The sequence below is a fragment of the Clytia hemisphaerica genome, unplaced genomic scaffold, assembly GCF_902728285.1.
Source record: "Clytia hemisphaerica strain Z4C2 unplaced genomic scaffold, Clytia hemisphaerica genome assembly, whole genome shotgun sequence".
NCBI lineage: Eukaryota > Metazoa > Cnidaria > Hydrozoa > Leptothecata > Clytiidae > Clytia > Clytia hemisphaerica.
In genome coordinates, this window is record NW_027103262.1 from 950,435 (window position 1) to 1,213,870 (window position 263,436).

General features: G+C 35.5%; 14 protein-coding genes across 14 annotated transcripts; 4 read left to right on the plus strand and 10 right to left on the minus strand.

Annotated features, from left to right (window-relative positions):
• Positions 1–7,224: 7,224 nt before the first annotated feature.
• LOC136800183 (translocon-associated protein subunit delta-like) lies at positions 7,225–18,711 on the minus strand. Its single transcript, XM_067056805.1, has 5 exons — positions 18,520–18,711; positions 8,756–8,952; positions 8,463–8,552; positions 8,120–8,185; positions 7,225–7,496 (listed from the first exon to the last, which is right to left on the minus strand). Exons 1-5 carry the CDS (start codon positions 18,569–18,571, stop codon positions 7,389–7,391), a joined length of 513 nt encoding a protein of 170 aa, XP_066912906.1. The 5' UTR covers positions 18,572–18,711; the 3' UTR covers positions 7,225–7,388.
• Positions 18,712–25,424: 6,713 nt separating this feature from the next.
• LOC136800015 (uncharacterized) lies at positions 25,425–27,646 on the plus strand. Its single transcript, XM_067056637.1, has 2 exons — positions 25,425–26,484; positions 26,663–27,646. Exons 1-2 carry the CDS (start codon positions 25,490–25,492, stop codon positions 27,594–27,596), a joined length of 1,929 nt encoding a protein of 642 aa, XP_066912738.1. The 5' UTR covers positions 25,425–25,489; the 3' UTR covers positions 27,597–27,646.
• A 3,364-nt stretch (positions 27,647–31,010) lies between these two features.
• Positions 31,011–36,175, minus strand: LOC136799358 (uncharacterized). The gene is made up of 6 exons (XM_067056071.1): positions 35,468–36,175; positions 33,512–33,817; positions 32,984–33,415; positions 32,494–32,799; positions 32,154–32,336; positions 31,011–31,927 (listed from the first exon to the last, which is right to left on the minus strand). The coding sequence occupies exons 1-6, from the start codon at positions 35,916–35,918 to the stop codon at positions 31,011–31,013; spliced, it is 2,595 nt and encodes an 864-aa protein (XP_066912172.1). The 5' UTR covers positions 35,919–36,175.
• Positions 36,176–41,616: 5,441 nt separating this feature from the next.
• On the minus strand, positions 41,617–44,018 carry LOC136800202 (structural maintenance of chromosomes protein 2-like). Its single transcript, XM_067056826.1, has 2 exons — positions 43,924–44,018; positions 41,617–43,638 (listed from the first exon to the last, which is right to left on the minus strand). The coding sequence occupies exons 1-2, from the start codon at positions 43,948–43,950 to the stop codon at positions 42,793–42,795; spliced, it is 873 nt and encodes a 290-aa protein (XP_066912927.1). The 5' UTR covers positions 43,951–44,018; the 3' UTR covers positions 41,617–42,792.
• A 3,542-nt stretch (positions 44,019–47,560) lies between these two features.
• On the minus strand, positions 47,561–55,665 carry LOC136800191 (calcium/calmodulin-dependent protein kinase type 1D-like). Its single transcript, XM_067056816.1, has 11 exons — positions 55,275–55,665; positions 54,769–54,843; positions 53,721–53,855; positions 52,848–52,922; positions 52,206–52,367; positions 51,471–51,571; positions 50,920–50,995; positions 50,460–50,552; positions 49,597–49,695; positions 48,904–48,994; positions 47,561–47,799 (listed from the first exon to the last, which is right to left on the minus strand). The coding sequence occupies exons 1-11, from the start codon at positions 55,310–55,312 to the stop codon at positions 47,746–47,748; spliced, it is 999 nt and encodes a 332-aa protein (XP_066912917.1). The 5' UTR covers positions 55,313–55,665; the 3' UTR covers positions 47,561–47,745.
• A 20,495-nt stretch (positions 55,666–76,160) lies between these two features.
• On the plus strand, positions 76,161–84,326 carry LOC136800214 (neuropeptide Y receptor type 6-like). The gene is made up of 2 exons (XM_067056837.1): positions 76,161–76,235; positions 83,064–84,326. The coding sequence occupies exon 2, from the start codon at positions 83,123–83,125 to the stop codon at positions 84,233–84,235; it is 1,113 nt and encodes a 370-aa protein (XP_066912938.1). The 5' UTR covers positions 76,161–76,235; positions 83,064–83,122; the 3' UTR covers positions 84,236–84,326.
• Positions 84,327–98,962: 14,636 nt separating this feature from the next.
• LOC136800224 (ras-like GTP-binding protein RHO) lies at positions 98,963–100,249 on the minus strand. The gene has a single exon (XM_067056847.1). The coding sequence runs from the start codon at positions 100,210–100,212 to the stop codon at positions 99,634–99,636; it is 579 nt and encodes a 192-aa protein (XP_066912948.1). The 5' UTR covers positions 100,213–100,249; the 3' UTR covers positions 98,963–99,633.
• Positions 100,250–117,792: 17,543 nt separating this feature from the next.
• Positions 117,793–118,383, minus strand: LOC136799366 (ras-like GTP-binding protein RHO; the record flags this gene model as incomplete). The annotated part of the gene is made up of 1 exon (XM_067056082.1): positions 117,793–118,383. A coding segment is annotated over one exon (579 nt), but the record flags the coding sequence as incomplete, so codon positions are not given.
• A 51-nt stretch (positions 118,384–118,434) lies between these two features.
• Positions 118,435–119,602, minus strand: LOC136800235 (ras-like GTP-binding protein RHO). The gene has a single exon (XM_067056859.1). It carries the CDS (start codon positions 119,236–119,238, stop codon positions 118,642–118,644), a length of 597 nt encoding a protein of 198 aa, XP_066912960.1. The 5' UTR covers positions 119,239–119,602; the 3' UTR covers positions 118,435–118,641.
• Positions 119,603–120,775: 1,173 nt separating this feature from the next.
• Positions 120,776–124,428, minus strand: LOC136800277 (ras-like GTP-binding protein RHO). The gene is made up of 2 exons (XM_067056901.1): positions 124,087–124,428; positions 120,776–122,270 (listed from the first exon to the last, which is right to left on the minus strand). The coding sequence occupies exon 2, from the start codon at positions 122,265–122,267 to the stop codon at positions 121,689–121,691; it is 579 nt and encodes a 192-aa protein (XP_066913002.1). The 5' UTR covers positions 122,268–122,270; positions 124,087–124,428; the 3' UTR covers positions 120,776–121,688.
• Positions 124,429–134,097: 9,669 nt separating this feature from the next.
• On the minus strand, positions 134,098–161,122 carry LOC136800245 (mitochondrial-processing peptidase subunit beta-like). The gene is made up of 15 exons (XM_067056870.1): positions 161,012–161,122; positions 154,017–154,058; positions 153,620–153,709; positions 152,101–152,187; positions 151,912–151,950; positions 151,694–151,784; positions 151,207–151,298; positions 150,031–150,137; positions 149,567–149,756; positions 149,095–149,399; positions 141,605–141,690; positions 141,330–141,360; positions 140,836–140,893; positions 138,493–138,568; positions 134,098–134,305 (listed from the first exon to the last, which is right to left on the minus strand). The coding sequence occupies exons 1-15, from the start codon at positions 161,075–161,077 to the stop codon at positions 134,241–134,243; spliced, it is 1,425 nt and encodes a 474-aa protein (XP_066912971.1). The 5' UTR covers positions 161,078–161,122; the 3' UTR covers positions 134,098–134,240.
• Positions 161,123–169,385: 8,263 nt separating this feature from the next.
• Positions 169,386–208,624, plus strand: LOC136800255 (Fanconi anemia group D2 protein-like). The gene is made up of 42 exons (XM_067056879.1): positions 169,386–169,481; positions 170,445–170,564; positions 170,809–170,870; positions 171,377–171,429; positions 171,957–172,007; positions 172,233–172,293; positions 172,429–172,578; positions 172,826–172,950; positions 173,155–173,239; positions 173,531–173,635; positions 174,672–174,766; positions 175,443–175,530; positions 175,803–175,838; positions 176,265–176,405; positions 177,263–177,397; positions 178,340–178,471; positions 180,574–180,742; positions 184,242–184,369; positions 184,908–185,030; positions 185,521–185,594; positions 188,671–188,790; positions 189,716–189,831; positions 190,264–190,379; positions 192,362–192,473; positions 193,088–193,193; positions 193,403–193,511; positions 194,080–194,171; positions 195,152–195,233; positions 195,592–195,699; positions 196,883–197,005; positions 199,482–199,582; positions 199,875–199,991; positions 200,514–200,689; positions 201,548–201,632; positions 202,630–202,743; positions 204,138–204,240; positions 204,689–204,760; positions 205,606–205,644; positions 206,014–206,088; positions 206,828–206,980; positions 207,127–207,234; positions 207,942–208,624. Exons 1-42 carry the CDS (start codon positions 169,412–169,414, stop codon positions 208,032–208,034), a joined length of 4,323 nt encoding a protein of 1,440 aa, XP_066912980.1. The 5' UTR covers positions 169,386–169,411; the 3' UTR covers positions 208,035–208,624.
• A 2,461-nt stretch (positions 208,625–211,085) lies between these two features.
• LOC136799375 (uncharacterized) lies at positions 211,086–215,592 on the plus strand. Its single transcript, XM_067056091.1, has 3 exons — positions 211,086–211,224; positions 213,309–214,526; positions 215,222–215,592. Exons 2-3 carry the CDS (start codon positions 213,311–213,313, stop codon positions 215,590–215,592), a joined length of 1,587 nt encoding a protein of 528 aa, XP_066912192.1. The 5' UTR covers positions 211,086–211,224; positions 213,309–213,310.
• A 3,769-nt stretch (positions 215,593–219,361) lies between these two features.
• LOC136800266 (uncharacterized) lies at positions 219,362–229,357 on the minus strand. The gene is made up of 3 exons (XM_067056890.1): positions 229,228–229,357; positions 220,264–221,484; positions 219,362–219,797 (listed from the first exon to the last, which is right to left on the minus strand). The coding sequence occupies exons 2-3, from the start codon at positions 221,474–221,476 to the stop codon at positions 219,454–219,456; spliced, it is 1,557 nt and encodes a 518-aa protein (XP_066912991.1). The 5' UTR covers positions 221,477–221,484; positions 229,228–229,357; the 3' UTR covers positions 219,362–219,453.
• Between the last annotated feature and the right edge of the window lie 34,079 nt (positions 229,358–263,436).

Genomic DNA, 263,436 nt, shown 5'->3' on the forward strand with positions numbered 1-263,436 from the left:
TTCAACTTGACGATTCGTTTAAAACTTAGCCTCCTAAATATTTGGGGTAGGTAAAATATGTACAAAGAAATTCATACTTTTCCAACCCGGCGAATCTATAAAAAAGAAGCGAACAATAAAATATAATTACCCTTTCCAAATAAACCTCTTCGGTGGCGAGCGTAGTCTACTCTGAAGTAATTGTAAAATTTATGTGATGGGAGTTTGACATAGTAATGTAATGTTGTTTGTAGGCTGCACGCATCCCCTCTGATATGATTTGATATAGCAAAACTATATAGCTATAAAGCCTATGTTGTTTGGGGAATTACGAAGTGCTCTGGAATTTCGATTGCATTTATTCAGGTTGATTTTTTATGACTTCTAACGGTACTTTTTCTAACGAGTTTGATTACTCTGTTCTCACACTTATGTCTTTTTTTTCCGCGTCCTTTTCCGTGATTACTTTTATTTATATTTTTAAAGACATGTAAGAAGGCATATTGATGTAACTGCCAGGAAAGATAAGGGAACCCTTTATAATCATCCAAACTAATAATATCAAAAAAGCCTTGATGCCTTTTCTCCTTTCAATCTATGAAATATATCCTGACAACTGACATTTAATTGTTGAGACATGTTGAACATAGTATGTAAACAAAAGCCACACACAAAACATTGAATGAAATCCATCATGATCAAAAAATTAAAAAAGGGTGCTTCTCATCATAACCCATGTATGTCAAGGTCGACAGGGAACTTTGCTGTCAAATGAAACCGTTATAAATATAATAGAAAAAATGTGAAAAATTGCTTCTTAAAGCTATAATACCCTTAAATAAGAAGATGAATAATTGGTCACAATAATACATCAATGAAATGAGTAATTAGAAATCGTCACACCAGTCCAGTACTCCGACATTTAAAAATCACAACAAACTTGTCGGCAACTCTCGGAAAATCTGCGAAATCCAGAGAACGACAGTTGAGAGAATCTCGGTTTTGATCATATTGTAAAAATATTTATAAGTTAAATTGAAATTTATTAGCTCAAAATAAATTATTCAAAGGTACTTTTATTGACTAAATAGATCAGGAAATAATGAATTATAACTTCAATTTACATTTTTTGATGACAAACTTTATGTTTCAAGGTAGATTTGTTAGAATATCTAAACAATTTCTTATAACCAAATCTTTACGCTTCTTATGTAGACAGGCCTTAAACATTCCAAATATTTTTGAAGACACTGTCTACACTTTAATTCGAGATCGAGATTTGCGCAGCACGAAGTATGACTGATACGGGAAGCATCATAAATTGCGCGCGCACTGCATGCACTGGTTGTTGTTGGGCGTTGGGTCTGGTGTGTAAATGAAAATGAAAAGGGCTACTGAATTTGAGTTTAGGAGGTCGCTCAAACCTATTTATACTTGATGAAAATAAATTTTTCCTGGATTTGATACAATATATTTGGACCAAGTGATATACATTAAAATAGATATAAAAAACGAATATAATAACTGGCAAACAAATCTGAAAAGTATCACAAATCCACATCAAAAGGATGGTGGCATAACCTTGCAGTCATGCCGGGCGCACTAAAGGTCCTAAAGGGGTTAACGATAAGAATGCAAAAGGGTGAAAAGACTCTCAAAAGCGACGAATCTAAAGAAAATTGACTAAAGATTTCTTCTAGTGCGTATTAGTTTCATGAATTCCAATCTCATTCATATTAATAATAATAATGTTCAATTTTCTAACAGTTTCCGAGCCACGTAAGCATAGGCTAGCTGAACGTAGCAAGCAATACGAGAGTTAAGTTCTCAACTAATTTAACATAATACCAAATTCAATGCCTTTTTTGTCTGAGAGCTCCTTTGCAAGTGTCGTGATGATCATCTCCGTTTCTCTTCCTTGTTCTCCGTACGGAGACATGACGAACGGGCTGAACGAGCCATGCTCGACTTTTGATGATTCGGTTGTTGCATTTCCGCTTTTTCTTTTGTTCGTTCGCTCGATCAGAATATGTTTTGAAGTTTCTGGTTAAGGTGACTTTTTGCGAAAGGATGGATTTGTGATCCTTATGTCAAAGAATGCAAGTTGTCCCTTCGCACGAAATGAGTGAAAACTTTTAAATTAACGTTTTTGTAATAGTAGGGGGAATTTTGTTCGATTTTTTGGAATCGCTCGAATATTTTGTTAGAAGCACTTGTTATACATTTTTGGAAAGCTAAGGTGTAGGGGAATCGAAATTACAATGTTTCCAATTTTTTTCGGACACTTTGGTGTGATTTTCGGACAAATATGACGGTCTCAGGCAAAAATCATAGGGGTAAAAATTAATGAAAATTTTAGCTCGAGAAAACGGAGACCTGTTGTATATTTTTGGAAAGCTCTCAAAAAATTAAGATTAGAGATATATTGCAAGTATAGGTGGTTTCAGTACCTAACTCGAAATATTGAGCTTCAAAAAGCGCAAAAACTGGACAAAATAGCTGTTTCTGGCTGAAAAACACGGTTTTCAAGGGTTAATATCTCGAGTTACGTACAGAAACCACCTATACTTGCAATATATCTCTAATCTTAATTTTTTGAGAGCTTTCCAAAAATATACAACAGGTCTCCGTTTTCTCGAGCTAAAATTTTCATTAATTTTTAATCCTATGATTTTTGCCTGAGACCGTCATATTTGTCCGAAAATCACACCAAAGTGTCCGAAAAAAAAAATTGGAAACATCGTAATTTCGATTCCCTTACTCCTTAGCTTTCCAAAAATGTACAACAAGTGCTTTGATCAAAACATTAGAGCGAGTTTACAAAATGCCCTCTACTATAAGGTCATTGGTCGGTTGAAAAATAAAGCAATTATATTGGTCAAAATTGACGTAATGGTTGAAAAAAGTTGAATTGAACTTCCTTCAAGTTAACCCTTTTTTTGACGTAATATTTTCTTCAGGCAAAAAAGGTTAAGAAAAAACCCATTTCGCGCTAAAGTAGAGACCGGCTTTTTTAAGCAAATTTTTTGTTAGCACTTACGAAGATTTTTCTCGAGCTTTTCCTCGTTGTCACATGTACGAAGAATAATCTACGTAACGTTAGTCTGAATCGCAGACCTCTACAAAACCCCTGGTATTATAGCAGCTTAACGAATGAATGAACACCTATTTTCGTTTAGTAAGGTTAAGTAAAATTTTACGTGCATGGGAAAAAGGGACAAACCCGTGATTCGAGATTTCCCTTCGAGAAAGACGTTGAAAAAATATTGATTTGGGAATTCACAAGAATTTTTTTCTATTGTTGTTGACTTTGTTTGTTATAATCTCTATTAGTAAAAAGCGTCAACAGTTAAAAAGCTGATCACTGCACTGATGGAGAAAAATATCATCCACGACTACTGTCGTTTTGCATAAGTTTTTTCCAATTTCATTCTGATACTGCTTATGGTTGTATCCACTGACCTTTATATACCCTGGACCAAGCTTCTCAATCCCAGCCAAGCAAAATCATTGATCGGAGTCTTTTGAAAATTGGTACCCTAATGGCGGCACTACTCGATAGCGGTGTAAATGCATCGAGAGCGCTAGGTCTACTTTTCCTCAAATTCTATTGATGATGTAGCGGCGTTAGACGTTAATTTTTAGCACTGCAACGGCTTCTCCTCGGGTACTAATTCCAAAAAAACTCCAATCAAAGATGGCAGATATTGCTTGGTCCAGGGTTATATAAAGGTCAGTGGTTGTATCACGTTCCCAACGACGAACCTTTAGAACCAGGCGTCAAAGCTAAGCTCGTAGGTAGGTGCTCGAGGTGGTAATTAAGGCTACTCGGATAAGTTAATGCATGTCCCAGAATTGCATTAATTTTTCTGTCCCAACTCCAGTCCCTAAACCATAAACAAACTATACATTGATTGATGACGTCATAAATACAAAAAGTTGAATATCTCGAGAAATATAAATCAAGACTTTATGAAATTTGGACCAGTGATAGAGTACATTGAGACGTTTCAAAAAACTTTGAAAGTACTTCTCAAAATTAATGAGGTCAGCAGAAACTGCAAGAATTCGATAGAAATTTTTGCGATAAAATGCTGATATCCAAATACGCTTCCAAAAATGTATAGTTTGTTGGTTTAGGGACTGGAACTGGGGCAGAAAAATTAATGCAATTTTGGGACATGCATTAAGTTACCCGAGTATAGTAAGAAGGCCTTTTAAGGGGGGTTTCATGGTTGGCGAAGGAGCGGGATCGGCCCTTTTTTCGGACGGAGTGGCGGAGTTTGGCGAAAATTTAGACGGAATTACGGAAATTGGGTTCTCCGACGGAGACGGAAATTATAGACAATTTTAGTGCAGAAAACAGAATTTAGCAAAAAGTTTAGCGGAATTTCGGAATTGGCAAAAATTATTCAAAATTCATGGAATTTTTGACAAAAATCTTGAATTCCAATGGAATTTTCGGTGGTAGAATTTATCGGTTTTTCGGAAATTGTAGAAAAAATTGGCGGAATTGGATCGGAGTCGATTCCAAGCCTGACCAGCTCTAAAATTAAAAGAATTCAAGCAAACTGTGTGTTCTTGGGAAATGGAAGTTTAATTTGAGCGCCTCTCCTAAGACGAGAACGTTCGTTCGAATCATCATCCTCATTTTCATTTTCAGGTTCATCCGTGGTACTCTGGATGAATTCAAATTGATTCTGGCCTAATTTGTTGCCAATATTACTGACGCTCTTATAAACTTCTACAAGCATGAACTGAAGGTTTTGAGTATGAATTGACTCACATCTAAATCTAGGATTAGAGCTTCAACAACTTCATCTAGTGTTGAAGCACATTTGTGCAGAGTATTATCATCAGCGAAGTTACAGAGGTCGTCTTCATTTACAAAGAAAAACAAATCGTTGACAAAAACATTGAAGAGAATAGGACCTAAAATAGATCCCTGAGGTTGGTACACCAAATAGAAAAGGAAGCCAATCACTGAAAGATGAACCAACACGTGACCCTATGCTTTCTATTGTTTAGATAACTATGCATGAAGGCCAAGCTTCTATAATCCATTCCATATGCGTAGAGTTTAGCGATCAGAAGATCACGAGGTAAACAGTCAAAGGCTTTAGACAGATCCATCAGAATCCCTCCAATCTTTTCAGATTTCGATAGGGAGCTCTGCCATTTTTGCAACATGTCTAGTAGAGCACTCTGTGTACTATACTGTTTACGAAAACCACAGTCCATTTGAGAAAAAAGATTCTAGAAATTCGTTTAGTTGATTTGATATGAGTTTTTCAAAAGTTTTAGCCGGAGATGGGAGGAGACTGACAGGCCTGTAATTATCCTTGTCATGTTTACTATTTTTCTTATGGACAGGGCTGTCAGGAAAATTCTGAGTTTAGAATGATTAAAGCACGATGTCAAAGTTGGAGCACAAACAAATTTGACTAATTTTATGATTTTAGTAGGAATGCTAACACTGACTGACTTAGACTCATTCAGATGCTTGATATGGCTTTTAGCATATCTGAATTTGTTACTGGGGAGAGCTCAAATCTATCAACATCACGCTTTATTTCAAGAATTTTGATGATACTAGGGTGATAGCTTCAAGTTTAAAATTTATTTCCAAACGTTCACAACCTTCGATAACGGTCGCAATACGCGCGAGTAATGAATGCCTTTATTGCGTAAGTGTAAGGTAAGAGAAATCAATCGTATATTAATTTCACACATTCTTATCGTGCGCTTGGTAAAAAAGAAAAGTATTTTATTGATTAAATCTTGAAATCTGATAGTAAGTAGATTTGTTATTTTACACGATTTGAGTTATGTTTTATAAATATATATGTCCTATTTTTAATAACAGGCGGCCATCTCTTTTAACTTTTATGAATTAAATTATATTAAATATTGATTGATTCTGTAGTGTAATAAAACCGTATATAAGATGCAGCGCGATCTATAGATCTGAACCCCGGTGTGAAAAGTGTGAGTACTCGCTAGTAGAAGTGAATATCCACAAAGTCCTTTTTTACTTAAAAGCAAAAGTTTTAGACGCAGATATAAATAGGATAAAAACATCATTGAATAAACCTTTTCATAAATTACGTGACAAGCAACGCTTATGGTATTTGATTCCCAGCCCCATAGAGGTTTATTAGAAGTTTACTCTATATATAAATAAAAGTAGCGCTTGACTTAAGACTTATAATCACTCTGGGAATGGTTTCAAATGAGGCAGTCATTGCACTCAAAATAATTAATGAAATTAACCATTGCAAGTTTTTATACAATGATAGGACGTGGCACGTGAAGATAAAAGTGATAGATGGTTTTGGAAAGTTTCTGTATTATCCCTCGTTTACGTCATCTGTATCAGTCATCGTGATGGTCTAGAAATGACATGATGCCATTAACATGTCGAAAAACAGAATGACATCATATCTAACAAAATATAAAAATACTTCCTTGGATATCTCAAATTGCTTTCTACAAGAATGCCACATTGCCTAGAAAAGTTCGGATGTCTGATAAGTGACAGGTTTGAACTGGTTTGAAGTGTTTTTCGTAAAATGGCTAAACGATTACTACTAAGAAGTTAAATAAGTTTGAGTAGCAAAGCGCCTAGATCAATTTCTTACAATCTGCTTTAGCAGTAACTTTAAAGCCAATGACTTGAAGCTTTGAATTATTATACATTTTGTTGTTCTAACATAAAAAACGTCTAAAGTTGGACTATCCTCGCGACTTTTCTGCCTTATAATCCTTTAAGTTTAACCTTTATAATATACTCTCCAGCAGGGCACACATACTGCGAGAAGGCTGTTCGCTTTACAAAATGAACAGAGTTTATATGTATTAGTGGGTATATGATTAGGGAATGCTCAGCATAGAAAAAGGAAGTCAAGTCATTATAAGAATCTATGGGATTTAAACCAAAACTGTGACATTACATTGGACAATAGACCTTATCGGAGTTTTTGATTTTTCTAAAAAAGCGATGCATTGTGGGATTGTTTCGAGTATAGAATTCCCTCGAGGAATTCTCAAGATATTTCTATTATAATACTCCCAAAACAATCCTACAATGCATCGCTTTTTTAGAAAAATCAAAAACTCCGATAAGGACAATTCGTTTCGAAATGGAATTCCACTTTTTATAAGAAAGTTTTTACACGTTTAGAAAAATCTTTGGTCTCCAACAGACCCTCGTCATATGAGTTTCATTAGATTTGACTAAAAAGATTTCGAATTTTTCAATTTTGTATTTCTAAATTGTCAAAACTATAGCTTTGAAATAATTACGAAAATCGAAATTAGTAGTAGTAAAAAACATTCCTACAAGCACAATAAAAAAAACCTAAATTTTGCAAAAATGTAACAATGAAAAATTGATTATTTGTAATAATTTATTCCATGATTTGGTTTCGCATTGAGTTGGCGGTCCAGAATAACAGAAGAGCGGCAACAACAGCTAAGAATTCAGTTTGAACGAATAATCCCTCTCGTGAGACACCCTGTTAAAAAGAAAAAGATAATTATTAATCACCAATCTCCTTCAAAACATCACTTATAGTACTTGTGATAGTTGAAGAAATCTATTTAAAAATCTGAGTCAAGAACGAAATTTTCAAAGGTCTCACCAAGATGATGGCTAAAGCCTGTTTAGAACATAATTCGCAGCGGAAACAAAAAAAGCCTGTAACTTTTCGATAAAATTTGAATAAAATAGCCATTCTGAGGCTGTTGAAAAGATATTCATGAGTAAAGTATCATCAAATAAGGAAATGTTTTGTTTCCACCAGTTTACACTAAGATCGTTTTGAGACGGACTTAAAAGGTTTCACTTTTACATAAGTGTTCCCGTTTCATATCAGACACATATTTTATATCAGGACAGTGTCTGGCTATTGTTATGTTGTGCTGATAAAAGCAAAAAAATGTTTTTCTTTTTCTCTTTTTGACCAATCTTGCTCCACATCCGTGTCAATTCAATGTGAAAAAGGTTGTGAATTAAAATTGATGAGTAAGCAAACGATGTCAGTCTTATTTAAAAACAAAACCTTTAACAGTATTGTAATTTCAAATGCTATCACATCGGATTACAAATAAGTTCAACAACAAAATTGACAGAACTTACAGGGTGGTTGACGGTGACAGTGAATAAAGCTTTAACAGACGATACATCTTCTTCATTTCGTTGTGCCTACAAAGTTTGAAAATAGTTTATTGTGTAGAGAGCTGTACATAATTATCAATTACAGCCTAAGGGTCACATCAAAATGGATGGGAATAACATTTTAATAGACAACCAACCTCCTTTACCGAACCTATTGCTATTCATTTTCATTCAATTTATAAAAAGCTGCGAGTCAGTTAAGTTATTAAGTGCCTGATAAAAATATTTAAAAATAACTTTTTCATTTGCAGCGAAATGTCGATCTCAAAATTGGATTATGTCCAAAAAAGTAACTGCTCATTACCTTTCTGTAAGCATTGTATCCTTCATTGTTGAAAACTTTGATGTTAATTTTGCCAGTGGTAGCTTTCTTGTGGTCTTTAGCCCAGCTGATCTGAAATGAAAAGACAATACGTTTAGGGAAAGTCGATTAGTTTCTAGAGGGATCTGCTGCATTGATATTTGAATCACCCTGGAAAGAAAGGTTGATGATTAGATACGACTCCAAAAGCTGATGGTAAGCTAGCTTTAGCTTTTTCAGCGTTTAAGATAAATGAAGATTGTTAAGAGAGATTATCTAATTTTTACTTTACTTACTTGATAAGTTCCTTCTTTGTCTGGGATGCTGGCGACTGGAACGATGACACCTTCAATTTCGGCATATAAATCTAATGTTGAGACACCTTCACTACATTGTACAGTGAGTTCGGAAAGATAGGCTGTTTCGACAGAGAGTGCAACACTTTTGGATGTGTATGTTGAAGCATGAACTGTTGGGCTGGTACATTGGTCAGCTAAAAGAGAAAGATCAGGAGTGTTAAAAGAATGAATACAAAAGCCTAGTGGAATGTAAAAATAGCTTCTTTGGAATATGCTACCTGGGGTTAGTATTTAGGCAAAAATGGTATGGTATGGTATGAACAGTCATTGCCCCGCAGGGGCTTTTGTTGCTTCACGTAGCGGACCTGCTCGCCATTTTTTTTAACTCTCGTGCATTTTACACAGAGCATTTGTGAAAGCGAGAAATCGAAAGTACCGTCTGCACTGCCAGTCCACACAGCTAAAGCTTTCACAAACAACAAACCAAACAGCACACAAGATTTGTGCTTGGTTAATATCTTTTTAACGTAGTTGCTCAACTGGATTTACTTGAGGGACATTGTTTGCTACTGAATGAATCACTATCAAACTACTGATATTGGATCAAACCTTATACGATTGTCAGAATGGACGACGGACATCTTCAATGACAGTGTGTTACACACACAGTGTTATGCGCTGCTCTACCGAAACCCTACTGCTATTATAAAGGCATAGATAGACAAAAGGGAAATTAATCGTTAATTCATATTGTTTACCTATATAGTGACTTCATTTTGAAGGAAATTAAATTGAAATTTTTGGTGGAAAGACAAAACCTGTGAAGTGAAAAGTTTTTAACCGTGTTGACGGTGGTTACAACAGGACACGGTATCTGAAATTCCCTTGGCCTTTATTTTCAAAACATATGGATTTAAGACAAGATGAATCTGTTTTTATGGGAGTGAAACAAACACACTTGTTGAAATACGAAGTCTGGCACTACTTTAATTGGATCAATTTATATTTCGCAGGAATTACCTTAAGAGTATGAATCTATGTGAGGACAAATTAATGCAGGATTAATTAATTAGGCCCTAATTCGCATTATTTAAACTTGGCAATTCTTCAGCCATTCACATTGATTAATTCCGCATAATAATTTATCCTACCATTAATTTATACTCACGGTTGGGCATCCACTATCCACAAAATTTAAGCTTTTCGCAATAAGGACTTATTTTCGTGTTTTCCCACATTAAGTTATTTTCAAAAAGTGATAAAATAAGTTTTGGTATTTTTATGTATTAACAGTCATTTCGTTGAAGAATCTCCTCTTTCTTGCTTGCTAGGGAAGTGGAAGTGGATTACAGCAATAGAAAAAATTGTGTACAGTGGTGGATTAGATTATGTTTTAATACTTTCATGGTGACTAATTTCAGATTTTCTTAGGATTTTATTGTATGGTCTTTCGTAAATAAGAACAAAGGCTGTGAAATCTGGGAAATTTTTAATACCTGAAAATTAATACCTTTATAAAAAGTATCTGATTCAACTGCCAATTTTGAGAGCAACTATCAAATTCATATCTTTAGTAACCATGAAGAAATTTTATTCTAACTGAAAACTTTTTGCAGAAACACGTTTAAAGATTGTTAAATTTTTTTAGATAATTTTCAGTAACTATTGATACAAATAAATTATATCTACAGTATGCCACCAGTCCAAAGTTACTTACTTTTTAAATTTCAAATCAAATGACTGAAATTGTATTCAATTTCATTTTGGAATTCACCTTTAATCTGCATTATGTATTCTTTATGGGAATGAAGCACTTTCAGTTTCACAGTATATACACATTCTTATGATTATGATTGGGTTTTCAAAAGTGATTTTTATCTGGTGATTGAAGAAAATTAACTTTGATATCATTCTAGTTCTTAACATGTTGCGAAACCTGTAATGATTTTAATTTAGGTCACTTTGAATCATCAGAAAGTGTAGATTTAACAGTTTTTTTTTAGATTGATACTTTCGTTATGTATGGATCTTACTGAGAACATTTTTTTTAACCGCATCGGCTCGTGTTTTAACTTTAAACAGCTCTAGTAACATTGAGCACTTTTTATGAAGACTCATTTCACCAATTTATAGTCTGATTATGATTCCCTTGCTCTCTTCATGGCTAAGTTCCTCTGGGCTAATATCTGCTATCGGCGGGGCATTCATAGTGACAGCTACTTGCTAGTTTTAAGGAATTGTGAGCAGTAAGTAGCGTGGTGGGTTGACAATAATTTGAGTAAACCGGGGAGGCAAATTTTAAATTTTACGATTTGAAATAAAAATATATTTATAAATATTATGCAAGCGAAACAAAATTTTGGGGTATTTTCTCTCTTTTTAGCCGAAAACTGCCATATCTAAGGTGTAAAAGCACAAAGGGGCGCTGTAAGTAGTAATCAGAGGAGTTTTTTGCGCCCTTTGTATTTTGGCACCCCCAACAAAAATCTGTTGCTGGGGGGCACCGCCCTCCCTTTAATTTTACTTGCTGCTTTCTTTAATTTGCTAAATCAAATCCAGTGAAATGTGTTGAGCTAAACAATGGACCTTATCATTGGAAGATATAGGCTTAACCTGCATAAAATTTTCAAAACTGTTGAGCGAAAAAAACTCAAGCAGGACTAAATATGGGTAAAGTAAAAAAACTTGTAGAAAATATATTTAACTGATCAACAACAGTTGATAATATGTAGTAAATTTTTTACTCTGTAAAACATTCATTGTTCAAAATTCAAAATTTCAAACATCCTGTGATCAGAATATGATCCGAGTGAAAGACAGTGGCTGGATATAGTGAGAGCTACAATGTTCTTCGTGTGCACAGACTTGTTAAAAGCAAACTAACTTTTTTAAATGATCAATCAGGTCTATAAGATCACAAAAACGAGTGGTGAGAAAATTTTTGACCATTTTGCTGGTCCCTATGTGACGTCATCACTTTTGGTGGGGCTTGAAAATGAAAGTGAAAATTAGAAGCTCAAATATGGCTCAAATGAAAGATATTTATCCAAGGATTCCAAAAAATATCACAACATATAACTGAAAATCAATATTTGAGAAGCTATAAAGGAAAATAGCTCAAAAAATTACGTCATCGATGACGTCATCGGCAATTAAAAAATCATCGAAAACGAAAATTTTTGTTTCATTTGAAAGAGGACCTGCTTGGGAACAAAAAATATTACTACGGAAAACCTTGAATTTCACTTGATAGCAAATTATTCTGTGAAATGCGTTTGACTTGACTCTCAAGCTTTTTAAAGATTCCTGGGCGTGCCCGAAGCTAACCTTTCCCAGGCAAATTTAATGAATTACAAATTTGCTGACAGGGGCTTATAAGGGAAAATTCAGATTTTTTTGTAGTAATATTTTTTGTTCACTAGATGGTCCTCTTTCAAACGAAGCAAAAAATTTTCGATTTGGCAATTTTTTGATTGTCGATGACGTTATCGATGACGTCATTTTTTAAGCTATTTTCCTTATTAGCTTCTCAAATATTGATTTTCAGGTATATGTTGTGATATTTTTTGGAATCCTTCGATAAATATCTTTCATTTAAGCCAAATATGAGCTTCCAATTTTCACTTTCATTTTCAAGCCCCAGCAAAAGTGATGACGTCACATGGGGACCAGCAAAATGGACAAAATTTTTCTCACCACTCGATTTTGTGATCTTATGGACCTAATTGATCATTTAAAAAAGTTAGTTTGCTTTTAACAACGTGGTGCACACGAAGAATGTTTTCAGAACATAGTGGCTCTCACTAATATATTAGTAGGGGAGAATTTATTAGATTTTTTGAGGTTGCTTGACTTTTTTAGTCAAAGCACTTGTTATACATTTTTGGAAAGGCAAGGGGTAGGGGAATCAAAATAAGGTTAATAGGTTCCAATTTGTTTTTCGGACAAATATGACAGTCTCAGGCAAAAAACATAGGGTCAAAATTTTATGAAAATCTTAACTTGAGAAAAGAGAGACCTGTTGTTTTTGGCAAGCTCTCAAAAAATTAAGATTAGAGATATATTGCGAGTATAGGTGATTTCTGTACCTAAATCAAGATATTGACCCTTAAAATAACGTTTTTCAGCCAGAAACAGCTATTTTGTCCACCTTTTTCACTTTTTGAAGCTCAAGATCTCACTTTAGGTAGAGAAATCAAATTGGAAAAGAAAGAAAAGAAAAACTTTCCAAAAATGTAAGCAAGTGCTTTGACTTAAAAAGTCGAACGATTTTACAAATTTCCCCTACTATATGCCCTAACTTTTAGAGTTCAGTACCAGTACCAAGTTATGCCTAAAAATACCTTATCGGGGAAAAAATGTTGGAGTTTTATTTAGTCCGGGAAAAATTTTGTCACCTAGAGGCATTTTCTTCACTTTCCCCTGACCAAAATTTCAAATTCGTTACTTTTCCCCGACCAGCCCCGACCAAAATTTCAAATTCGTCACTTTTCCCAGCCAATTTTATTAAATGTTCCCAAAAAAAAATAGAGCATAAGATGGAATTATCAAGATTTTTAGTACCTTTTAAAGGAAGAAATTTTGGCAGGAACTTAATTTTGCAGATTTGGTCGAAATCCGCCAAATTTAATGTATTCCGTCATCCGCCAAATTTATATTGCTCTACTGTATTTATCCCCCCAAATGTGTGCTATTTCAGGCTTTAAAGGGGACGTCAGCTCTAATTTATGCCATATATTTTATTTCAATTGAAAAAAAATTAGAATGAGACGATCAAAATGATCTATATATTATTGAAAGTTTTTTTCTCAATGCGCAATAATAGACATTTGAAAATCTGTGATGTAGCAAGCGTGCTTTTCAAAAAGATAAGATTATTAGGCAAAAGAAGTTGTTTGGAAAGAAAGTCAATTTACTTGTTCTGTTAAGAAACATCCCTGGAAACGTTTACAATTAAAAACTATGATGTAAATCTTTTTTTTCTGTTAAAATAAAAAAATTGGGGGAAAATCTTGGTTGGGGATTAAAAAATGGGTAAAAGTTTTGGGTGGGGGAAAAAAATTGGGTAAAAGTTTTGGTCAGCAGGTGTAGAAATATCAGGGAAAAAATTCCTTTGGGGGAAAATTTTGTCACCCCCTCAAAATTTTTGTCACTTTCCCCTGACATTTTTTTCGCTGCTAATGTATTCATATATTTCACTGGAACTGAAGAAAAGTAATATAAACAAAGAATCTAAAATGCAAGCAGAAGCTAAGAGAAAGAAAAACAATAACTCTGATGGCTGTTCAAGGAGTTGTTTGTGAGGCTCTTTTTTGGCATCATCAATAATTTATTTAGCTCATAGTTCTCATATTATATATAAATAGCTCTGACTGACAACTTAGGCTAACTGTTATCATTGCCACCATCACTCAAAGAAGAGCCTCTCCACAAATGCAATGCTAGCCCCAATTTACGTTTTTCCTGGCAAGTTCGAGTATGTTCGAGTTTGTGGATCATATGGCTCCCCTGACAGAGTTTTGGTTCTTTTTCAGACTGTTTGACTGAAAAGGGGATAAAAATTGGCTGAATTGCGAAACCAGGTACCCCTGAAAGTTTAACGTGACTGGGACTGTTTTGTTTATTGTATATATGTCACTTTCTTGAATAAATCCAGTTTGCAGAGTATGGCAAGGCTGCACTTGAGGGAAAATTGGGAAATACCAAGTTCTGCACTAGAAGAAAGCACCTGATAAATTTTGGTCTGGACAAGGTGCACCTATATATACCGTGAAGTCGGGTAACTTGCATCAGTTGAGGGAAACTAGCATAGCCTTCAAATGACTGACCAATCAAAGCAGCGAAATCTCAAAACAAATGAAATACCGTGAGATTGGGTAACTTGCATCAGTGGAGGCTAACATGCATAGCCCTCAAATGAATAACCTGGCTGGTCATTAAAATACAAAATTAAATCAAAACAAAAATGGTAGGGACAAGCTGCAAGTGGAGCTGCCAGTTAGTCACACTAGGAAATCAAGCTTTATGAAAAAACAACATCAGTCATCTACAGGATGTATTTGCAACAACAAGAATGAGAGTTACCTGAATCAAGTTCAAGATCCCAAGACAATCAATTAAAACTTGAAAACTTAAAATGAGACAAAATGACAGATTGCGAACGTGCAGCAGCCAAATATCAACCAAACAAATTTTGTCATTCAATTCCCGAGACAGCCCTTCGATTTTTAAGGCCTTGTTTGTACGCTGAAGTAAAAATAATTCCACACAAATGTAAATGGGTCATTGTTTGAGGTCCAGCAAAATTTCCGGGAAATAGCCTATCTGGCGGTGCGCGAATCTAGGTGGGTTCCGCCTCCCCTGTAGATCTTTTTCTTGGGAAGTTGATCTTCAAATTAGTTTTCAAGGTTGGCTTGGCTCAATTTTTTCATCTATGGCTCAAATTTTAGGCAATTTCTCAAAGTTTTTGAAAATGTTAATTTCATTAAAAAGCGCCGGGTTATTTTTTCATGAATCCCTTAAGAAGTTTTGCGGCGCATTTTTTTGCTTGAGAGTCAGGTAAACAATTTAGTGATACGCATTTTGGTGGGACGCTAGTGTGACTAACTGGCTGCGTAGTTCATTTGTTTTGAAATTTTGCTGCTTTGGTCAGTCATTTGATGGCTATGCATGTTAGCTTCCACTGATACACTGATACAAGTTAAGTTACCTGACTTCACGTTACGCAGCTCCGCTTGCAGCTCTACTCTACCATTTATTTAACTTTGTGTTTTAATGACCAGACAGGTCATTTATTTGAGGGCTATGCATGTTTGCCTCCACTGATGCAAGTTACCTGATCTCTTGGTACCTCGGCCAGTCTGGAAATTGTGGCTTGTGCACCGGATATCTCCGGCGTAGATTTGTTGAGGTTTGAGATCTCCTGCCTTCAACTTTTCCTAGTTAAGTTGGCGCAGCTCCGGCGTAACATTTCCCTCCTTTCTAGTAGACTGGTGGTACCTCGGAAATTGGCCCTATTGGCCCGAAAAGGCAAAAAATTAAGTTGCACTAGAGGAGAAAATAGTGGAAATCTGCACTTTGGGTTAAAAACTGTTTGCAATTGCACCTCAAAACGTCAAATTTTGAACCTGCACTCGACTTTTTCTGAGTTGTGCACTTGAGATCTCAANCGTTACGCAGCTCCGCTCGCAGCTCTACTCTACCATTTATTTAACTTTGTATTTTAATGACCAGACAGGTCATTTATTTGAGGGCTATGTATGTTTGCCTCCACTGATGCAAGTTACCTGATCTCTTGGTACCTCGGCCAGTCTGGAAATTGCGGCTTGTGCGCCGGATATCTCCGGCGTAGATTTGTTGAGGTTTGAGATCTCCTGCCTTCAACTTTTCCCAGTTAAAGTTGGCGCAGCTCCGGCGTAACATTTCCATCCTTTCTAGTAGACTGGTGGTACCTCGGAAATTGGCCCTATTGGCCCGAAAAGGCAAAAAATTAAGTTTCACTAGAGGAGAAAATAGTGGAATTCTGCACTTTGGGTTAAAAAACTGTTTGCAATTGCACCTGAAAACCTCAAATTATGAACCTGCACTCGACTTTTTCTGAGCTGTGCACTTGAGATCTCAAGTACGACCCTCGACATGGCCCGAGAATTCTCGGGCCTCTTCGGGCCATGTTCGGGCCGAGAGACCCTATCAATTCTTTTGGCCCGAACTCGACCCGAATCATTCGGCCACGTTCGGGCTACGACTTAAGACGTAAACTGTTCAACCTATACCTTTGTGCCTGTGTCAGAAGATTCCATTGATTAATCCAGCTTGTCCAGTCATAATGAAATTAAAACGTGAAAATGACGTTGAAAATGTGTGACTAGATGTTAATTTTAATTTATTTCGTCGTGTTTCATCCAGTTCATCTTGCTAAATAAACTTAACATACTCCTCATGGACCATGCTTCAAAGTTTAAAACCAGGACCAGTTTAATAGCAAATTATATTTAAGTGAAATCAAGTTTTTCTAGAGAAATATTGAAAAATGCAGTCCTGAAATTACACGCGGTTTAAATCATGATTTCAAAAAGTCAGCCCGCATGAGGCCCGGCCCGCGGCCCAAAACTCGGGCATCCTTCAGTATAGGACCTAACTCTTCATACAAAAATTACGGGAAACGCATATTTGGACTTTGTACACTATGCTGCACTCAATCACTTGGGCCAAAATCCCGCAAAGGCGGGACAAAAATCAGTTTTTTGAAGTTTGCAAAAAATGCCAATAGAAGATCTTTCAAATTCAGTATGTGAATAGAGCAGTAAAAAATACAACTTTTCTATTTTTCCTTTTTTTTGCAAAAGTTCTAGTAATGAAAATAAAGGGATAATGATAATTGAATACTATCCTTGATGATCCGCGGCACTATCGTAAAGCTAGAACGCTTGCGTACTCTTCGCTTGAGAAAATGATTGACAGATTGAATTTTCATCCCCGCGGTGCGCGCCGCGCAGGAGCTCGGGCGCTCTGCGAGAGTTCTCGGCTCAATCCTCGGACCGCGCTAAAATGGTAGACTGAGCTGTGATAGATCATTTCGATGGAAGTTGTTGGAATGTTTACAAGGCTCTTGACAGAATATTGTTTGTTTTATTGTCAATGATGACAGTGCCGTTATAAATTTTGTTAGATCTGACAAATTGATGTTTGTAAGTGCACTTTATAGTTTTGATTCCCATTGAAGAATCATGTTCTGGTTTTCATGTTATTAGATGCTGTTTTAGAGCTTTAGAGCTACACTGTCCTTGGGCTTTGTGCATTCCAATAAAAGTTTTGGCCCGAGAATTCTCGGGCCATGTCGAGGGTCGTTCTCAAGCCAACGTGCCACACTCTCAAGAATGAAGATGTTAAACCGGGGGGGGGGGTACTTAAGCAAAAATGGATGATGGGGTATGTGCGGACGATAAGGGTCGGTTTTTTCACCTTTCAAAGTCTCTCTAAGGGTCGGAAAAATCAGAAAGTTTTAAATTAGTCTCTCTAAGTGTCGGAAAATTCAGGATTTTTATGAAATTTTTTTGTTTTTGATTTCCAGAGAAAAAATTGTAATAAAGTCTCTCTAAGGGTATGACTTTTTTGAAAAATCAAAAAAAAATTGTAATAAAGTCTCTCTAAGGGTCACCTTTTCAGCAAAAATCAGTCTCTCTAAGGGTCAGTTTTCGGAGGTCCCGTCCGCACATACCCTTCATTCGCCAACCCTAGTACCCCCCCCAATAGTGTGCTTTTGCGGCCAAATCAAATTCTCAACTTCTCTTCTCTGCTTCTCAAAATCTCAGACACTCTCCTTCGTAGATGTTTTGACAATTTTTAATTTTGCACAATTATCTTCATTTTTAGACATTTTCAGGCATGATTTTTTTTTAATCATAGCCGTTTTGATACAATTTTGCTAGTTTTAAGCCCTATTAACATATCTCCGAATTTAAAATTTGAGCTCTGAGAAGGATATTATCAATAAAGCTAAGGTACACAGATCTGAGATACGGAGTTTCAAGTCTTTGAGGCAGTAAGATTCATATTTGTGAAGCAGAGTTTTAGATCTGAGAATGTGAGAAGCAAATCTCAAAAGCTGAGATGCAGGGGTGAAACTCTAAAAGGTCATTTGGCCGTAAAGGTACACTGACCCCCCCCCCCCCCGCCGGGTGCGGGTGTTAAAACTTGTAGCTACATTTACTTTAATGATTAATACAGACTATAGAATCTATAATATGACTTAAAAAACTTACCAGATACGATTGCTGCAAATAATAATCCTAAAAGAAGCTTGATGTATGCCATAGTTTCGATAAGGTTCTTCAAAGTGTTGGATGAGTTGTCAGTAATTTTTTTGCTTTGAGATTTTGATTTTGGTGATCTTCGCGGCTTCACTTTCGATGTAAACCTGGTACGAACCAAGCTTACCACCACCACCGAAAACTTTTAGCTCCATTCGAATAAGCAGAAATTATGATTTAGTATGATGTTCGATCTTCTGGTGCAACAACTAAACGTGTATGGGAAATGGGGCGCCACAATGATCATATTTTGACTTTGATTAAACGGGTGGGTACGTGGTGTAGGCTAGACGTTTGAATGTTTGCCGCCCAAAAAAAGGTCTTTCGCATCACCAAACTCCTTGTTGTCTGTAATATATAGGCTTCTGCTCTCTTCAAGAAAAGAACTTCCATGGGAAGTATATCTCTTATTGAGGTCTACGATTCAGACTACAGACTGGATATCTACGAAATTTTCAAATTTATTGATTGTAGTGAAGTGGTACTTTATTACTTTACAAGTGCTGGGGCGGGCGGGAGGGGGCTTCCGAGAAATACCAGTGAATCTTTCTGTAAATACCGGTACCACGGCAGGCATTCTTAATACTGGAATACCGGTAATTTTTCTGCCCAATACCAGAATACCAGAAGAAAAAAGGCCCAATACTGGAATACCGGTGAATTCCGGGTTCTTGGAGGCGAATGAAAGGGGTATCGTTGTTCAGTAAAATCCGAAATACCTTAATGTATATAATTTCTGGTCTGTTCCCACCCTCGCGAGCCAGGGCCGATAAACGATTCTGCGACTTAAAGAGGCCAGTACCGTATAATTGGAGGAATCGTTTAGGGCCCTGGGCCCGGTTGTTCAAAAGTCGATTAGATTAAATCCCGATTAGCGCTAATTGCGATTAGATTTCGATTAGTTAATCCCGGCCATTAACTTCCGTTGTTCGAACGTCAGATTAACTAATCGTGGACATTCTGCCTGTGTTTTCAAAAATCTTAATCTTGACGTCACTTTTCGAACGTTTTCAAAACATTCGAAAATCTTTTTTCGTTCGAATTTCTCACTTCAATGCAGCGACTTCACTTTTTTTGTAGGAAAAAGCTTCTTAATCCTCTTTAATCCTGGGTCAGAGCAGGATTAAAATTTGGCCGATTTAATCGGGATTTAATCCAGATTTAAGCCTATTTTTTTTTCGAACAACCGACGGTTCTGTGCTAATCGGCGCTAATCGAGATTTAATCGAAAATTAAGCTAATCGGCCGCTAATCCACTTTTGAACAACCGGGCCCTGGTACTTTAGAAGAGAAAATATCAAGAATCTTGATATTTTTCGACCTTTGGACTCTGGCAGCTTGAGTGTGGGCAATATGTTGCGAAGACAAGTACAGCCGAGCTGCGAGCACACTTACTAAAATAATTTATATCAAAATGCTGTAAATAGTTCTTCTCCGTATGACCATTTGGCATGGGAAAAGAAAATAATGTTGATTTGGACATTTGGAAGGGAAATGCAAGTAGAAAATGACTGTGTTTGGTTGTTTGGAATAGAGAATGGCTTTCCTCTGTCTTTTAATGGTTTTTTGCTGGCTCAAAATAAATTAGTAGCCTTGCAATAAGTCTCAACTTCCAATTACTGTTTTTTAAATTTGCCTCTCTGATATGGATATTTTTTTGTGGTGAAGTTTTAGGGTTGGTGCAGCCAGAAAACTGCTGTAAACTGGTCTTAAACAGTTATTAAAGCTATAAATTAACTGGCTTTAAACACACTCAGCAAATCTAAAGAAATTTCAACCTTGAAATTATTGCTTTCTTTCTCACTTTTAGATTATGTGAAAAATAAATAAAATATTTTCAACAGCTCTAATGCTTTGCTGCTAGTGCTAATTCTGCTGATGCTGCTCATCCAAAAAAGTAGCCGATAGAATTTTTATATCCAGCCTCAAGAACGTAAACTCCAATTGTCCACCCATATCATGTCACCACAGCTGGGAAAGATGAACGACAGTGACAGTAGCAGTAGGATGAATTCAATCAGAATTTTGTACAACAACATAATGTTTTTGTGTGTAAAACATGAAAATTATCATGCCCTCAACATCATCATTGCATCTTGCTTTTGTGACTAATTGGCTGATTGGAGTAAGCATGAGCTTTAAAAACTCTGAGAGATTGCACGTTTGTCAGCCCTGGTTGTTTTCCAGGATGCTAAATAACTAAATGCATTGCTCAGTCATCAGTGTCAGTTGAAGTTAATTTTAAACATTTGGCCACTGCTATGATGTTTAACTGGTTTAAATAATAAGAAAGAAAAGATTGATGGACACTTTATGGACATGTGCAACAATTAAGAGTGAAAATGCTTGATCTTTGTTACTTTCACTTCACTGCTGAAAAACAATTATTTAACGAAAAGGGACAATTGGAGATAAAATGGTGAAATCAGCAAGAGGCAAAAATTGCGAAAAAATAAGAATTTGGGGAATACAATTACTTTGGAGAGAACTTATTTTGGCAAGGAGCTAAATAAAATAGAATTTTTTATAAATGTGGTTTTGAAGAGAAATCCAATTTTTAATTTTGGCAAAAACTAATTTGGGCAAATAGCACAGTATATAAAGTGGTTCTTTTATGCTACAAAATTAGTGTTTCAAATAGAACTTTGTTGTTACTTAGGGGCCGTCCATATAGTACGTACCCACTAAAATGTCAAAAATTGAGTATATATATACCCCTTCCCCTATAGGCAAGCAGATGCAAATAGCTATACCCCCTGGTGAGTACGTACTTTTTTCATTCACACCCCCCCCCCCTGGCTGAAAAAAAATCAAATTCAAAATGCTTGGGTTTTCCCCTTTTTCTATGAGAGAGAAACAGCTGATATTTTGTAAGGAACAAGCGAATAATAATTCTCTTTTTATTCTCTTTCAACCAATTTTACAAGCAAAAAAAGGGCTGTGAATTTTTTTTTTCTGCGTACTTATTTTTTCTTTGGACCCCTCCCCTTCCCCTTCCCCTCTGTACGCAAGCATATGCTTTTGAGAAGACACCCCCTCTCCCCCTTAGTGCGTACCGTACTATGTGGATGGCCCCTTAGGAAAATCACTGGAAATTTTAATTCTGGCAAGAACTTATTAGGGGCCCTTATTATGGTGAGGCAGGGTGAGGAAGCAATTCTTTCAATTTTGGCGATAACTAATTTGGTGAATTTTGTTCTGTTACTATATCATCATTCATTAAGAATTTTTTTATTTATTTAGAGAACACATTAATTATGTAAAATACCATTTGAAATTTAATGAAAATTTTAATGCTAGCTATGAATCATTGTATAGAGTTTGGAATTAAATTCTAATTAATAAGAGTTTTCTGACTAGTAAAATGAATTTGATATATTCTTGTGTGAATCTTTATACGTGCCATTTTTAAGATTTTTCTTGTGAATCTTTAAACGATTTTCAACTCAGGGTTTTGATAATAAAAACATGGCGTAATAAGTTTTTTAGAGATTTGGCAGATGATCAAAAGAAATCTGCAGGAATACATTTTACATGAAACTTTAATAAACTTGGAACATTTCGTTTTATTCAATTAACAAAAAAAGTTAGAAATAATTACTGGTCCTATGAAAAATGTTCATGGGAAAGGCTTTCATGGGAAAGGCTTGAAAATAATATTAGATTTTGTTGAATTTCAATATTAAAAAGAGGTCGATTGTAATCAAGGACTAAATTATGACGGAAATAAAATTTGGCGGATTTACCAGGAATTCCGCCATACAAATTAAATTCCCGCCAAATTTAATTTATCTCGTGTATTCTCCAAATTTGTGCTATTTCAGGTCTTAAAAACAGGTTTTTGCTTATTTGGTAACAATTTTTGGCCAAAAATTTCCTTCAACTGCCAAATTAAATTCTCGCCTAATTTCTTTTTTCTAGCAATCCACCAAATTAAACTCCTCTGAAAAAACTTTTTCAACCACCCGTCAAATTAAATTCCTGTCAAAATTCCTTCAAGGTATTATTATCAATTTTGTCAAGTCTCGAGAACAGTGAAGGTAAAGTACAATAATTCCAAATTTTATTTTTGCCTTTAATGGTTCCTAATTTTTGATTGAAAAAAGTTCCAAAAATTAATCTTGTTTTATCAGTCCTTTCAGCTTCAAAGTATCAGATGCTTTAAAATGAAACAGCTTTGCTCCAAAGAAAATGTGACATTTACAAAAAAAAGCAGAGATATGTATTCAATTTTTTGTAGTAAATTTCTCGATCATTTTGTATCAAAATAACAAAACTTGAACTGAAAAGACATATATAATCTTAAAGTTCTATTCTGGAATTTTGACCAAAATGTAGTTGATTGCTATCTTTTGAAACAATGTCCAGAAATATTCATCTATAAAATAATAAAATTTGACACTTACAGTAATACGGCTTATGAAAAAAAATCTGTCAATGTTACTTTAGACTGTATTCCTATTTGATTTTATCCTCAAAATAGGTTAAAAACTGAAGACTTTATGGAAAACTTTCCAAAAATTTTGTTATGTAGCAAATCAGAACATGATGACGACAGTGAACAAGAGCAGCCGCCGGCAGATTTTTTTTAAATAACTGTTCTTTTTTTCCAGGAGAGTAAATTTTATGGATAAATCTAGGAGAGACTTTCCTAAAAACACCCAGGTAAAATCCAGGGGTCGCCTTAAAGACATCTGTTCTTAAAATCCAGGAGCACATTTTAAGGAAAAACACATACAATTTTCCAGCGGGCAATCTGTTCAAAAAATCCGGGAGTTACATTGTGAAAAACACAACCAGATGCCAGATTTTTTTTCCAGGCAGCTTCATAATTTTCTTAAAACGTCTCATTTTCTAGGAGCATTTTAACTTCTTAGAGAATAGCTGTTATATTTTTCCAAGAGCATAATACTTCTAGAGAACAGATATACATTTTCCAGGAGTCCCATTCTTCCCCAGAACAGATGATATAATCCAGGAGAGCCCAGGATACAGAACAGATAGTTTTTTCTAGGAGAAAGGGACCTCAAGAACAGATATTTCATACTTCCTAGCCGGTGGCTGCTCTTGAGTGAAACATAATCTTTAGGTCAGAATAAATTCAACTGAAATCCAAAAAAGTCTAACATGTCATAATTGATAATCTAGATGACAGATTCGTTATATGTTTGCATAAATTTTATCCCGATAAAAAAACTACTTCCAGCTTCAACATTTTTTGTCAAATTTAGTCCAATATACACACTGTACCATACTAGTTTGTATACTTTTTGACATTTACGGTCAATATAAATAAATTTTGTCTGGTAATAGGATATGTTTAAAGAATTGTTTCATGGTAAACATTAAAGAAACAGATTTATTTCTTTTTCAATACTTGAAGTTTCTTGCTTTTACACATTCATCAGTTGATTAGAATCGTTCACATAATTGCCAAGCTTTTAATTGTATAAACCATAACCAGAACATTTTTGCAGTGAGTTTGTGTTTGTATTGTACGTAGTCTCAAGTTTTTCTGAAAAAGCTTCTTCACCGATCACTTCATTTTGACTACCAGTCAACCAATCACTGGAGATGTATGCTTTTTTCTTGTTCATACTCCTGATGCCCATGGTCATGGACAAGATAGATGTCAAAATGTATAAACATCAGTCAGTCATTCATCACGAGTGATCAGATTATAAAGAAACATGCAAGATTGCTGTTGGAAATCAGTTCAAGCAAAACAATTATATGTGGACAGCAGAGGGTCTTTTCGAGTGAATCTTTAAACTTTTTTCCATAGTCATTTTGTCTTTCTGTAAAAAATCGTTTTACAAGCAGTTCCAGTTCGTTCAGAGACTGCTTATCAAGGTCTCGAAGTATCTTTCTCTGCCAATCAAGTTTCATTTAAATGACATTTTGCAATTTTGTCAATTGATTGGTTTGCCAAGAGTTCTTCATACTTCAACTTCTTCATGTTGAGAATCTGTCTTTGACTTTTAAATTTACTATTTACATCAGCCATTCATTACATATTTTTAGCTTGTTTTGATTTTTTCAAATTCTCGGAATTTGTAAAATGGCGGGATTATGCTAATCGACATACATTTCGCGTACATGCCTAAAAGTACTTTCGTTTTTAAAGTGCACCAGGGCTTATATCCCCCGTCAACGCGTCCATCAGAATCATCAATAGCGTAAGGGGGTTAGATAAGCCATGGAGTCGAGGGTGGTCTGTTCCTCTAATTACAGAACTCTCAAGGAACTTCTATTGAACGAACATTATGATCCCTTAAGAATGATTTGTTCTTCATGTTTTGCATCACAGAATGAATTGTACTTAAGGGAACTTTTTATTACCTCATAAATTAAACTTGATATAAAATGTTCTTTGTTCCTTCTATGAGAGGGAACATTATCTTCACTGCTTTTTTTTAACCTTAATGTTCCCTTTTAAAGGAATTGAACGTTCCTGATCAACGAAAATTAAATGAATCAAATTATTCCCTAACGTAACAGTATCGAGAGGAGCGGTTTGGTTCTTCGTTTTATATAAGAATTGTTCCCTCTGTTAGAAACTCATATGACAACAACTTGTTCCTTTAGAAAAACATGTTATTCTCTACGCTTGCATGCGTTAGTGATGGTGTATAAACTATAAAGTTGTAAGTGTGCTCTTGAAATAGATTTTGAATCTACACTGGAGATTTAAATAAACACAGGCTGATTTTAGACTGGATACTTTTTACTTAATTCAAAACGTTTCTGATTGGGTATAAGTTATAATTGGCGCGCTCGAATTCCATTTGTCAGTCTTAATATAGGGGTAAAAGTACCATGTTTTCCTTTGTTCTTTATTGTTGAATTGAAATTTGGACCCCCTGTTAAAGGTTCCTTGTAAAAGGGTATAAAAATAGCAAATAGTTTGTATTCATTCAAGATGCCTCGACCGAGGAGGCTCCAAGTCAATTGGAAGGCTTTACTTGGTGCTGCTCATGGGAAAAGAACATTGAAACTTCGTCCAAACGTAAGAAATCTTTACACTTGTCCTGTAAAACTGTGTCTACATGTAGATTTTAAAAGTTGCCGTGGCTTGAGGAAGCACATAAATATTAAGCATCCATGGTATTATTATTTTGACGAGCAACCTGTTGTGAAGCGAGAAGACATGGTTGACCTGCATTCTATACCAAAGAGAGCCTCTACTGCTAGTAAGCCCTCATTTTCATTAGATAACGGAATCGGTTTAGATTTCTTGACATGGCTCGGAACATCATGTGGCGGAGGTAAAAATAACAGAGAATCTAGACAAATTGGTAAACGAGCTATGAAATATTTTATGCATGCCATGGGGAATAATGAGAACGACGTAGAACTTTCAAATGAATTTGTTGACTGTTGCCTGTCATCAGCAGAAATTTTCATATCTTTTTTAAAAACAATAGAGGTTGAATGGCAGGTCGGTCCTTCAGGTGCTGTAAACTATGTAAAAGCAATTACTGATTTTATAGATTTTCGAAAAGCAGGTGGTGTTTCTGATAACACTTTACGTTGTTTCACCGTAGTTGAAGTATATCTAAGGAGAGCAAATGAAAACCTTCGAAAAAGAAAAAATTTAGAATGCAATCGTAATCTTGACCTGGAAACCCTTATTGCCAGAAATAGTTGGGCTACATTAGAAGAAATGGAGGAAGTCATTCCATTCCACATGAAACAGTTTAAAACGGTCATTCAAAAGTGCTCATCGAGTGAAAAATCAAGATTTCTAACAAAAGGAGAGTTAGTTTTCTCCATTCGATTTATAACTACGTTGCTTTTTCTTCGAGTGAAATGCTCAAGACCTATGACTTTCCAATTCCTCACCGTCGATATGGTCAACAAAGCAAGAACAAATGGTGGATTTGTAGATCAAAAGGAGTTTAAAACTGCTTCAAGGTACATGCTTTACAAAGCTATTGTTCGAAAACTTTTCAAAGATTTATCTTTCGCTGCCTTTCTTTTTATTTCTCTCTTAGTCCCAAGTCTTAGTCTAAACAATCATTTATATCAAATGTATGCAATACCCTTTTAAAATGTAAAATTAACTGAGGAGATTATAATTCTGATTTTTCAGATATATCTTTGATACACTGATACTAACGGATGACACAATCGAAATAATTGACTTGTACTTGGAATACATACGACCTCGCCTTAATCCACAATGTGACTTCTTACTCCTTTCTACGAACGGAACTCAGTTTCAATCGTTGACTTCCGCCATGACAATACTTGTTCACCAGGCGATTGGTAAACACATCAACCCAACAAGATATAGGCAAATTGTAGAGACTGAAAGTAGTGAGAGGTTAAATCTTGAAGAACAGCATTTCATCACTGAAGACCAAAAACACAGTTCAACAGTGGCAAAGGTACACTACAAAAAGACACAGTCTAGAATCGTTGCAGTCGAGGGACGAAAATGCATGGAAAAAATGACAAAAGAAGCAAGAGGTAACAAAAGTTTAGTGGAACTATTCAATAATGTTTCTGGTTCTTTTGATGAAAAAGTTTTATTCCAAAGTCAAAGAATAATTGATGACCAAAGCACATCTTCCAGCTCCGGAAACGTACAACCAATGAACGACGACCCGTTCCAACCAACGAACGACGACCCGTTCCAACCAACAAACGACGACCCGTATCAACCAATGAACGAATCGCTGAATGAATCGACCGACTTGGCAGTTACAAAAGTTCGGCATACTGATAATACTATAACCGGGACTACCGCCTCTAAAGTAAAAACGACTGAGATGCCTAATGACGATATCACTTTCAAGAGAGAAATTGCTACACAACAGGCCACCAAGAGAACAACGAAAAATGTAAAGTTTACTAGTGAAGAAGATCGTTACTTAAAGCAAGGCATCCAGAAATACGGACCAAAGTCCTGGGCTCTTATTTTGAAAGACACTTCTTTGAAGTTTCATTCAACAAGAACAAGAGACTCTTTAAGAGTCAGAGCTGACAGTGCTTGTTTCAGGAAACTTTTTTTATCAAAATAGTTGAATATTTTTAATGAATTATCTATGTGTCTCTATAAGTTATGCAAAATTTATATTTCATCATTTCTTTTTTTAAGCCAAATGAAAAATGTCAAAAAAACCTATCAATAACTATACCGCCGCAAAAAGACTTTACTTTGAATTCGCCCTAATGTCCTCCTCGGACGATTCTGACTTTGACTTTGAAGCTTTCAATTCAGGCCAGAAAAAGAAGGAAAAGAAACCGACAGAACCATTGTTAAAACGTTCAAAAAGAGAGGGGATGTGCTTATGCTCGGGCGATGATAGTAAATCGGAGAGCTCTCAGACTGAAAAGATACCAAAATCTGAACCAAAAAAATTGTCTCAAAAGATAGTGAAAAGCAACAATGATAATGAGAACTTAATACAAATCAAAGATGATGAAATTGTAGACGATTTTGTGAAGAATTATCAATCAAAATAAACTTGTTTCTAATAGATTTATATTAATATATGCTCAATTTGATTAAACTTTGAAAATTTATGATAAAACTATCGTGTTTAAATAAATTTTATCAAGCATTCAAATCTTCTTACAACTATTGGTCGATCTTTTTACACATTGATACATACTAATACCTTTAGTTACATAATTTTATTGGATGAACTGTATTTTCTAAGCATTCGATTGCTTGAAAAGCCTTGTTACAAGTTTTGGTCGATTTGTTACAACTTGTTACAGCTTGATACGCCTTGTTACTGCTTGTTACATACTTTTTACACGGAAAGTCGAATTTTGAGACAGTAGTGACAGCATTTTTTACAAATTTTGAACATGTAAATTTTGTTACAATTTTTGGTCGATTTGTTACAACTTGTTACAGCTTGATACGCCTTGTTACTGCTTGTTACATACTTTTTACACGGAAAGTCGAATTTTGAGACAGTAGTGACAGCATTTTTTACAAATTTTGAACATCTAAATTTTGTTACAACTTTTGGTCGATTTGTTACAACTTGTTACAGCTTGATACGCCTTGTTACTGCTTGTTACATACTTTTTACACGGAAGGTCGAATTTTGAGACAGGGGTGACAGCATTTTTTACAAATTTGTAACATCTAAATTTTGTTACAATTTTTGGTCGATTTGTTACAACTTGTTACAGCTTGATACGCTTTGTTACTGCTTGTTACATACTTTTTACACGGAAGGTCGAATTTTGAGACAGGGGTGACAGCATTTTTTACAAATTTTGAACATCTAAATTTTGTTACAATTTTTGGTCGATTTGTTACAACTTGTTACAGCTTGATACGCTTTGTTACTACTTGTTACATACTTTTTACACGGAAATTCGAATTTTGAGACAGGGGTGACATCATTTTTTACAAATTTTGAACATGTAAATTTTGTTACAATTTTTGGTCCATTTGTTACAACTTGATACAGCTTAATACGCTTTGTTACTGCTTGTTACATACTTTTTACACGGAAGGTCGAATTTTGAGACAGGGGTGACAGCATTTTTTACAAATTTTGAACATCTAAATTTTGTTACAAGTTTTGGTCGATTTGTTACAACTTGTTACAGCTTGATACGCCTTGTTACTGCTTGTTACATACTTTTTACACGGAAAGTTGAATTTTGAGACAGGGGTGACAGCATTTTTTACAAATTTTGAACATCTAAATTTTGTTACAACTTTTGGTCGATTTGTTACATGCTGTTACACATTGATACACCTTGATACACCTTGTTACAAGTTTTCATAGGAAAAGCTCAAAAAAAAGCCTTGTTACAAGTTTTGGTCGATTTGTTACATGCTGTTACACATTGATACACCTTGATACACCTTGTTACAAGTTTTAATAGGAAAAGCGCAAAAAAAGCCTTGTTACAAGTTTTGGTCTATTTGTTACATGTTGTTACAGCTTGTTACACCTTGATACACGTTGTTACAGGTTTTCATAGGAAAAGTTCGAAAATAGCCTTTTTACAAGTTTTGGTCTATTTGTTACATGTTGTTACAGCTTGTTACACCTTGATACACCTTGTTACAGGTTTTCATAGGAAAAGTTCGAAAATAGCCTTGTTACAAGTTTTGGTCTATTTGTTACATGTTGTTACAGCTTGTTACACTTTGATACACCTTGTTACAAAACTTGATTTTTATTACAACTCTTGGTCGATTTGTTACAACTTGTTACAGCTTGATACGCTTTGTTACTGCTTGTTACATACTTTTTACACGGAAAGTCGAATTTTGAGACAGTAGTGACAGCATTTTTTACATATTTTGAACATCTAAATTTTGTTACAAGTTTTGGTCGATTTGTTACATGCTGTTACACATTGATACACCTTGATACACCTTGTTACAAGTTTTCATAGGAAAAGCTCAAAAAAAGCCTTGTTACAAGTTTTGGTCGATTTGTTACATGCTGTTACACATTGATACACCTTGATACACCTTGTTACAAGTTTTAATAGGAAAAGCGCAAAAAAAGCCTTGTTACAAGTTTTGGTCTATTTGTTACATGTTGTTACAGCTTGTTACACCTTGATACACGTTGTTACAGGTTTTCATAGGAAAAGTTCGAAAATAGCCTTGTTACAAGTTTTGGTCTATTTGTTACATGTTGTTACAGCTTGTTACACCTTGATACACCTTGTTACAGGTTTTCATAGGAAAAGTTCGAAAATAGCCTTGTTACAAGTTTTGGTCTATTTGTTACATGTTGTTACAGCTTGTTACACTTTGATACACCTTGTTACAGGTTTTCATAGGAAAAGTTCGAAAAAAGCCTTGTTACAAGTTTTGGTCTATTTGTTACATGTTGTTACAGCTTGTTACACTTTCATACACCTTGTTACAGGTTTTCATAGGAAAAGGTCGAAAATAGCCTTGTTACAAGTTTTGGTCTATTTGTTACATGTTGTCACAGCTTGTTACACCTTGATACACCTTGTTACAGGTTTTCATAGGAAAATCTCGAAAATAGTCTTGTTACAAGTTTTGGTCTATTTGTTACATGTTGTTACAGCTTGTTACACCTTGATACACCTTGTTACAGGTTTTCATAGGAAAAGTTCGAAAATAGCCTTGTTACAAGTTTTGGTCTATTTGTTACATGTTGTCACAGCTTGTTACACCTTGATACACCTTGTTACAGGTTTTCATAGGAAAAGGTCGAAAATAGCCTTGTTACAAGTTTTGGTCTATTTGTTACATGTTGTTACAGCTTGTTACACCTTGATACATCCTGTTACAAATTTTCATAAGAAAGGTTCGAAAATAGCCATTTAAAAAAAGGTTCTTTATCTTAATTTTAATGTTCAATTTAATTTGGTAATTTCAAATAAAGACGAGTTTGAGGAATGGAAGACATAACATCTTAAAATTTCAATGAATTATTTTTCGTTTTTAATAATTTTAGTAAAATTTAACTTCAATCACTGATGATTACGACTTCGTCAACAATGTTTTTCGGTATGTATCTCTTCATAGTTCGTTTGGACCCCTTCGTTTGATTTGTTGAATCTGAGTTTGTGTCAGAAAGGGAAGATTGGATTTCGATCTTGATCGGGGCACAAACATCACTTGTTTTCTTTTTCTTCTCCGGAGCACCTTGAGTGGATTTCGACGCAACGTTATCATCATCTGAGCTAGTATCAAGGTCTGTGACAGCTCGCTTCTTTTTCTTAGAAAGTTTACGAGTTTGTGTCTGGAATTTTGGTGCTGTCTTTTTCTGTTGTTCGTTATCTTCGTCTGTAGTTGAAGCCCTGTCGGTCGAGCGTTCATCGATAATTGCGCCGATGATTGATTGGTAGTCAGGATACTCCGCTTCAAAAATTTCATATGGGAACCAGCTTCGTTCTTTTTGCTTCCCTAATAAGAACATATCGTATACGGTGTCTGCTCCTTGCCAATCAGATTCATAGCGCTGACGATATTTCTTCAATATTTCATCTGGCATCGGAACTCTCACCTCTCGATACTCTTTTAGCAACTTGTAAACTTTTTCTCTGTATTGATAATCTGGATTCGAAGCATAACGATCAAAGTTCTCCAACATGTAATATGTTTCATCTAACACATCTTCAAAGGTTTTACTTCTAGATGATGATGATGATGGCCGACTAGGACCTGGCTTGGCATTTGCAACTTCTTCGGCAGCAGTTGGCTGAGTGAATGAAAATTCTAAAGCGTCTGAATCGTCAGATGAAAAAGGATTTTCATTATCGAAGTCGTTGTAGCAGGCACCATCTTTTGTTTTTTCTCTGATCGGACAAGAGAATATCGGTACGTCTTTGAGCTGTAGCGCAACCCAATGGAAAACTTCCATGCAGTTTTTGCGTAGCCAATCTAAAAGTAATTTAAAAGAAATGTATTTCGAATATTTCGAATAGTAGTGTAATTTTTTACTGACAAATAAAATCATGATATTGATCAATATATACACATTTTCCTCAGCTATTTTCTGAAACGATAATCTCTCAGGGCATAAAATACACCTCGACTCGTTGTTGGGTAAGATGAAGTTTTTTTATTCTATCAGACAGGTTTGATAGTTGACAATGAATTTACTTACTGCTCATAGATGTATCCACTTTCGGAAGCTCGATTGTGTCAAATTCACAGATACGTTTTTTGATTGCTTTACCGTCTCTACCAGGGCCAAAATCAGGATTTTCATTTGTTGTAATAAAGAATCCAGAATTATAGTGGAAACTCTCTACTCCCTTGTGTTTCTTTTGCACTGTGATGCGACCACCTAAAACGATCAGAAAATTAATCAACTTTAATCATCTTTTTAATAACTGCATAGTTTAAGTTGTTTTCTGTTCTTTTACTTTTAAAATTGCATTTCCAATTTTATACGATCGACTAGGTTATTTATTCTAGTGTATGGAATCTTATTTTGGTTTTACCTTGCAAAAGTCTTTTTGCATCTTCGCAAGACAGTGATTCGGGACTCCACTCGTCCATGCAAACGATTTGGGTGTTGCTTTTGATAGTTGACGCAGAAAAACGTCCATCTGGTACGATATAGCTGATAAAGGTCGATGGAATTATGCCTTCGAATGGACAAAACCAGCTAGTTTTGCCTGAATCCGAGTCGCCAACCAGCATTAGCTTTTTCTCCTTCTTGGGAAACTTTTTGTGCATCAGCAATTGATAATATTTCTGCAGAAACTGTTTTCTGATGATGGGATTGGGAAAGCTGTTCATAATACCTGAATGGAATAAAGTAGTAATATAAAGTATGAAAATGTGTCCATCAAGCAAGATATTTTTATTTGTTCTAATAGGAAGCTGAGGCAATATAACACGACTACCAATAAATCATTACAGGAGAGTTCAAATCAGTGTTTTATTGAGCTGTCGATAGGATACAAAACTGAAAAAAAACAAGCTTACCCTCCATAAATGGTGTTGGATTTGGACGCTTTTTGTGGTTATAAATTACAAAGGCTCTAGGGGAGCCGGTCAGGGCTGGATTCTGCTCGAAACACTTCTTTTCTATGTTAAAAAAGAAGCCATCGTTAATTTCGATGTAGTTGTAGTCCATTTTCATCTGTTTCACTATTCGACAAGAAGGTTTCTCCAAGTGCCGTATCACGTCCCATGTTTGACCAGATAAGGAATCCGCAACTGATGAATTTTTAAGGATCCTCATGACATAATCCTCGACAGATTTATAGTGGTAATAGGTTCTGGTCGATTCTGGAACATGTCGATAGATATATCCTTTGAACAGTTCACATTTTTCGTCTTTCATAACTCTAGCAACTACGTCAATGGCTTGGTTCAGTCTGCTTCTAGGCTTTGCAACTTCTTTCGGAGCCTTGTCTAAAATAGAAGTCAAAAATTTGATGTAAAAACTCACTTTCCTCCTATGATAATCAACTTGAGATAGTTGCAATGATGTAATTTAAAATTACTTACTTGAAGAGTTTCTCATGTCAAGTTCGAAGTCCAGGTTAAACTGTCTTAGACGTGGTAGTTCTGTCGATAATTTGTCGTGGACATTTTTCGCAATTGTTGACGATACATATATGTTCACAGGCTTTACAGACTCGTCAACAGGAATCTCGATGCTGTCTTCATCCTCGCCCCGGTCGATGGCCTCCGCTCTTGCTAGGCGCATTTTATTCAAAACAATCTTTTTGAGAGGCTCAGCTAATTTATGGTCCTTCAGGGTGATGTACAATTGGGATGCGGCTAGATTTTCAATTTGACCGATCGACGCACCTATGAAATAAAAAGAATAAAAGCATCAAAATGTGTAAAAAATGCTGTAACCCCTGTCTCAAAACTCGACTTTCCGTGTAAAAAGTATGTAACAAGCAGTAACAAAGGGTATCAAGCTGTAACAAGTTGTAACAAATCGACCAAAAATTGTAACAAAATTTAGATGTTCAAAATTTGTAAAAAATGCTGTCACCCCTGTTTCAAAATTCGACCTTCCGTGTAAAAAGTATGTAAGAAGTAGTAACAAAGCGTATCAAGCTGTAACAAGTTGTAACAAATGGACCAAAAGTTGTAACAAAATTTAGATGTTCAAAATTTGTAAAAAATGCTGTCACCCCTGTTTCAAAATTCGACCTTCCGTGTAAAAAGTATGTAACAAGTAGTAACAAAGCGTATCAAGCTGTAACAAGTTGTAACAAATGGACCAAAAGTTGTAACAAAATTTAGATGTTCAAAATTTGTAAAAAATGCTGTCACCCCTGTTTCAAAATTCGACCTTCCGTGTAAAAAGTATGTAACAAGCAGTAACAAAGCGTATCAAGCTGTAACAAGTTGTAACAAATGGACCAAAAGTTGTAACAAAATTTAGTTGTTCAAAATTTGTAAAAAATGCTGTAATCCCTGTCTCAAAATTCGACTTTCCGTGTAAAAAGTATGTAACAAGCAGTAACAAAGCGTATCAAGCTGTATCAAGTTGTAACAAATCGACCAAAAGTTGTAACAAAAATTAGATGTCCAAAATTTGTAAAAAATGCTGTCACTACTGTCTCAAAATTCGACTTTCCGTGTAAAAAGTATGTAACAAGCAGTAACAAAGCGTATTAAGCTGTATAAAGTTGTAACAAATCGACCAAAAGTTGTAACAAAATTTAGATGTTTAAAATTTGTAAAAAATGCTGTCACCCCTGTCTCAAAATTCGACCTTCCGTGTAAAAAGTATGTAACAAGCAGTAACAAAGCGTATCAAGCTGTATCAAGTTGTAACAAATCGACCAAAAGTTGTAACAAAATTTAGATGTTTAAAATTTGTAAAAAATGCTGTCACCCCTGTCTCAAAATTCGACCTTCCGTGAAAAAACTATGTAACAAGCAGTAACAAAGCGTATTAAGCTGTATCAAGTTGTAACAAATCCACCAAAAGTTGTAACAAAATTTAGATGTTTAAAATTTGTAAAAAATGCTGTCACCCCTGTCTCAAAATTCGACCTTCCGTGTAAAAAGTATGTAACAAGCAGTAACAAAGCGTATCAAGCTGTATCAAGTTGTAACAAATCGACCAAAAGTTGTAACAAAATTTAGATGTTTAAAATTTGTAAAAAATGCTGTCACCCCTGTCTCAAAATTCGACCTTCCGTGAAAAAACTACGTAACAAGCAGTAACAAAGCGTATTAAGCTGTATCAAGTTGTAACAAATCCACCAAAAGTTGTAACAAAATTTAGATGTTTAAAATTTGTAAAAAATGCTGTCACTACTGTCTTTAAATTCGACCTTCCGTATAAAAAGTATGTAACAAGCAGTAACAAAGCGTATCAAGCTGTAACAAGTTGTAACAAATCGACCAAGAGTTCTAATAAAAATCAAGTTTTGTAACAAGTTATCAGAATAATTCAGTGAAATAAAGATTGAATTATCTAAGAGTTAGACATACCTCTTGGTTTGACTCCCTTGCACGAATCGATTTTAACACCAGACTCCATAACCTTTTTGCATAGCATGTTCTCGAACTTGTTTGCTGTGATATCTGGCCAATCAAATGCCATCCAAAAACTTAGTCCCGTATCTAACTCTTCACCCTTCTCCATTGCGGTGACACAGCTGATCAACACTTTAACTGGAACAATATCCTTGAATATATTCTCGAGATCTTGCCTTCTTGTAAACATATCCGAATAATTCTCCTCCTTCCACAGCACTCTTATCGCAAGAACATTATAACTATCCACAATGTTTGAAATGACATAAGTTTTCAAAGCCCTCTGTAGAGGAACTTCTCTAAATGATTTATTCGGTTTGAAATTTTTATTTGCATTCTTTTTGGCAGCAACATTTTGACGAAGAGTGGTTCGCTCATCACTTGAAGTTTCACTACTGTCTGACATTTTAATTTTAACACAAACACACCATACAAGCTTATCACTTGTATAAAGATGCGTGGTGTGAGAAGAGAAAATTCGATCATTTATAGGTCACACAAGTTTTTACAAAAATTCGCGGAGGGAATAAAAAACAATCGAATGGCTTATTGGAACTAATTTTCGCGGGAACTAATTTTCGCGGTCGAAAAAAAATATCTGAAAAATTGCATTTCGCGGGTTTTAATTTTCGCGGTTTTTCATTTTTTTGGACAAATTTCTTTTATTTTCCTAGGGATTTTTCAATAAAATTGGAAAAAATTGTATTTCGCGGGAATTAATTTTCGCGGTTTTCGACTCTCAAAATTTTTCGCGGGATCAAATTTTCGCGATTTTGACGAAAAACCGCGAAAAACGCTAAAATTAAAACCCGCGAAAATTAGTTCCAATAAGGTAGTGCAAGTGGCCCTGAGTGTCAGATTATGTATTGAATGTAGTTTGCAGTGCCTCTTGGTCTAAATATATATATCATATATTAAAGCGAATTTCTTTCAAAACAAAAGTTAACTTCCAGTTAACTCTTAAGCTAAGTTGGGAACATCAATCAGTATTCAATTCAAATCAAATCTCAATTCAAGCTCTCAAGCATACTTCATTCAAGCTCTTCATTTTAACTAGGATTCTCACCACTACATTTCCTGGCATGCTGTCCTTAATGAATTACAAAGAGCTTGCAAAGAAATTGGTGCACACCTTTATAAAAGGGAGCCAATAGAAAGATCTTGAGAAGACACTACATGGATTCTTCTTAACTTTTTAAAATTGTAATTTGATTGGTATGGCCTTTATCCAAGATCTTGGCCTTTATCCAAGATCTTGGCATGATTGCAATGGCTGTCTTCGTCTGAAAAATTTGTTATTACAGGGTAAGATTTGGTCAGTGATACTCTCCACGGTAAAGTATTCTCAGGTGAAACAAGGCATGCATGCAGGGGCCACGACACGATTTTGAGATTGGAGTTGCCAAGTTCGCAAAGCCAAGTGTTAGTCAGCTGGGGGTTAGGGGGACATTGTTAGCCCCCCTGAGGGGTAAGGAGGGGGCGCTGCTAGGAGGGGGGCGCTGCTAGCCCCCCTGTGAGGTAAAATTTTAGGTTTTAGGCCTTAAAATATGGTTATAAAGGTGCTGCCATTTAATTGTCGAAATAATAGGCCCAAACGAGTAGCTCATATATATATATATGGAATACGGAAAATAATTATTGCTCCCGAAGGGAGCCTATGTTGCTTCACGAGGCCGTGCTGGGGATCGAGCTGGCGAAAAATTGTTCAAGAACGGGACGATGTAACCTAGTAACCGCAGCATCTAAAAGATTGCCGTGGTGAGCTTTTAAGCTAGCTCGACCGCGCGATCAGATATTTTGCGTTTTTGGCGCTCCAAAGTCATAGCTTGGAATACAACAACACCGCGTGAACAGAAATTTAGCGTCTTTAGCGCTCCAATGTCATAGCCTGGAATACAACAAAAATCAGCAAAGCAACTTGGGACTAACCTGAGATCAGATTGTGGTTGTTTTCTGCCCACCACGCTGAAGCTCTAAAGGGATGGGTGAAAACATACAATCTGACGAATATGCTATCTCAAAATCGTAAGGACCGCGTTCGTCTAAAAGGACTGGGGATGACAACAAAGTTGCGTGATTGTGTTTACGAATAAGGCGCCGTATCAGTTTTTGACTTTCTGGCGCACAACAAGATTCTTGTTGTAAAATTTTCCGCGGGAGGACTATTTTCCTCAGATGTATAATTTTCAAGTGCCTTCAGAGGTTTACCGTGCACGTAAGAAAATTATGAACAGCTGTTATCAGGTTACTTGGGACCAGTTGGTTTCAGAAAGTAGAAGGTATAATCCCATAGACTGTTCTGCAATTATCTGATATTCCGATGGCGTATTGGCGGCCGCCCACGCTAAAGCTCTAAAGGAGCGGGCCAATATACCATCGGAGAGAAATAGTAGTCATCCATTGATGTGCCGACATAAGTTTAGCCCTCATTTTCGGGGCCGTGCTGAACGCTCAAAAATTGTTTTTTTGAGATCTGGCGCCTCAAAAAGACCGTCAAATCACTGTCGTTAGTTACCACGTCATGAGTATGTCGGCAAAAATTACAAACAACATGGCTGATGTAATTTTCAAAAAATGTGTGCTGTTATGGTTGTTTTTGGTTTCTTTTGATGGATTTTTTGTAGTTTAACTGTACTTATCACTCCCTGAATATTAGTTTTAGTATCCAGTGTAATTTTTGTATGTGCACCAACCCAAAAAATGTGTTTCTACCACAGAAAAGTTGATAATCATAACTTTTGTTTTTGTTTGTTTTGATGGCTGATTTTTTCTGCACTTTCTCAAATTTTATACCATTCAAAGACCAAAGAAACTAAAGCAGGTATGTTCCTATGGGCTTAGGCTTTTATCAGTAACTTTCATGTTGTTATCTTAGACCGTCCTCCAAATATAACTGTTGTCCACCGGCCGACAACCGACAAACCGACTTCAGTATTCCAGAACTGAAGTTTTTTGGATAAAATCTTTATTAAACTTCACAAAAGTGTTCATTTAGGGTTGGTATTCATTTTCTCCCCATTTTCTATAGCTTTAGTTTTTCTTTTAGTGTTATTTATAGATGCTGATTATGACTTTTCTCTTCTTTCAAGCTTTTTTGTGTACAATGTTATTTCTATTTTGTTTTTGCTTCTGTGATCAGTTTAAAGAAGGAAAAATACTTATTTGAGTATTCCTACGAATTTCCTTTTGCTTTGTATTCTTCATTCTTGTTGTATAATCAGGCTTCATCAGTTACTTTACTGTTACTTTTGGGTAATTATTATCAAAAATTGGAAAAAACTTTGCATACCACCATTAACGAACCTTCTGTTTATCTCCAGGCGATGTCAATTGAATTCAATTGATACAAATTTTCGTAATTGAACTATCAAATTTTATCAAACAGAATCAAACTATTATATAGCCAGACGGTGTCAATCGAACAACTTCGAACGGAAATCGCAATCGAACCAATCGAACGCAATCGAACGCGATCGAATAATTGCGATTCGATTGCCAAACGCAATCGAATCACAATCGAACGGCCGATTCTTGGGTAATATTCGATTGTGTTCGATTGCGTTCAAGTAACGTTCGATTGGTTCGATTGATAGTCAACCTATCTTTAATTGGTTCGATTGATTGTAAATTACCTTCGATTGATCTTCGATTATGATTATTTTCGATAAGTTTGATTGCGATTAAATTAAATTTGATCACTCCTTTAAAGCTCTTTTTAGCGTGGACAGCTGAGTGCGTAAGTAACCATACTAGAATGAATAAAATAGAATACAATTGAATCAATCGAACGCAATCGAACATAATCGAATACAATCGAACGTAATCGAAGCAATCGAACGGCAAATTCTGGGTAATATTCGATTGCGATTCGATTGCGTTCGACAATCGAATCGCAATTATTCGATTGTGTTCGATTGCGTTCGTTTGATAAAATGTTAGATTAGATTGGTACCCGTGAAAAAGGGTAATTTGCATCATTTGAGGGAAACTTTACATTGCCTCCAAACTGCAGACCTTTCTTGGTCTGCACTTTGTCTAAGCTAAAATGTAAATTGTATGTTTTTGACTTTTGAATTTTTACAATTTTATTACCAGAAAGCTCTACTATTGACTATTTGGAGGCGATACCAGTTTCCTTCCAGTGATTACCTTTTTTCACGGTAATCAAACAGTCTGATTGACATCACCTGGATATTTATTACAAATTATCTATTGACAGTTTCTTCTTCTCTATTCCTATTTCAGCTTTATGGTTTTGCCTTCCAGCCTTCGTTCATTCACCATGACAAATACCATATTAACCATTAAAGTAGTTTTACACGTTGGATGTACCGTCAACTGCTTTAAAGCCAGATTGACATTATATGTTTTTACAAGGTCTGAATCGCTGCACAAAAGGACAAAGATAGCAATTGTTCAACCAATCATCAAACTTCATTTTAACATAACATTTTAATGACAAGAGAGTTTTGACTTCAAAATGTTGAACAAGAATTGGAATGAATTGTCTGCGTTTTTAATGGAGTTGTGCAATGTTTGTGCATTGGGACACCAAAACAGCAACTATTTTAACCGAACCTCCACAGAATCATCTTTTTTGTACTGTCCAAGAAACATTGATCTGTTTGTTGTTGAAGAGGATGTGACGATAGAGAGAAAAAGCTGACCAGAAGGCAGTATGTCCCATGTTATCTCAAGTAATGGCATTTTAGAGCAGTTGACAGTCTATACACAAACTTGACATTAACACTCCTTTTGTTGGAGAAATTCCTGAAGGATATTTCATGTTATGTTCCTGTTGTTTGGTTGTATTTTGAATCATTTTGGTTTTGGGATGCTTCTGTATCCACAGTATTCTTTACAAAACAATATTACATTACAATATAGACAACAACTTAGCTGAAAATTATATCATTGTCAAAATATACTCTTGGAAATTATAAATTCATGTTTTAATATGTTTGTTATTTTTATTTTTGTTATTGTTGTTTCAAAGAAAATGCTTTTGAGAAGAAAGTCATTCTATCTAAATATTTCCTGAACATTATTCCAAGACCCTGCCTATAAAACATGAAAAGCTTTTTAATTCAAGCTTTATAAGGTATCTATTAAAGGGGCATGTTTAGTGCAAGCTATGGCTGAGAAAAATTGAATACTTTGCAATATCACTGTATTTCTGACAAAAATAAACACGGCATTTCGCCTTTTCTGAATTTCGATCAATCACTGTCAAATGCCTGTCATCGGGAGCATCATAGCGAAAGCTAATTGCTAGTATCATAATATATGTATTTTCCTTAAATCATAAATGAAAATATAACATTACAAACACGAGTGTTTAGTTCCCGAATAACGGCAAAAATGAAAATAAAGTTATTATCACAGGTCTGTTTCTTTGAAAACACCAAAATCATCCTTTCTAGAGATGATCTTCCTGCAGTAAAATCATTTGCAATATCGACTAGAGAGAGAGTATCTAAAATCCTTCAAACTTTAGAAACTGCGCAATATTTTTTCACTTCACTCTTCCAAAAGAAAGTTACTTAACTCTACTCAATTTACGAAAAAGAAAATTCGTCTTTTTTTCTAAATTCTAATTCAATTTTGATAAAGGAGTCAGAGCCTGGTTTTTATTTACAACTCTTAAACAAACTACGTTAACCATACGAAGGTGGAAATAACTCTGGCAACTTCAATAAACATTTAGCTTTCTTTTTACTTTCTCTGATAAAACTTTATAAAAAAGAGAATTTCTTTGAAAATAATTGTGGTTGTGTTTTTTCGATGTACTACGTAACGTCAAAATTCGTTTATGGCCGATATCTTCAGATTGGCTTGATATCAATTTTTGACCCAGCACTTTTCGAAATCGTTGTCGTTGATACGATTCTTTTGAGCTTATATGAAGGTTAAGGGATAATGGGAAGCGATGCACGTCACGCAAAATTTATTTTGGACATGCCTTGTTTCACCCGAGTTCACAGTGCACATTTTTTACTTTTGATAAGACAACAATAGAAACCCAACGTGCAGGAGTGGTGCGGGAGCCCCGGAAAACAAGATAGCTATCAAACATATTACGAGGTAGGATTTTAAATGGATAAGATGCTATAGAGACTGGCAAGGATAGAAAATATTTTTTGCAAGCATAAATGCTGTCATCAACATTAAATATATTTTATACAAAAATTTACATAATAATTTTATTGTTCTTTGCTGCGTGTTAGAAACACATGGATTTTCTGAATTCTTTAACCGTTTCGTTATTTTTGTCACATAATTCCATGTCCATTATTATACGGTTTTATTATGCAATTCTCTCGTCATCCAATTCTTAGATATGCCTGAGAATGTCCATCCGTTAAGATCACAACTACCGTAACTTGGACTATCTTAAAAAAGAAATTTTGGCGGGAACTTATTTTGGCGGATTTAGCGGATTTGGTAAAGATCCGCCAAATTAAGTTCCCGCCAAATTTAATTTTTTCCGTCATCCAACAAATTTATTTATTCCCCAAGTGTGTGCTATATCAGTCTTTAAAACAGCTTTTTCCTTTTTTAATGGCGTTTTTTGGACAAAAATATCCTTCATCCGCCAAATTTAATTTTTCAAGTTAACCTCCAAATTAAATTCCCTCTGAAAAACTTTTTCGGCCATCCGCCAAATTAAATTCCCGCCAAAATTTCTTCCATGAAGGTTGTCTACAATACAAATAATCAATAATCAAATCAATCCGATTGGTTAAATCTCAAAACTATGATGTAATTGAGTCTAATAAACCAATCAGTGCCCAGAAAGTGATTTGATTTTGAGAAAGCTTTTGGATAGTTAACCGTTAGTACTGTACCTTTGGAAGTATGGGAATAAGTAGTCTACACAATAGACAGCTCCAGGCTTTTACTCTTGGTCTATAGACATTGCTATGGACGGCCACTAGTGACCCCACCGGGAATTCGCTTTTTAATGGGATTAAACATATCAATAGAGATTTTAAATAAACGAATGTTTAAAACGCAGGTGATTGGCTTAGGTTTCAAAACTCTCTATTGTTTCATCAAAACCTCAGTGCGTACATATGCAATGTATTCAGAAGAATTCAGTATTCAAAACAAAAGCAGTGCGCATACCCTGAAGAGTAGGAGTTATTTACGTTCGAAACGAAGGAAGGTATGACGTAGCCTTGGGAATAAGGCTTCACCTACTTTTTTGGACCGTTTTAACGTATTGTTGATGTAATTGTGCATTGATATTACGCACTTCCAAACCAAATTTCCTTTTTTCATTCTTCCCTCAATTTTTCAACACTTTCGTAATTCTCAAAGGAAATCGTATCAGTGATTGTTATCTCAGGTACTTGGAGCAAGTTCTGATGACGTACTACCTTATTGTTCATACTTAAAGCCGTTGTTGTCGTAGTTGTTTTTTGTTGTTTGATCTTCGTGGTTGACGATTGTACTGCCGGTAGGGAGTTGACGTAATCGTAAACCGACTTATTAATCGGATCTGTAGGTTTCTCAAATATCGGTGGATAAGTCGTGATTTCGTCGTCGTGTTCACTCGGGATTGACGAGGATGAAAGCGAACGACGAAGTTCACCGAATCTGTGCCGACGAAGTTTCGCTTTGTCTATTTCTTCGTCTACTTCGTCTTTTTTTTGTTTAGAAAGTTTTTGAATGTGATTGTCGTTATCGGTTTTTGATTCACGAACATTTTTCGTTTCTGTTATTTGTAATTTCTCGGTATTGAGTTCTTGTTTGTCGCTCAAATGTGACGACTCCTGAATATTGTCGTTTTCCGAAATCTTAGATTCGGTTGCGATGATCACCGATCCCTCTCTTTCTCGCTCTTTTTCATATTTCTCTTTACACTTCAACAAGTCTTCAATTTCTCGTTCAATTTTTTCGTTTCGCTCTCGTAACTGAATCCAATTTCGTTCATTCGTAAATTGATTTTTCTCGTATTCGTTTTTCAACGACAATAATTGATTTTGTAATTTCAATTGTTCGATTTGGTGTGTATAGTATTCGGACGTTTGCTGCAAATGTCGTTTATAATACATAATGGCGGATATAATCAAGATGGTAGCCAGTAGGATCGGACTGTTCATGAATCCTTCTACGATAAACTGGAAAAAATATGAGCATTTTTAGTAAAGTATAAAGAATTCCATTTAACTTGGAGTGTTGAAAACACACAAAAGGGCACAAAAATTATCAAAAATAGCTCTAACACCTCTTTTTCTGCTGTCAACTCGAAAAATTTGAACATTGAATATCTAAAAATCATTGACTGATTTATGTGCCAGACTACATGTCTAAAAAATTGATTTTTGAAAAATTGACCAGATATTTTTGAATTAGAGGTTATTAGTATTACAACCACTACATTTATCCAAAGAATAATAACTTACATTAACGAAGCATTTCAAGTCCGCCATGTTTGTTTTAGTTCTTCGTAGCTCTGGTTGCCCTCATAAATTTCCTCAAATAATTTTCATGTTCCCTCTAAAACAAAGATTTGAAATTAGCAAAAATCAACAACTAAACTTTATTAAAAAGATCAGAATTTCACAAGATTAAAATATGAAAGTCTATATTTTTTGCCCACTACCTACTGATACCAAGGAGAGAAGGGAGACATGAAAATTTTCTATTATCTTAACATTCAGAACCCTTATGCTTTTAAGGCTGATCCACGCGAAGACCATATGTTCTTTATACTCCTTTTCCATTGTATTTAAAAAAACTGATCAAGCCTCGAAGCCTTAAACACGCAACTGACAACTGTAAAAATTACTTTTATTTTTTGATAGACATAAATTAGGTCACAACAGTGCCTACCTCGTTTTCAAACTATTGCTATGGAAATTGATTCCCAAAGGAGTTCATAAAAAGTTGAATCTAGAATCATAAATTTATCACTTGAAGACTTAAAGGATTTGATCACCTTGGCAATGGTTTCAAAACGAGGTAGTCGTTGCATTCAAAATAATTTATGAAAAGGCCTATTACAGTCATTATACTCCTCCCTAACTATGAAATAAACCAATAAACTGATCATGCTTCAAACAGCTTTAAAAACATCAAAGATGATAACAATCTCCATTCCTTGTTGAACACCATACCATACCAACAGCTCACAAAAAAACCCACAAAGTACATATTTAACATTGAAATATTGCTCGCTAATTAACAGCATGTTCGCATGCGAAACAACAATCTTCACAACTTTTTTAGAAGACCTTCTCGTTAGTGACAGTTAATGACCTGCTTATTTCCATAATTTCATTTCATAAGTGAAGTAGTAGTAGCCACTAATTAATAACTTTTCAAGTAATTAGGATTGTTGCTTTATGAATAATTTATAAGAAATTAAATGCAACATAAACTAAATAGCTTATAGCTGGATCTAAAAGATTCGAGGGCTACTCATGATTACCACTAAGGTAAATCTACTACAATCTGCAACATGACTTACCAGAGATTGTCATGGCCATGTTTGGCCTTATACACTGGTGCTTCCATATTTGAACCTACACGGGAAATACAAATTTGTTCGTATTGGGGAAATTTTGAGTTACGGATTAATGTTTATGTTAACTGAAATGAAGGGAAGACGAAAAAACCTGTTCAGGTTTAGGAGACATTTGAGTTATGGAGGTTTGAGTTAAAGAAACTCTACTGTTTTTTGTGTTTTTGTGTGATTACCCCTACTTATATCAAACTCGCATTATGCTTAGCATTCTATTGTTCTCAAACAATAGAGCCAATGTTTAAGTACCAAAAACTGAGCCAACATATGCTTATAAACTTTATGCTTATAAAAGAAAAAATATGTATAGATTTTTCTTACGAGCAACAGGAACGCATTGTATTGACGTGTATGTAACTTCATTTTTTTACATCTTGTATTGCAAAACTAATCACTAACAAACTTCCGTTTTCGTTGCTTTACTTTCATAACCAAACAGGAACTTTTTTTAAATTCAAAAATCTAAAGAATACTATAAGAAATCATGTGAAATCAATAACCTGGTAAATCTACCTTTCTCTAAAATCTAACCTGTGACGACAGACTATAAGAATCTTTGCGCATGTCTTAACCTTTCCAGTGCGCAACACTTTTTGGAAAATGTAAGAATTTCCAACTTTATTTTTTGGAATCCAAATTTTCAAACTAGCATAAAAGCTTGTAGCTTGAGAGTTAGACAATAGTTTTGGCACAATTAGAAAGGTATTTTCTATACTCTTTCTAAAAGCATTCGATTTATGCCCTTTAAAATCAAATCGTCAGGAGTTATATCGATATATTAGCAAAAGAACGTGTATACACGTCTTCCGGGTTTGAGGGGTTAACATTACTATAAACATTTCTACTTTAATCGCAATGGATATAAAAATGTTTTGTTTCCAGCTGAAAAAACGACAATGGGATTGTTTTGGAGCGCAATTTTTTTGATTCAACTTCTAGTGGGGCAAACTCAAAATGCCATATCCCAATAGTTTCGAAAAATTTAGGGTATTTTTTCCACGATTTTCGGTCAATTTTTTCCAGTGGAGCGATGACGCCACGGGTCTGTGATACAGGGGTGTTTATGACAAGGTTGGTAAATATTTGAGTCAATTTGATTCATATACTATCATTTCATCTAGAAAACTTACTTGAAGGATTTTCCTCTGAAGTATTTCCGTTTCATATCAGACAAATGTTCCATATCAGGACAGTGTCTGTCTATGTTTTTCTTTTCCTATTTCTGACCAATCTTGCTCCACATCCGTGTCAATTCAACATCAAAAAGCTTTTAAATAAAAAAATGATGAGTAAGCAAACGATATCACTCTTATTTAAAAACAAAACCTTTAAATTAATAAATTCATAATTAAAATTTAACTTTTCTTTATTATCTTTGTCTTAAATTTTGCTACAATATTATACAGAATATCTCTATTAACAAAACTATCAAAATAATAATTTAATCAGAGTATTGCCCAATTAGATCAACGATTTGTTTCATTTGTTTGTTTGTTTGATTCTTTTTAGCCTAAACTAATGGAAATCATTCATTTTCACCTCAATGACAGCAAAGCTAAAGATGAAAATCTAACAACCTCGTCTCCGTGTATCCTAGGCTTTATTTACGTTACTGATGGACGCCGGAGAATATCTGGCGCTATATCAGCAAGTATAAAAAAGCTGATAATGCGCAGGGGGGACGAGGTTGAAAATCTAATATATTTTGTTTAAATCTATTTCTAATTCAAAAACAAGTAAAGAATCAATCAATCAATCAATCAATCAATCAATCAATCAATCAATCAATCAATCAATCAATCAATCAATCAATCAATCAATCAATCAATCAATCATCAATCAATCAATCAATCAATCAATCAATCAATCAATCAATCAATCAATCAATCAATCAATCAATCAATCAATCAATCAACAATCAATCAATCAATCAATCAATCAATCAATCAATCAATCAATCAATCAATCAATCAATCAATCAATCAATCAATCAATCAATCAACAATCAATCAATCAATCAATCAATCAATCAATCAATCAATCAATCAATCAATCAATCAAATCAATCAATCAATCAATCAATCAATCAATCAATCAATCAATCAATCAATCAATCAATCAATCAATCAATCAATCAATCAATCAATCAATCAATCAATCACAGTCAATCAAATGCTAAAACATAATTTAAAAAACCCTAAAACTTATAAAATACAATGTACATAGTTTTGTCCCTTTTGACGTCAATTTCAAAAACTGAGTTTAAAATATCAGGATGTCATCATAAATCATTGTGCAGAATAAAATTGAATTTAGTCTCTGTAGTAATTATTGGTTTTGAAAGCATTATGATAGTAGACTGATGGTCTGGTAATACACTTAACTTGACAAAACATCATCTGTCCACACATACATAACATTCTTCTTTCTATTCAATAACAATTTTTTGTCGCTCCCTTTTTTTGTAATCAAGTCAATGCGAGGATCACGATCTCTTCAATTTACTTTTTATTTCCCCTTTCGATCATTTTCTCCAATTTGAAAAATTACATCTAGATTCATGGCAGTTGATAAACAGACAATATCATACGCCCCTTTTGACACACACGCCTCGCTTTCCCACCAAGTGAGTTTTAGTGTGTTGATTGCGTGTGAAAAGGTGTACATAGTTGATTTTGATTCAAGATGCAAAATATTCTTCTTAAAATTTCAGTTGTTGCATTCTTCGTATTGCGGTGGCCGCATTAATGGCTTGCTGTAAAAGAAAGATGAACACACTATTATTCAGAAGATCAAACTATACAAGAACAAAAGGCTTCAAAAGTTTAGGCCACGCTTATTTTAGACAAAAAATCCAGCTTTTTTGGTCAAAAACATCCTTTTTTCCAGGCATTTTCAGCTGAAAAATGTACCTTTTTCCAGCCTTCATCCAAAAATCTGTACTTTTTTCCAGCTATTTATTTTCAAAACTGTACGTTAAAATCAAAATACACCTTAAAACCTAAATTAGAACATTGAGGGCCTTAAGATTTGTTTGAGGTCTAACCATGAAGAAGAAGATTATTTTTTCATAGCTACTATAAGTATAGGTATGAAAACGTATAGGTTTTATGACCTTAAATTCAATTGTGTAATTTCTAGGTCCAAAGGGATTCTTGATAAAATTTAGATAACTTTGAATTTTATAACACTTTGCGATAATTGAAATTCTCGAAATTAGGAAATTATTTTATGAAAGTACATTTATAAAAGGTTGTAAAAAAGTGAACTAAACAATATTAAATTAAGTTTGGTGGCTAAGAGAGCTCAAAGTGCATCTTTGTAGGTTTTAAGGAGTATCCACTGGTACTTCTAGGTTTTCAAAAGACATTTCTTTCGAATCGATCATAGAGATCTATGCTTTGACAAAAGGAAGTCTGAGGACTTACTAAACTGAAAATGGCTAAACTCATAAGATAAAATCTTATGAAAATTATATATGTATATACAATCACATAATAATTCTAACCAATTCCTGACATAAAATTATAAAATTAAAATTTCAAAAAAGTTTTCCCAGTTTTTCCAGCTTTCTGTTTGGAAAATGTACCTACTTCCAGTTTTTCCAGCTACTTTTCAGAAAAAGGCCATTTTTCCAGTTTTTCCAGTTTTTCCAGCATGCATGGTCACCCTGTGATAGGTACACTTCCACAAAACTTGTACACGACACACGGAACAAATCAGATTTTGTAAACGTGACGCAATGTCAGAGGAATACTACAGTATAAAATTGTACCATTTCACAGACCTTGATTAATACCTGGGTGAAATTCGTAAAACATAAATGTAGAATTTTCATTTCGGAGAATAAGCGACCTACCTTCCATTTTGATTTAGCGTTGAAATGTTTTTTAATTTGTGTGGATACTGAATCATGAATGTTTTTATTTAGAGCAGCATCTCCAGATATCCTGATTGAGAAAAAAAAGATTGTTTTGAATTAATCAGAAAGAACATAATTTATTAAAAGGTTCAAATAGCTTCTGACGGGGAAGGTCAAATCAAATATAAGTAACAAAGTTACCAATCAGTCTCACTAACTCGGATAAATATCTATAAACAGTCTCGCTTATTCGAACATGTATTATTTGAATCTTTCGAACTAATTTTTCTAAAATGCTTTTTATAATTTGCATTTATCTTTAATTCGGACCAAATTGTTGTTTTTTTAACAAGAAATACACACTTCTAGAGATAAATCAACAGCATTGCGGGCTTGCGGGCCTCCTTTTCAAATAAAATAATTACTTCAAACCACATCTACACAAGTAATATATTTTCCAAAAAGATTGTTTTCAAAACCGAAAACGCTTGCAAACATAAATTATGTCTGACGACGTTGAAGTATCGTAGCAAGAAGTCTTTGAGAACGAGGTTCGCAGTCTGATTCGCAGACCTCTACAAAACCCCAGGTAGTATAGGAGCACGAATCCGTTAGTGGATGCCAGCAGCCTAGTACCGTGAGGAATGTCTTCAGCTGTTATTCATTTTTTAGGCTAAATATTCTTCTTACCATGGATGTTGTAATGCTTTCTCGCAATCGAATCTTTTACTGACATCCAACTCAATCAGATTGCCGACAAAACCTTTCGCATCTTTGGAGATCTCATCCCTGACATGAAAAAAAACGAGATTAGTCTTTTGAAAGGCTGACGAATCACCTCCTGTGAATTCTAGATTTTAGGCTGGCGAATTTTTAGCAGACCCAGTGCATTGAATAGCGTTAAAATGTACTCGAGACGGAGAACTGTATTTCTAGACCGGCGGATTCTGATTTTTTCGTGCCTTGGACTGGCGAAATTCACCGTTCGCCGGGCCCAATGATAAGACCTCTGAGTACAAACTGCGAGCACTTTTTACAAGAAAAATTTTATAAAAGTAAATGACGTTCAACTTCCGTCAAACAGATAAGTAAAATTTAAAGAAAATATGAATGGTTATTATAAGTTGTCAAAATTCAAGTACCAATATAAAAGTAACGAGCATGACAATCAAATAAAATATAGCCAGGGGTTCGTGGTACAGACTATAGTAGAGTAGCAAATACCTCACCAAAATTTTTCATTGATGAGTTTTGTACATTTTGATGATTTTTGAAAAATAAAAGCCTTTCAAGTGCTTTGACGCAAATTCGATTTTTTTTGCTACTGAAGGTGCTTCGAAAGTTTAAAGTGACGTCAAAAATCGAATGTTTAGAGCCCGAAAACCTGGGCTCAAAACATTCGAAAAAGTTGCAAAGTGGAATAGACGTTAATTGCGTAGAGAAAATGCTATACGGCTAATCGTAGATTAGCTTTTTTCATCAAAACATGGCCTATGAAAAAGAGACCAATGTAGCCAATAGGGAGTTTAATGACCACGTGACTAGTAACTAACCAATAAGGAGAGTCGTATTCGAAGTCAGCATCCATGATATATCGATATAATTCTTGATCATCTTCACTGTAGAATGGAGGGTAACCACATAATCTAAAAACATGAAAAAATGATGTTGAATTGTAAGCAAAATATACAAGTAAGTTCTCTGGATATAGCGAGCTTTAAGTGAAATTAAGTTAGTCAGTGTTACAATACACCTTTTCGACTGTAGTCGCGCAGTCAGGCGCGTGCGTGCACTTTATTATTTAATTATCCCCCTAAACTCGATCCAGTCCTTTTTATACACCTTTTTCTATTGTGCGAAAAAAGACTGGGACGGTATTAGGGTGGTAAAACGGATAAAAATGCCCGCGCAACAATTGGCGGCTACGGTCGAAAAGATGTATTGTCATTGGTATTTCAGGGCGAAAAGAAATATCGTGATATTCAAAGTAACTGCAGATAGATATGTACTTACAGAATGTACGTTATAACACCAAGAGCCCAGCAATCCACCGGTTTTCCATATGGTTGTAATTTCAAAACTTCAGGAGCTGAAAAGAAGGAGGGAAAAGATTGTGAGTGCTACAGAGCTTTTAGAACTTTATCTATATTAAACTTAATTTGCTATTATACAAGTAGAATGTTTTATCATTGTTACAATATCAAAATTTTTTTTCTCGTAAAATCTGTTCACTTGTGTTTTCAGGGTTCGCGTTTTGTGAGTCCCGTACAGACTCCAAAACAGAACATAGTTTTTTGTCGAAGTTTTTCTGAGAGTTTTTTTGAAAATTTAATTTGAATTTAACAGATAATTTTTTTATATTTCAGTATTTTGATCTTTTAAAATGATATATGGCTACCAAACTGAATTGTATATTTTTCAAAGAATTTTATGTCAAAAGAGATTGAAATGCCCTTCAAAGAGAAAGTCCAATGATAGAGGAAAAACAAAGAAAAAGCATCGTCAAGAAAACAGGACCCAATTTAAAGTCATAAAAAAGATCTTTCCACTTGTAAATATCTTACCAACATATCCAGGTGTACCACAAGCAGTTTGTTGAATTTCATTGTCATCATCCTTAGCTAAGCCGAAATCTGTGATCATTATCTTTGAATCGTTTGAAGAGCTGCAGAAAAATATCAATCATTTCAATTGTTTTCGGAGTGCGAGATAAAAAAAAGTAGGCGGTAAACGCTATTTCACATCTCTCAAACCAGTGAAATTGCTTGTTGTCACGTGTAGTCTTTGGTAGGAAATCCTACCAAAACTTGCTTCACTTTTCGATAAAGGCCGTGGATCTAGCCCTTCGGACTTTACAGATCTGTGGTGGAGATGCAGAAATCCATGTCATGGAAATCGACCAGGAACTATAAGATTTTTAGGCTGCAGAGATGCTGAATCGTAAATCTAAGACCATGTTAGCACGTAACGGTTCCGCTTAGGTTCGAAGCGAAATGAAGTCATTCTATTGGTTAAAAGTGACGTAAAACTTGAATTTAACCAATAGAATGGCGTCATTACGTTTCGGAGCGAAACGGAACCGTAGTGTGTGAACGTGGTCTAAACTTACATCATAAATTATTTTATCCTTTGAAATTATCAACCTAGCTGCCACTAATATCGAAAGAAAATGCGAGTGATTTGATTGAATTTCCCAAAAAGACATCAGCGAGATTAAGCAAAGGGCTATTAGTGACGCGAAATTTATAGCAGAGGCCTGGACACTGTACATTCTTACACTATCTAATGAAATAACGTACTCGTAATAAAGTAGATTTTCGGGTTTCAAGTCCCGATGAATGATTCCTAAACTATGAATATAATTGACAGCTTCTAAGAGTTGTTTGCAAAGATTTGATGCGTCAACTTCAGTGTACATCCCTTTCTCAACAATGCGATCGAAAAGTTCGCCACCTGTTACTCTAAAGAGAAGAAAGGAAAATAGGTTATCAAATTCAAATGAAGTCGTTAGTATATACTGAACTCTATTATCGTTAGAAGCTCTAAGCTTATTCCAGTCTTGTTATTTTGACCAATTCAAAAAGAATACAAAAAAGGAAAATAATTTTTTTTTAAATGTTTTGAACAGGTGAGCGATCTCCTTAGAAGATGGTGAAGTCTTTTTCAAAGATAAATCTGAAAAGTATTTACGAGGTAAGTACCCAAAACATCTTTGCGCACTAGTTTTATTTTTTAAATTCAAAATGAGTGGCAAACACCCGGTTTTTTCTGGGTGCTTCCACATAAAAAATTACGTCATGAATATTATCAAAATTTATTTTTCTTCAAAAATTAAAACATACTACAGTCTGTTTCACGCTTACGCGATCATCAGGTAAATGGATATTCATCATCGTCATGAATATTACGAATTATTCGAAAATATATACAAAATAACTTACAAGTCCATCACAATGTAGAGATAGTTCCGATTGTCGAATAATTCCACTAAACTCACTATGTTAGGATGGCTTACCCTAAAAGGAAAGTGAAGAATGATCGATCAGAAGACGCCCAAATCGGTATTTTTGGACTAACGTCTAAGGATCCATTCAAGTACGTATACATATAGGTAAAATTCGACTTCCCTTCCCTATTGTACTTACCTGTACACAGACCCGGTATCTACGGCTAATTTCAAAATTCATTACCGTTGAGGATCTGTTGTCATTGTCTTTTCTCATTTGAGATTTTTCAAACCGACCGCTGCGATGGAGTGCTGGTGAGAGAGGGGAGACGATGAGAGAATTGTTGCTATTAATAAATCATATTTCATCGGCGCACAGAGTGTACTACGAAGCGATAAACGTGAGATATACTCTGGTACAGAGTACCATTGTACGCACTTGATAGTGCTCCCCCCCCTAACTGCGTACGTACACTTTTCCGATCACCCCCCTTTTTCACCTCTTTTGAAAACACAGTTTACATTTTTGCTGAAACATCTTTTCGAATGGGAAAAGACAATTATTAAAAGATATTCAGATAAAAAGTTTTTATTTTATTTTATATAAAGACTGGTAAGAAGTCTAAAGTCTAATCCTCATAGAGTGATCCAGGAACGATCCATCACTGAAAATAATTTGACAATCACATCTAATGTAACCAATAACACCTAATTTCTTGAAGGATTACTTTATCGGCCATTTTCACGCTGGCCCTCAATCCACTGCAACCCAAAAATAACGTCAAAATGGCCAGTGTTAAAAGGGCCGGTAAGGTAATTGACTTAGACAGGTTATTATCCGTACATTTAAAAAACGGTGTGGACAAACCTTTTCATGATGAAGATTTCACTTTCTAGGGAGGCTTCTTCTTTAGGGTTCAACGTTTTCTTGGAGATGAATTTGGCTGCATAGTTCTTCCCAACACTCATCTTCTCCACTTTGAACACTTCTGAAAAAGCACCTCTAAAATGAATTTTTTTTGGAATTGATTTTATTCGGGACGAGATGGATTTTTTACAACCTCTTATTTGACTTGGTTGGTCAGTCTAAAGCACGCGTTATTTTTATAACTTCAAATGACCAATTATCAAAGTATTTTATTCTGCTATTCTGGATATTCATGATGTAATCTAGTTTTGAATTCAAACAATGAGACTGGTGTCAAACGCCCGGTGTTTTTCGTGTGTTCACGTATAAAAGATTATGTCATGAATATCAAGAATTATCAGCTATCCCTTGTGGAAGTGTCTCAAACGAGTGCGTTCTAGATTTTGGGTGTGGTGCTTTACACCTATCAACCTTTAAAGCGTTAGAAGACTGGGTGTGAGTTTATTAGGGAGGAATGACGTCAAAATGTCTGATGTTATCGAATCAGCATTCTCATAGACAAAAGATTTTGACATCGTTTCGTTGTAAATTCATTTCCAGCCTCCTAAAAAGCCAGCCACGCCTTAAAGGGTTGATATGTGGATCAATAAGTGATGATTTCAATCGTTTTCTATTCCTTTTAGCAGGCGATAAAAGAGTGAACTATGATCATCTATGACGCAGAGACCTTTTGTGTGAAGAAGAGTACGTGTTTTTTATAAGATAACAAACATAAGAACAAACTATACAAGAACAAAAGGCTTCCCTGGCCAAAATGTTAAGAACAAGTTAAGAACATTTTGAGGCTATAGGGACTCTAAAATACCCGATTTCTTAGAAACGCACAATATTACCCACAAAATGGCGAAAATAAGAACATGTTAAGAGCATTTTTAGGCTTAAGTCTGAAAAAGTTAAGAACATCCGAAGTAAAGGCTTCAAAAATTTTAGATGTTCTTATCAAAAAAATGTGTATGCAGAGATTTGATATCAGTAGGTCTTTACTTACTTTCCCAGTAATTCTAATTGTTTGTAATGCTTTTCAAATTTGTCATCAAATTTCTTCTTCCCAAACAACGGTCGACTGAAATAAAGGAGATGATTGAGAATACAGTTAACCCTCTCTAATTCGAACCTCTATCAGTCTAATCTCTCTCTAATTCGAACTAAACTAAAAAATTAGCTGAAACTCCGTATTATATACTCTCGTCAATTCGAATATTTCTATACTTCAAAGGGAGTTCTTCGTGGTCCTTTGAAGATCGAATTAGAGAGAGAGTAAACTGTTTACCCCCCTGTCTCACAGACCCATTGGAGTTGTTTTCCAAATTTTCCAGTGCTTTCTACAAGAAAATTTATGCTTTTTAGTGAATTTTGAAAAGGAACCAAAACTTTGGGATGGAAAAACTGTCCGGGCCAGATTGAAATTTGCCGGTTTTGTGAAATTTGTTATTATTTTTGTCTTTTTAGCGAATGCAGGAATTTTAACGCTGAAGCCCTCCAATGTTTACTAACCTTTGTTCTTTACGAAAGTTTTTCAAAAATCCAGCCATATTTCCTTCTACAACAAAATTATTGCACTCAAATCACCATAAATTTCAAGTGTAACAGAATCTGTTCCTAATCCAAAATGTTCTTCAATCGGTTATCGTTTTTTCTGAGATCACTTCTTCATTTTTCTAGCAGTTCTTCTATATACAGATAAATCGGGTTCGTCTAAGGCAGTTCGTCTAAATCCAAGTGTAGCAGCTCACAATATAATTTTCGAGTTTTATATGTATATGTATCAGTTTTTTGCTTGAAGATTTTGCAATGTGTATGTCGCTCAGACAGCTGAATAGAAAGTATTTTCGTTGATATTATGATGTTTCTTCTTTTATGTTTTGTGTACCAATTCTTCTTCTTTTTTCCTATAAAAGAAAATTCGACAAAAAAAGTTATAAAATAGATAAAATAGATCTCTATAGGGGTACAAAAACCATTAGAAAGCAATCCAGTCTCAGTAAGGGTTCCAAAATTACGAAAATCTCGACCCCCTCAAAAGTTCATAAAATCTTGAAATTTTGACTGAAATTTCGGGGAAAACGTCTCTCTAAGGGTGGCAAAAACGTCAAACAATTGACAAAATTTCGAAATTCAACTAAGAATTGGAAAAATAGTTCAGTCTCTCAAATGGTCGACTTTTGAACTTCGGCTCGAACATACCCGCTACCTCACAAACCTACTACCCTTCCCGGCTTGCCAACCAATTGATTATTCGATAATCCGATGAAGGATCGGCGACCACCCACGCTAAAGCTCTAAAAGAGTGTACATCCCGCTGCAATTCTGTGACGCAGTCTGGTAAAATTTAATTATCCAAACGTTCCAGATATTGATAATTTTCCCGACCTTTAGAACTTCAGCATAAAGAAAAAAACCATGGCTCCTTCAATTAACACACCCCTGTGTCACAGACCCGCTGGGGTCCAAGCCCCACTGGAAAATTTGGCAGAAATTTCGTCCCTGGTGGGAAAAATACCCTAGAATTTCATTCCCATTCGAAATTCATTGTTTAGAAATTGCTAGACTAGACTAAGAAATTGCACTCCAAAAGCATCCCCATTGGATTTCTTAACCTTGGAACAATAGAATTTTTATCCTTATTGAGATTTCAATCGAAATTTTTATCTCCACTGTAGGAAAAAGTTTCACCGGAGCTTTGAGACAGGGGTGTATTAACAATCAACCAGTCTCCATAACTCGAACAAATGTTTGTTCCCGTTGCTTATTCAGTGAAAAACTCTACTATATTTACAGTAAGAAATGATAGAAAGAAAAAATTTAGGGAAAAATAATGGTTAGCCCTTTGGTTAGTATAAAGGCGACAAAAGTTGATAAAATTATTAAAACTATGTAAAAAAATATTTAAAAAATATTAATGATGAAATTGAAACTTTTGTTTTCGGAAAATCACCGCAAGAGGTTTAAAGTAATAATTGGATGTTTTAATAACAAAATTTCATTCTTCGTGTTATGGTAAACGGTAAACAGAGTTTTCATTTCTAACGAATTTGCTAATTATTCTATATTTTTTTATCATAATATGATTTGACCCCCTGTCTCAAATTCGGATAGGGGTCCGTCGAGGGATGGGGTCTTTTCAAAATGGGCCAAACACAAAAAAATATTATACAAAAAAATAGATAAAGAGCTACTCTGTCTTTCCCCGAGAAACGACAGCTGAAGCTAAATAATGCGCCATCTTTGCCGAGTAGACCACACTATTAGATCATAGTTCGGTACCGGCAATTTGTTCAATAAGAAAAAACAACTGACATGGCAGTGAACGAGAATACGAGAGACTCCGAGAATGGTCATGATTGATTAAACTGCCAGCACCGAACAATATTTTGCTTCAGCAAGGGACGGTCTAGTGTTTAATATTCTTGATATGCGTAAGTCAAGACGACGTCATATTTTATAGCAGAAGCCCCCGAAAAAAGCCGGAATTTTACAGATTTTGACTACCGTGTTTCATTTTTTTAGTAACAGGAAATGTTCCGTTAAAAGAATGACTTACACGTATCAAGAATAAGAAGCTCTATCTAGTGTTTCATATAAGATATCTGTGAAGCGACACCCCGAAGACATATCATATATTATATTGTTATGTTTACAATCGTAACCTAGATCCATCGACCAAGGCCTTTGATTGATTAGTTCTTACTAGTTTCAAGGGTGAAAGTTCGATTGCTTTTACCTATCTCTTTATTTATACATAAGATTTCACTTTCGTAGAGGACATGCAAAAAATTTAAGATTTATGACGACGCGTTCTTTTTAGAATATTAGACTATATAGACTATATTAAAATAGTTGCTATGACGCCGCAGCCAAAGCTCGTCTTACTATCACTACGTTTGCTTAGCATAATCAAGCAAATTTAGTTATTTCCAAACTAAACTCACGGCTTTTTCTTGATAATTCTTTTCATTGTTATATCGACGTATTTCCCCGATTTGTGAGTACGAAACAAACGATTGTCCTACAGTCGTACAGAGACTAGAAAGAGACTGATTCCTTTCTTCCTGACTTGAACATGATTTTGTCAAAACGTTCGGTTAGCATTCAAAACGTCCTCTTAATAAGCCTTTTCATATTATATTTTGAATGCAACGACTACCCTCGTTTTGAAACCATTGCTAACGTGGTTAAAGATCTTATTTTTATATAAGTGTTCCCGTTTCTTATTAGACACATATTTCGTATCAGGACAGTGTCTGCCTATTTTTATATTATGCTGATATAAGCAAATAATTGTTTTTCTTTTCCTCTTTCTGACCAATCTTACTCCACATCCGTGTCAATCCAATGTGAAAAAGCTTGTGAATTAAAATTGACGAGTAAACAAACGATATCACTCTTATTTAAAAACAAAACCTATAGTAAGTCTTTTCATATGATATTGTGCAACGACTTCCTCGTTTTAAAATTATTGCAAAGATGGTTAAATCCCTCGAGTATTCAAATGTTAATTTTATAAATAGCGTCAACTTCTCATAAACTTTTCTAGGAATCAAGTACCATAGCAATATTTCGAAAACGAGGCAAGTGTTGCTTGTGACGCAATTTATGAAAGGTTTTCTGCAACCTCGTCCCCGTGTATTCCAGGCTTTATTTACGATACTGATTGGCGCCAGAGAATATTATCTGGCGCTAACAATAAGCATCAAAAAGCTGATAATGTGCAGGGAAGGAGGTTGGGTCTTTTGATCTAGCATTAAATGAATGGTGGAACAACGTTGTGTGCCAGCCGGGATCATTGGGGTACTTTTTTATAAGGTCCTTATTTTAAATTCTATTCAAATTAATTAAACAATTCATGATATGTGCATTGCAATGTCATCTGACTTTACATCACGAACCCAATAGCTGATTGGTTGTAAGTGACGTAAAATCAGTCAATACATCACTTTCAGCCAATCAGCTATTGGGTCCGTGGAGGACATTGCAATGGTGCATATCATGAATACAGGCTTTTCAAGCATCCCTATTTTCACAGAAACTTGAATGTACTAAGTAGATTCAACTGCATTCCATCAATGTTGCAAGCTTGCACACAACGTTGTTTCAACGTTCATTTAATGTTGTATGGACGTTGTAAACATTAGATAAACGTTAAAACAACGTTGTTTGGCATCAATAGTGTCAGACAAACCCAGTAAGAATCAAACTTAGAGCCGTCTGATAAACGTTCAAACAAATTTGTCCGCCAGCAAGGAATACACACACATTAGTAGTAGACAGGTCAATCCATTAAGAAGACAATCTGTATGATATTTTACAACGTTGAGAGGCATTTTTACGACAAACAAAACAATCAAACGGAGCCTTAATTTCATACTTATCTCCACTAATTGATTGACAATAATAGCTATTATCCGCTATTTTGAAAATTTCTTTACTACTGCATGAATAACATACCGGCTCTTTATTTTGAAAGATTTCTTAATACTTCCTTCCCTTGTATAGAATATTCTAAAGTCTCCTTACATCTTAGACGAGATTAACTCAATCTGGGTATAGTTCTTGCTTTAAAACCCCCAGGGGGGGTAGGGGTACTAGGGTTGGCGGATGAGGGGTATGTGTGGACGGGACCTCCGAAAGCTGACCCTTAGAGAGACTGATTTTCCCTGAAAAGGTGACCCTTAGAGGGACTTTTTTGAAATGTTTCCTTCCGACCCTTACCGTCCGCACATATCCAGCACCACTTTTTGCCTAAGTACCCCCCCCCTCTGGGTTTAAAACATCACACAGAGGGAGTTACTTTAACAGAGATCAGAATTGAATCGGACCACTATGGCTCAAATGTCTCTGTAACTGAAAACAATTATTCCTTTCAGATAACGAATACAGTGTCAAAGAAACGTTTTCACCCTACTTTTTCTAACTCAAATCTTCGTCGAAAACATAAATCAACTCAAACCATATACTCAAGTTTAACTTTGGTTTAAGTAAGAATGAACTTCGATGCAAGTTTCATTTAGAATCTTTCAAAATCTCATATCGAAAGTAAATGCTTTATCCGCTTTCAAAGATATCGATGAACAATGTTTACCAAACAAAAACAACAAAAGGCATCTTTTTATCATCCTACTACTAAAATGTCATACTGTATCAAGATAGATTTAAAATATAGACAAATCACTATCTAAGAAATAAGCCCAAAGCCGAAGAAAATTCGCAAACGGGTTTTTTGCCGAAAAGAGTTGAGAGTCGGTAGAGTTTGCCAGTCAGTTCTTCGAAACTCTCCCCGATTCCAGTTTCTTTGAAACTCTCCCGCCGATTTCTTTCTGTATACCACCATAACGCCATACCGCCATATTTTCCCGTCTTTACTATCACTGTAACGGACGATAACATCGTCTATGTAAAAGGTATCAAATATGTTGAAGTTTATTGAGAAGAAAATATAGAGCCTACATAAAAATTCTTCCTAAAAAAGGGAGTAATAAATCTACGAGACTTGTGAAAATTGTAAATATTACATGAATAAAATAACAAAGAACAATCAAGATTGAAAATTTGGCTTTCAAAACAAGCAAAAGTCCAATATCGTAAGTTTGTTTGTTACTATTATTCGTCTCTTAAACCCCAAACAAAATTATTTCTTCTCTAATCTCAATTTATGACTACGTAAAAAATGGCGTTCTACATAAGGCGAGACCAATTTAATTTGTTGTTCTACGGGCCCGACTGACCCTATTTTTGCTAAAATCAAAAAAATAATAATATCGAATTTCCACTTCAATATATTTTACACACTAGTTATTTGTAAGAATTAAACTCGCATAAAGCTGAAAATTAATTCAAGAAATTGAAAAATCATAAAAAACATTCTATACACTAAAATTTTATTATGATATTCATCGAAGATAAAAAACAAAGTGAATTTTTGATCCAGATACTTTTTGGAAAATTTTCTCAGTACATTACCAACCCTGATAAATGAAATATTTATTCTTATTTTGCCGACCGACCGACCCATATTCTTCTAACGATCTGTCCGTAGAACAACAAATTAAATCGGTCTCGCCTAAGAAGAACGTACTATAACATGAAAAATGATTTTTCCTAATACATATTTCATACGAGTAAAAATAGAGAAGAAGATTCAAGTTCCCCTGCTATGCCCCTTTTTAAAAAAGTTATGAAAAAAAAACATTAGAAATCAAACTTATTATTTTAATTTATTTTCTTGTTTTTTACATACTAATTTCTCCTTTTTTTAAACAAGGAATAACAAAACAAGACAAACTGCCTCAAAAAATAAATTTTCCCCAAATTTTGAACACTTTCGTCCCTAGCTGCGCCTTAACTCCAGGAAAGCAAATCAAAACAAAATATTTGTAAACTAAACAAAACAATTTTCAATTTACCAAAAAAAAACTTAAAAAAAACTCAAAAGATAAAATAAAATTAATGTATGTTAAAGTCAGTCAGGGGGAGAGAAGAGAAAATAAGGGGAATTTTTCACAATAATAATCATCATAATTTCAAACCAAAAAACAAGGGATTTTCTACTTTTACTAGCCTATAGACTACACTTCACTCGGGCTTCACTCTCACCTTTTTTCTGTTAGAGCTTTATATGAAAGCAAGGTACTTAGCTTTTTAATTTTCACAATCCCTAACTAGAGCTTTACCATCGATTGAAATGTTAGTGGAATTAAAAGTCATCTATTCTTTTTTGGAGAAGTGGGGAGGGGGGTTAAGTCTATAGTCGGGAAGAAAATTATAAATGTGGGTGTGTACTCATATAAAAGAAGCCTGTACCAGACTCTTCTTCGCACAAAAGTTATGGTACAGGGGTGGTAAATAAATTAACATGGTACAGGGGTGGTCTATAAAATGACATGGTACAGGGGTGGTAAGTAAATTAACATGGCACAAGGGTGGTTAATAAAATGACATGGTACAGGGGTGGTTCATAAAATGACATAGTACAGGGGTGGTCAATAAAATGACATGGTACAAGGGTGGTAAGTAAATTAACATGGTACAAGGGTGGTTAATAACATGATATAGGGGTACAGGGGTGGTTCATAAAATGGCATGGTACAGGGGTGGTAGATGAAATTATATGGTACAGGGGTGACACATGAAATGATATGGCGAAGAGGTGGTACATATCACTTAACAAAAAGGTACAATACATATTTTGGGGTTCTCGAAATTGAAGTACTCTTAGGATTAGAATAAACGGGGGGATAGGAAAATTTTCGAAAAACTAACAAGCGGGGGGGGGGCATTTATTTGGAACCTAAGAGTATATGTTTTCATCAAAATGAATCCAATGAAAAATGCAAAGTACAAACTGCAAAGTACAATCGATTCCCTAATCTTTGGTATCCGAATAACGGTCAAAAAAAAGCTGTCACAAAACGAATTATTTCAATCTTCCAGATGGAGTTTAGCTCACGTTTCATAGATTTGTGTGAAGACAATCTTGTAGTCTCTTTTTGTCATGAAACACAATGATGATCAAAACAAATTAATCAAAACTTTCCTCAATTTTCATAATATGTCTCAATCAATGCATGGTCAACTCCCTGTAATTCGAACTTCTATACCGGGTGCACCAAAAATAAGTATACAACTTTGTCGAGATACTGTGAGCGTCAGGATTTAAATTTTTTGTTAATTCTTTTTTTATTGCATAGAGGATGCTCTAACTTGAATTTTGAGCTATCATACCTTAGGTTTGAAATAGTAATTCGAAAATTATTTAAGAAAAACTGACTTTTTTTTAATGTCGAAATTTCAAAAAAATCATCAAAAACAGCGAGCAAACTTTTCTCTTGTCACTTACCTTCTTTACACATAAAAATACCAAAAAATGCAACTGTGTTCATCAACGGAATTTAAGAATATGGTAAAACAAGCTATTCCCATGTGGAAAAATATTTATGGTAAAGCTGAAAAAAATTTTTGGAAATCTCCAAGAGAGGTGTGGTGTGCTATGTAAGAAAATTTTTGAAAAAATAAATCACCATTCCTCAACTAGTTGCTCAAAGAACTTGGGTCTGCATTGAGTTTGCTGGTGCTGGAAATATTCATGACGTGTAAATAAAATGGACAAACCGTTGGCAAAATATAAGATAAGAGAAAAAAGAATCAAAAAGACAATGAAATTGTGTTTTTGTCATTTTGTCTTATTTATAGCGTGATTGCTGTTTTTAATGATTTTTTGAAATTTCGACATGGAAAAAAGTCAGTTTTTTTTAAATAACTTTCGAACTACTTTTTCAAATTTAATGTATAATAGCTCAAAATTCAAGTTAGAGCATCCTCTATACAATAAAAAAAGAATGAACAAAAAATATAAATCCTGAAGCTCACAATATCTCGACAAACCTGTATACTTTTTTTTGGTGCACCCGGTAGTTCCAATTTTTCTCTAGTTCAAGATAAAGTATATTAAAAGTTCTCTTTTAAAAAGACGTCAATCAGGAAGAAAAGACACTAATTTATTCTGCTACTGGCAGTTTTATGCCACTTTGGTGACAATCTTCAGGCAACTAAAAATAAAAAATATACGTTACACTATTTATTTTGTAGTGAAAAAAAAAAACAATTCAAAAACTTCTTTTTATATGAGTTCAGGATAGAATTTACGACGATGGCGACATTTCGCCATGATTTCAGAACGTTTATTTAGAAGATTTTTGTCAGGGTAATTGACAATTCAGAATTTCTCGGCCTTGCAAAGCGCACAATATCCTGACTCAGGTGTAAAAGATTTCGACTTTCTCAATACAACACACAACACAAACGTTTTTTTAAAAAGACGAAACTGTTCTTGTATCTATATTATAATACGCTTAAATCGGAACTCTCCCATTCTCGCATGAGGCTTTTTCGCTAGCGATTTTTAAATACACGGCAACTTTTTTCGCGCCTTTTTGATTGTATATTCAATTCTATTCGCCAAGTGCACTTCCATTCAAGAGAGCACATTTCTCCTTGATGGAGAAACACAACTGACTGTGCAATAGCACTATCAGCATAATTTATAGTTTTTAAAAAAAAAGTTTATGTCGGTTATGAAATAATTTTGATTCACATGGGAATACGTCGAAGATAAAATTTGAGTTTTCAAAAAGACATCATATTTATGATTACCCTTGAGATTAATAAAGCTCCGATGACATTTCCCTTCTATTTGATACTCTGATAAAAACATTTCAATTTAATGGACTTGACAATATGAGAAAAGTTGATGACTTATTCCCAATTCAATTATGAAATTTTTTAATCAATGTTTGCTATTTTTTGTTCTATTGAGATAGCAAAATGAAAACGCTTTACTTACGCATTGAGTTTAATTGTTAAATAATTGTTGACTCTGTTAAGAGGTATTGAAAAAAGGCACTCTTTATATTCCACCGTAAAGCACTGTGGTCTTTGGAGTGATCGGTGTTGCCAAGTACCTCTAATACTGAATTTGAATTTCTATTTGTTTTTTATCTTCATCCTTGCGTGAGGAAAATAATAGTCTTTCCTCTCCCAAAAACCCCAAAAAAAGCACGTTTAAAGTATGAACGATTTCTCGCGAGAAATTTTTAACTCAATTTTCACCAATATTTGCATGAGCATTATTTTTAGCGAGTCAAGAACATTATTGTTTGAAGGTTTTCAACAAAAGAAATTATGACAAATTTATACAATTTAATAAGGAGAAGAAAAATCAAAATTCAACTAAAAATACTTTCACCATATTTTTTAATGTGCATTAATTTTAGTGTCCCCTTAAAAATTTTAAACATCAATTTTTACGAAAAAGGCCTAAATTTAAGAACATTTCTTCTCGCAAAATAAGTACATTTGTATACAAATCCCTACAAGTTTCTGAAAAATAGAAAAGCGAGCGAAGCGAGCGTATTAAAAGGAGTAAGAAGTCGTCTCGGACGACGCCGGGACGGCTAGTAAAATATAATCTTTCCCAAATAATTTGTAACACTGGAAAAAAAAACACAAAAAACTCTTCCTCTTTTTCTCAACATAGATACTTAAAAAGAAAAGATAAGAAACTTCAAATACGTCCATTTTCTCTTTTGGCTAGTTAATATGCAAAATTCATGAGTGAAAAGTCCAAATATAAGTACTGTATTCCTTATTTACCTTATTTATAAATCGTCGCTCGATCTTTAGCGCTATTATTAACATCATCAAGATGAGACTAGTATCATAGTCTAAGTAGGACGGATCCCAAAATGATACATGTCATCCGGATGATAGCCGGTCGTACACATCAAGAGTTATGATAACAGAGGTTATAGAATTATTAGTAGAGTGTTAGTGGGTCGAATTTTGTCGGAACAAACAAATTGTGAAGGTGTTAGATTTGCGTGAGTTCTCAGGCTTGGATGTCAAAGTTGTCGTTCTCATGATTTTGAGCGCTGGCTCACTACAGCATAGAGCTTTAGGTGAGAAAATATTAGAATCTTCTTGATTATCGATTGACTCTCAAATAACCAATTCTCTGTAAATCGAACCAAAATCCAAGCAAAATGGAGTAACTTTTTATACTCAGTCTAGGTAATAATACCCCTGTGTCACAGACCCGCTGGGAGCCCAGTCCCACTGGAAAGATTGACAAAAATTTCGTCCCCGGTGGGAAAATACCTCTCCACTGAGAAAAAAAGTTCCACCGGGGCTGTGAGACAGGGGTGTGTAATAGCACATAAAGAGTAACAAAAAACACTGTATGGACACAACATTGAATCGAAGAAAATTGATTTACTTTAGAAATCCAGAAATCTTCTATTTTCGGTAGATCATAGAAGGAATAAAAATTAAATCCCTATTTTTCAATCCATATTCACATTATAAGACATATTATTTATGGAACGAAACCAATACACTCAATCGTAAAGTTTGAATTGCCATCAATATCACATGTTGAGATCATTAATTGGAAAAAAGCCGGTGATTTAAGACGATACCTTTTTATAGAATTCCTTCGATTACACGCCTCTTTTATAAGAACATCTAAAATTTTTGAATTGCCAACTGTTTTGGTTTTAAGCATCAACATGTCTAAAATGTTCTTATTTTCTCTATTTTGTGACCATTTTTACCTATTTTCCTAAAAAATCGGATGTTTTCGAGTCCGCAAAGGCTTAAAATGTTCTTAACTTGTTCTAAACATTTTGGCCATCGAAGCCTTATGTTCTTATATAGTTTGTTCTTATAAAAAACGTGTACAACGATTACCTTAATGGTGTGCTTTTCGCGAAAAACTTTCGCGAATTTCTCGTGTAATTTCTTACTTGGCAGAAGCTTTCGTGAAAAAGGGCAAAAATCACGAAATTGCGAAAGTTTCTACCCTTAGAAAGTATCAAAATAGGAGCCTTCAACAGCGGTTGCAAGATTTAAAGGTGTGTTGCTTTAACGATAAAAGTGAAAACTAAAAATTTTATTTTATTCATTCTCTTGACGTATTGGTGTCTTCTTTGCACCACCGAATTTCAATTTCAATTTTCATTTTTATTTTCATCGATATTATGATCAGTAATCATGATCAAAACATATTACTTTTATGAAAAAGGCGTTTGCTACAAAGCTTGGAACATATGCTACACTTATCTAAGCTAAAATTTCGAGCAACATTTCAAGCTTCGTACATCAATAAAATGAAAATTCCTCACTGGGTCACTGAAATGGTGTTATACCATAATCTATTCCCAAATACTGATATATTATCATTGATACATCAATCAAATCAGGAGGTCTAAAACAATAACAAACGCTAGAAACATAAATCGATATACTAAACTTTTTCTAAACTTGGCGACTATCTCAATATCTCTCTACGAGCTCAAAACACAATTAGTGAGGTTTTTCTTCTCATATTTTGATTGCTTTATCCCACCGTAGTCTCCTTTTATTTTCATAATTTTTGTTTTGAAAATTTCTTCTTCTCTTTCTTTCTGTAGTTCTCTTCTTCCCAGCTCTATTCTTCTTTTTCATTTATAACTCTAATTAAAAAATGGCGTGAAAAAATGTACAAAAATAAAAACAAGTAAAATAAAGAACGAGAGATAAATGAAAACTTTATGGTAATATATTTGGTAAAAATAATTCCATGGCAACGAAGCTGCCATTTTTAAACATAAAGTATTAAGTGAGCTGCTTGCTATCGCATGTACAGATTTCAGTGTACCAGGAGTCAAATAATTCGAGAATAACTGAAGGGTACTACTTAACTTAAAAGGTGACGGGGATATAGGTGCCGGCTGTACATAACTACATGCTTATTATAAAAACAAAATAAATTAGGAACATAAGGCTTCGGTTGCCAAAACATTAAAAACAAGTTAAAAGCATTTTAAGGCTTGGTGGACTCTTAAACACCCAGTTTTTTAGAAAATTGCAAAAAATGGCAAAATTAAGAACATTTTTAGGCTTAAAACACCGAAAAAGTTAAGAACATCCAAAGCTTCAAAAGTTTGGATGTTCGAAAAAACGTATAGTTAAGGTCAGGGGGGGGTCGGTAGTTGGTGGTGTAACGAAAAATCGAAAATGTTTTTTACTACCCAGGGTAGTTAAATACTAAAATGGGTGGTATCTATGCGTTAAATGATGTTGAAAAATTTTTACTACCTGGGTAGTTAAAACTGGTAAAATTAGCAAATTTTAGCTATATTTGTAATTCTTTTAATTTTTTGGATGACTTTTCTGAAAGAATCTGAAAATTTTTATAATTTGAAAAAATTTTCTGTTGGAAAGTTGTTTGCTGCAAACAAAAAAATTTCGATAATCATTTTTTAGCTTTTTTTGTAAAATCAGTCCAAACAGCAACCAAAAAATAGGTGGTCTCCATGACAAATTGTCCCAAAAACTTTTACTACCAGGGTAGTAAAATACCTCTTCCAAGAGTCTGGGTGGTGGTACGTAAAAATTCGTAAAAATCCTTTTACTACTCATATATGTCTGAGATTTTACTACCGATCCCCCCCCCTGTTAAGGTTTGATACCCAATTTTTATTGATTTGACCCTTAATTTGCTTAAAATTCAGCAATTCCAGGCTGAGTATAGTATTTAGTATTCAGTATTTTAATAATCGTTGATTTTTTACAAACTTTTTTCCATCAAAGTTTTGCCTGTAACATCAAACTTTTTGACCATAAAAAATTTTGCCGGGCCTGATTCATGTACAAAAGTCTTAAAATCCTCTCTAATATGAATCGGGAATTGTTGTCAAAGGACCTAAGAAATAGTCCTTTATATTATTTTACATTTTTGAGCCGCATTGCTCTTATAAATTATTCTCTTAAAAAACAGAGTATTGGACTGTTCCATTTAAAATCCATACAGGGGGATGGACAAAGCAAAAACATAATTCTTTAAAATTTGCGGACCAAATTTTGCAAAAAAAACCCTTGGAAAAAATCTTCTTCGTACCTAAGTGAAAGGGTGGACGAACTAAAATCAATCTTTTTCCCCCCTAGAATAATCTTTAACCCTGGAAAAAAGCATGGTGTTTCTTTTTCGGGTTGCCCCTTGGAAAACGAGCCTGTATTGATATAAAATTGAATGACCCATTTTACTGGTGAATAAGTTTTCAGTGGAATGTAGGAAGGTCCAACGAAAACTCCCTATCTATTTGCTAAATAACATTAAAAGTACCCATTTTTCCAAGCGGAATGGTTTTAAGAAGGAAAAGTCATAACTAAAACAGGTAAAAAGCCTCCCGTTTGCTTCCTGAGCAGCTGAAGACAGATCGCTATGCTGATTATCATAATTTTTGAAAATCATCTGTAAAAATGGAAAAAACTACGTCATTGACTTTATTCATAGGTCTTGATAACGATTTGACGTCATAAACCGATTTTGATTAACGAGTTGTGACAACTTTCTCTATTTCTCAATGTCATTCGCTTCGTTAGTAATGCCTCATCAAAGATCGCCAAATTATTTGGTGCTTTAAACGATATCCCTGGTTATAAGCTTTTAGCGAAATCGCAAAATTGTTCACATAAGAGAAGGATGATTTTCTTTATCGTCATCTTCATAAAGAAATGAACCCTCTTCTTTTGAGAAAATATCTCTTCCCGTAATCTTATAATTTGATGATGACCCCAATATTTATAAACAGTCATTAGTCATACAAATGACGAGCCTTCATATTGAAAAACGGAATAAGTTCGAAGTGATAGATGAAGAGGACGCTGTATTTCGGAATAACCATGGTTCAGTGACAGAGGTACAGAGGTAAGCGTGTGACTGATAAGTTTGAAATTTTGCCAAGGCTTTCACTTGATCCATTTGGTTAGGATATGGGTGATTGTGTACACTCTTTTTTTTATATAAAAATAATTTTACAAGAATTTTGACAAGAAATTTGACAAGTCAACGCCAACCTTAGAACAATGACAAAAGACTGGTAACCTGTTTTTCAAAGGAGCCAAAATCATGACTGATATCACGCTGGGTAAAATGGAAGAATTAAAAAATAAATTCACCATATATTCAAACTTTCACCAACATTGACGTCAAACGAGCTGAAGTTTCAATAGTATACGATGGACCCCTATCAATTTAGAGGGCATATTCTCCCCTTTCTTATTACAGTTTTCAAGAATAACAGAGTCTGTATTGAAATATTTTGAGCTATAGGTCAGTACAAACGAGCAGTAATAAATAAAAGGACTGTATTAGTTTGGTTATAAGATGAATTGGAAGAGAAGAATAGAAGAGCCTTATAAAGTTCTTTAAGAAGGTCATAAATTCTGATAATTTGGACTAGAATTTGAAGGGGCGCCGTAAAAATTCTACGTCTTCTAAAGGCGAATAGTACTCCAAGGCTAAGGAGGTATGTTAAAACTGAAGAAAAGTTTGCTGTTAAGAATCATATATGTTTTTGTTTGTTTCGTTGTTTCGCTTCACTCGACCCAAGGGACCCAAGAGAGGGAAAAGAAAATTACTTGGGTATTTTGAATCTGAAAAAGTTATTCTGAGATTGTGTCTTGTGCCTTGGTGTGTGAATGATATTTAGCAAACAAGAAAAGTTTTAATGGGAGAAGTAGCCCGGGGTCCACTGAAAGCTTTTTGATAGACTTGATGGCGCGATTAAGTGGCCCGGTAGTATATGGTATTATGCTTTTGCTTAGGCGGACTGTAAAACAGTCCGCCAGATTTTAGTTGTTTTTGGAAGGTAAAAGCAGTATGAAGCAATGTTTTTATTTGAGAATAAGGGATTGCAAATCTGTTATTGATGTTTGTTTCTCATTTTTGATTATATCTTTCAACTCCAAGTAGTTTTTTTGTAATTTGAATTTTAAACATTCTTTTTCAAAATGGCGATCTCGCCAAACGCTCCTAGTCTACTTCACTGGACTCAGCGTCATCAAAAATTATCAAAAAGCAAAGTAGACTCTAGTCTATGGGAAAAGATGAGTTCGTCGATGAAAAGTTGAACAGATCCGGAGAGGGGGGATTTTTGGCTCGGACATAGCCAACACCTCACAAACCTAGTACCCCCCCGGGAACAGATCATTTTATTGGAAGGCTAATTATTGGATACACCAATAGGTTTTTAGTAATAAAAGTCAAAGTTTTACTTATTCAGTTTGTAGCTCCCCCCATGTCATACAAGCTCTACATGTTTTTTAGAAATATTACACGTGAAAAAAGCGTGACGAAATTCTATTGTCAATTTATTTCTATGACCTTTCTTTATTATCTAAAGCTGTTTAATGCAAATTTACACCAATTACGAGTAAAACTTCTATAACGGAAATTTATTTCCGTTCAATTGAATAGTTGAATGACAAGGGTTAATTTTTGAGGTCAGCTACGGTTTGGCATTTATTTTTTTTAAGTTATAAGGATTGAAGTCAGATGAATTCAGATGAGCTTCTTTTCAGCAAATTTACAACAAAAAGATGACAAAAAATACTCACATCCCTGGAAAAACTCAAAAACCAACGAGTTTGTCGCTTTAGAATTATGTTTCTTTATTCGGGTGTTGTCAACAAAAAAAACAAAAGGCATGGTATTTCAATTGTTCAAGCTCCAATCCTAACAGTGGAAAAATATGGTGATCAGGGATCTTGACGAGTATGTATCTTCTAAGCATTTATTTATTCACTAAATTCGCCAATCAATTCAAAAAAAAACAATCGTATAAGGTCTTCCAAACTCGAAATCCTCAAAAATGAATTCCATTAAAAAAGCTTTTTTTCCTTCCAGCAAAGACAGTGCACGTACACCTCAATGAAAAAACAACCTAGGTCAATTATTTTGAGGGCGTTTAAATTATAGAAATGGAATTTGAATGGGAGTACAAAATAAACGTGAGATAAAAACGTCATCAAAGTTGGCAGCCGGGTTGACCGCATACAGACAGAACAATATTCGCTTCAGACAAATAATGAAGAATGAAGCAATCTTTAGATGAATATGCCAAAAGTGCATCAAAAGAGACCAATAGCATTAAACAAGAATCTTCAACTCCATTCATACTGAAGTCGGCTTTTTCTGTTCGGTGGAGAGACTCGTAGACCTCTACTAAACTGCTGGTAGTATAGTCTATAAGGAGCAAGAATCCGTTAGTAGATGCCAGCAGCCTATTGGGTTTTTTCGAGAAATTGTCAACCACGATTGGAGATGTATGCCTGATTGAACCGGCTGGGTACTATCAAGTGGTGCATGTGTCGCGGCCGTCCTAGGTGCCTATTGGCAGTATCCAATCAAAAATGAGCATGACATAACGTACCCCTTATTCTAGAATGGCCGTATTGAGAAATTTAAACATTCTGGGCACAAATCAAGACTCTTTTGAACCCTATTCTTAAGATCTAATGCCATAATAAACTCGAGCTCAAGAAAGTCTAGAAAGTTCACGAAAAAAATGATCTTCTAATATTATGAGCGTTCTGTGCCCACGGGGTATGAATTGCAAAGCATAAACAGCACTTGACAAGTAATTAAGATAAATACTTCCAATACATTATTCGAGGATAGAAATTGTTAGATTAGGGCTACTAAAGCTCTAATTAGCCTCCTCCGTTGAAAAGTATTTTTAAAAACTTGTTAATATTTCATCTTCTTTATAATCATGATACAGCATATTTTTCTGCAATTTCATACTTAAAGAAATAGTAATACTGGAGCCCGGACCATACGTACGGCCAAAAAAATTATGCCTTTGAAATCGGACCCTTACAGTGCTTTTTCTTGAAAATGTTGAAACATATTTTTGCAAAATATGGTCAGATATCGAAATTTTACACTCTTGGAGTGCACTAGTTTTTCATCTTGGCTCATTTCGACCCTTACAGTGCACTTTGAGAAGCTTGGAAAAGGGACCCTAAAGGGCCGGTCGTTTGCCTTGAGTGCCCCCACCCCCCCTCGGATACTGGCGCTTAATGGGGGACACAGGACTTTGACTTTAGAGAAGTAGAGGAGCTGAATGATAAATTGATTTAAATTTTTCCGGCAATTCGAAAATATATTTTACTGATAGGCGAATACAATCAAGCCTCCATAGTTCGGACACGCACGGTGAACTCAAATTTATTTCATGGATACTTGTTTATAACGGTTATAAAGGACCAGAAAACTTGTTCGAGTTAAGGAAAATTCGAGTTATAGAGGTTCGAATTATAGAGACTCCACTATATTCCGATACTGGTCAGTCGCTTGAATAAAATGCACACCAAATAGATTTAGTGACACCACAGTAAAAAACCGTGACAGATAAAAACGGAAACACTTTTAGAATAAGGCAAGCGTAGGTTAAACAGCCCATTACGACCAATAAAGATATTGCCAAAAGTTTGTCACGTGTTTGCTACCTCATATATGAGCTATTTTTATAAGAATTTATTCAGAGGCTTTTTCTCTTAATTCAAATACACCGATCATCCATAACAACGCAGGGTCTTAGGCCTGGCGAACAGCGAATTTCGCACGAATGATTCTACAATTTGCCGGTCTAAAAATTCCTTTCGCCACCTCAAGTACATAATCACAACTTACAATACATTAAGCTTGCTAAGAATTAGATGGCCTTGAATCTAGAATTTGCCGTTGATTTTTCATTTTTCAAAAACAATCAAAACCCCTGATGACTACGCAAAATGTTTGAAAGGATTGAGTTCAAGATTTGCAACGCGACATATTTCAGAAACGCGAAGCAACTTGCGTTACAAAATTCAACCGGAGTAGAGAGTTAATAGAGCGGCACCCCTCGTCATGCCACCGCACGATTTTTTTTGGTCTCAAAATTTTAATCAGGCAAAATAAAGCACGCCACAAACCTTTGTCTTTATAGTCACATGTCACACCAAAATTCTAATCACGCCATCACGCAGTCACACAAGAAAAAGTTCCCGATCACGCCATTACACTAAGTGTAGAGGGTTTTTCTAATGGCATTTGTTCTTAAAAAAATTCAGTCAATAAAGCGAGGTATCAATTAATTATGTGGCAAACTCTATTACATTTCATCCGATCATCATTCATTAAGAATTGATTGATGACGGAAATCTTACTCACGCACCCCCTTGTTCATCAACGGTATATAAAGAGTGAAAATCTTTTGTTTTATCAATGCAATGTCAGAACATTAGTTTTTTCAGGGTTGGATGTAAGGTGGTTGTGGTTAATACTACACTGGTTGTAAGGTGGTTGTTCACTATGTAAGTCTCTTGTGTAAGTTGAACTTCCTGAATCGTTGAAGTAGAACGGTAGCATATCGGTTCAATTGAACCCAGTGCAGTATCATTATGAACATTAGTTTTTTCAGGGTTGGATGAAAGGTGGTTGTGGTGGTGCACAGGTTGTTAGGTTGTTCACTATTTAAGTCTCCTGTGTAAGTTGAACTTCCTTCCTTCCTTCGTGGAAGTTAAGCTATATGGTCACACGGTAGCATGTAGGTACACAAGAAATCCAGTGCATTATCTATTGGTACAAAGTAGCTCTGGTACTATTCTAGGGATTTAAAACTTCCTGATTTTTGAAAAAAAAAAACTTCCTCTATTGTCTTAAATCCGCCAGTGTACCCCTTTCGCTAAAGGGAAGGGAGGGGTTTCAAAGCAGCTAACTGAAATAAGATATAGCCAGTCACAATAAAAGAGGTAAACATTCCAAAATAGCAATTATGGATAATTCGTTGGCAAGGACATTTTGCATTGACCCCGATAAAATGAAAATAGTGCAGTAGTTATCAAAGAAAACAAACATTCTTTATCTCAAACGGACCTTTTAAACTTTCATAAGTGAGAGAAGAATATCCTTGCATCCTGATGTGAGATAGAAGTGAGAGATAAAGAAGAATTTCTTATTTTGGAAATAGTAACAAACTTAGATACACCTTCCGAATTTAGTTACACATTTTTTTTATATAAGAACAAACTATATAAGAACATAAGGCTTCGATGACCAAAATGTTAAGAACATTTTACGTCATTATGAAATTTTATAGGAAAATGGACAAAAATACTCAAAAAATGGCAAAATAAGAACATGTTAAGAACATTTTTAGGCTTGAAACTCAAAAAGTTAAGAACATCCCAAGGCTTCAAAATTTTTGGATATTATTATAAAAAAAAACGTGTACCAGTTATACAACATTTCTAAGAAAACACCTTTAATATCCATAGCATAACCACACCTTTCATTTAGTATTAATTAGTAGAAGTATTGGTGACCCTAATCCCATAACAGATCATCCATTTTGCACATACCACGCTATGCTCTAAAGGGATATGACGATCTGACCTGGTTGTTCAACCAAAACTGACCGTAGCTTTTTTGCTTTACATCGATAGCGAAAGCGACTGGGTTCTAATGTTTAATTTTGGTTGTTTTGCTTTACCCACCGCCATCCAAATCTGGATGAAAAAAATCGAAGCGGTACGCCAAACAGGGAAGATTCCCTTATGAAGCCATGGCATTTAGAAGAATATACCACATAATTAATGGTAAAAGATAATTTGTTGCAAATAATTCAAATCAAAAGATTACTACAAACCACGTTCCAAACCTAGTGTGAAGATTAAAGCGCTCTAACAATTTGGACAGATTCTCTCATGGAACCATGGCCTATACAGTGGATACGTGTCATGCGCGGAGTAATCAGAATTTGCTCAGAGATTATGACACAGTGGACATAGAGGTGGTTTTGCAACACCCCAGTCTTAGTGACTCGGTATGAATGTTTCAGCCAGTGGAGGTAAAAATCTAAATACCAATACGGATGGAAGATTTTTTTTCTTACTAACAACCCCTTCTCACAGACACGGTGGTATTTTATCAGCCAGTTGGGGTAGAAATAACGGCCCAAAACTCGGGGGATTGATATTTCCACATTTTTTGTGCCTGAGGATTTAAATTCTTCCGTTCTCAAGTTAAAAAAATCAGTGGGGATGGAAAAAATAGCATGATTATTTTCAGTGGCGACAAAAATTTGGGTATATTTTTCCACCGGGGACGATATTTTGGCCGAATTTTTTAATGGATGGGGTCCCAGTGGGTCTGTGAGCAGGGGGTGTTTAATGGAGGGAGGTTCAATAAAGATTTTCAAAAGTTTATCGGCTTTTTCACTTAAGATAGGAGTTTACTAATTCCAGGTTTCAGGGTACTTTCATACTCTCTCTAATTCGAATCCTTATTATTTGAATCTTTCTGTAATTCGAACTAAAATATTCCGTATGAAATTTTTGGTCCCTTAATGATCGAATTAAAGAGAGCAAACTGTAACTAAACACAAGTTTTGATTCGGGTCCTACAGTGGACTTTTGATGATTCGCAATTCTTATCTCCGAAAACTTCTATAACTCGAGCTTATTCTCAGCTACTGTCAAAGGGAGACCCTTGTAAAATATTCTCTCTTTGATTCGAACGAATTAGACTTCTACAATCATATGGTCAAAATTTATTGAGCATTTAGCTTTTATTTCCTCGTTTTTCGAAAATTGGAGTTCGGGCGAGAAAGTCGCTTTTGGGCTAATTAATAGATTTATTCGAGTATTTCAATTCGGGAGGGGTTTATAGACTTCCAGGCTATATTCTGAGCCCTAATGGACCATTCTTAAACTTTTGGACCCTAAGCTTCTAAGCTTTAAGTCTAACGTTAAAACTCTACCCTTCCAATCTAATTTAGTATAATCTCATATAACATCTTTCCTGCGAAAACGAGGAGGTAAAAATTCCAACCACTCTTTTCCAAAATATTATATTTTGGTTTTGGTTAAAATGTGCGTCCGAATGCGAAATAAAAATAACAATCCCAGGAAATAAATTTCGGTAAACAAACTTTAAATAGATTAAACATCCTTCATGTATAGGTATAAATTAGATTGCAAAACTTGGGACTTTCAAAGAGAAGATCGAAAGGCACCACTTGTCAACAGTCAACTCGAAATGCTGCTATTGCATTTTGGGAAGGTTTTTCTCGAAAATCCAACAAGAATATTATTGTAAGTTGAACATGAATTTTTCATCGAAGTTTTGTGGAAGAAGTCCAAGGGGTTTTTTGACTTCTCTGCCCAAATATTCTGATCTAGATTGTAAATTTTGCATATTTTCATAGCGTCAACCAATTGAGTTTAAAGCCCGAAGGGCTAAAGTAGAATCTCTAACCTTTCTCAGGAAAGAAAAAGTGAAGCCTTAAAAAATACGCCGTATTTTGGACGACAGATTGAATCTAGCAATACACCTTTTTACGGTTAGGGCCAGGGCAAACCAGTCCAACATTTCATCCAACATGATTTTCCAATGTTGGATGAAATGTTTGATGGAAAAACTTGCGTTGGATGAAGCGACAATCAAGGCCGGGGCAAACCGATCCAACATTTCATCCGACATGACTTGGAAAAAAATGAAAATTCAAAAAAATAAAGAAAAAAGTACCACCAAACCAGTCCAACACGAAAAAGTACACAATTCAATGAGAGAGCTTCTTTGATCTCGCCGCAAATGTTGGATGAAATGTTGGATGAAATGTTTGATGGCGATCAAACTTCATCCAACACCGTCCAACACAGGGGGGGGGTCAAGCAGTTAATCCAAAACACTATGCCTGTTTTGACCGTGGTGGTCCATTATCAAATTTTGAAAAATATAGTTAATCCAAGAGTGGATTAACTGCCAAAGAGGTGGTCTCTGAAAGAATTCTGGGGAAAAAAAGTGGACTAACTGCATTTTCTGTCATTCTGTAAAATTCATTTATTCTGATTCATGCTCGTTTTTACTCTTCTTCTGTCATTAAAACGTCAAACTGCATCAAAGTCTTGCTTTAACTTTCTCCTGCTTTGTTTACAAATTCCGTTTTCACTAATTTTCAAGCTGTTATAAAATCGGGTGATTCGCCCCTTTTTTTGTAAACAAAATCTGATTAAAACAGATTAAAAATGGTAGACAATTTGCGAAATATATTTCAGGTGGAACCACTGACCTTTATTGACCTTTATATACCCTGGACCAAGCTTCTCAATCTCAGCCAAGCAAAATCTTTGATCGGAGTTTTTTGAAAAGTGGTACCCTAATGGCGGCACTACTCGATAGCGGTGTAAATGCATCGAGAGCGCTAGGTCTACTTTTCCTCAAATTCCTTTGATGATGTAGCGACGTTAGGCGTTAATTTTTAACATTGCAATGGCTTCTTTTCGGGTACCAATTCCAAAAACACTCCAATCAAAGATGGCGGATATTGCTTGGTCCAGGGATATATAAAGGTCAGTGGGTGGAACAGTCTGCTTGCGAGCTTGTATAACCTTTTTATCAAAATGGTTTGTTTTAAACCAGGTATATACTTAATAGAACATATGTTTTACTACCTGTCGATAGAAATATTTCTCACAGAATTCTATACATCCTATTTATCTATTCTTTCTATGTACTTGTGCAAACACACACGCACACATTTTTTTACTGCTCCTCTTTCACTTTTTTTCACTTAATTTTGAAAGCAGTTGAAAACAGTCCAACACGATTTTTTTCTTCTTTTTTTGAATTTTCATCTTTTTCCAAAAATTTGAATTGACGCAAACCGGTCCAACATTTCATCCAACATCAGAAAAAAGGTATGTTGGATGAAATGTTGGATCGGTTTGCCTTGGCCTTTAGCTGCTTCGTATAAAAAGTCAAAATTTCGAGTAAACAAACCATCTCATTGGCTAAAATGTCCAGAGTAAGAGCACAGAAAGCACATTTTTCTCATACTCTGCACATTTTTTTGTTTATGTTTTTGCTTTTAGCCAATGGGATGGTTTGTTTACTCGAAATTTTGGTGATTTTTTATACGAAACGGCTAACCGGAAAAAGGTGTATACCTTTCTTTGTTTACGATTGATAATTTTTTCGAAATTTAGCGGTAAATTTTAGTTTCAATATGTCATTTGTGTAAAAACTAGGCGAGCCGCTCAAGGCCGCGCAACTTTGTTAGGATTTGTTGGCTTCAAATTCTACCAAGGAGATTGGATTCTAGCCCTTCGGGCTTATACTTCATTGCGTCAACCCCCTGACATTTGGGGGTTGCACCTAAAATTTTGCAAACGAAAACTGGGAGCTAAAATACAGCCAACTATTTGGGGGACCTGATATGTTTGGGGGGGGCGTTGGTGCTTGAATTTCAATGGCAAAGCTGGGGGCTGACTTATCTGGTACTCGATGTAGAAATTTTCTTCCGACACGCTAAAGCTCTGAAGGTCGGGAAAATTTTAACATCTGGAACCTTTGGGTTACCATTTTTCTTTTTTTCTGTAAGGTTTCTCAGGCAGCAGAGATTTTCATGCTAAATTCAGTCGGGTGCAACCGATAGTCAAGCAAAAAGTGTAAGGACAGCTAGACACGACTGTGATGCGGTACATCAAACGATGACTACCATAGGTCTCCGATGGTATATTGGCCCACTCCTTCAGAGCTTTAGCGTGGGCGGCCGCCAATACACCATCGGAATATCAGATAAGGGGCTGACTATTTCTTCTATTATCTTTCTTTATATCACCACATTTTTATCCAAAAACCTTTCATTTTACAGTCGATTGATTCTGTTTGTTTTCACTAAAGTGTCTACCATCTTGAATTAACTTAATAATTTAATCAATTATAGTCCATAGAATGGCATGTACTAAAAGACGGATCGACAGATCGACGGATTACTAAAACACGGATCGCCGTATTTTAAATTACTAAAACACGGATTTCGTATTTCGGATTACTAAAACACGGATCGTCGTATTTCGGATTACTAAAACACAGATCGGCGTATTTCGGATTACTAAAACACGGATCGTCGTATTTTTTAAAATAGAAAGCTATAGTCTGAAATAGTGTGCATTTGATTTGATTTTCCAAAGAAAAAACGATGTTAAATCAACAAATATTTTATACTAGAAATGGGACTGGAGGCTGCTTAAAAGCTTCAAATATTTGGGTGGACCTAAATCTTTGAGTGAATCTTTTTTTGCCTGGGACCTAGAACTGGGCTGACCCTATGATTTGGTAATGTATCGAAGAATCGATCATCAGGGAAAGGTACCAGGATAGCAAACCCAGCTGGCAAATAACGTTGACGTTGTTTCAACGTTCATCTAACGTTATATGGACGTTGTGAACATTAGATGGACGTCGAAACGACGTTGTGTATCAGGAAAGCAAACAAATCAAAGTAAATTGAAATATGAAAGGAGATATTGGGTTAATTGACCCCTACTCGATTGACCCACGGGGTTTCTTAGAATCCAGGTCTAGGCTTTTATTGTAAAAAATTGAAGAAAGTAGATAGAGATAGATGAGGAAAGCTTTTGATCGAAAAAGAGGCTACATTTGATTAGTTAGAAAAGTAATAAAATGAAAGGGTTCGCCTATTGCTTAGGTATTCTTTTTGATCAATTGCTAAATTATTTTGAAGAATTAATGTCTTAAGTACAACAAGAGTTATAAAGGTTGATTAACTTTGTTAAGATAGTAGAGTAGCCACTGGGCTATCAAGTTCAAGATTTACGATGGAGGGGGTGTTGCTTATATTCATTTTTGGTTATATAAATATCAGCACCCCTATCATAAATCTTGAAAGGTTCTCTCCATTGAGTTTAAAGCCCCGAAAGGGCTAGATATGAATCTTCAACTTTTCTCAAGCAAGAGAAAATGGCGCCTTAAGATAGGCGCCGCATTTAGAAAGACGGATCGAATCTAGCACTTTCTTTGTTTTGAAGAGGCATATTTTTGGAAATTTGGTGATAGGTTTCACTTTCAATCTGACGTTTATGTGAAAAACAGGCGGGTCACGCGTTTTAGATGGGAAATAAATGGCTTCATTTCACATCCACGAGTTTTGGATCTAGCCTTTTCGAGTCTTTGAAATCAATATGGTCCTCGTACCCAAAAAAATATAAGTGACATTAGTGGAAAATCTAGTGAACCAAATGCATGGCGTGGAGACATCTTGGAGAAAAAAGTTTTTGACTAGAAATGAGTTGATTTAAAGTAAGAATCTTGTATTCAAATAAAGAATCAATTTCAAAAGCATAGAATCACAACTTAATCGACTTGTCACTTCTTTAAACTATTTTGACGTAAGAGATTAAAATGAGACTATTGGGCGAGTCATCCCTTTTTATCCAATATTTCGGTCGATGACGAGTTAAAATAACGTACTTTTTATGACATCATAAATATTTAAGAGGCTTTGTGTTACTCTTTCTAAATGTACGTATTTCGATGACGAACTCAACTCTGATGCAAATCTTGACTTGTGACATTTCTTTAAAATATATGTGCTTTTTGGGATTGCTTGTATAGTCGTAACAATAAATCAAATCGAAGATAGTTAGATTTGGTAGAGTTATCTAGGAGGAAGTTTAGGAGATGACTATATAACTCAGAAGAGTTGCGTGGTTTATCTTGAAATTCACCACTAAGGAAAGGGTAGCGAGAAACACACTTATGAACATTAAGAAGGTTCAAATATTTTTAGAAATTTTCAAAAAGCTGAGAAAATAAGAGCAACTCAATTGTATCTATAGAGTCAAAAAAGCTTTTGAAAGGCAATTACGTAAAGGCATTCTTGAAATACCTTTCTTTGACAAAGTTAATTCTTTGGTTTTAAAAATCATCAGTCAGTTCTGGCCCTATAATCCTATAACACTGGATAGAAAAACTAAAACTATTATATTAAACGAGAGAACACCGTCATTTGGCAATAAATAAATGACGACGATATAAGTTCTTGGCATTTTTTTCTTTCGACAATTGAAGCAATTGTAAAGTATGTACCAGAGTACACGTTTTTTTATAAGAACATCCAAAATTTTTTAAGCCTCCGGATGTTCTTAACTTTTTGGGTTTTAAGCCTAAAAAATGTTGTAAGTATGTTCTCATTTTGACCATTTTGTGAGTATTTTTTACCATTTTCCTAAGAAATTGGCTGTTTTAGAGTCCGCGAAGCCTTAAAATGTTCTTAACTTGTTCTGAACATTTTGGTCATTGAAGCCTCATGTTCTTATATAGTTTATTCTTATAAAAAAACGTGTAATCACATCATCATGTCGCACTTAAAGTTAAAGAAGGGAGATGAAGAGATACTTTCAATTACCAAATTTGACTTTCTCGCACTCCTTTTTCTTGGGAGAATCATTGGAGCAATGCTTTTTGCTTCAAAGAGAAAATGATCACAGGCAAGGTAGCTTAGTTTGTTTAACAAGTAGAACATAAGTACAGTGAGGCAATATTGTAGCAGGTTCGAATTGGTTGACTTTGGTAAATATGTAATGGTCAAAAGAGGAGGTTTCGCTCTTTTTTTCGTCCAAAGAGACAGAATTGCTCTGTTTTTATCCGGAAAACGGAATTTTGCAACAAATTGGTCAAATTTCGGAATCGGTATCGAATAGATAAAATGTCCAGAATTTTCGACATAAATTCCAATTTCAAAGAAATTTTAACTGGGGGAATTCGGCACTTATTTTGTTGGTGTGACCGAAATCGAGGATTGAATGGAATAGCAAAATTGGGTACTCCCTGAAACCCCCTTCAAAAAAGAATCTATGTACCTAGATTGTTGTGATATAGAACTTTTAAGATGAAATGTACTTTATTCTTTAGATTAACATATACTCGCGAACGTGATGTAGGACGAAAACTACTCATAGCTGTCGTCAACCCTTAGTAATTTTTTAAGAAACTATAATTGCTAGAGTAAACCAAACACGTGTAAAAGGCAACCTTGAATAGAATATTTTTAATCAAAATACTACGCCTTTATTCAGAACTACGCAGACGTAGAGGTCAAACATTTTGACGGCAAAAAAGTTTTATTTTGATTTTAATATTTTAGTAAAAGTAAAGAAAACTAATGAGGGTGAATCTTAAACTGGTTGTGTTTGAGGCGATTTTGAAGGCATATTTTTAAAAAGGTTGTAAGCCATTAGAATATTGTCAGACTTTCAAGGGGAAATTACAGAGTAGATCTAAAGTAGATCTAAACTTCCTAGCAATAGCACGAGCACTTCTTGGTTCCCCCGCAACATCTTTAAGAAATGATTGCGAAAATAGTTGTACAAAATCCTTCTTTCGCAGCAAGGTATCTATTGCAGAGGAGTTTTTTTCTCTCGCTTTTTAATTCTAATTTTCGAAATCATTCAATCAAAACATCTTTTTTTAATTAATTACAGTTCAATTACGCAAGTTTTGGGATCGTTACAAGCAGCAAATAATCAGCTCAGACGATTAGATAGTTTTCATGTGAAAGAAGTTGGTAATAGTATTACTAAATTATTATTTTTATTGGTACTAATTCTGTTCTTTTCTGTGTAAAGTAATTCTTAAAAGTTTACAGACAAATGCGGAGCTCTTCAATTTAGCTAACATTTGATAGGTAGCAGGTTTTTCAGTAGACGATGCTATCCTCCGTTAGAGGGGTCAGTAAACGCGGGAAAATATATATACACAAAGTCAGGGCGCTAGGGCGGTTTACGGAGAACAAGTGGCGGTAGAGTTTGGGACACTGTAAAGGCCTGTAAACACCTCCGCCACTGCTTACTTCGCTCCGGGCTAACCACCATTTTCAAATCAATCACCCTTTTTTAGTGATTTTGTGTAGACGATAGGATCGTCTAGTTTTTCAGCACCTGGTAAAGAGTCTGGTCTAATGATATTTATAGATAACATACATAAACAACTATTCCAAACTCCGTAGTAGAATTCCTCCGACAAAAACTCTTGGTCTCTTGAGCCGAAGATAAAATAAGGGGAATTCAACTGCAACAGTAACTACATCTGACAATCTACAAAATTCTTATCTTTTCTAGAAGTAAAGAATAACAAAGTACACAACAAATCAAGAAAAGGAAGATAAAATTCAAAGACAATGAATGGTTTCGTCTCAACAATTACCATAGCAGTGCTACTACTTACAGTGATATGTAAAAGCAACCAAGTCTCAGCTAAATATCAGCCACCGCCAATTACAAACCTCACAATCAATGAATGTCAGTATCAACTATCACAATTCAAAAACGGTGGCCGAAAACTGACATTAACTGACGCATGCGTCGTTTGTCAGTTGGACCAAACTCAATGTCATTGCTCCAAACTACCCTCTTTATGCAAAAATGTCCAAATGCATAATACAGAAAAGTGGAAAAGATGTGACGCGCGCTGGGTTCGCGCTATTTTCAATTTCATATTTGGTTTAATGGGGATTACGGGGAATTCACTTGTCGTTGCTGTGACAATCAAATTCAAAAAAGCTTTGTCTCGATGTCATCTTTTAATTGGTGGTCTCGCATTATCAGATCTGGTCTTCTCGATAAGCCAAGCTATTCGATATGTGCCTCTATTTTGGACCTGCCAATGGTTGCTAAGCGACAACCTGTGCACTCTGTTCCCACTCATTAAAGATCTGAGTAGCAACATAGCGGTTGGGTATATCTTGATCATTGCTACCGAACGATTCTCCTTGATTGTTTGCCCGCATCGTAAACCATTAAACAATACCGCAATCCTGGCCATGTGTATCGTAAATGTTTTATTGGGAATTTTAGCCTGTATTCCAAAAGTTTTACACATGACGTATGACCCTATAACAGGTCATTGTCACAGTAAATGGGAAAACCCTGATTTGAAATTGACGTACGACTATGTCTTAATGATCGTTTATTTCTTACTACCGGTGGTCGTGATCGCGTACGAGCATCTACAGATCGTGGATAGGTTACAACAACAACAAGACACCATCAACAAGGCAAAAATCACCGATCGTAACTTGCGACGAAACCAACGAATTACGCGTCTCTTATTAGCGATCGTTGTTGGTTACGTGCTCCTGGTTTTCCCGAAAAAAACTGGTTTGCACCTTGAAAGCTCATATGGGAACACGAATTTCGAATTCCGATTCCATCCGCATCGGGCTGCACCTTTTCTCTTGTCTACCGTACGGATTTCACGTGGCGCTAAATCCAATCCTTTATTCGTTCTTTGATCGCAGATTCCGTAAACACGTCCGACTGATGTTACCGTGCGCTATTGACGGCCCACCGACGTCGAAATATGACGCCCATTCTGCGACAACTACAAGCACAAAAGAAAGCAGCTCTTGAATGAAACATTTGGTTTAAAAACGGAAGACTTTTGATTATAAGCCCATGTTCATACGTTACAGTTCTGTATCGTTCCGAAACAAAACGGTACCAAAACAAGTGTGAACGTCAAAATTCAAAACTTCAAAAGAGAAGACGTTACAAAGCAAAACAGATCGAAACGGTTTCGCTCCACTATTTTCATCGAAACGAAACTTCTCCTTTTTATTACTCCGAAACGTTCCGAAAACAATATGAACACTCTCGATCCGTAACGGAAGCCATATAGGAACGATACAAAACCGTAACGTCTGAGCATGGTCTAAGTAAAGTGCGCATACAGTGCTATTTTCAGTTCCGAGGAATCTAGAAATGACCGAATACTATAAAACAGAACTCATACCTCATGACTAACAGTATGCTAAAGTTTATTAACATTTCATTATGGCAAAGTACTTCTATTGCTAGACAACAAAGAACACCCGCGTGAAGGAAGGAAATATCCAACTTCCCTCTTGTACGGCTCCGAATGAAGTATACCAAGAGATCTACTCTTAGGTGCCAAATAAACGCCCCCCACCCACTTGTTAATTTTTCGATTTTTTTCCAACCCCCCGGACCTTATTAAGACCCCCCCGTCTATTAATTTTTGAAAAAATTCCCAGCTACAAAAAGGAAAATTCCTTATTTTAGTCTAAAAAGCCTAAATTTAGTCTATTTTGACCCTTTTTTAGGGTTATTAAAGGTCCATTTTCAAACCCCCCTGGTAATTAGGTTCCCCCGTTTATTTAATTTGAAAAAAATTTTCCAACCCCCCCTCCATTTATTCGAAATAAAGGGGGGTTATTTGGCACCTAAGAGTACTTCCATTAAAAAGAACTCTTACACACCTAAAAACCAGTATAGCGACGCAGAACGAGTATACAATGAAAGTATACTAGAGAAGTCACCATTTCATTGTACCAAAGTGTTTTCATTGCAAACTCGAAGGCATAGTGACTGGTGCTACTGAACATTGACCTAGCGTGGCAGACTTGCAAAAAAATATCGAAAACTGTCGAGATTATAATTTAGAAACTTGTTTATAATTGAAAATTTTAAACAGTAGGGAAACAGTATTTCAAAAGTTGATTTGTAAATATAACCAGTTACTTATGTAAATACATAATCATAAAAATAACCGAAATTCTGGTTTCTTTACTTCTTGATCCGCCTCTTTTCTCGCCCCCATCCTCCAACGTCACAATAAAATCCAAAAAAAACGCCGATCATAAAAGAAATCCGTACATCGTAAATTTCTCACCATCAAGATTCAACTAATAAAAAATATCGCGTGCAATTTTCTTACCACTTATCAACAGCAGAGACAGCCAGACTTTTTGTCTTAAAAAGTCAACAAAAGGTAGGCTGACCCCTCTGACCGCGAAAAGGGGGTTAAATTGCATGGTTGTTTTCTTTAGAAGTGAAATTTCTTCTTACAGAGGTCTCTCGTTTCAATTAAAAATCTACAAGAATCACAGAACAACTTTTTTTGAAGGATTTAGGAAAGAGAGCAAAAGTTTGAGACCCGAAAGTTATAAACTTCGCATACCTTATTACACGAATATTACTAGGTAAGTATTTAACGGCCTTGGAATTTGCACGATCTGAAATTAACGAGAATGTTTCTGCTTTTTCAAGGAAACAAACACGAAATTGTTTAATACACTCTTCTCGAGATGCATAAATTTATTGTTGTCCTCGTTTTCAAACAGATTTCATTGCTATAAAATTACATATTCACAATGATAATTGTGTTGTTTACACCTCGTGAGACATTTTGAATTTCAAGTACTTTTGTTTTAGAGTTAATGTTTGCCTTTTGGGAATTAAATTGGTTTAAATATATAATTTCATAGCAAAAAAATCTGTTTGAAAACGAGGACAACAATAAATTTATGCATCTCGAGAAGAGTGTATTCGTGTTAATAAAATGACTAGTAAAATTCGTGTAATAAGGTATTCATGTCTTGGAAAAACTCAGGCATTACTTAATCTTAATATATGCTTCAGTTCCAGGAGACTTTGAAACATCTCCCAAAATACAAAACAATTACAATTTTCCCGCTACAAGAGCAGAGCTGAAATGTTTTTTTCTGGTCAAAATAAACTCAGCCCGCCAAAAATGTTTAGTAATAGTAAATGTATTGAAAAAAAAGAGTGTTCTCGTTATCATTAGTATTTTGACTTCAAGCTAGCTCTGTATTTGAAATATAGATAAGAACTTCATTTTAGTTCATGCAGAGACCTCTCTAAAAAAGACAATCTTTTATAGCAGAGACATATCCATAACTGTGACCCACTATCATAGATATCAATTTTTCATTATTTTTCTCAAAAAGATTTTCATTGATAAAGATAGATGTACAGATCTGCTTGTGTTCACCTAAATAAATTGCTAGTAAAAATCTTGGTAAAAATGTCAAAAAACTAAATAAACTGAATACACCCCTGTGTCACAGACCCGCTGGCTGGAAAATTTGGCCAAAATTTCGTCCCCGGTACCAAATACCCCAAAATTTCAGCCCCACTGGGAAATAGGCTTTGATAACATTCTCATTCAAATTTTATTGTAAAAAATTGCATTCCAAAACCACCCTTACTAGATTTTTTAAGCTTGGAACAATAGAATCTCTATCTCCATTGGGATTACGATGGAAAATTTTATCCCCGGTGTGGAAAAAGGTTTTACCGGGGCTGCGAGACAGGGGTGTCTGAATTATTTTATAAGAGTCCACTTTACTTTTTTTCTTTTATAAGAACAATTTTATAAGAACAATGAGGCTCAAAATCGCCAAAAATAAGAACATGTGAAGAATAATACTGCGCCTGAAATTACTCAATTTCAAGCAATTTAGAGGTCATACACGTTGTTTTTTTTATAAGAACAAACTATATAAGAACATAAGGCTTCGAGGCCCAAAAATTTAAGAACATTCTAAGAACATTCTAAGGCTTTGGAGACTTAAAAACATGCATTTTCTTAAGAAATTACATCAAAATGCTCAAAAAATGCTGAAAATAAGAACATTTTAAGAACATTTTTAGGCTTCAAATTCAAAAAACTAAGAACAGCCGAAGGCTTCGAAAATTTTTGACGTTCTTATAAAAAAAAAACGTGTAGTAGTAAAGTAGTAAAAATTGGGTATAATATGAAGGGGGGGGCGTACGGGTTTGTCGGTGTGTCGGTATTGACCCTTTTTTGCGTCGGTGTTTCGGTGTTTTAAGTAAAAAGTGTCGGTATTTCGGTGTTGCACATGCCTTGCGGTGACGGTAAAATTGATTTTTTGGGTCGGTATTTCGGTGATTCGAGAAATACTGGCGGTGAATCTGCATATTTCAAACGATTTCATAAAGTTTTTGAATCTGCATTTCAGCTATTGAAAATCTTATCTATACAAGAATTGTAGCTACGACGAGTAGAATTGTAGCTATAATATAGCTATTTTTGGTAGCTACCCTGTCTCATCCTCTTTTTAAAATTGTGTGCATAATGGTGTTTCTTAACCACTTCTTTACGGGAAATGTGCACTTTATGAAAAAAATCATAATAGTGGGTAACAGGTAAAGAAAGCCAAGTTTGCAGAATTTCTCGAGGTCTCGAATGCAGCACTCATCAAAAATCAACAATCGTTAAATTCTTTCATATTACGGAATAATCCATTAACCTATGATTTAGATGCGTTTTCAGCATTTCTGGCACCTTAATTTCAAATTTTGCCTCCTCGGGCCAAACCATGGTTGGCCCTCGAATCATATCTCATTTGCCTTTCAATATAAAATACTTCCTGTGGTCCTCCCCTTGCAGAGCTCTCTTTGCAGGCTTTCAATACCAGTATAGTTTCAGCCTAACTCAAACGAACTATTTATCTGGATGGCGTAGTAAAATGACTAGTTTTGTGAAAAAGAGAGCGTTTTTAGCCAAATGAGATTTCCTGAAATATTTTTCTGTCGGCGCAAACCATGCTTGTGCCTTCTTTTACCCGCTTGGCTTTGTTTCAATCGGTTTGCGACCCTGTCTGGTTAAAGCGTTTTAAAGACAATGTAATGAGAAACATGCTAAGGCTTCAGGGGTTTCGACCCGTGAATGATTAGAAAACCCATTTCTTGGGATCGGCAGGGGTTCTCCGTTATAATGTCATGCCGTGAATAAATCACCAAATGAGAGATTACCAAAAAGATCAAAACTTGTTGATGCTCGCTGTGGTTTTTGTGGTCTTATGCTGACTAACTTTCTCCTTTTTAGGAGCTCTTTTAAAGCAACTCTATACATACACGAGGCTCTTTGCTTATTCTGCAAAAGCATAACATTATTCACGCTACTGCATTAAAAACACAGACACTTTATTTCAATTCTTATTCATCTCTTAAAAGTCAAAAGGGAAGTACATTAGTGCAGGATCCGTTGATTCATTACCCATAAAGTAATACGCACTTGATTTCACACATAAAAGTCAAAACATTGCAAACTTTCGGGTTGTTAAAATGTAATTTTAGAAAGAGGACATTCTATTGTTTGATTGAACAATAAAATGACGTTGCGCGCGTTCTTTTGTTTTGATGATTGGTTTAAAAAAGTGCTATATGTATAAAATGTCAGCATTTTTTAAAACAGCAATTCAGACCTCGCTAAAAAGCGTCAATGTGGCTTTAAGCTGGTTTGACCTTTCTCACACCAAAGATTTTTACCTGCGGCGCCAAAATTTCAAAGAACCCGTTTCTTGTTTCCGTGCCCCTTATTCCTGCCTCTTTTTAGCCATTGATCTTTATTAATGGAGAAAAAACTAAGACCAGCGGCGCAAAAGCTTAAAGATTATCAGGTAATTTTTCTGAGAAAATTTTAGAAAACAAAAATGTTGTGTAGAACAAATGGCCTTACAAAATCGCCTTACAAAATCGCCTTCGGTACAAAATTTCAATTTCAATTATCAACAGCTCATGTATTTTATTTGAGGGGCTTTATTTTTGGTGCTAAATCGGTATAATATGGGGCGTTTTTAGACAGATTGAAAGTTGAAAGTTGAAAAATTTCTGTCGCGCAAAACCATGGTTGGCTCCTTGTCCAGAAGATTTCTACATTTCAAATTACAAGGAAATAAATATCAAGTTATCATTACCACCATCTTCGTATAAATAAAAATTCCAAGTTTCTTAACTCAAAGATTCAGGGCGCTACTTTCAACCATTCACTGCTTTTACAGTTTATGTCACTTAATGATGGGGGCGCAAATAAGGACAAAAAATACCAGTGGGGCCTATTTCATAATTTGCACCATCGAGGAAATTAAGCCAGGTCGCTACTGAACAAGAGCTCTTTTGCGGCGCCCTTTTCTAACGGTGCTTTCGGCTAAGGTAGATTTACTTCTAATAACGTTCAAAAAGATCTCTTTTAGCTAAACAAGAGGACAAAAATGGGAAAATTTTCTCCGTTTGCGCAAACCATGGTTGCGCCTCCTCCTCCATTACTTTATACATTCAGATATCTCTTTTGTTCCCTCGTTTTTTGCAAAGATCTTTTAAAACTTTTTAAATGAATTTAAAAGTCAATTAAAGTAAGCACTAAAGCAAAAATAGCACTTTAAACCCTTCAAACCCCTAAAAATTCTGGATTTGTTTATCCACTAGTCGTTGAAAAACTGAGCTTTAAAGATTTGAAACCCTTGAATCGGCGATAGTTTTCTCCAAGAAAAACTGAACTAGTGCACTACTACGCTCGTGATATTGAGCATTCGTACTAAGAATAAAAATCTTAAGCTTGCTCTAAAAGACGTCGGTGTCGGTGTTTTAGGAAAATTTTGTCGGTATTACGGTGATTTAAGAAAAATATGTCGGTATTTCGGTGTTGGCAACCCTCGTACGCCCCCCACTATGAATGAGACATGAATAATATGCCATGAATAAGAACAGGATAAGAACAATAAGTGCCAAAAAAATAAGAACAGCCGAGCCTTGCCAAAATTTTGTAAATTTAACAGCAAACAGGAAACCTCAAGAAAGACGGAGTAAAAATTAATCCATGTCATACAAAAGAAATTGTGAAAAATCGAATGTGAACCTGCACACAAAAAAAATTGAAAAAAAAATTACAACAGAAGTATTTCAACAAAACAAGTTCCAACATATTCCAAAAAAAACTCAATTTATTTTCAGTCTGTCTCTTTTCAAAATTCAAACCATAACGTCTGCTCAATAGTAAAATATATGTTAACTTAATGACACCTTTTGAAAAAAATCAAACTGTAAAAAACATTTTTTTAACCATTTTTGAAAGGTAACAAGGCCCCAATAAAACTAACAAAACTGGTTTTCGAACAATCCCTTGTTAGTTGAACAAAAAGTAATGAATAAGTCTAACATTGAAGTGTGAAAAATAAATAAAAATGGGAAGGTCGCTCTTTAAATATTCAACTTAGCTCATCTAGTTTGTCTATCAACTTTTTGAATCTATAAAATTTCAAACTTCCATTTTTTTCAAAACCGTACGGTAAGTCTAATGCCCACACCCTTCTTATACCTGGGATAGTAAAGAGGTCGGAAACGCTGATCGCTAATTAGCAGTCAGAGAGGGAAGTATTGTATTTTCAATCAGTGATTCGGACCTTCATTGTAATCTCCAAGAAGGGTGTCAGAATTACACAAGGGATGTCGACATTTGACCAACTTACGACACAGTGTTTAAGTAAGATCTAAACCAAGCTGCGGATTCCACTTTATAAGGAGACCAATATTTTAAGCCGCATATTTATAAGGCTCGAAGGACTAGATGTCGTGCTTTGGCTGAAAAGTGTGAAAAATTTCCTATCTCGATAGGAAATCCTACCTAGGTGACATTACAATAGAATTTTAGCGCTTGACCAATTAGAAGCTTTGCGGATTTATGAAAACAATAGCAACTATATTTCTTGCGATATTCATTTTTTTGCTTGGAAAACCTTATAGCACGTCATCTGGCCTTCGGGCTTTATAAATTTGTGCTTTATGCCCCTCCCCATTTTAAGTGTTCCAGTACTCTTTACATTACGAATTCAAGTCCTACTCACAAAATTAAATCATAAAACACTCGCCATCTAAAAATCAACCAGCAACCTTTTCAGATACTATTAAAATGTTATATCATGGTATTGTGGACTGTTAGTTATAACATTTTGCCCAAGATATTGATTGACTTTACATAAAAATACTCTCTAGTAGCCATAATTGAGTGAAAAATGAATTTCTCCATAACATTTCACCTTATATCATTAGTTTAGTAGCTAACAAATAAAAACAGTATAACGTTTGATAAAATGTCTATTGAAGATATGATTAAAAAGGTTGAGAAATAAGAAACTTTGTTTTTAATCTGGTGATGGGATTAATAAATCTCACTTTATTTCCATACCACGAATACCGATCATTTTACATAAGGACACAGTTGACGCTATCTACAGGGTAGCCTGTACTTGACGCCACGGCTTTTTCTCTATGCAGTAACGTCGTCTATTCCCGAGGGGTAAATCACTTGAAAAAAGGTGTACGATACTTTTTGACTTTTTGAATTTTCATTTGACTTTTTGACTTTTTTTTGACTTTTCAAACTTTGATTTTGACTTTTTCCCGACAAAAACGCCCACCGCCTTCGGGCACCCAACATTTCCGCCCAAATCTGTCCAAAAACGCCAGCCACCTATAAATTTTACTCCTCCTATCCGCCCATTCAAGAAACTTTTTGACTTTTTCAAGACCTTTTTTTGACTTTTTGACTTTTTTCTAAGAATTTTTGACTTTTTGACTTTATTTTTGACTTTTTTTTTTGACTTTTCCTTTGACTTTTGACTTGTTTTTTGACTTTTTGTAGAGGTGTACGTTAATTTTTCGAGTGATTTACCCCTCGGCTATTCCACTTACGACTTTTTCGAATGTTTTGAGCCCAGGTTTTCGGGCTCCAAACATTTGATTTTTTGACGTCACTTTAAACTGTCCATGGTTTCTGCCTCCCCCCCATTCTTAAAATAAGAGGGACTAAAAAAATTGCCTTTTAAAAAAGGGAAGATGTTTGTAATTCTTTTAAAATAAGGAGGGATTCTTTATCAAGGGCTGCAAGAATCTATCAAAACAAGAAAAAGGGGGGACTAAAATATGAAAATTGTTGATTGAATTTCAGATGTTATGTCTTTGGTTTTATTGATAATAATTTTCTTCATGTAATAATATCTTCTTTCCTGTTTTCACGCTCACAATCTTATGCCCACTTTTTTGCCATGTTATATTGAAACTTATGTACATTAGAACAACTTTTAACAGACCAAATCAAACCATAACAAGCTACATGCTGAATGGACCTACCTGGAGATTGATGTAATAAGACAATTGAAAAATGAGAACAATAGTATGAAAATGTAGAATAATACGAGACATCTCGAGAAATTCATGGAATCCGGCGATTCTCGGCTGTTCTGGCGATTTTTAGAAAGTTCCTGTACCAAAATCAGTTTCATTGAAAATTGATGGTGGGCATCGCTATTAATAATGTTTTTGAATGAAAAAAAAACAACCAATTGTAAGGAAAAAGTCCAACGAAAATCCAGAAAAACGGCGATTTTTTCTCAAAAAATGTTTTGGGCATTGTTAATTCTTTGAGCAAAACATCTGAAAAAACTAATGATAAAATCTCGAGAAAATGTCAAAAAAACCCGTTTTTCCGAAAATCGGGATCCGTCACTTTTTAGGAATCGTCATTTTGCATCATTTTGCCAAAAAAACAGAAAAAAGTAATGAGCTAATCCAGAGAAAAGCTTGTAACAGACGAACGAACGAACGAACATGGGTTAATTTAAAGAACCTCCACCGGGGTACCCGGAGTAGGTCCAAAAAATGTTATTTTCTCATTCTCAGCCTCAGCATGTTTCTTAGATGTTTCTGAGTTTTTGGCACTCTGAGCCTCATGTTTCTTAAAAAAAAAAACGTGTACTGAGCTTTCTAGTTAAAATTGGTAAATTATTTAGCATTGTCATTATATTTTTAGTATAAATATGCTAATTTAGGAATGTAGAAGTGGATAAGAATCAGTTCTAATACTGAAAGAATGCAATTATTGCCTCGTATATTCAAGTTTTTCTTCATATTATATTTCCTTACTGCTACTTATTTCAACGCCCCTCATAGATGGAGTCAATTGGAGTCCATTGGAGACTTGTTTCTTAAAGAAAGCCGTTTATTCGTGTACGGTAGAAGTATTTGGTTTTCCTGTTAAGGAAAATTTTCGAGAATTTAATAAACAGGGGGAACCTAATTGCTGGGGGGTTGGAAATTGTACTTCTGAAAACCCCCAAATAAGGTAAATATAGGCGGCTAAAATCAGGCTATTTAGAGCAAAATAAGCTCTTTGACATCTGAAGATATTATTAGGTAATAAACGTTCGGGGAGGTTGGGAAATTTTCGAAAAATTAACAAAAAATTTCAAGTCAATCAAATGGTACTTTTAGGGTACTAAATGCTTTGAGAGGTGGTATGAAATAGATTTTTTAAGTCAATCAAATGGTACTATTAGGGTATTAACTGCCGAAAATAGCTTTTTTAGGCTTTACCTTATCGGCCAAAACTTAGTTGGCCTTAATTATTAGTTGGCCCTAATTTTAGTCACCTCATCAAAATTTAGTCACTAAGGGCCGACTAAGCGGTTATATTTACAGTTAATTTGGCCCAAATTTTTAGTCGGCCCTAATTTCAGTCACCAAGCCAAAATTTAGTCACTTAGGGCCGACTAAGTTTTGGCCGATAAGGTACCTTAAAGGAAGAAATTTTAGCGGGAATTTAATTTGGCGGATGGTCGAAAAAGTTTTTTAGAGGGAATTTAATTTGGCGGATGGACGAAAAAACTAAATTTGGCGGGAATTTAATTTGGCGTTTGCTTAAAAAAATCTTTAAAGAGATAATATTTTCAAAAAGTTTAATTTGGCGGGGAATTTAATTTGGTGGATGGCGAAAAAAAGAAATTTTAGCGGGAACTTAATTTGGCGGATTCTGATTCTTTCTTTAAGGTATTTGCTTTACTCTCTGGACCATTCAAATCTTAAATACTACCATGTCAAAGATTGCTGCTTTTGACATTGTGTAGAGCTATTTAGAGTACCGTATTACTTCGAATAAACACACCGGGCGTTTATTTAATTTTTTCGATTTTTGGAGGGGCATTTATTCGAGGGGGCGTTTATTAAATTATTTTAGTCTAAAGTCGAATATTTAGAGCAAATATACCCTTTGTTTTAAGGGCTACTTAGACTACACAATATATTGACGAACAATATTCGACAATATGGTTTGCGGACCGTAATGTACGAAGTAAACAACTGGTACTCTATTATAAAAAGGAATTTTCTTTCTGTAAACAATCCCCCTTTATTGTTGGAATATTGAAAATCGAGCTGACAATATATTGCGGACACCTTTTCAATATATTGTCGACATTCAATATATCATCAATATATTGCCTGACAATATATTGTGTAGTGTATGTAGCCCTTTAGTTCTTTATCAGGATATTAGTGCAAAATTTCTTTGTTTCAACGACTAAAATTGCATCGAAAACTGATCTGGCTACAAAAAATGACTAAAATCTTTCCTTTTTTTAAAGTCACAAGTTTCTAATAAACGCCCCTCCCCTAGTTTATTAAATAATTTTCCTTTTAGTTTATTCGAGCGAGTCGTTTAAAAGACGGATGCTAAACATGGCAGAAAAGGGGGTGGTGTCAACCTGCCAATAGTCAAATGCACTTAGTACTTTGGGGTACTAAGTGCACAGAGGGGGTGGTGTCAACCTGCCAATGGTCAAATGCACTTAGTACTTTGAGGTACTAAGTGCATAGAGGGGGTGGTGTCAACCTGCCAATAGTCAAATGCACTTAGTACTTTGGGGTACTATGTGCACAGAGGGGGTGGTGTCAACCTGCCAATGGTCAAATGCACTTAGTACTTTGGGGTACTAAGTGCATTGAGGGGGTGGTGTCAACCTGCCAACAGTCAAATGCACTTAGTACTTTGGGGTACTAAGTGCACAGAGGGGTGGTGTCAACTGCCAATGGTCAAATGCACTTAGTACTTTGGGGTACTAAGTGCATTGAGGGGGTGGTGTCAACCTACCAACAGTCAAATGCACTTAGTACTTTGGGGTACTAAGTGCACAGAGGGGGTGGTGTCAACCAGCCAATGGTCAAATGCACTTAGTACTTTGGGGTACTTTAATCGTAGAAATTTTAGCGAGATTAATTTTAGCGTATATTAGCGAGTCAGGAAAATCTTGATTTTTTTTGGATTTATTTTAGCGAATCACGATTTCAAAAAATTTCGCGTGGATAAATTTTAGCGAATACTCATCTGACAAAAATTTCGCGTGGATTAATTTTAGCGAGGGCAATGATTTTGAAGAAAAAAATAATGTTTTTTAATACAAAAATCAATATAGTCACATGTGTTTGTAACACAATTCTTGAGTAAGAACAGAAAAACTTGGAAATTTACGCCCCCATTACTAGTTTTTGAAAAAATTATGAAAATGATAAAAAATGAAAGAAAAAACATACTGGATTTATTTTAGCGAATCAGCTTTTTGAAAAATTTCGCACGGATAAATTTTAGCGATCTGTTACGAAAATAGGGAAAACTCGCTAAAACGCTAAAATTAGTCTCGCTAAAATTTCTACGATTAAAGCAATCTGCCAATAGTCACTGTCGAACGTGCTAACCGCACTGGGCTCAACTTCAGTGTTTTTAAATCATTCGTAGGCCCAATTGTAAAATTGTAACCAATTTCAACTAAAAACTCATGACCAACCCCTTAAAATGGAAATTATAAAATAATGAAAACCATCCACAGGGATTACCCTTGAAGTCTCCAGCCTGCCTAAAAGTTTTAGCCTCGTTTTGGCGAAAACTTGTGACCACGCCCTTGAAAATGGAAATTTTGAAATAATGAAAAAACCGCCACCAGGGATTCGCCCAAGTATCAAGTGTGCAAAATTTCGGCCAAATCTGATCATTTTTGAAGTCTCCAGCCTGCCCCAAAGTTTTAGCCTCGTTTTGGCAAAAACTGGTGACCACGCCCTTAAAAATGAAAATTTTCAAAAAATGAGAAAAAACACCCCCAGATATTCACCCAAGGAACAAGTGTGCCAAATTTCAACCAAACCCGATCATTTTTGCAATCTCCAGCCTGCCCCAAAAGTTTTAGCCTCGTTTTGGCGAAAACTCGTGACCACGACCTTGAAAATGGAAATTTTGAAAAAATGAGAAAAAACACCCCCAGATATTCACCCAAGGAACAAGTGTGCCAAATTTCAACCAAACCCGATCATTTTTGAAGTCTCCAGCCTGCCCCAAAGTTTTAGCCTCGTTTTGGCGAAAACTCGTGACCACGACCTTGAAAATGGAAATTTTGAAAAAATGAGAAAAAACACCCCCAGATATTCACCCAAGGAACAAGTGTGCCAAATTTCAACCAAACCCGATCATTTTTGAAGTCTCCAGCCTGCCCCAAAGTTTTAGCCTCGTTTTGGTGAAAACTCGTGACCACCCCCTTTAAAAAGAATGAAAAAAATGAAAATTTCAGAAAATGAAAAAAACACCCCCAGATATTCACCCAAGGAACAAGTGTGCCAAATTTCAGCCAAACCCGATCATTTTTGAAGTCTCCAGCCTGCCCCAAAGTTTTCGGACAGACATACATACATACACACACACACACACATACACTGTCAGATTCTAGCTCAACTGAAGTTGAGAAAATGCACTTAGTACTTTTTTGGGGGGGCTTTTCAGAATTTGTTTAAAATTTTAAAAGGTTAGGAATGTTTGCAATTTCTCAAATTTGTTTGAGATATAAAATTCGAAATTATACTATACCAGACCATATTCTGAAGTTAATAATTTGAAGGATAATAAGCGTTAAAAAAATTTTGGCGGAAATTATATTTGGCAGGAATTTATTTTGGCAGGTTAAGGATAGCCCAAAGGCACTATTAAATAAGAAAAAACTTGTTTTAAGGCCTTAAATAGCACGCATTAGAGGAATGAGTAGTCTTTTAAATTTAGCGGATGACGATTTTTGCTAAATCTGCCAAATTAAGTTCCCGCCAAAATTTCTTCCTTGAAGGTAGTTTCTACTTTACTGATGTAAAATTTGTTAATATTTATAAAGGATTTCAAGATTTAATATTGATCAGAAGTATTGTAACAGATTGTAAAAATAAACTGGTTTTCCAAGGGAAAAATTCTTACTGCCAGGGGATGAAAACTCAAAATGTCCAGGGATACGACCTTTGAAAAAATATTTTACATACCTTAAGTGGATAAATTTTCGCGTGGACTTTTTTTCGCGAATCGAAAATCGAAAATTTTCGCGTGGACTAAATTTCGCGAATCAGCCTCTTTTTCACCTAATTTCTTTCATTTTCCTAGGGGTTTTGGCAAAAATCATAATTTTAAATTTTTCGCGTGGACAAAATTTCGCGAAAATTAATCCACGTGAAAATTTATCCACTTAAGGTATTCCTCTCTGATCCTCTAACTCCCCGTTAATTGAGTGATTTTTTTCGAGGTCCAGTAAACATACTGCACAAATATCACAGATGACTTCAAAAATAGCATGTGACAAAAAAAAATTTACCATGTAATCTGCGCGAATATTGCAATTTGTCCTTGGTGGTGGAATGGACCAATTCTTGTTTTTCATTCTCTACAATCCCCATTGAAACTATTAAATTTCTAAATTCTGAAATATGAATTGTGTACTGTAAATAGAAAATGCATTAGATGACGCAGAATTAATTTAGTTCTTAAAATTAAAAAGTTAAAATGGCGAAAAACTGTTTAACTGGGCTGGTTAGGGAAGTTTCTAGTTGCTAGATTTTTTTATCTGTAGTGCCATCTTAATGACTGGAATGACACAGGAGTAGGTCATTGTCTTTCTAGCTTGAGGAACAATACTTTATTAGTTAAATTATTGATGGTTTTCTGTCCGGAGAATCTAAATTTGTGAGAAACAAACCCACGAGGCTAAATCAATCTTGATGATTTTTGAAATTTTCTGGACAAGACTGCTCAGACTGCTTGTAATTTGTTGTTTATGTTACTACCTTAAGGGAAGAAATTTTCGCGGAATTTAATTTCGCGAATCAGAGTTTCAAAATGGCAAATTTCGTGGAATTTAATTTCGCGAATGGACCGATTTCAAAAGTTTCACGGAATTTAATTTCGCGATTAAGAAGAATTTATCAACTTAAATTAACTTTTAACCATCACAGAGTTATTTATATTTGTTTATATTTGATAAGAAATACACGTTATAATGCTTAAAAATCAATTGTGTCCATATTTTTTGATAATACCTGGTCAAAAACAACACAATAAAAGAAGAAGAAAAAAAATCGAATTTCGCGGAATTTAATTTCGCGATTTAACAATTTTGGTGTGTTTCGCGGAATTTAATTTCGCAAATTACACCCAAATTCGCGAAATTAAATTCCGCGAAAATTTCTTCCGCGAAAATTTCTTCCCTTAAGGTAGTCAAAGTTTAAATGATTTAAAATGACTCAAATATAAAAAGGGTCTTGAAATATAAGAAATTGAGAAAATTTTTATTCTGAAACAATATTTTAAAGTAGTTACATCAGAAACAGGAGTAAATTTCTTTGAAAAAAAAAGTTTAAATACAAATATGTAATTTTTATGAACGCATTATTTCTTTGAGGGATAAGTTACTCCTTCTAATGTTATCCAACTGATACTAATAAAAATTTTTCCAAAATACGAGAATTTATATAAATAAGTTCATATTCTTTTTTCTTTTAGTGAAATTTAAAGAAAGAGTACTTGTACTAGCTAGGACTACTAGCATGAAATCGTCGCAAGACGATTGCAAAACAAATGAAATTGTTTTAAAAGAGAGCTTTTATATTTTTGTTGTTTGTTAATTCCAAAAATAACAATGATAATAATAATAAAAACTGGCAAGAAAATTCTGATTTCAAATAATCACTAAGGTTCATGTATAATTTCGCTAAATAATTTACAGGGTTTCTCGGGGGATTTGAAAATATGCATTTGTCAGGACTATTCTTGCCACATGCAATTTGAACAACCCCCTCTCTATGATCAAAATATAAAAATAACGCATGCAATAGTACTAATTTTTGAGTTGCTCTCACATGGTAATAAAATTCAAATTTCATATTCCTAACATAATCAAATGTTATGACGGAACAGGTCTAATAATAGATAAGTCCCATTTTATAGCAGAGCACACTTTCCCTTTTTCTTCTTCCTTACTTGTAATGCAGCTCTGGTTGCAGTTTCAAAAACTTCACGAACACCATCTTTGGTCTTGGCAGAACATTCCAGGTATGAAAATGCACTAATTTTTTCAGCCATAGCTTTGCCATCTTCAATTTTAACTGGCTCTTGTTTCATTTTTGAAAGCTCGTGAATAGTATTATTATCATTTCGTAAATCTTTTTTGTTACCAACTAAAATAATAGGTACATTTGGGCAAAAGTGTTTTACTTCAGGAGTCCATTTTTCTGGAATATTTTCTAAACTGTCTGGTGAGTCTATGGAAAAGCACATTAAAATGACATCTGTATCTGGATATGATAATGGTCGAAGCCTATCGTAATCTTCTTGTCCTGCAGTATCCCATAAAGCTAATTCAACTTGTTTACCATCTACTTCAATATCTGCAACATAATTTTCGAAAACAGTGGGTACATAGACTTCTGGAAATTGATCTTTTGAAAATACAATCAATAAACAAGTTTTACCACAAGCACCATCACCAACAATGACTAATTTTTTTCTTATGGCTGCCATTTTTTTGGTCTAAAAGAAACAAATAAAAAGGTTTAAACATCAAAATATCTAACGAATCTTGTAAACACAATCCTTCTACAAAATTTAAATATCTAACAAGCAATCTATAAAGTATCCATTGTTTTGTAATTCTTCATCGGTCAGTTCTTGACTTGAACTTAAAGTAAATGACAAGAAGAAACATAGCAGACATAGTTCAACAATAATATTGACTATTGATCACAATTAATATGCTATCAATGACTAATTAATGCATTGTATTAAATAACCACCAGACCTTGAGTATTTTTAATTGGTGTCAAATAATCTACAAACAATCATTAGCGTTAATTATCAATTGTTAATTACATTATCTTCCAACTAATTAAAGAGATGCAAGGATTGAAATAAAGGTTGAACTTGAAAAAACCAAAAATCATAATTTGCTCAGGGGGGGGGGGTGAAGCAGTTAGTACAAGACATCATGCCTACTAACTACTTTCTCGGAAGAAGTTAGTAACACCACCACCTTGGTACACTTAGTACAGTTAGTACTAACTGAATATAGCCTTGAAAAAGGCTTTTGACCTTCATAAATTCAATAAAATCAAAGAAAATAAAATTTAATATCTTAAAAAAATTTTCCATAGCTTTCAATAGGAAAAAACAACATTTTAGAAAATCAAATTTCTATTGCAACCAGCAAATTGTTTTTAAGAATTGAAAAAAAAATCTACTTCCCAAAAATTCTTTTTGGTAAAATACGGTCTTTTTTTTAAATTTTCTCACAAAATCCTATTTTTACACAGTTAGTACCAAACTTTGGCAAATTTTTAGCAAGGGACCACCCTTTTTTGCAGTTAGTACATCTGAGTACTAAGTGATTTTATCCAATTCATATGGCACACCACCACGGTACTAACTGGCATGATGTCTTGTACTAACTGCTTCACCCCCCCCCTGATTTGCTAAAAGAAACCTTAAATGGATTAATTCTTTTAGGGATCAAATTCAAGTTAAAATCTACTAAATTCATCAAAATTCCGTGTTTCCAAAATCGAATCCCTGCCCAAATTCAAGTTTCAGTCATCCAATATGTGTTCAATATTTATTGAAAATCAGGCTCCATTAGATTTTACTATTTTGCTTCATTGCGCAGCATTGCGCAAAAAAACATCTGTCAAGTGAAACTCCAGAAAAGCCAACAAAAAGACATGCTTATGTTCACTGTGATTTTTTTTTCTTCAATTTTCGAACAGAAAGTCAGAGAAATGCTGGAATTACTTTTAGGTATACTTTCGTGAGCAGAAACTTTGGCGATTTTTGGCCATTTTCGTGAAAGTGAATGTCTTTAAAAATACTAGGAAGGGCCATTCGCGAAAAGTTTATGCTGGCAAAACATTGTTGACAAATAGAAAATCTGTAAAACTTCAAACTTTGAATAAAATTGACTTTTATGGCACTTTTTAGCCTGCTAAAAGACTAACAAGTCAAAGGACAAATGTTTCAAGCCAATCCAAGACGTATTATGTTCCTCTAAGGCATTTTTTCATGTGAAAATTCTCTATTTTACGTTTTGATTTGCAAAAGTTTGTGCTTGCGAAAAATATTTTTTGTTAAATTTGCGAAAGTAAATGTAGCGAATTTCACAAATTTTGCGAAAATAGTGTTTTAAATTTTTCTACCTCATGTATATTTCCAAGAAAACACCCCCTACAAGCATTATGTATAATTAGAATGGTTTTTTCAAAGTTTTTATATGTATATTTATGCAATATCACTGTATATACCGTGAGATCGGGTAACTTACATCAGTGGAGGTTAACATGCATAGCCCTCAAATGAATGACCTGGCTGGTCATTAAAATACAAAGTTGAATCAAAACAAAAATGGTAGAGTAGAGCTGCAAGTAGAGCTGCATAGTTCATTTGTTTTGAAATTTTGCTGCTTTGGTCAGTCATAGGCTATGCAAGTTTTCCTCCACTGATGCTAGTCATCCGACTTCCGTTACTCATACTTAAAAGGCAGCAATCGAAGTATGTTCTATTCACATAAGTATAAGATAGTGAGTAAGTCAGTGTGTTTGTAATTTGAACCCCCCCCCCCCATTCCCACCGAACGAATACTTATGTATATAAAAGGAGGAAAAGAAATATGGAAAGTAACATTTGTCGAGGAATAAACGTATTAAAAATTAATATTTCTGGTGAAATTTCTTAGCATCACAGACCAGCAGACTCTAACCCACCCACCCCTTCGCGTCAATTTGACATGAGTCGTGGGAAGAATCGATATGTGAGTTATCCCTTACCTTTCATGATGTAGAATATCTAAATAAGTTTATTCTACAAAAAGTTCATTGAACATTATTTAAATAACCATACAAGGGTAATGAGGAACATTTCCAAAGGGGTTAACAATTTGATCTTCCAAGAGAAGTTTTTTTTTCTTGAAAAACCCATTGCAAGGGTGAGTCAGGCATACGACAAATACAAATCATATTATTACTAATAGCCGATGGTTAGGCGGTAATCACAAATATCTTCATTTCGCGTCCTCGTTGCACGTGCGTTTGGTTTGGGAACGCGAAACATGAATGCAAACTACCCATGTCTAAACTTTTCAATATATCTCCAGAACTAACAGATTTTTTGAAATTCTGTAAAAAGGTCTAAGTTCCTGAATAGTTTTACTATGTTCTATGAAAAAATCATAAGCATCAGTCAAATACTCGTTCATCTATTTAAGATTGAAGATAAAAATTTGCGGAAAAAAATAACCTTGAGCACAAAAATGCTTTTTTTAAACATTTTTCCCCCGAAAACAAATAACTTTACAGACTTACCTCCCCAACATTGAAAGAAGCCTTTACTAATTAAAGTAAATGATAAGATAAGATAAAACCTAAATCACAAGAATTTACACCTTTCGTCACGCAAAGACGTCCTTTCTCGCCGCATTTTGTTTTTCGAATGGATTCTAGAGATTCCATTCGTTTCCAGCTCCCGCGGTCTTTTTTCATCCAATCAGATCGCACGATTTCACTTTCGCTTTCTCTAGTCCAATAAGACTGCGGGATTTGAGTCATGTGACATCTCTATTAAAAAACCTGCGCGAAATACAGGGGGTCACACTACTAGCTACAGGAACTGAAAGCAAGCAATTAAGGCCAATATTTTTGGTTTTTCTGAAGGACAAAAGGTATAGGAAGCTTTACTGAAAGAGGGATAAGGCTGGGACAATCTATTTAAAAGATATGGACATAAAAAAGGCACTTTTTTGGGTGATAATTAAGATTTTACTTAGAAACTTTAATTCTCTTACCCCCGTCTCGGGCCCCCCTGATATGAGCAAGGGAACCATTATGGCCACCCCTACTGAAAATTTCAGATCAAAACAAACAAGGAATTAATACACCTTATCGGAAATTCCACCTCCTCGCGTTGTTGCTACGCAACACTTTTTGGGAGGTAAACAAGCTCGATATTGCGGTTTTCAGGCAAAAAGCCTTACAAAACACCCAAAATGTTGATGCCAAAAGAGCCTCCAAATGAACTGAAGAACCACCGAAGTTGTTGTTTTTCTCTTTCTAATAGCTTCTGCTAGCCTCTTGAAAGCTTTGTTTTGTTTTTTTTTTCAAATTCAGTGTATTTTTAGGAACATAAACAAGCCAGATATAAGCAAATGAGTTCTTGTTTTACGCGGGAACTTTTATACAGGTTTAGAATTCATGTAGTATATTTACGTGACGGAAATGTAGTGTTGAAGCTGGGTCGTACTACGCGAGCGTACTCTATGGATTGCTAGCCATACCGTCGCTACTCGCGCTACCATTTATGTTTACCTCCCAATTTCAACGGATCCATTTTAGCGCAATTGTATTTGTGGAATTTCCGATAAGGTGTATTCCTGTAACTCGAAGAAAATTGGAAAAAGCTGGTTTTTGACTGTTTCTGATCCTAAAGTGCTATTTTTTGGTAAAAGCTATGCAATTTATGTTTGGATTTCTAGAAGGCTTACCCATTCCTTGTTAATACATTTTTTATTTGAAAGTAATCTCTTCATGGAATAAAAAGATACAGTCAAATCTTGTAGGGTCATTTTTCAAATTTTTTTTGCCAAATTCGATTTTCGCATTTCGCCATTTTACTCTACACAAACGCACGTGGTTGGACAACCGCCCTGCCAACACACCAGACATTCAGGTGTTTTTGTTTGGATCAGACAGACTGGTGCGTCCACAAGGCTGCACTTGAGCTAGAAACCACCAATTAAACTCAAAAATTTAAAAAATTAATGATATCAGCATATTCCTGCATCATCCGCACAAATTTTGTCCATCGCAAGTATCCTAATGACTTATAATATTGTTTTCACAGATTTCGAAATTTAAGAACCCAATAAACAGAGGTTAAAATTAATAGCAAATATCCCTGTAACTGAATGTAATCATATGATAATCAAGACCACTTTTAAACACCAAAATTAAAGGTAAAAAGGCTCATAGAGTCACACCACCCATAAGCATCAACCATACTAATTATTCTCAAAACAATATTCAAACAGATAATCAAGGTAGCAAGATAGAAGCTTCAAAATGTCCAATAGATAAGAAGTGGGTGGGACCAAATAGGTGATTTGATATTATTGTATTGAGAATAGGTCGGAAGACACACAATAGTCAGTACCAGTAGGTAGAATATGCAACTACCTGACTTTAATCAATCACTAATAATCTTTGGAGCTTTCACCAAGTGCACACAGGTAGTCTATTCGTAACTGTATATCTTTTAAAATTTTACCACCTCTTTCGATTACACATTGACTGCTACAATGAATTCCTCACCCACCATAGATCGGTCAATCGTCACGGTTCACTTGGGTCCGGGAATTTTTTCGGGAAAGCGTATTTTTACAGGGAGTCAACTTTCTAAAAAAGCAAAAAAGATAAATTTGATAAGGGACTTTATGAAAAAACCATAAAAACGTTAAATCTTTAAAAATTTTGGAATCTTTTCATAAAAAACAATAAAATATCGAATTTTAAATATTTTACTTTTGCTAAAACGGTAAAAAATATCTGAAAAAGTAAATAATTTTAAAGTCTCCGATGAATTTTCAGCAGTCCTGAAATTACATTTTTCCATTTCTGTTGATGTCAGCAGAAAAATATGCGTTCGGGAAGCATTTTCGTTTTGTTTATTTTCCCCGAAAACTAAAAATCGGATTCAAATCAAAACAATCCCGAATAGATCAGGAAATTGTGATTTGGCCTTTTAGCAAAGTTAGAATCATAAGCTATTCTTGATATGCGTAACTCGCAAAAAGATTACGTCATTTGCCGTGGCCGCCATTATGGAGGTCAAAAAATGTAAACAAGCCCTTGGAAATGCATGGAAGGTTATTGAAAGTAGACTTTACTGATGCATTTTTGGATTAAAATAAAGTTGGTTGGCTCTGTAGTTTAATTTAAAGTATTCATGAAGTATTCATGTGGCTGTTAGAGAATATCTATATGTTTTTTTTTGTTTTTTTTCCTCTTTTTAGAGTTATATTAGCTAGGCTGTCTATGTATACATTTTCAGTCAGAGAGCCGAGATGTCTGCTGTCTTTAAATTGTTATTTTCATTACTTGCTCCTGTATAATATGAATGTTTTATAACTTTTTTTAGATATAAGAAGAATTATATAATTAGAATCATGGGTAAAGTTTGCAGTGCTGCAAACTGCACAAACAGGCAAGGTTTTCCCCAAAGTCAACATCAAAAAAATTTCTATGGACTTCCAACTGACCAGAAGGAGAAGAAAAGAAAAAAAAGGATTGGCATTCTTAAATAGAAAAAAGCTTCCTCAATTGAAATATGTCAGTGTTTGTGGTGCTCATTTGTGTCAGGTAAGTGCTCACCAACCTTACATATGATGAGTTTCTCTCGCTTTCTACAAAGGTTAGGACCTATTTTACACAGTGTTGGCTATAAAAGTTAATGATAATATTTTCTACATTATTTTTTCAGGTGAGAAGAGCCAGAATTCTCTACATCCAGACTTTATTCCAACTATTCAACTGTCACCAAGGAAGAAGATGAAGATTCATCAACCAAAAATTCCATCAATTCGAACACTCCCAAGAAAGTTATTTCACCTAGGAAAGCATGGACTCCATCTAAAAGTTTAAAAAAAAGACTTCAACGCCATAAAAAACTCAATGAGGCTAGAGAACGGTATTATCGCATTAAGAAAATTGAGTCAAGCTCATTGTCAGCACATCAAGTACAAAACAGTCAAATACAGTCTTACAAAATGATGAAAATTCTGATCCAAATGAAAATGACATTTCAGATCAAGAACCCTCTAAGTGAAATGCAAAAAATGAGTGATGAGTTAGAAGCAATGCGTGATGAAATTGAAATGTTGAGAGCGACCTTAAAAATGAAAGAAAGTGAAAATTGATGACCAACATGAAAGAATTAAAAATCTAGAGGATGATTTTGAAAAAATGCCATGGGAAAAATAGAACAATTGACCTTTCTTGATTACTCAGAAAAAACTCTAAAATTTTACACAGGTTTGCCAAATATTCAAGTATTTGAAATAAATTTTTGCCAGCTGTTGTGAACATATTTATCACGATAATCGAAACAAATTAACCAAAAGACAAGAAATTTTCATGTTTTTGATGAGACTGCGTCTTGGCTTACTGGAAGATGACCTGGCTTTTCGCTTTGGAATTGACCAGTCAAATGTTTCAAGAATCTTAAACAAATGGTTGTGTGTACTATCTCAAAGACTTTCTTTTTTGATAACTTGGCCTGAAAGGGACCAATTGAGAAAGACCATGCCAAGCTGCTTTTTAGAAAGCTTTGACAAGTGTGCAGTTATACTTGATTGTTTTGAACTGTTTATTGAGAAGCCATCTGATTTATATGCAAGGGCTCAGACATATTCTCAGTACAAAAGTCATAACACAGCAAAAGTTCTCTTGGGGATAACCCCTCAAGGGACAATATCATATGTCTCAAAACCATATGGAGGTAGGACCTCAGATGTATTTTTAACCGAAAATTGTGGCATATTGAAAAACCTACTACCAGGTGATGTTGTACTTGCTGATAGAGGATTTACAATTGGAGATTCTGTAGGGTTGTATTGTGCTGAGTTAAAAATCCCGCAATTTACAAAAGGTAAAACTCAGTTATCCCAAAGACATGTTGAAGAAACAAAAAATTTGGCAAGTGTTCGAATTCATGTTGAGCGTGTCATTGGACTCTTGAGAAACAAATTCACTATTTTACAAAGTATTTTACCTATAAAAATGATCATGAAAAAAAGTAGATGGAACTTGTACTTTAACAGACATTCTAATTGTTTGTTTTCATCAATTTGTAACTTGTGTGACTCAGTTGTACCAGTTGATTGAGATTTTGATTTGTTAATTTACCAGAAGCTTATATCTTTCAGTTCACTAAAATTTGTCAAACTATCGAAAGTTGATTAGCAATAAAATTTTAGTTTTATTATAACTTAAGATTTTGGCAAATTTGGGGATTTTGCCAAAATCCGCCAAATTTTAAGTTCAAGCCAAAATTTCTTTCAATAAGATGCTTATTTTATTGTAAAATTTCTTCCAACAATGTAATAATATCAAAAGAAAACAAAATAGAGGTGAAATAATTACAGTGTATCCAGAAAAAAATGGTACAAGATTTTATATAAAATGAAATGCTCAAAAGAATATATCCCATGGGATTTGTTTGGACTACTTTTATAAAAAAAATATATAAATAATATGAATATAAAATTATGTGTACGGCTTCTATTTTTTCTTTAAAACAACAAATATTAACTTTGAAATGAGAGTGAGAGCATTTTAAAAAAGAAATTGGTCAAATTGTTTATAGAATTTGAAATTTTCAAAATAAAGAAGCCAATGTTTTACTTATCAAAAGAATTTCATAATTTATTTCAACCTAGCTTTTGAACAACATTCTAATTTTAGTCAAGTGCTTTCAAAAGATAGTTTTTGTTGAATATATACATGTAGAATAAGTTTTTTGATGACAAAAATACCCTTATTAATTTTGAACTACTAACAATATGTCACTTTTAAGCTTATAAACTGAAGAGAAAAAAGTTAAAATGTAACAAAAGTTACTATTTACGGCTTCTCGATTTCTTTCTTCTGCAATAAGGACAGTACCATTTTTTGGGGGGTTTTTTCTCTAAACCAAGACATTGTAAATGATAAGTTTTTACAACACAAGTTTTATCTGCACATAAAATTGTCTCAGAGTCTCTCTCTTCTTGACATGTACAAAATGTCCTTAGAATTTTCAGTAACCCTTATGGTAATTTTTAGGCTCAGTGATGTGTGATTCGAATACCACTTTCCAAGAAGTTCTGGTTAAAACAGCAAAAATAAAAAATCGTTTGCAATGTCAGTTTCTCAGCAAGAAATTCAAGATCAACTTGTACTAGTTCATAAAAGGATTCTTTTTTACCATAAACATAAAAGTGGCAATAGTTACAATTTGTCAATAGCATTTCCAATTGAACTTGGTAATAAGAAGCATGAGTCCTTTTAAGCGATATGGGTGTTTTTTTCATCCCCCCTTTTAGACAGAAATCTTGTCATTTTTGCAAGGTCTTTTATAGATTTGTTTTCAAGTTTATATGGACACTTTACTTCAACAGCATAATGTCCAATATCTCTACAGCAGGAGCAGGTCATGATTCCATCTGGGGGTTGCTCCAAGGAAAGGGAACTCTGTATTTCTGAAAAGTCCGCAGTCAACAATTTTAACATCAGTGTGCTGCTTGGATAGCTCTTGTTTTTAAACTCTCCCCCTGCTATCGGTTCATACTTAATACCGTGGTCTGTTGCAACAGTTGTAAATCTCTTTTTCACTGGGTAGCAGACTTGGATAATAGTACTCTTAGCTGGTTGACTGATATCTGTTTGACAACATAGTTTGAAACGACTAGCAGTAATAACACCTGCTCTGGCTTGGAACCAAAGACTGGACTTGGCCTGTTGCTTTGTATGGTTTTCAATTTCAGTTACATCATCTGGTGAGATTTTAATTGACATGAATGTAATTAGACAGTGTCGTATAAGTTCATGATACAACATTTCTTCATATTTTAATTGATAAAATTTGAATAATACCCGCTCAAGCTTTCTGGCAGCTGGTACAAATCTATCATTGTAACCTTCGATTAAATCGTAAAATTGCACTTTCAGGGTTAGCTTTTGACAAACAGAAGTAAAAGTTATCTTTATCAGCATCAGTTAGGTTTGGTACCATTTTTTCTGGTTTTCACCGGTGAAGGACAACATCAGCTTATCTTTACTATCTCTTTTACGCTTTTTTTTCATCTTTGTCCTTACTTTTATCGTGAAAGTCAATATCACAAATAAGAGCAAAATCAACATTGTTAATTTTTGGTGGAAGCCAACCATTTGGGTCTGAGGTGACAGAGTCCGTAAAATGTCTTTTATAGTAGTCCATAGTAAAACATGAGATAAAACATAATTGCACCAACGTGTGAACATGTTTCGCCAGTCCCTGCCATGCAAGTGCAATGGGCATTGATTATATCTCCAGACTTATAAAACTCCAACCCAAGATTGATTAGGTTTCTTGGTAAACATACTCTGTCCATGTTTGACAAGTCCATGCACAAGTAAAGTATCATCTTTCAGTTTTTTAACCTTGACTTCATCAACTAATCCACTTTTTACATACTTGTAGGCCTCGAGAGACTTGTAGGCTTTCAAGCTGGTCTTTGTGAAGTAGCTTGGAAAGTTTATCAAATAAACAAAGATGTCTGCATACACTATGTCAGGCCAACCTCTGATGTCGTTAGTAAAGTCAAAATCAGTGTTTTTCAGAGTATATGGGTCCTGTTTAAGATCAAGTTGTGTTAGCTTTTCTTCATATCTTCTCTTTGCTGGATCCTCTAATTTATAATAATACTCAGATCTCACAATGTCTTTGCCTGATAATGATTTCATTTTAGATTTTAAAGCAAAACATCACGTTTCATTCTGTTTTGCACTGTGATTTGCCTTAGCTTTCACTTTCGATTTGATTTTTTTGACCTCCATAATGGCGGTCGCAGTGAATGACGTAATCTTTTCGCGACTTACGCATATCAAGAATTGAGTTTGTAGGGTTTAAGGGCGGGAAGGCGTCGCCGCCCACCCAGTCTTTTTGCTGCTTCTCCCCCTCCCTCCCCCAAAAAACATGTTTTTGTACTCTCTTTCTTCCTCCCCGTCGTTGGCTACCCTGGTTACCTACCAGAGCTTATTTGAGCTACTGCATCGTCAACCTCATCCCCGTCATCTTATATTCAATAGACCGTCGCGTTATCACAGCTCCGAATAAATTCGATTAATATTTTCTCTTTGAAAACTTGACCTCTGATATTCATGCGCTCTCCTTTAATCTAATAAATCACTGGCAATAGATTCAATGTGAATTTTAAGGTCTTTCTTATTGTTTTTTTGTGATTCTGCATTAATAATGGAGTAGATTTCTTGTACATTTCGAGATTTTTTCGCTTTGTGAAAACAGAACGCTCGTGTTCCGCAAGCCCTTTTTATGTTGATTAACGTTACTGAAAATAGGCGAAAATATTATATATCGGAGATATTCTACGGCTACGGTTTCGGCGGGGCTGCCCATGGCCATGTGGGTCGTCACCAAAGGCGACATGCAGTTGTCTACTTTGCTCTGTACAGGAAAAACACCAAAACACCGTATAAGCAGCAAGTCAACATAATGCTGTACGTCAGATATCGAACTTGCTTTCACCCGCCATTACTTGCCTTACTTGCCATTTCCCTCGCCGCTTAAACCGTAGCCGTAGAGAATTCCAGATACATAATCTTGCTAATATATGAAGGACGTCAGCGCAGGGAATCTTGCACTATACTCTAGGGACTGAGAATTTCGTTATCAAGAGATACGAAGTACTTACGTTTTCTAAGTTTTGAAAATGAAAGTACTCCATAGCTCGAGATAGAAAAATTTTCAGAACATAGTTCTGACCTTTTTCTTAATCAGCATAAAATATCTGATCGATTGGTATATAATATGCAGGGTTTTAAGCTCAAAAAATATTTTTCTTAGGCTAGCAGAGCCTAAGAGCCCATGTGACGAAAGAAAATTTTGAATCCGCCATTATGGATTTCAAAATTCATTTAAAAAAAAAGCTTTTCCTGAATTTTATTATTTGAACGGTAGGCCAGACCCTCCGAAAATTTCAAGTAAATTAAGTAAGCCAATCAAATGTTACAGCCACGCAAATCTGGAACCAAAAGTAGTCATTTCAAGAAATCGAAATCGAAAGTGCTTCATATCTCCAGGTAACGAAATTTTCAGACCATGATTGTAACCTTTTTCTTAATCAGCATAAAATTTGTGATCGATTGGTATATAATATGTCTATGTTTAAAGTCAAAAAAAAAATTCTTTTCAAGCAAGAGGGCTAAAAAGGGTTGAAATCTAAAATCCGCCATTATGGAAATTTGAGCCTGATCCAAATAACGCCACACACGTTTTCTGACTCTTCAAGGGCTATACTTTCATGATCAAAAGAAAAAATGACTATACGCCGATGCGCATACGGGACCTAACTCAGCCCCTAGAGTACTATCACGTATCAGAAGGTCAGAAGGCATTTAAGAAGAAGCTGATTAAATACGCAGGAGGGAACCGAGGTTGGTGCATCGTCAAAATTCTAAACAATTTTTTGCGATGGTTCTATAAAAAGTTACTTTGGTTTAAATTTTTTTGACGTCATCAAAAGTAGGGAAAAATCGCGCAAAATCGCAAATTTATTTGCAAATCACGTAAAATTTCATTATCAGAAAATATTAGCCTCCTCCTTCTTCCAGAGTTTAGCACAGCCATAAAAAAGAAAGCTTTGACACGGAAACGTCTTATCTGGTTGACAGGTACTATTTAATAATACGTTGTTGGGGCGGTACAACTTCTACCCCGTGTATTTCAGGCTTTTCTTACGTTATTGATTGACGCCAGAGAATATTATCTAGCGCTACCAGTAAGCATCAAAAAGCTGAAAATACGCAGGGAACGAGGTTGAATTGTGAAAGCACCAGCACTACTTAGTCTTAATTACATACCCTGAGTATCAGAGGTTAAGTTTTCAAAGAACGTATTAAACTCTGAAGACCAATAAGAGAAATTTTATTCCGCATGTGTCAATCCAAAAATTTATTATAGACACTGGATAACCAACGAGCTATATTTTCATTGATTTCTCATGTTCTAGCCTTGTCCACAGTAATGACATTATTGTTCACTCTCCTTCCTTCATTAAACAATTTTTCGTCACATTTTAATCATTGGATAAACAACGTATAAAACGGTGGAGAGCGAAGCATTGTCTTTCTTTTGTGTATAAGAAAACAATCGAGGATCTAGCTTTGTCCGCAAAGGATAACTGTCATGGCGGCTCGAAGTTCTCTTATTTTGAGAAATGATTAATAATCTCATTTCTAAAAAGTCCTCTATCTATCTTTATCTTTTTGTACATTTACTCGCCAAAAATTTGGAAATAAATGCTAAAATACTTAACGGATACATGTATTAAATCTGTTGTGACAAAAACATCATCAGAAAAGAAAAACCAAACAAAGGGCCTAAAATGACACAGAATTTTAAGTTGGCGATATCTTTCTAGCATCTTTCTGAGAAGAGCTAAAGATCGACATATATCAGACTTAGGTGTCTTGGCTTCACCGTGGTATAAAAATATTTTGGAGGCTCGTGGTGGATCGGTGGTTTTATTGAGGTTAAATTTTGAAAGATTCTGGTGTCAACATTCAATTTTTCATACATAGCATGTTTTTCGTATCTTTCTTGCAAATGAAACGTCATAACGACACGTAATTAGCAATTATTTTGATGCGTTCGCCTCTCTAAGGAAAAGTAAATTTTCATTTGGGAATTGAAATGACTGTGTTAAGATGAAAAAAATGATTAAAATGTGACGAAAAATCGTTTAATGAAGGAAGGAGAGTGAACAATAATGTCATTACTGCGGACAAGGCTAGAACATGAGAAATCAATGAAAATATAGCTCGTTGGTTATCCAGTGTCTATAATAAATTCTTGCTTTAATTGAATCGAAATGATAGACAGACTTTATGTTATGATTCTCTATCACTGACTCTTTTTAAAAAGCATTGATGACATTTTTGAGTTGTGTTTTCAACGATGGGAATAAAAATATCAACTTTGAATTTCATCCAAGATCTTGGATGGTCGTCATGGTTACTTTTCTCTTCGTTGATTGCGCGCTGAATAGAATCTGGATAAGTCGGCACAGCGTCGATATATGATTTAGACCTGTGCTTTTCACGGTAGTGGAGAGTATATAAAACGCTGAATGGCCCAAAACTAAATACTAAACGGTCGAGGGCATGTATAGGAGAACAAAAGAGCGAGGATAAGCGGATTAGGATAGGAATTACAAAAGATTTTTCGATTTTCTCCTTTGTTGCTGTGGGAAATAGAATTATTTTTTTCAAAAGAAAACATTAACGGATAACCATCTCTTTTCATCCACAAATCATATGAATAGTTCGGACTATTCAGCTATTCATCGCTTTATCAAAAATAACATTAATCATGTTTGTTAGCTTAAACCGTCAGTGGAAAAGCACCCAATGTTTTTAGAAAGAGTATAAAAGTACCTTTCTAATGGTACCAAAACCATTGTTTGAATCTCAAGTTACAAGCTTTCATGCCAGCTTAAAATTTTAGATTTCAAAACGAAAGTTGGAAAATTTCACATTTTTTAAAAAGGGCCAAAAAATGTCAAGCACTGGAAAGGTTAATTTTAGTACACAACGTGAATTTCCCGTTCGGGAACTTTTCAAAAGATAATTTGACAAATCTCGTTTGTCAGCGTACTGGCGTGAGGTCGAGTTTGTAAATGAGAGTAGGTAAATTTACTGAGACAGGGGTGTTCCAAAGTATGAGACAAGAGATAAATATATTTTTGCAGGAAAAGGGATAAACATCTCGATAGATTATACTTACATAAGATTCAAAAAAAATTTAGGAGTTAAGAATTCGATTATTAACTGCAGATATTCAAAAGAAATGCAATATTGTCAAAAATATATAAAAAATTTACAATTCCTTTAAAATTTATATATAAAATAGATAAATTATTCTTCAAAGAATTCTACAGAAATAAGAAATATTCAGTTCTATCAAAAATAATTTCATAAAAAAATTCCCTATATTTATTAGTGATTAATTAATCTAGCTAATTTAAATGCAATTACCACTGAAGTATAACTCATTTACACGCCAATTCTTCTGGAAAAGATCAAAACAAGTACAGAAAGAGTGCGTAAGGACAAGGCAACAAATACTGATAAGGTTAATAATGGAGAGCAACAAGGAGATAAATCTACAAACGCTCGATTGGACAGGCTGGAGAAGAAAATCGAGAAACTTTTAGATAAGGAAGATGTCGCTAAAGATAAAAAACAAAGGACATACGTAGAAACTACCAAAGAAGAACTGAAGAAGCAAGAGGTAACTATGAAACAACAGACATATGCTAGCATTACAGAGTTAAAGAAACAAGAGGTAACGATCAAGAACTTCATCAAAGAAGAGAAAGAAGAAGTACGATGGCTGAACCTGACAAAGTGCAATATCATTGTTCACAACATTGGTGAACTCAAACATGAAACCCTTGAAGAACAGCGAACAAGTGCAAGTGATAAGATTACGTCGAAGAATTTGTGAGCAACCAAATGGGACTAAAGGTAAACATAGTCAGCGCAGAAAGAATAGGAGCTCGAAAGAACGAGATGTTCAGGACGAAACGTTGGCGACCATTAAAAGTTGTGTTAAGAAATGAAGAAGAGAAACGTCAAATTCTAGCATCAGTCCACAAGCTAAAGAAAATTATAACTGATTTACGAGTAACCGATGATTTTTCTAAAAAAGAACGCGAAACCATCAAAGAATGGCATAGGAACGCAAAAGAGAAGACAAAGTTACAAAAGGATGGCAGTCAAATAAAGGTTAGAGGAAGTCCTCGGACTAGACTCTATTTCAAGAAGATCTGCTGTGACTTACGCGTTACTGAAAATGAAATATTGTAAAGACGACTGATTTAGAGGCCAACTGTGCGCCTACAAAATGTTAAATAAATATGATTATTTCATAGAGGTCGATAGACCTGCGAAATATATTACTATAAATAAAATAAAAAAAAAAATAAATAAGCATATCCAGGCTCAAAAATATTGTAAAAAAAATTAAGCATTGCCTAAACATATATTATTGTACGTAAGTGCATTGCCTAAACATATATTATTGTACGTAAGTGCATGAAACTTTTAGTTATGTTTTTAACATTTTGATTTTTGGAAAATACATATTTATGAAGCACTACAACTGTATTGTGCACTCTTTGGATGTTTGCTACGCATTATTCCTTGATGCATTGCCTAAACATATATTATTAATATGTCTATCTCAAAATAATTTGCAGCTGAGACAGAAATGGCTGTAACTTTTGATAGAATTTGAATGAAGTTGCAATTTTGTGCTCGTTGAAAAGCTATTTGTGAGTGGAATATTATAAAGCAAAGAAATTTGAAAAATAAAGAAAAATGAAAATTAAAAATGAAGAAGAAAAAAATCAACTTCTTGTAGAAATGTGGTATAATTACCATTTTCACAGGAGTGATTCTTCAATCTTTGACCATCATCACTGCGAAAAAACTTTTCAGAAATATTCATTCAAAAGATATCACACAAAGTCTGTCATTGGTTGATCGACAATACAGCACCTGACCCCGAGAATGTAGGTGAAATTTGAATCAGACCTGAGAGATGTAGATTTGCATTTAAAAGAATATTGAATGTTTTAAACGAAATTTTGAACTCCCAAAATCCTTTCCCAGGGGTTTGTTTCATTACTTTTGATAGATAGGCTAATTTTTTTGGTCCTTGAAGTTGACTCCCATTTTCGTTATAACCCCCAGAATGCAGGTTTGGTTTTATGGCTTTAAATCTAGTAATTGTAAAATGTTGATATTTTTTCGATTGAATTAATTATAGCAGGAAATTTTAGAAATATTTTATGCCAAAACAATATTCTAAAGAGCTTTTGTTATTCTGAAAATTGGGATTTGGATTTTTTCGCTTTTTAACCCCCAGAATGTAGGTGAAAAGATTCGGTTGCTGAGAGCGAAATTTCAGTATTCATCGGAAATTTTTGTTCTCTAAGTGAAATTCATACTTTTGAAATATAATCTGACAAAAAATTTACAAAGAAATTAATTTTATCGTGCTACAAATGATAAAAAGTAAAAGAAAGGACGAAAAGAAGAGACAAAAAGTTGTTTTTATTTTGTAGGTTGTAGATTCTGTGTTAAAATATGTGAATAATGTAACAACATCCCTGCCTCACAGCCCCGGTGGAACTTTTCCCACATCGGGTCAAAAAATTTCTACTAAATTCCCAATGGGGATAGAAATTCTATTGTTCCAAACTTAGGCAAATTTTCTGATTGGGCTGGGGTCCCAGCGGGTCTGGGAAACGTCGTAAAAGCTTAAAATCCCAACATTAATCATCTCTCAGGTAATACTTTCATGTTATGAAAGTAAAACAAAAAAGTTTTACATAATTTGACAAACTTTTTATGTCGGGTTATGAAGGCTCCCAAATTGTAGGTCAACTGACCCCAAAAAGTAGGTCAAACATTTTCGTTAAAATATCTAACTTAGAACAATAAATATTGAAATGAACTATTTTCCGCATTTCCTTAGTTCATTAGGAATAAGAAAATACCCTATCATCATAACTTAATTCCAATAGATTTCGATTTAGAGAGGATTTATTAAAAAAATGTCTCAATTCGAGTAGTATCCAATCAACTTCGATTCAGATTTTGGCCTGAATAATCAATTCAAGTTAAAATTTTACCTCTAGAAATAATCAGTAATATGTAACAGTATGCTCTGAAACAACCTTTTATGAAGTTGAACTATCGTTAGGGCTACCATGCTAAAAAATGAGAAACCTACATTCTCGGGGTTTACTACATTCTCGGGGTCAGGTGCTGTAAGTTGTTTTTTTGTAGTTCTTCACTACTTTATAGAGTCAACCAGCAATAATTCTTGTGTGATATCTTTTGATTGAATGAATATTTTTGAAAAAGTTTTTCACAGTGATGATGATCTAAGATTGAAGAATCACTCCTGTGAAAATGGTAGTTATACCACATTTCTACAAGAAGTTGATTTTTTTCTTCTTCATTTTTCATTTTCATTTTTCTTTATTTTTCAATTTTTTTTACTTGATAATATTTCACTCAAGTATTTTTTCAACAAGCATAAAATCGCTTGATTCGAATTCTACCAAAAGTTACAGCCATTTTTGTCTCAGCTGCAAATTATTTTGAGGCAGACTCTATTTACATAATGTTTTAATTTTGCCTTTGGATATATTATTAAAACATATAATAGGTTTTCGTTGGTTATTAGATTTATTAGCCCTCGGTAATTTATATTCAACTCGGGTTAATAAATCTCAATATCTCCTTATTATAGCAACACACAACCTCGTTTTTTGATGGATTGCAAAGAAGCCCTCGCTGCTGTATCAAAAACTTCTTTAACCCCTTCGTTCAACTTTGCTGAGCATTCTAAATATGTGAAAGCACCAATTTTCTGGGCCATTTCTTGGCCTTGTTTCGTCTGAATAGGTTCTTGATTTGACTCGTTCAAATTAAATATTATCTGATCATCATCTCGAAGATCAGTTTTATTTGCAACAAGTATTATAGGAACTTTGGGACAAAAATGTCTGACTTCGTTTGCCCACTTTTCTTCAATGTTTTTTAAACTGTCTGGCTGTTCAACAGCAAAACATAACAGAAATACATCAACGTAGTGATAAGATAAAGGTCTTAAGCGATCATACTGTCTTTGACCAGCAGTATCCCAAAAAGCTAATTCAACGAAGTTATCAGTATCCAATATGATTGTGGCTATGTAACTCTCAAACACAGTTGGAATCCAGTCGGTTGGAAATTGTTTGCGTACATAGACCCATAACAAGCTTGTTTTCCCAATCGAGTCATCTCCAACTATAACCAACTTTTTATTGTGCTTCGTAGTTATTCATATTGTTCAGTTATGAATGTTTGTTGACAATCTTTTTTTAGGCTAAAATTATAGACAGTATGTATTATATAACAAGACTTATTCGCAAGGTCAGTTCTGGGAAAAAATAAAAAAATAATAATTGGTGGTGTCCTTTTGATGTAAATTCAGGTAAATTTGATGTTATTTGTTTAAAAATGAGTGTCTAAGGCAAAAATCAGGGAGTCATTTTGAATGATTATGAGAACCTATGGATAGGAAAATATTTTAATTTGATCACAGCAAAACGCAACCTCTACTGTTCCCTCTTCGTTTTTTGTTGGATTGCAAAGAAGCTGCTCTTGCTGCTGTATCTAAAACTTCTTTAACCCCTTCATTCAACTTTGCCGAGCATTCTAAATATGCGAAAGCACCTATTTTCTGAGCCATTTCTTGGCCTTGTTTCGTCTGAATAGGTTCTTGATTTGACTCGTTCAAATTAAATATTATCTGATCATCATATCTCAGATCAGTTTTATTTGCAACAAGTATTATAGGAACTTTGGGACAAAAATGTCTTACTTCGTCTGCCCATTTTTCGCTTATGTTTTTTAAACTGTCTGGCTGTTCAACAGCAAAACATAACAGTAATACATCTGTATCATAATAAGATAAAGGTCGTAAGCGATCATACTGTCTATGACCAATGGTATCCCAAAAAACTAATTCAACAGAGTTGTCAATATCCAGTGTGATTTTAGCTAAGTAACCACCCTCAACAAACACCTCTGGAACATAGTCGGTTAGGAATTGTTTACTTTTATAAACATATAACAGGCTGGTTTTCCCAATCGAGTCATCTCCAACTATAACCAACTTTCTACAGTGCTCCATAGTTGTTTAGTTTATTTATTAATGATTGTTTATGTTTTTATTTCAAGCTAAAAATATAGAGAGTACAGTTAGAACAATTGCTTTTTATGAGGCTAGAAAAAAGTGACAGGGTAGGAAATTGTTCGACCTAGTATTCCCCGAGTAAAGAGTGCAACTTTTGTCAAAATATAGGTAATGTCAGGAGGGCAATTCTCATTAACTTCTGGAAACAATTCTGTCTCTATGATACTCAAGGTGTCAAGGGAATCAATAGAAAAACATAAAATAATGACATCAGCAGTATCTGGATATGCCAGTGGTCGAAAATTTTCTGGACTTTCATCATTCAATGTGTCCCAATCTGCCAACTCAAACTGGATACCATCACGGAGGTATAAAGAAAAACAGGAGTTGAATTAGTCGGTCAATAGGTCGTTATTTTATTTCTTTTATGAAATATACCAAAAGAAAATACTAGGCTCGCCCGACAAAATACCACTCACTTTAGTAGAACTCTCAACATTGCTCTGAACATTCTAACTATCAGTATTGAAGATTTCTAGCCTTCTAATATGCGAAAATTAAATAAAACTTCACCCACAAAACAAGTTTATGTCCAATTTCGTTAATCGTTAGGTTTTGTTTTGAAAAGATATATTTTGCCAGAAAATGAAAAGTTCTTTATAAGCACAAACGATTTCAGACTCCATTTGTAGACAATTTTGGATGCAAGTCTCAAGCAATAGAGGTGACCTTAAAGAAAACATTGATTATTAAAATCTTACCATTTGATGAAGGATTGCCAAGTTCACAGGCCTTTTTTTAGTCCAGATATTTTCTTATACTGATACGTCAGAAACAATGAATCTTGTCTCATCTTCTTTCTAAAGCTTAAATTAGTCAATAAGATTTCACCTATGGATAAAAGAGCTAATTAAAAATGCGTATATACGAGATTATGAGCATGCATACATCGTAACTTTTTAATATCATAGGGCGAGCTTGGTTACAATAGCAAACATCTCCTGTTTCTTTATACCTCCATGATACCATACACATCAAAATCGATCAGAGATGTTTCACAGATCCCAGGGATTGAGTTTTTAATGTATCCACCTCTGAAAAAAAAGTTAGTAAACATGTTTCTTCACATTGGCTATCACCAAAGACAACAATTTTCTTTCTGTGTCTTTTTCATTTTTATATTCTAAAAAGAGATAAAAGAACACATTGTAATTTAAATAACTAGAAACAGAATTAATCAAAGCTTAAAAAGTCATTATTTAAATGACTGGATGGAATCCTAGTAAAAGTCAACCATAAGTTTGTTTAAAGAAAAAAAAAGTTGCAATTCGCTGGAAAATAATAAACCTCAATTTTTGTAATAATTTTATACTTAATCTGACTTAATATTGTAAGGAACCAAAGCTCATTTTAAAAATTCAAATTTAAAGTCTCAAAATTTTTAAATCATCAAAAAGCGACAATTTTTAAGTTTTTAAAGTCAAGTTGACCAACAAACTTGTTTTCTAAAAAAATACATTTTAAAGTAAATTCATAATTTTATAACACATTTCTAGCTATTATCTCGAGTACAATAACAATAATAAAAACAGGGAAAATGTCTACAATTTTTAGTTATTATATTGTATACAGAAAAGCATAAGCACTGCTTTTTTAACGGTTTATATATACATAAATTTGCAAAACCTTTACTGGGACTGCTTGGAAATTGAAAAGAATAAAACAATTTTATTGCCTACCAAATTAATTGAGAAAGAAAACCAAGAATCCATTGACATAAGCTAAAGAAAATTGAGCCCAGAACATCTTTGTGTGGATTACTTTTTAAACTATGGCTCTTTTTTTCAAAATCTAAAACTTATGTAGAAGATTGAAAAATTTCCCAAAGTAAATTAACCCACTAAAGATATGGCAGACATTATGATGCCAGAAATAATTTTTTTCTTTTGTCCTTGTTTATAATAAAATTACTACATACACAGAAAAGTTATTTCAAAATAAACACATCTAGAGGAACCAAATGGCATTGTTTAGTAAGTATTTAAAAAGGAAAAAAATCACGATAACTCGTTAGCTGGTTTATACTCATAAATGAATGATTATTTGAAAGTTTGTTGTCAAAATGCAAACTAAGATTTTAATTCATAGTAATATAGTCAATTCGACTCAAATTAAAAATGTTTTGGGCTACTTTATTAACAAAAAAAGAAACTGTTAAGTAATATTATGTGAAGCTTGCTGAGCATCAAATCCCTCTTCAAAAGTACAGTTCTTAGTGTGGTCACAGTGGAATGGAATGTTTTTAATATCCAAGTCTTTTAAATTTTGTATTCGTACCAGCATCGTTATTCAGGGAACACTCCAACTTTGAGTTTTCTGAATTCAGCTTCTGATGTTTCATTCAACGTTCATTTCAACCATTTTGATAAAGATTTAGCTCCTTTGATTTAGATCAAAACACAACCCTTCTTCTTTTTCTTCTTTGATTGAAGAGCAGCACGTGTTGCTGTTTCAAAAACTTCACGGACACCTTCCTTTGATTTTGCAGAGCATTCAAGATATGCATAAGCACTTATCTTGTTAGCCATAACCTCTCCTTCTTCCATCTTGACTGGCTCTTGTTTTTGCTTTTGGAGTTCCCACTTTGTGTTTTCATCATTACGTAAATCTTTCTTATTACCAACAAGAATAATAGGCACATTAGGACAAAAGTGTTTTACTTCTGGAGTCCATTTCTCTGGAATATTTTCTAAACTGTCTGGTGAGTCTATGGAAAAACACATTAAAATGACATCTGTATCTGGATATGATAATGGTCGAAGCCTATCGTAATCTTCTTGTCCTGCGGTATCCCATAAAGCTAATTCCACTTGTTTACCATCTACTTCAATATCTGCAACATAATTTTCGAAAACAGTGGGTACATAGACTTCTGGAAATTGATCCTTTGAAAATACAATCAATAAACAAGTTTTACCACAAGCACCATCACCAACAATCACCAGCTTCTTTCTTATGGCTGCCATTTCCTAAAGATAATAAAAGCCTGCTTTAAAAAGCTAATTCTGACAAAAAAATCTTACTCAAGGGATTTTTAGTTACTTTAAACCCCATTTCTTTATGCTAGGAAGATTTGAAGTGAGTGGAATAAATGAGGTTTAAAGGTGGGTTTTGTTTAAAAATGACTTTCCATACATTTTCAGTGTATCACATGGTTCTGCGGCCATGATCTCCTAATCATAGATGCAGAAGCTACTTGATGTGGAAGTGCAACTTAACAGTAAACTGTTGGTTTATTAATTTCCGAGAGGGGCGAGGCATCCATATTCAATCTTACCACACAGGTAACAAATGATATTCTCATAAGGCACAGTTGCACATTTAGGGAAAACCCTCAATTGTGGTACCTTAAGTGGATAAATTTTTGCGTGGACTTTTTTTCGCGAATCAAGAATCTAAAAATTTTGCGTGGACAAAATTTTGCGAATCAGCCTCTTTTTCACCCGATTTCTTTCATTTTCCAAGAGGTTTTGGCTAATTTTTAGATTTTAAATATTTCGAGTGGACAAAATTTCGCGAAAACGGCCAAAAATCGCGAAAACCGCGAAAATTAATCCACGCGAAATTTAATCCACTTAAGGTAGTAATTTTTCCCTGCAATTGCGGTTTAAACGCCACTTTTACATATACCACAATTGCAGTATATTTAAGAAACAATTTAAACCAAAACAAAAGGCCTGATGTTAATGTCTTGTGCTCCTTTTGTTTAGACGGTCTGCGCAGCCCTTGATTTTGCCAATGGCCGGTTATTTTTGTAAAATGCCACTATTCTGTTGATTATGATTAAGGAGATAATTAATTCCCGCAACCTTGCGAAAAAAGTTTAGAAATTATCTCCATTATTTTTTAAATGTAAACTGAGCAAGCCATAGTGAAATTATAGATGGCTGACGTAACAACGATGAAAGTGAAGGAGAAAGTTTAGAGTTTCTTTGATAAATTTTCAACTTTGACGTTAAGAGGTGGGGGTGCGGGGTTTTCAAATTAGCGTCAATGCAATTTGACGTTAGTTGTGGAAGAATCGATATTGTAACTTGGTCTAATGTCGACACTCGTCCTCTAATTCCGACACCCTTTTTATCAGCTGAAATTTGTAGAAAGGTTGAAACTGTTTTTCTTTGCTTTTAAGCCACTTAAAAGTGGTCAGAGAGGAATAATCCTTTTTCAATCAGTGATTCAAGCTTTCATATTATTCCTTTTTCTGAATAAAGGTGTCGGAATTAGACGAGGGATGTGACCATATTAATTGATCATATCTTTTTATCGCACAGATAAAATATTTTCAAAATAATTAAATTCCTTGATCAGATTCTTTTAATAAAGAAAAGCTTTCTTCTCATACGATTTTTTTTTATCTTCTTTGTTGACCAGCACTGTATGTAGCCGTTTATAAGCTTTTATAGGACAACCACAAATGAAAACTACTGCAATTGAGGGTTTTCCCTGACTGTTGCAAACAAAAGTACACCGGGGCGAACAACAATACAACAAAAAAACCAGTGTGAAACCACTACACAGATGTGTTTTGGGGGTTGAAGACAGTTAGGAAGGTGAAATCAAGACAAGAGTGGATTGTTTCAGATGTTCAGGAATAAATTTTATTTTGGGTCATTCTTGCCACAGCACAGCATCAACAATCAGACAAATTTATCCTCTGACCAACTATAAACTCATCACTGACCTGCTCAAATTTTACAGGGAAGGATTACTACGAACAAAGATTGACATTTGGATGAGGGCATAAACACACTGATAGTGATGCCCTAACTGATAATGAAAACTCACCTTTTATTGCACCGTTGTTCAGGATTCAAACTCAAGGAATTGCCAGACAAAGTTCGTCTTTGTGTCACCACACCTTTTCGAAGGACTTCTGCTAGCTTGCTTGCGCCCTCTTCAAAATTCTCCTTACAAAACAAAGTTTGACTCAAACCAAGTTAGCGACTAAAACTAAATTTTCTGACGGCTGAAATGATATCAAATGTGAGTTGCAGTAAGATCTGCCAACTTGGAATACCAAAACAATCTTACCTTGCCAGTACAAAATCAAAATATTTTCTCAGTGGAAGTTTTTTCAAATAAATCACTGTAAATTGAGAAGAAACTCATTAAATATGTGAGCAAGATGAACTAAGAGCATCGATAAATTGATGAAGTCGAAAATTTGTTCAAAAAGTCGAAGCGTCGGCTCAAAATCCTATCTTCTGATTGGATGCATTGGAAAACGAAAGTGCATATTGCGCAATCACGGAAATGTATTTTAATGACCCGAATCTTTCAAGCAAATTCATTGGTTGGCTTAAAATAAAACGCCGAGCTAGGCCGAAATTCAAAAGTCGTTTTTACTGTTTTTACAAAGCAAGACGGATCTCTATCCTCACTGGGACGTTTGATAATTACAGTCAATTACACTGCCAAAAAAATTGTCATAGCCAACAAGGAAAAAGTTTCATCACCTTCTGAAAAGCTTTTAGAAATACACCGTTTAGTAGTGTCGACTGCGCACGCGTCCAAACAATTTTCCATTGTTTTGATTTTAGTGATCGCGGGAAACTACGGGAGAGAGCTTAACAGAAACGGTAGGCAGGTAAAAATTTGGTTTTCATGAGGAAACATTTTTGTGAAATTTTCAGGAGAGATCCATAAAATTATCATTGATATCATCATGTTCATGATATCATGCTCAAATATATAAATCATTCTTTTTAAAGGAAAGAAAAAAATTGACAATGTTTACATTCCTCTAAGCTTCCACAGTACTAAAGTGCGCATTTTTACCTACCGTTTTCACGGTGGAGGAGGCGAGACTCCTAAACGGTGTATTGACCCAGGAATGTGTCAGACCGGTTCTTATAATTCTATAAAAATAGAAGTTAAAACCGAGACTTTAATTAAGTGTTCTTCTCAATTGACGAATCTCCAAGAATCCAAACACATTTTTTTATTTGTTGAACTACCTTTGTAAGGTAAGAAATTTTGATGGCGAATAAAGAAAATGTTGTCAAAATTCGCCAAATTAAGTTACCCTTATCTTTTCTAGCCATCCGCAAATATTTCAGGTCTTAAAACAGGTTTTTGCAATTTTCAGACAAAAATATTCGCCCGTGAATTGAATTCCCTCTGAAAAAACTTTTTTCGGTCATTCGCAAAATTTTTCCCCTGAAAGGTAGGTAACATAAAATAGCAGGGCTAAAAATAATCAAATAGCATTCAAATAAAAACAACAATGATGTTTTGCAATGGGAGGATAGGTGTGGGGTCAGAGATGAGCAAACAGGATAGGAGTCAATGAAGGTAGGCGGAAGCCGTGTTCGTAACGGTTAACACTGTAGTGTGCATTGGATATGTTCAAACTGAAATAGAAAATTGAACAAAAACTAAGTCCTAATGTATATATGAAAATAAAATAAAAGTTGAAGTTTGAATGACAAAGTTCTATGTGTAAGCTAAGTATAAATGAATGCTGGTAGAAAATAAGTAATGAAAATGTATCTTAAACCTAATAGCCACTGTAATGAAGCAAAAGGCAAAGGAAGGGAAAGCAAAAAGAGAAAAACTCACCAGCTGGCCTGAATGTGAAAGCTGTGTAGGCAGCATGTACACAGGGTGTGTATGACTAACACCAAGTGTATGAAAAGTGACTAAGTTTGCATTGATAAGAGACTAATTTGATGTTGACTCCTTGAATGTCTCTGTTGAAGTGAGGCAAGTGGCTGAGATGACCTCTATTTATGCATTCTGCAGAACAGATGCATAAATTACAGACCAAAAATTAATTTGACAAAAAATGAAATAAATTAGTGAAAATGCAAAGTAGATATTGAATTGACATAAATTAATGAATAAAATACTGACCAAACATATAAATTTCACAAAACTAAAGAAAAATACCAAAAGTGGTAGAAAAGTGTGTAAATTGCAGACCAAACTGAAAAATGTAAACAAACATGACAAAAACAAATGAAGACACAGAAAATGACACTGTGAAAAATGGTGGGAGTGTTGTTTGGGACTCTGAGATTTTGAGAACTTAAGGTTGCCTGCCTTAACACTCCCCCAACAGAATGAAAAATGTGTTTTTTTTTTGTTTTTTTTTTGATGATTATAAACTAAGGATTCAATTCTTCAACCCATACAATTGTGAGGTGATATCAATTTCATCAATACCATGGATCAATATCAATGAACGGACTGAACGATGGGTTGCACGTTTGGTTTTCTCGTTATTGTTTACATATTCGACATCAACTTCACGAATCTTTCCGTCACGACCATTGTTGACGTTCTGAATTCGACCAAATTGATAAGTAGGTGCAAGACTTGACTCTTGCTTTGTAAAAAGCACGATATCTCCAGTTTTTATGTCTGTGTCGTTGTTGAACCATTTTGGTTGACTCATCAAGTTAGGTACATGAGCCGTGAGCCAGCACTCAAACCAAGTGTCGTAAATCTTTTTGTTTGTTCTAATGATCTTGTCGTAGTCATTAGACACAGATAATGGTTCTGTAGGTGATCTTTCATTGTTACGCCCAAGAAGTAGACGATTTGGAGTTAGTAGATCTGACATCTCGAAATGTTTATGATTTCCAACAGCTAGTGGTAAATTGTTGATTGTGTTTGAGATGGTTGATGCAAGTGTTTCCCAATGCAATATGGATAGACGTTCTTTGTTGATAGATTTTTCAATTGACTTCTTGATTTCAGATATCTTTCTCTCAACCCGACCATGAACATTATGTCCTCCAACAGGACACGTGGCAAATTCAATGTTGAGCTTGGAATGTAGATGTTGTTGAATATCGACGAGGTTCAATTCCATGGTTTCACATGCTTTTATTAGTTGACTTCCCTCATCCACAAGTAGCTTTTTTGGATAGCCCACTTCACATGCCAATCTTGTAAATGCTTGAAGAAAAGCAAGAGTGTCATAATTATCCATGACCTTGATTTTTGTTGATGTCGTTGTTGCACAGCAAAATACTACCAGCCAAATCTTGACTGTGGTTCGTTTGTGATGCTGGGAGTATGATAAGAATGGACCAGCCAGATCAGTCATTGTGGTGTAGAAAGCAGGTGCAATTTTGAGATTATCCTCTGAGAGAGGACCCATGATGACATTGAACTTCCGCTTTAGCAGGTAGCGACATCGTGGACAGGATGATCTGACCATCTTGACCAGTGATCGTCCTTCTAAGATATAACATTGCTGAAGAACGTAACGCCATGTTGTTTCCACTCCTGAGTGCATAGCGGTGGGGTGATTCCAATGAATGTCCATAATAATTGAATATGCCAATGGGGAATTCTTGTCGACAAGTGGGACGCAAAAGGTTGAAGCAGTGAGGTCCTTCATCGTGGATGTTGCCTTTCCAAGTGTAGAGATTTGATCGGTTGGCAGGATACGTCCAGTGAAGTAAAGAATTCCATCCTTTTCCTCTGAGATCTTCTTGAACTTTGATCGATCGTTGAAGTGCTTCACCTCTTGTGTTGCCTTCTTGAAGAAGTATTGTCTGGAGTTGCTGATATCCTCATCGGTCAAAGATGGTAATTGATTTAGAGGATTGATTTTAGAAGTTATGGTAAATTTCTTTCGAAGAGCATTGATGTATTTGATGACATATCCCATGATTCTGATGACCGTGTGAAATCTTTTGAAGTTGGGATCCAACAAGTAGCATGATAACTTGTACCTGTCTGATATAGCCTCAGGAAGTGTTAGTTTTGTGGAGGAAATGAAGCAATTGATAACTTCTTTTCGATCATCATCCCTTGATTCCTTTTTCATGAGTTGTTTCTCCTGAGCATTGAGTGAGATTTCCTGAACTGATTGGTCTGGAAATGTTGATGCGTCTTGATTCATCCATGGATATCCTTGGATCCAGTGAGAATTTTGATCTATTTCTTTGATTGATTCACATCTTCTTGTGCCCAAGTCTGCGATCATGTCTTCGGACTTTAAGTATTTCCATTCATTGATATCTGTGAATCGGTGTATTTCTGAAACTCTATTTCTTGTCCATTGCTTGAGATTCAGGTTGTCATTGCTAATCCAATATAATGTGATCTGTGAATCTGTGAATTTTATGGAAGACTTGTGCTTGTCTTTGAGGGCTTGTTTGATGGTATGTCCTGAATGAGCATTGATCATTGAAGCAAACAATTCAGCCCTTGGTTGGGTGTACTCTTGTGAAATCAGTTTTGAACGACCAAATATGAGTTGACACGAATGCAATCCATTTTTCCTTTGGAATCTGACATAAATAGCGATACAGACAAGATATTTGCTGGCATCACCAAATTCAAGTGTCTGGATGTCCAAGTTTGCTGCATCGTCTGGGATGATTGCACGTTTGAATCTGACTTTCTTGATTTCATCCATCATCTCGAAATGATTGATCCAGAGACTTCTGAGGTTATCTGGAAGGACATCATCCCAATCCATCTTTCTTTTGACCAGATCGTGGAGGTCCAACTTCATGGTTGCTACAATTGGAGTGATAAGTCCGGTGATGTCATATAACTCTGCAACTTTGGCAACACATTGACGTCGAGTTAGATCCTTTGGGATTGTAGATTGCAGTGTTGGTTTTCGCCCTCGTGACTTCTTGGCAAAGTTGAGCTGTTGTACATCGAGTGAGATTTCGTCTTCATGAGGGAACCATCTAAGTCCAGCCACTGATACTGTTTCTCCATCATTTGATAGTGATTCTTGTGGTCTTTGTCCAGAGAAAGTGAACCCTTTTAGACTGAAACCACCATGACTGATGACAACTTCAAGATTGTCTGCCAGTTTGTGGGCCAAGTTGACTGTTGGTGCTCCTGATAGGCAATCATCGACATACACATCGTTTGAAACTATTTGATGGATTTGTGGATACTCCTCTTTGAACAGTCGTGCAGTTTCCCTCAATCCTCTTTCTGCTTGATTGCCACTTGATTTGATACCATATATGAGGGTTTTGATCACTTTTTCTTCTGGTGGCTTTGTAGAGTCGAGCTGATCTTGCCAAAGGTAACGCTGAAGACCCCAGTGGCTTGGATGTAGTTTGATTGAATTGTACATTTTTTGAACATCTGTGTGGAAAACCACGGAGTGACACCTCCACCGCACGAAGATGTCAACAAGACGGTTCATGTTATTCCTTCCCTTGGCGAGAAGGTCATTGAGCGAAAATCCAGAGTTGGTGGTCATGGATGCATCGAATACCACCCGACATGGTGTTGATACTGATGATTCTTTCCAAACGGCGCGCCATGGGATGTAATTTTGTAGATTTGATTGCGCCAATGACTGTTGCATTTCCTTCGGGAGGTTTTTGACATAGTCGACGTAGCCAAGTTTTTGGAGTTTGTGTTCGGAGTTAATGATGTCATCTTTGTCATCAGGGTTTTTGACGAGTCTGTGAAGCTGTTGATTATACACTTTGAGAGCAATGCCTCGATTTGGAGATAATCTGCTTGGACTGTCCATGAGTGGAAGAGTAGCAATTGACTGGTGGTTTTGTATGTCCACTGTGACAGAATCATCTATGAATTGTTGTTCAGTTTCTTCTTTGATGCTCATGATCTCGTTGGTGAGGTTTTTGCATTTGGCACATCCTCTGCAACTGACGCAACGAAAAGTTTGTTCACTTCCAGCACGTTCTGCTTCGTTGAAGGTGTTGATTGTTGATTGTTCATCATCAAAATGATTACTCTTACTGTTGAAGACGTCACCAATTTGTGATAGATAACCGAGTAAACGAATGTCTGGATTAACGTCATACCCATTGTGAAAAAGACGAAGTTGGTTTGATACAAAGTGTGTTGATAAGTGTGCTGCACCAATCCTGTTGAAGACCTCATGAGGTCCCCCAATGATGCCAAATGAACCATCTGTGTTGACGAACTGTGATCTGTATATGGTAAGTCCGGATGGTAGTTGAAAGACAGGTTCTGGAAAATAGCGATTGTACTTCATCCCAATCATGAAATCTACATCACCTCCGATTGATTTAGGAACGCTAGGAAGGAATTGAATATTGTTACCTTCCTTGATGTAGCAATCTTTGATGTCATCGTAAACTTTTCCCTGTAGTGGATATTGTGGAAAGGTTTCAGTGATACGATCCATACATGGGCCAATCATCACGGCTTGTGATCCATGGCTGAGTGGAATTGATATTTTGTAGATACCACGTCTTGATACATTCTTTGAGCCACCAACACCATTCATTTCGACTTCGTATGATGAGTGTTTGACAGCGTTGGGTCCCAGGTGTCTGACTGCTTCGAAGCGACTGACAAAGTCACTGCAGCCAGTGTCGTAGAAGATCGTGTACGTTTGCTTGTTGATGCAGATTGACTGTAGCATAAAGATAGCATTGTTTGAGTCATCCACTTGTTGATGATGATTTGATTTGAATGTACTATGATAAATCCTGATGTCCTTTGAATAGGTTGGTAGTGGATGTTTTCGGATGCAAACGTCCTTGTAGTGTTCCAGGATGTCCTTGTTGACTTGTTCCAGCTTGTGTTCGTCGCAGACAAGGATATGCTTCTTGATCTTTTCATTAGCGTGTGACGGATGTTGACAAATAAATCTGTGTTGACATCTCCCTTCATTGTGTTTGCCTGTGCTGATCTTCGCTCCAGGGTAGAGGCATTGATGGCACAGGCTGTTGTCTTTGAGGAACTTCAGACGTTGGTCGGCTGTCATGTCTACGAACGTCTTACACGAGAAGTATTGTATCAGCTTGGTGTTCTTCGGGCCATTGGTCGGAACGTGATCATTGGCACCACAAATGAAGCATGTTGACAATGATGGTTGTTGAGGTGGTGTTGGTTGTCTTGGTTGTTGACCAAAGTAGGATGATCCTCTTCCTTTCTGCCTTCCATCTTTATCCTTGTCTTTCCCAGGGGTGGTGCCAACATTTGAGTGAAGGATGGTAACTTGTTGTTGGATTTTGATCTCCTTCTCCAAAAAGTCGATCATGAGCTTCCATTTATATTTTCCCTCTCTCGGATTGTCACAGCTGTATGTAAGCCATCTCATCAGTCTGCTTTGGCCCAACTTGTTTGAGAGGTGTGTAAGTGCGTCCCCATAGTATAATTCATTCTCGATGTGATGCGTTGAGGCTAGAAGCATCAAATCTCGCATGGTATTGACGATTTTGCTGAGCGATTCTGTGATCTTGGTTGAGTCTTTAACCTTCATATCAATGGATGTGAGGGTTGCGAGCTTTTGCGAAAGTAGTAGCTTTCGGTCTCCAAAGGCGTCCTTGAGTCGAAGCCAGATTTCATCGATGTCATTTACGTTCTTAACAAGTTCAAACGCATGTTTTCCAAGGTGATTGTTTTTCACAAAGTCTGGTTGTAAGGATGTTGGTACGTGATCAGAATAAAGTTTTTTGAAGTTGTCAATGAATGTGTAAATATCAATCTCAGCTTCGTAACCAATGAATTTGGGCAATTTGATATTTAGTTGAACCTTTTTGAAAGAGTCAAGTTTATCAAGTTCTCGAGATTTCATTTCATCGTTTATGGTCTTTTCATACTGTTGAGCAGATTTGTGAAGTGTATCGTAGTTTGTCTTGATTGGACCATAGACTGCTGCACTGGTGTTGAGTTCAATCAGTTCCTTTAGGTTTTCTGAGATAGTGCTAACTTCTGACATGCGTGATTGTAGTTGCTTTTTGCGTAATTTCAAGTCATCATTTGTAACAGTTGTGATGGTGACGGTAAAGACTTTGGTGAGATATTCTATTGCCCGTGTAGCTTCTTCAGCGATAAAGGTTGATTTTTGAGAATTGACAGATTGAGTCTCTTTGGTAGTGGTAAGATCAATATCTTGAATTTGTTTCTGAATAATTTGGACATAGGTAGCAACCTCATTAATTGTTGAAGAGTATGGCTTACCATATTTTTGTTCATAGTTTTCCAGAGAGTCTCGATGGTCTTGGAGTAAGAAACGTAGCTCTCTATCTTTATCTCTGTACTTCTTGCGGAGCGCCTGGATGTCAGTGATGCAACGTTTCATGACATCAGTCGATTGTTTGATTAGAGGTGGAGCAAAGTCTTGAATGATGTCAAGGATTTCATCTTGATAGCCAATGAGCGAGAACAACAATGCTTTAACTTCTGGTTTACCGTCCATTTGGATGACTTGGTCGGACGACGGTTGAAGTTGGTCGGACGACAGTTGAAGTTGGTCGGACGACAGTTGAAGTTGGTCGGACGACAGTTGAAGTTGGTCGGACGACAGTTGAAGTTGGTCGGACGACGGTTGAAGTTGGTCGGACGACGGTTGAAGTTGGTCGGACGACGGTTGAAGTTGGTCGGACGACGGTTGAAGTTGGTCGGACGACAATTGATTCGAGTCGGACGACAAGTGAGTTGAGTCGGACGACAAGTGAGTTGAGTCGGACGACAAGTGAGTTGAGTCGGACGACAAGTGAGTTGAGTCGGACGACAAGTGAGTTGAGTCGGACGACAAGTGAGTTGAGTCGGACGACAAGTGAGTTGAGTCGGACGACAAGTGAGTTGAGTCGGACGACAAGTGAGTTGAGTCGGACGACAAGTGAATTGAGTCGGACGACAAGTGAGTTGAGTCGGACGACAAGTGAGTTGAGTCGGACGACAAGTGAGTTGAGTCGGACGACAAGTGAGTTGAGTCGGACGACAAGTGAGTTGAGTCGGACGACAAGTGAGTTGTATCACTTACGGTTGAGTTGAGTTGAGTCTTATTCCCAGTGTTTCCATAAGTCTTGAAGTTGAAACGATTTTTCGGTCTCAAGTTATAACTCATCTACCAAACAGCGGTTGGTCGGTGAATGTTGATTGAACAGTGCGTGATGTGGTGATGCATCAGTTTATGTTGATAACGGTTGATAGCGGCTCTGTTTGAATGTGGGGTCAGAGATGAGCAAACAGGATAGGAGTCAATGAAGGTAGGCGGAAGCCGTGTTCGTAACGGTTAACACTGTAGTGTGCATTGGATATGTTCAAACTGAAATAGAAAATTGAACAAAAACTAAGTCCTAATGTATATATGAAAATAAAATAAAAGTTGAAGTTTGAATGACAAAGTTCTATGTGTAAGCTAAGTATAAATGAATGCTGGTAGAAAATAAGTAATGAAAATGTATCTTAAACCTAATAGCCACTGTAATGAAGCAAAAGGCAAAGGAAGGGAAAGCAAAAAGAGAAAAACTCACCAGCTGGCCTGAATGTGAAAGCTGTGTAGGCAGCATGTACACAGGGTGTGTATGACTAACACCAAGTGTATGAAAAGTGACTAAGTTTGCATTGATAAGAGACTAATTTGATGTTGACTCCTTGAATGTCTCTGTTGAAGTGAGGCAAGTGGCTGAGATGACCTCTATTTATGCATTCTGCAGAACAGATGCATAAATTACAGACCAAAAATTAATTTGACAAAAAATGAAATAAATTAGTGAAAATGCAAAGTAGATATTGAATTGACATAAATTAATGAATAAAATACTGACCAAACATATAAATTTCACAAAACTAAAGAAAAATACCAAAAGTGGTAGAAAAGTGTGTAAATTGCAGACCAAACTGAAAAATGTAAACAAACATGACAAATACAAATGAAGACACAGAAAATGACACTGTGAAAAATGGTGGGAGTGTTGTTTGGGACTCTGAGATTTTGAGAACTTAAGGTTGCCTGCCTTAACAATAGGGTTTGGGGTAATCGTGAATCATGGGGTAATGTACACTAGGCATAAACCCTTTTTTTACATCACTTCGGAGATGAGATTATACATAGAAAAAAAGACCTCAAATATATTTAAAATATTAGTGTGTATTTTTCTTTATCCAATTATTTTCAAAAAATGTTTTTCTCGTAAAATTCAACATAATACTACATAAAGTACAATTTCCTTATTTCATGGTCTTGCAAAGTCATTTGTTACGATGGCGACGTTGATTTACAAGCGGAGCCAGTACATTCCACCACGGACACGATTGTAGTCGGGAAGTTGTTCAACGGGTCCTGAAGAAATAGTTAAGAAAGTTATGGTTATAAAACAAAATATAAATTTCTAGCAAAAATTGTATGAAGTGTATATATGAAGAGCAAGAATCTGTCAGTGGGTGCCAGCAGCCTATTAAAATCCAACCCCCATTTCAAGGATCTTTCTCCACAGTTTTTTTAGACGATGTTATCGTCCGTTACAGTGATAGTAAAGGCGGGAAAAAATGGCGGTATGGCGTTATGGCGGTATACGGAGAAAAATCGGCGGGAGAGTTTCGAAGAAACGTCTTATAGTCTAAGACTGGCAACTCTACCGACTGTTAACTCTTTTCGGCAAAAAAACCGTTTGCAAATTTTCTTCGGCTTTGGGCTTTTTTCTTAGATAGTGATTCGTCTTAAACTATAACATGGTCTACAGTTTTTTATGTCCAGAAAATTGTGAAAAAAATATAACGGATTTTATTGTTAAGGAATACAGTAAAAAATAATTTAAAGCGATTATTAAAGCGTATGCTCAATCTTGGCTCAGACTACTCCTTTGTTTAAGAAAAAGTAATGCATAAGGTACACTATAAATTCTTCTCAACTCTATGTTGTCAGTTAATGTTTTCGAGTAATCAACAATGCAAACAGTGTGTGTAGTCAAATCGTCACTGGTACCGTACAGTTAACTTTCGCCAGTTCTAACTCGTAATTCACTCGATTAACAGAGAGATTCGAATTCAAGAGAATATTTTCTGAGGGTTTTACCCTTGACGGGAAACTGAGAATTAGTTTGAATTATAGGAATGTTTTGAATAATATTTAGCGTCAGTCCAATGTATGTTTAAAGAGACTTTTTCTCTTCACATTTATATTATCTAAAATCACAGGAATGATCATAAATTTAGCCTACATTCATTCATGCTCAATACAGTGGCGGTCATACGAGGATCCAGGCTGTACTTCGCTGATATCAAAGGTAAAGCTTATGAACAATTTTATTTAAAAAATTACATCATCGTAGACACGAATAGCTCTCATCCCAATGAAGATTATGTTTTTTTTAATTTCTAACCACGTAACGGTCAAATGGGTCTGTAAAATTGACGAAAATGTTAAAAATATCATTCGTATTCAGTTAAAAGAGGCGTAATGGAAGTCTGCAAATTACACGAATCAGAATTATGATGGTCTTTGAGACAAATCAATATATTATTTATTCTAGTATTCGATGTGTGCAACAATCCCGAAATAATTGATGACTGAACACTTCTTGTGTTATGATAACGGGGATATATTGGAAATTTAAAGGTTTTGTTTTTAAATAAGAGTGATATCGTTTGCTTACTCATCAAGCTTAATTCACAAGCTTTTTCACATTGAATTGACACGAATGTGGAGCAAGATTGGTAAGAAAGAGGAAAAGAAAAACAACTTTTTGTTTATATCAGCATAATATAACAATAGGCAGACACTGTCCTGATATGAAATATGTGTCTGATATGAAACGGGAACATTTATGTAAAAATAAAACCTTTAAGACGCTTTAGTAATCAATAAACAATACTGCACAAGTGACAGAAATCCCGAGAAAAGATGACGAACCCATTTTAACTCATAATAACGGGAAATAACGTTCAGAAACTTCCCAAATGTTTGAGTAATGCGACGATAGACAATTTACACAAGGCAATGAAATCAGACTCTCTTGATATGATATGATAAAATAAATAAACAATAAGAATATATTAAGAAATGAATTTGACGTGACTCAAACTCAATTAATTAATTAATTAAGCCCATGTAGGTTTCTCACAGAGCAACGCGTAACTCGTTGTAAAAGTTTCGAATTGAACTTCCTCAAAAGAAGGTTTATTTTGAACGCATGCCTTATCTTAAAGTTAACACGAAGTTCGACACACGGCAAGTCCTTTCAAAATATAACAAGTGATACTTTTATGGACCTACCTGGTTATGCATTTAACACATATATAATTTAATTGATATCTACGTGAGCATGACCGTTAAACAATCATTCAGAACACAAATAGTGACGATCTATTAAAATTAGTCGTTTGCGATTTTTAAGGAGTTCCGGATTCAAAGGATGATTTTTTTGGAAATCAAACAATGCTAAGTTTTGGGCATCATCATAAAGAACATTTTTCTGTAAAGAAACAATTAAATAAGTTGAAAAAATGTGACGGAAATGTGAAAAAAACGACGATTTCCGGCACATTTCCGGTTCTACAGACCGGAAAAAAAATTTTTCGACAAACGGTTTTCGACACCTTTTCGGCAGTACTAATGTGCATCTATGTGCAAAAAATCGCAAAAAACTAATGAGAAAATCTCGAGAAAATCTCAAAAAACCGCTTTTTTCGGGACATTTCCGGTTCTAGCGGCCGGAAAAATTTCTTTTTCGAAAATTGGGCTCTGTCACATTTTGGGCATTGCCATTTTACATCATTGTGCAAAAAATCATGAAAATCTGTCGAGTTTAAGTTGAAAAAATGAAGGAAAACCGTTTTACGCCGGTTTTCGGCTGTTCCGGCGATTTTTAAGGAGTTCCGGATTCAAAGGATGATTTTTCTGTAAAGAAACAATTAAATAAGTTGAAAAAATGTGACGGAAATGTGAATCCGTCACATTCGAGGGTTTATAGTAATGCACCTTTGTGCAAAAAATCAGAAAAATTGAATGAGCCAATCTCAAGAAAAGTTGGTAACTAACGTACTAACGAACGAACTAACTAACGAACACGGGTTAATTTATAGGACCTCCACCCCACCGGGGTAGGTCCAAAAAACGCCCGTGGAGGTGGGGTGGTACAGGCTAATCATTACCGGGAATGCCAAGTTTTACCTCAACACATAAAGAAGAACTTCGAGAAGATTAACAAAATTCGAAAGTTGAATACTGTGTAATGCAACTTTGGCAACTCAATAATTTAAGTTATAGATTTTCTACATTAAAGGTACTTACAGTTGACGCTCTCTAGTTCGATCTTCATGGGGAATCGGATTTTCATCGAATAAAGGGAACATATCGAATAATAGAGTGTCGTTTAAGAGAGTCTCTTGTTGACAGTGACTTTCAATATTATCGAATAACGGAGCGCATCGAACATTAAAATATCGAATTATAGAGCGTCAACTGTAATAGTTTTCACAACGTTAAAGGAACTTTTTTCTTGACAATTGACGTAAAAACATGACCGTGCCAGAAATTCCTCAAGGTCACGAAAGGTCATACAATGATGCGTGACATGAGTCATTCGAAAAACACACTGTGCTTAAAGCAGAGATCAATGCAAACACGTATTTCTTTCAGAGAAAAGGAAAAGATCTACAGGGACGTGCAGGGACGTGGGCTCTTTTCAGTCACAAATGAACTAAAAGTGTGCGTGATTTCAAAATATAACATGGTTAAATTGACTGGTGAACATGTCCAGATGGGGTCAGGGGTTACCCCTTTTAAATTTATCCCTGCTTTTTGACTCTCCCCTATTCGCAAAATATACCTACCTCCTTAAGAAAACCGGTATGGGGAGGGGGTGGCGAACAAGGTTAATTACTAGTAAACTATTACTCAAAGACTGCGTATTTAGTAAAGCATTAATCATCCTTCAAAAATGACGTCATTCGACTAATGAGGCAGTTCGTTGTTTTGATTAATATGTTCGTTGTCATGGCATTCATTGCACGCTGCCATGTCATTCATAGAAAGAGACAAGCGATGATGATGACAAATTGTCATCGTAAGGCCTTGCATAGAAATGGTTGTTTTTGCTCAAAGGGACCATGTGCCGAACATAAATTTAAGACTTAAGGGTGTATTCACACTGTTCTTTTCTATTCTAGACTTTCATCATTCTATCAACAAAACATTTTTATGATTTAGACACGTTCAGGCCATTAGTTTGAAACTTTCAGTGTGAATACACCCTTTTAAGAGAGAAGCTGAATTCTACCCATTTTAAAGAGGAAGCAAAAGTTGTAAAACTCGATTTATAAAAAATTGCTAGAATCGAATCGAAACGAAAGGAATATCATTTCATTAAATTGATCGATCCTCCTGAATATTTTCAACATAAAATTCAAACACAGAAGCGTTTTCATTTTATTTGAATGAAATTTAAAACATATATTTAGACGTTTCGGTGTCTTCCGATCACCATCATCAGTAAAAATCGAAAGGGAAAGAATATAATTTCGACTTACCGACACCGGCAACAGCTGGGCATTTATCGTAGATGTATTTGTTGCACACCTCTTTTACTGCTTTAGCGTCGATCATCTGAAATATTCGGATTCAATGTACAATGAAAAAGTTACTAAAGGGTCAAGCTAAATGATATCGTAAAAAACATACCTATTGGAACAGATTTCGCTCTTTTTTGCCACTTTTCGGGAAAGCAAAGTTCTAAGAAAATCTTTCCATGACAAAATGAGGAATATTGAAATTAACTAGGAAAATGAACTAAATAAGCCTGACCAAAACAAGGCCAGAAATCTTAATGTAAAATAATAGCTAGACTACTTGGGGAATCAGGTGGGAAAATACGCCAATCATACGTGAAGAACCAAATTTACATTGATTTGTTTTGCTCAATTCTGAGAGTGGGATACGTAGTCATACCCTAGTTTTTGTACCCCAGAAATTAGTAGAGAGTTTCCAAAAATCACATCAAGAACGGCGACGGCGACGTGAGAATGGTCTTCCCCGTCGCCGTTGCCGTCAGCAGTCTTTTACACTCTGATCTCGCTTTCTTTTTTCACACACCGTTAAGTATAATTCACTTCTCACAATAACAAAACATCTATTCTGTAACGATAGCTTTGTAGCAGTGAAATGTTATCGGATAGAATAGCATCTATCTTGGGCTACTTCGTCATCTATTCAAATTTCTTTTGTTAAAAGTGATTATTGGTCGTAAAGACAGTTTCTCAAAAACATGAGCGTGGATAGAAATCTCTCTATAAGGCTATGTTTGCACGGTATTTTTTCACTTTCACTTTCGATCTGAAATTTTAGGATCTGAAATTTAGTGATCTACATGAAAGGAATAACTAATTTAGGTGAAACCTTGACACAAAATTATCTCTACTTAGAAATGCGTTTTCAAATAGTTTTCAACACTGGTGAATCTTTGTAAGGAGCTGATTTCAACTATATAACTCTTATTTGTTTTTAGGGGACCGCAGTGTCCCCAATTTTCATTTGAAAATAGTCGAATTATGTGCATATTTTTCTAAAATTCAAAAGAATTCAACCAACCATGAGAAAATATGCAATTAAAAAAAGAAGAAAATACATTATCATTTAACACGTGCAATAGCATTCCCATTGCAACTAAGGGACCTCACACAGACACGCTTCATTTTAAGGAAAAAAACTTGTATTTATTCTATTTGATAGTAATTATATGTTTGTAGCTTGCAATGGAATTCAATATGTAATAATATATAGTCGAACGTGCGCAACACACTGGGCTCAACTTTAGTGGCTTCAAATTATTCATAGGCCCAGTTGTAGACCACCAGATATTCACCCAAAGAACAAGTGTGCCAAATTTCAGCCAAATCCAACAATTTTTGAAGTCTCCAGGCTGCCCCAAAGCTTTAGCCTCGTTTTGGCGAAAAACTCGTCCCAAGGCCCCAAAAATCAAAATTTTTAAAAAGTGAAAAAAACACCCACAGATATTCACCCAAGGAACAAGTGTGCGAAATTTCAGGCAAATCCGACCATTTTTGAAGTCTACAGGCTGCCCCAAAGTTTTAGCCTCGTTTTGGCGAAAAACTCGTCCCCAGTCCCCAAAAATCAAAATTTTCAAAAAATGGAAAAAACCCCAGATATTCACCCAAGGAACAAGTGTGCAAAATTTCAGCCAAATCGGACCATTTTTGAATTCTCCAGGCTGCCGTAAAGTTTTGGGACATACACACACACTCGATTTCGAAACGACGAAAAATCTGCTTTTCAAAATACTCTTACAGTGCAGTTCAATATGGCTGAAAAGGTACCTTTTCAGTGCATTTTCTCTTGATTTACCCAACCCTTATAATGCACTATATTTCTCAGCTGTAAATCTGTGTGAAAAAAGAAGCTTGGGAAATTTTCTGTTTTAAAGAAAAACTGAGAAAACTATTCTTGTCAGCTGTAATTGTTTCAAAATTCAACCCTTGCAGTGCAATCTCACAGAAACACACCCTTACAGTGCATTTTGAGATGCTGAAAAACCCCACCCTTAAGCGCGGCACATGACGTAGGCCAGATCATATGAGTGCCCCCCGGGTTGCCATTTCGTCTTTTTTGTTGTCATTTTTGTCTGCTTTGTGGTCACGTTTTTGCACAACGTCAAAACACAAGAGATGAAGTCCCGCGCGGAAAATAGAACGTTTCAAGGGGTTTCCTCGGAGGTTCACGCATGCGCTTAAGTATAAAAAAAAAGATGCAAGTTACCGTCGTCGTTCTCGTTGTGATTTCGGAAACTCTCTAGTAATTGTGAGGTTACGCGGGTACATAAAAAAATTCTTACGAATAAGAAATCGAGATCAACTCACATCAATTCGTTTGTTTAATTCTGGGAGTGGGATACGGCGACCATACGTCAACATTTGTCTGTAAAAGAATTCAACATCTCTTCATTAGTCTGTAATATGTTCAGACGAGATGGAGTTTTTATAAGATACTTTAATAATTGGTCATTTGAAGTAATAAAGATAGCGCGTTCTTTAGAAAAAGTAACAAAATTGTTTTATTACTGGTTACCAACCAACCAAATCAAATAAGAGCTTGTAAAAGCTCCATCTCGTTCCAATATGTTCCTTTAAGGGGCTGGCATAATTTTTAATGTTATTCTCAAAGTGATGAATTATCGGTACACCATGTTCGCACGTAACGGTTCTGTTTCACTCCGATACTAAAAGAAGCCATTCTACTGGTTAGAAGTGACGTAAAGCTTAAATGTAACCAATAGAATGGCTTCATTTCATTTCGAAGCGAAACGGAAAAGTAGCGTGTGAACGTGATCTAAAGGTAGAAAATAAAGGAATACCTTCCGATATCTTCACAGATTGGCGTAGTTCCTGTAAATAAAAATTATCAATATTAAAAGAAAACCCAATCGAGATTAAAAAATTTCAAGATTTTTTTATTTTCAGGGGGGGGGGGGGGGTTACACAACCGGGCAGTCTAAAATTTCTGGGGGGGACTGAGCCAGGAGGAACCTATGGTTTTTATCTTGGTGTTTATAATTGCTTCAAAATTATGTAATGGGAGCCTTAATAATGACTTCAAAGCAGCGCATCAAAACCCAATGAAATCACATACCGTCGAATTGAAGAAGAATGTTCGTTTTTAAAATATTTTTCGCTCTTTGTACTTCGTTTTCGGTGACACTAGTGCAAAGTCTCATCCTGAACAAGTAAAATGAAACAAAATATCAAAGGGTCAGATTTGGATTTTTCGGATCAAGTTTCATTAGAATTCCTTACTCAATGTTGGTATAAAGTTTGCATGCAAGTAGATTTATATTGTTCTTAAAAGAACGATTGTAACGATCTTGTTCTATATTTTTAGACTAGACCTATAATAAAGAGACTTAATATATATGATATGATACTGGCTTGTGTCGCTTTTACACTGGCAACGAAGAGACTATTGAAACAAGATACATATGGTGATACACACAAGACCACTAGCTGAAACTGGACGCAGACACAACACACTGACAGACTTGATCCAGAAGAAAGACTTGGACGTCTTACCAAAAGCTCAGTCATACCAGGTTTGCCCTGGACCTTCGAGGTAAGACTATTCCTTACTTTATTACCATACTCTATTTGACTGATCAATCACTGAATCAAGACGCTGCCAACATAGCACGGGAGACGACTTCACATACACGTGATCAAGGAAAAGAAGAAAGACACGTCATAGTCTTACTGAAACTTTCATCACACCAGGTGTGCCCTGGTCGTTGTAGGTAAGACCTTTCCTTTTCCTGTCTAATACGAACAACGCAGTTCAAGATGAATTTCAGTCCTGAACAATTCCAGACACTTATGGCAGCTATCACTGGCGGTCAGCTACAGCAAGCAGCTCCTGCTGCGGCAGCTGCAGCACCACCAAAGAATGATCCATCCGCACTTGGGCCGATACGACAATGCGGCCTAGGCACTGACAAAATGCAGAAGCTCATTCTATTTAACGAATGGCTTGATGATGCAGAAAACAGGATGGACTACATTGGTGTAACAGAAGACAAAGAAAAGATCATCCTCCTGAAAACTTGGGGAGGACCAGAGATGGTTGAGTTGATTCGTGCAGAGAGATCACACCTCAACACAGGAGCCCGAGCAAACGAAGAAGGTGCACAAGCAAATGGGGAAGGTGCAGAAGCAAATGCAGAAGCTGCACCCACCTACATGCAGACTATTGAACGGCTATGTTACTATCTGAGACGTATGGTCAATCGAACAATGGCCATGCACCAGCTTCTGGGGACCAAACAAGGAACACGAACGTGGGGTGACTTCCTTCTAGATCTTGAAAAGAAGGCCAAGTCCCTGAACTTTGACAAGAAACCGTACACCACAGAGGAAGCTATAAAGGATGCTGCCATATTCGGCATGAATGATGTCAGCCTGAGAGAGAAGGCGCTTGCGGAGGATCCAAACCTTGAGAAACTTTCCAGATGGGGCCAAGCACGAGAAGCAGGCCGAGACGACGCCCACAGCCTGGACAAGACAACACATATCAAACGTGTTCGACACGAAATGAATCAAGATAATATGACACAAGATGAGATAGACGAGATGATTGAAACCCTGAAAGTAATGGATGCTAATCAAAAATTAACCCCTGTTTTGTGACATTTTTACAGTCAGCCACAACTTTGCTCATAGAGTGAAACCATTTTGTGGCTTACATTTGGAAAAGCATCTGTTGTTAAGCTGAATAGTTCAGCTTTCCGTTGCAAAAAGAATGAAATTTTGTGACTGACTCAAAATTGATCTATAGCTGTCTAAAGTGTGAGTAAATTCTGTGGCTGACATGCCGAGTGGCTTACCCTACCTGCAATCTTTGAGAAGCTATTTCTCAGCAATGGAATTAGATATGACATTAGTTCCTTCTGCAAGTTCTCAGAAAAGGTGTGATTTTTTTATTTCAATATTTTCTTTCACTTTGATTAGGAAAACCATCAATTTATGGCTGAATAAAATAAAAAAGTACATTTTGGTGGCTTACGGACTCGATAAGAAGCTTTATTAAAATGGATATAAATGCATTATAGATCTTTGACAAAGATTTTATTAAGATTTTCCAAGTAATGGATAGCCGAATGTTTATTTATTTATTGACACATTACATTTTGTATTAAATCGTGGCTTACTGCCCTTCTGTGAGTAAAAGATGTGGCTTACAGCGGGGGAGATAATCAGAAATTATACAGGCTCGAAGTCCATTGACTATCAAGTCTTAAACTATTTTTTTGATTATTTATCAAATATAAAGAGAATAGCCTTATGTTTTGTAATTATAAATGCACATTATTGTGGCTTACAGATCCAAAAACATGACTGTAAAGCATTTATCAAACAATGTGATTCAAATCGATTTCAGTGGTGGTTTATGAAGCTAGAACAGTACCTAGTGTAACTTAATTTTGTCTGTCAGCCACAAAAATTGCTCATCTAATCATGAAAAGACTACTATTGATGGTTTCCTTTCAAATTTGATATAAAATACCAACCCTGCATTCTCAATGGATCAATTATCTGTATTGTCATGTTAACGGTATTATCTTGCATTTACCTCCAAGTAAGCCACATTTTGTGCTCAAATTACGACTTCACAACATTTTGAAAGTATTCTGGTGATTTTAAATTGGATTTTAGATCATTTTGAGTAGCTACAAATGTTTAAGAAGCGTATGGAGCAGGTTAAACGCTTAATTTCTGACAAAAATATCCCTTTAATGTAAGCCACAAAATAGAACGTTTAACAGTGGAATATCATGTACATTTAATGCTTTTCGTAAAATTCAATCCTTCTACCATCGAGAGCTGAAGGTTTCTTTTTTGTATCATCTCTAGTTTTGATGTGGCTTACATTCTAAAAAAATCGACATTTTTTGATTTGCAGCCACAATTTTGGCTCAATTAACAAAATTTTTTTTTTCAATCATATCCTCGTCTTGAGTTCTATAAGCCTCTGAGATTTGAAGGCTAGATTCAAAATACCTTGGGAGTTATTTCAAAAAGTTGTTTTTGGCCATTTTTTCCAATGTCACACTATTTTTGATTAGCATCAATGAAGCTCAAAAAGGCAGGAAAGTATAGCAACAGACACAAAGGATCTTGTAACCGATGCAACTCCAGCCATCAGTCAGGGAGATGCCCAGCAAATGGCAAAGAATGCTTCACATGTGGTGGGAAGAACCATTTTGCCAGAACTCCAATCTGTCCTGGAAAGAAGACGGTCAAAAGAATCAACGCAGATTACTTTACAACATTGAAGCGAAATGACTCGAACCAAGAACCTACTACACTCACTGCCATAAAGAAGGTGACTAAGCCAGCAGACAAATGGGTCGATGTCAAGATAGGCGGCACAAACACACCCTCTTCGCAGACACAGGTAGCCAGCACACCATCATCACACCTGAACACTACAGCAACGCCATGGGACCCCTGGAAGAGCCGGACATCATACTCAGGGCATGGGGATCTTCAAACAATCTCAACATCACCGGAATGGTTCACACTGTGATCGAGAACGCCAAAGGAAGCAAGATCAATAGCAAAGTATATGTTGTGGACGGTTTTCAGCCAGAACCGCTACTCGGAGACAACGACGCAGAACACCTAGGATTCATCACCTTCAACAAGGAAGGAAAGAGCCCCCGAACACAAGACACAAGTGCAATCAAGAGGATTCCCCAACTCATCAGAGATAACCTTGGGATACAAGTCGAAACACGTCCTGACAGCAACGAAGCAGACCCAACAGAGATCGAAAAGATACTGAAACTTGTCGACGGATACCGAGGTCTAGTCTTCGACGACAACAAAATTGGATGCATCAGAACGAAGCCCATCCACCTCGACTATGAAAGAGAATTCGAGCCAAAGCAACCACCATTTCGCAACGTTCCAATCCACTATCAAGGCGAAGTCAGTAAACTCCTTGAATTTCTGAGAACACAGGGAGTGATAACGGATGTGGACCCACGAGAAAGCTATGACTGCGTGATGAACGTGGTGATAACAGATAAAAGCAATGGTCAAATCAGGATGAACATAGACAACACACCACGCAATGCGGGGATGAAGCGCACTCGATTCCACGTCCAAACACCACAGGAGATCCGCCACGACCTGAAGGAAGCGAAGATTTTCAGTGAAATGGACATGGGCTGGGGTTACCATCAACTTCAGCTAGACAAAGAATCCAAAGACAAGAGCATCTTTCAAACACACGAGGGCCTTCACAGAATGGAGAGGCTGTATTTCGGACCCACAGCCTCAAGCGGCGTCTTCTACAACGAGATACGGAAAGCATTTGCTGGCCTCCAAGGCGTCACTACATTGCATGCCAACATCCTAGTCTACGGAAGAGACTATAAGGAACATTACAGAAACCTCGCAGCATTCCTGGATCGTTGTAAAGAGAATGGCACAATCCTCAAACCGTCCAAATCGACGTTCGGACAGACAAGAATCAAATGGTTTGGTCGGACGTTCCATTCCAATGGCGTGACAGCGGACCCAAAGAAGATTCAAAACATCAAAGACGGTGGCAGACCTGAAAACACAGAGGATGTTCGCTCTTTGTTGATGGCTTGCCAGTACAATGCGAAGTTCACATTCGACAACAAACTACACACAACATATGAAGACACTACCGCACCGCTTCGCAAATTGTTGAAAAAGGGGGAGAAATTCCGCTGGCAGGAAGAAGAGGAAACTGCATACCAGACGCTGATGCAAATCCTGGACGATCCAGCGACTCTACAAGCGTACGATCCCAATGAAAAGACTCATGTGGTGTCGGACTCATCAGAGGTAGGAATCCAAGCAAGCATCTACCAGGAGAGGGGAGAAGGTATGTGGGTTCCGATAGACCACAACAGCAGAGCTCTAACCGATGTTGAACAACGATACAGCCCAATTGAAAGAGAAAGTCTTGGTCTCTGTTTCGCAATGGAGCAATTTCGCTACTACGTTGTCGGAAGTCAATTCACAGCATGGACAGACCATGAACCTCTCATTCCAATCTACAACAATCGACAGAAACCAGCATCCCGCAAAATCAGCAACCACAGAGACCGGGTTCAAGATCTCCAATTCAATCTCCGCTACCTGAAGGGGAAAGAAATGCCATGCGACTATGGCAGCAGACACCCGAACCCGATATCCCACCTCACAGAAATGGAACAAGACGATCTAGGCTTCGATATTGGAACAACCATTCTAGTACGGAAAATCAACCTCAACAACACAACACCGGCGATTGACATCGACACCATCAGACAGGCTGCTCAAAGTGATCCACACTACCAACAACTCATAGAAGACATCTCAAAAGGCAGATCAGAGCCGCCATCTGGATCAGAAGTCAACAACAGAATTTACAAAGAACTATCGGTCGAAAACGGCGTCATCATGAGAGGGAGTCAAATCTATGTCCCAGACACGCCCATGCAACCAGGACAACGCAACCTCCGATTGAATCTCATTGACATAGCACACGAAGGACACCCAGGAGAAACCATGATGAAACGATACATGCGGTCAAGATTGTGGTTCCCATTGATGGACAAGGCAATACAAGACGCGGTGCAAAGATGCCTGGCATGCCAAGCCTCAACAGAGACGAAGCATCGCGACCCCAACACACCTTCCACACCTCCGGAGGAACCTTGGCAGAAACTTTCAGCCGACCACTGGGGACCAACAGCAGACGGCATATACCTACTGGTGGTGATAGACGAACTGTCAAGATATCCAGAAGTAGCAGTGGTAAAAGGGACAGGATCAGAACACAACATCCAGGCGTTTGATGACATATTCACAAGACACGGTTATTGCAAACGGTTGAAAACGGACAACGGCCCACCTTTCAATGGAAAAGAGCACCACCAACTCCAAGAATATTTCAAGTGGGCAGGTATTCGTCACGAACCAACGCTCAGCGCGGATGATCCGGAAGCAAATGGCCTTGCGGAAGCCTTCATGAAAATTTGCAAGAAAGTCTGGCACACAGCCATCGTCGAAAAGAATGATCCCAAAGCAGAGCTGAACAAGACTCTACAGATGTACCGCGCCACACCACACCCAACAACTGGAAAGGCACCGGCAGAGCTCCTGTTTGGCAGAAAATTCCACTCACGTCTACCACAGCAAGATGAAACAGCCAGCAGAAAAGACATCGCCGAAGCAAGAGAAAAGGAGATCGCGCAGAAGATAAAACAATCCCACTACAAAGACAACAAGCCATATGTCAAGCATCACAACATCCAGCTTGGGGACACTGTTCTCCTGAAACAAAAGAACACCAAATCCAAACCACCCTTCGACCCATCGCCATATGAAGTCATCTCAATCAATGGACACCAAATCACAGCATCACGACCAGATCGAACCATCACAAGAGACGCGCAGAAATGGAAAATCTACAAGAAACCTGATAATCAACGACAACAACAACAACACGCCGATGAGGACAACAGAAACACGCAGATGCAATGGGACTTCGAGGAACCAACTCCACCACAACAAGTGCTCCTCCAACGAGATGGTGAAGTCGCCAACCCTGCCCCACAACACGAGGACGTTCACCCAATTAGACACGATTTTGCTCGTAGGTCAACGAGACCACGGAGAGCCCCAGTACGATTTGCTGAGGAGGACTAGTCGCCATGACGGCCATACATATTTTATTTTCTTACAGTTACACAGACTAACCGCATATCGGTTTCACAGCAGTTTTTTTTTAAGAGATATTTCATTTGACCCATGTACAAGTAGTGTGCATGTGTAACGATCTTGTTCTATATTTTTAGACTAGACCTATAATAAAGAGACTTAATATATATGATATGATACTGGCTTGTGTCGCTTTTACAACGATAAACCCATAACTTTACACCGCCACAAGCAGGGGGGTCGGTACTAAAATCTTATGAGTACTATAAGGGTTTTTGAGAATTTTTTCCATACCACCACCCAATTTTAGAGAAGTGTATTTTAGTACCCATGTACTAAAATTTAGGGACATTTTGACACAGAGACAACCCAATTTTTGGTCTTCTCAGGACCAATGTTGACCTTTTTTTCTCAAAAATTTTCCAAAAATTGGTACCTTTAAATAAGGCTGCATTATAAATTAAGCAAAAAATAAAAAAGACATTTGACTGTATGCAAAAATAATGAAAATCACTAATTATAGTACAAATGTACTAAAACACTTTCTACAAAAAGGATTTTTAGAGTTTTTTGGGTATACCACCACGTCAATAACTTTCATGACCACCACGTCACTAACTTTCATGATGTCCGAGATTTTAGTACTGACCCCCCCTGCCACAAAAGCCCATTTTAATGACACTTGACCCGTGCATTGCCCCTATAACAGTCGACACTTTCTTGGACTATAACAAATATTATCCTTGTCCCATGAATAAAGAAAAATTGGGGAAGTCGAATTTCCTACGATTTTCGTTTCAAATTAAGGTAATTTTGAAGAGTTACTTGTCAGAAATAGTTCCATATCCTGCCATATCAAGCATTCATAAAAGCTTATGATTAACTTACCATTCTCGTTGCGTGACGTAGACCATATCATCGATGGTCATTCGATCACAAACCATGTATGCTCCCCACAAACCAGTATCAGTATAACACGTATTAAAAGCCATATAATTGTGAGCCAAATTGTGTTTTTGGACATCGTTGGCCAACTGTCCAGCCATGCTGCGGGCTCCACCCAAGGAGCGGTCCCAGCTGCCGAAGATCATGTTTGCGACCATCAAGGTAAAATAGTCAGGACTTGTCCATCCGCAACCTTCAACGGCCATTGCAATGTGTGCTAGTGGCATATCGTCATCACGAACTCGAACCTTGATAATCAAAATGAAGAAAAATGAATTATTTCGAAATGGAGACATGGAGGATTTTGAAAAAGGCGTCATGGTTAATCACCTATCGCAAAACTATGAAACACTTTCGTTCAAGGGCGAGGAGGGGTGCCAAATCCAGACGAGTAGATAGAGATCAGTGATCCTACCTCTGATCCAGTGAATCGACAAGGTCTCAATTTCTCTTCTTCAGAGACGGTTGTTTTGAGTCCTTTGAAATTTTCCTCAGCCAGCTTAGTCAACTGATCGTGATCAACTCCACCAGCGGCAGCTAGGACGATTCGTGGTGCACTGTAGTGAGTGCTAATATAATTTTGAAGGTCTGCTTTCGTGATAGTTCTATAAATAAGAATAAAATCTGATAGGTTTGTTTCAAACTCACAAAATATCATTTCTATGTAGAAAACACTGGACAAACTAGTTTTTTTAAATATTGAGCTCAATCACATTTTAGGCATTTAACCATTTTGTATCTTTGAGGTAAAAATAAGCAAATTGTAAAAAATCCTGAAAAAAGCTGTAAATAGACAAATAGACATAATTCAATAGCCAGACAAATCAGAAAAATCAGAAAATCAGAAAAACAGAAAAATCACGAAAAAAGTTGACTAACTTGACATTTTTGGAGGGTCCAAGGATGGTCATTCCAAGAGGTGTTCCTTGATAAGCCACAGAATGTAAATGATCGAAGACAACCTCTTCTAATTGTGTGTCTACTTCCTGTAACATAGCAAAGGGTAATGAAAACGTCAATACTGAGACAAAAATGGTTGCGACAGCTTTTGAAAGAATTGGAACTTACTAGCAATCTTGTTGCAGTCATGGAGGTAATAAAAATATAGATAGAGAGTTAATGCCTTTTGTTCTATTCTTATTTATCATCGGAAGCAAAAAGCTGTTTGGTTGCTTTGGGATTAAGATGATTAATTTTGGGTATACTCGTGGGAATATTTAAGATGAATGAAAAGACATTATATTTTTAACAAGTATATTGAAATATAATAGCCTTGTCAAGAAAAATTGAAAAAAACTTCACATAATAAGCACAATACTCCAAACTTCTAGGGGAAGCTGCCCATAAAGCCATCGCTAGATTTAAAAAAGAATTACGTGTTACGATTAGGAACCTTGTATCGATCATTTTGTCAAAGTATGAAAACCCCTGCCCACTTAGACGTGAAGATTTTAAGATAAGAAACTTTCAATGATAATGTGATGCAACTCTCAATGTTAACAAAATGCCAGCCCAAAAATGTATCCTTATGAAATTAATATACTCTTTTAGTTTTACATCAGTTGAAACTATTTCGAGTCGCATTTTAACAAGGATTTTCGGCAAAATTAAGTTTTTCAAAATCAACCAAACAGTCTCTTTCTGTTCTTATAAAGTTATAAATTGATGTTTTTTGCTTCCAATGATGGTACATCAAAGAAAAGCCGCTTTGAATAGATTTATAAAAGATTTCAACGACCATTTAGATCATTACTGAGACGTTTTCTCTCCATCTATATCTTTATTACCTCCATGTTGCAGTCAAACACCAAGTGAAAGGTTGGAATTTGTGAATTTAATTTTTATTCAAACGCTTTATACTATTACCTCAAAATATTGACTAATGTCAAAAAGAAATATAGAAAAAATGGCAGAGAAAGTTTTCTTCTAGAAGTACTACTACTTTTCCTTGAGCCCAAGGGCTAAATAACTTTTAGTAAGAAAACTGTTTTGCCGCAATCTTTTATAAATGTTTTCTTTTTCTATTTCGATTAATGTATTTGTATGTTATCTTACTTGCATTTCTCTGAGAATAACACCTCGTTCACGTTCAATTGCTCCTTCATCCAAAATTGGATTTTGAATGATATCGGAAAGAATATTGACAGCTGAAAAATAAGCATTTGACAATTACAATACAGATTTTATCATGAACTGGGCACTAAAGCCTTAATGAGATATTAAAGGGCAATACAGTCTTGTTGTGAAAGGACTATTAGATTGGAGTTTTTCAAAGAAATCTTATACCAAAGGCAGTAAATTTTTGATTTCTTTTTAAAATTTATCCCATTGACTTGAAATCTTACAAATGCAAGCTAAATGTGAATTGGCATCTTTCGTGGAAATTTCGTCGTCATTGATAAAGTCATCACTACCTGATGACCTCATCATTCTTTGAAAGTGCTAAAAACAGGACCACTTCTAACTTATTCTATTTCTCAATTTTGTGAGACATCCCAAAATAATGTAAAACTGTCTGAAATTTTGAAAAGTCTCTCCATACCTCTTGGTAAGTCTTTTTTGAAGCATTTTGCGTAGAAAACAGTCTGTTCCCTCGATGTGTAGGCATTGAGATGTGCTCCCATATTTTCTACCTATGATGAAAATAGTATAATTGAAGTGCTTTTTTAAATCAAGTTAGACAATTAAAAAGAGCAGCTATAAAGAAGCTAAAAAACTGCCTTGACTTTGTTAACAAATGTTAATAACAGCAAACTATACCTCTAATTCGAGTTGGAGTTGTGATCGATTTGAAGTTCCCTAGAAAAAGAAAAGAATAATAAGTTAAAATTGTTAAATTTTTTCAAAAGTCTATAAGAGGTAATGCAGTAGTTCTGTGATAAAAAAATTGCTGCTACAGCTAAAAAATAGTAAGTTAAAAGATCATTATATTTCTCATGCATTTGTTACCTTGAATGCCATGTGTTCAAGGAAGTGAGCAACACCATTGTTTTGTGGATTTTCAAATCGACTTCCAGCATCGATCCATAAACCAACCTAAAAGCAATTTTAAAGTTTCAGGTAGTGGCATGAAAAATGCTTTTTTCTTAATTGGTCTACCTCAAATTTGATGTCAGCATTATGGTTGGTGGGCGGACAACTCTGTTTTATTTAAAACTTGGACAAAGATAAGTTACTTTAAGAATTTCAGATTTTCATAAAGTAGCTTCAAAAGCAGTTTGCAGAGAAGGTTAAAGCCTGCTGTTCAGTAGGCTATTTTTAGCTATCGCAAAATAATCATCTATAAATAACACTGACTACAGCGTTATTTTATTTCAAGATAGGCAGTGAAAAAGTTTTCACTCAAGATTATTTTATCCAAGGTTTCGCAATGGTTTTTAACAATAGAACCACCTGCATTTCTTTTATTTCAATGTTTGCATAAATCTAATAACACATGATCGAAGAAAAAATGAGAGAAAATCATTTTGCGCTAAAAAAAAGATCTTCATCGCATGAGAGCATTTTTGACTCTATGCTGTGTGCTCTAGTGTAGCGTGATTGTATTGTATCCTATTTATAGTGGACATGTAAAATCTAAAAATAACATTGAGATAACATTTCGGCTTAAGAGAATCTTGATACAAAGTAAATCAGAAAGATGTACATGGACCATGGAGGTAATAAGAAATAGATGGAAAATTAACTCCTTTTATTTCATTGTACCTAATCATCGGAAGCAAACGACTCCTTGGTTGCAATGGGAAAAAGTGATTAATTTTGTGTGCACTCATGGGAATATTTAAGTTCATAAAAAACTGAATAAAAAGATGTTGGATTTTATTTCAACAGCTCTATTGTCAGTGGTCAAAGCAGAGATTCTCCTGTTAGACGGAAATGTGGTTTAACAACACTCCAACCTTGGCCAGATTCTTCAAACTCGGCTGGTTTTTATACATAACTTGAGACGAAATTCGCTTTTTTAGACTTCTATGAAACGGAAATCCGTCTGAGACGGAAGAACTTTGAACACTGTATTGTGAGATAATAGCCTTGTTGATCAAAATGAGAAAAAGCTTGCCGGAACAAGCACAAAATCCTATATTTTAACGGGTCCCCTCTCATAAAATCATCGATAGATTAAAAAAAAAAGATTACAATTAGGTAACCTTTAATTAATCATCCATCAGAATTTGAAAGCCCCCCCTCCCTTTTAGACGTAAAGATTTCTAATGAAGAAATTTTCAAGGAAAATGTGCTTAAACTCTCAAAATTAGCAAAGTGTTTGCCCAAAAAAACATCGATATGAAATCATAGAACTATTGTAACCTTACTTCGAGAACATTTTTGTATTGTGTTTGAAAGAGAACTTTTTGCATAATATGTTTGTTTCAATCAGGATAACATCCTCACTTCTGTTCTTATAAATTTACATTTCGGATTTTTTTGCTTCCAATGATAGTAAATCAAAGAAAAGGATTATACTCACAGTACAGGTTTCTCCACCATTGTCTTCTGTTGCAACTCGAAGACCTGATGGCAGAGCTGACACTACTGTTTCTGGAACATTGTATAAGGACTAGAAAAAAGAGAGATGTACATGTATCACGTTCAAACAAGACGCACAGCTTGAGGGCTAAATCAAGTGGGACTAATTTCTGGTCGGAGAGGGAGAAATACCTAAAGCTATTTTAGAAATAATTTAAGAAAAGATTCCTGCAATATAACTTGAATTTTTCAAAGTAGGTTATTGGCAAAAGACTGAGGATGGCCATCTTGAAAATTTAAAATTTATAAAAAGAATAAGAGTTGATATTCCTAGATATCCCTACAATTGGCTCTTTCCCTGGTAAGTTGCATATAATCTAGCTATAATAAATACAAACCTCTTCATAAGATGAAAGGGTAGATGCTGAGCGTCTTGCCAACTATAAAAAGATAAAAAAGTGTATAGATCAAAGGCTGAGAATAAAGGTTAGGTTGCAAAATTCATATCAGGCCAATTTTGTAGTCTTAACTTGCCAGATTTAACAAAGCAGGGTCAATAGAAAATGTTAACCACAGTTTTCTCTCTCCATGCTGCTGGAGAAGGGGGAACACATCTACCAACCAGTATCGTGGTGGGTCGACTAAAATTTGGGCAAACTGTAGAGACAATTTGAGAAGATTTAGATTTTAGAGCCCTCTACAAAAAGTATATATCTCCTTAAAAATTAGGCGAGCAAAACGAGCACGAAAACTTTGGGGTATTTTCCTCTCTTTTTTTGCCGAAATCTGACTTAATCTAAGGTATAAAAGAACAAAGGGGCGCCAAAATTAGTAATCAGTGGCGTCTTTTTGCGCCTTTTTGTATTTCGGTGCCCCAAAAAATTTGGCCTCTGGGGGGGGGGGGTACTGCCCCCTTCCCCCTGCCACCACGCTACTGCTACCTACCCTAACTGTCAGCTTTTTAGGAAATTTGAAGTGAATTCACAAGCAACATTTATCCCAAAAACAGCTATGTGGTAGTGAGGGCCAGCAAGAAATTGACCTCTCAAATAAGCTAAATTTGTTCTTTTATGATTTCAGGCTGTAGTTTCTAGACAACAAAAATTTTTTAGGACCCAAAAGTTAATTTTTTTAAAATATCAAATATTTTGTTTCATATTCATTCTATCACAAAGAAAAAGGCAACTCTGCTGAAGTCCGTTTAAGAAAGATCAAGGCTGTCAAAAAAATCTTAAACAATGAACTTTACTAACTTCTAAAAACAACTTTGCCATCAACCTTTCTACCCTTAAATACTTATAGTTGGGTCGTTCAGCATAATTTACGGGAAAACAATATGATCTAGCTGAAACTTTCTCCAGACCTTCTCTATAGGATGGTTATACCTCAGGAAAAATTCCCCTAAAATCCCACTGGTGGAACATCCCTTTTTTGGGACATTTCTTTTTTTCCCAGGCAAAACCCTAAGGGCGAAATTTTTTGAACATTTCAAACTCATTTTCAGATATTTTCAAGTATACCATTCGAAAGCTCTCGAAAAACTATATAGAAGACTTTTAAACGGGTATAGCCGATTTCATTACCTAACTCAAGATAATTCACGCAGAAGATGCTATTTATGGTCAATTTTGACCAAAGTGTGGCGAAAAGTGGAACTTGCGCATGAAATATCTCGAGTTAGGTAGGGAAATCTGCTATAACCGTTTAAAAGTCTTCTATATAGTTTTTCGAGAGCTTTCGAATGGTATACATGATATTGCCTGGAAATAAGTTTGAAATGTTCAAAAAATCTCGCCCTTAGGATTTTGCCTGGGGAAAATAGAAATGTCCCAAAAAAGGGATGTTCCACCAGTGGGATTTTAGGGGAATTTTTCCTGAGGTATAACCATCCTATAGAGAAGGTCTGGAGAAAGTTTCAGCTAGATCTTATTTTTTTCCTACAAACAGCCTGTATTTTTGTAACACGACCACACTATTAGAGATAAGTCAAAAAGTACAAAATATTCCCAAACCTTTCCTTCTCTTTGGATAATTTGAACTTTGGGCTCATTTAAATGCATTTAAGAGGAAACAGGTTGATAGCAAAATTGTTTTTTTGGGGTTGCTAAAGGTTGCTTCACCTTTGAAGATTTGAAAGTTTAGAAGCACATTTCGACAGAATTGATCCATAAATGGTAGATCAGAAGGTTAAGATTTTGATGACAGTTTGTACTATCCCGATGAAACTCTCCGAAACTAAAATTTCATTGTCTTAGAGGGCTCATTTTCTGTTCAATCTTGAGCAAAAATTGTTTTTTTGAGGATTTTAGAGTTAAGATAGACTTTGAGCTAGCCCTTATCTTTAAAAGAAAGGAAGACGTTCTAACTTCTGATAAATTCTTGCACTATCTTTAGGATGCTTTCCCAAAATAAAGAATCAGTTATCAAATTATCAAAAATTTCAGCCAAACATTTTTTAAAGTCAATCTTACAAAATTTTAGGAGATCAGGGGAGTTAAAAGCCGCCTTTGAGCGAAATTTCGGCCTCTGTAGGCTATCAAAGAGTACCATATTTAATTTTCCTAGAAACCTTTCTGAAATGTGTGGGGGGGGGGGGTAACAAAAATTTTCTGGGATAGCCTAATAGGATGAACTCAGCTCTAGTCAAAAAATTGAACAAAATTTGTCATTTGTTGACAACTTTTTTCACCTAGTTTCATGGTTTTGATATGAAAGATTCATCATAGCCCTTGTATTACAACAAATTCAGTGACCTAGACCCCTTTAAAGTTTGCAAATGGGCCAAAATATCCCAAATTTTAGTCATTTTTTGAGTATTGTTAAGACAATTTTTAAATCAAGATTAAAAACTCATGGTAGGAGGTCACATAGGTTTTTCTTTTGATCCTGAGAGAACAGGCAATTATCTTTCAGGAACAGAAGAGTTGGAGGCCAGACAATGTTGGGATTTCTAGGAAAATTAGGCTAAAGTTGGTACTTTTTATACCTAATTGAATCTTCAGGACTCTAGGGGCCAGTAGGGCTGGAATTTTTTATTGCAATCACTTCAAATGGATAGACCAGGGACAGAACTATCGGAAATTATTCTAATTTTGAGCAGGAACTAACTCCCCTTTGGACAGGTCAGATGGCTCTAAAATACCCCTTAAATCAAATTTGTAGTGTTTTTGTGACGTCTAACTCCAGCTACCATTTTGAAAATTGTATAGTTTATATACCGGCCATAGTTTCAGAATCGCCAAAAACTAATTCCTCATTTGGAATTGAGAAAGCATGGTCCTATATCAAAAAACTTTTTATTTAGTGCAATGCCCAAAAATGTCAAATACTTCAAATTGGCATAAATCCGCAATTATGGATTTTCAGACCAAAATATTTAGGGATTTTACTCAGTTCATTGTACTCAAAAACATATCCAAAAATGAAAAAAATCTAAGTTTAGAGCCATCAGCCATCTTTATTTTTGCTACGGCTCGTTTACATTTAAAAAACAACAGAGATAATTTCCAAAATTTTTCACCTGGAATTTTTTATCTCCATAATATAAAGCGACAGAAAAAGCCAGCCAGCTGCAAAAATTTGTGGGTTGCGCGGGTCGTCAAACAAAGAGAACCCAAGACATAAACATTGGGCTGTTTGTAATAGGCCATTTCACATTCGAAATGGATCATGGGTAATCAGGACTGGATTGCGCCTAGATAATGGTTTCCCGTTGGTTAGATGCAGAAATTTTCAAATTGGGCCAATAGTAAGTCCTGATAACCCATTACGCTGTGAGCCTGTGAAATGGCTATTTTCAAAACAGCCGCAGTAATCAAAAACAAACATGGCGTAAGTAACATTTGGCATGGAATGAACTTCTCTAAAATTGATTTTTCTGGTGAAAATTTCTTTGCCACGAAAGAACGTCAACAAATTATACCCCTACCCCCCTAAATGTCCATTTGAAGTTTTCCATGGCAAGTTTGAGTTTGGAAGGGGAGCCTAAATATAAAAAAATGATAAAATTTCAATTATCATTACTGTATCCCCTTTATTTTCATTTCTGAAACTAAATAATAACCAGGAGGTTTTTCTACTTAGTATATATATAACATTAGTGAATGTTTGACTGAAACGATATACTGAAACGATATAAAGAATATATACAATGAAGGTGATATATCTCTAGAAACTTCTACAAAAGTTGTATTTTTACTACTCTATTTACATACTGAATTTGAAAGATCTTCTATGGGGCATTTTTTGCAAACTTCAAAAAACTGATTTTTGTCGACCACTTTCGAGGAGCTTTCGAGGCACAAACCCAAATATACGTTTACCGTAAATTTTAACGACCCACGGCATGGCCCGAACATGTTCGGGCCTGTTCTGACCATGCTCGGGCCACAAAAAAGTATTACTGAATCGGCCCGAACATTTTGTTCGGACTATGTTCGGGCCATGTATTTGAGGAGTAGAATTTAATTTTATTTACCTTTCCTGGTTTATCATCATCCATTGTTAAATATTTTCATTAGACAAATTCAAAGTTCCAAATACCAGTTTGATTCACAAAGTTGTATAACAGTAGAAAAAACGATCCAGAAAAATTCTGCTTCAAATAGGAGAAGACCACAAGAAAAGGGAACGGGATAAAGAATAAAAAGAAGACCATATTATGTAAGATTCAAATCATTCTTTTTAATAATTTGACCTAACTTAATTGGAAAATAGATGATTAACTTTTATATTTGAACAATATATATTTGAATAAAGATGAAGATTTTTAAATTTGTTTGCTAAAATAAAGTAGGGTGCGCACTCGTCGGGATTTTTTGCTTGGAACAAGTTGAAAATCAAAATTAGAACATTCATTCCATTATAACTTATCCTTAACAACTCCAAACTTGTTCATTCTTTTTTCTAAATACTCAGAATTTATCAGAGAAAACAAAGAAAAAAACCCCATCCCATTACCTACCTTCAATAAAAAGATGTACCATTTATTAGACATCAAGGTGAAAAAATGGCAACTCGGAATTTGTGGCACCAACGTCTACCTTGACCACCATTTTTCAAATGGCTATCGCTATTGAGCTGGATTAGTTATAGACTCGCGGTTTTTTTTATAAAACGCGGGAAAGATAGTACTTTAGTTTGTCACGTGGTAGCCTTTTTGATAATCTACGGGCCGTCTTTAAATCGAGAAAAAAGAAGAAATTTCGATTTTTCGGCACTTTCCCGAAATTTTTATCAGGACTACCATATATCGTTGGAAAGCTAAGGGTTTCAGCTTTTCATTGGTACAATTTGTTTTTAGCTATCATTTCCAGCTCATTAGCGATAGGCTAAAGTTTAATAACAGTCATCGGGCCGATTTTCAGACCGCGCCAGCAAAACTTCTCACGCTCCGCCACGCGGAAGGCTAGAATTCACCCGCCATCTTTATTGTTTTTCGGTGCTGTCCAAAGGTCATTTCTTGGTTGCGCGTGGTAGGGAGACGATTCCTTGAAAAGGTGTTTTTTTTGTGGTTTGAAACCAGACGTCCGCGCTCGATAGGATCGATCATCGGAACGGCTCGATGACGGATTGATATGTGATCGATGGATTACTTAACGATCCGGATAGGAGATCGATAGAGGATCAATACTCAAGATTTTTTTAAGCTTATGATTAGATATCGATTATTTATCGAACTATCATCGATCTTTTATCGATCTTATCGACCCTATCGACTCATACTCGATTTACGATCGATAACAAATCGATTAACGATCGATGACGGATCGTTTAACAATCGATGACGAATCGATTAACGATCGATGACGAATCGGTATACTCTATTGAAATACTAGCTTGATAATGGATTAACGAAGGATCGATACTCAAGACTTTTTAATGGCTGAATCTTCCATCGATCTCCTATCCGGATCGTTAAGTAATCAATCGATCACATATCGATTCGTCATCGAGCCGTTCCGATGATCGATCCTATCAGTTACATCAATATGCCTTCTTACCTGCCTTTAAAAATATAAATAAAAGTAATCACGGAAAAGGACGCGAAAAAAAAAGACATAAGTGTGAGAACAGAGTAATCAAACACGTTAGAAAAAGTACCATTAGAAGTCATAAAAAATCAACCTGAATAAATGCAATCGAAATTCCAGAGAACTTCATAATTCCCCAAACAATTACATTACTATGTCAAACTCCCATCACATAAATTTTACAATTACGTCAGAGTAGACTACGCTCGCCACCGAAGAGGTTTATTTGGAAAGGGTAATTACATTTTATTGTTCGCCTCTTTTTTAAAGATTTGCCGGGTTGGAAAAGTATGAATTTCTTTGTACATATTTTACCTACCCCAAATATTTAGGAGGCTGAGTTTTAAACGAATGGTCAAGTTGAAACGAACGATAAATGTATCAAGGTCTGTTTTATTTACCCCCTGGTGACTTAACAAAAGAGACTTAACTCGATGTTACAATCCAATTATTGAAAGTTTGTCTCGGCCTTTTTATAATGAGCGAGACATACGTTCTCTGATTACGCAATTTTCATATTGACATTTTCGAGGCATTTTGATGTAACTGCCTATCGAGCGCGGACGTCTGGTTTGAAAATGGAATGACTTTGGAACTACTTAACCAATTTTAACAAATGACCCCTCATTTTTCTCACAAAGGTAAGGACTTTCAAATAAAATTAGTTTGGTTTTCAAAGTTTGAGCGGAAAATTTTGGCCTGACCACCCTATAAGGAATTTAAAATATAAATATTGGGTCCTGAAATTACACGCGCGATTGTAGCAAGTTTTTGAAAAATCTGGCCCGAACATGGTCCGAAACTGCGCGGGCCATGCACAGGCCATTTTTAAAAAGTATTACTCAATAGGCCCAAACATGTTCGGCTCATCATGCCGTGGGTCGTAAATTTTGTACCGTGAGATCGGGTAACTTGCATCGGTGGAGGCTTACATGCACAGCCCTCAAATGAATGACCTGGCTGGTCATTAAAATATAAAGTTAAATCAAAAGAAAAATGGTAGAGTAGAGCTGCAAACAGAGCTGCGTAGTTCATTTGTTTTGAAATTTTGCTGCTTTGATTGGTCAGTCATTTGATGGCTATGCAAGTTTCCCTCCACTGTTGTAAGTTACTCGACTTCATGTATGAAGAGTTAGGGGCATACTGCGAGACAAGAGCAACTAATGCGAGCAAATGCAATTGATTTGATTGCGTTTTGATTGTGTTCAATTGATTTGGCGTTCGATTGACACTGTCTGGAAAATGTTTATAGCAAGAGAATAGTATTACTTTTTAGTAGAGTTATTTTTTTGATACAAAAAGAAACCCTTATTGATTCGATTCCTTCTTACGATTATCAAAAAGAAAACAAATTTAGTTACCTTTTGCCTCATTAAGTTAGCTAATCCAGCTTTTCGAGCAACACGAGCAGCCAGTTTCGACGCCATCTTGTCCGTGTTGATACTGATCACACGACTTCTAATCACAAATATGGATATTCAAGCTTTTACAAGTTAGTTCACTCGACCACGGCCGTCTTGTAGCCTGCGTAAACACTATCTCAAAATTTTCAATAATGGTCTTTTGGCAGTAGCTTCATAAATTGGGAAAGACCTTAGATAGACTATGAGTAGCCTATGCCTTTCGTTTTTCTTTTTTATTTCAGGCTAAGGAATTGGGCTGAAAAGCGCGGGAAGTCTCACATGCTCAAATTTTAAAAATTTTCCAGCCATCTTTCCGTTTTAGTTTTAGGCATTATATTAGTTAGATCCAGGTCCAGGAACAAACCAAGACCAAATGGACCAAATCAACCATCACAGAGGATAGCAGTTATAGGCAAGGTATTTACTTAAAAAAATTAAAAATGAGGTATGAAATCATATCCAAGCAAGTTCTGATTTTTTTTGCTGCCATCAATTTTTTTAAATGGCTTTGATTTCACTTGTCACTTGTCAGGCAGGCTTGTGTCGAGTGTCAAGTGAGGTGATGACACGTGATGGCTTCTTGCAATAGCATGCATCATGCAGTTAGTGGAAGTGCCTCAATTTGTGAACCAGAGGGTACTAATCGATAAATTCGATTATTGAAGTAAGGCCGATGAAATTTACATATGAGTTTACCGTCGGCCGCCCGCATCTCTAAAAAGCACCCGCATGAAAATTTCATTATCTTCAAAATTCCTAAAATTTTCATTATTTCTATATTTCTTTACAACTACAACCTCCATCGATCGTTGTTAAAATCGTCTCTACGCAGGATTCCCTCTACGCATGACCTTTTTCCCAGAGTAAACACGGGTAAACAAAGAAGATTTTTTACAGAAAATGTGACCGCCCTCAATCCTACAACTACAGCGGGCGTCACGCCCATCTATAGGACCCTGCCGACGCACCGGACTTAACGAACACCGGACACGCGAAAGTCCGGTGTAAAATGAGAATTTTTTTTACCACCAGACAATTTCTGCACCGGACTTAAGGAAGTCAGATGTCCGGTGTCGGAGAAGGATATTTTTTCCCACCGGACAATCAAAACATCGGACATGACCAGTCCGGTGCGTCCGGTGTTTCTTAATTTTTTGTTTCATAAATGTCCGGCGTCCAAAATTCCCTGTATGCAACACCGGACTGACACCGGACTAATTGCGTCCGGTGTAGCGAAAGGATACTTTTTGCCACCGGACGAATACACCGGACAGTCCGGTGCGTCGGCAGGGTCCTCCATCTATCTGCCTAACCGCCCTGGCGGCCATTTTAGTTTTTTGCCAAATCTAGCGCCACTGTAGCAATCGATCTTTATTTTTCGTTCGCAAAACATGCGTAGGGTTGAAGCGAAGCTAAATTTTTTATTTTGAGAGAGAATGGTTAGCAGAAATGGTGGATAAGGTGCTGTTGGGAAAATAATGAATAATGAATAATGAAATCATGCCGCATCTATTTTTGGGTAAGTTCACGACGGTAAACTCATATGTAAATTTCATCAACCTAATAGACCAGACCCCCGCGCTCGATAGGATCGATCATCGGAACGGCTCGATGACGGATCGATATGTGATCGATGGATTACTTAACGATCCGGATAGGAGATCGATGGAAGATTCAGCCATTAAAAAGTCTTGAGTATCGATCCTTCGTTGATCCATTATCGAGCTAGTATTTCAATCGAGTATATCGATTCGTCATCGATCGTTAATCGATTCGTCATCGATCGTTAATCGATTCGTCATCGATCGTTAATCGATTCGTCATCGATCATTAATCGATTTGTTATCGATCGTAAATCGAGATCGATAAAAGATCGATGATAGATCGGTATAGATCGATAAATAATCATAAGCTTAAAAAAATCTTGAGTATCGATCCTCTATCGATCTCCTATCCGGATCGTTAAGTAATCCATCGATCACATATCGATCCGTCATCGAGCCGTTCCGATGATCGATCCTATCGAGCGCGGGGGTCTGGAATAGATACCGTGGGAGGTCCTAAATCCGACACCACTGCCTAAATCCGATGGGGTCTTTCAAAGATACAAACTAAAATAAAAACAAACCTTTCGCTGTGACGCAACGAAGATACCAAAGTGTCAACTAAACTGAGAGATTTGATACACTGAACCAATGCAATTGAACCAAATAACAATAATTGCTTCTTATAACAAAACATATTTTTTTATTGCAATATGCATAACGTCATAAATGACAACAGTAGTAACAGCATCATAAAAAGTAATGAGATGTTTTGATTTTGCAAAGCACACGAAAATATTAAAAAGAGGTCTGTGTACGAGCGTGCTCATTTTGAAACGTTACGTAATCAAGCCTGGTTTTTATTACTTTACACTGACACTTGATTGTGGGCCTTTCGTAAATAAACATCCGGACTTATGCGTGGTAAAGAGGGTGTTGATAGTTGCCGCCTCGTTGATTCAATGTTTGTTATTCAAATTAAGTGCTACCGCATCCGCCCTTTTTTCAAATTCGCGCCATTTTTGCAATTTAGTCTGTTTGTTTCTTGATGGAAACCAGCCCAAGTTGTTTCGTATTTTTCCCGCACAAGTCACTTTTATTACAAAACTGTTATCGTTTTAAACATGAGCAACTGATCCAGAATAAAAGGTAATTATTTTTACAACTCACACTTTTTAATTACATTAATTGACATCTTGACATTATCTTGTTAGATGTTTTGTTTCGAGAGTTCTAGCAATAGTTTATCGTTCAACTTGGAGAGGGAATGTTTGTAAACATAGATTTTTTTCATAACAGTTATTTGGGGGGGTCGGAATTAGGCAGTGGTGTCGGATTTAGGACCTCTCACGGTAATGATCAAAGTAATTGAACAACCATTTATCGATTAACAATTGAATTTCGAAAATTGTGAGTCTTCAATCACTTTCTTAACAACCCTCTTCAATCGAAGACTCGATAACCGTTTGAGTACTTTGATTGTTATTGATTACTTTTGATAACTTCGATAACCAGTTGATTACATAGATACCTTGGAAAAACCAAAAACATTGATCTAAAACCAAACCACAAAAATAAGCCATAAGAATCACCTTCAGTACTTACCCGCCATTTTCAGTGTGCTCACCCTAGGTTTCCTCAAATAACCCATATCGCGCGTTCTGATTGGTTGGAGAAAGCGAAAGTGGTTTTCGCACGTAAATCGCATGTTTTTATTGGACAAAATAAACTCAGTCTCATATTTTATTGGACAAGATTCCAATAATGTGAAACTTAACGACAATAATGTGAAACTTAACAACATAAAATTTGAACTCTTGAGATATGATCAAAATCAAATTATCAAGGACCAAACAAACTATACATCACCATCAGGCAATATCATTGAAAGCAAAAATGTTGTAAAAGATCTGGGAATCCTGATGAGTCTGGATTTAAAGAATTTCAACCATTGAAAAAGCAAAAAAATTAATTTCATGGATACTGCGAACTTTTTAATTGCGATCATTTGAATGTATGACTACACTCTACAAATCGTTGGTGATACCAATTTTAGAACATTGCTCCGTTTTATGGAATCCAAATACTGTTGGTCTCATTCAGAGACTTGAAGACATTTAAAAATCCTTTCTAAGAAGGATAAAAGGCACCTCAAACAATTATTGGGAGTGTCTCAAGCAATCCAAAATCTATTCCCTTCAAAAGAGAAGGGAACGCTATCACATCATCTATGTTTGGAAGGTGTTAGAAGGGATAGTACCTAACGTGAATAGCAGTATAAAAGCTTACGAAAATCCCCGGCTAGGCTGGCTGTGCCAACTGTCTATCTCCAAGAATCAAACATCCAAGCTTAGAGATTGCACTCTTTCTGTACAATGTGCAAAACTATTCAATGTAACGCCAGAGAGCATAAGAAACTTAAAAAACACCTCAACTAAAAAATTCAAAAATGCCCTTTACACCCACAGATTGATCAAACAGAGGAGTGGTTCATCAAGAATTTTACCTGAGCACTTTGCTCGAACAACTACACGAGTAACAAGTAACAAGTAATGGCTCAATTCCTTTCTTACACGAAGAAAGCAGTCAGTGCTTGTAAATGGTGTGAAGTCAAAACCACAAGATGTCTTATCAGGACTCCTTCAAGGAAGTGTCCTGGGTCCTTTGATCTTTCTTATACTCATTGGTGATATTGACAAATATCTTAAACAGCTTTGTGAAGTCCTTTGCTGATGACATCCGTGCAACAAAACAAGTCAAGCCAATTAAGATGTTGCCTTACTGCAATCTGTTTTAGAGAAAATTTACAAATGGACAGACGACAATAATATAAAACTTACAGTCTAAGCTTAAACTCCTATATTAGGATTAGAAACTAGGCTAGTCTTACCTGTTTTATCTTTCCTTTTACATAAATACAATGCTGACAAGTTGACACAACACGTACATAGACAAGTTATGCCTGAGAGAAGTTTATATCGAAATCTGCAACAAAAACGAAAGTGGTCTCTTCTACTGATTGCTTCCCGGCGCTCCTTCACAGCTGTTTATTAAATTTCCACCAATGAGGTTGCCTCATTTCAAACAGCCCTTCTTTTTGGCACCCGTGGCCTCTCATTGCCTTACATGATGGGCGGCTGTAAAACCCCACTCTTCGTATATTTGTTTCAATCCGTTATCCGTGGCTTAGGTTTTTTCTCATCTTCAATTTACTGAAGAAAGCAGGAATTTGATGCGAGAGTTAGATTGTCAACAAAGTGCTGTAAAAAATCATTGAATAAAAGAAGAACTTAAAATCTTGAAATTATTTTCATTTTGAAGAATAGGTGCAAAAAAGTGAAACATAGAAAAGATTCATTTTTCATTGCATTAATGGAAATGGGGGATTTGGAAATTTTTCTATGTTTAGTTTTGCACAATCCCCTGTAACTATGGGCGAGCACCCCGTTGCTAAGATGTTGGCTTGAAATGGAAAATGAAACCACTCAAAACGAAAGTAAAATCGGCCCGTGCTCAAAATCCCGTAATCTTGATATAAGAGTTTTAGTCTATACTGACTAACCTGATTAACAGATTGTGTATTTTCTGGACCAGTACGCTGAAGCTCTAAAGATGTGGGCGAAAATATACAATCTGAAGAATATGGTCGCACGCGGACCGTGTAGAATTCTATTCAAGAGGAACAGGTCCGAGTGCAATGTCGACAGGGAAGGGTGTCATGGCCGACAACTTTTAGGTCGGGAGATATGTCAAGTTCTCTCAAAGCAAATTCAGAACTTTTCTGGAAATGAATCCATTTTCACCTTCTGCCTCCAATTTGAAACCTTACCACTCGCAAAGCATTGTGGGACAGAATTTTAATTCCTATCTATAAAACGCACTTTTCATGGAGCGCCGTTTTAATTTTAAAGTTTTTGGCACCAGACAAAAAGTTGATTCAAATTTTTCGTAGAAATAGGGCTATTTTCCTCAGATATTAGTTTTAGCAATCTTTAGAGCTTCAGCATGTCGCGTTAAGAAAACTCCACAGCTGCTATCAGGTTAATACCGACTTAACGACATAAAAGTTGAATTCTTAAAAGATATGGTCAAAATCAAATCATCAAGGGCCAAACAAACCATACATCACCATCAGGCAATATCATTGAAAGCAAAAATGTTGTTAAAGATTTGGGAATCCTAAATTGCTTCTTTAAAGAACAAATAATTTCAACCATTCAAAAAGCAAAAAAATTAACTTTATGGAAACTTTCTGCGAACTTTTTCATCCGGTCATATTTGAATGTATGACTACACTCTATCATGGAATTATTATAGATACTGGAAAAACAACTCGCTGATTTTTGCCAATTTCTCATGTACAAGCCTTGTCTGCAGTAATGACATTATTGTTCACCCTCCTTCCACTATTAAATGATTTTTCGTGATATTTTTATTGCAGTTCCTCATCAAAGAGTATTTATCCAATTCCCAAAAGAGACTTTAAGTTTTCCTCCGTAATTCAAAGTCAGTTAGTTAATTGCTAATGATATGTCGTTATGACGTTTTCTATTGCGAGAAAGATGCAAAAACATGCTTTGTATGTATAAGAAATTGAATACTACACCAGAAACTTTCAAACTTCAACCTCAATCTCAGCTCTTCTCGGAGAAATATTGGAAAGATATTCCCAATTCAAAATTTTGTGTCATTATAAACATTTTGTTTGATTTTACTCGTCTGATGATGTTTTTCTCACACCAGATTTCATAAATGTATTCGCTTGGTATTGTAGCATTTATTTTCAAACTTTTAGTCAGCAAAAGTACGAATAGAAAAAGTTAGACAACTTTTTAGAAATAAGAGTATCCATCATTTTTCAAAATCAGAGTCCTTCGAGCCGCCATGACAGTTGTCCTTTGCGGACAAAGCCTGTACATCGATTGTTTTCTGAAACAATAGAAAGACTATACTTCTTCGCTCTCCACCGTTTCATTCGATGTTTATCCAGTGTCTCTGTAATAAATCCATGACTCTACAAATCGTTGGTGATACCAATTTTAGAATATTGTTCCGTTTTATGGAGTTGTTGGTCTCATTCAGAGACTTGAAGAGATTCAAAAATCCTTTCTAAGAAGGATAAAAGGCGCCTCAAACAATTATTGGGAGTGTCTCTAGCAGTCCAAAATATATTCCCTTCAACGGAGAAGGGAACGCTATCACATCATCTATGTTTGGTAGGTGTTAGAAGGGATAGTATCTAACGTGAATATCAGTATAAAAGCTTACGAAAATCCCCTGTGCCAACTGTCTATCTCCAAGAATCAAACATCCAAGCTTAGAGATTGCACTCTTTCTGTACAAGGTGCAAAACTATTCAATGCAATGCCAAAGAGCATAAGAAACTTAGAAAACACCTCAACTAAAAAATTCAAAAATGCCCTTTACACCCACTTAAAGTCGATCCCGGATGAACCCCAAATTCATGGGTGCAGGAGAGCTAATTCAAACAAAATACTTGAAGGAGAGCTAATTCAACTTCAATACTTGACATGAAAAATATCTGCTGAGATTCTTTTTCCCTCAACAGATTGATCAAACAGAGGAGTGGTTCATCAAGAATGTTACCTGAGCACTTTGCTCGAACACCTACATAAGTAACAAGTGACACAAGTAAGAGTCCGAGCATGCAAACAAATCACAAATATACTTTTCAGATCTGGCATGCTATATCTGCCGTATATCTTCGCTTTCTGATTTGAATGATGGCGCTACAATAGGACGTCAGAGCGAACCCTCGACAGTCTTGCTTAATTGAAAAATATAGATCAGTTTTGGTGGTTTATAAAAGTAGTTTTTTTTCAAAACTACTTTTATTTTCTGTTTAGTTTGCTTGTAGTCTGCTCATTTCAATACCTTCTCTTTATCTAGAATGCTCTTCTTCATTATTTTTGTCCAGTCTGTCTTTGTCTTGTCTTTGTTAATTTTTGCTATAATAGTTGTTTGGGAGAATAATGCAAGAGTCTATTTCAGACTCTCCCACTCGATACAATCGATGGATCAGAAAATTATTGATTTCGATAATAGATGGACTGTCATCAAAGTTGACTGTTCATCTTTTGGTGAAAATCTTTCTTTTCTATTCTGACCTGCAGATTTGACACTGCAGTGTTGATACTTTGATACTTTTTGAGAAATTTAGTTCTTGCCTAAATTAGTTCTATATGAACTGAGAAATCTTTTGTACGCTGTGATTTTAAGTACAAGGTCCTATTGGCCTCCAGCTCCATAGCGTCAGCCCCCCCTGCTGGTTGGGGGGTTACACCCTAAAATTTTCCAGAAAAAGAAGGGGGCTGGAAGTACACCACTTTTTTGGGGGAACCTATGTACTTGGGGGGAGCTAAAATCTCATCACTTAACGTGGGGGCTAAAGTAATTCAGCTTTTAATAGTTGGCTTCAATTACTCAAATTGAAGCTCATGAATCTGAAAAATTTTCGCTTGCAGCGCAATATGTTTATAGAAAGTGTCCAAAATATTTTATCTTAAACTTATCATAAACGCAATTTACATTGGAAAACCCTTTTTCACTGGATCAATTTTTTTAGAGTGTCAAAAGACCTGGGGGGCTAACGAAAAATTCATAAATCTTTGGGGGGACTTAAAACTCAGGGATGAACTTATTTTTGCCTGGGACCTAAACCCAGGCTGACGCTATGAGCTCCGATTCTTTTTAGCTGAGACTGATCAGCCTATGTTCCCGTTCTAAATTGAAAACTAAAAATTACTGTCACAAAATATTCTTTTTTTTTAAGTTGAAATAAAAATTATTCCAAATGGTAAGATCAAAGAAACGCTCCTTAACTACGCAAAATTCCAGAGGCAACCAGGAAAACAAAGATCAAGGTAAAAATATTTACTAAGAATAGGCTTTAGACTTGACTCAGTCCTCCAAGTTTTTAGAAGAACAGAGGAAATTGTTTCTTAATTGAGTTTTTCAAGGCTTCAAGGGCTGCAAATAAGTGTCTGTCATCAGTCAATGTCTGACTGAAAAAGCCCTTTGTCCAGCTGAAAATCTTTTGTATCGGTCATGATGGCTGTATGAATGAAAGATGAAACCATTAACTTGATTTATGAACAAATCTTCTGTACACCCCTACCTGTTATTCTTTATCACTCTATTCGAAACTTCAAGAGTATTTCTAAGTTCACTTTTATCAAATTGCTTTCTTCGTAACTTTTAAGAGTATTTCTAAGATCACTTTTATCAAATCAATGTCTTTGTAACTTTTAAGAGTGTTTTCAACTAAGATCACTTTTAAGAGTGTTTCTAAGGTCACTTTTATCAAATCACTTTCTTCGTAGTTTTTTTCACATTTACGTAAAACTATACTTAAAGCCTTCAGGAACAGGGAATTACCCTAAGCTTAGGTATTGTTTTAAGGCCTTAAGTGGAGTTTGCTTACATTCAAAATGTTTTGAAAGGAAGGAAAATCCACGTTATCTTAATCAATAAAAATGCTATGTAATGTCGGGAAATTCTCAAAAGACAGCCTAACAAACGATTTACCCTAAGGTCTTAAGGAAGATTTTACGTGCACGTGAAAAAAGCTTTAGCTTTCTGTGTGACTTTCAATAGCTAGTTTCTTCATGAGGTTAGAAAATATATCCTGCTAGTTGAAAAATTATGACTACTGAATGATGGTGAGGATTTTGAGTTTAACTGACTGGATTTGATTTCAGTAGTCAGATATAATGCCCCAGTGACAAAAAATATTTATTTACTACCCTTGGTTCAAAGGTTAGGCAATGTGGAGCATAGGTCAAATAATTTTACAGTAAATTTTATTTAAATATCATATTTTTAAGAATCTAAAAAGAAGAGGAAATCAACCATTGGTGGGTTAGAAGAACAATTTGAAATTTGTAAAATAATTTCACAACATGGCTTCATTTTTGCACCAGATGAAAATGAACCAAACCAACTCGGTAATTCAACAATTGGATGAATTATGCTCAAGTTGATAAGACCAAAAAAATTGAGATATATTGCTAACAAACTTGTTGGAATTTTATCAAAATATTTATGACTTTCTGACTTATTTAAAAATCGTCGATTCTCAACAATAAAGCTTTGGATTGAACCACAGAAATATAAAAGTCTGGATACTTTCACACCATTTATCTCGCACCAGTTAGATTTGAAAATGACCTCTATTTTTTTTTATTTCAGGCATTGACCAAGCTATATTTATCAAGAAAATTACAAACATCTTCCATAAATATACAAAGCAGGTAATCTTTTAAAAGTGATTTGGCAAATTTTGTTTTTATATGAAATAGCCCAGACCCCTTCTTGCCACTTGTAATTCATGACAAAAGATTAAAGCATGATTCCTGCTTGGCAAAATGCTCTTTAAAATACGTGTACTCTGCCCGTTTGTCTCTCAGTCATAATTGTTCAGTTTAGATAATAGCTAGTTTCTTTTTCATTCCCTATGCAGAATTTGTTTTGCCAGTTCACCTAGGCTGGAGTAAAAAAAAATTCTTGGTTTGCCGTCACCAGACTCTAGATTTTGGAGGTGGGTCGGTCGATCAGAAAATTTCTTTATTTTAGTCATTCATGGAATTTTTGTCTACATTTTGTAATTTTTGAAGAAAAAATTTTTTTGTCAAAAAAAGCAATGAAAGTTTTTAGGTTGACAAGTTCAGAGAAGAGTCAGTTGGCTGACGACAAACCAATATTTTTCAAGTCCAGCCCTACAGTATGTTTACTATTTCTCCTACACATTTCATTCTAGGAAATAAAATCCTTCACTGAATCACTTGAGAACTTTTGGCAGAATAGTCATCGGTAAGTATTGACGAATCAAGATAAACATAAGAGTTTATACCTGATTTAATCAATTTAAACAAATCGATACTGGGTCAATTTTTTTAAGTTTTTCTTTGGACATCATCTGTAAAAGAAAATAAGGTTCAAGACATTTATTTGAAACATCTTGACCAAGGTATTTTAAGGATTCATAATCGAGGAATCAAGATTAACGTTTGAGTTATATGCTTACTACTAGTTTAGATTTATAACTGATTTAATCAATTTAAATAAATCGATACTGGGTCAATTCTTTGATGTTTTGCTTTGGGCATCATTAAAAAAGAATAAGATTGGAGACATTTATTTGAAACATCTTGACCAAGGTATTTTAAGGATTCATAATGGAGGAATCAAGATTAACGTTTGAGTTATATGCTTACTACTAGTTTAGATTCATAACTGATTTAACCAATTTAAACAAATAGATACTGGGTCAATTCTTTGATGTTTTTTTGGATGTTTTTTGGACATCTCCAAGTTTATAATGCCATATTCTTCTGCAGGTTTTGTTTCAGTTTGCTTCCAACAAAAACCAATGAGGAATGTCAATTCAGGTTAATTTCTTTTGATAATTTATCCTCACTTTAATCATTCTAAAGCATGGTTATTCCCTTTCAATGTTGCGTGACTTTTAACTTTTATGAATTATAATTATTATTATTTAAGAAGGTTTCATTCTTTGTCGTGTAAAGGTAAATGTTTGTTTCAATTAGATTCCAGAAATTTATTTTGATATTAACAAAGTTGGGTTTTTAGGTGAATGATTTTTTATATTTTAGCTCAAGAGGCAAAGAACAAGAAAGCTTAACAAGACTGCTTTTATCCGTCAATGAAATTCAGGTGAATATTTTTGGTAGAAATCCTCATTTCGTTTTAAAACAAATCAAACATTTTTGGGATCTATAGAAAGTTAATTGTTAAAGGTTTACCAAATACATTGATGTCTTTTTAAAACTAGTTTAATTTTTCTTTCAGACTCCAATTGCAAATTTATTGCTAGAGAAGATTCCTGAACTAGACTTCAATCAAGATCTAGTAAACACTGCGACAAAACTTGGTGATATTGATTTGACTCAAATGATTATTGGTCAACTGAAATTTCTAGATAATATTGTTGATAGAAAGGTTAGTTCTCATTTTATAAACTAACCATAAAAGCACGGTTCTCTCCTTTATTTCTTCTTTACAATTCTTTTCTTTTTCTTCACATAGTGATTTCAAAGTTTGAATAAGAAATAATATGAATTAAAACAAGTTGGTGAGAAATACAATAAGTAGCTTGCTAGACTTGTCAAAACATCTATCTCTAACAGTGGTATCATTTCATAAAAAAAGCAAAAATTAATTTTCTATTATTATGATATATTTCCAGGAATTAACATCCAAAATCATGGAGATCATATCAGTTTCCAATGTTGATGCTCAGAAAGATTTGATCAGTTGTTTACCTGAGCTTGTCGATGATGAATGTGATGAAATCTTACTGAATAAATTACAGTATTATACTATTTCTTATCTTAATCCTTTCTGTGTTCTTCTCTGAAACGTGGTTAAAAATTGCTTCCTGCTACTTTAATTTCCAAAAGCAATTAGAATCTACTGAAGTACCATATACTACTGGGCCACTTAAAATATTGCAGTTCAGTCTATCAAAAAGCTTTAAAGGGATGATTACATTTACATCTAATTCTTTCTGCATAGGGAGATGTTGAAAACATCACAATTGGTAACAAGTGTTCTGGATGCCCTTAGCAACATGAATGTAAAAAATGACTCTTTGTCAGAGGTAAGTTAATATTTTTTTATTGTTAGAATTCCAAGACAAAATTTTTGTTATGGTGGGATATTGATAATGGTGACAGGAATCTTTTAAGTCTACTAAGACGAAATTTCTCCGGCAAAAATGGAAAAAAATTGGCACAGAAATTTCATCCATTTAGAGTTTTCTATTTGTGTTGATGGAGAAAAATCTTTCTTGTTCACCAAAATTCACTTGTTTTATTGAGGCTTTTGACTAAAACATATATAAGTGATTGACACACAAGCTTGAACTTTCTCCACATTGTAATTTTCTCAGATTCGTACTTCAGTTATTGATGTTTTGGAATCAGCTGACATCAGTGATTTACCGATTGTGATCAAATTTTTACAAAATACAAGTAATGAAGAAAATATAGTAGATGTAAGATTCTTTTTTCTTCTTTTCACTCATAAAAAAGGCTCATTACATTGACACCAAAGCTTATATTTTAAGAGCCTAAACTTTCTACCTGATAAGATGGTATAAAGCCTAAACCGCATAATACAGTAAGGAATTCAAAACACACGGAGTGCATATTGAGAGGTACACGAAAAGTCAGCAAGTTAGAACCAAGAACACGCTAATGATCAAACTAGAAGGAAATATACATGACACATTTAAAACATACAACAAAATGAGACAGAAAACCCAACCAGTATTTCCTATTTGATATTTGTACAAGAAATAATGCATTTTGGAGTACAATTAACCATTAATCACAAATAAAAAGCAGGACAACATTGTAATCTGCCAGAGTCTATAGCAATTACAGACATCTGTTGTCTGCGTTTTATACTTTTTTGCTAATATTAATACAATAATGACCGGTTAGTGAGGGTTGTACTGAGAAATATTGCCCGAGGTCAAGTAACGACCGAGCTTGCGAGGTCGTTGCGTTGACCGAGGGCAATATTTTCAGTACAGTCCGAAAAAACCGGTCATTATTGTATTTGTTAACCGTTTCCTTAAGCTTCGATTGATTTTTAGCGCTTTATCCAGGAAAAATAGCGAAATAAAGCGAAAAAAACAAGCGAAAAGAAATAAAAAATTGTTATAATTTCTGGCGTCAGAAATAAAAAATGAGAGAAATTATGTCAACGCTTTGTTCATTTTCCTTTGAAAAAGTGACGTCACAATGAATTTTCCTAACGACGGGCAATACTGGACAGTGTAGGCCCGTCGTCATGCGAAATGAACCAATTGCATTGCGCAAAAAGCCGTGTAGCCCGCTTCGAAAAAGTAACCGGTTAACAATATATAATATCAGATAACTAATCAAATTCGTGTATTTATGTTGGATTAACAATTACACATAGAATTAACCTCTAGCCTTTTGCTACAATCGCAAGCTCTTGTAATATAATGCACTGATTTTACTTCACAGAACAGGTTTTTTTTATTAAATTTGTAATTTTAGACTCTTCTTGAAGCAAGAGAAAAATTGAACATCACCAACTTTGCTATTCCAAATCAATCATCAACTCCTTTTCAAAGAAATAATGCCAACTCTAGGTAATCATTTTCACTGTTACTCTCACTCAGATAAATCATTTTCACTTGTACCTGGTGACCTGGAGTTTGAGAGTAACTGTGTCCGAAAAAAATTGAATTTTGACTAAATTCTTGTTTCATGGTATTAAGAGGAAAGGCAAACTTAAATTTTGATGTATCATTTTTTAATTTTGGAAATATCAAATGAATTGATTAACAAATAAAAAGAGACACCGAGTGAGAAGCATATTTTGATTTCTTTTACTGGAAGGATTCAGAAAAGAATAACAAAGGTTGAAAACTTTTTTGCTACTTTTGGTACTTTTTGTTTATTCCCAAAAGGATGATTTGGGAATAGTCCAAAATTCGATATTACTTATTTTTTTCTTAACGAAACTTTTAAGACAAAGAAATAGCAAATGATCAAAGGAAAGATGTTTGTTCTGATACAAATTTGATACTGTCTATTTGAAGTTTTTTGACCGTTTTTTATAATGACTTTTGACTTTATACCTCCATATATATCGATAAATACTTTTCCAAAATTAAAAAACGATACATCAAAATTTAAGTTTGCCTTTCCTCTTTACCACGAAAAGAGAATTTAGTTAAAATTAATTTTTTTTTCGGACACAGTTACCCTTCAAACTCTTATACTTTTGTGTCTGGTAATAAAAATACACCATTGAATTTCCAGAAAGCACTTGGATGACGAACTATTGATTTTTGATTCCATAAGATCTGGCATACGTTTCCAAAAGATGATAGCTGATGCTTGGGTTAAGGTACCTGAAATTTGCCTAGTTACTTTAGTCATTGATTTTGTTTCAATGTTTTTTTATTGACACTTTTGCATCAATTGTATTGTAATCTATGTATTAAAAGCTGTAATCTGTATGTATGTCTGTGTATTACAGCTGTTAACGATTAAAATTAATCCACTAGCCTGTACCTGGCGCTGCTTATTCTTGACAAAGCCCACTGTACGTTCCTTAAACCTGCCTCCTAGAGACTTTAATAGATGCAAATTGTTGATAATTATTATATCTTTTTGCAGGTTTTAGACTCTATTATGAAAAGTAAAAATCACAAGGTAAATATTCTAATTTTAAAGCATATCTTAAAGACACAATCGGCCACTGTGGAAATGACACCTAAATCTCTAAAGTTTTGAATTCTTTCCCCAGGATTTCAGTCTAATGGCTACTAATGGGAGGACTGACGTGAAACTTGAACTCGCATCTTTTGCATTGATTAAATCGTGTCCTTTTACTATAGCCCTGTTGGTACTACAATATATAATTATTGAGCTTGTTCTTTATGATTTTTTTTCAATATGCTTTACAATTTTTAATTTAGACATAAAGGCCCACATACTCACTTTGCCCTCCTATATTGATAAATCCATAATCTAAACAACCAAAAATCTTTTTAAGTCACTCAGTATACTAAATGTGAATTTGCCTTCTTCAATTAATTATTGTTAATACTAACGTCTGTTACCCATGCTTTTCTACAGGTCTTAGATTTGTATGTACTGGTAGTTTTGTACAGCTTCAAACACAAACGTAAACAACTGAACACCATGTTTCGCAATAAAATCAAAACTGGTGTTTTCAATGAAGAGATCGTGTCTAAAGCCTTACATTCACATTCTCAGGCAAGTTTAATACATAATGGGTATAATCTAAATGTTTTAGTGTACCTTATTGGAACTAATTTTGGCGGGAATTAATTTTAGCATTTTTCGCGATTTTTCGTCAAAATCGCGAAAATTAATTCCCGCGAAATACAATTTTTTCCAATTCTATCGAAAAATTTGAAAGATCCCTAAGAAAATGAAAGAAATTTGTCCAATAAAAGAAGAAAACCGCGAAAAATTAAAACCCGTAAAAATTCCAGAATGAAAAAAAACGCGAAAATCAAAACCCGCGAAATGCAATTTTTGGTAGGTAAGGTAGACTTCAAATGGCTAAGTAGAATGGCGGAAAAACAGACTTCACTTTGGAGGGCTGCTACTTTTCATCCGAAAAAAAGAGCATACAATAAAATCCATATTATACCGAGTGTGCCACAAAAAAGTTTCTCTCTTTCAAGTGAATTTTCTCGAGATCTAAAACTTTTAAAAGAACGAATCCTTTCCCTTTAAATTTTGAGGGTTAATTTATTAAATTTGGTTCATTTGATTACAAAGAAATGCTCTTAGTCGTGCAAAAGCTATTGCAACTGCCAATTTCAAAAATAAGAATTTGATAGTTCGATTTTCAACGTTTTAAGCACTTTTTGATAGTAACTTTTTTCTTCTATTGAGTATAACTTTTGTATTATAATGAACCAAAATAAATGACCTATCAATAGTTTATCCTTCTTCTTTTCAATGTAAAAGGATTTGTTTTTGTAAAATTTATAGAATTCCAGAAAATCAACTGAGTTGTAATTTTCGTTTATATGATTTCAGTGTACACACTGTATTTTTTTTCAGTCGTCTTGATATAAAATCTAGAATTTCGATTTCAGGTGTTCAGTCAATACTTGAAGGAATTATTGATGGTCAGTGAACTTTTACTTCGTGCAACCGATGCTACTGTTTCAGCTTATGGATGCAACCTCTATAAACAGATGTTCATGTCTTTTGAAGCATTCCCCCAACAGGTGAGATCACAGAAATCATTCTAAAACACCAAAGTCTGTCTCCAAATAATTTACAGCTGAGACAAATAAAAAATAGAAATAATTTCCTCTGTTCTTCTAAAAACTTGTTATCAAACATAGTTTGTTATTGGTTGATCCAGGTTGATCGACAAAAGGCTGTTTTTTTGTCGTTTTTTACTACTTTATAAAGTCAACCAGCAGTAAACTTTGTTTGATATATTTTGATTGAATGAATATTTTTGAAATCTTTTTTCACAGTGATGATGATCTAAGAGTGAAGAATCACTCCTGTGAAAATGGTCATTATACCACTTTTCTACAAGAAGTTCATTTTTTTTCTTCTTCATTTTTTCATTTTCATTTTTCTTTTTTTTCCAATTTTTTTACTTGATAATATTCCACTCACAATTATCTTTCTAAAAAGCACAGAACTGCTATCTAATTCGAATTCTATCAAAAGTTACATCCTCTTTTGTCTCCGCTGCAAATTATTTTGAGACAGACTTTAGATAGAGTTTTAGTCATATGATAAAATGTAATGCAGTGTGAAGTTTGATGGATTTTTTTGGAAGAAAATCTCAAGAGAGCTAACCCCTCAAATTTACCATTTTGATAACAACAGCATTTCTTTTAACAAAATATCTTTTTTTTGGAAATTCTTTTTTCGAAAATATAGCCAATAAAAGTTGTGGGTTCGTAAGCTAAGATGGGTGTTACTTTTTCTAATATCGACATTCTTCGAGGTAAGTTTTTGAATTCGCCAAAAATTGACGTTAGAAAGAAATAACTATTTGTTCAACATTGTACGAGCCAATAAGTTACACAGGCTTCATTTTCACAGTTTTGAGGAAAAAAAGTTATCAGAAAATTCAACCTTAATTATGGGAGCTCTGTTCGGTGAAAAGCATCTTTTGAATTAACAATATTTATGTATATCACTAGGAAGTAGTAGCGGCACTTGTGACACACATTGGGAGTGGATATGGACTGGAGATTGATGCTGCTTTCAGTGTTGCCATGGTATTAGCTGAAGAAGTTACTAGCAAAATGGCTCCTTTTACTATTTTCTTCAAGGTATGATTTAAAGATATTTTTTTTTTATGATATGGAAAAGAAGCGTGCTTTTTACATGTTTGTTCATAAGCATTGCGCTTATAAGCATATCTAGGCTAAGATATGGCAAAAACTTAATTAATTAAATTTTTTGATTACCTTGAGCCTAATAAAAATGTATTTTTCCTGACGTTGGCTGTTTTCAGCTGGGATTTTACGGATTTACGGATTTTTCTAAAATTTTTCTTGGAATATAAACATCCTTATAAGTATTTTTCATCCTTGTCAAGCCATCGACCTCAGCATCTCCTAGACTTTCTTCGAATTTTTGTATGCCTATAAAAAGCATGTACGCTAACAAACACAGGAAAAAATAATCAAATACCAAGGTTCGGGAAATATATGAATACACATGTGGAAAATGCTATATTTACCTAACTGATCACTAACTAGGGATCGTGCTAACTGTCCCTAGGTTGGGATTCGGGATATCACTAACACATTATCCGGATGTAGATTAATAATAAACATGATCTGGATGTTTGTTTTAACTAACTGGTGAAATTGAAATTTCACCATCAAGAAAATGCTATTCCCGAATTTTCAAAATAAAGGTCAGTTTGTGTTTCTGCTGAAAACATCATTCACGAATTAAATCCTGATTTATAGAAAGCTGGTAAAATAATTAAATGTATTCGATCATTCTGTGAGCATTGGTTCGATAGCTCTCATTCGTTCTGACATGTACTTGCGCTACTTTGAGAATCCCGGCACTTTTGTCACAACACTGGAGCTGCACTAGAGAGCCAACTTAATGACCTCAAACCCGTCTCACCGATCCACTGAGCCCTTGTGACGAAAGTCCATTGCGAACGAATGAGGCCGCCCTGGCGGGACGCCTCACCTTTAGCGTTGTGTTACACACTGATCGAATACACCCTTATAATGGTTTGCTTTACATACGACTCGAACACTTTTGAGTGAAAAATCACTTGTGGTTTTTTCTCACGCATGCGTAATACAAGTTAGGTAAATCAATTTTCCCTAACCTGAAAATAATTTTCCCGAACTTAGGCTCTAATTTATGTCTTATTTGAAGGTTTGAAAAATAAGTTCTGATTTAATTAATTGTTTTAAGGATACACTCAAATTATAGAGTTCGGGAAATCGAATTTCCCAATCTGGGAAATTTTATTTCCCTAATTCGAGAAATCACATTTCCCGATCCAGAGAAAGAATAGAATAAAGCAAGCAAGGTCACAATTCGTGATATTTCCTTTCCCTAAACTAAATTACCAAATTACTAAACTTGTGAATTTGTGTTTTCGGATAGGTTTCCATTTCCGATGTAATCTATTTTTCACGATGTGATTTCTAATTTTACCTGTTTTTTTATGAATTAGATTACCAAACTTGTGAATTTGTATTTTCGGATAGGTTTCTTTTTTCATTTAAGAAAGAATTTTAGCGGTTGGTGTTATTTTGTTTCCCTACCTTGGTCACAACTTTTACCTATTTCAAAAATTTTAAGTTTATGATTTAGGTTTTGCCATAGAGGATTTTATTGATCCCAAATATGCCAAACAGATTTGGGAAATTATTTCCAGAATGGTAAAAACAAATACCCAATGCTCCAAAGAATCCCAAGTTAACATTCCCTAATCCTAAAAGAAATGGGTTAAAATTCCCAATCTGTTTTTCAATTTTCACTAGTTTGGGATTTAAAGATTTTTTCCTGTGAAAGCAGATTGAACAAAAGTATCTCTCAAAATTTGCGCGGCTTAGTTTTTTTTTTTAAATGTTATGTAAGCAAACAGAAGCAAATGGTAAGAGATAATTTTAAATGATGTCTTTTAAATTAGTCTCGATTTCCAGACCATTATTCTTATTACGCAAAATAAGGGCAATTCTGCTACAAAGTAAAAAATAGAGTCGTCTTCCAACACAACATCTTTAAACACCACTGGCCTTTTTCAACATGCGTTATTTCAATAATATAGTTTTCAAGTACAGAGTTTCCAAGGATTGGCCCTTTAAAGGGTAAAAAAAACTTTGAGAGGAAAAAGAAATTCCAATATTTTCAGATAAGCGCTTATTGAAATAATATTAATTTCTTTTTATAGGGGTTATTAGATTATTTGGTCAATCTGAACATCTCACAGATTCGAACGTTATTCAATATTATTAGCAAGCTGGTTGTCCAGGGAACCAATGGTAACAATAATAATATGCCTGGTCAATTTATCAATGATGATTTGTACATGGTCATACGCAAACAACTGTCAAGTAAAGGTAATGGGCTATTATTCTAGAAAAAAAATCGCGAGAAGCTCTGGGAAAGGTGAACTCCGTGATTTTTTTTAATTTTTAAGGATCCCTTGGATTTCTTTTTCTCATTTTTTGGACCATCCTGGATTTTCGACCTCGTTTTACTGGCCACCCTGGATTTTCGACCTCGGAAAATTTAACAAGTGACTACAACAGAAATTTTGAATCGGGCCTTACTTGTAATGATCTTAAAAAGAACTACTTAAATGAATCGGACTTCTCATATAATACGAAGTTTGTCCAGTTTAATAGTTTACTACTACTGTGAGCGGTTCAAGGAATATGATATCTCTGGCAATGCATAAAGGGATCTGATAAGTTCTTACAAAGCTAGGATGAAGTGAAAAGGGAGTGTGAGGCAAAAAAAAAAAGTAGTCTTGTTTCCGGAAATGTGGGTGACGAAAAAAAAAACTGACCCGGGCGGCCGCGAAATTTAAACAAAAAGCATTGTTAGAACAAACAACGAACAAAAATAAAAGAGAAAGGGGAAATCATTTATATTAACGATTGACGTCACAAATATTATACATTATCGGCGATCCACTTTGCTATAAAAGTGCCCTGCGCTCCTTTCCAACACAAAAAGTGCATAACATAATGTCAGACTCATACGGCGGTTGTAAACAAAGATGGCGGATAATAAATGTAAACAATGAAAATGAAAGTGATACTAAATCTTGCGATGGCTGTCAACGTTAAACGTTATATATTTCCAGACAAATAGATTTGCTTTGCTTTGAAACACTTTTCATTACTTGCTGTGGATTTTGGGGAATGACGGAAGCTAGAGGTAACCAACCCTCTTGGGACTGCCCCGTTATCTGAAGTGATCCAGCCCAAGATTTGAAATGCAAGCGCTACCACCACAAACCAACACACAAGTGGTTGTCGTCAATGAATTGAAAACGTGTGATCGATGCGACAAAAAGTATAAAGGTAATGCTGGACTGAAGAATCATCAAAGATTCTGTAAAGCAAAACCAAAAACAGCTCCAGCACCGCCTCCTCTCGTCGAAACTCCAGACTGACCATCAATAGCAGAAAATGACAGCCAACAATCAGATCAATCAATGCCATCTAACATTCAAAATGAGATCCCATTGTATACACGGGAAGACTACGACAACACCCATGTGGTAAGAAGTATTGAATACATATATGAGAAGATTGTGTATTGGAGGAGAAATTTATTTATGCTGCCATTCGGTAAAGTTGGGAAGAGCTACATTGAACAAAATAACTATCTCCTCAACGAATGGTTACACGACTCTCCTTTAGCAAGTGTATCATTCAAAATGATAATGGTTATGCCTCAGTTACTTCTTCAAAAGCCTTCACCAAAATCCGAAGCGAAAGATCATAGTGCTCACCTAAAAAGAAGGCTGGAGCTTTGGATGAAAGGAGAGTTCCATCGACTGCTAGAGGAAAGTACAGCAATTCAACAGAACTTAAAAAGTTCGAGCAAACCAAAAACGATCGCGGAAACCTCGAAACGCTTCCTGAAAGTAATGCAGATAGGCAACATTAATGGAGCCATAAAAATCCTGACAAATAACATGGAGAACGGCATCCTTCCCACCAATGAAAAGACTCTCCAGACTCCAGAAAACGCATTGCTGACCGACGAGGAAAAGCCAGTCCATCCGATCAAATTCGAAATGATTGACGAGGAGATGGTGAGAAAAGCTGTATCGACAACGAAAGGTGGTGCCGGTCCATCGGGGCTGGATGCAAATATGACTGGTGCAGAATTTTAACATCGAACTGTTATGGCACCAGCTCTTCTGATCATGTAAAACACTAGCCCTAGTGATAAAAAGGCTATGCACCGAAAAAGTGAACTCCTTATCAATCGAAGCACTTTTGGCATCTAGACTTATACCACTGTGGACAAAAACCCTGGACTTCGCCCCATCGGAGTTGGAGAAATCCTCAGACGAATAGCCGGAAAAGTCGTCACTGCTGCTCTTCGTCAAGAAATCATCTCATCAGTCGGCTGTCTTCAAACTTGCGCAGGGCTAGAAGCAGGGTGTGAGTCAACTATCCATGCCATGCGAACCAAATTCGATCAAGAAGAATCAGAGGCCATCCTGTTGGTCGATGCGAGCAATGCTTTAAATGCTATTAACCGAAAAGCGTTTCTTCACAATGTTGGTATCTTATGTCCACCTCTCGCCATATTTGCTCGTAACTGTTATGCAGAGAACCTGCGGCTATTCGTCATCGGTGGAGTAGAGATACTCGAAGGAGGGTACAACGCAAGGAGACCCAGTCGCCATGGCGATATATGCTCTCGCAATAATACCCCTGATCTTCATGCTAGTCAATGCGAGCATAACAAAAAACCATGCTACTGTATCAGCCGGTTTTGCAGACGACCTGACTGCAGCTGGAAAAATCGATGAGCTTTTGTTTTGGTGGAAGCAATTATGTTCACTTGGTCCCGATTTTGGCTATCATCCTGAGGCAACAAAGTCATGGCTTATCACCAAGCAACGATTTGAAACTACTGCTAGAAGTACCTTCAGAGATAGCAAAGCAAAGTAACCGTTGAAGGAAAAAGACATCTCGGAGCAACGATTGGCTCGGAGGGCTACAAAAAGTCCTTCGTCCGGGAGAAAGTCAAGGAACTAATTGACCAATTAAAAATCTTGTCAAAAATTGCCCAGATCGAACCGCAGGCAGCATACACTTGTTTTACGGCAGGCTTCAAACACAAGCTAACATACCTGATGCGTACGATTCCCAACATCGTAGATGAGCTAGCGGATTTCGATTTTGTTTTGGACAACGAGTTCATACCTGCCATAACAGATGGTATTCATTGTCCCCCCATCGAGCGGCAGCTGATTTCACTCCCAACAAAAATGGGAGGTCTTGCTATCCCTATCTACACCGAGCTGTCCGACCAAGGATTTGAAAACTCGATCAAAGTCACTCGAAGTCTCTCAAATGCTATCCTTCAACGAAAGCATTTTCTTCACGAATACAACGAAGGCCACGGCGTCAAAAGAGAAATCCGTTCCGAAAAATCCAAGAGACAAGAAGCCAGACGCAAAACCATCATCGAACAACTTCCTATCCACCAGCGAAAGGCCGTTGAAATAAGTTCCGAAAAAGGCGCTTCTATCTGGTTGACGATGCTACCTCTTCTTGTACAATATGGAAATATTCCACTCGTTCCGGATTTTTTCCGTATATTTTCCTCACCTAAAGGCTCGGAAAATATTGTACGAAAAAATCTCGGAACTCGTAAAATATTTCTCATATATTGTACTCGCAACTGTCCGATAACTATTACATACTAATATTTTTTAAGAACGTTCGATTTAAAATTTATTTTTTGCGGCCGGGTGACTTTCAAAAATAAGTTTTACTATTTTTTTGGCCTGATCTCTCTACACTGTAGCGATTAAGATTTGGAATAGGCTGATAAATATAATTCCATTTTTTTATCCAAAAGATTTCAAGTTCAAACGAATAGGAGTGATCGGTGGGATGGCATTGTTGAAAAACATCACGCGAAAGAATTCAAACTCAGTGTTTCTTGGTGATAATGGAAACGATTTACCAGATGACGTGGTTGATCAGGTATTTTAAATATTGCACTGTATAGCTCTTCAATTTGAATATTTTGCGAAATTGTTTCGGATATCTTACTTTGGTGTCCTACTGGCCCAAAGTGCTCGAGAAAGCGCACATTTCTAAAATATTTTGAGACGGGAAACATGGCAAGATGGAGAGCCTAGGTACTGCATTGGCTGAACATAGATTTATGATGCCCGAAGGGCTAGATGTCGTGCTTTTGCTGAAAAGTGTGCCGAGGTTAGGTAGGAAATCCTACCTAGGTCACGTGACATTACAATAGAATTTCAGCGGTTGACCAATAAGAAGTTTCGCGGGTTTTCGAAAACAATAGCAGCATTATTTTCTGCAATATTCACTTTTTTTTTGCTTTGAAGAGCTTAAAGCACGACATTTAGCCCTTCGGGTTTTACAGAAATATATGTGGCTGAAGTCTTTGACTGGTATGTCCCGGCAAAGTATTGAACGCAGACTCTATGATGGTCGTTTCAAACAAACCTTTGCAAGGTCGTGCAAACACGTTTTTTTCATTGATATTATTCAGGTGATCGACCTATTGAAAGTGATGATGGAGAGTGTTGTATCAAACGTTCAAGCCACTGCATTATTTTATGATGAACTTGCTCTCATGTTACTTCAAATGGAACATACTAACGACAAATTACTAGTAAGAACTTAAGGCCGGTCTTCACTTGCGCGCGCTGCGATTGTACTTTTTCGAGCAAAGCTTCCACGCTATTGGTCAAAGGGAAATGAAACAATTCCATTGGCGCGATCTGACGTAACGGTCTAAAAATTGAAGTGTAGTCATTTTTTTTTCAAGCGCGCGCTACATTTTTATGACGTTATCTTTTTTCCAAGCAAAAAAGATTGAAACTAAAAAGTGCGACCGCAGCGCGCGCAAGTAGAGACCAGCCTTTACACATTCTTTTATAAGAATATCCAAATGTTTGAAGCTGTCGGATTAAAATTGGCTTAACAATGTTAGACATATAACATATTAAACATCAAAAGTTTCAAGTGAATAAGTTACCATGTCATCAAGGTCCAACAGTATGGAATCGACCAATGTTAGGACTAAACTGGCCTTTAAACTGAATTTTTTTCTATCTAGAGTTCAGTAGCTCTATTTAACTGCCACAGTTTTTTTCATTTAGGAGTGGATTACAGACAAAGTGGTTTCAGATTTTCAACAAGACTTTTTGACCGATGCTGATGATTTCAAATCAAGGTTCCAATTACCTTTGTTTAGTTTTTAGTTCTGTTAATAATAAAACAAGTCGAAAACGTTTTTGACTCTGAACACGACTAGACCCTGCTGGTCTAGTTTCGATCCAGACTTTCGTAAAATGGGTCTTCCAAAGGTCGAGTCCTATTAATGGAAAATGTGACTCTGAGAGAGGTCCTTCAAAGAATAAGATCTCCTCCAATTTTACCTTCAATATCTCGCATTACTTAGACGTACAACATAGACATAATTATATGGTTTTTATCCGTTTTCTTTTTCATTGAGAAATTTCTGGAAGGTAAAACGTGTTAAAACGACTTAAACTGGTAGAGATGCGGCTTAAAAATTGCCTATTTTACAAAAAGTAAATGACACCCTTTGACGAGGATATCATTTATGACCATATTTTAGATTTTGTTTGATTTATCAGGTTTCTTCCCCTTTTATCATCATCTTCGTAATTGAAACTAGAAAAATTTTCAATATTCTGTCATTAAATTAAATGACCCTTTGGATATTTAGTTTATTGCCCCCGCAGGAGCGCAGCGACGAGGAGGCACTCATAGCTTCACGCATAGATATTGGACTGGAATCTCGAATCTTTGCGTTTTTGTGTGTTTGTTTGTAATTTGATTTCCGGCCAATTAAGTGTTCCGCAAAAATATGGCGGTAAATTATACAGCGGTAAATGTTATACACATTTTCATATTACGTTATATGCTATTACCATTATTATATATTACATTTCATTAGTTTTGATTTAGCATTGAAAAGCTGAAGCGAGTGTTATAAATGCTAATTATAGAAAAAGTATATAATTACACCATAACACGAGTTACAATATTACTTTTGCAAATCAAAACAAACAAAATGGCAGACTGGTTATGACGATGAGCTGATTCTTTCGTCTTTGACTGGAAAAAGTGTTTTGTATGGCTAATTTTGTTTCTTGTCTTTAAAACTGAATAAATACTGTAATTTAGTCAGAAGTTCATTTCAGCAATGATTTAAATTCTTTTTCTGGAATCTTTAAAGAAATTTGCTCAAGTTTTTTAATGTACGTACATTTGATATTTTTTTTCAAACTGTAATTTATCTTTGTATGTTATTTTATTAATAACTACCTTCATTGTTTATAGATCTTCTTGAGCTTTAAAGACCATTATATGGTCTCAACTCAGGAATGTCTTTCTTAACTTGGTAAAACAAGATACCGGCAAAGTACAAAAAAGTAGAATGTATGCATATGAAAACAAACTTTTTTTTGTTCTTCAAAATAGATTTACATCACTAACTTAGAGTGTTTTCACTGTTTGTTCAGTGTGGTAAATCTAATTGGAAAACCTGAAAAAAGTTTGTATAGGCGCACATTCAACTTTTTCAGTTGTGATAGCCTACGTAATAACTTGCGCTCCAGTAGTTTGGTGAAATAGCTCCAATTCTGGCTTTCCAAGTTAGGAGGGACCTTCCCGAAGGCATTTAACGGTGGTTAGACTAGGCACACAGACAGTCATACAGAAACACCATGAAGTGAAAGTATATAGCTATAAACTCAAAAAGTCTAGCTTCCTGAAGGCAAGTCTCTTCATTGTCTGCGCTGCGATCATCTTAATGGATTCAATCCTTTCAGCTTGGAGAAAAGATTGCATCATGAAAAAGTACTATGCACTTTAAAAAAACTAGGCGCATTAAAAGCTTTATAAGTGCATGACATGACCTTTCAGTGGGGGCATTTAGTGAAAGCTATGACTAGTAATATTGGTGGAATGACCACTAATAAATCACATGCAAAATGTTCCTGGGAAAGACTAGTGCAATTTAGAAATTATTTACGTTATAGTGGTCCCTCCGGTTTTCGGTCGTCGTTGCAAATTTCTTTTCCGTAGACGGGCGGAAATATCTTTAATGGTCGGAAATATCATAGCGTAATGGTCGGAAATATCTTTTGATGGTCGGAAATATCCAAAAGTCTGAAAATTTAAAAATTTAATGGTCGGAAATATCTTTTGATGGTCGAAAATAACCAAAACTCTAAAAATTTGCTTCATCAGCAAAAAAATGTAAACAAAGATGGTAGCAAAGGTGGTGTGGTGTGGCCAACTTGTTGTGTGTGCCAGACAAGAGTAGTTTTTTATTTTAAGTTTTTGGGACACTATCTGAGAACTGTTCTGTTTCTTAGCTCTTTATACAGTATTTTACACAAGACGTAGACAGCTTTTTAGGGAGAGAAAGTGGTATTGACCTTTTTATTCAAACACGACTCTTCTTTCTTTCTTGTCTTTTTTATATCCTTTCCTCCTCTAGCCCCCACTGCTCTCAAATCACTCTAAAGCTAGTCACAACCCTACCTGGACACCCTCCCATTCTAGACCTTACCCCGGGGGGGGGGGGGGGCACTCGATCTGAAAACGATCATACGTTCGGCGGAAAATTTGGCTTCCAAAATCGAACCCTTACAGTGCATCCAGCTGGCAGTGCATGCAGAGAAAATTTGGCACAAAAAATGACCCTTAGAGTGGGGGCTAGAGGAGGAAAGGATATAAAAAAGACAAGAAAGAACAAAGAGTCGTGTTTGAATAAAAAGGTAAATACCACTTTCTCTCCCTAAAAAGTTTGTCTGGCCCACAAGTTGGCCACACAACACCACCTTTGATGGTAGATGGTAGCATCCTTGTTTACATTTTTTTCCTGATGAAGCATTTTTAAAAGCGCTGGATATTTTCCACCATTAAATTTTCAAATTTTTAGAGTTTTGTATATTTCCGACCATCGAAAGATATTTCCGACCATCAAAAGATATTTCCGACCATCAAAAGATATTTCCTACCATTAAATTTTCAAATTTTCAGAGTTTTGGATATTTCCGACCATCAAAAGATATTTCCGACCATTACGCTATGATATTTCCGACCATTAAAGATATTTCCGCCCGTCTACGGAAAAAAAATTTGCGTCGTCGTTGGTTTTTGATCGCACGTCATGGCTTCTACAAAACGATTTCGAATGTTTATTCTAGTTTTGCATTTGAATGGCTTCTTTTTAAAAAGTCTTTCTCAAATTAAATTATTCTTTCTTATAGAATCGGTGATGGGCAGTGTGGTTTACAATACGATCTGGACGCTCCAGAAGAAGGGGGAATCTGCGTCAACATTTTCCCTGTATTGACAAAAGAAACAGATCCTAACTTACCCTCGTCAAGGTGAGTGAATCATCAACAGTGATGGTCAAAGCTTTACATGGTTATGCAGTAATCTCTCTCTTATTCGAACTTCTATAATTCGAATCTCTCTATAATCCGAACTAATTTCCAGTCCTTTTCAAAGAGAAAGTCTTTTGAAAAACTTTCTATAATTAGATTCGAGAAGATTATAGATTATAGAAGTAAGATAGGAGAAAATAGCGGAACTCTGCACTTGGGGTTAAAAAACCGTCTGTACTTGCACCTGAAAACCTCAAGTTTTGCACCTGAACTCGACATTTTTCGAGTTGTGCACTTGAGATCTCGAGCAAACGTTCAACACTCTGCAAACTGGCCTTTTGGGCATTCTCCTTTCACTAGCCTGTACCAGACGGATACGTTCTTTTACCCTTCATTGCTGATAAACAAAGTGAAAAATAAGTCTTCAGGCTACTACAGATTGACTTTTGACGTGCTTACATGACTATAAAGAGTAGCAAATCTTTCATTTCAAATGGAAATATTTTTTACCGAAAAGGGACTACTATTTTAGTTCTATTTAGAAAAACACTTGAGGTCACAAAAGTCCAGGAGATAAATTATTAGGACTTCCAGTTTGACTAAGTTGTGTAACTTCCACCTGAAAAAGAAAGCGCTCGATTAACGCAAGGATCGCCTCTACAAATTCGAACATTTTCTTCCATAATAGCGGAAATTACGTAATATAAAACAAAACACGAAATATCATTTGTAGAGGTTTTTCAGTTTGACTACGTTTTGACTACTAGGTTTGTTATGTAGCTTGCGCCATTACCGATTTGTTAAAAGAACTGCCTCTACAGATTCGAAGGTTTTTCCATAATGGTTGGATTATGTAATGTTATGCAATGTTAGGCTATTTACCTGTAAACCTTTTTAAATGAGATAATTGTAACCTGGGTTTTAGCACAATTACGGGAAGACAAAGCAAACTATTGATCTTACCCGCCATCTTTCGTTTGGTTGCTACGTGCGAGGTCAAGCAAAATGAGGGAAGTTTGGAAGGAATCGACGCTCTTTTAGGTTAGTAGTTTAATCCAAATTTTAGTCTGAAAATGAACCATTCAGCCCTAAAAACCTTAAAACTCCCCGTGAAAACAATCAAACAAGACTGTCCTGGACTGTTTAAAAGTCCTAGATTCCTGGGCAATCAACGTATATTACGTCACGTTTTTCGTTTTGTTATAAACTCTGTGCATTGTCTGGTTGATAAAAGAATTCCCGTTCGGAGACCTTCTGCGATGAAGTATGATTCATAAATATCAACAATTCTCTCGTCGGTCTCCCCTCTCTCACCCGCACTCCATCGAAGCGGTCGGTTTGAACAAACCAGAAATAACAAAGACAACAGACCCTCTACGACAATGAATTTTGAAATTAGCCGTAGATATAGATTATGTGTGCATATTACGTTTAATATCTACTCTACAGTAAATCTGCCGTTTTTCTTCAAAGGTTGTCCACTGGTGCTTGCAGAAGACCGTATCTTCAACAAATGGCAGACATTCTCCGATCACGAGTTGACCACGCATGCGCTCGCTTTGTTCCACGCAATCAATTGGATGCGAGAAGTAAGTGGCTGATTTGTTGTAATTAAGAAAGAGTTGTGTTTTTTTATTACTCTTGTCTCCCGAATAGACGTCCCCCCCCGCTAATTGTTAATCGAAAAAAAATCCATCCCCCCGCCCTTATTAAGACCCCCCTGTAATTAAATTCGAGTAATTCAATATTTTATTACAGTGTAGAAAGACCTTAAACTTGTGAAAATTTTCCTCTCCGTTAGTATTGGTTCTTATTTTACATTTTTATTTGTTAAAGTTGCTTTTTTGTTGTTGAAATTGATATCCATTGAAAAATTTATGTCTTCAAATTACCCCCCCCCCCCGCTTATTAGAATTTAGAAAATTTTCCTACCACCCCCCCTGTCTATTCGGGAGAAAAGAGTAAGCTCTAGTTTAGACGGCCCACTTTTCGCCCTGACTATTCTAATTGTGAATTAAAGAGGGCATAAAGTGGGCTGTCTAAAGCCAATGCATTACCCTCTTTTGACGTCAATGCAATGTCTTCTTTCAATCTTTTCCAAGCAAAGATTTTAACTGCCAACTTTGTGCCCACTTTCTGCCTACTCTAACAATTAGAATAGGCAGGGCAGAAAGTCGGCCGTCTAAACTAGAGATAATAGTTCTTCCTCTTTTATCACTAATTTTGAAATTGTCTAGCATGGCTTGGTAGCAGGTTTTAGGTGCCCCCTAAGAATTCAGTTGACCCCTAAGACTTAGGTAACCCCTGGTTGCCAAATATTTTAGGTGACCTCTAAACCAATGACAGGTCAAATCCTTTTCAAACAATCAAACAAATACAACAGTTAGTTTTGCTTATTGCTAAATAGAATAAATGCCCTAAGAAATAAGAGATAAGCTAAGTACTGAAGGTTCAAGTCACGGTGCAAATCCCTTGCCAGACAGATTTTTTATCTAAGTAAATGCATCAGGATTAAAGAATTTTTACAGATCAGTGTAGTAGGAAGCATTTTCATATTAAGGGGGCTGAAATTTAGTGACACTAGCTCTAGATTGCTTGAAAATGCACTCAAAACATGCACTTATAAGACAATTATGACAAATTAAAAAAGAAAAACTTTGCATTTTGCAAAATAACCATTTTTGAAAAATCATTGGTACCCAAGTTCCTACGGCACTGCAGATAATATATTAGATACCAAATTGTCAGTTTCTGAGCATTATTGCTTAGATTTAAATATAAGATGAGAAAGTGCCAACCTATGGTCTGGTAGGCTGCTTATAATTCAATCACCAAACATAGAATCTAGCCCCAGGTCCATCTGAAAAAATTTAGGTGACCCCTAACATGGTTAGTCCCCCCTAGCCACAGGCTAAAATCAGGTACCAATTGCTGCTCGACCTTTTAGCCCCCCCCCCTCAGGCCAGGGGGGTTCCAGCCATGTCTAGGATCAGGTTTTTTAGAGGGAAAAAGAATTTTTTTGCAAAATTTGACATTCTGATTCTTTTGAGCAGCGCTGAATATACTATACTGAATATACTAAACATATAAATAACCTCTTAGTTGGTAACACTTTTAAATTAAAAGGTTACAACTGTTTTAACGGTGTACGGAAAATTCCCCTCTTGTGAATCCCCCCTACTCTGTACCAGAGTGTATCTCACGTTTATCGCTTCGTAGTACACTCTGTGCGCATTGCCTGTTTGATAAAAAAAATCCTGTATGGACCCCTCTGCGATGAAGTATGATTTATAAATAATAACACTTTCTATCTTCGTCTCCCCTCTCTCACCAACACTCCATTGCAGCGGTCGGTTTGAAAAATCTCAAATGGGAAAAGACAATGACAACAGACCATCTACGGAAATGAATTTTGAAATTAGCTGTAGATACTGGGTCTGTGTACAGATAAAATCCCCCCGTGAGTTGATCCCTGGAAAATGCCAACCGGACATCTCCTCTTGTGAATTTAATTATCACCCATATACTGTTTTGACAGTTTGTAAATAACAACAGTTTGTCAATTTTTAAGGTGATCAATGCATTTACTGGTGAAAATGTGGACGCTGAAATTCGCGGGAAGATTATCTCAAGAATCAAAACTTTGATTCTGTTAAGTAACAGATTGGAAACTTTAATGGCGGGTACGTTGAAATTATCTGTTTTAAAGGAAATATTTATGTCAAGTCAAATTTTAATTGAAAAAATTCTTTAGTTATGCGCTTTGGCCACTGGCTGATTTAAAACAATAGAGCCACTACGTCGGAGACATGCGAAGGGGTGCAACGCTCGTTAAAAGACAATGAAATTACAATTACAATCTCTTTCCCTGATATGTTTGCTCATGTTCTATCGAGGTTTTTAAGTATGCTGAGAATGTCAAGAAAAACCAAAAAAGGAACAAATCGAAGCGCTTTTTTGTAGGGAAGTCTATGCTTAGAACTTAGAAATTAGTAATTAAATTTCATTCGCTTTAATTGTGCACTGATATTTTTATCAGAAACTATGGTGCTCTGAATTATCATCTCAAAGGTTTATAATATGTTAGAATTAAAGCATGAGATGTTTTTACAACCTCTTATTTGATTTGGTTGGTCGTTAAGCCAGTACTAAAACAATTGTGTTCTTTTTTCTAAAGAACACATCATTTTTATTGCTTCAAATGACCAATTTTATCTATATAGTATATAGTATCTTATAAAAACTCCATCTCATCTGAGATTAGTACACACATTAGTACTTTCTATGTTTTTTCCAGCAAGTCACAATTTCCAGCTACCAATCACAGATTTCAGTGTGGACGAAGCTATGTTGAAAACTGTCAAAACTTCTTCTTCGGGAGGGGAAACAAAGAAAAAGACAAGGTTAGTAGCTAAGAATGTTATTTTTCGTTGTTAACCGGTTTTTTGACGTGATCTGTACGAGTCTTTACGCAATGCTATTGGTTCTTTTCGCATAACGGCATCTTACGCCGTCCAAATTTGCCTTTCCCCGCGGGTTACTGAGTGATCGATAGAGCACATGGCATCGCCTGATCCGGCAACTAGACCACATTTACTTATTTATTATCTAGTAAAAGCAAACAAAAAGACACCACATCAAACAACACCACCTCCGCAAACGCCACCATTGGAGCCGCCACAACCACGAACAATGATGGTGAACAACCCAGTTCTGATAAGGTGAGGTGTCTTTCTTAAATGAATAAAGTAGAGTGGGGCAATTTTCCTAGGGTTGATTGTCCGGGGGCAATTATCCTTGGGTTGATCTTCCGGGGTAATTGTCCTAGGAGTGATTTTCCGGGGGTAATTGTTCTAAGGTTTATTGTCCGGGGGCAATTATCCTAGGGTTGATTTTCAGGGGTCAATTATCTTAGGATTGATTTTCCGGGGGTAATTTTCCTAGGGTTGATTGTTTGGGGGCAATTTCCCTGTCACGGAAATAATTATTTTAATAGGATAAATTTTCGCGCTGATTAAATTTCGAGGTTGAGCTAGCCCACGAAATTTTGAGATTTCACAATTTGCTTGCATTTTGGTTGTCGAAATACGCATTATTAGCGCTTCTTTGATGTCAGTAAACATTCAAAAAATAGTTATGTGGCATTTTTCTCAAAGAAATTTCGCCCTTCCAAATTTCCATTTAGACTTAATTTGACACCCAAATCCGCGAAATCCGCGAAATTTGATCCACGCGAAAAATTATCCCGTCAAAAAAATCTTGTGCTCACCAATAACATTATTATTGTAGGAAGATGACGATGGATCGAAAAACAATGAAGATATCAACGCAACTATTGAATCATCTTACGCATCAATATTAAGATACCCAGCATCCTTCAGGTATTGAACTTGATAAATTAAAAAATACACCTTACTACTGTAAGGTACCGAATAGTAGAGGGGTTTTGAAATTGTACCTCTAAAAAATCAAAATAAGGTGATTATAGACAAGGCTATATTTTGATAGCTAAAAATATTTTCAAAAATAAATAAACAGGAGGGGGTGCCTAATAAGAGAACGGGCATGGTTAGAAAATGTTTCAAAAATTAATAGCCGGGAAGACGTTTATTCGAGACCTCAGAGTATGTATGACTTCACCAAATTATGTAGCCTATCCTTTACCCCACAACACGATTTTTAGTCACTTTGTTGGTCTTTTATGTTGTACGTGTTTTGTTTTACATCAAAGTGACGTCTGTTCCTTGAAACAGTACTGTATAATGAATTCAAGTAACGTAAATCTTTCCCACAGTTTCTGGGTGGAATATAATTAAAAAAGTGCAGACGAAACGGTGTCGAGAAAACAGCCGTGGTAGTCTGGTACAGAATAGAAATTTTGTAACTTAACCAGTTTTTTTATACCCGATTGTACGTCATTTTTAACCAATCAACTGTGCAACAGTGACGTAATAACAGAAGAAATTGCATCATAAAAATAAAAAAGATCAGATTCAGCAAATGGGTTTTTGTCATGAGATTTCCGGGCTACAGAATTATTTGCCACTCAAACCCAACGATAATCCCTCTAAGGGCTCTTACATTTGCGAATATTATGAATATACACCCTTCCAAGTTGAACGTGTAACAGTGGTTTGGTTTGAATGAATTTTTATTATTTTTGAGAGATTCTCCATAATTCGGACACAAATGACCAAACACAAACGAAGAGCACAAATTTGCTAGGGTTATAGAAATCTCGAGTTACGGAGTAAGGCTTAAAAGGCATTATTAATAACTAACTAAAGGGGATATAAGATTTGCAATTCATAGAGGTTCAAGTTAAAGAGGCTTCACTGCATCAATATTTTTCTATTTATAGACCATTGTCATTGACAGTTTTCTATGCGTTATCTTACGAAGGAGTCTCAAAAGCTATTATGGACACAGAACAACATACTAAGGTTTGTGAAAAACGGAAAAACATGGAACAAATTTCCCTTTCGCTCCCTTTGAAGCCGAAGTGCAGTCTCTTCGCACCCAGTCGCACCTGTCTCTATATATTGTCCCCTAGCTTTGAGTTTTAGGAATAGCGACTTTTCTTGAAGTACAGCTGACTTTCGGTAATTCGAACGGGTAGTCTAATTTGTTCGAGTTACAGAGAGATTGGAATCATAGAAAGTATTCTATACTGTTGTTTACTTGCCGGGGACTAGAAATAGCTCGGATTTTAGAAAAAAAATTAAGAAAACATATAGTGAGAGTGTTATGAAAACTGCATTTATAAGGAACCATCGCTTTTTTTCTTCTTTTCTTTGACAGACGAGGGAAGATTTGAATTTATCAGCAAACGATATCAATTTTATGTTGGTTGACCTTCAACGGAAACTCGAATATTCGCTTGGAAACAGTAAAAGAAGTTTCTTAAAGGTAAAGAATAAATTACTTTTTTACTAACTTGACCCTTAACCCTAAGTGCCAATGTCGTATATATCAGACATAGGCTATGTAGGAGGGCGAAGCCCTCCTGTAATGCCCAGTTTGAGTTAGAAATCGTCATTTTTTATCTAACTCGTAGGAATCGGAATGGGTTTCATGGTCAAGCAAAAAAAATCAAAAATGAGTCTTTCCAGCGAGATTTTAAGCCAAAAAGTCAATAATATGCAAAAATTTGACAAAAATTCACTTTTTTAAGAATTTGACCGTTTTTTGACCATTTTTGGTCAACGAGTGATCCAAGAACCTCCAAATTTGGCCCTGCGTTACTCGATTCTGTCTTCCAGCGAATTAGTTTGAAGTTTTACAATTCGGCACCTTTCTATCATTCAGGCAGGCCCGCGCAGTTTGAACTAGTGATTTTCTTTAAAAAACTTAGAAAAAAACGACCGTGGCACTTAAAGGGTTAAAAAGTTTTGTTTTGATTGAAAGGTCCGATGATGCTGAGTCTACAATATTTCAGAAGCGTTTACGCATGCGCATTAGCCCAGCATTAGTATGTGTATGTATAGTATAAGCAAGTGTGACAGGATTAGAAAAAGGTTTTGAAAAAATGAAATACATGAATAGAAACACATTCCTTAAATAAAGGGACTTTTATTGATACTATTTCGAATGTTTTATGTATATAATAAATAGAACGTTTTCTATCTTATAATCAAAACATACGATTGTAAGTTTGTTCGAAATCAACTTTGCTATTTTTTTGTTTACAAAAGCAATATAATGTGAAACAACTTCGGTTTTGTCCTTAAAATTTTCTAATTTTTGATAATTTTTAGCCTCATTGTTCTTTACATTGTTCTTATAAAAAAGAGTGTAGGAATTTCTTGGACGAATATTCCTCTACCGTGATGACACGACATTTTAAAAATGTAGTAATGTGGGTTACGTTTTTTATAGAGTATCCAATATCTGTGAGCCCTTCGGATGTTTGAAACATTTTGAGTTTTAGAAATAATGTTCTTAGAATATTGATGCTTAAGACTTTGCAAAGTCTTAAAATATTCTTAACTTGTTCTTAATGTAGTGGCCATCAAAACCTTATGTTCTAAATAGTTTGTTCTTCTAATAATAAAAACATGTATTCAAAGCTTTTATTTGATATTTCTTACAGCAATCTGCCAGCAAAGTGATTGGTTTTTCCAACCTTCCATCGGATATGAAAGTCATCAAATTCATGAAAAAGATCATTCCTTCGCTTATTTGTCATTTCAAGTTTGTCAAAAATTTCTTTACCGTAAGTACAGTAAAATATTTAAGGGCTACTTATTAGAATACACAATATATTGACAAACAATATTCGACGATATGGCTTGCGGACTGTAATGTACGAAGTAAACAACTGCTACTCTATTATCAAAAGAAATTTTCTTTCTTTAAACAATTACCCTATATTGTTGGAATATTGCAAATAGGGGAGTTTCTAAACATCGACCAGAAATGGCGACCACGACCAGCGACCACGACCGGCGACCAGATAAATTTGGGTTATCGAGTTTTTCCTCTTTCTCCACCGTAGAGTCTTTCTCTTATGATCATTTATTTATCGAATTGAAGAGTAAAGCTCACCCCCTGTCTTCACCTACAGTGATTTAAAGCCACGTGTAGAGCAGCCATTTCAACGCTCTTGGAGCTTGAATAGAGTGTCAATTTCTATCCTTTTGTATTTTCGGCATCAAATTAATTAAAGTCTGTCTCAAAATAATTTGCAGCTGAGACAAAAAATGGCTGTAACTTTTGATAGAATTTGAATCAAGTTGCGATTTTGTGCTCGTTGAAAAGATATTTGTGAGTGGAATATTATCAAGCAAAAACAAATTGAAAAAAAAAAGAAAAAGAAAATGAAAAATGAAGAAAAAAAATCAACTTCTTGTAGAAATGTGGTAAAATTACCATTTTCACAGGAGTGATTCTTCAATCTTAGATCATCATCACTGTGAAAAATTTTTTCAAAAATATTCATTTAATCAAAATATATCAAACAAAGTTTATTGCTAGTTGACTCTATAAAGTACTATAAAGTAGTAAAAAAACGACAAAAAAAACAGCCTTTTGTTGATCAACCAATAACAAACTTTGTTTGATATATTTTGATTGAATGAATATTTTTGAAAAATTTTTTCACAGTGATGATGATCTAAGATTGAAGAATCACTCCTGGGAAAATGGTAATTTTACCCTATTTCTACAAGAAGTTGATTTTTTTCTTCTTCATTTTTCATTTTCATTTTCTTTTTTAATTCAATTTGTTTTTGCTTGATAATATTCCACTCACCGATATCTTTTCAACGAGCACAAAATCGCAACTTGATTCAAATTCTATCAAAATTTACGGCCATTTTTTGTCTCAGCTGCAAATTATTTTTACAGACTTTAGTGGCAAAATTTTTGCTGGAATTTATTTAGGAAGCTTTATATTTGATCATCAGATCATTATTTTGTCAAAATAAGTAATTTTGACAATGTAAGGACAATAGAATAATTGAGATTGATATTTCTAAAACTGGCCTTCCCAGCTTTTTGCTAATGACAATTTCTATCTATTCATAATAAAGGCATCTCATTCGATACAATTAAAATATTTGGTGTAATAAAGTTTACAGGCATCACACTTAATTGCCCTGTCAATATTTTTGTCAAAAAGTGTCACTTTGTCTAGAAAATGACTGGTAACGTCAAATGTCACTTTTAGTATTCTCTAGCTAGAGTAATTCTCAGCCACGTACTCAGTGGTTCATTTGAAAGCCACATCAGGACTCGATTAGGATGTTCACTACGGTGGAGAGAGCAGGTAAACTCGATAACCCAAATTTATCTGGTCGCCGGTCGTGGTCGCTGGTCGTGGTCGCCATTTCTGGTCGATGTTTAGAAACTCCCTGCAAATAGAGCATTGAGCAGAACATCAATATGTTGCGAACATCTTTTCAATATATTGCATGACCTCTAGTAGTGGCAATGAAAGGTTATTTTTGATCTCAAGGAAAGAGAGTTAAAAACTAAAAAGACTGGCTTGTACATCCTGAAGGATGATATATTAAGGGGGAGGGGTAAATGCCACGTTTTCTTTATAAGAAAAACAAAAACGTTTCAAGTCTAAAAATGTTTTAAAAAAAATTCGAAATGCTCTTCAGTTTAGTAGTATTTTGGTCTATTTTCCTAGGAAATTTGGTGTTTTCGAATCTGCGAAGCCTTTAGGTGTTCTTAGAATGCTCTTTTTTGGGCATCAGAGCTTTATGCTTTTTTTTATATAAAATATTTCAGTGTGCTGCTTATTCTTGTGGAACTTGTTCTTCAGGGTTGAAATTATAAGGTCCTAAGTGAATGTTTTCTCCTTGTCTTTTTCCTGCCAATGCAACTGTTATTTATACTGATTGAGCGACCGTAGTGCAGTGGTAGAGCATGCTACGGTTAGCAAGGTTTTGGGTCAGCTGGGTCATACCAAAGATTCTCAAAATGGTACTTGGTGTCCCTCTGCTTTATGCTCAGCAATTAAAAAGGCAAGGATCAAGGGTAAGTGAGATTCAGGGAGAACGAGTGACGCCCTCCCCTACCTTCGGGTAGATAGCTATCGAAAGAGGAGCCTTCGGGTCGCGTCCGACTGCGGTCGCAGACTTACTTACTATATTAGTTGATTTAAGTATTTGCGGCACCGGAAATCTGTCACTTACTTTGATGTTTTCTGATTTCCTACTTTCTTCATATTTTGTACTTAGGATGAAGATGCGAGTATGACAAACGAGAGCCTCGAAGAAACAGATCATTATATCAATCTATATAATAATTTGGTACAATGTTTGACACTGCTATTTAACTGGTAATATCACTTTTTCCTACTTATCTTGTCAAAGTAAAACCAATTTTCTCGGTCTATGCGAGAGTGTGGAACATATAAAGTAGTCAGAGATAACACATCATCTTTCTATGAATATTTCGGCCAACTGGCCTTTTTCAACATCACCTACTTATATCGTAACGGGAGTATTTTTGTTTGATAGTGAAAAAACACCTTTAAACATTTTGTTTGAGACATATCTCACTAAGGCCCCCAGCAAAGTCCATGATCACGTTATCACGCCGAAAATCATAAAAAAATTATTTTCTTCCAGGTCGAAGTTTACCTCTCAACACACGAAGGAGTTGGAAAGTATTGTTGACATCTTCGTCAAAACTTTGGATGACGTCACTATCACAAAGAAAAAAATGAATTTCCATGAGAAACTTGTGTATGTTTTACGATTTAGCGTTCGCTGCTACCCTTAGTGGATAAATTTTTTCGCGTCAGAAATAATTTAATTTTTGCGGGACTGATTTTCGCGAATTGGACACTCTTCCAACTATTTTTTTTTTCATTTTCTAGGAATTTTAGTAAAAAAAACTAGCATTTCAGAATTTTTGCGAGCATTAACTTTCGGAAAAACTCGTGAAACTTGTGATATATAATCTTTATGTAAATAAATCCACTTAAGGTATTCTATTAAATCGCCAAGCTACACAAGAACCTCCGGAAATACAAGGGTTTGGAGAATGTCAGGTATATACAGACAGATCCTCCGAAAACCGACCTTAAGGGTGCCAAGATCAATAAAAAAGTGACCTTTAGAGACAATTTTATTTGAATTTACCAGCCTTAGTGAGCTTTATTAGACTTTTCATTATTTTCGTACCCTTAAAGTGATCCAAAAGGGAAGGAAAATCCTGACCCTATTGAATTTAGATTCGTCAAAAACTTTAAAATCTCATCACAGATTGATTATCAAGAGTTTCCAGCCAGAACTAAGTGAACTTCAACACATATCAATGGCTGTCAAGATATGTAAATTCATCTCATCGATGAGTCAATATCTTGAAAAAGAAGATGGAAATGAAAATGGTGGGAATGTAGATGATGAAAGTAGTAATGAGACGTGCAAGAAAATGAAACGTATGATCTTGATTTTTTACCTCGTCTCCGTGTATCCTAGGCTTTATTTACGTTACTGATGGAAGCCGGAGAATATCTGGCGCTATATCAGCAAGTATAAAAAAGCTGATAATGCGCAGGGGGGACGAGGTTACTTAATTTGATGATATTTTTTCTGGGACTGAAAGTTATATAATTGTGATAATTTAGTCGTCGATAAAGCCGTCGTTATACTAATAACGGTTTGTCGATAAAGAAAACATTATTCTCAACTTCAATTGAGCTACAATCTGACAATGTGTGTCTGTGTGTCTGTCTGTCTGTCTGTCACAACAATTTTAGGGCAGCCTGGAGACTTCAAAAATGGTCTGATTTGGCTGAAATTTGGCACGCTTGTTCCTTGGGTGAATATCTGGGGGTGTTTTTTTCATTTTTTGAAAATTCTGATTTTTGGGGCCTGGGGACGAGTTTTTCGCCAAAACGAGGCTAAAACTTTAGAGCAGCCTACAGGCCTCCAAAATGGTCGGATTTGGCTGAAATTTGGCACACTTGTTCATTGGGTGAATATCTGAGGCTCTACAATTGGGCCTATGAATAGTTTGAAGGCACTGAAGTTGAACCCAGTGCGTTGCGCACGTTCAACTATACTAATAACGGTTTTTCGATAAGAAAACAATATCGAGTTTGCTGTTGTCGTGCTGACCGGTAGTGAAAAATATACTCGTTCCGGATTTTTCTCATATTGTATTCGCATCTGTCCGATAACTATTACTTATTTCAAATATTTGCAATCACGCTAACCCACACAAAAAAAGCCTCAATTACGTCATCATCAAACCCTGGGGGGTCTCATTTATTATCTTTCCGAATTCATTTTAGGTGATTTATTATTGAAGCTATTACGACACCGTTGGAAAGATGCAAAAGGAAGTGTTTTCAATGACCATTACTCTTATCTGATCAGGTAAAAGTTACATGAAAATCAAATTCTTTATTGTAAGTATGGTGCATAGCCTTTAGTTTTAGACCATGTTCAGACGTTACGGTTCCGTTCCGTTCCGTTCCGAAACGAAACGGTACCGAAACATGTGTGAACGTCAAAGTTCGAAACGTCAAAAACAAAGACGTTACAAAGCAAAACAGATAGAAAGGGGTTCGCTCCACTTTTTTCATCGGAACGGAACTGCTCCGTTTTCTTGCTCCGAAACGTTCCGAAACCAATATAAACACTCTCGATCCGTAACGAAAACCACACTGGAACAACGGAACAGTAACGTGTGAACATGGTCTTATTGTCTACAATTTCACTTTGGTGAAGAAAGAATTTTCTTCAAATTAGAGAAATATTCGGATCACAGCGGAGAGTGCTTCATACGACTTTTGTGTTGAGGGGACCAATGTTTCAGTTCGAATTAGAGAGAGTTTACTGTACTTTTAGATTACTTTTATAAATATCTCCTTCGTTTAAAGCTTCGAGCCTGGAATCTGTCTATAGTATAGACTAGGAATTGTCGCTATAAAATCAAATCTTTTATTTCTGAAAGTTTCAGTTTTTTTGGAGGGAAATGTGAGATTTACTACATACAAGCTTTTTTTTCGAACATCCTTTATCACGAAATCTGGTTAAGTGGTATACTCAATATTGGTAATTATAACGGTGTATTATTTTATACGGTCTCACCCGAAAAAGACTAGGTGTTTGCCGCTATTTTTTAATTTGAATAATAAAGACTTTTGGTGCGTCCGTGTAAAACATTACATCATGAATATCATGAATATAAATTTTTCATGTTTTGTTAAGTGACGTAGCTTCGGCCATTATAGAAGTAAACGTACGATTTGCGAAAGGGATCGCCTCTACAACTTTGAACGTTCGCTTCCATAATGGCGGAAATTGCATTTTCACAAAACTTGAAAACTTTTTTATATCGAATTCTCTCTCACTTTCTTTCTAATTTTAGAAACTACCTTAAGACGTGTTCAGATTCACTTGGGTTTATTGAGAAGTTTTGCGCATGCCCGATACAACAAACATTGAGCAATGAGGCTGTAGAAGAATACCCTACGCTAACCAAGTAAAAAGATTCATTCATTGTGATCAGGATCTATTTCTCACGCTAACCAACACCAACAGCAGCAAACGAGCTCATTTTTGCGAAATACTTATCTGTTTCCCTTTTCCAGGAGAGAGCTTTATTTCAAAAAAGGGGAAACAGATCCGATCTTCTAGGAAAAATCTTTTTTTTTTAACTCTGTTTCCCCGTCATCAGAGAGAAACGGATCAATATTTCTAGGAGATGAAATAATGAATTGGAAAACAGATATGTTTCCAAAAAGATGAAATTGCATTGGAAACAGATTGAACTTTCTGGGCGAAAACAGATATCAATTACAAAAAGCGCAGGGGACAGTTAAAAAATTTCCACGAGAGGGAAACAGATATCCAATTCCTCATAAGCTTGGGAGAACAGATCAAAATTTTAACTCTGAAAATTGTGGAGACAAATCAAATTTCATAGTAAGATTTCACTTAAGACCTTGAAGGGTGGGGAATTTCCCTAAGCTTACGTAGTGTTTTAAGGCCTTATGTAGAGTTTGCTTACGTTCAAAAAGTTTTGAATGGAAGGAAAAGTCACGTAAGACCCTCTTAATCAACAAAAACTCTACATAATGTCGGGGAACTTCCCAAAAGACAGCCTTACGGACGATTTTTTGTAAGGTCTAAAGTAAAATTTTACGTACATGTGAAAAAAGGTTAAAGACAGTTTGAGATAAAAACTTAAGTTTTTGAGGAGAAACATCTTTATTTCTAGGAATAAGGTTGTTGAAACTTTTGACCAATATAGTAGGGGGGATTTCGTTCGATTTTTTGGAATCGCTTGACTGTTTTGTTAAAAGCACTTGTTATACATTTTTGGAAAGCTAAGGGGTAGAAATCGAAATTACTATGTTAAATCGAGATATTAACCCTTGAAAACCGTGTTTTTCAGCCAGAAACAGCTATTTTGTCCAGTTTTTGCGCTTTTTGAAGCTCAATATCTCGAGTTAGGTACTGAAATCACCTATACTTGCAATATATCTCTAATCCTAATTTTTTGAGAGCTTTCCAAAAATATACAACAGGTCTCCGTTCTCGAGCTAAAATTTTCATTAATTTTTAACCCTATGATTTTTGCCTGAGACCGTCATATTTGTCCAAAAATCACACCAAAGTGTCCGAAAAAAAATTGGAAACATAGTAATTTCGATTCCCCTACCCCTTAGCTTTCCAAAAATGTATAACAAGTGCTTCTAACAAAACAGTCGAGCGATTTTACAAAATGCCCTCTACTAATATATCTTTTTTTCTAGCAAATAAGATCATTCATATTTCTCAGGTGAAATTAACTGAGATGACTTCTTGATTTTAAATTTGCAACTCGTAAATACAAATTTCAAATTAACTTCTGATTATTTTTTTTTGCTTTAGGGTGACAGCGATCTGTTTCTATCGAAGTTTCTACGAAGAGTTGAATGGTTTTGTGAAAACAAGATTGGTGTCTACTACAAGAACTATTGTCAATAATGAAGAGGTGAATGAGGAGAAAACACATGCGTGTACTTAGACTAAGCGGGTACTAGGTATGTTCGAACGGTAAGGGTACCCGCATTACATCGAACATACATAGTCAGAAATCATTACATAGTCAGAAATCTTTCTAAAGGCTACAAAAACTAACCCACTATCTTAAAGACTCACAATTTCTGAAAATTCGGACGAAACATAAGAAAAATTCTCCTTAAGGGTCCAAATATCACAATATCACAGTCACCTAACAGGGAAAACTCTTCTGTTGATAAGGCCCATGAGAGACTATGGTAAAGCGAATGTAGCCATGTTATTTTTGAAACCTCGCTCCTCCTAAAGTCTGAGAAGGAATCATTGACTCGTTTTGTCATTATACCTATAAGTTATTTTTATTTTTCAATATTTTTATTAAAAAGTTTTGATTTTTCTTTTTGTCACCTTCATTTTACCAGATAACAAATCAATACTTATCCAGGACACACTCCGCACTGAAAATTTTCCAAACAATGAATTCTTTACTAAAGGTAAAACATTTTATTTTACAAGAACTAATTTTTATAAGAACATCCAAAAGTTTTTTCTAATTTTTTGAGTTTTAAGCCTAAAATGTTCTTAACATGTTCTTATTTTCACCATTTTTTGAGAATTTTTGTCCATTTTCCTAAGAAATTGGGTGTTTTAGAGTCTGCAAAGCCTTAAAATGTTCTTAAATTGTTCTTAACATTTTGGCCATCGAAGCCTTATGTCTTATAGAGTTTGTTCTTATAAAAAAACGTGTATTTTAGCAAGACTTCTTTTCCAAAATTGCATATTGTCAGGCGTTCTTTCTTGACTTCTTTTAAGAATTAGCTTAAGGGAACTTATTTTGGCGGGAACTAATTTTGGTGGGCAGTAAAGATCCTAAAAAGAATTAATTTTGGCGGGCAGTAAAGATCCTAAAAAGAATTAATTTTGGCGGGAACTTATTTTGGCGAGTGAGCAAAATATTTAATTTTGGCGGGAACTAATTTTGGCGAATTTCGTCTAAATTCGCCAAATCCGCCAAATCCGCCAAAATTAGTTCCCGCCAAAATAAGTTCCCTTTTAAGGTAGCGGATTTTAGTTTCTTATTGTTAAGGCACCGTTGCACTGCATTAACTTCTTTAAAATTGTTAAGCTTCTGATTAAAAAAAAACACTTAAAAAGTGTTGAAAATTCACAAGAACAAAAAGTATAGGGAAATTCATACGTGTTTTTTTACCTGTTACAGATAAAAAAAATTAACCATAAAGGCATTAAAGATAAAATAAATTTACGTTGTGTGACCACGCCTTCAGATAACTCTACTGAGAAGAGACTTTTTTGTTTCTAAGAAGTAATTATCTTTTAGGAATTCGAAGGTAGACTTTTTATGATGGTTGCTTTAAAGGTACTTTACTTATTTTATTCCGTGCTTGAAAGCCTTTAGACATAGTAAAACTCGAGCTTGAAACTTTTCTGTTTATGAATTATGGTCGTATTATTATCTCCTTGATATATATTTTTAGAATTAGCCGTCCCGAATTGGACTGGAATTGATTTTTGTTATTATCACTGACCTCATTGCCTCATCTTTTCATTGAATGAATATGAATAGACGATATCGGCTTTCCGAATTCTCCCCGAATTACCCATGATGCATTGCGCAAAAGAATTCACGGACGATATTGACTTTCCGCGCAATGCATCATTGGTAATCATTCGGGGAGAATTCGGAAAGCCGATATCGTCTATTGTTTCCTCTTTTTTCTCGTTTCAGTATTCAAAATATTTTCTTGAAGTCTTTCTCAAGAACGTTATGCCAATCCTTGATCGAACACTTCGCTCACATAAGGTATAACTGTCTGTATTCTTACTGCCAATCTCTAAAATCGCACTGGCGTTCGAATTTTCCAAGGCAAAACCCAACCTCGTTCCCTGCGTATTACCAGCTTTTTGATGTTTACTGTTAGCGCTAGGTAATACTCTCTGGCGTCCATAAGTAACGCAAATAAAGCCTGGGATACACGGAGACGTGGTTGGGCAAAACCTTTACACTATTAGTCAAAAGAAGAATGAATAAATTCCACTTCAATCTAGCGGTTGATAAATGCAGTTTAAAGCCAATCTTAACGTATATGAAACTATATGCTGACCTTGCAAAAGAAATGTCAAATGTTTCTCTTTGCCATCAGGATTCTAGACCATTAGTTTTAATTATCATCAAAGTTTTCTAAATTGATTTTCTGCCTCATGTAATATTGAAAGAAGACATTCAATCGATTGGCGTAGCGCGTGCTGTTTGTTTTGATGATTTGTTTTGACAACTGCAATGTTTTGCTGAAAACCGAATCTAAACTACATTCGATTTTCCCTAATTCGATTTCAAGGGACTGAGAATAGGACAAAGATTCGAATTACTGAGAAAATTTTATACTACTTCCCAACTAAAGGGACCGATTTTTTAGTTCGAATTAGAAAGAGAATTGACTGAGGTTTCGAATTAGAAAAAGTTAAAAAAACTCTTAAAAAATCTTGAATATTCCAGAACATGAAACATCTGAGTATATAATTCTTCTTAATACCTTTTCAAGCAAATAGTTCATGGTATCTTGAAGACAGCTCAACAAAGCACACGATCACTACAACACTTGTGCAACCATTCCAAAGTCAGCAAAGATATCGCCATGACTACACATGTACCTGCTTTGAAAAAGTGTTTGGAAGCTTTCGTTTTTCGTGTCAAGGTAATGTTGTTGTTGTTCGTATGGTTAATCAATGTTTTAGATGCAGGAGTCAATTTTTTTCTGGAATAGCCCATTTGCTCCTTTAGTTGGTTTTCTTGACTGTAAAGTTAAGTTATTCTCGTTATTTTTTACCTACACTTTTTTAGGCGGTTCTTGCATACAATAATTGTGATGGAGTTTTTTGGTTGGGTAATTTGAAGAATCGCGATTTGCAAGGCAACGAAATTCAGTCACAAGTAGATCCAACTTCACAAGTCAGTGAACCTTTTTTTTTCGTTTACCAGTAAAATACACAACAATGGCTTCCGAGCTCGATTCGAACGGTTTTCTGGTCTGACCACTCATTTGATTTGTATGCTACCCACTGACCTTAAGTTTCAGATTTTAAAAAAATTTACGGAACAGGGTTTTTTGGTTTCCTATTTCCTAAGAGCAGGTTGGCAATTAAGAGGGGTATTTCTACGAGCATCTCTATTTTCATTGTGAGGGGCTCCCAAAATATTGATAGACATTAAAATTTTCATCTCTACAAAAAAAATGTCTGAAATTACCACTAAAGTAGTCTTGACCCCTTTGGGAATTATTCCTGGCATGTTTTTTTATTAATATAGTGAGCTTTTTACGAATTCCTTTGATGGATCAACTACCACAGCAATATTTTGGAATCAAGGTGAGCGTTGCCTATGACGTACCGTAAGTTGGTCTAATGTCCACATCCATCTTTTAATTTCGACACCCTTCTTTAGAGACAGGAATAATATGAAAGTTTGAATCACTGATTGAAAAAGGATTATTTCTCCCTGACCACTAAGCCATGAAAAATAGCTTTGACCTTTCTATCAATTTCAGCTGATAAAAAGGGTGTCTGTCGGAATTAGATGAGGGACGTTGACATTAGACCAATTTACGGTAATTTATAAAAAGGTTTATCTTTTGTCTTCGTTTTTCTTTCATTTTTTAGGATTCAGAAGATGAGAATGAAACTCACGATGCAGAAGAAGGAGAAAGTTTGAATGACGATGAAGAAAATGATGAATGCAGTGAAAGTTTTTGAAAAAATTGTTTTCCTATCGTTTGAAAAAGGTAGATCTTTCCCAACTGACACATGAAGTTGTTTGGGGCCATCCAATTTTCATGTTGTCCATAAAACATGAAAAAACATAAATTATTTTTGGAAAACGTCGATTCAGATGTTTATGTATTTTGGCGGCATTGTAAACCCAATTCTTGTCAATGAATCAAACCTCACTTGACAAAGTTTAACAAGGTATTAAAAAAGAACTGGAAACTTTGAAAAGAATTCAATCGCATTTACTGTGAAGGTTTAGAGAAAATGATCTAAACCCAGTTCACATGTTGGAGAATATGGTTGAAAACTGTTTTGGTTGGAACGGGGAGAATCTGTCTTCATCTGAATTTTAGATTCTGTTTTTCTCCGAAATAAAAAGAAGCCATTCTATTGGTTGATTACAATTTTTACGTCACTTCTAACCAATAGAACGGCTTCATTTCGCTTCGACACAATAATCAGTATTCACCATATTCTTTGGTGAATTGGGACTATTGTTTTGATACTTGTATATATGTAATTATCTAGTTTTTCTTACTTTTAGTTAGAAATATTAAAAAGAGAATTTGGTAATCAAAGCCACTGTTGGTGGTACGGGTTCGACAGCCAGTGTTTTTATTATTGGTGGTATAAAGTCACCTAATAAGACCATTGTATTGAGAATTTAGCTCTTGTTTTAAGTCTGTCAATTTTTCACCCTACCAATTCTAATTGTGAATTTAAGTGGATTGCAGAAAGTTGGCCGCCTAAAGTCGATATAGGGCCCTCTTTTGCCGCTAATGCAATAATTGTCTGTACACAAACCCAGTATCTACAGCTCATTTCAAAATTCATTACCGTAGAGGGTCTATTGTCATTGTCTTTTCTCATTTGAAATTTTTCAGACTGACCGCTGCGATGGAGTTTTGGTGAGACAGGGGAGACATGTTGCTATTTAAAAATCCTACTTCGTCGCAGAGGTCTCCGTACGGGAATTTTTTATCAAACAGACAATACGCACAGAGCGTACTGCGAAGCGATAAACGTGAGATACACTCTGGTACAAAGTAATGCAATAACTTCTTTCAAGATTTTAAGAACCAGCTTTCTGCCCACTAGCAGTTTCCCCTTCTCTCTAGAAATTAGAAAAGGCAGGGGAGTGGACCGTCTAAATAAGAGCTTAGCAACGTTAGAAATGACCTTGACTATCTATGGTTGTTTTGCGTGGGGTTTGAAGCCTCGACCTTCCGATTAAGAGCGGAGCACACTTTTGTCGCCTATAAATATCGTATATTGATCCAGTGTCGACAACCCCCATCCAATTTGGTTACTCTTTCTTTAGAGTAGAGATAGAAGTAATTAGAAGGCCGTTTTCGCTCGTTGAAAAAATATCCCTCTTTGACAAAGAAATACAGTTTTAACCAATGATGATTTCGACTTTCCTGTTATATTCCTACTTCAATCGTAGAATTTTTAGCGAGACTAATTTTAGCGTTTTAGCGAGTTTTCCCTATTTTCGCTAAAATAAATCTCACTAAAACACGCCGAATCGACAGATCGCTAAAATTTATCCGCGCGAAATTTCTAGTTATATTGCCTTGATACATTTTTATCAATAGGAAGGGTTTCAGTGCAAAGAAATGCTAGAAAACGAATTCAGTCAATAATGTAATTGTAATACGAGTATTCGCTAAAATTTATCCACGCGAAATGTTTTGAAATCGTGATTCGCTAAAATAAATCCAAAAAAAAAAATCAAGATTTTCCTTACTCGCTAATATACGCTAAAATTAGTCTCGCTAAAATTTCTACGATTAAAGTATTTTTAAAGGAGGGTGAAAGAATGAGGTTTGCAATCAGCATTTTTCATATTTTTAGTATTTCTATTTTAGATAAATGCTCTAACTAGTGTAGTTCACAAAAAATAAAAAAGTAAAAAAAAAGGTGTGCTTTGGATACTTCAAGTCAAACCAACAGAAAATTGATTGGTTCAAAAACATCTGTACTCATTGCGTATCAATACAATGGATTTCATAATGGGCAGATTAAAGTGAGTTTCATTTTTCACTTGTTTTTTCTTTTAGATTTTTCATAATTTTTCCTGATGTCTCCGTTGACAAATCAAAAACCAATCATAAAATTAGTGACTGAGAAAGCTAAGAGTTTTTCTATCTAGCTAGCCTTAAATTTGAGATTGGCCCATTTTGCATAGTGAGGAGCGTGCCATCTACATGAAACAAGGTCAATCTCAAAATTTATGCTCAGACAGACAGAAAAATTCTTAGGTTTCTCCGGCAAAAATTTTGAGATTGGACCTTTTGATTTCTCAGCGGCGGTGCTTTAATGGGATAAAATTTCAACCACCAACATGCATTATTTGACAGTAAAAGTCACGAAATCGTGAAAATATTGCCACCCAATAGTATCACCCGCGAAATTAAGTCCCCGCGAAATTTTTGAATTTTGCGAATAGGCCCAACCGCGAAATTTAATCCCCGCGAAAGTTTATCCCATTTAAGTATAACGATATACATATACTGACTTTGTAGGAGCTATGTTCCTTATTGTTCCTATTCATACAATCTTCGGGAAGTTTTCAGTATTTACAGATTACATCACAGTTTTGTTTTCCTGAAATTCAACCTGCGAAAGAATTTTATCGCTTCTTTCGTTGGATTGTCTTGTTTCGGTAAGTTTGGTGGTTTTTTGGCTAAGACATTTTTGATAAATACTTCCTTACGTCGGAAATATCCAAAGACAGTCCAGAAAAAAAGGAAAATATTTGCTTCAACAATAAGTGAAATGTAAATACTCAAAAATACGTTACATTTCGATTTGATAGTCTCTATCGCTTCTGTTAGTTTCGTGAGTTTTTTGGCAAAGACATTTTTAGTAAGTACTTCCTTACGTCGGAGATATTGAAAACGGAAAACTGTCCAGCAAAAAAGAAGATAATATTTGCCCAAAAAGTAAACATAGTGTGAAGACCTCACATTACGCTACAACAAAGGAACGGATACCACATTAGGCCCTTTTAAAGGTAAATCCACATGGAATAAAAAAAAGTAAGGCCTGAAAGACCAGTATAAAAAGAGGCCATTTTACTGACAGATTTAACTTTTCATCAAGAAGGGCTCCTTGTAGACTGGAAAAGAGAATCAACATTTTCAAGTAGAAGATCCCATCCAAAACAGAGGTAATCTTTTGTTGTGTTTTCTTTTACTGAAACCGGTAAATTTTGGCTGAGGTCAGTGGCGATGTGGCAGTGGGGGCCAGGGTGCCATGTCCCCTCCCCCCAGCGGAGCTTTTTTGAAGGGGCGCCGATGGGCAAGGGGCGCTAAAAGAGATTTTTTCTAACGCCCCAATCTTAAAAATTATATTTCATGCGCCTTAAATTGCGCCCCAGGACCAATTTTACTGAGATAATTTTAAATTACTTGTATTTTTTTCGCTCGCAATAAAGTTAATTGGTAAGTTCTTTGCAATCTAGCTAATTTACAATTTTTTTGTGTACAATATAGAAATACCTTAAAGGAACCTTTTTTTTTGCGGGAACTAGTTTTTGCGGTTCGCAGTTCAAGATTTAATATTTAATATTTGCGGGAACTTAATTTTGCGGATTTCTCACTTGAAAGAAAATTGGAGCCGTACTGTGAATTAATCGACCTTTGTTTTTCGCATTTGCAAAATTTTGCGGGAGCTTAATTCTACGGTTTGGGCCTAAATCCGCAAAAACCGCAAAATTTAGTTCCCGCAAAAATTGGTTCCCTTAAGGTATTAAATGAAAATCTAACTGTGCTTCAAGACCAATTTGCTGACAACAATATTGAAATCATAAAACATCAATTTTCATCAAACATCGCTTCGCTCACATTACACATTATTTCCTTAAATTTCTTTTCACTCTAGCAAGTGTCAAATTTGTCTATTTGTCTATCTATCTTGGCAGTCCGCCCCAACCATGGTGGGGCCTGTTTTTCCCTTTTCCATTCATCAAAGATATATATACTCTTATCCGCTAAATATTTCCTTCCTCGTTATGCCTAGGCAAATGAATTAGTAAAAGTTTAGAAACTGTTGGGTGGCCACTTTGGAAAATTGGGGGCACCATTTAAAAATAAATTGACTTTGGGTCCTCCAGAAAAACTTTCCCACAATGCCACTGGCCTGAGGCTTGATTGTCTTTAGTTTTCTGGCTTGGATGCTCTTTTTAACCATTTAACTGTCGCTCGTATTTTTTAAGGGTGTGACCTATATGCCACGAAAAAAATGAATTTTCGACTTATTCCCAGATGTTGACATACATGTTTTTTTTATAAGCAAGTGTATGCCCCTTGGTCAGGCTCGTGTATGCTTAAAGTTCTCAAAGCATCCAGGCATAGTTTATGCTTATTATATGCTTAAGAATCATGCTTATGATTCACCCCGAGCCAAAGTTTTTAATGAAATTTCAGAAATTTTGTTAAAGTTTTGGTAGCAATGGAATGATTTATTTTTTACTTGACCTCTACCAAACCTATTTAAACAGATAAAAATGACCACTTGAAAAATATTTTAGGCTGACATATATGCTCATGTTATGCTTAAAGGAATTCTGCAAATCTGAGCCTTCATATGCTTATAAGCGTTATGCTTATAAAAAAAACATATATGCCGACATGAGCGACCACCATGAGTTTACCATCACATCTAGCTTTATTTTCTGAAAAATATCAGAAATATAAGTGACATGTGTTTACTTTGAGTTGAAAAATGTATAATTGTGAAAAACATCTTTGAAATATATATTTTAATTGATATTCAACTGTGCTATTTAATGAAATCTAGTTCAAAATCGAACTTTCAATAAACGTTTTCAATAACTTCTGGCAAATAGGTCGAGATCTCTCTTGTTGGCATTATGCCGACAGTGGTACGGAAAGGTTTAATGTAATTTATTCACTTATTGACTTGAAAGAGGCTTAAGATTGGCATTTTCGTAGCCTATTCACAGATCTGAGGCTGCGATTGTTCATATTCAAGAGAAATCGTATTTACATGCAAAAACAAGAATTTCCGTCAAGCTATATTCACTCGGGAGATTTGGGTGCCAAAATTGCATATACAATTTTTCTTTTTGGGATTCATCGGGATTTATCGGGATTTTTGTATTTTGTCCCAACAAGCAAAAATCCAAATTTGGCGACTTGAATTTCTGACAATGGGAATTGTGATTATAAAGTGTTGCTGTCAGCTGTATTTTTCACCAAATTTCAATATTAGAATTTCGTTTCGTTTTAGTGATGGCGCAACCAACCAAGTCGTATACAGAAATAGTTGATATTTTCAAAAAAATCGGTATCAACGATCCTGAAAAACTTTCGGACACTGACATCGTATCATTTGCCAAAAAATATGCCGGTGGGGAGCTATCTGGTAACGATATCAAAATGTTCTGTGAAGTGAGAAAGAAAAACAAAACATACGAAAAGTTACCTGTTCCTGATCTAGAAGAAAATGCTCCTCTAACAAAGGAGCATTTTCAAGATCTTCCCAACCTTGATGTCGACAGCAGATTGTCATTAATCCAAGGTGAGATCGATGAGGTAGGTCGTCAACCAATCGACTTTTCAACGATGACTGCTGCGGATTGGATGAAAGTCATTGTAGACTGCAACATGATCTATGCTCGAATTTTCAAAAATCTAGGTAGCGGTTTGTCAGACCTTCCCACGGAACCAATGTTCTTTCCCCCGAACAAATCATTGTTTGGAACCCAAGATTTCAAAGTCTCCCAACATTCTTTGTTATACCGCCAAAAATCTGAGCTTGCCGAACATTTTGATGAAAAAGCCGTCATAACAAATATCAAAGCTGGAGGCTCTTTCTCGTCGCCATATGTATCAGGAAGTGCTGAATATTCACATGCAACACAAAATCGAACAGCTGAGAAAGATTCAAAGGTTACATCTGTGTTCAAGGTTGAAAGTCCTGTCGGTGAATTCACTTTACCTTCTCCATCGGAGTTGGCAGAATCTCAAATGAAGATCAACGACAACTTTGGGAATTTTGTAAAAGATTACATTGAACAACACGAGGGCTGTTCAAAAGAAGAAGTGGTCAAGGAAATGACCAGACGGTTTGGTGATGTCGTTCCTCGGAAGGTGATAATTGGAGTTGCTTGCTATACAACACAAACGATTTCAATTAAAGAAACCCAAAGTCTCGAAACTGTCTCTGATTCCTTCAAGGCGAGTGTGACTGCTTCATATGGCTGTTTTGGTGCAAGTGCCAACGCCGGTGGTGGTTCAAGCGAATCGAGCGAATCAGGCGATAAAAGTCAAGAGAATAGCTATGCCTTTGCTGCCATCGCTGGAAATCTTCCTGACCCAAGTAATCCGATGTCAATTGGTAATTATCGAAGTATACCGAGCAGTTGGAGGATCATTCATTTAGGAGATGAATTGACCCCAGTATACGATTATCTCAGCGGAGAAGCAAAAGATCAATTGAATAGCCGTAAGTATATTAAAGAAATAGTTTGTTAAACACTTCTTTTCTCAAATTGAAAAAAAATCCCCTCTATCTAGAATACATAAAACGGATTCATTCTCGTCGCTTTGATATTGAATTCTAGTAGGGGAGACGCTTAGGATTCGTGACGCAATTGCATAATATGATTAATTCGAAAGTAGATAGGATTTTAAAACTTTTTTGAAAAGGGGCCTGCGAATAAGTCTGAAAATTATGAGTTAAAAAGTAAACTACAATAAGTCTTTTAAGACAATTTTCATTTAAAGTTCGAAATTCTGTGAAGTTTGTTGCGTTTTAGACTAAATTTGACGTCAATCGTTTCTTTCTCTTCTTTTCCAGCCCTAATTTGCAGGCTCCTTCTCAAAAAAAGTTTAAAAATCCTTAGGTTAGCCCCCTACTATACTTACAAACTAAATCTGCGTGAAATTTCAAACCCAAAATAACACTTTTTTTCAAAGAATGGGTATTTTCATGGCTGTTTTTAGCTGGCACCCAACGTTGCTTTAACGCTCATCTAACGGTATATGGTCGTTGTGAACGTTGGATAAACGTTGAAACAACGTTGTGTTCCTGCTCTTTCACGAAGTTAAATCTTGATTACTAGATAAATTGCTATTAAATCCTATCTTATAGTTGGACCTTGTGCCCGTTTGGATTATCTTATTATGTTACTTTTTTAGTTCCTGGTGGGCCAGACAGTTATGGATATAACACTCTTCACCAGAACGAATATATTGACGAAGGAAGAATGAAAATATCAACAAATTACAAATATAAAGTTTTAATGAGAAGAAATGGCAACTTAGTTATCCTTGGTCCGGATGGCAAAATACGATGGGAATCAAATAGTGGAGATGATACTACGATATTTTTGCAAGGAGCCTGTTTAGATTCGGATGGACGATTATCAGTGATAGTTGGCCCGCTGGCGGGGACCAGTATATGGAATTCAGAGAAAGGTGGTGCAAAGTACATGATCATTGAGGATGACGGATATTTCAGAGGATATAATGACAACGATAAGGTAGTTTTTTCTTATCCAGAAAATTAAGAACTTAACATTTTTACGATTTATATAATCAATTTTAAAGGACACAATTTTACTTATTTTAATTACAAAGCATTTTTAAATGTAAGAAATTGTATGTTTTTGGTTGTATTGCCTTTAACAAAACTTTATTTTTTCAAATGTTGGTTATATCTGTGTTTTGGGTATACTCTCGGATACCTAATAGTGTCTGTCCTCCCCCGGCTAATAAACTTTTTGGGAATTTTCCACCCAGGACATTGTTTTTCCAACCCCCCCCCCCCCACCTCCACTACTTAAGTATTCCCCAGGAAATTTCATATCTTGTGGCCAGGTACCTTGGTCGGTCGGGCATTCTCCTAACAATCCAAAGGCCTGTGGGATCGATTCCCAGTATTATCCTCTAATGATTATTGTATTATTATATAACACCCATATTACTGTATTACGCAGATTATAAACAACTTTCCAGTCTATTTTAACGTTTTTCAGAATTTAAAGAACGGGTGAGAATTGCAGTTTCAGTACTTCCTTTCTGTTTAATTAGATTTTTCGATTTGGGAGGGGTTAAGTGGCTTCCAGGCTATATTCTCAGCCTTATTGGAACATTTTTGAGCGTTTAAATTTTAAAATCCTAAAGTCGTAAGTCTTAAATCTCATGTTAAAACTAAGACTCTATTTTCCAACCGTACATTAAAGCACTTAAAAATCACTTGCGGTTTTCAAATTTGAGGGAATTCCCCTTTTGTGCCAAATCTTACGGTGGGGATTGTAGATCTTTGAAAGGAAACAAAGTTTTTAGTTAAGCTTTTTTCACATGCAAGTAAAATTTTACTTTAGACCTTACGGATAATCGTTCGTAAGGCTGTCTTTTGGGAATTTCCTCGACATTATGCATTATGTAGAGTTATTGTACCTCAAAAAGTTTTAGTGCTCTATACGTCCTCAACTGCAGTTGAGCTAGAATCTGAGAGTGTCTATCTGTCTATTTGTATGTTGTGTGTGTCTCAAATACTTTGGGGTAGCCTTTAGACTTCTTAATATGGTCTAATTTTTGACAGCTCAATAGGATAAAGTTTTTTTCTCAACAAAATATTTGTAACTTTAACTATATGATTATAAAAGGAGATATCCTGGATATCCTCGCGCTATCTACAATGTACAGTGAAAATTTTTTGGTATCTAAAGGAGGAGGTAGATTTTTTATGATTATTCAGGGTGACGTTTTTTTATGAGAACAAACTACAGTATATGGCCCCCAAAACGGAGACGGCCCCCAAAACGGAGGTTTTCATTAAAATGAAGATTCTGACTTGTAGATTTATCAGAATTAAACGATTTTTGTTTATTTTGAAAGAATGATGGTTATACTTAAAAATGAACATGTTTTTGCTGGTTTGAGACATATTCAAAATAACATATTTGCGTCTAAAGGAAATATTTTAACACCAAAATTAGATAAAAATTGCATATAACTCAATCTAGCTCCTTGGATATTGAAAATAAGTTATGAAAACGGGGTATAGGAAACTTTCTACACCTAATACCGTTCAGAAAATGCAAACACATCTGTGACTTTAGAGGCTGGGTAAAAGATATAGCATCTTGAAGGTCAACCAGTATTTTGGAGCCCTAGAATCAGCATTGACAAAACCGAAAATTCTAAATATGAGAAAAAGCAAAAAATCTTGGAATTCTATTCCTATCACCTTGAGTTAATAGTTTATAACAAAAAATTAACATTTTATACAAAAATTTTCGCTGAATCAGCAAAAACGGCAAATTCTGTCATTTTTTTGCAAAATATAGGACAAAAATATCTTTAAAGCTTAATATTTTCAGTTTTAGTTAAGCTTTTTTTCTAAAATTTTCACAGCTTATTCCATACATGAATGGAACTATTTTCAAAAGAGATTTGTTTTCAAAAATTTGATTAAGACGTTGTTAAATCAAAATTGTCATTTTGAAAATTTCTAAATTTTCAGTTTGGACTTTGCAATATCGAAAATCTTGAAATATTTCATAAAAATCATAAATTTTACATCCATCGGGTCGTAAATTTAAGGGGAACACAAATGTGTTCATAGTTTTTCCCCCTATTACCACTGGGCTTAATAATTTGATTTTAACTACACCTCCGTTTTGGGGGCCCCAAACCTGCATTTTGACAACCAGGGGTATACTGTAAAAATTTTATCAAATAAATTTATGCCCAAACCCCTCTAAATCATATTTCAAAACTATGGTCAAAATTTTGTATTCATATCTTAAAGATATCTCGAGAAATCGCTAAAATTTCAAACCTCCGTTTTGGGGGCCATTAGAAAAAAGCTACCTATCTTTAAGCGATTGAAAAATATTGTTGAAATTGAAAGTTTTGAAAAATAACTTCCAGGAAATAAAGTAGAGATGTTAAAGGTTTTCATGCAGCAAAAATTTTTGTAAAATCTCTTTTCCTCTAGATTTGAGAGAAATTTCAAATTTGATCGCCGTTTTGGGGGCCACATACTGTATGTAATAACATTAGTCTTCGATGGCCAAAATATTGAGAAGATTTATTTGTGAAAATAAGTAAAACTCAAAAAGTTAAGAGCATCTGAAGGCTTCAAAAATGTTTGCTGTTCTTATAAAAAACGTTTAAAACACGTGTCTGGGATCGATAAACCTTCCAATAGGAGGAAAATTATTGTGGCAAAAATATGATAACATATTATGATATATCGTTATAAGTATTGCAATATGTTATACTGCTATTATAACGGAAAAGCGTTTTTTATTTTCTAAAAAAGCGATGCATTGTGGGATTGTTTCGGGAGTTTTACAATAGAATTCCCTCGAGGAATTCCTAAGAGATTTCTATTGTAATACTCCCGAAACAACCCCACAATGCATTGCTTTTTTAGAAATTAAAAAACTCTTTTATGGAGAGAGAACAGTCATCATCATATAATACTTTGATGGGATAAACTTTCGCGGGGATTAACTTTCGCGGATTTCGCGGATTTGGTTGTCATCTGCGAAAATCCGCGAAATTAAATCCCAATGGAAATTTGGAAAGGCCTCATCCACGAATCCTTTCTAATCAAAACTTAAAATATGTCAAATAAATACTTTTTGAATAGTTACTTGCATCAAAATAGCGCAAATAATGTGTATTTCAACAACCAACATTGATTTGAAAGTATAAAGATACAAAAGCGTGAAAATATTGCCACCCAATAGTGCCACCCGCGAAATTAATTCCCCTCGAAATTTTATCCCATTAAAGTAGGTAAAATACAGTGTGTCCAAAAAAAAATCGGATAAAGTTTGATAGAGATTAAAATAATTAAAACAACACGGAAATTCGTTCTTTGGTGAAAAGATGGTTGTATTGATTGATTAGTGGTTGATTTTTATTTATATGAATTCTAACCATAATTATATAGATCAGACTTGATTGAATGACTCATTCACAATGTAAAAGTTTGGACTTCTAATTCTAAAGCATTTTTCAAAACTCATTTTAAGGTTCCTCAAAAATTTGCGGTTACTGACAAATACGTAGAAAAAGTGAAGATATATATAAGTTAAACCACTGAAAGTTTTAAAAGTAGTTTTTAAATGCTAAATCATTTTTTAATAATAATTCATGATCTCAAAGTCTTTGCTATTTTTTAAGATTATAAGCTCTTAATTTTCTTGATAACATACGCATATATTTTGCGGTCTCTATTCATTACCTTTCAAATTTTTTGCGTGTGTTAATTTGGCGAAAATTAAGAAAGAAAATCTATTGAAAAAGACGCAAATGCGCGAAAAAAGTACACGTGAAAATTAATCCATTTTAAAATAATTGGAAACTTTGGTAGTCACAAAAATGCGTAATTTAACATTTCAGTTTTCTTAGTTTTCTGGAAATTGATAAACAACCTCCCCATTCTTATATCCTCTCCAGTACCCATCATCTTCAATCACCATGAATAATGCTCCCCATTTATCTGGGCAACTCCAGACAGGCGCAAAGTGAATATCATTTACGAATAACACTCCATTGAGATCTATCGTAGCTCCTTTCAACTCATTAGGGGCACATGAACTGGCAGTTTCCCATCGTACTTCACCATTTGGACCAAGGATTTGTAAGTTGCCGTCTTCTCGCATGAAAACTTCATATTTTCCATTCATTGATATTTTCTTCTTCCCTGGGTCAATATATTCGTTCTGGAAAAGGGTATCAGCTCCACCCACTAAAAATAAGATTTGATCAATTTTATATATGCATTATCTCCACCCGATGACGTCATCGTTCCATAAAATGCGAAAGAGAGGACCCCCTTGACTTTTTTCACGTTCGCTTTTTCTGTTCAAATTTTGCACGGCAATATGTTTTTTTAGGGGGCTTTTTTGCCTCCTGCTGGTATCTTGTATTTTACAGACAGTGTGTAAATCTCAACATTGAAAAGTGTTACGGACGTGAAACTTTGACAAGGTATTAGTTCTACAACCTTACTTACAGTCACAGCTTTAAAATCAGAACCAACCACCCGCGCGTCATCAAAAAAGAATTTCACACACGTATATGTATATGTCGTATATGGTTGACATCCTTCACTGGTGAAAATGACGAGTAAAAAAGTATATCCATTGTTTCTATTGATTTAATGGTTGGAAGAAAAATCTTTTCATTGAATGTCAAAGAAAAAATATACTTACAGCTGTTCAATTTATCCTTTGCGTCTCCGCTGAGATAATCGTATACTGGGGTCAATTCATCTCCTAAATGTATGATCCTCCAACTGCTCGGTATACTTCGATAATTACCAATTGACATCGGATTACTTGGGTCAGGAAGATTTCCAGCGATGGCAGCAAAAGCATAGCTATTCTCTTGACTTTCATCACCTGTCTCACCTGATTCGCTGGAACCACCACCGGCGTTGGCACTTGCACCAAAACAAGCGAATTTGGAAGTCACACTGGATTTGAAGGAATCAGAGACAGATTCAAGACTTTGGGTTTCTTCAATTGAAGTCGTTTGTGTGGTATAACAGGCAACTCCAATTGTCGCTCGTCGAGGAACGACATCTCCAAACCGTCTGGTCATTTCCTTGACCACTTCTTCTTTTGTACAGTCCTCATGTTGCTCAATGTAATCTTTTACAAAATTCCCAAAGTTGTCGTTGATCTTCATTTGAGATTCTGCCAACTCTGATGGAGAAGGTAAAGTGAATTCACCGACAGGACTTTCAACCTTGAACACAGATGTAACCTTTGAACCTACCTCAGCTGTTCGATTTTGCGTTGCGTGTGAATATTCAGCACCTCCAGATACCCAAGGCGTTGAGAAAGAACCTCCAGCTGTGATATTTGTCATGACGGCTTTTTCATCGAAATGCTCGGCAAGCTCAGATTTTTGGCGGTATAACAAAGAATGTTGGGAGACTTTGAAATCTTGGGTTCCAAACAATGATTTGTTCGGGGGAAAGAACATTGGTTCCGTGGGAAGGTCTGACAAACCGCTACCTAGATTTTTGAAGATTCGAGCATAGATCATATTGCAGTCTACAATGACTCTCATCCAATCAGCAGCAGTCATCGTTGAAAAGTCAATTGGTTGACGACCTACCTCATCGATATCACCTTGGATTAATGACAATCTGCTGTCGACATCAAGGTTGGGAAGATCTTGAAAGTCTTGCTTTGTCAGAGGTTGATTTTCTGGTAGATCAGGAACAGGTATTTGTTCGTGTGTTTTGTTTTTCTTTCTCACTTCACAGAACATTTCGATATCGTTATCAGATAGCTCCCCGCCTGCATATTTTTTGGCAAATGATTCGATGTCAGCGTCCGAAAGTTTTTCAGGATCGTTGATACCGATTTTTTTGAAAATCTCAACTATTTCTGCATATGACTTTGGTGTTGACATCACTAAAACTGAAATGAAAATTTGAATAAGTAATAAATACTAATTATCGCATGACTTCGAGTGCAATACGAAAAATATTTCACGAGTTCCGAGATTTTTCCGTAATATTTTTCCGAGCCTTTAGGCGAGGAAAAATATTGGTGAAATCTCGGAACGAGTAAAATATCGAGTATTGCACGAGAAGTCATGTGATAACTAATTTATTGTCGACTCAAAAAAATTCTCTGAAATATCTGCAACTCTTCAAAACAAAACTTCTGGATTGAAAATGATCGAAAAAGTTTTGTTTTTGTGTGAATATTTTCGGCGGGAAGTTATCGAATGTTTTTGTTCGAATCTAACGTTCGAATTAGATTTTCGAATAAAAACTTTTGAAACTACACAGAAGCAGAAGAAGGCGGAAGTAAGTTTTAAAACAAAAAGAAGACAATAAATTAGTTATCACATGACTTCTCGTGCAATACTCGATATTTTACTCGTTCCACGGAAAAATCTCGGAACTCGTGAAATATTTCTCGTATTGCACTCGAAGTCATGCGATAACTAGTACGTATTTGAAAGTTTCTAGATTGATAATTCAAAACGCAGATGATGTATTGTTTCGATAGAGAAGAAACCCTCCATCATTGGATTAAACAGATTGATAACATTCAGTCTTTTTCGATGTTTTTGTTTCGATGACATGGCCATGGGAAAGAATAGCAGAGGAAAGGAGTCCCACGTTGGAAATATATGCTTGTAATAATGGTTAAAGAACAACATTTTTTGAACAGTAAAACAATTTGGATATTTTCTTGATTATCGTCAAGCTCTAAATGTTTCGAATTTTAGAAGGAAGATGTAATGATTGTTGAGTTGAAAAGTCAAGGACGTAGACTACTACGTTGTTGAGAACGAGAATTAGGAGAGAACTTTTATAAAAATCACTCGTCATTTGGTTTAATACAACATACAAGACATTTCACTTTCTTTGTTATGTTATGGGAAATTTTATTTGCAAATATTCAAGAATCTCAAGTTTTTTTCGTATGCATTGATAAAAAACTGTTTGGTTATCACAAATTTGCCAAAAGTTGAAAATATTTGGGTCGTGTCAAGTAGTTTTATAATAAATTCTTAGTTCATCAGATTTGATTTTAGTGTCTTTTATGGAAGAACTCCAAATTGGAAGTTAATCTGAACATAATTTTGTTGCCTTTTTCCCTCTGATTCCCAAGCCAGTTTCTCTGAAAGTCAGTTCTTTTTGGCTGTTTTGTTTTGATTTTTCTCCCGCCGCTTACCCAGTCCCCCAAAAGTCAACGCGGTCATATTTCCAGACTAAAGAAATATGAAATATCGCAAATATCTCGATGCTCTCGACCAATCAAAACGCTGATATTTTTTTGGGTTGGCAATAATAAGTAACTAGCTATTACCTGCTGTCGCACGCCGGTTAAGCCGTAGCTGAACGCACTAAAAGTCCTTTTGATGTTGAAGCTGGTTTAAAAAACGATCAAATGAATAAAAAGATATCTTCAAAGTTTGACTCTAACCCTCGAACCCTCCCCGGGAAATCTTTTTGTCGCTCGCACTAAATACGCCGTCCAGTTTTCGACAATTAGAGAAAATGTCATGGTAAAGAGCAGGAGTGAAATGTAGAAATGACAATTCTTCAGGAAAAAGCGGGAAAGCCACAAAGAATAGTGCAACTTAGTTTTTATCAGATTTAAGGTGTTCACCTTTCTTGACACATTTTCTTTAATTGATCATATCTTTAGAACAACAAATTTTTATATATCAAAAGTATATATTTTCTGAAAGCCAATAATATTCTCTTTCTAATGGTAAAAGTTTCAGCTAAATTTAAAAAAACTGGGCAGGATATAATTAAAATCTTAAGAATTTTAACCTTACCTACTTCAAAGAAGTTAAAGTCACCCATAGCTTTTGAATTTTGAAAAAATAATTTCGATACTATGTTCCCAATAGATTGAACTAAAAAAGTGTCTTGGGATTTTTTTGGAATTGACTTTAACTCTATAAATCCTAAATTCTGTAAAAATATCGATAAAAAAGTAAATTTAAATGTGATTTTTTTCAGTTATCTGTAAATTGAGGAAAAACAACTCGGTTAGAAATTAAATCCTAAGACACTTTTTAAGTTTGATCTTTTGGGAATCTCATAAAAAAAGAATGAAGTCGATATCTAAATGCTATGGGTTATCTAAATGCTATGGGTGAATTTAACTTCGTTAAAAGATATAGTATGGTGTGGTAAAATTTCGTTTTTTTCTACATCAATTTGAAATTTTTAACGAGATGATTGCTGTTTATTTGAGTAATCAGTGAAATGTGTCAAAAATATTACTATTCAATAGAGGTGAGAATAAGCATCAGCTGAATTCTCTCTTTTGTCTTTGTTGTTTCCGAAAGAGACAATTATTTGAGTAAATAATCCATCATAAGACGAACTTTGTTTTGAAATTTAAATGGTTATAACTCTGGATCAAAAAAAGATTTTAAGATCGCGATTTTACCAAAATGAAATCCAGTAACTTTTCTTCCACTTTGATTGAAAAATTTTTTTTGACAAAAAATCGGAAAAAAGATGTACATGTACCTTAAAAAGATAAATAAGTCAATTCTAAATCGGTTAGTGTAAAACACAGCTCACGGGTCACGGGTCACAGTTCACGGGTCACAGGTCACGGGTCACAGGTTACAGTTCATACAAATTACAGACCGGAAAACTGTGAAACACTCGTAACATACAACTCATAACATAAGTTTTTGAAAATATTATATGTAATGGAAATGTAATATCAAAATATTTTATTTAGAAGACTTAATATACGACAAATCATCAACCCCAAATATTGACAACAAATGACACTTAAATTATGTAAATAATGATGTTATCTCAAAGTTATGAGGTTCTGTACACCAATTAACAATAAAATATTCTTCATACATAATAGGATGCTGACGCTGCAAGTGGATATAGATTGACAGGTTTTGAAAACAACAAATACTCAAAGAGAGCTGTTTTAGAGAGATGAAAATAGTGACGTTAATTTATCAAAAATACAAAGGAGGGGATAAAAATATTGAATTATTTATAGAATATAATCTCATTGACGCTATTTTCATCAATTCTTGTTATCGTACCCAAGATTATGCTGGGGATAAAATGAGATATGACATAGTGATTGTGAAATAGCTATTTCCCTGTTAGGGGGCTGTTTAAAGCAAAGGTGAGATCGATATTCGAATATTTTTTTATTCTTTGGGGTTGTTTAAAAGGTGGTGCCGCACCATGGGGTACCCCAATGGTGTACCTTATGGTCTACCCTGATTTCTCATTCCCACATCATGACAACTTACTATCTTCGTAGCTAAACTGACTGTTCAAGCCTTAAATACTTCCCAATATCAATAACAATGGTTCCTGAATAAAATTTCGCTGAAAAAACAACATTTTCTTGTTTTATATACCATGCGTGGAAGAATCTCATAAGAATGCACTTTATAAGAATGTCCATGATGAAAATGGCCAAATAATTAAGAATATGCTAAGAATATCACCGTCATGGAATTTTGAGACGTTTGTACTAAATGTTAAATCTCGTCTGAATTAGGATCCTAATCTAAGAATGCTTTAAGAATATTTTAGGATGATTTTCTCAAAAAAGTTAAGAATATCCATGATGAAATTGGGGTTAGGAAACGTATTGTTTATGTTATTTCCCGATATTTTCTGATTGCGGTTAGACAGCCTGCTTTTTTGTTGCATCAAAAGACCACATGTGAGTTTCCATCATTTTGATCAAAGATTACATAATTGTAGACTAATGAAATGCTTTAAATGACATGCGGTTGGAGAAAATATTTTTCGTATTATTTTCCAATCTGGTCTGTAAGTTTTTTTCGGGGTAGACCATAAGGTACACCAAGTACCCTATGGTGCGGCACCACCTTTTAAAACAACCCTATTCTTTGTATATAACATACGTAACATGCGTATAACATTGAAAAGATAATTTTTTTACATGTGTGATATAGATGTAATATATTATAATACAGGTCCGTGTTATACACAGCACAAAACGCGAAATCACGTGGTAAGCACGTGGGTAGATTTTTAGCTTTAAAATAGTTCTAGATCAATAAAATACCTTTGGAATTATATTTTTGACATTAACAACTGTTGACCTGTCAACACCTGTGACCTGTGTTTTACACTAACCGATTCTAAACTGATTTTTTTAATCCTTGTCATAACTTTTCGAATTTAAACATGTAAAATGACGTACTCAGTTTTTAACAGTATCAGCCACTTGAATGTTTTTATATGAAGAAAAAGATGGACTAATTTCTTTTCTTGCTTTTCATCGCTTTTTTTGAATGCTGTTATTGATCGACAAACTTTTTAATTTTTATGTTTTGATTTAAGGCCGATACCCACTCAGCATTTTATGTTATTAAATTAATAAATGTAAATAGGCCTTAAATTTCAAAACAAAGGCTGAATAAAGTCTAAACCAGGCTCTATCCGATCTGTCAATCAAAACAAAACTTATCGAGAACAAAACATTGCTTGCGAAATCGAAAAACGCACTAAAAGTCCTTTGGATGTTAGAGCTGGCTTAAAAAAACCATTAAAAAAGAAGAAGAAATCTCTACAACGGGTGACTCTAACCCTCACTAGGTGTCTTATTTTTAACCATATTTGGATCGTGCACTGTCCCCCCGTGACATAATTTCTTGTTTAAGGAGCTCTGACCATAGTGAATTTTTAATATTTACCACTTACAAAATATAAAGTTCTACTTGATGTAGCTCACAAAACTGTGGCATGTTATACATATTCTGTTAGGCCAATTATCCGCGAGTCTGGAAATTTAAGAATTGCAATGAAAAAAATTGATGAAGAAGAAAATGAAGACTTTAACGAAAAAAATTATTACAACTTTGAAGAGCTTATTTTCGGCGCGAAGAAAAAACATTTTGAAAAGATTTTTGCAGTAGATGGTGTGTATCTTTTACTGAACTAAAATTATTTTTTCGGAAAATTTTTCTAAAAGCTTATTTGCTTCAAAATCTTATCTTGAAAATAATGCTTTTTGGCCAATTTTGCATCCCAATTTCTGGACCTACACTCGGAGGTCCTATAGATTACCCGTCCGTCCGTTCGTTCGTCTGTCTGTTACCAGCTTTTCTCAGGATTGGCTCATTAGCTTTTTCTGATTTTTGGCACAATGATGCAAAATGGCAATGGCCAAAATGTGACGGAGCTCAATTTTCGAAAAAAGCTACAATCGATTTGGAAGTGCTCTAAAGTAGGTACGGAGGGTACAGTTTTAACTCTAGACTTAAGACTTAGGACCTTAGGATCCAAAAGTTCAAAAATGGTCCAGTAGGGCTTGAAATATAGCCTAGAAACCAATAAATCCCTCCCAGCTCGAAATAATCGATGAAATCAAGTTGAAGGCCTGAAATTGACATTCTCGCTCGAACTTCAATTTTCAAAAAATGGTAAATTAGCCAAAAGCGCCAATATGTTATGGCACTGATTGTCTGAGAAACTGAAAAATGCCAATTTCTGCTTAGCAGGGGGTCTAATTTCAAGTTTCAAGCAATTTTTCGGGCTCAAAATTCCCCTTTTGTCAATTTTAGGGGCTAAAACTCGAAAAAAAGTCAAAGTTTTCTGAAACTTTTACGTTTTTGACTCCTCGTAAATTGGACCTTTTTAAAAAGTTAAATATTTCACAAAAAAATGATTTTGGTCAGTAGCAAACGCTTCAAAATGGCCCAAATCATGCATTAAAACAAATTTAGAAGGTTTTCATGTAATTTGGGACCCCCGCAGAGCAGAAATCAACATTTTCTAGTTTTTCAGAAAAATGGTAAATTAAATCAGTGAAAAAATACTTGGCACAAAAGGGAAATTCACCGGGGTGTTTTGAAACCGCAATCGATTTGTAAGTGCTCTAATGTACAATCAAGGTCATCATATTTGAGAAAAAAGGGAAATCCACCGGGAAGTTTTTGAACCACAATCGATTTGTACTTAAGTGCTCTGAAAATAGGTTGGAAGGGTAGAGTTTTAACTCTGAGTAGTTTTAACATGAGACTCAAGACTTATGACCTTAGGATCTGAGGATCCAAAAGTTCAAAAATAGTCCAATAAGACTCAGAATATAGCCTGGAAATCTGCCAACCCCTCCCAAATTGAAATATTCGATTAAATTAAAGAAATAGCCCAAAATCAACTTTCTCGCCAGAACTTTAAATTCTGAAAAACGATAAAATAACCTACATTCTCAATATATTATGACCTTTATTGTAGGTACGAAGGGTGTAGTTTTAACGCTAGACTTAAGACTGAGGATCCAAAAGTTCAAAACTGGTCCAGTAGGGCTTGAAATATAGCCTAGAAACCAATAAATCCTTCCCAGATCGAAATAATCGATGAAATCAAGTTGAAGGCCTGAAATTGACATTCTCGCTCGAACTTCAATTTTCGAAAAATGATAAATTAGCCAAAAGTGCCAATATAATATGGCACTGATTGTAGAAAAACGGCCATAAAATTGATGCATTAATTTATAAAAATTTTCCAAAAAATTTAAAAGAGTTCAATTCTTTGCAGACAGTTTAAAAAAAATTTTGAAACAAAAAGATTTATTACCCATCAAAACTTTGCACTTTTTATAAAAGAAGGTAATGCAACATATTATTAACGACATTGGCACTTATAACGTCTTTTAGGAGCTATGAAGGAGGGCGAAGTCCTCTTGTAATGCCGAGTTTGAGTTAGAAATCGTCATTTTTGGTCTAACTCGTAGGAATCGGATTGGGCTTCATGGCCAAGCAAAAAAAAGTCTTCTCAGCGAGATTTTAAGCTAAAAAGGCAAAAAAAATTGATAAAAATCCTCTTTTTTAACATTTTGATTATCATTCATTTACTTTCCCTTACCTACCTCCTCCCCCCTTAGCCACCGCCCTTCCTAAATTGGGCGGTGCCGAAGACGCCTAAAAGATAGCGGAGACTTTAAGCTATCCAACGGACTATAAACGAGCTTCTAGCTCCTTCTAGATCCGGAGATATAAGCCTTTAAAGTTTGAACTAGCGATTTTCTTTAAAAACTTAGAAACAAATAACCGTGGCACTTAAAGGGTTAAGAGATTTGATTAAAAAGCAATTTATAAAGGCAATTCTTTGTTAAAAGTGTTAAAGAACCTAAAATATAACTTTTATGTTCAAATACTATAAAATCAATTTTCCGACTATGGTCAGAACCCTTAAATCAAAAGTTATCAGCAAGACCATCATTTACTGTACCAGTGTCGTTTGAAACGACTCTGCAAGCAGTTATTTTGCACGCTTCGCTCTTGAAAATCTTTTTCCGACCTAGGTCCAGTCGGCTTCTACAAAAATAAGATTACTAAATGTAGATGGGCCTTAAATTTCAAAACAAAGGCTGAATAAAGTCTAAACCAAGCTTTATCCGATCTGTCAATCAAAACAAACTTATCGAGAACAAAAAAATTGCTTGCCAAAACGAAAGTGACACACAGAAAACAGAAAACAGACATACAGACTACGGCTATTAATATATAGATAAAATGATCGTTCATACCTACCCTTTTTCCACCCTAAGGGTTACTAGAAATTCTATCTGCTTTCGAACTAATCACCTATGGTCGAGTCCTAAAAATCTAAAGATGTTACGGATCCTAACGGTTACTAATATAGTTAAAAAAGTTACCTCTATTTTAGATGGAATCCTCTACTTGAAAATCTTGATTCTTCTTTCCAGTCTACAAGGATCTCTTCTTGATGAAAAGTGAAATCTGCCAGTAAAATGGCCTCTTTTTATACTGGTCTTACGAGACCTCGAAATCGTGTTTAAAAACAAATAACGACTCTTAATGACCATTTTCACATAATTACGCGACTGCTAATGTATCTAGACTTTGTTTATAAAATGTCTGGATTTTGCATCTAAACGGGCCTAAATATGGTATTCAAGTAAAAGCGGCCCTGTATGAAGAGCCCCTCCTTCGTGTTTCAAATATGTACCGCACTTTGAAATGTCCACTTGTTGGAAAATGGATTTAAATCTCCATCTTTTAAATTCTTTGTTCTCGATCAAAATGGTAATTAGTTTGGCGGATTTGCATATGCTATCTAGAAAAACGTATTTGGTATTTGATTGTCAGATAGTTAGTACATGCAAAAACAATTTATCGAATTCGCAGGTCAATGTTATCTTTTTTGTACACTGCAAACCGACCAAGAAAACATCCATCCTATAAAAATAATTTTAAATGGATGAGCCCAGATTTTCAGGAGTTTATTTTGTTACTTTCAGAAAGGGGGCTACGATTCGATAGGGAGGCGATATTGACAGGTCCCTCAAATACACGTTTTTTTTAAAGACGGCATGTTTCGTGCTCCGACTCCCGCCTACTAATCTTCAGAACAACAGGGCTGTCCTCTATTGTTATCCTCCGAAGCAGGGCTGTTCTTTATTGTAGTTCTTCGAAACAGGGCTGTTCTGTGTTGCTATCCTCCGAAACAGGGTTGTTCTGTATGGCTATCCTCCGAAACAGGGCTGTTCTGTATTGTTATCCTCCGAAACAGGGTGTTCTTCGTTGTTATCCTCCGAAACAGGGCTGTTTTGTATTGTTATCCTCCGAAACAGGGCTGTTCTTTATTGTAGTTCTCCGAAACAGGGCTGTTCTGTATTTCAGTCCATCGAAACAGGGTTGTTCTGTATTGTTATCCTCCGAAACAGAACAGCCCGCCGAAACATATGGTGGTTTTGTACATCGATTCTGTAATGTTATGTATATTATAATTCAATTAATCCGCCCGTATTCCAAAGGTAGTACATTCGGCTATGGAGTGCAATGTTGTGGGTTCAATCCCTGGCCGGGTCAAAGATGGTATTAATGCATCTGCTTGGTGCTCAGCATTAAAAGATGGAGGGGGATTAATGGTAAGTGAAACAGTCCAGGGAGGAAGATAGGCGCATCCCCTTACCTTCAGGTAGATTGCTATCGAAAAGAGGAGCCTCCTGCCTCCAACTGCAGATGTACTACTTAATTACTAAGTTTGCATCGAGTCCATAATGATGTAAAAAAGTTAAATTAGGAAGATAACAATAATAATAATAATAATAATGTATACAAGTTCAAGGCACACGAGGGCCTCTGAGAACCGGATCTTGATTACAATTGTCTTGTCTCGAATCTTTTCGGATGTTTTTTCCAAGCTTCGTTGAGTCTTTCTTTAAAGATTTTGACAGTCTTTGCCTCTACAACGTATCTTGGTAATCTATTCCAGTTTGGTATACTCCTGTAAAAGAACGAGTTGGTTTGTGCGCCTCGGAATCCATCTTTACCAAAATTTGGTATCAGCTCATCTTTGTGTCTCCTGTTCGGACGTGTTCGAGTCGATAATTTACTTGGAATAATAACGTAATGGAATCAAAAACAATAACATAGATTTAAACTCTTAAGAACCGTCTGTTCGGCTTACGTTTGAAGTTAAGACGATAGCTTGAAATCTTGAAAAACGAGTTCAATTTTTGAAAGCTGAAAGTTTTGGTATTATAGGTATGTAATACCAGTAGCTATAATGGGCTATAATGGGTTATGATATAAAACAAATTATATGGTTGTTTCTACATGTTTTACAGTGTAAGGAGTATTTACACTTTTGAGGACTGTCCCAGCTGGCACACAACGTTGTTTTAACGTTATTTGGACGTTATGAATGTCAAATGGACGTTGTTTTGACGTTGTGTGCCGGCTGGGGTTGAGGGGAAAGCTGAAGAGAATAGATAACCCACACTTATGGGGACGAGATGGAGTTTTTACAAGCTCTTATTTGATTTGATTAGTCGTTAACCAGTACTAAAACAATTTTGTAACTTTTTCTAAAGAACGCGTCATTTTTATCACTTCAAATGACTACTTATTAAAGTATTTTATAAAAACTTCATATCATCTGCACTTCTGACACGTAAAATCAAGGACGGTAAAAATGCTGATTTACCGCCGTCCTCAGTAGCTCAGGATCTAGTCAAATCAGAAGCTACCCATTTCCGCCGCAGAAAAACTCTCATACATAAACTTGCTATTATGTTGCATACGGAGGGGGTCAGTTGCCCCTCCCCCATCCTGCCTTATCCCTGTAGTTTGGGTAACCCAGTAGTAGGTAATTTCGACCTTTTTAAGGCTGCATTTGAGCTGTTTGACCTTTTTCATACCAAAGCTTTCTCTACGGCTCCTGCCTTTAGGACCTTATATTTTAGACTTTTCAAGCAATTCTTTTAAACTAGGAACAATGTCTATTACGTGGCTATATGTCTGTTGCCATATATGTAAGGCTTTACGAATTATCGTAACATGTTCAACATGTTGGATACACTTTTTTATAAGAACAATTTTATAAGAACAACATGGATAAAAAACTCCAAAAGAACAAAATTGAGACTGGGATGGCTGAGTTTCCAGCAAATTTAGGATCAAAGTGGTAAAAATAGAGTATAAAACGCAAAATATATTTGCCGCTAAATAAGAATAGGATGCAAATGAACAATCTGAGGCCCAAAGTGCCAAAAGATAAGAACATTGAACAAGCATGCATCGACATCGTCGAGCCTCAATAAAAATGCACTGGTTCTTATAAAGAAAATGAGTGTAAATTGAGTTGAAGATTATAAGGGTAATTACTAACACCGGGTAATCTAATGTAATTAATGCTATAAGTAATCTTTATCTATTTCTAAGCAGATTGGGTTTTAAACTTCTAGAGATTAATAATTAAGAAGTAAAAAATGTTGAATGGTTTCTTCATTTGATTTGAATGGTTTAATGTTGGAGGAGTGTTTTAGATTTGATCTGGGTTGTCCTTTACATTTTCAAAGATTAAGGATCAACAAAAGGTCAACAAAAGGTCAGTGTTGTATAGATAGATAGAGTCGATATTTTACGTGGATACCCCAGTAATCTAGGACTTATGCAGTCTTTCGATCGTTTTCACGGGGTCCACGGCCAGCCGGTTCGGCTATCTATGAACAGAACGGAACATTGGAAGGAGTGGGGATTCGAGCCGCGAACCCCTGGTTTGAGATGCTGACGCCATAAACCACTTGGCCATCGCTCCATTCATAGATAGCCGAGCCAGCTGGCCGTTGACCCCGTGAAAACAATCGAGAGACTGTCTAAAAGTCCTAGATTACTTGGCTATCCACGTAAAATATCAACTCTATACAACCCATGCCTTTTTCTCTATGGTTAAACAAACATGAAAATAAGGGTGATTAATTCTTTAGCTTCTTGTCGATTTATTTGAAGGACATTAAACACTGGACAGAAATCTAAGCTAGTTTGATTCAGTCACTAGGATAAATCTGATGGTAAGTTGTTGTCTAGGCTAACCTGACAGTAGATCAGATTGGAGACGGGAAGTACGAGGTATTCAAGATATGCAATAACTTTGACAGAAAGATTAAATAAATTATGTAACTTTTCTGATTTAGTTGCCTCAACCACCTAAAGGGAACCAGATTAGTGATAAGTAAAATGGGTAATCTTCCTGGCAAAGGTTGTAAAAACCCAGCTGGCACACAACGTTGTTTCAACGTTAATCTAAAGTCACAAAGTCCATGAAACGTTAGATGAACGTTGAACCAATGTTGTGTGCTAGCTGGAAAAAGCAAATCGGAACAAATCGGATTCTAGCATTATTGGTTTCCGCGATACTAATTTTGTTGAAGAGCACCGTTTTCAATTAAAACTTGATTTCAATTTGATCGTTTTTCATTAGAGAGAGAAGGTCTATTTTCATTTTGAGTCTGGGAAAATTACCCGTGTTTTTAGCTCTCTGAAAACACGTCTGGAAAAAAGATGAATTTTCCCCCAAAAGTCTGGGAAAATTACTTTCGGAAAATTGCTTGGTAATCTTTATCAATCAAAAGATAAGCGGTCTGCCTGACAAATAGATTGGCTGTCTTCTACTAGTAGTGGTTTATCAGACCTTCCAACGGAACCAATGTTCTTTCCCCCGAACAAAACATTATTTGGGACCCAAGATTTCAAAGTCTCCCAACATTCTTTGTTATACCGCCAAAAATCTGAGCTTGCTGAACATTCCGATGAAAAAGTCATGACAAATATGACAGCTGGAGGCTCTTTCTTGACTCCATATGTGTTAGGATTTTGCTCTCTGAAAACTATCATGGAAGAAAGATGGAAAATTACTTTGGGGAATTGCTTGGAAATCTTTATCAATCAAAAGATAAACTGTGTGTTGTCTCCGTCAGTTACCTAGTCTGGCAAATTTGATTGGCTGTCTGCTACTAAGCTTTTGCAGATCTTTGCTTTTCAACTACACCTCGTTATAGTTCGGCATTACCTGATCAGACAAAAGGAAAAAGGATCACAAGAGATTAAGTCCCCGAGCAAGCTAACTGTCTTGGCTCTTCTGAAGTTTTGTAAAGCAAAGTATTAACCCAATTAACGTTGATTAATAGTTTAATTAGAAAAAGAGGGATCCCTACTTAATGAATTATTATCTTGATAACAGGGTGGACAGATTACCCGATAACTTTTTGTAAGCATATTAATGTGACTTCCATTGACTTCCATCCATGATATTCCCCAAGTTTCGATGAATCGAAAAATCTAGCAACCAAGATCTTAATTAATTTTTCTTTCCCCTATTCTAGTCAGTTTTGGCAATATTTTTTTACTTTTAGCACTACCATACTGATCGATATGGCTAAGGAAGGAAGGAGTATTTTTTAGTGCAGTGCTTATATAAAAATCTTTGATTGATCTAGTGGGAGTGAATTTAATCTATGAGTTTATTTTTTGTATTTTTGTAGATTTGAGGGCTGGCTGGCTTATTCTTCAAAAGAGAAAGTAAAAGAAAATCCATCTGGATATTTAGTGGTTTAAAAAAGTTTGGTTGAACTTACATCATTGCTCGTTGCATGATCGATTATCGAAAAGTATTGTTAGCTCTAAAGGTATGTTTCACTTTGCTCTTCCTTACTTTACGGCAAACACGATGAATATCAGGTTAACCATTCGAGAATTTCACTAGACAAGTTTTCTGTGAAATACGCGTCTTCGACGGTGTAATCGCCTCTCGTTGTCCTACCTCTGAATATAGCGATATATATTCCAGTCTTTTTTTCAAGATTACTGTGACATAACTTCGCTTTTCTGCCTCTGCTTATCGCTTCCCTTCCAGCCTATTGTTTTTAAAGAATTATGTGTCATTATCTCGTTTTTCTGTCTCTGCTTAGCAATATCTCTTCTTGTGTATTGTTAAAAAGTTCGGTGTCATCACCTCGCTCTTCTGATTCTGCAAGAAATATCCCTTCCCGCATCCTTTAGTTTAAGAGTTCTGTGACACCACTTCGCTTTTCTGCTTAGCAATATCTCTTCCAGTGTATTGTTAAAGAGTTCGGTGTCATCACCTCGCTCTTCTGTCTCTGCAATAAATATCCCTTCCAGCCTTTAGTTTAAGAGTTCTGTGACACCACTTCATATTTCTGCTTAGCAATATCTCTTCCAGTGTTTTTTTTTTGAGATTTCTGTGTTTCTACCTCGTATATTTTCAAAGCAAGATAAGGATCGTAAAAAATCATCAATCGAATTTTACTTTTCAATTGTCTCTTAATAAACGGGTTTAAATCTTTCTGTAATCCTTTTTTCAACGCGTTCCAATTAGTTAGTACAAACACTTGACAGCAAGAACACTGTGTATTATAGAGGTATGATTTTTGTTGAATTTGGTATGAGTTTGATTTACGGCTCACACTAGTGAAATGTAGTTGAAGGGCTAGACGTTATTCTCCTGTAAGATTTAAAGGCAGTCCACTCACTAATTCGATTTTAAGTCCGGTCTCCACTTGCGCACGCTGCGATTGCACCTTTTGGTTTCAATCCTTTTTGTTTGAAAAAAAGATTACGTCATAAAACTGTAGCTCGCGCTCGAAAAAGCCGGCCTTTAAAGCAAGAACTTTCTTCAAATTAGAGAAGTATTCGAATTACAAACATACGACTTTCCAGCCGAGGGGATCAATATTCCAGTTCAAATAATAAACAGAAAGTTGATGTATTTCTTACTTTAGTTGTGTCGTGGTTTTCACACAAACGCTATAGATTGAAAGTAAAATTCACCGTCAGATTTCGAATGATATACAGTCAACTATCTCTCTAATTCGAATCTCTATTATTCGAATCTTTCTGTAATTCGAACAAAAATGTTGGTCCCTTCAGCTGAAAAGTGGTTTCAATTACTCTCTGTAAATCGAATTTTTCTATAATTCGAAAAAAAATGTTGGCCCCCCTAAAAATCGAATTAGCGAGAGTCGACTGTAAGTCTTTAAAGCCACAGCTTGTTCTGAATTTGTTCCTAGGTTTTGACCAAATTTGAGCCTAGTGGTCTTATGAAATCGTCCTTATAATAAAAGTACACCTCTCTATTATGGAAAGCAGTCACTTTCATAAAAATCGCTTGGTTGAAAGGACACAACAACCTGCCTCATTGGATTATAACGAGACTGGAGTCGTTTATAATCCGTGTAATACAGTAATATAGGTGTTATATGATAATACGATAATCGTTACGGGATAATATCAGTTATACTACAATTATTTTTTGCTTAAACTCTCTACTATGTCTGAATTAGTTGTTTAGCATTACATGGCAGACTAGAATATAACGGGACTATTTCGCAACGGCATCTTAACTACACTGTGTGATGCTAATTAGGTATTTTGGTCATGCATTTATTAAATAAGTCTATAGTTTATATAATGAATCAATTTCCTATAGTTTGACAAAATAATAAAATGGTTTATTTCCTCTCGAGTCTAATTAAAAAATGCACTGGTATATTTCTGTTCATTCTGCTGTGGAGAGAATTTTTGTATGATAGTTTGCAGGTTGCATGCATAGATTTATAAAGCCCGAAGGGCTAGATGTCGTGCTTTAAGCCATCGCAGGCAAAAACAGTGAATATCGGAAAAAATATTGTTGCTATTGTTTTCGAAAACCCGCGAAGTTTCTGATTTGCCAAGCGCTGAAATTCTATTGTAATGTCACGTGACCTAGGTAGGATTCCCTACCTAACCACAGCACACTTCTCAGAAAAAGTACGCCATCTAGCACTTCGGGCTTGATAAATCTATGGTTGTACATCCTTCGTCTTGACAAATTGGAGTACTCTGAAAGCTTGGTGCTGGGAAAGTTATTTTTGACTGCACATTTGCTTTTATATGTTAATTTGAAGCCAATTTATACATGCAGCTGTTTGATGACCAATAATGCAGACCATTCGTTTTTATTTTTATTCAACATTTTGTCGAGAACGGTTAGATCCTGATTTCTCTAGATCCTGATTGACTGAGAACGACGGTAAATCAGCTCCACTACCGTTCTCAATTTTGCAATAGAAAACTGCAGGCTATTCCAAATCTCTTCAGTTACTCCGCCGTCGCGTCCTTGATTTTGCAGTGGAAAACTGCAGGTTTTTCCAAATCTCTTCAGTCACGCCGCCGCTGTCTTCAAAAGTGTAAATGCTTAAACAGGCCCGGCGGAGACAACCGTTAAAGTGGGGAGGCTGAAGACTCAAAATGTGATAAAACTCGCTAGGAGTTTAAGAAAAAAATCTCATTTGCTTAAAATTGGGGAGGCTGAAGTCTCCACAGTCTCACCGCTTCCGTCAGGCCTGTTAAACTAACGCTTTTTTATTACTGATATCAGCATCAAAGGATTATGTACTGTTTTAATCCATTAAGGGAGCAATTTGTTATCAATTAGCTCGACATTCCAACGATTTTCCGATAGCGTTTACGAATGATAAAACAAGCTTGCGCCAGGAAACAGCAGGTGCAATTATGGAGAGTCTAGGTTAACGATAACTATCTTGTGACGTGGAAAATATTTTGATAGATATGTAAAACATAAAAAATGAAGCGACTGCTTAGGTAGTATAGATATGTTCAGAGTTAGTTCATCTAATGTTTCAAGATCACCCAAATAGAGACTTACACATGCGTATTTTATCGTTCTTTAAACCGCTAGTTGTTAAATAGCGTAAATAGGGAAACATGTCGTCCTCTGATAGTTTGGGTTTGGGTTTGGGTTTGTCGTTCTTTTTGTCACTTTTTGATTGTTATTTTTCGTTCTTTTTAGAAGATCTGGAAACGTTAAATGAGAAGTCTCATAAGGGGAACTAATCATTTTTTGAATCATAGAGGGTGTAAAAAGTCTGAGATGGACAGAAAAATAGCTCCAGCTAAGCTATGGAGACTTTGGCTATTACTTTATGGATCTACCCTTTTGTGGACAATGAATTGACTGAAAGTTTGGGAACAAACTGTAGTTTTGACCCACAAAATCGAGGATGGTAAAAATACTGATTTACCGTCGTCCTCAGTCAGTCAGGATCTAGACAAATCAGAAGCTATTTTTTCTCGTCAAAACAAAACACTTGATACATAAACTCGATATTGAGCTATGGAGGGTCGAGTTATGGAGACTTTATTTGCCTTTGATAGATCTTTCTAATTTTTCCTGATAAAAAATCAGGAGAAAAAATTGAGGAATGTTTAGTAATTACGAAGGGAATTGCGATCAAAAAAATGTTGGATTCAGAATCCGGAAGCTTGATCGGTTTATAATTTCAAATTCAGGAAGTTTGATAAAATAAAATCTAACTGATTTAAAGAGGCTTTAGATGTATGAGAGAGCAAACTGATTGTCTATACCTGTTGATCCAATATATGAATGGACTGAAGCTGGCAATGTCGCGGAGCCGTATGCCTTTATGTGGCACTGTTACTGGCTTATGATAGTATAAATTTGGCTCTTTATTGGTTATCCAGTACGGAGGGAAACATTTTGATATTGGGCATGGGGTGAGGAGGCTGAGTTTTAGTGACCACGCAAGGGGGAAGCTTGGTCTGCCCTGAGTAGGGGAATTTTGAAGGTACAAGTTCAAGATGGCCGGGAAAACTATGTGGAAACCATGGCAGTGTAACTAGACAAACTCCCTTGGGTGGTTTCCACATAGAAGTAAAAACACATACTTGAAGCAAACGGACTTAAATTTTCAACGATACTTGAGCCGATTTGAAATACTTAAGCCTAGTGTGATTCACGCCATTTGTAAGAGGGGAATTTTGGAATTTGGAACTTTAAGGGGCTAAAAGTAACCAATTTCGCGTTAATGTGAAAAGGATTTCTGAAAAAACGATTTAAAGTATTCAAAAAATTTTTTTTGGCAAAATATTAACCTTTTCCGTGCCCATGTCAAGTATATTTGACATGGGCTATATAGGAGGGAAAATGCCTCCTGCAAGCCTATAAAGTTTGAACTAGCGATTTTTTTAAAAAACTTAGAAAAGACCGTGGGCATGGAAAGGGTTAAGGAGCCATATGAATATTACAAAGGCGAGTTTGTATTTTTGATACATAGGATACAGCTTGATAGAGTTTCATACTTTGAAGGTGGAAATACCTCTAATTCGACGTCTACTATTTGATACGCTCCTCAATTTGATAATATTGAAAAGTCAGCGTCAACAAGAAATTCTCATAAACGTCGCTCTACTATTCGATACGCTCCATTATTCGAGGAACTTAAAGTCGCCGTCAAGAAGAAACTCTTACATAATTAGGCTCCCTAATTCGAAGAAAATTGAATTTTCAATATCATCGATTAATGCGTATCGAATAAGAGAATGTCAAATTAGAGAGCGTCAACTGTATTTTTGTCCACTTCCTAAGAAAATCGAATGTTTTAGAGTCTGCAAAGCCTACAAATATTCTTAACTTATTCTTAATATTTTGGCCATCGAAGCCTTATATTCTTATATAATTTGTTATTATAAAAAACGAGTATACAAGAAAGTCATGTCGAAACTTGTAAATGCTTTTACCGTGATAAAGGAAACCACGAAAAACCCTTTCTCCATAAAAACTTCAAAATTATTCACGCATATTTGTGGTCTCCAGTCTAAAACATTGATAGGTTAAGCTCATCAGCTCAAGTTCAGATAATATCTTTTTCTGCCTGCATTGAACAAAAACCACTCGAAAATCCTCGGAGAAAAATTCCAAACAATGATGAATGGTTAATTTATCACATTTCTGTTTGTGGTTTGTTTTGGTCGTTGGGGTTTTGTGTTATTTCTTTTGGGTTTGTGATTTTATCTTTGGACATGGACAAGCTGTGGATACTCTAATCTGTTGAGTTATTGCGTAATCTTATCACTTGACAAAGTCTTCTATCAACGGGTCCATCTCTTAGTCGTGTGTACCAGACCTAAGAAGTTTCCAAATTCTTTGCCGTAGAGGGTCAAATAAAATGTTAGATGGCAACTTAGCTTTTTGATAAACTGGATGGCGCTGGTAAGTGGACTTCACTGGACTCAGTGCTATCAAAATCATCAAAAAGCAAAGTTCAGTCAGAAGTAGACTCTAGCCTACTGTAATCTATGCTTCTGCTTTGTTTAGAATCTCGAGACAAATGCACCCCTTCTCACAGACCTACTGGGACCCCATTCCCACTGGAAAAATTGACCAAAATATCGTCCAAGTGGAAAATTAAACTAATTTTTGTCACCACTGAAAATAAACAGAATAGCAAATCCTTACGGCAAAATATTTGTGCTATTTTTTTCATCCCCACTGAATTTTCTGACTTGAAAACAATGTAATTCAAATTGCCAGCCCAGAAAACATGGGAATATCAATCTCCATCGAATTTTGGTCTGCTATTTTAACCCCTACTAGCAGAAAAAATACCAACGGGTCTGTGAGAATGGGCGTAGAAATTTTATCTCAGATAGAGAGTATTTTCCTGCATACATTTTCCCAAGGAGTATAGTGAAAACGATAATGAACGAAATTTTGGTTTTTACAGACCCGCTGCCCCATTAGAAGATTTTGCAAACATTTCGTCCCGTGTGAGAAAATAGGCTGGAATTTCATCCCCATTCCAAAACCATCCTTACTGGATTTTTTTAACTTTGGAACAATAGAATTTCTATCCCAATTGGGGTTCCAATAGGAATTTTTACCCCAACTGAGATAAAACGTTGAACCGGGGCTTTGAGACAGGGGTGTATTTTCGTACCTAACTTAAAACTAGGCCTTATAATTATTAGAGTTTTAAAAGTGCTTTCAAAGGCCATGCAGTGATTCAATTTGAAGTACATGATGTTATTCTTTTATTATGGCAAAATTCTAAAAACAAAAACACGAACATTCAGATAAATGCACTTCAGAAATGGGCAAAGTCTCTGTAAGTGAACCAAAAAGATTTTTTCCTAATTTTTACTGTTTTGAGACCGAGAATAAGACCATGTTCGCGCGTAACGATTCCGTTTTGCTCCAAAGCGAAATGAAGCCATTCTAACGGTTAGTAAAACTCTTTCAAGAGGCAGGAGTAACTAGTATCTATTTCCAAAAAGGAGGTTTTACCCGCTTCCTTTGGCAACTCATTTTCATATTTATGTTTTTATATAGCTTGTTTTTAAAAGAAACGTGTAATGACATTGGGAGGAGATCAGACAACTGATTAACTCTACTTGGCCAAAAACCTTAAAAAAACTTGATCTGGTTTTTAATAAAAAACCTTTTGTTATCCCTTTAAGTATTTATATCCGCTGACATCCACTAACGGATTCGTGCTCCTAATACTACCTGTGGTTTCGTAGAGGTCTGCGATTCAGACTAGACAACGCGCTGGTCTTATTGCAACAGGGAGAATGGGCCCCTTCTCATCCTCTAGCCATCGACCAATCATTTTTGTGTTAAACTTTGTTGCAACACGCATTATATCACCTCATTAGTCTACAGACCACAAATTTTTCTTTCCCTGCCCATAAAACTTTCGACCAAGAATAGAAAACCCTATTACCACCTTGTCTTGTTATATTGATTCACGTTTTCACACCTCATAAAAAGATTTATCTTCAAATAATCATTATACATTTAGAACCTCATTAGACCTATAAACATCACATTGGGCTCTTCCAGAAAATGTCCGTACATGGGGGGTTGAGGATAAAGTTTCCGGGGGGTAGTGAAAAATCTACAAAATTTGCTTTGAATGTTCGGGGGGTCAACTGATGCTTGTCCGGGGGTCATACCTGCTGTCCGGGGGTCAAAATTCACAATGTCCGGGGATAAATTACTAAAAAATGTTATATCTTCCACTTCTTTTTTTTCTGGAAAAACCCCTTATAATAATATCACTAAGCAGCCCCGGTAAGTGAATATGCCCTCGCTCTGTAATTCACCTATCAACACAATTCCGTATTTGCGAGTGTCTTGATGAAATGGTCTCCATCATTTGACGTCCTTGAATCTGCCACCTTTGATCTGATTTTTTTGAAGGTAGAACCACAAATGAGCCATTACGGTGTTAAAATTTTCCCTATTGTTGACTAGAAAGTTTTAACCAGGCTACTCTAGTTCTAGTTTATTAAACGTTAAAAAAGATAGAAAAAGAACATTTTTTTATCTTTGTTAGCTATAGATATTCCGTAAAATACTGATATCGAATCTAAGTTTATGGAGGTGTAACCGCACTAATTAAGAACACGCAAAGTTTTGTAAAACTAACCAAAGCTGTCTTGTTCCGTCATCGAGATTTCTGTTATCGCTTCAAGAGGGCGCTATCATCACCATTACAACATCTCAATGTGACAATTTATAGGGGTGTTGATAGACAAATAGTCCGGATACATACTTTTGTCAGGAGAAAAATTCAGTAAAAGATCAAAGCGATCCGCCAGATCTTTGTCTTGTCTTGCGCAGCTTTTAGAGTCAATACGTGCCATCCACTGAGTAATCAGAATCTACTCGGAGATTAATAGCCACCAACACCCAAACCCGGATGAAAAAGATCAAAGCAACAATTCTAACAATTTAGACAGATTCGCTCATGGAGCCATGCATTTTAGAGTATATACGTGTCCTCCGCAGAGTAATCAGAATCTACTCGGAGATTAATACAAAGATTTGAAGTGAACATGAACTTCATTTAGAACCTAGACTAGTAAACTAGTCGGTGATTACTTATAACCTTATAATAAAACTGTCAATCAAATAATTTAATATTCAGCGCACTTGAGAGAAAAGGAAAATAACCGACTACACGTTTTTTTTTTTATAAGAACGTCGAAAATTTTTGAAGCCTTCCGATGTTCTAAACTTTTTGAGTTTTAAGCCTAAAAATGTTCTTAAAATGTTCTTATTTTCACCATTTTGTGAGTATTTTTGTGCAATTTCCTAAGAAATTGGGTGTTTTCGAGTCCACAAAGCCTTAAAATGTTCTTAACATGTTCTTAATATTTCGGCCATCGAAGCCTTATGTTCTTATATACTTTGTTCTTATAAAAAAAAAAACGTGTAGAAGCTACTTCCAACGCCTTTTTTTCTTCACCTAAAATCGTAAGGAGAGATATACAGATTTCTGTATGTCTGACCCGTGCGGGATTGCATTTATTTTTCTTTCTGTTTATTGGGTTTTTAGAAATGCTCATTTATTCATATGTTTCCATGTTCAATGTTACTATGAAATATCATTTAGTCAAAAAAGTTGGATGAATTCTCAAAAAACTAAAAAAAGTTGTAAAATTAAACAACGTTTTTTGAGAGAAGTAGCTTCTAGTCGATGAAATTCAGAAAAGAGACGCAACTTCACCCCTTCGATTCTTTTTATTTGGAGCTTGATTTTTTGTACATGAGTCTGTTTTCAACGACTAGTTTACTAGTCTATTTAGAACCGAGTACTAGGTTTGGCGGATGAGGGGTGTGTGTGGACGGGACCTCCGGAAACTGGAAAAAAAATTAAAATCATGAATTTCAGACCCTTAGAGGGACTACTTTGAAATCTTCTGATTTTTTTAACCCTTAGAGAGACTTTGGACTGTGAAAAAACCAACCCTCTTATCGTCGGCACATACCCATTTCGACGTTGGCCTCTATTTTCTCCCATGTAACAAAAAAATCATTTTTCTAACCATTTAGAAATATGAAATCTCCATTAAGTAAGTTTTACTGTTTTTCACGATGAACCTCAAAAGACGTTCTACTTTACATAACTTCAGACGGTGCGTATCGATACCCGACATAATATTTCTTAAATTAAATTCGATTATATACTCGATATGAAAATATTGTACGAAACCTTTTTGTTGAAAACATAGATAGAGTTAACGTGGAGGAAGTAGTCCCTGAAAAAGGGTCATAAACTCTTAAAATTGTGACTGGAGTGCTAAGTTTTTCCAACAGTCGTAAACACTGTTAATAATCCTCTAATTTATATTTCACGTTCGGGTTGATTTTTGAAGTTAAGATCATACACAACTGCCACCTTTTAAGGCTATTCCTATATCAAATCTTTTACTGTTTTTATCAAATTTCTAACATTAATTTATAAATGCATCAACCTTCTTAAATTACCATGTAAATGGTAAATCTCATGAAAGTGGGCTGTTCATCCATATCAGTTTCGATAGTCGAAAAGGGTATAAATCAATCAATGTCTAGTATATCGTATGTCAGTGGGATATAAGATATGTTTGTATTTTATCGACCAAGCATCGAGCCTTTCATCATTGTTGCATGTTGCTGTCCATGGTGCTGTGAGTCTGTTTTTGAAGAAGCCAGCGCTTTGTTAATTCAATCTCATTTTGGAAGAAAAGGCGCCTTGTAATATTTGCGAACAAACATTCGACTTTTGCTTTGTCGCTGGGCCTTCATGCCGCTTCGGCTATTTTGATTTTATGCTCGAGCATGACTTGATTTACAAGTCTTGTATGACATCACTTACTAAATTTAGGCACTAAATTTGCTATGCCTAAATTTGCTATGTGGCTTTAAATTTTCATTATGATAAGTCCCAGAATTTTTCTAAGACGGTTTATCTCAATTTAGAGAAGGATCAAGGGTAAGACAGGGTGTCTACGGGACCTTGAAAACCTTGAAAACCTTGAAAACCTTGAAAATGAACCACCCAACCTTGAAAACCTTGAAAACTATCAATCTTCTGGGAAAAACCTTGAAAACCTTGAAAAATCGTTAAAAACCTTGAAAAGCACTATCCAGTCATTCGAAGAGAAAGAATAAGTAAAAAACCGCCTGCGGCGCTAAACCTTTATAACATTTAGAGATAATTCCATATTTCCCTGCTTCCGTTGCGATTCTGTCGCAACGAATGCAACATATTCTTTTATCATTAGCTGAGTTTTTGTCACTAATTTTCCGTTTGCATGAGCCGTAAGAAATAGAATGTTCCCCAATTTTCAAATCGCTTCAAGGCGTCTTGGAATAATGGCCGTTCATCAATAAAATTTTGAGGATTCCTTAAAACAACTCTTTTGGCAATTGATTTTTGTAAAAACAAAATCAAAAACAAGGCGTTTTTTAGCAATTTGAAAGAGTCAAAATCAAAATTTTCTCTCGTCGGTGCTGCGCCTCTTCGGTCAGTGTAAACAATTGGTTTTGCTTCTAATTCTTTATTTCTACAACTACAGTTGGAAGACTAGGGAGCTGGAGTTTTTCTTTTTCTGGTATTGTTCCCGAGAGGGAGATAGGAATTTAACTGTAGAAGTAATTCCCCGGGCACCAAAAGCGAATAAATTTTATTTGCTGTCCTCTATTTTTCTTTCACCTACCACTCTGAAAAAAAAATGAAAAATTCCTGTAAAGAGCCATATCAACTGAGTATCAAAAAACCTTGAAAAACCACTTAAAAATGACCAAAAAAACCTTGAAAACCTTGAAAATCCCGAAAAAAAATCCGTAGACATCCTGTAAGAGGAGCAATCCAGGGAGTAAAAGTGACGCCCTTCTCTTTCGTCGGGTAGATAGCGATCGAAAGAGGAATTCCGAATGCAGTCGCAGAACTTAAGCTCAGCACATCGTCCCTCTTCTGAAAGAAAATTTAGAAAATAAAATTTATTAGATCAGCGGGAAGGAGGCTTCAAAATGACGTCATGCTTGGAAATATGTATCAATTCGCTGAGAAAGAGATTAACTTTTTAAAAAGGGCCTCTATCTGGAAAGATTAACTTTCAAATGCCTTTAGTGGGACGTTATAATACCTAATCAAAACTATGTTATGAATTAACTGACTCAGTGGGCTGGCTAAAAGGGGTGGAACATTTCAAAACTGTCAACTAAATTTGTCATTTTATTTTTTGTAAACTAGAAAATGACATTCTGAAGGCTGGAGCAGTCAGCCTCTTTCTTCTCTATACTTGTGCTTTTGTACTATAGGTAGAAAGCCACGCGAGTTTTGCCACCAGTGGAGGAAAAAATGTTGTTCGAGTTTGACATTAATGGCAAAACCAGGAATGTTTCTGTATAAAGTAAAGTGTTTAAATATTATGAATCTATTGCATTCAAATCTATTATTATTTGTAGACATCTGATTATGTTCTTCTAGAAAAAAATTGAACATGGGGGGGGGTGGAGGATATGGGCAATTTTGGAAATTTACCCCCAGACATTGTATATGGGTTAATATTACGCAAATGATGCGCAACCTTGTACTCTTGCAATGAGATTAACGTGGTAGATAGTGTGGAGAGATTATTTACCACAACTAAGGAATGATGGTATAACCTGGCTTTAACATTATTTAATGGATATAGCTTGTTCTTTTATCACGCAATCAAGGAGGTTAATCGTTATCTCCTGGTAGTCGACGTAAAAATTTTCTTCTAAAACGCTAGTCATTTTTGGGTGCTTTGTATGATTGCGTATTAGCAAAAGAGAGAAATTTCTACTTTCGCATCTATTTAGATATATTTTCTTCCAGACATGGTAAAGGATAGAAAAACGACATCGACTTCAACCCCTATATACCTTAAACAAAAAGCCCCATTCTTCTTGAGAACATGACTATGACCGTTACTCCTTAATTGTGGTATAATTAGTCACTTTCCAATCTATCAAATGATGATGCGTCGTTTGTTTTCAAATTTTAGCATGTCATACATTGACACATCAAACATTTTCACAACTTTGAGCTTTTTTGTCTCACGATGACCTCATAAAAGGATCACTGTTTCACTATCAGTGACGTCATTTTCAAGATTATAGTTATCGTATGCTTCTTGGAGATCCTTCATGCCAAAAATATATCTTATAGTATTATGGCCACCAATATGACGGTAAAATTTGAAAACACTCTCCGATATTTTGCAAGAGAACTTTTTTCTGCTTCTTAAAGAAGAAAAAATACCAAATAATAAAATTCATTCCACTTTGATTGATTTACGGGTCAGAATTCTCATTTGAAATAAACCTACATATTGGGGAGCATGTTTTTTAATGCATACATGCATACTTTCCAGCTCTTTTATCAAAACCCGGTTGTTGAGATTTGATAGTTGCTTTCCAATAAACACGTCTTGTTTCAACATCCACCTATAGCGTTCGCTAGCGTTATACACTTTTTTGAAAACCTTTATTTCTGGTCTTTGGCTGATCCAACCAAGCTAGAGATTTACTTTTCCATTATATCTCACCTTATAATAATCTCTTAAGGAAGTTATACGGTTGCGCTTCAAAATTTCAACATTTTTGGTGTTTTCAAGAATACCTCTAGCACTACAAACCAGTTCAATTAAAATTCCATAGTCGGTTAAAAATAGCATTTTTATACGGTTTGAAATATTAGAAACCTCTTAAAATGTTAAGTCTAGGCAAAGGGCCTATGGTACATAAATCTGACCTTTAATCTTCAATTTAAGCAGATTTTGATGAAATTATAGTGCACTATCTACAATGTTTATGAATCTTTGATCTATATCAGCTAGTAAGCCTGTACCATACTTATTCTTTGAAATGGTGAGAGGTCATATTGACCCCCGTCTGCAAAATTTGTTTGATGCAGGCTTCAATGAACAATATTTTTGCGGCATTTTAAAGCCCCTCTTTCCATATATCTTTTTAACACTAGAAAATTAATCATAATTTTTTTCGTAACTCATGGCGCCATATTGTATATGACGTCATCCAATAAGCGCTTTTATAAGTCAGCTTCTTGCAAGCGATTTATCATTTGTTGCAGCAAATCTTAAGATAAAGTGAAATTTTATCAGATATATTAGACCTTACGAAATTTTATGTGCTACCATAATTATTAATTAACACGTCTTTTGACTTTTTCGAATTGGAATTGATTCGGTTCTACACCATTTTTGTTTGCGTTAAAGAGTCACCTTATTGAAAATCTACAAAGTAAAGGTAAGTGGAAACAACTAGTTTTTATGTTTGATACAAATTGTGCTACTACTACACTGCTTTTCTATAAGACCCAGTATGTTTTGTAGAGGTTCGGCTGTTCTTATTTTTTTGGCACTTTAAACCCTTTGCGTGCCGGTACCTTGTTTTTGTACCCCAATCCATTTGCCGAGGGGTAATTTTTTTTAGTAACCTGATTTGCCGATGTCGTATATATACGACATATATACTACCTCCTGTATCCGACCCTGGTGGAAAAACGTTCTAAAAGGGTCCCAAATTTAGCAGACAATTGTATCTGACAGGGTCCAGTCACATGTCCTCGTCGACCATCAAGATCAGTGCCCCCCCCCCCCGGTAAGAATGTTTTAAGAACATCTTTCGAGGCTTAAAGAATTTGTGATTTTCTTATAAAAAATGTGTACTCCTAATTTGAATAACAGGTGGTTTGAACCAGTAAGCCATCAGTGACAACTGCTCATGGTCGATCATTTACTCTGTAACAGATATGATACTCTGTGTACTATGAGTATGATACACGTAGTATGATGACTGTTATTATTGCATTCCCGTCATTTTAGTATTTTGAGAAGTCTTCCATGCCGTTATTTCGATCTTGCGATGACTCAATCGGGCTTTTCCAGAAAAAAAAATTGAATATGGGGGGGGGGTGGAGGATATAACATTTTTTGGAAATTTACACCCCGAACATTGTGACTTTGACCCCCCGGACAGCAGGTCTAACCCCCCAGACAAGCATTAGTTGACCCCCTTGGACACTCAAAATTACCCTCAAACAGAACATATTCACCCCCCCCCCCGGACAAGGCAAATTTTGTAGATTTTTCACTAAACCCCGGACATTATATCCCCCACAAACATCTTCTGGAAGAGCCCATTCTGATGTTCCCACCAAACGTTTACTAAACTTTATAATTCTTCTAGTGATGATTGGACTAAAGCAACAACTTTCCTATCACCACGAAACCGAAATAGGACCAAGGTTCTGGGAAGGTGAAAAAGTAACTTTGATTTGTTAGGCGGTTAGTCTCTTAGGGTATTGTCCACGCAACTGTATGCTGTCAGGCAACTATTTTGCCGGTAGGCCCGATAAAGGTAGGAGAAGTCTCAGGATTGAGAAGGTTTTGCCACATTGTATGGTACAGCTGTTACGAAAAACGTCTCACGGCTTATACACGTATTTTTATAAGAACATCCAAAATTTTTGAAGCCTTCGGATGTTCTTAACTTTTTTGAGTTTTAATCCTAAAAATGTTCTTATTTTGACCATTTTGTGAGTATTTTTGTCCATTTTCCTTGAGAAAACGGGTATTTTGAGTCCACAAAGTCTTAAATGTTAATAGCTTGGTCTTAACATTTTGGCCATCGAAGTATGTTCTAATATAGTTTGTTCTTATAAAAATAACGTGTATTTTGCTGGTAGGCCCGATAGAAGAGAAGGCTTTACCATGCTGTATGATAAACTGTTACGAAACTGGTCACACAGTTTATAAAGTATAGAGGTGATTTGACGGGTGTATTCGTAAATCTATTTGTCTCTCAGCCGTTCACAACAAGATTGTGCTTACATGTTTTTAATGGCATCATTAAAGAAAAATTGCAAAAATTATTTTTTTTTTTAGATTTCTCAATTTTTGGCCTAAACTCACTCAAAAATGCTGAAAAACACCAAAAAATCGCATTTTCAAAATTTTTTTTTCACTTTGTTTAACCCTTTAAGTGCCGATGTCGTATATATACGACATGGGCTATATAGGAGGGCGAAGCCCTCCTGTATTGCCCAGTTTGAGTTAGAAATCGTTATTTTTGGTCGAACTCGTAGGAATTAGATTGTCCTTTATGGTCAAGCAAAAAAAAATTCAAAAGTGAGTCTTTCCAGCGAAATTTTAAGCAAAAAAGTCAAAAAAATGCAAAAAATTGACAAAAATTCACTTTTTTGAGATTCTGACCGTTTTTTGACTATTTTTGGTCAACGAGTGATCCAAGAACCTCCAAATTTGGCCCTGTTTTACTTTATTCTGTCTTCTAGTGAATTGATTTGAAATTTTACCACTGGGCACCTTTTCATCAGTTCAGTCAGGTCCGCGCAGCGGGCCTGACTGCTTTAATTCCCTAACCTACCCCCCCCTTGGCCGCCGCCCACCACGCCCTTCCTAAATCGGGCGGCGCCGAAGGCGCCCAAAAGAAAGAAGAGACTCTAAGCTATCCAACGAGCTATATACGAGCTTCTAATTCCTTCTAGATCAGGAGATATAAGCCCTTAAAGTTTGAACTAGCGATTTTTTAAAAAAAACTTAGAAAAAAGGACCCTGGCACTCAAAGGGTTAAGAATCAGCTGTATGGTGATTTCCTTTTTCCGTCTAGTAGTTAAGTTACTCCTTAAGAACATTGTGTCAATTGCTTATTGTGCTGCTCGAGAAAATTATCCTATACCGGCTGGCTGCTGAAGAACCTTCTGAAGTTGCCAGGCCGGCATAGTTTGATGTTTATAATAATGCTTTGCCTTTCGTATAATGATACTTTCATGCTCCGCAGCTCAAACGTCAATTTACAGATTTAATTCATTCATCTTTTTATGCTTTTCTTATATGTAGTCACTGTGTCACATTTTGTAATAAACTCATTATTTTAAACTGTCAATACAAGGTCATTATGACGTCATTTTGTACACGCGCGAGATACACCTTCCTTTGCTTGTCAGTAATCCTTGTCCTTGTTAAATATTAATACCTTTCTGACTGGATTTTCATTTAATACAATATCCTGTATCCTGTCTTTGACATTATTGCATCAGACTGTTCAATGATGACTCGCTTATATTTCATATAAGTATTGTATCATATAAGCATTAAAGGAACAAGTTCGTCAGTTTTAGATCTGAGGGGATTGAAAATTTATGACGGAGAATCTTCACTCTTTTCTAAGGAATATTGCTAAAATGAAACATTCTTTGTCATGACTTTTATGACTTTTCTTGGATCCTTCCCTTGTAAGTAGTGCTTAAATAATTAGGTTTTCTTATGGAAGGAAAAGGTATTAAAATGCACGTAACAAAGAAATGTTTTATGGTATACGTGATTTGTTGTGAAATTTGAGTCTAAAGTTAACTTGATTTTAATATTGCTTCCAGTTGTTTAAAATCAATTTACAGGAAACTTGGATGTAACTGACATTTATATATCCCTGGACCAAGCTATATCCGCCATCTTTGATAGAAGTTTCTTTGAAAGTTGGTACCCTTAAAGAAGCTATCGCAGTGTTTGAAATTTTGCCTATCGGCAAACGGCGCTACATCATTATTGTGCAAGCAAAACTAGATATAGCGCTCTCTCCGTGGGTACCAACTTCAAAAAAACTCCGATCATAATATTTTGCTTGGCTGGCATTGAGTTAATTGGTCCAGGGATATATAAAGGTCAGTGGATATAACTGACACTCGTTTGTCATTGGTGTTCACAGTTTATCATGCGAAATGAAATTAAATCCAATGACGTCTTTACATTTGGTAGAATTTTGTGCCTGTACGTCCTTTAAATTCTTAAGGTTAGAACATGCAGCACTACGTGAAGGTATTTTTTTCTTTGATGTCTTATATAATTGTGTTCGAACCTGCCTTTATAAAAAGGGATGGTGTTGTCGTCCTTGTTTCATTTTGTTCACTTGCCGGCACAATAAGATGGTGAGGTTTTACTAGACTAGGTTTAGTACTTTTGTTCAAAGTTCAAGCTTTCGGAGAAACCTTTTTAGAGTATCGAATACGGGTCAATACCGGGGTTGAGGATATGATTTATAGAGAAGATTGAATTTATTGATTTGTAAGGGTTTAGTATGGAAAGGGACTAAAACCTACTTTCGAAACATTCCGACGACGTTCCCGAATATCACGTTCTTTATTTACGATGTCAGAGAATAGTATCTGGCGATATCAGTCTAGCATGCTAGACAAAAAAATATAGGGTATGGTAAGAAAAACTGAAAGTTTACACAGTCTATACTGTCCCGTAACGGGGGGCCCCCCGTAACGGTTATTGCGTGATCATGATAACACCTGTTTCTGTATTACACGTATTATAAACGACATTTTATCTGAGAAAGTCTTCGCTTTATTTTCTTCGCATAGGACTATTAATTTTATCATTTTCTGAAACACAGTTATCTATTGATGAATTATTAATGCTTTAAGCACACCATGACCTGTTGCAATTAAAAACCCGCATCCATATGCTTCCTTTATAAGATCATTAAATTTTACAATAAAATTTCTTATGATTTTTGTGATATCAAGGAATGGGATGAGACAGCCCTGTTTCATTCCTCGGTGGAACTTTTTCCCTCACTGAGTGGGGATATAAAACTTCTTTCGAAATGCCGATAGCAAATAAAGATCTATTGTTTCCAGTTTCCAAAAATGCCGGTTGGGATGGTTTTGGAGTGTATTTTTTTCTATTCGATGTCTAATGGTAATAAAAAATCATAGGGCACTTTCCCTTAAATTTTAGGGTATTTTTCCACTGTGTGTGATTTTTTGGTCAATATTTCCACCGGGTCTGTGACACAGGGGTGAAATCCGGTAATTCTCGAGTTTTGAATTTACCAAATGGATATGCCGATTTTGAAATGAGCATCACTGAAAAATAGGACGATTTATGAATCTGGTTTCAAAAAATTGGTTGACTTTCTCAATGTTCTTATAACAAATTATGTTTTTTTGAATTTTTCTTGAGCTCCCAGTTAAACGGCGCAACTGTTATGTCCCGTTTTTTGATAATTTGCTAATATGGCTGAATATATATAACGTTCATTATGCATAAAAACTCATTTTTGGAGTCGTATATATATTTTTTTCTGGTTTTCATTTCCTTGTGTTGGCTATAGAATAGAATTATCTAGAAAAAATGCGTTTTCGAAATGCGAATTCGGACTTGTAGATTCTTCCAAGTTCCTTGATTCTTCATAAGACACTCGGCTTTCTGGTCTATTTGGTACTTTCATGTACAAGTTAAGCGTTGAAAAATTTTCAAACAGTGAGATAAATTTGAAGCAAAATGACATGGTATTGAGAAATCCCTGGTTTAAATGGTTGGAGTTTTTAATGGTATTGTTTGACAACTAAAAAATCAAGTGAGGTTCTCAAAATACGACTTTTTCAGAGATAGCCGTTCATATAGGTAGATATGAAAAATTGTGATATGGGATTGTTTTGGTATAATCTTGAATTATTTTATATCACTTTAATTCGAACGAATTAACCCTTGACTCTCGAGTTATTAATAAGAGTAAACTTTGCTACACTTATTGATTTTTCCACAGGAACTCTTACAAAGGATTTTTATTGAAGGAAACATACAAAATTTACACGACACCTAGCAAGTCAATGGGCTAGCAAGAAAAATCATAAGTAAAAGCTCATAATCGAAACCTCGTGATAAAATCTTTACAAGCTGTCTATCTTAAATTGGTGCGGTATTCTAGCTATTGCAAAATTTTGAACTTTACCAAACCGCATTTTATCTTCAAAGTGAAAGTCCATTGTATCTTTTAGTGTTAGCCCCTTATCAAAGTTTCCAAACGTGTCTTTTATAATAAATGTAAAAATCTTAGTAGCTTTGCAGGGCCCACGCCTTGAAATTGAAAGTGGGGGGGGGGGCAATGAATATAGAGTCTAAGGAGGCGTAACCAAAATTTTTACTTTGCAAAGAAGTGGCCCAACAGCCCCCCCCTCCCCGGTGGCTTGAGCCCTGCTTTGACCCGTTAAGTTTCTAATAAGGGCTTTGTATGCATCATAAGTGTAATAATTCGACATATCGAAAATTCAGTCTATCCATAGTCCGTATAAAATACTCGGGTCTGGAAACCTATTTTTGTGGTAGCATTTTGTTAGCTCTTTCCTTTGTTCATAACAAAAGATAAAAATCGAGTTGCTCAGTTTTGATCATGTTGTCAAATAGTCCTCTTTGGATTGGTTCGAAATTTAGTCACATGATCAAAAAGTGAGCAAAAAAATTCTCAACGCAAGTTCATGTTTAGAAATGATAGAAATAAACAAAAGGCTTCCAGACCGGGATTTCTTATACGAACTATGGTTTATCACAGGCCCGGCGGAATAAACGTCAAAGTGGGGAGAGTGAAGGCTCAAAATGAAAAAAAAACCCTAGAAAAAAATCTCATTTGCTCAAAAGTTCGGAAGCTGAAGTCTCCCCAGTTTCACCGCTTCCACCGGACCTGTATCACTAAAATAAGATACCCAGGCTAGTTCTTTTCCTTAATCAACAGAAAATTACACTTGTCTGGCTTTTCAAACATATTTTCAAATTGCAGAATTTTGATTGTTGAGAACTGGTGTTTCCTTTTTTCCCAAGATTTGTTGACCAAAGTCCTTAAAAATCTCTCAAAACATCGATTTCCTATCAAATCTATTATCAGATTAAGATAAATCCAGTCGCGCCAGTATAACGGAACTCGTTGGTTTCCTGGCACCGCCTCCTTTTACCGGAGAATGTGTATTTATTGGTTATCAACTTTTACATTCTTAAGGTATGCCTCAAAAATATGGTCTACTTTTAGAAATTTTTAGAGCGGGTTTTTGAATATGTCGGAAGCAAAGAAAAACAGGTTAAATATATGACCAGAAGTGTTTTTTACGCAAAGTTCGCAGGCTGCTTTAAACTTTTTCATCTACAATCAGTGCCATAACATATTGGCAATTTTGGTTATCGAAAATTGAAGTTCGAGCGAGAATGTCAATTTCGGGCCTTCAACTTGGTTTCATCGAATATTTTGATCTGGGAGGGATTTATTAGTTTTTAAGCTATATTTCAAGCCCTACCGGACCATTTTTGAGCTTTTGGATCCTCAGATCCTAAGGTCCTACTAAAGTGTTAAGTCTAGCGTTAAAACTCAGAGTTAAAACTCTACCCTTCTAACCTAATTAAGAGCGCTTTCAAATTGTTTGTGGTTATAAAATTTCGTTGGGAATTTCCCTTTTGTGTCAAGTATTTTGGCACTGATTGTAGATCTTGGATAATGTTGATGAATGAAATGAGATCAAGATTTTGATATTTGCCTGAACAAACAAGTCAGAACGTCACATTCGTCATATCCCTTCAAAGCGCAGAGCGGCGTGGTATGTGCAGAATTGAAGGTCTATTAAGCTTTTTTTACATGCACATAAAATCTTGGGACGAGATGGAGTTTTTACAAGCTCTTATTTGATTTGGTTGGTCGTTAACCAGTAATAAAACAATTTTGTCACTTTTTCTAAAAAACGCGTCATTTTTGTTACTTCAAATGACCAATTACTAAAGTATCTTATAAAAACTCCATCTCATCTGAAAATCTTACTTTAGACCTTATGGAAAATCGTTCGTAAGGCTGTCTTTTGGGAATTTCCCCGACATTACGTAGCCTGTTAGAAGAAAACCGATAAAAAAGCGTCTACAAGGTACTGGTTAGGTCTTACGTGGATTTTTCTCCCATTCAAAATATTTTGAACGTAAGCAATTCCTGAAGGTCTTAAAGCAAATCTTACATACAGTCACTTGTCACAGGCTTACTCATTTAAAGTTTGTGGGACATTTGCACACATATTTTTTCGACCGAACTTCATGAGTTTATGTATCGGAGGATATTAGTGAGGTTAAGTATACCGGGATAATCACGACGACGGACGAAAAATGTAATAGGCTAGTGGAAATACCAAATTTGATTGGTTGAAACTCATTAGCCTGTTAAATTTTCGTTCGTCGTCGTGATTTTACCGATTTACTTAACCTCACTATTGACGGCTAAAGTAAGTGAAGTCGGTGCAAAACATAATCGATAGTTGATGTATGGCCCTATATCGCCTTTGCTCGCCTAAACATACGATGTTATTTTGGTTTTTTTATTGTCCTTGAGCAAAGTGGACGGTGATTTTGCAGATATGTCATCTTTGCTTGTATACCGTCTCCTTCGATTTATCTCGAATACGTAAACTCGCTAATATCATTTATCAAGGCACTGAACTAAGAACATATCATTTATTTTGATGACTCATCCTCTTCCTGTTTATGTTGGGAAGAAACAAGAATTCGCATAAGTGCAAAGACTACTTTATAGGATAAAAATATCGGAAAACTTTTATTCCGCGGTTCTTTTTTTGCATATCTTATACTAGACGTCACGGCTTTTTTTCGACGCAGAAACGTCTGTTATACTTTGCGATATTTTCTGAATTTTTCTGAATGAACATTCGATTTTTTGACAAAAAAATCATCAAAAATTGTAACTCACTATAGACTGGAGTCGTTCATAATACGTGTAATACAGTTGTATAGGCGTTATATGATAATACAATAATTTTTACGGGATTTAGTTTGTATAAACTATAAATTTTTTCCCTCCTTTACTTTTTTCTTTATTTCTACTATGTCTGAATTAGTCGTCTAACTTGCTAGACTAAACTCATTAAGAATAGCAATAGCAATCCTGGTTTTTCACTTCCCATTACGTCGCTGACAGTAATTCGTAATTGATATATTTGTTTAAAGCTTCTTTAGAGAGTTCCAAAACTTCTTGGAATGATAAGAGGTCACGCGTGAACAGGCTTTGTCGGTCAACTTCAAGGGAATTAAAAATTTAAATCCTGAAGGATTTTTGTAACGTTTTTGTCAAGGTTTTGAGAGTTCAAGTTTATATATCAAGTTCTCCGGGTGATTGGATAATTCTAAATAAGTCTGTCTGGAGGAAATTGATGTTAAGCTATTAATTGAAAGAGGGCAGTAGGAAATCTATCTTGCCATTTTTTAGGTTTTAAGACCAGTCTATTATTCGGTCGGTCGGTCGGTCGGTCGGTCGGTCGGTCGGTCGGTCGGTCGGTCGGTCGGTCGGTCGGTCGTCGGTCGGTCGGTCGGTCGGTCGGTCGGTCCGGTCGGTCGGTCAGGCTGTCCAGTCAGTCAGCCAGTCAGTCAGTCGCTTGCTCGGCCTAAAGTTTATTCGCTTTCCCTAAAAAATCCTAAAATCCTGATAATAATGACAGGTGTCTTAGCTGACATTCCCCTGTTCCAAATAAACAGAAGTCGTCTTAATTATTTATTATTGTTTTTGCGACGGGTTGTTTATTGAGATAAACTAGAGCAAATCTTTTGTTCGCCAATCAAGAAAGATTATTTAATCCAGGGCTTTGAAATCCATTCATAGAAGTACAGGGTGTATTCAAAACCTCATCAACGAAGTGTCTAAAGTATGAGCTAAAGGCGGATGTTTTCATTACAGGGTCAATACACGTTTTTTTATAAGAACAAACTATATAAGAACGTAACCCTTCGATGGCCAAAATGTTAAGAGCAAGTCAAGAACATTTTAAGGCTTTGTGGCCTCAAAAAAACCCTTAGTCTTGATTAGGAAAATGGCAAAAAATATTCACAAAATGGTCAAAATAAGAACATACTAAGGACATTTTTAGGCTAAAAAATCAAAAAGCTAAGAACATCCGAAGGCTTAAAAAATTTTGGATGCTCTTATAAAAAACGTGTATAAGGATATAGGATAGCCGTAATCTAGACCTGCTCTTAGATTAGGATATACACACATCTACTGAATGCAGAAACTAAAAAAAGATTAAAAGTGTAACAAAATAATGGAGATTAGAGTTAATTTAAAACAGGTTGTTTAAGATAATCACTGGTACAAAACGGTCAATAATAAGATTTGTCCGGGCTTTTTTGATTTTTACGGAAATGACATAATCTGTGTACGGGATATAGCGGACAATATGTTCAGTTATTTTTGACATCAATCGAACAATAAAAGGATATTACAAATTAGATGCATCTGATTTTGTGTCAGAGATTTATTTCTTAAAGATAATTTTGGCATCTGATGCGTTAAGTATGAGAAAATGGTTTTTGTAGAAAGAGGCGACTTTGTTTTACATGTAGCCTAAGCTCGAGTGAATCTGAATCTACGAGCCCATGTTTAAACAGCTATGCCGAACGGAATTGACAATCGAGCTAAATTGAATGAAATTGAAAGGTGAAATTCAGGGTAAAATTAGATTGGTTTTGATCTTGGTCGAACGTCTATTAATTGTGATTGATAACCTTTAAAGGTAGAACATTCGACCCTTAAGTTCCACACACTCACGCACCTTTTTTGCCTAAATGCCAACCCCCCCCAGCCTGGGATAAGTATATGATTCGTTTTCAATTTAACGTTTTTCCTTTTGCTTTCACGTTGTTTATCGTTTACACATTTTTATAAAAACATCCAAACTTTTTGGAAGCCTTCGGATGTTTTTTAAAATGTTCTTTACCTTTAAAGGTGGCGCCCGGTAGGTCTTCTTTTCACAATTTTCTGATTATTTTTGTGCAGTTTTTTTTAAATGGGTTGTTTTAGAGTCTATGAAGCCTTAAAATGTTCTCAGCTTGTTCTAAATATTTTAGCCATCGAAGCCTTATGTTCTTATATAGTTTGTCTCTGTAAAAAAACGCGTATAAAGGAGCCAGCTTTGAGATCTTTCTATGAATGAAAATTAACATGCAGATTCTGATTTCTTTGCGAGTCATATTTTTTATTAAGTCGGTCAATTTTTTTTACTTTTACGCAATAACTTGTAAATTTTCTCACAATATGTCGATCACCGTTATAATGGAGTTTGTCTTTTTAAACTACTCTACTTGTAGGTCTTGACTGTCTGTATATTGATGTTGAGCTCAGTCTTTGTGTCACCAAGAGACACACGACACACACGAACACACATTTTTCCAAGTTAAGGAAATTTTGGGTTTCAAAGTAAGGTTTATAAGGCATTGTTGACTGAAGGGACGAGAAAACTTGTTCGAGTTAAAGAGACATTCGAGTTAAAGAAGTTCGAGTTAAAGTTTATATTTCGCCGCAAATAATAAGTTTAGTTTTTAAAAGTACTTGCCAAGGGCGCAAGGGCGTAAATTTACAGTTGTCACATACAGTACTGTAGAGTTATTGAGATGTGCTGTTCGATAAAATTCTTCAATATATACTTGGTGTTCGCAAATTTACTCTCGTTTCGTACGTAGCTCAAATCAAGAATTGGCTGCAAATTTATAAGCATTGTACCTCTTCAATGTTTAGGTTTTGAAGAGATTACAATCTCGATCACCACTTTAGAGAAAGATACTTATATTGACCGCAAAAACATAACTTTGTTTCGTGTTTTAACCTTATTCTCAACAATTAATAACTTTGAAGTACGTATAAGGCTATCCAAAACTTTTTAAAACCTCACTCTTTGCCACACACTCGAACAGCTTTATTTGTACTCACTTCATGTGTATTAATTTCTAGTAAGTGAGACCAAGGTATCTCACGTTCTCATCTTGATTGGCTCTTCTTTTTCAATCTGTCATTTGGCACTCAATAAAATGGTTAACGCTGTAAGTACACGAAATACAATCTTTTTTTTATAAGAACCAGTAGCTTTTTAAGGCTTCACTATCGCTACTTTTAGTCTCAAATTGTTCTTATCATGTTCTTAATTTTGGGCCTAAATTTGAGGTTGATTAGACTTTACAACCTTTTGTTCTCATTTGAACTTCAATTTGATGAAAATTTAGTCATCCCAGGCTCATCATTGTTCTTATTTTTCGGCGATTTTGAGCTTCGTTGATCTTATAAAATTGTTCTTATATAAAAGAATTGTGTATGAGGATATTCTATACAAAAAGAAAAAAAATCGAGCTACCTAAACTTTTAAAGTCTGGTCTACCGTTTTTTCCCTCCACGGTGGAGTACAAAAATTGACCTTTCAAGATGAACAGGAAGTTCCTATGAACCCTCCAACGTTTGGTTCAAAGCGGGTTAAAAAACCGCAAAGTTACATTTTGTGACAATACCTATGTTTTTTTATTTTTGTTCTCTTAAACCATGTTTCAAAACCATTTGGTTGTATACCCTTCTCTCGTATTTCCTTTCCCAAAGGTTTTCAGAACCTTGGTGTTAAAAAACATTGAATTTTTTTTTCTTACTTATTTCTTTTTGCTTTTGCTGATGACACTATATACTTTTTGGTATATCAGAAAAAATGACGTTTATTTCATAGTTTGAAATTTTCACAAAGACAGGAAAAACTTCAGTGTATCTTACATGTATGGAATTTTTTACAACAATTGATGTGATTGGCTATTGAGTGTGGATTTGTCCAATACATATTCATAGGTGGTGTTACTGGATTTTTCATCTTTGATGGTATTTTAGAGAATGAATCAGAAGGATGCATATGATTGGTTCCCGTTATCATAGGTTTTTCATTCATTTTACCCTTATATTCTAATAGGTTTTTTCCAAGCTCTCGAAAGTTTCATTAAATATTTTATGTAAATTCCCCAGTAGTACACCGCTATCTCATCCCAGCCTGAAAAATTTTGAATTTCGCGGACTTTAACACCTTGCATACATACCGACAAATCTTAAGCTTTCGGGTGTTCTTAACTTTTTGAGTTTTAAACCTAAAAATTTTCTTAATATGTTCTTAATTTCACCATTTTGTGAGTATCTTGGTCCATTTTCCTCAGAAATTGCCTGTTTTCGAGTTCGCGAAGCCTTAACATGTTCTTAACTTGTTCTTAACATTTTGGCCATCGAAGCCTCGTGTTCTTATATAGTTTGTTCTTATAAAAAAACATGTAGCTTTTTAAAATCTCGTTTTAAAGTCTTGTCTGAGTGCATTCTTGATGAATTTGTTTATTTTGACTAAAAGCAAAATAAAATAAACTAGACTTTTTTTGTCACGGAATATTATTTGTGTCAGTATATTTTGAGTAGTTTTCAAGGGTGTAGTCTCTGTATAAAGAATCCTTTATACTACCGATAGTTTGGCGGTTCGTTTGGTTACTTTGGTGTTGGACAGTTCTGTCTGATTTTCTGACAATACACCCTACGGCGGGCGTCAAAAGTTGGCGCGTACGTAAAGATATTTAAAGCTTGCGACCAAGAGTGTATCCGGCAACAACTTAGGCGATCAAAACCATTGACTTCCAAGCCCGAAAGGCTAGGCTCAAAACTCCTGGATGGGAAATGAAGCCACTTATTTCCTATCTAGAACGCCTGCGCGTGGTTAAAAACTTTACCAAGTAAAGACAGTTGCAAGCGTTACAAACACGTGTGTGCTACCAAGTTTGAAGGTATAAAAAACAGAGCTTAAAGAGTTAAAGAAGGGATAGAGCTCTCGAACGTCAATCGTATTTATCTAAATGACACAGACATTTCTTTAACATATTTTTCATGGTAGCGGGTTATCTATACCCCCTAATTCAAACAAAAAATGATAAAAAAATGTCGATATTTTACGCCAATCCTCTACTACAATAAAGGTCGTGTCTACCTTTTCTTCCCGTCTTTTAATTTGTTTACCCAGGGCTTAAAGGATATTGGTGTCTTGTTTGCATAGAGTCGTTACTTTAAACCCGCTTTTAGTAATACACCGTTTTATATCTTACAGCTTATTGCTTTTATTACGGGTATGGAAGTTTGGAAGATATTATTTTTGGAAAGGTTTCTGCTGCAGAATGTCAATATTAATGGGGATCAAATTAGTAATATAAAAATCAAAGAGTGTTTGATTGGCAAGGACAACTGATCCAGCTATTGGGTATGGAAGTTTCGAAGATATATTTTTGCAAAGTTTTCTGTTGCAGAATGTCATAATTTTGAGAATGTGATGCTGATAACTTAGAAATGTCGTATTTAGAGAGTTTTCGATCGTTTTCTTGGAGTCCAAGGGGCTACCGTCTCAGCTACTATTTGATTAAACCGATACTGCTGATAGACGCTGTGATACTGCCAGTTTAAATAATACAGGCTAAATGTTTCTGCTGTTTGAAGTTCTCAGATGCCACAAAAACATCTAAACAGTGTCAATCTAACATCCGCGATCCTCATCTAAGTTACGTTGGATTAATATTCAAAGAATGTTGTTCGGGGGTCGCTAGCATCGTTATACCGACGCATTTTGCTTGAATCACCGTCCAAAGCGACAGCACAAATTGCTAACATCCTTAATTTGTAACTGCATGACATTTTTGACGTACGCCCGATCAATTAACGATCTGAATGATGAGCATATTACTTTAGGTGTTCATTCTCATTAAAGTAGAGAACTACCTTAAAGGAAATTATTTTGGCGGGAACTAATCAGTTGTCCTTGACTTTTAAATATTTACACCCTTTTTTATAAAAGAAATTTTACAAGAACACGTGGTTGAAAATTGGACTAAACCTATCTAAGTCTCAGATTTTAGAAATTACAAAGGCACTACTGATTTAAATGCTTTTCTAAATTTTCAATAGACTAGCAAGCGTCTGCCTTCTGAGTTCTTATAAAAAATAATTTTCGCGGGAGTGTTGTTTGGAAAGCAGCGTATTCAGTGAGTCAGCCTGAATTACAAGCGTAAGCTGCAGAAAAATACAACGTCGACGATTTTAAGTTTTTAAGTACGGAAAGTAAACTAAGCGTATTAAGAACATCGTAAGAAAATTTAAGCCCGCAAAATTTCAAAATATTAAGAACAGCTTAGCCTGATCAAAAATTTACTGGTTCTTATAAAAAATGCGTGTTTTAAGTTCTAGAGTGTAAATAATTTGTGGTCTAAACACTCTCTCTTGGTGATGACTTTAGAGGAGTTAAGAGGGGTTGTCTTAACACTCTCACCAAGAATGTATACTTCAAGTAGTTTTGGTTTACTAAACACTGTGTTTTATCATATGGAAAGCTAGCTTTTAGAAGATTTAGTGATAGTAGTACACAGATTTAGTATAAGTATATCTAATGATAAAGCTCAAAATCATTTTACGTTTAAAAGCCGATGTAGTTGCGCCGCTACACATTTTTAGCTAACGTGAAGTATTCGTCCACCATAATTCCCGCTAAACTAACGGTTATAATAATTTTTCGAAACGATCATTCTGATTGGGTAACGTTGAGGGCAATTAAGTATACGCCAGAAGGCCAGAATCGAATCTTTAACCTTTCTCAGGCAAGAAGAAGTAAAGTCTTAAAATACGCGCCGTATTTTTGACCACAGATTGAATCAAGGGATACCTTTGTTTTCGAGTGGTATTTTTTCGAAATCTAGAGGTAAATTTTAGTTTCAATCTGGCATTTATGCAAAACCTAGGTGGGCCGCGCTAGGCCGCACAACTTTGGTAGGATTTGTTGGCTTCAAATCCTACAAAGGAGATTTGCAACTAGCCCTTCGGGCTGGAGGCTATAAGGATTACTTAGTCAGAAAGACAGTGTTATCGTTATCATCATAAAGCCCTATACTTGCTTAATTTTTGAGAGCAATGCTCCCATTTTTTCTGGTTTCTCTTTAATATTAAGTATCCCTCCCTTTGGTAAAGATAACACATATTGAGTTTTATATGAAAAAAGACCGTTATTTTATCTCTATAAACCGCTACTGATATCAAAATCAGAGAAAAAAATGTGTCAAAAAAATTACAACCCCATTTTATATTGCACAGAAAGTGACGTTTTTTCTCTATACACACACAACACAAGAAAAAATCTGTTGCAACGTCTTTTTGAAAGTCTTGTCTGGTGATAAGCTTTTATAAATGTTACAAGTTTATCTTTAATAATTTGAGAGGGAGCAATCATACGATGACTGGGTTTCTTGCGCAAAGATTTCATGTTGGT

Bases quoted from the DNA above. Each gene is read 5' to 3' on its own strand.
- LOC136800245 (XM_067056870.1), bottom strand. From the start codon at position 161,077: ATGGCGTCGAAACTGGCTGCTCGTGTTGCTCGAAAAGCTGGATTAGCT. The intron at 154,059-161,011 runs GTAACTAAATTT...ATCTTTTTATAG, and splicing joins CTAACTTAATGAGGCAAAAG to TTGGCAAGACGCTCAGCATC. The intron at 141,361-141,604 runs GTATGTGATTTC...TTTTATTTACAG, and splicing joins CATTCTTCTTCAATTCGACG to GAACTACGCCAATCTGTGAA.
- LOC136800266 (XM_067056890.1), bottom strand. From the start codon at position 221,476: ATGTCAACACCAAAGTCATATGCAGAAATAGTTGAGATTTTCAAAAAA. The intron at 219,798-220,263 runs GTAAGTATATTT...TCTTATTTTTAG, and splicing joins AAAGGATAAATTGAACAGCT to TGGGTGGAGCTGATACCCTT.
- LOC136800015 (XM_067056637.1), top strand. From the start codon at position 25,490: ATGCCTCGACCGAGGAGGCTCCAAGTCAATTGGAAGGCTTTACTTGGT. The intron at 26,485-26,662 runs GTACATGCTTTA...CTGATTTTTCAG, and splicing joins GAGTTTAAAACTGCTTCAAG to ATATATCTTTGATACACTGA.
- LOC136800255 (XM_067056879.1), top strand. From the start codon at position 169,412: ATGGTAAGATCAAAGAAACGCTCCTTAACTACGCAAAATTCCAGAGGC. The intron at 185,595-188,670 runs GTTCCAATTACC...TCTTTCTTATAG, and splicing joins GCTGATGATTTCAAATCAAG to AATCGGTGATGGGCAGTGTG. The intron at 205,645-206,013 runs GTACTTTACTTA...TTCTCGTTTCAG, and splicing joins TTATGATGGTTGCTTTAAAG to TATTCAAAATATTTTCTTGA.
- LOC136800183 (XM_067056805.1), bottom strand. From the start codon at position 18,571: ATGGCATACATCAAGCTTCTTTTAGGATTATTATTTGCAGCAATCGTA. The intron at 8,953-18,519 runs GTAAGTTTTTTA...TTTCTCTTTTAG, and splicing joins ATTTGCAGCAATCGTATCTG to CTGACCAATGTACCAGCCCA. The intron at 7,497-8,119 runs GTAAGTTCTGTC...TCTTTTTAACAG, and splicing joins CTGTCACCGTCAACCACCCT to GGTGTCTCACGAGAGGGATT.
- LOC136800202 (XM_067056826.1), bottom strand. From the start codon at position 43,950: ATGGCGGACTTGAAATGCTTCGTTAAT. The intron at 43,639-43,923 runs GTAAGTTATTAT...TATTTTTTCCAG, and splicing joins ACTTGAAATGCTTCGTTAAT to TTTATCGTAGAAGGATTCAT.
- LOC136799358 (XM_067056071.1), bottom strand. From the start codon at position 35,918: ATGTCAGACAGTAGTGAAACTTCAAGTGATGAGCGAACCACTCTTCGT. The intron at 33,416-33,511 runs GTAAGTAATTTT...CTTCTATTTTAG, and splicing joins TGACATGAGAAACTCTTCAA to ACAAGGCTCCGAAAGAAGTT. The intron at 32,800-32,983 runs GTAAGCTTGTTT...TATTCCATTCAG, and splicing joins TCCAACACCATTTATGGAGG to GTATTATGAACAGCTTTCCC.
- LOC136799375 (XM_067056091.1), top strand. From the start codon at position 213,311: ATGGCGCAACCAACCAAGTCGTATACAGAAATAGTTGATATTTTCAAA. The intron at 214,527-215,221 runs GTAAGTATATTA...TTACTTTTTTAG, and splicing joins AAAAGATCAATTGAATAGCC to TTCCTGGTGGGCCAGACAGT.
- LOC136800214 (XM_067056837.1), top strand. From the start codon at position 83,123: ATGAATGGTTTCGTCTCAACAATTACCATAGCAGTGCTACTACTTACA.
- LOC136800224 (XM_067056847.1), bottom strand. From the start codon at position 100,212: ATGGCAGCCATAAGAAAAAAATTAGTCATTGTTGGTGATGGTGCTTGT.
- LOC136800235 (XM_067056859.1), bottom strand. From the start codon at position 119,238: ATGGAGCACTGTAGAAAGTTGGTTATAGTTGGAGATGACTCGATTGGG.
- LOC136800277 (XM_067056901.1), bottom strand. From the start codon at position 122,267: ATGGCAGCCATAAGAAAGAAGCTGGTGATTGTTGGTGATGGTGCTTGT.
- LOC136800191 (XM_067056816.1), bottom strand. From the start codon at position 55,312: ATGGCTGGATTTTTGAAAAACTTTCGTAAAGAACAAAG. The intron at 51,572-52,205 runs GTACGTTATTTC...ATTTTTCTGCAG, and splicing joins GAAAATCTACTTTATTACGA to CTCTTCAAACGATTCAAAGA. The intron at 48,995-49,596 runs GTAAGAAGAATA...TTTCTCAATCAG, and splicing joins AAAGCATTACAACATCCATG to GATATCTGGAGATGCTGCTC.